We start from the raw sequence: 288,358 nt of genomic DNA on the forward strand, positions 1-288,358 counted from the left end.
AGTCCATATCTCTTGTGGAGTATTATCCTCCAACGCTGATGAAGGTGATCTATTGACCAGGTAACATGCTGTCTCCACTGCCTCGACCCAGAATTCCTGTCCTAACCCGACACCACTGAGCATGCTTCTTGCCCTTTCCATCAACGTCTTGTTCATTCTTTCTACAACTCCATTTTGCTGAGGTGTATATGGAGTAGTATTCTGCTGTGCTATACCACACTTCTTACATAATTCCTCAAATTCCTTACTGCAAAAATCTCCACCGTTATCTGTCCTCAGCACCTTTATCTTCTTCTCTGTCTGGTTTTCCACCAGAGCCTTCAATTCTTTAAACCTATCAAAGACTTCAAATTTCTTCTTAAGGAAATATATCCATGTATTCCTTGAGAAGTCATTTATAAATGATACATAGTACACAGACTTACCCAGTGATGGAACCTTCACAGGTCCAAACACATCACTATGCACAAGCTCTAATATATTTTTTGCCCTCTTACCACCATAGGGGAAACTCACCCGATTATGTTCCCCATATACACAATTTTCACAGAAATCAAAATCTAGAGAGCTATTACTCATACCTTCTACCATACCTTTACCATGAAGTATTCGAAGGCCCTTCTCTCCAATATGTCCAAGCCTTTGATGCCACAACATGGTCTTCTCTATAGAGACCACTAGATTTTCTGCTCCACTTTCAGGAACCACAGAACTGTTGCACCCATCAACAACCATGCTACCTTGCAGCTTGTACAGAGTTCCAATCCAAACTCCTCGCATCAATACCAATGCTCCCCGAACCATCTTGCAAGTATCCTTCTCGAACACTGTTTTTACACCTGCATCATCCAACTTGCTTATAGAAATAAGATTTCTGGCCAATGCAAGGATATGTAGAACACCCGGAAGTGTTCTAACCCTTCCACCTTGCAACTTCAACTTTACTTTTCTGTGACCAAGAATTCTAGCCTTCCTATCATCCCCTAAGAAGACATCACCACCATTGTATTTCTCATACTCACAGAACCACTCTCTATGGGGAGTGAAGTGAAAGGATGCACCTGGGTCAATCAACCATGCCTCATGATCTACATGTGTACTTGAAGAAGCCAAGTACACATCCCCACCTTCATCTAGGGTGGTTTTCGCCTCTGCAGAAGGAGCATCATCAGATCCCTTTCCTTTATCAGGAGCTTTAGATTTACAGTCCCTTTTGTAGTGCCCTTCCTTTCTGCATTTCCAACACACCTCCTTTATAGGTTTTCCTGGAGATTTAGATCTCCCTCTAGATTGAGATCTCCCACTTGATGACTTATTTTTGTTTCTGTTATGGGACTGCCCTCGTACAGACAAGGCATCACCATTCTGGCTCTCCATATTTTTCCGTCTCATCTCCTCTGTTAGCAAGGATGAGACTATTTCATCAAATTGCAAGGCAGTTGCATTGCTAGCTATTGCAATAACCAGACTATCCCATGAATCTGGTAGAGAACACAACAAACTGATGCACTTATCTTCATCTGAAATTTTAATATCAAAAGATGCTAACTGACTTACCATAGTATTAAATGTGTTTAGATGCTCTGTCACCTAGTCTCCATCTTTCATCCTTAGGTTATACAACTTTTTCCATAGGAACAGTTTATTCACCAGAGACTTAGATTGGTACAAAGTCCCTAATTTGTCCCACAAAGCTTTCGTTGTAGCTTCCCTTGATACATTTAGCAATATTGAATTTGAGACACACAATCATATTGTGCTCTTTGTCTTCTTTCATTCTTCATCGGACACTCCCGTTGGTTTAGTACTCGGATCTACTGCGATCCACTGATCTTTATCCACCAATAGATCCTCCATCTTGAGTTTCCACAACTTAAAACTCTAACCATTAAATTTATTGATCTCTATCTTTCCACTGCTCGCCATCTTCTTTCACCACCAGAATCGATCTCACAGATCTCCCACTGAACAGGGTCTACCACAGGCCCGAGCGAAACCCCTCAGCAACAAAGGCGTCCCCTTGAAGCCAAAACAACTCTGATACCAAATGTAGGTTTTAACCCCGTACAGAAATTACCTGCATACGAATTCTAAAACATAGAAAATAAACAATGTGAGAGCATAACACATAAGACACATATACACAAATATTTTCCCCTGGATCCCAAAACCGGGACTACTAGCTTGATTTTTCATTATGTTCCTTTCAATGTTATAATATATATTTATACATGCTGAAGCATCCAATTCCATGGACCGAAAACCATCGCATCCAAAACCATGGACCAAAAATCATCGCATCCAAAAAACATGTGCAAAAATCACGCAGAAAACCATAAGTGGGTCCGCCCAACCTAACATAGGTTCCAAAACCAAACTTTTCCGAGGCGCTGCCCCAAACCGCATAGAGTGGGGTTACTTGCACCCTTCAAAACCCCTTTGACTCCCCTCGCTATGCAATCGGTACAATGAAGGGGGGGCTCTGCCCCCCTTCTAACCCCCCAGTTAACTACATGGGCTAGTCGTTGAAAGAATATAACACAACCCAACAGGAACAACCCAGAAATGGGTTGTACCTAAAAAAATACTATGCTTAGGTTATCTTTGCATAGTCATTATGTACATAATTTATAGGTGTGTTTCCTTCAGAGTTTCCTACCATCTTTGTTAATCTTGAATTACATTTGATTTGCAGATGTCAGCATTCCCTTAGCCATATGTTGGTTATGCTGATGACGCTAGTCGTAGCACTCAGAACCTTTCCTCTGTAGTATGGGCTATTTATGCTCTCAGTGTCGAGTCATTGAGTTTAAAAGGAATTTGTATCAGTCACTCAAATAATAATATCTCTGAGTATAGTGTAGTGATAGAACTATTGTATGATGCTATTTCTCATGGCATTCACCATTTAGTGGTCAGAATTGGTTCACAACTCGTAGTACTATATCTAAACAATGTTTATTTAGTATGAAGTCCAACTATGCTATGGATGCTTTTAAGGGTTCGCCTTCTAGAATGAAATTTTGATTACATTCAATATCAACATATTCCTATAAGTATAAATATATTAACTAATGCATTATTTAATAATGTTTTAGACAAACATTTGCAACACATGTAAATAATTCAATCAACATCACACATTGAAAAAAATAATGGAGCAAATAGGAAACATCGATAGATAACTATATATAGAGTTTGGTTTTACAAAAACTGTGTCCAAGGCACATATGGCCACATGACCTATACTATCAAAATGCATGTAAAAAAAATATGTCTCAAAGGTCTCCTAGTCGACTAATCCTGATGATGATTGCAATAACAAACAACTGCGTGGGCAACTTTGCACAACAACTGACTGATGCGCTCTGACACTCCAATATTGTATCACCACAGTCGTATAGGAATATCATTGATCCTAGTCTCCAGCACACTATGGGTCAAACCCTCAACGTGATGCTCAAAATTAGTAAGAGTATCAATGATGTTGGGATCATCCATCTCCTCCTCTGCGCCTACAACAACTCTAATCTATGCAAGTTGTGGTTGTCCCTGTCGTTGAAGATACGATGAGCCTATTGGTCGTACAGGTCCAATATTTTCTTGTGGAACCAATAGTTAGTCTCTAATACATTAAAAACATAAAAAATGGTTAAATGGTAAAATACAAAAAATATTCAAAATAACATTGTCTTACCTATATCATCCCATTGCTCACCTTCAGGTAAAATGAGCTCTAGGTCTCCTGAGAAATCAAATTTGGCATATGGATTATCCTCGATCATGATAAGATGTATCGATAACCATTGAAAGAAAGTAGGGGTAAAACTCATCATAGGTGCATCCCCATGATGAGACATGAGATCTACCCATTACCTCATCTATGGAACCCTAGGTCCCAGAAGCTCGCAAATATTTGTTGAGGACGAAGTAATGGTATCCTCTCCAGAGCAAAAGAATTCAGAATAAAACCATACCCAAAGTTCTTTAAGCATACATAATTTTCTCTATTGATTTTTTCCTTCAGGTTATCCAATACCCCTTCATTCTAGTTAAAGACAATAGGTTCTATGCACTCCAATGAAAATTGCATTTGGGATTTGGTAGCCAAATGCAAAGCGACACTGCAAGCCAACAGAGTGATAGTGAAAAGGATCATCCTAAGAGGAAGTTGAATGAAATATTTAATTTCTATATTCCAATCCTTTGTTACTTGAGAACGAGGCCTACAATGGGTGGCTATGTAGTCCTTCATAGTTTCACCACCTCTTCTCATGGTAGATAGTGAGATAGAAGCTCCTCTCCGAGATAACCCTATCATGAAATAGAAGCTCCTCTTTGAGATAACCGTGTAAATCAAACTGGGCTCTCATGCATGGAATCACTAAGAACTTAAGGATCCCATAGTTCCTTAGAGCCCCTATTGTTGCTAGGTAATTTGCAACATCCAAATATTGAGATTCATGTTCTCTTTCTCTGCAGCTTAAAACCATTTTTTGCTTCGGTGAATCACTGCAAAATCACAAGAAAAACACTTAGAATTGACCTTGTGTAAAATATTGAGAGAAATCTAACTCAAAAACATAAAATTTTTCCTAGACTACGCCCATCGCAACTGCCTTTTAATAGATAGAGCAACCCAATACACATTGCCTTCCTAGCAGGTGTGCTGGTCTTCTCTTCATAGTGTACATTAGGTAGACCCAATGCACATTTCAATATAAAGAAGAAGCGATGGGCCTAGGGGGAAATTTTAGACCCTAAGTCACTAAGAACTCTAAAAAATTTGCACCAAATGAAAAATAAAAACTGTACACAAGGAAAGAAAGGATAGATCTTGTACATGGAATTGATGACACTGGAAATGGTCAATCAGATTAGATACAATCACTTGCTAAAGTTTGAGGGTAAAATGCACTCAGAGCTCACTCACAAGAGGTAAAAATGAAAATGGTAAAGAAATGTTTTTACTTTTCACTATTTATGGTCAATTAGTCATTATTTTAATATATTTTTAATATTTTGACCTAATTTTTACCATATGACATATATTTTTAATCCTTTTGTGGTGTTCTGAGCAGGTTAAAAGATAATTGAAGGATCTAATGCATATTTTAAGTTGAATACAAGATATTTCAATGAAAGAGTATACTTTTATCACTTCTTTGGGCTATGTAAACTTATGAAAAAGGAACCCCCTAGAGTCCTCTTTCAACTCTTTTCATACTCCCAAACACATGAAAACTGTTAATTTGGAAGCTTAGTGACAAATTCCAACCATGGGATGAGATTCCTCTTTTTGAGATGACTAATTTTGACTATTGAAGTGCTCAATTACAAGGGAAAGTGTATTTTTAAATTAAAGCCCACATGCACATATTTGATCAAGTTAGCCCTAAAGAAAATTGGACACCCTTGGAAGGCTATAAGTACAAGTGACCTCAACTTCATTTTGGCATCATAATTATGATCATTCTTCTTATTTCTTTGGTTTGAATCACGTATTTTTGAGATAGTTCATGGATAGTTCACTTTCACAAGTACGAGATTGTGAGGTCTGAAGCTCGCACATGTCTAGGATTTTGGTTTCCGACCACGAGTGTGACATATTTGGATTTTGGTCGTAACCATAGGTTAGTAGGTACATGCATGCAGTTGGAGGATTTCAGTCACACACATGTCACTCTATGGCTGTGGTTGGGAGCTAGGGTTTGGGTTTTCAGTTGACCACAAATTTCAGTCATTGATCGCAAGGTCCGACAATTGACCGCAAACAGTGACAGTGGATCACAGGCTTCCAAATTATGGTTTTGATTATTGGTATTGTTGGGTTCATCTCATTATATTTTTTTGTTGATTTTTGTGTTGATGAAGATATGTATCATTGTAATCTCTTTCACCAAATCATTCAATGACAATCTAATAAGAAGAATAATTTGAAAGGGTTTTCCCCATAGTGGGTTTTCCCTTGGTCTCTAACCAATCTTGGTGTATTTATGTGTGAATGCTTTTCTTCTATTATTCCTTTATGTTCCACTGCATTTATGATGATATTATTCATTCTACATAGTTTCATATGTTTTTGAATAATGATGTAAATCAGAATAATGTTATGGGGTGAATTCAATGTGTAAATGAAGAAATACAATTATCAAAGAAATGAACAATGTAGCCCTAAGAAAAATTAACATGGTATCAGAGTTGGGCTAAAGAAAAGTCATTGAATATCACCTCTATGAAGACACCTTTAATGGAAGCATGAGAAGATGGAGGATGCCTAAAAGAGTTCTAAGGTTTTAAGGAAACTCTAGGAAATTTGGTTATTAGGTTTTGAAGGATATTAAGAGGTTAGGGTTTGAAAGAAACTCTGGATTATGACAAATATTTGAGATATGCAATTGTTGATGGTATTAGAAATCTGTCAACCAAGGGGGTCTCCCTGATGTGAAGTCCCAATAAGTCCTCACACCATTTGGTGTAGGAGCCCGATTCGGAATATTGACCTGGTTTCCATATATCTCAAAGATATGTTGTGGCTCTAACTGTTAGTGCAGGAGAGGGATAGAATGGTGTCTTCAAAAAGCAAGGGAGGTGTGCATTGTGAGTGTGCAGTTGCGACTGTGTCAAGGTTATTCTACTGCAAAGGGGGATAAAAGTGAGCCTCTAAGTGAGAGGTAATAGTACCACGTAGGAAGAGACACACATGAACCAAAAGGATCTGTCTAACATCTAGCGAAATAGTCCGCAACAGGTGCGACGATCGTTAAAACCAAAAAACAAGGAAATATATGTCTAGTATCCCGTGGAATAGTCCACAAGGATGGGACATCAATAACAACAATTACATCACATTCTCAATAAGATAAGCACTAAAATAACCAAAATAGTTCAACTATCTTAGTACTTATGAAAGCAAACATGAAATAAAAATGTCCACAAAATAGTCTTACAAAAATTCATAGTCCATGCATGAAGAACATGCTGGCCTTAAAAGGATTCTATTATTAAGGAAAATTTCCAAGACACATGTTTACAATGTACATCACTAGCCCCAATAGTGGGACAATGGAGCCACTCCTTGCTCCTCAAAGAACTGGTTGATCTCTCTAATGCCCTGCGGGAGGAGCCAAGGTGAAAAAGTGCTCTACTCATACAATGAGGGAGTATATATAACCAAGGGGTGATGCTTCCCATCCTTGTGACTCTTTGACTACCCTATTTATGAATTTTCAAATTACACAATTCTCCATATTACACGTGTCCTTTGGACTTCTAGTTTAAAATGAATACAATATACATGGTCTACAATGATGATGTGGCATATGAAAACTCATGACAAGACATGATATGACACTGCTGATATGAATTTATTGAGTGATATGGAAATTTCAAACAACTGCTACTGTTGTGAATGATGTCTACTTGAGAATACTCTTGTCTTCCACCTCCTCATGGCTTTGTGACAAGAATCTTTAATGATCTCAAGTCTTGGGTTGTGGTCATGAGTTGGTGTACCTTTTCTTGTCCTTGATAGATAATATTGCATTCTTAGCTACAAGAATGATCTTTTCATGTCTTCCTCCTTCATATAATTCTTCATCATCCTGCTAGGTTCCTGTATCTACAATTCACTCACGATGAGACGACATAAACCCGGAAACCTCCTAGCCTAAGATGGGGCATTCTGGTCTGGGGACTGAGATGGAACTGAGTTACAAGTTGGGAAGGGAGGATCAGTGACTATGCATTACACAGTCCCAATAGCTAGGGCTAAGGCTTGAGGCCTTGAATTGTGTAATGCGCAGTTTAGGCTGGGCTAAGTGACATTCTCTACACAGTTTTGAGAGAAGTGGGTCAGGCTGAGGGGAATGATCCTTGGGAGAAGATTTTGCATATTTATGAAGGTGAAGGGAGGATATTCTTATACGATATTGCATAGTTTAGGAGTAAAGGAAGGAATATTGATGCTTGTTCTTTCATAATGCGTAGTTTAGTCTAGTTTGTCTGAGAAGATTGCGCAGTTTTGGAGATGAAGGCTGGGTCTTGGGCTTAGGAATTGCATAATGCAACAACCTTGGGAGGTAGGAACTATGCACTACATAAATTCAAGGGCCAAGGTCACTGCTATAGGATGGGGATTGCACAATGCACAATCCAAACAAGCTGGGTGAAGTCAAGTTGAAGGGTCGGGAAGCATCTTCAGAAATGACTAAATGTTTGAAAAGAGGGAATGATGTGTGAAGTGATGAGGCTTCAAAAATGATCTAACACTTAGAATAATTGATGACTCAATAACATAGATTACTCATGAAACATAAAAAATACAACTGCCTGTGTGTGACCGCTCCATGACTAGTTACGACAAGTGTGACATCTAAGATATGCTTCACGACGACCGTGATGACACTTGTGCGACAATGCTAAAAAATTTGTGAATGAGTATGACATGTGTTTATATGGTTAGGAAAAATTATAAACACAAATATGGGCCCTTGAAACCACTAGAATGAGCTTATGCATAAAGTGTGATAACTAGCATGTGAAAATACAACATCTTGCCTATCTTGCGAAAGGGAGAAAAACACTTAGAGAAAACACATGGAATGACTTTCAGTGTTTGTGACCATACATGTCATTGAAGACATAATAATATGATAGTGATAAGATGTCCTTCATACTACACTAAGAGGTGCATTTCAACTTCATGAACGATGTGGTTTGTTCTTCGTACCTACCCTCTAAAGGGTTGTGAATCAGACAGAGTCTTCATGCAATATCGATCTCTGATCTTCTATCACACCCTAGGGTTCCTTTGTATTCTTATATGATGATTATCATTTCTCCTCAACTCCTTAAGTGTCATATAGCACGTCCTCCTTCTTCATCATCTTTCCATAGCATGGTAGAATTCCTGTATCTACAATCCACTCAAGACAAGACGACATCGGTATGATAAAACCCTAGTCTAAGATGCTGCATGATAATCGATTGATTGGGCCGGAACCGGTAGTAGGTAAAAGGGGAAGGCTTAGTGATTGGGATGGATTGAGGGAAAATATTGCATAGTTTTGGGGATGAGTGACCCGAGCTAAGAGATTAGGCACTGGTTCAACCAACTGAGCAGTTTTAGAGGATAGATGAAGCTGAGTGATTATGTAACTGCGTAGTTCTGTCTGGGCTGGGACAAGGATTGCACAATTCTGGCAGTTAGGGCTTGGGCTTGAGCACTGAGGTTGTGAAATGTGCAGTTTTAGGAGGCAGAGACTGAGAATTGCAAACTACTAAGTAAAAATATAGCTTCTTGAGGGTTGAGACCATAGAGAGTGCAATTTAGGAACGCTGGATGAGGCTAGGTTGCTAGGAATCCTCCAAAATTTGGCTAAGTATGGGATCAGTGGAACTGATGTGAACAATGATAGAAATTCACTGTGACCACACACTTGGAAACTTGGTAACACAACATAGACCATCCAGAACATATGAAAATATACTTCCCTTAGTGCAACAACCTTTATGGAAACTTTCGACAAGTGCGACATCGAAGATAGACTTTGTGATGATAATGATGACACTTGTGTAATATTGCATGAAATTTTAAAAATGAGTGCGAAACATGTCTATATGATGAGGAAAATCATTTTCACAAATATTTCCCCTTCAAGCAAACCAAAATCCCCTTTGCATGATAAGCGATAATCCCCATGCCCAAAGACGACAATTTCTATATAAAGATAAAAGTGTGAATGCCACTAGAGATTCAAGAAGGGAGCTTGAAATCATCAGCTAACCAATAAGTGACTAAGGAACAACTGATCATAGGATCTACAGTAGGCTCCAAAATTTGAGTGTAGGCCAAAAATTTTGGAGGGTGTTGCAACTGCTACAACAACAATCAAGAAACCTTAGCATGATTAGAGTGAAGATGTTATAGCACTTGTAACAGGTTTAATGTAGCTCTAGATGAGATAGTATCAATTCGACCTTGGTTAATGATGAATTTGGTTGAAATATTGAAGGCAACAATGTTATATGGTCAATGGATCGTCATGAATCTTGAAGGCTGGTTCAAGAGGGAGATGATCACCTCTAATTGAAGATAAGTACATTTTAGATTTATGTTACCTCCTTGTGATCATATTCCTATTTGAGTTTGTTGTTTTGATTATTACTTATACTTCTAGCATGTATATGTGAGTATTTTGACACTTCTAACCTCTTGATGAGATTTGATAAGTGGATTCTTCTTGAGGATCATATGAGATGTAGGAAAATATGGCTAGTGTAGGAAGAGAAGATATATAGTTTCCCATGATAAGGAATTTGACAAAGTTCTCCTGCTGTCAATGTCAAATAAGAAGATACATAGGTGTCTGAATACTACAAGGTATGTATGATGTTATTTAAATGTTATGTTTCAGTTGTAATATTGATGGCAAGGTAAGCCCTAAGGTATGATGAGAATATCACCTTCACAAATTAATCATGCATGCATATGAAAGTAAGTTTGATTCATGATACTTATGAGGAGATGGTGCAATTGGCCTTGAACAAGTATCTTACTTTTTAGACATAATGAATTTCTTGATTTTATGAAGCTACTTAGAAACATTGATTTTTGATATATTGGCATACTTGATAATTGGCAAAGCATCTCACATCTTAGACATGATGGATTTCATAAGAAGGCTAGGTCATTATTTTTGACATATGGTAGCTTGATTTAATTATTAATGATTGTGATAAGAATAATAACCATGATGAAAAAAGTGTAACAATAAGAGTGATATTCAAGATCTTATTATTTACCTTGGTTATCTTAATAATTATGTCATATGGAAAAATTGGATGCCCTGACTTGACGGTTAATGATAAAGAAGTTATGTAGTGACTATAATATTTGAAGTGCAATCACACACCTATCAGCTTCCCTAATAATATGAATCTAACCCTTTATGGAAATTTGATTTCATGTGATGATGAAGTAGCTGATGCAAACATGTTATGACCATGATGAATATAGGCTAGAACTTGATATAGTTTGATTTTATGATCTAACAGTTTTTCTAATGCATGATAGTATTATAGAGAGGTTGATGAATTGAATAATGATGATTGAATTAGCTTCCCATTCAGAGGGAGAATATCTCCAAAAGATATCTACACTTATATTCATTTACATTAAATGTGAAGAAGATTATTTATTATTGATTTTTTTGACAAAAATAGACAAATATCTGATGTTGTTGGTTTGCAACTAGTTCGAGTATGAGAAGAGAGGTTTTCCCTTACTCTAAGCCCCAACCACACGGAAGCAAGCTTAAGAGTGCGACTATAGGCCTCCAACAACATGGAATAAATCTTGTGGGCATGATTATTGTTGTAGGTCACAAACTGAAGCTTTATGCATAAAATTAGGAACGCACCAGCAATATGACAATCCTATAGATATGGAGCAAACATCAAAAAGTTCTATGATCAATGAAGTTTGAATATGACTTACTAGAGAGAATGCAAATGTGTTGGGTAAACTTGTGTTTGCAAATGACCGAAATATGCATATCAATATTTCGTTATGATTCATCCATTGAAGCTAGCGTATGCCAATATTTGATAATAGTTGCAAGGGTTTAACAAGATTTGGCTGATAGATATAGATGCACAATGTTTGGAGTTTTGACATGATGCTTCATATGTTTTTGGATTATGGATTGATTGAATTTATAAAGATGAAAAATTAGAGTTTTTACTTGATGACTAATGATTTGACTTGATATCTGATGATTTTCCTTGATGGCAGTGCTATGTGAGCATAGTAAAATTCAGTGACTAATACTGAATATTATGTATTGGCATCATTGGATTTGGCACATCGGTTGAAGTATAACTAGTTGTGATTTAGTATGCAGTGATCTCATAATGAATGGATGGAACTTATATGACTTCTCCTTGATGTATGCATTCAAATTTAGTGACAAAAATGATTCATGCTATGAACATAAGGATGAATTGATAAAGTTAGATTGGATAATGTTGGGTAAACAAAAGGTTGTTGAAACTTGGTATTTGAATGTGGGATCCACCTAGAATTTGGTCTGAAAATTTTGTCATAGGGATATTGACAATTTTTTTTATGATTTTGATATTAGTTTTGATATGACATCTAAGGCTTGATAAGTTGACTTAGTTAATTTGATTGCACAATATTGATTTATGTAAGGCTAAGCATATTGGTTTGGTCAAGTGTTATGTTTACATAAAGCATTATATGAAGCAAGCTCCTTGAGCTTGTTATATCTGCATTGGAAATTATTTGGTGAAGCTAGGAAGATGTGCCAATCCAAGCCTATACTTTAAAAGTGGTCCAAGGTATGACTTTGATTTTGGTTTTATATGTTGATGGTATATTCTTGACAGGTAATGAGCCTTTGATGATAAAAGTAATAGGGAGTTGTCCTATGAAGTTTGAAATGAAGAATCACGACATGATGAATTACTTTCTGAAGCTTGGAAAAGAAAATATATATCATGAAGCTATTGAAGAATTTTTGGAAAGTGGAAATGAAAATCCTTGGACACTTTGATTGAATTTCAAGAAGTTATGAAGAGATATTATTGAACCTAACTTGGAAATTGATTGTTGATTGAGGCATTGATGTTTTTTGTGAACACTCGTCCGTATATATATATATATATATCTATATATATATATATATATATATATATATATATATATATATATATATATATATGTATATATATGTATATATATGTATATATATGTATATATATGTATATATATGTATATATATATATATATATATATCTATATATATCTATATCTATATATATATATATATAGATATATATATAGCATAAAAACCGATTGAGCCGCTTCATACACGTTGAGTTTCCGCCAAGTACCCTTCAAAATATTTGCATGGGATGATTAATTTTTGGTCTGAGATATTCTTCTTATGATATGTTACTGCATGGATGTATTGATGCTGATTGGGATCATTATTGATGATATAAGCACATCTAGGTGTTTCCTTAGTATGAGATATGCCATGATATTCTTGGATGAAAAGTTCGTAGCTTTAAGCACAACCAAGGTTGAGTACAATGTTGCTGGCATGACTAGTTGTGAGGTAGGTTGAAGAAGCTCTTTGGAGAGCTGTTTGAGCATGTTCCAGATATGACAAGGATACATTGCGATAATAATGAGTGGGATTCGATTGGAAGAGAATCCCCTATATAGATGGGATTGAGATATCATGCTACTATACGAGACAAGCTTAGGCTTGTGGTTGCTGCCTCCATGAGAGGGAGGTTGAACAAGATATTCTTTTTGTGATATATATTTATGTTCTAACATAATATTTGGTTTGATGTCCTGCATAAACAAGAGACTACTTCTATTGCAACATGACGATTAAGATGATACTAGATATGAGCACGATGATATGTTTCTAATCTATGGAGAGAATAACTGGCCGAGAACACTGAGCCAACTCTTGCCCCCCATCTGAGCTCCTAGGGTGAGGAATTGAGATGGAGGGCTCCTGGGTTTGAGGAATATTTCGAAAATAGGTTTGTAGATGTTGCTCCCCTATCTGTTACCCATAGGGTTGGATATGTTTCTCCCCAATCTTGGTGTTTGTAGAATATACCCCTGTTGGCATCATACCCACAAGTTGGGCTTATTGGGGTTGTCCCTCCTCATTTGGCCAATGGGTTGACGAGGCTTAGGGGTGTGTGATACTTACCTTTGGTAAGTTAGATATCTCACCCAAGCTCAGATTATGATGCAGGTGTTCTACCACATGACTATGGAGAGTAATTGTTGGGAACATCAGTGGGCAATATGATGGGCTGAGATGTGCTCCCCTATATCACCTACTGCTCGATATGGGGTTGAATATGTTTTTCTACCCCATGAGATTTTAGGTTGAGATGTGCTCCCTGATGTGATTCAGGTTGAGATGTGCTCTCCGACGTGATAGAGGGTGGTAGCTTAGGCTCCCCTCTGATGTCAAATTCTTCTTCTTCTAGATTCTAGAATGTTCAACATATGAGAAGTGACAGTAATGAGATAAGCATAGATGAGAAAAAATGTATAGTGATGACACTTGATAATGAGATACTTGAAACATGATATAATTTGATGACAGGATACTTGTGATGATTACATGATGTAGTTGGAATTTCTTCCAAGCTAAGAGGGAGTGTTAATTTTTTAGCTTAGTGATAAATTCAAACCATGGGATGAGATTCCTATTTTCAAGAGGACCAATTTTGATTATTGAAGTGATCAATTTGGACAAGGGAAAATGTATTTTTAAATTAAATCCCACATGTGCATATTTGGTCAGGTTGACCTTAAAGAAAATTGGACACCCTTGGAAGGATATAAATACAAGTGCCCTCAACCTCATTTGGACATCATCATCATGATCATTCTTCTTCTTTCTTTGGTTTGGCTTGAACATGTCTGAGATAATTCATGGATAGTTTGCTTGCAAAAGTCCGAGATTGTAGGGTCCGAAGATCACATGTGTCTAGGGTTTTTGGTTTTTGACCGTAGGCATGATAGAGGAAGATTTTGGTCATAATCGCAGGCTACCAGGCTCATGCATGTGGTTGGAGGGCTTCAACTGCATACACATCGCACTCTAGGTGTGGTTGGGACCTAGGGTTTGGTTTTTCAATTGACCGCAGGTTTTGCTCGTTGATCGTAAAGTTCGACAATTGACTACAGATAGTGACAGTTGATCACAAGCCTCTAAATTAGGGTTTTGATTATTGGCATTGTTGGGTTCATCTCATTTTATTTTTTAGTTTACGTTTGTATGGATGAAGATATGGATCATTGTACTCTTTTTTACTGAATTATTCAATGACAATCTAATAAGAAGATGAATATGAAAGGGTTTTCCCTATAGTGGGTTTTACCTTGGTTTCGTCCAATCCTAGTGTCTCTATGTGTGAATGCTTTTCTTCTATTGTTCCTTTATGTTTCACGGCATTGATGATGATATTGTTCTTTCTACATAGTTACATATATTGTTGAATAATAATGTAAATCAGAATAATGTTTGGGGTGAATTTAATGTCTAAATGAAGAAATGAAATTATCAAATCAAAGAACAATATATCCCTAAGAGAAATTAACAAAAATATTTCCAAGCACTTGTCTTTTCAAACTCATTAAATGAAATGAAAATAAGTCTACCCAATATAAGTTTAATCCTTTTCCGAACTTGGATGGACTATTTACGAAAAAGGAATACTTTAGTTGAACATGGCTAAAAGGTTCTTGTGAGTATCATTTTCCACCTTGTCAGACTCAAGAGACTAAATTTACGAAAAGGAACCTGTGGATTTTTATTTTTTGTCTCTTTTTCAAACTCTCTAAACATGAAAAATAAATTGAGTTACACCTTCGCTGAACTTGTAAAATCATCAAACAACATTGGACTTGTCAAACATGATGAGACCGAACCACTCCTTCTTAGGGTTTGTTAAAAATACTCAAAAGGATTCATCCGAAGGATGAAATTATAGATCAATCATATGTTATCCTCCTCAAGCATGTAAAAAAAAGAGGTACTGGCCATAAACGATTGTGAAATTTGGAAAATAGGGTATTTTACCTATTAATGGAAGTGAGTCTCTCTTGAACATGACACTCTTTCACTTCATCTCCATTACTATTGGGTTGGGAAGTCTGCATGCCTTTTTGGTTAATCACACCATATCAAAAGCCTTCGTAATTGATTTTGGGTCAATGCTGCCAAGTCCGTAAAGTGTCGCCCATATGTTCAAGAGAAGTCCTTCAGTTGAAATCTACTACAATACTCTTAAGCCTTGTTTCATGTCTGTTGTTCTTGAACCAATTCTGCATCAACATCACACTGTCTCAAATCTTGATACCCATTTTGAGTCACTGATGGGGGATACATCAAGGCCTTCCTGCAATGGGTCACTTCTTGTTGACATAAACTCATTTTCCAGGAAGTTGACTTAGAAACTATTTCTAGTACCTTGGAGCTTGCAGACCTCAATCGAAAGTTTCCTCGCTTTTGGCAACAGGTTATCACCATTTTCCTTTGATCGAAAGATTTTATGTGGTGTTCGATTTTAGCTCATTCATTCACACCACATAGATTGTACTATAGTACCTCGAGAGCCATTATCATTATCGATGGTTTCTTTCGCATCAATTAACAACTTACATCATTGGCTGGTAATCAAATGGTGTCTACCATGTTCAACTTCAAATGATTTATTCACATGGTTAAATTCGTACTATCAAGTGATGAGGTAGAAGACGCCAGATCTAGTTTCATCCATCAGGGATGCGTTTTTAGGATTCATACCAGATCACAAAGTATGATAATTATGATCGTTCAGAAAGTCATCTAAGCATGGGTACACCATCTGTCATTGGTGGATGATACTTCTGATCATTGTACATGTAATATTGTCCTATATACTGAGTATGGGTATGCCTCCCTCAACATAATACCATGATGATAATATGTATTGTAACTAATGATGATGTCAACCAATCTATTCTTGATCCGATTATTACAAGGTAAAGAACTTCATTTCTTAGCCACAGTTTTTGACTTTGTACTTTAGGGGGAAATCTATTACAGGTCATTTTGTCACATTCACTCAAAAGGCCTGAAAACCCAGATCAATCAACATCCTTAACACCTTGTCATTATCCCTTTGCAAAGCCCTAAGCATTATTTCTCCAAAAATTCTGAGTTTATGGGTCAGCCAAAAAACCATGTTTTTGGCCCCAACACACCCTGCACTTTAGTCCACCTGCAATGGCTACAAGTTGCATAACTGAGCACCTGCATCGATGAGCACATGTTTCTCTCCTTTGTAGGTGTGATGGTTCTAGAATTTCAAGAAAAATAAAAATATTTACGAAACTTCTTCTTCCAGAAGCTTCTAAGGTGGTTTTAACCATTTACCATTGATAGAGATCTCAAATTCCTACTCTAGAGGTCTTATCTCTTATCCTTAGAGCTTATCATCCTTCATATGTGGATCTTAAGCCTAGATTGGTAAATCCTAAACTACCACTTTTACCCTATAAATTCACTGCCTCCTGTTATCACCTCAAGAAACTCTCCTAGGTTGTATACTAGAGACGCTGGGGAACATTACAAACTCAACAAAATGTTGGATAAATGAAAGAAATGCCGCATATTCAAGCCAGATAACCACTTCTACTGCGCTTTGCCCCAGACATGGGTGAACACCCCTAGACTACAAGGCTTTTAACCACCAATTACTCACAGTTTTAAAGAAAATGTGATGATGGAGAACACTGATCACACCAACAGATGCACAGGACCCTGTGATGGCTAGCTGCAACTAGTTTAAAAGGTCTGTTAATCTATTTCTTAATGCACAGACAGGATGACATCTCTCTGGCATTAAAATAACAGAAACCTGCATACAAATACAATGATACAGCTAAATTCTAACACAGAGGTGGGATGACAGCCCCTCTAATGCTAAACATCTACAGCACATGAACAAATGTATAATAGGCACAGCCTGGAACAAAGAAGAAGAAATGGACAGTGAGAAATTAACAGCAAAAGAAGCTTGTATTTGCTGAAAATGAAGACCAGACGCTGCAGGTATCACAGTAGTTACAGTCTCCAGAAGTTGAAGCTTACAACAAAATAACACTCATCAACCCCATTACATTTTTCTTTTTGGTATATATAGAATTTGTTTACAAAAACACTCTGCTGAGTTCCACGAGGAGGGGTCATAATGGACCACCCACTCATATTAACTCTTCTGATAATTTGTCTGCTACAATCTGATGGTCTTAATGAATAAATCGACCTTTTTGCTGCTCTGCTGTCCTTTTCTGAGCATATGGAATGTAATGTGTACAAGGCTCCATGACTGATTAATACCTTGATTTGCTCGAAGCCGTCCTTCTTGTCCTTCAGAGGTACACTGTCTCTTGAATGCAGTGGTTGCAGATTGAATGCGCTGAGTATTGAACGATGAGATCCTTTTATTCGGGTGCATGGGATTGCCATAAACACGAAAATTACATAGGAAATTGGCAGGAGGTAATGGAAGACATAGAGGCAGATTAAACAACGGAACGAATCCTAGCCGTTGGATCATAAAAATCAACAGCGGAGATTGCGCGGGAGGAGCTATTGGGAGGTGACAAAGAAGATGCAATGAGGGCCGTTGGATCACCGTCGGGCAGATCCGATGGTGATCGGGGGCAGAAGATGTACGGTTATTAACGAGCGGGGGTTCGGCGGTATAGCGAGCGGGCGGTTTCCCCGCACCGCTTATCGGGTGCAGTGATATTCGTACAAGGTGGGTGTGATCCAACAGTTTTGCGACGTGTGGCTAGCGGGAAACCACTTCCCCGTAGGCTATCGGTCGATCGGTTTATGGGAGCGGGGGCCACGCACATCGTTGGATCATGGCAATGGTAATCAGATGGCCCAGATTTAATACACATGTATGTTGGATGATGTGACAGGTGAGAGCGGGCCCGGGCTTTATTAAAGCTTAGGGTTATGATTTTTTATTATATGCGCGGTTATAAAGGGTTATGACTATAGCGTCGGGGTAAAATGAAAATAGGCTAATATGGGGTTAATAAAGTCATCGGGGTTTATAAAGTTTAAACAAAGAACGCGCGGGGATGGGGAAAAAGGGTTTAAAGGGGTCTAATAGAATTATAACACAAAAAGTGCCCAAAAGCCATTTCAAAGGTTTATGCGGGGTTATGGGAAGAAAACAAGGACAAAGGGGTTTAAAGGGGAATGAGGAGAATTTAAGGGGAAGGAGGAAACAGAGGTGTGGGAGTTATAAGGAGAAAAAGGGAAAATGAAGGAGAAAACATGAAAAACTGCTGCCAGCCTTGCACAACCAAACTAGCACTGCTCAACACCTATTTTGATCCATCAAGTATCAAAGAACATAGCAGAGCTAACACTGGCTCCTTTTGGGGATGAGACCCTCCCTGTGAGGTCTCAAGAACCTGTAGACCATTACCTTTCTAGCTGAAAGAAAACTAATCAAAATTCCTAGTGTTCCATTGGGCATGGAGTCTACTTTGCCTACACAAAATTGATAAAAACACAATATTTACAGCCTTTAAGGCCAAAAGACCTTAAACAACATAATCTTTCAAAAACCGCCCATTAACCGGGCCATCAAAAACTTCTTCTCCTCCCATACTTTTCAGTATGAAGGTGTTGTTCCCTTGAACCTGTGAAATGATGAAAGGCCCTATCCAGAAAGCATCAAACTTCCCATGATTACCTTTCTTCTCCTTCAATGCATCCCACTTCAAAACCAAGTCACCAATCTGAAAATTATTTGTTTTTGCCTTTTTGTCAAAGGCTTCCTTAACCTTTCTCTAATGTGTTGTAGCCTTTTCAACCAGCTGTTCTCTAATCTGATGTATTTCTGCTAAATCAGTGATCCTTTTTGCCATTTCTTCTTCCTCATCTTGCTCTTCTTGAAGGACTTTTGCCATAGGGAGAGTTAGTTGAATTGGGAATATAGCTTCAGTGCCATATACTAGCTTGAAAGGAGAATTGCCTTTGGATTTCTTAATGGTCACTCTGTCAGCCCACAGTGCATACTTGAGCTTTGAATCCCAATTCTTTTTATTGTCCTCTAACAGCTTCTTAATTATCCTTATCAGGCTTTTATTAGAGGATTCTGCTAGACCATTTCCTTGAGGATAATATGAGGTGGAATGAACAAGTTTGATACCCATTGAATCACACATTTCCACCAGTTCTTTTGCCCTGAAAGCTGCTGCATTATCTGTGATTAGTTTATGTGGACAACCAAATCTGCTGAAGATATTTTCAATTAAAAACTTCATGACCACATTATGATCAGCCTTCCTGGTAGGGACTGCTTCAATCCACTTGGTAAAATAATCAGTGGCTACTAATATCCATCTATGCTGGCCACTGGAATGTGGATTGATTTCTCCAATGAAATCCAAACCCCACTGCTGAAAAGGTCCTTTTGCAATTATTGGTTTTAAGGGCAGGGACTTCAACTGCTGTTTTCCCTCAAATCTTTGGCACCTGTCACAAGATTTAACAAAAGAAAATACATCAGAAAATAAAGTGGGCCAATAGTACCCAGCTCTGAGAATTTTATGGGCTGTAGTCTTCCAATAATGGTGCCCTCCACACATGCTGTTATGAAACTGCTGCATAACTTCTTTTGATTGTTCTTTGTCCAGACACCTTAAAAATATTCCAGATGGATCCCTCCAGTAGAGCAGATTTTCCATAATGCAATACTTTGCTGCTCTAAGTTTTAAAGTTCTGGCCTGACTTTGAGTAAATCCTGAAGGGATTTCTAGCTTCAGCAAGAAATTAATTATTTCAGCATACCAGCTACATGAAGCTAGATTCTCGGCCACTAACTGCTTCCTTTGTGGTTCAGCTGTTTCTTCCTTTTTTGCCTGACTATTTTCTGCAATTGTGCATAGGAAATCAATATCTAAAGACCTGCAATTTTCTTCAGCTAATAATTTGGCAAGACCCTGACCTTTAACCAGCTTGGTGGGCTTCAGCTCTATATTAAACTCTATCATTTTTGCAATCCATTTTTCCCTTCTTCCATCAACATCAGGTTGTGTCAAAACATCTTTTATTGCAGCAGAAGGCACATATGCAATTATCTTTGAATGCAAGATATAAACTCTAAAAGCTTTTAAGGATTTGATAAGAGCATATGCATGTTTTTCTATAATATCATACCTTAGTTCAGCATCCCTCAAGTTCTTGCTGAAAAATGCTACTGGATGTTCTGAACCTTCCTCGTCTGCCTGCAATAAAACTGCTGCAATAGTATCTTCAGAGGCAAATGAAAATATATGAAACTCCTTGTTGTAGTCTGGACTTATTAAAGTGGGAGCCTCCATAATAGATTTTTTGATGGAATCAAATGATTTTCTTGCTGCATCAGTCCATCTTACCTCTGACCCTTTCTTCAACATGGAGGTTACGTGCTTAACCAATTCTGCAAAATTTGGAATAAACCTCCTGACAAAATTAATTTTGCCGAGAAAGGATTGGATATCCTTCTTTGATCTAGGGACAGATAAATTCTATATTTCTTTGACTCTTTCTGGATCAATATGAACACCTGCAGTAGACATAATATGTCTTAACAGCTTGCCTTCATGTAAAGCAAATTGTGATTTTTTGGGATTGACTGAGATTCCAAACCTTCTGCACTTTAGAAACACTTTTTTCAAATGCTGTAAATGATTTTGATGGCTGCTGGAGTAAACTGTTATATCATCAAGGTAGATAAGCACAAATTTATCCTTTTCTCCCACAAATGCTATATCCATAGCTCGCTGAAAGGTGGCTCCAGCATTCATCAATCCAAATGGAATTTTTTCATACATAAAAGTGCCCCAAGGAGTGGTAAATGCAGTATTTTCTTGATCATCTGGGTGCACAGCAATCTGATTAAAGCCTGAAAATCCATCCAAAAATGACATCACTTTAGCTCCTGAGACTTTTTGCAGCAAATTCTCCATTTTTGGCAGAGGATAGTTGTCTTTCTTTGAGCATTTGTTCAAATTTCTGAAATCAACGCACAGTCTGATTTCACCACTTTTCTTCCTCACCACTACTAGATTGGCTACCCATTTTGAATATCTGAGAGGTACTATGATCTTGGCAGCCAACAACTTTTTAATTTCTTTTTCAATTAGAGGAAGAAGCATCGGATTTATTGGTCTCAGCTTTTGTTTGAAAGGAATAGTGTATTTCTCGAGAGGGATTTTATGCTGAATTATATTCTTATCATAAGTTTTTAGGTCACTATACTCCCAGGCAAACACATCAGCAAATTGCCTCATTAAATTGCAGTATTCAGCACTTTGACCAGCAGACAAATGAGTGGACAAATTTACATATTTACGCTGACCTGGACTTCCTATATCATGCTTATAGACTGCAGATTGGTCTTCTTTTTGGGCAGCTTTGTAAGGCACATCATTTTGATCAAACAATCTTTCAAGAGGAATCAGACCTTTAGGAATGTGGTTACTGGGAAGCTGGACAATGCTGTCTTTACTAATTTTATTTCTAAGCTGGGACTGGGGGTTTTCTAACGAGACATCATTTTCTTGGTCAATTTGAATCTCAGAAAACTCATCAATGACCTGAAGGAACCTATTCAATTCATCATCATCTTCAAAAACTTTCCAATGGTGGACATTATCGGGCAAGGATGGCCTATACTTCATTTGGACTTCATAAACTAGTTTGGGAGGCATGGGAGGTATAAATAGACTGGCAGAAACAGCAAGGGAATCAGCAAGCTGATTTTGACCTCTAGGAATATATGAAATACAGAAATAATCAAAAGAATCCCTAATTCTCCATACCTCATCTCTGTATGCTTTCAACCTTGGGTGCCTTGTTTGAAATGTTTTATTCACTTGCTGTATAATTAAATCAGCATCTCCAAACAACTTCAGATTCTTGATTCCTTTGTCTTTAGCTGCATTAAGGCCCAACAACAGAGCTTCATATTCTGCTATGTTGTTTGTGACTTGGAAAACCAGCTTAAAAGATAGTTGAATGCTTTCTTTCTTTGGAGATACTAGCACCACCCCTGCTCCTGTAGTCTCCCTAGAACATGCTCCATCAAAGAACATCTCCCAAACCTGACTTCCCTGCTCTTCTTTGGCCTGAATTGTTGGTTTCCTGAGCTACATTGAGGCCTTCTGAGACTCTTCTATTTGGAGAATACATGCTCCAAAATCAGTGTCCACTGCATATATGGGATGATTGGTAGGATTCTTCTCATCACTGATAATGTATGCCAATTGTTCTTCTTTGTACAATCTCCTGCTTTCTCCTCTAAAAACTGGAACAATGGCATATGATAGATCATTCTGCAATGTCCCACCTAGTCTCTTTATCCACCCTCTGGACAGCAGCATGCCAAACATAGGAGGGACATCTGCTACCACAATATCCATCATCATACTCTTCATGGGCAGCTGAGTTAAGGTAATGGATAGATCTTTAATCAATCCAAGACATTTCACCTTCCTTGAATCAAAAGAAAATAAATCATGATAGGGTCTAGTGATATCGAGGCCTAACTCTTCCATGACAGCTTTAGGCATCAAATTGTGGCTGGCCCCTGTGTCTAGCAGGCAATTGTGGAGGATTTTGTCATGAATGGTCAATGAGACATAAAAATATGGAGAATTATTATCAACAGGTTCAATCATAGGACTGAGCACAATGGCAAGCTTGTCATCTTGCAAATTAACAGAGTCAGTGGAGGTTTGTTTGGTTTCTAGCTCAAGGGCTTCAAGGATAGGCTTCCTAAATACTTCGCTCTTCACCAACTCAACCAGAGGCACAGAGATTTTCAATTTCTGAACTTCTGACTCAAAGCTGAAAGAAGATGAAAACTTATCAGAACCTTTTACCTCTTGAACTGGGGCTTTGAGGATGACTGGATCAGCTACTGGTCTTCTTTGTTAGACATTCCGTGATTCTGTTTGGACAACAGCTCTTTGGGTAGGATTCTCCTTGGCATTTTTTGCATTCGACCTCAGGTTATATCTCTACTACTGTTCACCAGTTTGTAGAATAGCTCCTCTATCCCATTCTTGATTGTCTTGTTCCTGCAGCAATGATTGTTCATACTTAGCCAATGTCAAAAATGCAGCACTGCCTTTATCTTCCATGTAGTGAATTTCATCCTCATCTTCTTCAACTTGTTCCTCCTCCATGACTACATTTTGGAAAGGAGCTTTAACTTTCTGATCTTCTTTTCAATCTTCACCCCTCTGCATTATTTTTAACTGCTCATTTGCTCTTCTGAAAGGATTTTGATTTCTTGGAGCAAATGTGTTATGCTACCTTGTTTTCCCTGAATTCTGTTCAACCTTCAGCTTAGAAATTTCAGCAGCCAATGACTCTATCATCTTAGTCATTTTGTCTAATTTAGGCTCTGAAGAAGAAGTAGAAGAAGTAGATGCCTGATTTCTCTGTCTTCTCCTATCAGCTTGGCTTTTGAGCTTTTCTGCTACTGTTACACTAAAAAATGTCACCATGACTATTTGCAGTTAGTATGGCTCCATCAACTATCATACTATCCTCCTTGGCAAGTCTCATGCCTCTGCTTTTCATGTCAAACTCCAAGAAAGAGAGAAAAGTCATTTAAAGTCAATTATCTCTGGGTACGCAGTTTCTCTCAGCCTTACCTGCGTGTACGCAACCCAAGTTCACAATACCTGCGTACTTGTACGCTCTGTCTGTAAAGCAATGGGTGCGTACTCTTGTAAAGGTCAAAAGGCGCAAGTTTCACTCCAAAAAAGTTACTTGTGGTCATTTCTAGAGCATTCTAGAAGCTTGTTTGACGTGTATTGAGCGCCTCCAGATGGTTCATGTATCCCTATGAAAGAGGAACTTATCCCATCAAGAGGGGAGCTAACCCATCCAAAGAGGGGCTTATCCCATTGATGGTGGACCTGATTAACTTCCTCTAGAGCACTATAAATGCAGGCATTGGGCCAGAGGGAGGGGGGGTTGAAAGCTGAACATTCCTAAGGGTAGATGCTGCTGGAATTAGGACTTCCTTGTAGAAGCTTGTGAGGAGAGATTCCCATCCTTTCTTGTTTCATTTGGAAGTGGGTGAGCTGATCAAAGTAAAGGAGAACTCTTGTTGGACCTTGGGAGGGACCTGCACAACACCAAGGCTCAGGTTGTAATGGTTTCTTTTGTTTCCTATTAATACAAATAAGTCCATTCTTCTCAACAATTTGTTATTTATGAGTTGTTTCATATACTCCTTGGTCTGTATGTTAAATATGTTTTATTTTATGAGATATTCAGGTGCTATTTAATCGTTTGATTGTTAGTGAATGCAGGTTTCGAAGAGAAGGAGGAGCTCATCCGGATCGACGAGACTAGACTACTACAACAGTGTTGGACTACAGGTAGGATCTAAACACTTGATTTCTTATATGGTAAATGCATATTTAGAGAAGGATTGTTCTTAATTGTCTTGTTTGTCACTAGAAAGCCTTAAGCTTCTAGGGAGGTTGGTTTTGTCCGCAAAATCGACTCTTTCTGCATGATAAAATGGCGACTCTGCTGGGGAACTCCATTGATGTGAATGATTTTTCCTTTGTGTGAAACTTTGGTCTGAGAAAAGTCGTTTGTTTTCTGGTTTTTGGTTGTTTGACTGTGTATTTGGGTGGCTTAGCTTAGGGTTAAATTAGATTTTACTTTTTCTTAGTTTTGCTAGAAGTACGCAGCCTCTGAGTTGAGCACAGTGCGTACCTGTACGCACTGTAGCTTTGTGCACAGAGCGTACACGCACCTGTGCAAATAGGTTGCCTGCGTACCCTGTCAAAATTGAGAAAATTTCAATTTTCTCCTTTTCTGCCTCTTAGATTTTGCTTTTAATTTGTTTTTTCTGCCCAGATCCACTGGTTTTCTGCCATAAATCTTCACCTAGGCTTGTTTCGTCAGTGTCAAGAGTTTTAGTGAAATTCATAGAGATTTTGCCCTAGGGTTTGATTTTTGCACTGGTCCTGTAGTGACTTTAGCTTTAGAAGTTGAAAAACCTTGGATCTCCCTGGTTTTGTTCAGTCTTCTTAGGAGTCGGGCCTTTCATAGAATCCACCCTTGTGAGAAACCTACCTTTGTGTCTTCTCTTTGCCGAATCTCGAAAAAGTTTGTTGATTGAACTTTGAATTTTATTCTTGAGAAAAAGAACAAAACATTTTGATTTTTGTTTTTGACTGGTTTTTGATTCTGCATTAACTAGTCCTTAGTTAAATTTTGACTGAGTAAAACATCCAGGAATCATACTTGATAGGCTTTTGCCTCATTAGATTTATTTTTTAGATGCATTTCTCTTAGATTTACTTTTGAGTGAAGTAGCTTTGATTTGATTGTCATAGATTTGTAAAGGTTTGCTTTTTGATTTTTAAATGCTTTGTTAAGTAGGAAAAAATCCAAAAATCTCTTTTGAAGGAAAAGTTTGCTTAGTGGCATTTGAGTTTTTGAAAGGAAAAGGAATTTTCGCAAAATAATTAGTGGTCATGTGTTGTATGCTTTGGAAAAGATAAAGAGATTGTTTCTTTGATTTTCATTGCCAAGAAAGTTGTCTTTATATCAATTTTGCATTCTCCAACTCTCTTAGCTAGGGAATTCATTGAAAAAGGAAAATTAGTATAAATCATCCTAAGTGCATCTTTTTAGTGGATTTGAGTCGAGTCTACACACCATTAGTTTCATCTCCGCTACCTTTTGTCTTAAAGAAACGCCATAAAAAATTAACGCTTAAAGTAAAATCAACTTAGTAACTTTTTATTTACTAGGGCTCTGAAACACCAATATAGATCAGGCTAGTGTCTTGGAGTAGGAGAGTAATTAACTCTCCAAGACAGCAAAACCAAACAAGTAGCTTATCTTGTGGTAGGATAAATCCAACTGTTTTATTTGTACTTTGGGAAAGCTCCTCTTAAAGGAGAAGCACGAGACCGTGTCCGAACCAGTGAGGGGATCAATCCTCCTTCATTGGGAAAGACGCCAGATACGCACGTATTACAAATGGTAAACCTCAGATTATTGTCGAGGAACCTGGGGTCACTTGTCGGTAAACCTTGGATTATTGTCAAGGAGCCGGCAAGGGGATTGAGCTTGTTACTCTGCCCTTGCGTGCTATCGGGTCGTAGACTGTTCCCCTAGGTATATTTGTTGCTGTTGGTAACCTTAGTGACCATTATCTTTAGGATTCTACCCGAGGTGACGGTGGAGGGAAGATCCCACTATACCTGGAGCAGACGTCGGCTAGACTCACTTGGATTTTCCGGGGGGTTCACTTCACTCGAGACGGTTAAAGTGGAGGAACTTGTGCCGGTCTATTCATTAAGCAGGTTGCCGGGGTAACTGTTCCACCCACCACTTCTGTACTGAATTCGACGATGTTGGGCTTCATCACCAACTAGTGTTTTCGGTCCGGAAGGCTACTATTTGTGTATGGTTTGACGCCCTAGATTCTTTAGGCGTGTGATTCAAATTTGTTTGGTTCTTTAGAGACTTTAGGTGGTTTGCTTTGAGATTTTACTTTGTTTGCGTGTGCAGTAGTTAAAAGTTTTTAACTGTGGTGGAATTACCGAGACAGTCCCGTAGACTTTGGGGCCAGTCTCCTGAGATTATTACCATGGCCGATTTGTTGAGGAAGTCCCGTAGACTTCGGGGTGAACCTCCTGAAGACGTCCCGGGTCATTACGAAGGTTTGAAAGTCCTTGTAACTCCTCCTAGTGGCAGTAAAGTAGGTTCACCTGAAGAAGGAGAATCTTCGTTGGTAGTCCATCCAGATTACCAAAGTCTAGAAACAGGTTATAATCCTGAAGTTGTTGCAGTTTCCGAGCTTGCTGGTAGTTTCTCATCTACTAGTGATATAGGCGAAGAACCTGAAATATCTGAACCTGTTACTCCAACTTCTAGTGTTCCTGATTCACCTAGGGTAGAAAGAGTCATCACCGAAAATCTTCCTTCTGGTTTGATAGCTATTGAAGAACTTGCTCCAGAAGAAGAAGTAGGCGTCCCTATTCCTGAAGATCAACCTACCATTGATCTAAGGGAGCGTGAATCCATTTTTTACAGTCCACCTAGAAGTACTACTTGGTATCTTTCGTTAACTAATTACTTAGACAACTCAGGGATAAGTTTTTCTCCACCTCGTACTCCTTATCCACCCGGAGGTATTTATACTCCTGTAAATATGTCTAGTCAGTCATCCATGTTTACTCAACCTCCTGAATCTTTCTTGTATGGTGGTCCTTTTGTTCCTGATGGGTATCAGTCACTTTCTGGTGCTTTTGCAGGAGCATCTCCTCAACCCATTGGACATGGGTCATTAGCTGGAAACAATGGTAATAAACCATTGGGCGTAGGAGACATTTATATGATGTCAGGTTCAATTCCCGGTTCTCAACCTCAAGGTGGTCAGTTACCACCTGGGGGGAAACCTCAATTAACGCCTGGGGGGCAACCTCAAGGTACACAACTTGCATCTGGGGGGCAACCTCAAGGACAGTATGTACCCATGGTACAGTACGTTCCTCAAGGTCAACCCCAGCCTCAATATGTACCCCAGGGTCAACCTCAGTATCAATATATGCCTCAAGGTCAACCCCAGTATCAGTACTTACCTCAAGGGTATCTACCCCAAGGTCAGTACTCGAGTCAAGGTTATCAACCACCTCAAGGTCAATCTTATGTTCAAGGTATGGGAAATGTACCTCTCAATTATCAATCCTATCCTCAATTTGGTTATGGATCTCAATATCCTCAACCTGTCATGGGTCAATACCCCGGAATGAACATAGTGTGGGATCCATCGCAAGTTCAACAAGTGTTGCAGCCAAGCGTACAGTTGTCATCTCAAACTAGAAAACCTGTGGTTTCTGGTCCACCCCAGCAACCAGTCCAGTCTAATGTTCAAACTTCTGTACCTTCGGTAGTTACTCAGTCGCCAATTGCACCTAGTACTCCATCTCAAACGACTGCTGCAACTACCGCAACATCTGTTTCTTCCACCACACTTACTTCTGGCGTATCGACAGCTCCGGTTTCTACTGTCTCTGCCACTACTCCGCAGACATCTTTACCCTTGTCTGGATCTACGATTCAAACTACGGTTCAGATGCCTGTGGGGCAGCCAGGTTTAAGTACGATTGTCACTACTCAACCACAATTTGTTTACCAACCGTACCAGGGACAGTACCAATACGGGCCTGCTGTCCAACAACCAGTTTACCAGTATCAACCGTATCCTGGGTACACTTATCAACAACCACAGCAACCCCAGTACGGTCCGGTTAATCCTGGTTTTCCAGGAGGATACAATATCCCGAATGCGATTCCTGTTCCAAGTTATCCTGGATATCCTCCTCCTGGGACTAGTCTTGTGACTCAGAGTTTTAGGGATCCTAATCGGCAATTGCCGTTTATCGCAACTTTGGATTTACCAGACTTGACGCGCTTAACGAACGATCCAATAAATTACCTTCCGTTCTGGCCGCCAATGCCAAATAAGTTGCCCAGTGACATACCCAAGTTCGAAGGTAAGTCTGGAGAGGATCCATCAAATCACGTGATGACTTACCACCTCTGGTGTGCTTCAAATTCCATCTCAGATGATTCGATCCGTTTACATCTTTTTCAGCGTACGCTCATTGGTCTCGCAGCCAAGTGGTACATTGAGTTACCACGGGCCTCTTTTTATAATTTTAGTTAGTTAGCTACCTCGTTCCTAACTCATTTTCAGTTGCCGGTCAGATATGATAATGGCACCGAGTTATTAACTTCATTAAAACAGTCGACGTCCACTTATATTTCCGATAATATTCATGAATGGAGACGTCGAAGGCGATTAGTGAAAGTTTTTATCCCAGACCAAATCTTAGCTGAATGGTTTGTTAAATCATTATTACCGAAGATTACTGAAGACGTGGCTAAGGCCGGAGTAGTTACTGAAGAGCAAGTGATTTCTCAAGTGCAGTACCTTGACTTAGTTTATACTCAGTCGGGTACGTTACACGAAAAGATCCCAGATCTTCCAAAGTCGAATCAAATCGCTGCTGCTCCTTCGGGATCTCATGCTGCTGATGGCATGATTGGTATGGTAAATACTAAAAGCAAGAAGAAGTCTTCAAAGAATTCTTCGCCCATTATTACCTTACCAGACTCCCCGACAAGAGAATCTTCTGCTGAAGTCTCCGCTGATATTCACGCTGTAGAGTCATCTACGGCTAAATCAAAAAACGGTGGGAAGAAGAAAGGCAAGAAGAAGAATAAAGCAGACAAAGCTCCAAAGGAGAAAACAGAAAAGTCGGAAACCAATGACGAAAAGCGCAAGCCCCGTTATCCTTGTCTTATTTGTGAAGAAGATCATTTTACAAGAGATTGCCCTCATCGGGCCGAGGTTGCGAAACTCGTCAAAGGTTCCCAAATTCCTGCTGTCTTGAAGGATCCATTTCCGAAAGATAGCAAAATGATAGGTTCTTCCTCGAGTACCGTTGAAGAACCCATATTGATGATGTCTCATGTAAGGATTGTGACTCGGTCACACGATTATGGTAGTAAAAGTCCTGTTGATGGATCGAAAGAAGCAGAATCTTCTCAATCAAATCCATCAACTTCAGCTCCCGGTTCCGATCCACTACAGATCGAGAAACCTAACCCTGACTTAGTAATTAAACCGCCCGCCAAGGGTGTACTTCGAAGGTCTGCTTTCAATCCACATGCGAGAGCGGCCCAGAATTACAACATTGTTGAGGATTTAGCTGTTTCACCCTCAGCAATGTCAACTCTAGAAGTGCTGCAATCATGCCCAGCACAGCGAAAATTACTTTTGTCGGCTATAGGAGCTGTTGATGTTCAGGACCCGAACCTAATAATCTTTGATCTAGAAAATAGTACACCGCGTTTACCTCATCAGATGGCTTTCCAGATTCCAGTGATAGTCAAAAACAGGCCTATTCATCGGACTGTAATTGATGAGGGAGCTTCCACGTGTATTATGTCGATACAATGCTGGAGATCGCTTGGTTCTCCTTCACTAAATCAATCCCCGACAATTCTTAAGGCCTTTGATGGCCGTGGGTTCCATCCGTTTGGCATTCTATAGGATTTGCCTATAGGGGTTGAAGGAAAAACTGTTAGTCTGGATGTGGAGGTGGTTGATGCTCCTCTAGACTACAACCTTCTCTTGGGTCGAAGTTGGTCTTACGCTATGACAGCGGTCGTCTCATCGGTCTTCAGAGTAATAAAATTTCCACATAATGGCAAGATCGTGACCATAGACCAGCTGGCTTACTTTTCATCCGACCCAACCTCTTCAGAGAGTATCCAGCATGTCGGTAAAACGACTATCCCTTATAAGGATGTTGGTGTAGGATTAGTTAAAGATGCCGGTTTACTGGGAACTTTTCCTTTTCCGCCAATCAACACCGTGTCTTCGTTCACATCCATTCATATGATTACATCAGATACCATTGTTTACGATGATCCTTGGATCGTTCCTTTCGAATCTGAACTAGACTCATTTGGTGATGCTATGCCTTTGAGTCCATATGAAATTGCTTATGAAGCCGTGCAGTCTTTTACCGACCTGCGTTCAACCAAAATCGACCAAATGAATGTGGTCCGTGAGGAGTCACTTTTCACTTCAACCTCGGAGTTAATAGAATTTCCCGAAGTTGTGTCATCTGACGAACAACTTTGTGAAGTCCTGTGTATAGACGATTTACCATGGGAAGATCTCCATCATAGATCTTCGTTTTTGCCCGAGGATGATCGTTTTGAAAACGATTTCTCATCAGTTTTTACAACTGAATATGTCAAGGAAGCTCAGAGTCCAATGAAACATCCTGATTCAGAGCTGAATTTGGGAAACATCTCTCGCACTGTTCCCGTCGACATTTCAGTCAAGTCCGGAATCATTGAAAACATTCATATAGGTGCCTCGTGTTCAGATGATGAGATTCAGACATACAAGGCCCTATTTCAAGAATTCTGTGATGTGTTTGCCTGGTCCTATGAGGAAATGCCAGGAATTGATCCCGCAATTGTTGTCCATGAGATTAAGACTTACCCGGACGCTAAACCCGTTCGGCAACGTTTGCGTCAGATTCACCCTCGAAAAGCGGCTGCAATTAAAGCAGAAGTCGAGAAGCTGTTGAAAGCAGGTTTCATTTATCCGATCCCCTTAACGGATTGGGTATTGAATATTGTTCCCGTTAACAAAAAACAAGGAACAATAAGAATATGTATCGACTATAGGGATATCAATCGTGCTTGTCCCAAGGACAACTATCCAACACCCTATATCGATCAAATAATTGATGATTGTGCTGGCAGTGAAATATTTTCCTTTATGGACGGTTTTTCCGGTTACAATCAAATCAATATTCTACCTGCTGATCAACCAAAAACGGCTTTCATTTGTCCATGGGGGACATTTGCTTATTGCAAACTACCTTTTGGGCTTAAGAATGCCGGAGCCACTTTTCAAAGGGCGATGTCTTATGCGTTTCATGACATCAAACACGTGCAACCGTACCTCGATGATTTGCCTGCTCATTCATTACATCGAGCTGATCACCTCGTCCATTTACGAGCAATTTTCATGAGGTGTAGGCATTATCGTATGCGTTTGAACCCACACAAATGTGTCTTCTATATAGAAGTGGGACGATTGCTGGGGTTTGTAGTTTCAAAATCCGGCATTCGCGTCGATCCCTCGAAGGTAGAAGCTATCATCAAGTTGCCTCCTCCTTCGAGTCTTCACCAACTCCAAAGTTTGCAGGGGAAAGCAAACTTTTTACGCCGATTCATTCCTAACTACGCCGAGGTTACAAAAGGTTTTACACGGTTGTTGAAACAGAACGATCAATTCTCTTGGGATGAGATAGCTTAGCAATCTTTTGATGCACTTAAACACGCGTTGACCCATGCACCGTTGTTGCATCCTCCCAACTACAACCAAGACTACTTTTTGTACCTCGCCACCTCTCATTCCACTATTGGAATGGTGTTAGTTCAGGAAGACGAATTCGCAATGGAACCTAAGTTACCAGAAAACGGATACGGGAACGGATACGGGTACGGGGTTTGAAACGGATACGGCAAATTTTCAAAAAATCTGGATACGATACGGCAGGAAACGGCACATAATAAATATATAAAAATTTAAAAAATATATATATATATATATTAAAAATAAAAAATTCATATTACCATTCATATTTCAGAATCTAAATTTAAATTATCTATGATCTATCATGATTGATGATTGATGATTCATCATCATCAATTCAATTTTCAACTTTCAACTTTCAACTTTCAACATATGCCATATGGCATAAACATTCAACATTGCCATCATCATTAACGATTATTCTAACATTCATGATTCAAGTTTCAAGTTTCAACATATCATCAGACATCAAGTTTTTGTTTCAAATTTCAAACAATGTTTATCAACATGACAAACATCAAGTTATCAACATGACAAGTTACAAATTACAATTTACAAACTTACACAAACACCATCATTACCAAAATTAATAATGCATACTAATTACTACATACTATGATAATGAAAGTACAAATTTCAAAATGAACTATGACTGGCAGTCGTACTATCATAATATCATTACTCATAAAGTCATAATTCATATGGTTGTTCAAAACTTAAAAGTTTAAAAGTTAAAAGTTAAAAGTTAAAACACCATCATAAATTACAAATTTACATATCATCAAATATGTCTTCATTCATGCCACTATAATGTTCCACTTCCACATCCTCTCTAGAAGTGGCACTGGGAGTGGGAACATTGCTTCCATGTCCACTTGAAGATGCACCTATTCCCAATGATGGCTCCGAATCAAACAAACTCATGTGAGACATGGCATTCAATGTCATATCCAAGTCAGGCAACTCTGGTTCCACGTCCCATAATTTGGTGGGCCCAAATTTGTATTCATCTCTCTTGTGTGACAGAAGGCGAAGGTTTGAATGAATATACACTAGTTCCTCAGCCTTCTTAGAGCCCAATCTATTTCGCTTCACTGAATGGATGAAGCCGTATGTACTCCAGTTCCTTTCTGCTGAAGAAGAACTAGCAACCTGTGACAAGACCTTGATGGCCAATTTTTGGATATGTGGAAGTGCCCCACCATAGAAGTTCCACCACTCAATTGGACTTAATCTGCTCTTGTCCCGCATACACTCAATATCACAACCCCAACCCTCCGATCCCACAAAATGAGAAAACTGTGCACGAATCCGAAGCCCAATTTCAGGATCTACAAAAAGCTTTCTAAAAGCATTTTTAAATCCTTCTGCGACTTCTGGGTCTTTGTTTGGTGCGCTTCTTTCTGGATCACGTAGCAACTCTGCAGCATAATATTTTGGATTCAGTGCATAGGCTAAAAGGTGCAATGGAGTGGTCATCTTGTTCCACCTTTTGGTCAATATATCTTTTACTTCTCTGTAAAAGATTTCATCTGGGTCATTCTCCTTGGCATTTATAACCAACCTTATCTTCTCTATCATGGAATCAATGCCCTCATACACCTCTCCCAGATTAGGCATATCTGTGTCAAACATACGGAGCAAATCCACAATTGGCTTAGTAAATGCCAAGAGGTACTCCACCTTATCCCACCATTCGTCATCAACAACCAACCGTTTCATTGCTTGTGCTCTATCAGATTGGGATTGCCTCCATTGATTCCAAAGAGAACTGCATACCATTGATTGTAATGCATCTTTCACCTGCATGAGCCTTGTTAAGACTATGATGTGAGAAGCAAATCGAGTCTCAGCAACCTGTAGGTGTCAAATTGCCAATGTTTCAAATTTCAATCAATTTGAAAATCAAAAATCATAATTTGAATCAAATTTGAAATTATTTGATTGAATAACCTATTATGATTCATCAATTTAGATATTTGAATTTAGAGTCAAATATTTAATAAACTTTAAACTTTAAAGTTTAAGTATATGTACCTTAAGCAGCTCCAACTTAGCAAATTCCCTGTAGATGCCTTGGGACATGTGGTGGTTTGTGATAAAGGCTTGAATTTCTTTTGCCTCTTCAAATATTTTTCGAATCCACTCAATTTGCTTCCCCAACTTGCTCAACATGAGGTTCAATGAATGCACAGCACAAGGGGTCCAAAAAATGTGTTGATATTTGCCTTCAACAATTAGGCCTGCTGCTCTACACACCGTTGCATTGTCAGTTATTACCTGGACAACATTTTCAGGCCCCACCAATTCAATTGCTTCAATCAAGATGTTAGCAATGAATTGAGAATCTTTCACCTGCCCCTCACAATCCACTGCCTTCAAAAACATTGCCCCATGTGGGCTCTGAGCAATCACATTGATCAAAGGCCTATTTCTTTGATCTTTCCATCCATCAGAAATGATGGACACCCCTGAAATGAGCCATGAATCACGAATGGGGGCTAATTTAGCCTCCAAATCTAACTTTTGAGCACTCAACAATGTGGTGCGTATCTTCTCATACCCAGGGCTCTTGTACCCTCTTGGGGCTTCATTCAAACATTTTACCATCTTTGCCCAGTAAGGAGATCGCACAAGGTTAAAGGGAAGGCCATTTGCATAAATGCATTGGGCTACAGCTGCATCTGCTATCTCTCGAGCATCATTATTAAAACTCTTCTCAAGCGGTCCCAAATTTGACCGCTTTGACCCAACATTTCCATGAGAATAAAGTGGAGGCTTTGAGACTGAGTGTTTTAAATAGGAGGCAGGATTTGCTTCATTTGCTTTAGCATCTGCCTCTTCTTGTTCTCTCTGATATTTTGCAATTTTTACCTTGCTTAAACCATTTCCATCTTTCCCATTCTCTTTAGGTGGGCCACTACATATTCGAACCCCATTGTTTTTTAACCCAAGCAAATGTGCTTTAACCCGTGTGTATGACCCCTTAAACTCCTTTTTACACTCACTGCAAACCCATGCCAATGATCCACCTCCTTGGATCTTCCCAACAGTAGTGACATATTTCCAAAGTGGTGACTTTGGATCAAATTTCTGGGTTGTTTCAGTGTCCTGTGCCACTTCCTCTGCCTCATGAATGGCTGAACTTGAAGTTGCCATGAATGATGATGACATTCACTGAAGTCTGAAACTGAAAAAAGAAAATTGACAAATATATTATATCAGTCTGGAATCTGGATGCTAATAAAATTATGTCATCATTTATTTATAAAATTATACGCCTTTCTCTTTACTCTGTTTCATAATGACAGCGAACATTGAACTTTGAAGCAAGAAGTTAGAAGTTAGAACACTGTTCTTAGAACAACAGCCACTGTTGGGGAAACACTGGGTGTTCTGTTTACAGTTACACTGTGTAATTGAAGGTGGCTTCCTACACTGTACAGCCAGCTCCATGGCCTATTGGAGTCTGGACATTGCTGGTAAATTCCAATTTTAATTTTAGACATTGCTGGTAAGTGGTAAGAGTACCTATAACTGAACCTTGTTAAAATTTTCAACTTTTCAGTGTTCACTGTTCACCAGATGGCAAAAGTACAAATGATACATAAATGATAAAATAAACATTTATACCATGAACCATCATATTTATTATTTATACAGAATATTAGGTTCAGAACAATCATTAGAAGACTGTAAACATGCTCTAAACTGCACATTATTAGTAGAATAATCACAGGGATATTCTCTGCATAATTTTCTGAGATAGAAAGCGGATTACACTGTTACAGTGAAGATCAAGAAGGCAGAACTTCGGTGATATATCACAGTAAATGTTTCAGACTTCAGTGCTATATCTCGGTGCCTCCACAACAAATAAGTTTGGTGCTATCACAGTGATAAGGGTTCAGAGTCCAGACTCGATTGATCTCTAATATGTTGTTTACCAAATTTAGTCCCACAAATCCTTCACAATTAAGTTATTAACTCATGCATCAAAAACGTAACTTCCAGCCTTAAATTTAAATAAAAATTCTACTACGCTAGTTGCCTATTTACTCTAAATTTCGATCACAAGCTTTTCAAATTGAAATTTGAATCATGTTTATACCAGCAACTATATTAGTATATAAATGGTTTCTCACTGGACCTCTTGTAAATTGTAATTTTGTAAAAGTCTTAACAGTGAACACCTGTTTCGGCTATAGGTCTGCTTATTAAGTTATTTGTTGAGCAGCTCTGTGAAAAAATTAACCTCCATACTTATAAGTTATTAATGATAGCTGGGAAATCTATAATATATATAGTATATCCATTCTGGAATCTGATATAATGATGACTCACAGAGTCACAAATTTAAAATTTTAAACCAGTAGAGTAAATGGCTTTTCAAGTTTTCTCCAGAGTCCATAATGAAACTAAAGGGAAGTAGAAAGGATGGCAAGTGAAACTATAACCGTAACGCTGCTCTAAACTTTGGGTTGATTTTAGGGATTTTTTCAATTCCATACAGAACAGCCATAGTTATGCCCATACTGCAGTATATGAATTTTGAAATTGAATACAGATATAGTATCACCAACAATACGTTGATTTAACCATACCATATAGTATGGAAGGATATGGCAGTATCTATATTTCTCCCATATTTCTATATGCTAAGGGCTTGTACGGTAGATGGATTTGCTTTGTCTGCTTGCGGTGGGCTCACCATCCTAAGCTGGAGTCTCGTGGATACAACTTATTAAAGTTTTAAACCATACGACAACTTAAAAGTTAAAAGTCTTTTTAACTTCTTGTTTGCAGAATATAGAATAACGGTATAACCCCGTCATCTGTATTGACAGTCTCTAAATTGTCCGATATCTGCTCTGAAGCAAAGTATAAAGAAATATAGATACGATCTTTCATATAAACTATAGTGATTTCAGTTTATCAAACCAGGTGATAAAAATATCAATAAATAACAAATGCAAAATAAAATACACAACCACCAGTGTATGCGAGTGTGTGTAGCGTATTTAGCCCAGTTGGAAAGGAAACTATAACCGTAACCGTAACGCTGCCATTTTAGAATCGATAGTATAAGCTATTAAAATTTAAAAGTTACGTGCGTCGTGTACCTTGAGGGCCGAGGCTTGTTCGATGCCGGCAGGAACCAGTCACTCCAGAAAACTCTCAACTCTCACTGCTCAGCGGCCGCACTCACTCAGGAATCAGAACTCGTCGTTTAGGGATTAGGTATAATAAGGTTAGGTAAGATAGTTATTAATAGGGAATAGAACGAATTTGGAACGCCCGCCAAGTGAATTTAGACCGTCGGCCAAGTGAATTAAATCAGTTCCCGGCGGCCACGAAAATCAGTTCAAAACGTATTGAATTTTCCCAAATACGCATTCGATTTTTCACATACGTATTGAAATTTCTCTGATACGAATTCGATTTTTTCAGATGCGTATTAGAAAATTTGAAATACGTTTTCAGTTTCTCTGAAACGTATCAGGTTTTTTTAAACGGGACGTGTTCTCCTTCAAAACGCCTGAAAAACGGCAAATTTTTTTTTGATACGTTTCCAAACCTGAAAAAACGTTTTTCGGCCGTTTTTCCGGCGTTTCTGGGCGAAATACGTTTCTGATACGGGAAACGGTGTTTTTGCCTGCCAAGGAGCCATTTCCGGTATCTTAGAATGGAACATGTGATATATTATCTTAGTAGGACGTTAAATCCCACTGAGCTAAAATATTCGCATGTGGAGAAATTGGCCCTGGCAGCCGTTCCGGCTGTCCAACGTTTTCGTCATTACATTCTTCTCCGTAAAACTACAGTCATTTCAGATTGCAACCCTATGATCTACATTTTGACTAAACAATTGCTAGGGGGCAAGTACTCTAAATGGATCGTTATCCTACAAGAGTTCGACTTAGAGTTTGAAAAATCTAAGTCTAAGAAATCTTAAGTCTTTGCAGAGTTGATGTGTGACTTCCCGCGTGCTGACACGGAAACTGTGGCAGAGGAACCCATTGTGGACGAATCTTTGTTTCTCATCAGCACTTTAGATCCGTGGTATGGGGATATAATTGTCTATCTCCAAACCCAATCCTTTCGGCCCGAAGCTTCAAAGTTGGAACGTCGGAAAATTCGATTCCAGTCCCAACAGTACAAAATTATTGGAGATACTCTTTATCGCCGTGGGGCAGACTTGGTTTTCCGACGTTGCTTAACTCACGAAGAGGTAGAAAGGGTTTTGAATGACTGTCACTCTGGGGCGTGTGGCGGTCATATGTCTGGGTATGCCACAGCTCAGAAGGTGTTGCATGCTGGCTACTTCTAGCCGTCCATGTTTAAAGATTGTATCATTGCGGTCTGAAAATGCCACAACTGTCAAGTGTTTGATCGCAAGATGCGCGCACCACCAGCTCCTCTCCACCCTATAATTTCCGTTGGTCCTTTTGCGAAATGGGGTATCGACTTTATTACATGTAACCCTCACTCGGCCGGGGGGCATGCGTATATCATCCTTGCGATTGATTATTTTACTAAGTGGGTCGAGGCGATGCCTACATTCGAGGCAGACGGCAAGACAGCTGCAATTTTCGTATTCAATCACATTATTGCTAGGTTTGGTGTCCCACAAGCGATAATCACTGACCATGGGCGCCATTTTTGAAACATTATGATGACAGAACTGACAGGACAGCTTGGTTTGCGTCACGATAGCTCAACTCCTTATTATCCACAAGCCAACAGTCTGGTTGAGTCCATCAACAAAGTTTTGGTTATCATGATCCGACGAATCATTGGGATTCATCGATCGAATTGGCACAACATGTTATTTTCCGCGCTTTGGGCATACTGAACTTCAGTGAAAACATCAACAGGGTTCACTCCTTTCCAACTAGTTTATGGTTTGGAAGCTGTGCTGCCCATTGAATGTGAAATCCCGTCACTTCAAATGGCTGTCGAATTACTTCCAGCTACTTCCGAAGAGGAGAAGCGTTTATTATACTTAGCTCAATTAGATGAGACTCGACGTGACGCTGCATTGGCAATCGAGACTCACGCAAAACGGATGAAATCTCAGTATGATTGAAATGTGACCCCTCGAATTTTTTCGGAAGGAGACCTAGTGCTATTGTATGATCAAGCTAACGATAAATTAGGTGCTGGAAAATTCGTTCCTATGTGGCATGGGCCCTACATTGTTAAGCGAAAGCTAGCAAAAGGGGCCTATGAGCTGGTAGATTTTGACGGGAACTCTTTGGGTAAACCCAGAAATGGACTTTACCTAAAGAGGTATTATGCTTAAATGATGGGTATGGAGATTTAGTTAGGTTAGATTTTTCTTTCTAGCTGGTGTGTTTGTTAGTATAGACAGTGTGCTTAGCTTAGAGAGTGTGTTTTTTTGTCGTTATTCTGGCTTATCTTGGTTTTACTCTTGATATTGCAGATGTCGACGCCTCTCCAAACATACATTGGATTCGCTGATGGTGCTTGTCGTAGTACACGGAATATCTCTTCCGCAGCTTGGGTTATCTATTCGCCCTCTGACGAATTAGTTTCTATGCATGGGGTGAGCCTCGGTCAAACAACAAACAACATTGCAGAATACAGTGCAGTGATTGAATTATTGTCTGAATCTATTTCGTTTGGGATTCGGAGTTTGACAGTGAGGTTAGATTCTGAACTCGTTGTATTACAGCTTAATAGAGTTTATGCCATTAGAAATCCAGTGTTATTAAGGTTATTTTTGAGAGTGCGTCTCTTGGAACGTGAATTTGATTACATTGAATATCAGCATATTCCAAGGTCTTTAAATACATTAGCAGATGCAATTTCTTCTCGAATGTTAGACAGACATTTGCAATAATCATACATGTAAATTTAAAAACATTAACATTTAATCACACATGTTTAACAAGATAAGCCGGTAATAATGATATATATAGATAGGAGTGTGTCAAAAATACATCGTCTTCGATCATAGGTTGCAAAACACCTTATGATCGGCAAAAATGATAAGTACAAAAAACCAAAATGTCACATGTGTCTACAAAAACGATCAACCAATCACTGGTGATGATCTCTATACGACACCACTGCACGGGCTACCCTACACAAGAACCTCCTAAAAGGTCCTGGGACTGCGACTACATAGCGCTGAAGCCTGATAGGAATATCATCTATGGTAGTCTCTGGTATGTCTGCCGTAAGACGCTCTAGGTCTTGTTCCAACTCAGCTAAGGTCTCTGCAGCCGCGTCCTGTGGGACCGGTGCCGGTGCAACTGGTTGTCTCCTCTCGAAAGGCCGGAGATTGGCTGGACGCCGTGGACCTACATCTGCATTTTGAAAATTTTTACTGTCAGTTTTGAGACGATATATAAAAACTAAAAAATATAGATAATTTAAAAACTTGTGAAAAATGAAGTACCTCTGTCGTCCCATTGTTCTCCCTGTGGAAGAACCATGTCCGGATCACCGCAAAAATCCACTCCGGCATAAGGAAAATCCTGGATCACAAAGACCTGGTCCTCCAACCAGTGAAAGTAACCCGCAGGAAATCGGACAACTCCCGCTCCCTCATCAGGATGCCGGGCCATCACCGCAACCCATCGCATCAACTTTGGCTCCCGAGGAGGCCCAACCTCAACAGTGAGATGCTGCGGGATCAGCATCGGAACTCTCTCTAGGGCAAAGCTCACAACTAAAGGCCCATACCCAAAGGTCTTTAATTTCCCGTTCTTTTCCCTAGTCAGTTGGCCCTTCATATTGGCCAACACAGCGTCGCACCAGTTGAAAATGGTGCCTTGGAAGCAATCAATAGCCATCCGCATCTGGGATCCAGTGGCAATGTGCAAAGCGGCAGCCCCGCAAAGTCTGGTAACTGTAAAGGCAATTACCATAAGTTCAGGTCGGGATATGTATTTGATTTCTATCCCCTTCTCCTGGTTCTGATTATTGCACCACTCTAGCCGGAGACTAGCAAGGGATTGGCCACCCGGCCTAGTCCCGAACAGAGACAGTTGCTCGCCCCTATTAGGCAAACCAGTGAGAAAATATATGTCTGAGGGCTCTATCTCGAGCTGGTGCCCTCCGATGTAAAAACATTGATCCTGAATGTTCCACCTTTCAACCAGCCACTCTAAGAATCGCACCTGGGCCCTCATGCCAGGTATGGCCCAGTATTTGTAGAGACCGCATGCCTTCAAAGCATCAATGGAAGGTTGATGATCTATTGCGGCCAAATCGACATCTTCGTGTTCTCTTTCGTGCCAATCAAGCATGGTGGGCAATCTACACACCAGAAAACATCCATTAGAATTCACTAAATAAAAAATTAATGGTTCAAATTTGAGATTTGGGGGTTTAAAAATGCTTTGCGCGGAGTACGCACCCCACGTTCAGAAACAGAGCGTGGGTACGCAACTGCTCTGAAGGTAGGTTGCGTACACCTGCCATTTTCCCAATGGAGAAAATGTCGGGGTACGCAGGTCACCCATGGGGCACCTGCGTACCCCGAAAAGCGGATCTTGAAATGCCAAAGCCCCCAAAAAATCAAACTAAGGCCTAAAATGAAATTCTAAATGGATGAAAACAAAGAGGAGGATGTTGTGAAATACCTGAAAGAGACGGCGCTCGATTCCGACGGTCGAATTCTCCGCAAAGTCCACGGGAAGTTTCTTGCCAAAAGCCCTTTTCTCTCCCTCAACAGTAAAATGGTAAAAATGACATGGTAAAAGGTCTTTTTATAGGTTTTTTGGATAAATGAATGCTAAGTTTGTTTATTTTTCACCATGGAAGGATATTTTTCAATGTATTTTTGCCTATCTTAAACAGGTATGAGTAATGTGTTGTTTTTGTGCAAGACAAAAGGACTTTCAGGGAAAATTATCATTTTTCACGAACCAAAACATCAGAGTCATCTTTTAAGCCCTTTTCTGACTCCTAAAATATGAAAAGATTGCCGAGCGTTTCTTTTACACTCGTTAAAACAGAATTAAGAGACGGTCCCCTTATAGCCCTTTTCTGACCGTAAAAACAGGAAAAGATTGCCAGATTTTTGTCGTTTCAAATTCGATACTGGAAATAAAACGACGTGTCCTTGATCGCTTTTTACTTTTCAGGTCAAAGACACTAATCATGAAAGTACTCCTTGGTCGTAAGATCAAGCGGTTCTCTCAAGTATTATTTTATACTTTTTCGGGCTTGGGAGACACAAATTTACGAAAAATTTCAACCCTGGAGTCTTCTTTAGTTTTTTCAGACTCTCTAAAATTGAAAAACGCCGAGTTTCTCCTATACTGGACTCGTTAAAATTTCACAGTAAAGGACCTGTTCGATTACAAACAGGAACGGACCACTCCTTCTTAGGGTTCGAATCTAAACTAAGTTGGACTCATCCGAAGGATGAGCTTATAATCAAGCATATGTTATCCTCCTCAAGCTTGTAAAAAATAAAGAGGTACTTGCCAGAAATGGTGGGGGAAAAGAGAGAAAAATGAGCCTATTTGTTATCCTTTGTCACAGAAAAAACCTTATTACCACTCTTGAACACGACACTTTTCATTCACCTGGGTTGGGAAATCCTTTGTCTTAAAGTTGATTAAATCACTTTGAAAGTCTTCAACTGTTTTTGGGTATTAACTTTGGGTCAATCGTCGCCAAGCCATCTGTCGTGTCGTTATGTGTTCAAGAGGTCTCTGCAAATAAACCATTCATATGCAAAATACTTGTCATCCATTTTGACCATCCCTGAGTCAGTCCTTACAGCAACATTTCTTCAACTTGAACTATGATTTCGTGTTGTGGGCTTGCCTGCAACAGGTCGCTTTCTATCGACATCAGCACATTATCTAGAAAGATGATCTAGGAATCGTCAGTACCTTGAGATCCGCATGCATCAATGGCAGATTTCTCGCCTTTGACGACAGTTTACATCATTGACTTTCGATCGAAGGATTCCGTGACATGTTCGACATCAACCCATTCATTCGCATCTCATGGATTGTACTGGGTACTTTGAGAACCATTGACATCATTGGTGGTCTCTCACACTTGTTAACAGTTTACATCATTGACTGGTAATCAAGTGGTTTCTACCATGTTCAACATCAACTCATTTATTTGCATGGATAGAATCGTACCAACTCGGGAAGTAAAAATGAAGACCCTGGATCTAGTTTCCACCATCCAGGCTGCGAGGAGTTTTGTATTCATTGTATAAGTAGACTAACTATAAACAGATGGATGCGTCCATACTGTGTCTACATGAGTCTATGATTATGATGTACTGCGAAATCATTCCTGTATCAGAGCAGTAGTTAGATTGTTAGTTAAAGTTTTGATCTGAGTATGGGAATGCCTACCTCAGCGATAATATGATCTCATACATGTATTTTGTGTTGAATACTTGCAGGTTCCAACCGGGCTCTCCACAAGATAATCCTTGAAATGATAAAGTACTTCACCCTTCCTAGATGATATAAAACCCTAATCTACTACAGGCTTCGCACTTTAGGGGGCAATCTGTTACACTAAAAAATGTCACCATGACTATTTGCAGTTAGTATGGCTCCATCAACTGTCATACTATCCTCCTTGGCAAGTCTCATGCCTCTGCTTTTCATGTCAAACTCCAAGAAAGAGAGAAAAGTCATTTAAAGTCAATTATCTCTGGGTACGCAGTTTCTCTCAACCTTACCTGCGTGTACGCAACCCAAGTTCACAATACCTGCGTACTTGTACGCTCTGTCTGTAAAGCAATGGGTGCGTACTCCTGTAAAGGTCAAAAGGCGCAAGTTTCACTCCAAAAAAGTTACTTGTGGTCATTTCTAGAGCATTCTAGAAGCTTGTTTGATGTGTATTGAGCGCCTCCAGATGGTTCATGTATCCCTATGAAAGAGGAACTTATCCCATCAAGAGGGGAGCTAACCCATCCAAAGAGGGGCTTATCCCATTGATGGTGGACCTGATTAACTTCCTCTAGAGCACTATAAATACAGGCATTGGGCCAGAGGGAGGGGAGGTTGAAAGCTGAACATTCCTAAGGGTAGATGCTGCTGGAATTAGGACTTCCTTGTAGAAGCTTGTGAGGAGAGATTCCCATCCTTTCTTGTTTCATTTGGAAGTGGGTGAGCTGATCAAAGTAAAGGAGAACTCTTGTTGGACCCTGGGAGGGACCTGCACAACACCAAGGCTCAGGTTGTAATGGTTTCTTTTGTTTCCTATTAATACAAATAAGTCCATTCTTCTCAACAATTTGTTATTTATGAGTTGTTTCATATACTCCTTGGTCTGTATGTTAAATATGTTTTATTTTATGAGATATTCAGGTGCTATTTAATCGTTTGATTGTTAGTGAATGCAGGTTTCGAAGAGAAGGAGGAGCTCATCCGGATCGACGAGGCTGGACTACTACAACAGCGTTGGACTACAGGTAGGATCTAAACACTTGATTTCTTATATGGTAAATGCATATTTAGAGAAGGATTGTTCTTAATTGTCTTGTTTGTCACTAGAAAACCTTAAGCTTCTAGGGAGGTTGGTTTTTTCCGCAAAATCGACTCTTTCCGCATGACAGCTACCATAATATTGGACTCTACTTCTAGTGCTGCATCCTGTATGTCTGCTAGAGTAGCACACCTCCTTTCTCTCAATAACAAGCAGAAATCAGAGTCAAAATCATTAGCATAAGTGAGTTTGGCAGATGTAGGAGTAGGCTTGACCTCAACTGGTATCTTACTGTACATACGATTGAATCTTTTATTAAAATCAGGTATTGATTCCCCATTTTCCCTCTTCAGATTACCAAACTTAGTATGGTAATACAGCAAGTCCTTTTTATCTCCCCATTGCTTCAAAAATGCATTATCTAATGCTTCAATATCTATTATTGATCTCTGGGGTAATTCTCTAAACCACTTCCTAGCCTCTCCATCAAGGCTCTGGACAAAAACTCTCATCCACACATCATTTTCACTTATATCTAAATTATCAACATAACTGTAAAAAGCTTCAAGGTGTTCTTCTGCTATTACTCCCTTTGTTCCAATGAACTTAGGCATATATTTTTGATATTCTCCCACAGGCATAGGATTTAAAGGCATAGGCAATACCAATGGTCCATATCTGGCAGCTACAATTCTTTCTATCCTCGTAGGTGCTTGTTGTCCTACCATGATTGGAATATTTGGAAGAATACTAGCAGATTGAATGGTAGGGAGTAATGTGATGGATGGTAGAGATAAAGGAATGTTTTGGACTAAATGTAATGCTTTCTTTGGACTGAGATTCAAAGGGGAACTAACTGCATAAGGGGATGAACTAATCTCTGAAGGTTTTTCCTTATTATTAGTGCTGTGCTCTAAATCTTCAAACTGTAAATCTTCAGCAATAACTTTATCTTTCAGAGATGAATGAGATTTGTTAGGCTTACCTGATCCTGATGCCCCTTTCTGTGAGGATTTTTTCGATTTGACAGTCCTCTCAAGGTCAGGCACTGGTTCAGCTGGTAATTTCTGAGGATTTCTTCGAGTGTGTCTCACAAACTGAGCCAGAACTTCAATGTGGAGTCACCAACTGATGGTCTTCCTCCAATGGAGTCGCCAGATAGATGATTACAACCAAAAATGTGTCCAAACCTTGTTTATCATCAAAGCTTGGAACTGTGTCATTCTCCCAGGGAAGCTGAGCTTCAATTCTCCTCTCCCCGAAAACGGTGCCAATTAATGTTATCACCCCAAGAAACTCTCCTAGGTTGTATATCAGAGATGCTCGGGAACATTACAAACTCAACAAAATGTTGGATAAATGGTGGATAAATGAAAGAAATGCTGCATATTCAAGCCAGATAACCACTTCTACTATGCTTGGCCCCAGACATGGGTGAACACCCCCATACTACAAGGCTTTTAACCACCAATTACTCACTGTTTTAAAGAAAATGTGATGATGGAGAACACTGATCACACCAGCAGATGCACAAGACCCTGTGATGGCCAGCTGCAACCAGTTTAAAAGGTCTGTCAATCTATTTCTTAATGCACAGACATGATGACAACTCTCTGGCATTAAAATAACAGAAACCTGCATACAAATTCAATGATACAGCTAAATTCTAACACAGAGATGGGATGACAACCCCTCTAATGCTAAACATCTACAACGCATGAACAAATGTATAACAGGCACAACCTGGAACAAAGAAGAAGAAGTGGACAGTGAGCAATTAACAACAAAAGAAGCTTGTATTAGCTAAAAATGCAGACCAGACGCTGCAGGTATCACAGTAGTTACAGTCTCCAGAAGTTGAAGCTTACAACAAAATAACACTCATTAACCCCATTACATTTTTCTTTTTGGTATATATAGAATTTTTTTACAAAAGCACTCTACTGAGTTCCACGAGGAGGGGTCATAATGGACCACCCACTCATATTAACTCTTCTGATAATTTGTCTGCTACAATCTGATGGTCTTAATGAATAAATCGACCTTTTTGCTGCTCTGTGTCCTTTTCTAAGCATATGGAATGTAATGTGTACAAGGATCCGTGACTGATTAATACCTTGATCTGCTTGAAGCCGTCCTTCTTGTCCTTTGGAGGTACACTGTCTCTTGAATGCAGTGGTTGCAGATTGAATGCGCTGAGTATTGAACCATGAGCTCCTTTTATTTGGGTGCACGGGACTGCCATAAACACGAAAATTAGATAGGAAAATGGCGGGAGGCAATGGAAGACATAGAGGCAGATTAAATAGCAGAACGAATCCTAGCCGTTCGATCATAAAAATCAACAACGGAGATTGCGCAGGAGGAGCTATCGGGAGGTGACAAAGAAGATGTAATGAGGGCCGTTGGATCACCATCGGGCAGGTCTGATGGTGATTGGGGGTGGAAGATGCACGGTTATTAACGAGCGGGGGTTCGGTGGTATAGTGGGTGGGCGGTTTCCCTGCACTGCTTAACGGGTGCAGTGGTATTCATACAAGGTGGGTGCGATCCAACAGTTTTGCGACGCGTGGCTAGCGGGAAACCACTTCCCCGCAGGCTATCGGTTGATCGGTTTATGGGAGTGGGGGCCACGCACATCGTTGGATCATGGCGATGGTAATCGGATGGCCCAAATTTAATACACATGTATGTTGGATGATGTGACAGGTGAGAGCAGGCTCGGGCTTTATTAAAGCTTAGGGTTATGATTTTTTATTATATGCGCGGTTATAAAGGGTTATGACTATAGTGCCGGGGTAAAACGAAAATAGGCTAATATGGGGTTAATAAAGTCATCGGGGTTTATAAAGTTTAAACAAAGAACGCGCGGGGATGGGGAAAAAGGGTTTAAAGGGGTCTAATAGAATTATAACACAAAAAGCGCCCAAAAGCCGTTTCAAAGGTTTATGCGGGGTTATGGGAAGAAAACAAGGACAAAGGGGTTTAAAGGGGAATGAGGAGAATTTAAGGGGAAGGAGGAAACGAAGGTGTGGGAGTTATAACGAGAAAAAGCGAAAATGAAGGAGAAAACATGAAAAACTGCTGCCAACCTTGCACAACCAAACCAACACTGCTCAACACCTATTTTGATCCATCAAGTATCAAAGACCATAGCAGAGCTAACACCTCCCATAGAGTTTGGGATGGATTTTGGAGATTACTAGTACCCTCACACTGCTACTTTGAGCTTAAGGAATCATCATCCATTGATGCATTAGGGTTGAAGTTAAAGGTTTTATTTGTGGCAAGGAAGGACAAGACAATTGGGGAGACATATACAAAGTTAAGCATATATAAAGGGTTGTAAATCTCTCTTTCATTTATTAATGCAAAAAACACTCTATTTTCCTATACTTGTGTCGTGTTGATGCTTATGTATTTCAATGCCTTTTGACTTATTGATTAGAGACATTAGTTTATGCTATGTGGATATTGTAGTTATGTTTCTTGTTTTAGTCATTTTGCAGGTTTCATTTATATCACTTGGAGCTAGAGTTGGAGATTACAAGTAAGGAGAAGACAAGGGCTTACTATATATTCCAGGTAGGTCTTTCTTTCGTATTTTGATTTCTCTAAGGAAAACATATATATATTTTCCCCTATTGTTTCTAGATCATGCCACTATATCTAGGGAGTTCCTTGTTTGCAAAAGAGACTATCCCACATAACATGCATTGCCCCTAAACCCCCATGCAGAGGGGCTTCTACCCCTTACAAACTATGCTAGCATGGGATCTTCTCTTGTCCTGTAATCCTCGATGTAACCAGTGCAACATACAATACGTAGGTAGTCATACAAAAAATATAACACATACTCAATAGAAAATAAAACAAAATTAATATTACCTTTTATTTAATAATTTGTAAAAATTACTATTATCCATATTTATACTTGTACTTATAAGGTTGTTAAAATTACATTAAAAAAATAAATTGTATTTTATTTTTTCAATTTGAAGAAATAAGGGAAAAAGGGTTAGATTATAGAAAAAAATTACGAGAATTCTCTTATCATGCTCATATAATATATAACTAATAAATAGAGACAATGGAAACATAACATTTTATTGCGTGTCAAAGAAGACATGGAATGCTTTTTAGATTAAGGTGCTTTTACATAACCAAGGATTTTATATAATAAATAAAATAGCTATGGGATTCTCAACATTTAAAAAGTGAAATATGGAAATAAATAATTAATTTGCATCATTAAAATATAAAATGCGATGACCATATTAGATAATCAAGTAAATAGAGATTGGGGAGTTATATTTTAAATGTATTTTCAACATTAATTGAATTCATTGTATTCCATGCCAAATTTTTTTGAAGTTTGAATATTATAATGGGAAACATGTTTTTTTTTTTCTAAGCAACATTACCTACTTTGTATTAATATTTACAGCGGAAAATTACATATGATATGTCTTGCTGCTCATGTGGCTCCATGGCAGCTGTAGCATAGTCCCCCAACCCATTACATTTCTGAGAATCCCACCTGAAGGTACCTAGATAGCTCCCTAAAACCACCAACAAAAAGACAAAAGGCATCTCTGAAAAGCCCACGCAGGGGCAGAGCTTGTCACATAGAACCAGGGCTTGTGGAGGTAGCCCAAGCCAAACAAAACTCCATTCCGTTACGGAAGAGTAACCAAGAAACAGCAGAAGATACATATGACCGAGAACCAACATTTAACAGAAAGAAACAAACTAGAACAACTAAAGACAGCAGGAGAGAGAACCGACCACGATCCCACACGCGTCCAGACTTCATGCATGAGAGCCACCTAGGCTTAGTCCTCCTTCTCGTCATCCCCTGGCTCGTCCTCTGGCTTAGCTTCCCGAATCCAAGCCCAACCATGTCCTTCTGGTAGGCCGTCCATGAAAGCCGGTAGTGCAGGTTCGCTCTCCCGCAATTCCGCCTCCCTTGAGCTTGAGGCTTCCCCCAAAGGCCTTTTACCTTTGTCCACGAGCCTACATTCTTCCTCCATAGCCTGAGGCAGATTTCCCTCTCGCACCGGGTGAATTCTCTCTTCATTGTTCGAGGGATGCTCCATTGCAGGTGGCCGAGGCAGGCCGTCTTCATTTTCGTCCGGTATTCTGGTAAACAACACAGAAATATGAGCATTGATGCCCAAATTTTCCCTGGGATTGCGCAGTGAGAAGATGACAGAGCCGAATGCAGGTAGAGTTTGCTCGCCATTGCTGGACCCTCCAGCTTCCACAAATTGACTCGCCTGCACCTGAGGTGCTCCTCCTCGTCGGTAACAGTAAACACAGCAGCAATGGTGGTGTAGGTCAGCTGCAGGCCCGCGAGCGGATCTGGCTCTCCCTGAGCCTCGACCCCGACGGCATGGCATTCGTTCATGCACCATTCTTCCAAATTCCGCTTCCTCAGACGAAGCTTCCTCCCAATTCGGCTTACTATGACAGACAAATGGCTGTAGGCATGAACCAGGGAGGACCAGCAGTCGACCAGCCTCCCCCAATTCCACAATGACTCCAGAAATCTCAGGACGCAGAGCAAGAACACCATCGCTGTGGGCTTCATCTGCTTCCGAATCGACATACTTAACAACCCCTTCATTCCTTCGGAATGTCCCCGCATTGAATGCGGCCATCCTCCTCCGCTGTGGTTCCTGCGCCTTCATTAAGGCTCGAGTGCTGCATTGCTGGTCGATGGGAGGTGGCGGCGAGGAGCCTTAATGCCCTCCGTCCGTCGCGTGTCCTGTCGACCGTGGCAAGTGGCCTTACCAGGTCATGCGAGGTGGCACCCGCATCCGGGAATAATGGGAAACATGTTATAATAAATATAGTAATCATTTAAAAATTATTTTTTGTTGGTAGTAATTTTGTTTTGGGTTATGTAAATTTGACATATTCACGAAGGCAAATAAGTTTAAAGTGAATTCCAATGGTTATGGGAAGTCCACAAGACTTTTTGGTCGATGAAAACCAAGTGTTATTAAGAATCATGTTTATGTGTATCATATGTTTAGTTGAAAGCCTCAAACAGATTTTCTTGTTACGTTTTTGTGTGTTTACATGGTATCAAAGCAAGTATATTCTTATCTTGCTTAAGTTTGAGTCATGGTTTTGTGGCTTTCTTAAAGCGTTGTATTGTGAGAAAGCCATAGGTTTGTGGTCTTTTGATTTTTGAGCCATGGTTTGGATGAATTTATATCTTGACGGGCCAATTCCTCTGCCTAAACACAACAAGAAGTTGAATTTCTTTTTATTTGCCTCAACTTTGTGCTCACATTTAAAAGGACAAGCCTTGTATACCCTTCCTTGGATACATTTGTACTTTTTTACAACTAATTGTGTACTCCTTCCACTGTGCTTTTCATTTTGCATGCCCATTCTCTTAGTGCTCAAGCCGACCTAAATCATATATGCACACACATTTCTCTGCCATTTCTCTGCACTTGTTAGAATATCTCCTCACACCATTTAAACCTTAGAAACTCTCACACCCTTGTAGGTAACCCAAAACCAGTTTGTTAAAGAGACTCGAGTTTGTGGAGAAGGGAATCTCATTGGGTAAGATTCACTTATCAAGTACCTACTTTGAGTTTACAATGAGACATCCAAAATGCATTACCCCATATAGTCCTCATCTTGGGCATACTCCCTCTATGTGTATTGGTGATTGTTGTATTGAAACAACATCCTAATATTATTAGTCTTATGACAAATCTATTGTTGGGGATTTTTCAATTCAAATATCTAAGTAGCTTGGTGAGCTCTTTGAGATGATGGAAAATTCTTGGATATCGATATCATTATGGGTAATGAAGCTAGAAAGTGACATGGATTTAGTTTTGTGACCATTTGTTGGGTATGTGTTATATTCTTTCCACGACTGGATATATATGTTATATTTTTTTAGTAGACCCAATAGTGGTTGGGCAGACCCAAGGATGGTGGGCAAACTGAGGGATGGTGGGCAGAACTACCTTTGGTTTTGCACATAGTTTTTGTACATGGTTTTGTGCATGATAGTTTTTCTCGTGGTATTTTATAGATCCAGTCAAGGGAACTATGATTATGTTCTAATCCAGGGTTAATGGATTGGGGTTTATGAATGCTTCAACATGTATATAATGTATTGTAATATTGAAAAGAATATAATGAAAAATCAAACTGGTTTTCCTGATTTTGGGTTCCAGGAGAAAATCTTTTTTTATATTTTTTTTATTTTTATTTTTATTTTTTATGTTTTTTACATTGTATATTTTCTTTGTTTTTGAGAAATCGTTTATAGGTAATTTCTTTACATGGTTAAAATCTACATTTGGTATCAAAGATGTTTCAATTTCAAGGGAACGCCTTTGGGGCTGAGGGGTTTGTTGATCAGGCTTGTGGTAGAGATTGTTACAATGGGAGATCTATAGGATCGATTCTTGTGGTGAAAAGAGATGGCGAATAGTGGAAAGATAGAGATTGGGAACTTCAATGGAAAACAATTTGTGTTGTGGAAGCTCAAGATGGAGGATGTGCTGGTGGAAATAGATTAGTGGATTGTTGCAGATCCAAGTACGACACCAACATGAATGTTGAAAAAAGCCTGGGTGAAGTATATCAGAAGGAAAAGAGCACAATATGATTGTGTCTTTCAGATTTAGTATTGTTGAATGTATTAGGGGAAGCTACGACAAATAATTTGTGGGACAAGTTAGGGACTTTGTATCAATCTAAGTCCCTAGTGAAAAAATTGTTCCTACGGAATAAATAAATAAATAAATAAATAAATAAATAAATAAATAAATAAATAAATAAATATATATATATATATATATATATATATATATATATATATATATATATATATATATATATATATATATATATATATATAGATATATATATATAACCCAAGGATGAAGGATGGAGACTCGGTGATAGAGCATATGGATTCCTTCAATACTATGGTAATTCAATTGTTATCTGTTGATATTAAAATTTTAGTTGAAGATAAGTGCATTAGTTTGGCGTGTTCTCTACTAGACTTATGTGATAGTCTAGTTGTTTCCATAGGTATTAATAATATCATCCTTATTGTTGAAGGAGATGAGACGGAAAAATATGGAGAGATAGAATGGATATTCCTTGTCTATAAAAGGATGGTCCCATAATAGAAACATAAATAAGTCCTCAAGTGGGAGATCTAAATCTAGATGGAGATCTAAATATCTAAGAAAATTTGTAAAGGTGTGTTGGAAATGCAGAAAATAAGGGCACTAAAAAAAGGATTGTAGATATAAAACTCTCAAGAAAGGAAATGGATCTGACGATGATCCTTCTGCAGAGGCGAAAACCACCAAATATGAAGGTGGGGATGTGTACTTGGATTCTTCTAGCACACATGTATATCATGAGGTATGGTTGATTAACTCAGGCGCGTATTTTAATATGACTCCCCATAGAGAGTGGTTCCATGAGTACGAGAAATATGATGGTGGTGATGTCTTCCTAGGTGATAACAAGAAGACCAAAATCATAGGACGTGGAAAAGTCAAGCTAAAGTTGCAAGGTGGAAGGATTATAAAACTTCCTAGTGTTTTGCACAATGCACATTCCTGGATTGGCTAGAAATCTATTTTTTGTAAGAAAGATGGATGATGCATATGTAAAAATAATGTTTGATATATATACCTCTAAGATGGTTTGGGGAGGAATGGTGTTGATGAGGGGATCTCAGATTAGAACTTTGAATAAGATTCTGAGTCACACTGTTATTGATGGGTGTAATAGTTCTATGGTTTCTAAAAGTGGAGTAGAAAATTTAGTAGTCTTTGGAGAAAAGAATATATTGTTGCATCAAATACTTGGACATATTGGAGATAAGAGTCTTCGAATAATGCATGGTAATGGCATGTATAAGATATGTCTAATTTCTCTCTGGATTTTTATTTCTATGAATATGGTTTATATGGGAAGTAAAATCATGTGAGTTTTCCTTTTGGTGCTAAGACAAAAAAAAAGAATATTAGAGATCGTGCACAATGATGTGTTTGGACATATGTCAGTTATATCACTGGGTAAATATGTGTACTATGTCTCATTTATAGATGACTTCTCAAGGAATACATGGAAATATTTCCTCAAGAAATAATTTAAATTCTTTGATAGGTTTAAAGAATTTAAGGCTTTGGTGGAAAATCATACATAGAAGAAGATCAAGGTGGTTATTAGGATAGATAATGATGGATATTTTTACAAGAAGGAATTTGAAGAGTTCTGTAAGAAGTGTGGTATAACACACCAAACGAATACCCCTTACATGCCTCAATAGAATGGAGTTGAAAAAAGAATGAATAAGAAGTTGATGGAAAAGGCAAGGTGCATGCTCAATCGTGTCAGGTTAGGATAGGAATTATGCACAGAGGCAATGTATACTACATGTTACCTGTTTAACTGATCATATTCATCAATGTTGGAGAATAAGACTCCACATGGGGTATGGACTACTAAGAAACCCTCTCTCTCACATCTTAGGGTATTTGGCGGTGATGCATATGTACATGTTCCAAAGGAGAAAAGAACCAAGCTGGATATTAAATTTGAAAGGTGCATTTTTATCAAGTATAAAGATGGTTTAAAAGGTTACAAGCTTTGGAACCCATAAAAAAAGAAGGTTGTGTAGAGTAGAGATGTGCTATTTAGAGAACTGAAGGATGTTGTAAAAGAGAACTCCTAACAAAGGAAAATGAACCAAAGAAGATAGAGTTTGAACTGAAGGAGGAAGAATCAGACTCCACGGGAGAATAAGAACCAGAAGAAAAAGAACCACACACTCTAGTTTTGAGGAGATCAACTCAGGAAATAAGGAATCTGGAGAGGTATACCCCAACTTATTTCCTTTCATATTTTGATTTATATATTACTGATGGTGATCCTAAAAGTATCATGGAGGAAGTGGATCCATAGGATGGAAAACTTTGCAAAAAGTCCATGGTTGAAAAAATGACATCCTTGGACAAAAATGAGGCTTGGGATCTAGTGGAGTTGTCGGCTGGAAGGAAACCCATTGGCAACGAATGGGTGTTTAAGAAGAAGGTGAATGAAAAATGCAAGGTGGAGAAATAAAAATCTCAATTGGTAGAAAAAGGTTATTCCTAGGTGTCACGAATTGTAGAAATAAATTGAAATTTTCTGCTTCTAATGAATTCAAACTAAAAAAAAATAGATACAAATTTCTTCTACTTAATCTGCAGAAGGGAAAACATGCAATAGAAACACATGCAATCATTCAATCAAAATGAACTCAATATTTTTACTGGGGAACCCAAGTGGGAAAAACCCCTCCTTTATTTTGTATTATATCATATGAGACAATGATCAATTACAATGACAACTTCAATCCTTGAAGCTCAACTTGCACTGCAATATTTATCTCCTCCTATTGAGTCTTCTCTTCCCAATACTTAGCCAAAATAAGCCTCCTACTTCCTCCTATTTCCTTGCACAATTCCTGCTCCTAAAGAATAGGAAGATATCCTATTTCCTTGTGAAAATCCCAAGAGAATGAGCTCACTTGCTACATGAAAACTCTTTACACACACCAATATACAATAATAAATACAATTATGCCTTTTCCCTCCACTCAACTAGGCAATTCAAATTTCATGCATGACTAGGGCTATTTTTAGTAAATTGACTAGTTAACTAAGAGATCAGTGAGTTAACAATAGTTACAACTACTCAACTGAACTCATACTGACTCTATTCATGACTAGAGCTCAAATAACTATGTTTCACTAACTATAAATCCACTAGATTGCTAGATCTTAACAATTAACTCATGCACAACTCTACTTCTTTCCCACAAACTCGAATTGACTGACTTAACTAAGTGACTTGGACATATCACTCCTGCTAACTGCAAATCAAGTCATCATTCTAATGTGGAAATTCAAATTTCTCCATTTGACCAAGGCACAAGTCAAATGAAGCCTTTTATTGCTACAATTTGACACTCCCTCTTAGCAAGAAAAGGGTTTTGCGCAACCCCAATCCTACTCTCGTGGAACTCAAACTTGCCTCTTGATAAAGCCTTTGTCAAGATGTGTGCATCTTGCTCCTCTGTGGGAATGTGTTGTAACACAACTAACAATCCCTCTCACTATTGTTGTTTCTACTGGAACAACTATAACTAAGAAGCATCCAAAATACTGAATCAACTATGCCCCTATGCTGCATGTGTCTCTCAAGATCTGACTGCATCATTTGATACTGATCCTTCTACTACTGAATATTGTGGGCCCTTGTAGCAAGGGTAATTATCCACGAGAAGAGTATACAACAACTGTCGCTGCTCTCCTATGGACTCTGCCCAAATATTTTAAAATCTAGGACTAAAACTCTACATCGCCCCACCTCTTTCCTGGAGGTATAGCTGCATACATGGAGAAATCTACCTTTAGCTTTTAGAGATTTTTAACTTGAACACCAATTTGTTTTACTTGTCCATTTGCAACATGCTTCAGATAAGCCTTCCCTCCATTGAACACCACATCATGTCCTCTATCCTCAAGTACAACTACAAAAAGTAGACAGGCACATACATCACATCCTTTAGGTGAATATTGGATTGTGATGCCCTCTTAAAGGTGACAGTCCCAATCCATTTTTTACTATACCATACATAATCTACAAGCTCTATGTGTAATTGTAGGTCCTTCTCCTCTAAGTTGTTGAAGAACTCCTTATTTCCTGTCATATGATATGGAGCACTAGAGTCTAGGTACCACACATTCCCTCTTACTTTTCTTGCCATGTAAGCAATGCGGGTGAAATCCAAATCAAATTTTGATGTGAGAGCATATCCTCCTCCTGCAGCTGTAGGTTCCTTATTGATTTCTTATTTGGAAACTTGGTTGCGTAGTGTCCACACTCGTGGAAGTGAAAGAATTTAATTTTATTGAGGTTTTTCTTCTTTCCATGGTTATGGATCGATTCTACCTCACCTTGGCCCTTCTTTCTTTGGCATTCTTTCCTTTTACAAACAGAGCAAAGTCTTCTTCCTCATAAATTTTGGATGAGACTCCATCTCTAGTGTTTCTTCTAATCTCCTCCCATATCAAGTCAGACCAAAGTCTCTTCCATTAACTGAATCCTGATAGCTGTACCAAGAATTTGGAATACTAATGAGTGCTAATCTCACAAGTTCAGATGATGGCACATTTTCTCTAACTTCTCCAATCTCATCTATGACCTGAGTGAATCTGGATAGGTTTTGAACACCAATTTCATTTTTTTCCCATTCGAATGTTCCCGAGCTTATCCCCGAATGCCAATTTCCTGGTATCATTGCTGCTTTGGAATAGAGTTGTGAGAGTTTTCCACATTGCAAAAGGAGTCTCTTTTCCATGAAAATTTGAAACTACACGATCTATTATTCCCTACAGAATAATCCTCCTAGCTTTTGCCGTGTTTTTTTTCGACTGAGTTGATTGTTGTGCATCTGATGTTGCTAGTTTTGGAATATCATTTTGTGCATACTCCAATACTCCATTGTCATCCAACACAAATTCCATCCTATATTTCCATGAACAAAATTTCTAGGTGCCCTCCAATGCATACTCAAGCCCAATCCATTGAAAGACATTGTTCCTACACTGAAGAAAATTTGCACCACAAAACTCTGCTATTCAAAATTTCTTGAGAGATTGATTAAGAAACTAGTTTCTATGTACTTTTCAATAACTCTGATACCATGTAGAAATAACTCAAATTTTGCAACTGCTAATGAATTCAAACTGAAAAAAATAGACACAAATTTCTTTTACTCAATATATGGAAGGGAAAACATACAATAGAAACAAATGCAATCATTCATTCACAATGAACACAATATTTTTACTGGGGAACCCAACTGGGAAAAACCCCTCCTCTATTTTGCATTATATCACATGAGACAATGATCAATTACAATAAAAACTTCAATCCTTGAAGCTCAACTTGCACAACAATACTGATCTCCTCCTCTTGAGTCTGATATGCCCAATATAACCAATATAGGTCCCCTGCTTCCTCCTAGTTCCTTGTGTAATCCCTGATCCTAATGAATGGGAATAGCTCATATTTCTTTGTGCAAATCCCAAGGTAATGAGCTCAACTGCTACATGCAAAATCTACACACTCACTAGTATACAATAATAGATATAATTATTCATTTTCCCTCCACTCAACTAGGCAATTCAAATTTCATGCATGATTGAAGTTATTTTTAATAAATTGACTAGTTAACTAAGAGATCAGTGAGTTAACAATAGTTACAACTACTCAACTGAACTCATACTGATTCTATTCATGACTAGAGCTCATATAACTGAGTTTCACTAACTATAACTCCACTATATTTCTAGATCTTAAAAATCAAGTCATGTGCAACTCTACTTCTTGGCTGCAAACTCGAATTGACTGACTTACCTAAGTGACTTTGCCATGTCATTCTTTCTATATGAAACTCAAGTCATCCTGTTGATGTGGAAATTCAAATTTCTCCATTTGACTATGGCACAAGTCAAATGAAGCATTTTCTTGCTAAAATTTAACATGAATTGAATTTGGTGATATGTTTTCTCCTGTTGCCAAGTTAGCTTCTATTAGATTACTTTTATCTATTATTGTTTCTTTTTATTTTTAGGTAGAACAAATTGATGTGAAGACAACATTTATTCACAGGGATATGGAAGAAGAGATCTACATGAAGCAACCAGAAGGATTTGTAGTGAAGGGTAAGAAAGAACTGCTACAGAGGTTAAAAAGTCTCTATATGGGTTAAAACAGTCACTAAGGACGTGGTATAAAAATTTTGATATGTATATGCAGGGACTTGGATTCACAAGGAGAAAAGTGAATCATTATGTGTATTTTAAATTAATGGGTGATTGTGTTATTTATTTTGTCTTGTATGTGGATGATATGTTGTTAATTGGAAATGATAGAGAAATTATCCTTGATGTGAAGACCCAATTGTCCTCTAAATTCGGCATGAAGGATCTTGCTGCTGTAAACTATATTTCGGGCATGGAAATTAAATGAGATCAGGTAAAGAGGAAGCTCTGGTTAAACCATGGGAAGTATGTTGAGACAATATTGCATAGGTTTAATATGAAGGATAGTAAACTATTGAAGGTTCCTATTCTTGTAGGTGCAAAGTTATTTGTTTAACAATGTACCAAGACATAGGAAGAGGAAGAGGACATGTCCCGTGTTCCATATGCGAATGTAGTTGGTAGCTTGATGTATGAAATGGTCTATACCAGACTAGACATTGCAAATGTATTGGGAGTATTGAGCAGGTTTATGTCAAAAATAGGGAAGGAGAATTGGACAAGAGTGATGCAGGTCTTTAGGTATCTATGTGGCACTAGTGATTGTGGTTTATGCTACCAAGGAAGACTAGAATTGGATACAGTGTTGGACATATGTGGCTTTATTGATGTAGACTGGGTTGGAGATCTGGATCAAAGAATATCTACAAGTGGGTATGTGTCTAACATATTTGGAGGAGAAGTTAGTTGGATGATCAAGAGATAGTCTGCAGTGACACTTTTAACTATAGAGGTTGAATACATGGAAGCCACTCATGCAAGCAAGGTAGTAGTTTGGTTACATAGATTGTGTTCAGGTATGGGGTTGGTACAACAAGCTATAAGGATAGACTGTGATAGCCAAAGTGAAATTTTCTTGGAAAATAACCTTGCTTATCATGTGAAGACAAAGCATACTGATGTTCAATATCACTTTGTGAGGGATATGGTTGAAGAGAAAAAGGTGTTGTTGGTAAACGTGGACACTTTGAAGAATTTTTCAGATGCAACATTGAGAATTTTTCTTGGTGTAGAGAAAGAATGGGTGTTGCAGCCATAGACCAAGACTATGCACTCTTGTGGTCCCCTGTGTGGAAAGAAAACACCGAGTGCGAGAATGTTGGGTATATTTTAGATTATTTCCATGACTAGCTATATGTGTTATATTTTTTTGGCGGATCCAATAATAGTTGGGCAGACCCAAGGATGGGGGGAAGATCCAAGGATGGGGTGGACTTACCCATGGTTTTGTGCATGATGGTTTTTCCCATGATATTTTGTAGATCCAGTCAAGGGAACTACAATTGTAATCCAGGTTAATGGATTGAGGTTTATAAATGCTTCAACATGTATAAAATGTATTGTAACATTGAAAGGATATAATGAAAAATAAATTTGGTTTTTCTAGTTTTGGGTTCCATGAGAAAATCTCTGTAAATAATTTTTATTTTCTCACCATTGTATATTTTTTCTGTTTTTAAGAATTCTTTTGCAGATAATTTTTGTATAGGGTTAATGCCTACAACATCAGTATTCCTGAAGAGGTAGTTGAAGGTGTTTGCTGAACTCATCTAGTCCGTGTAGGGTCTTTTCCTGTTGTTTATGCCCATCAAGTTTTTTTCTTTGCCATGCCTAATCTATCTTGAGCCTTTCATTCATCTTTCTTATTGGAATGGTATCTGTGGTCTACCATTCCTCTATCGTAAGTAGACTTAGACCTTGTGTTTTAGGCTTGTGACCTACCTTTGTTTAATGCTTGATTGTTCTTAGGTCTGTGACCCTAATGCTCCACATAGGCCTGTGAGTTATGATTTTCTCTTGCATGGCATCTCATGACCCATTATTTATTAGATACATGTCAGATTTGTCCCATAATATCTAAGCATTACTTTTCCCTTTCCATGCTTGTTTTCTTGTCTATGGCTTGCATTCCTTGTTAGCCGCTATTATGACACATGCATAATCTTGAAGATTTTCGTTCTCCATGTAGACTAACGTTTCTGAGCCTAGACACCAAACACCTCCTCATTCACTCGTACTCCATTTCTACGATGCTTAAAACCTCTTGTCTATTCACACTTGCAACTTTCCATTGAAACCAATTGACCATCTTTCTTACGGTATTTATTTCTCTCGCCTATGATTCCTCTCTCAATTGGCATTATTCTCATTTGAATATGCTATTGAAACAATTCTATCTAGTTCTATTTTGAATTCACCTTCAATTTGGATTTTTTCTTCTTGGTGTATACCCTAAAAAACATTCGAATGTCCTACGTGTGATCTATGATTTTCTTGCTGACTTTACATAATCATAAAGTGATTCCATGATGGGAGTTTCTAGGCCTATGGATTATTTATTTTAATACTTTCTATGCCAAATTATAAATTGATATATGAAAGTTACCTCTAGGAGATATAAAGGAAATATCTGTAAAAGTATTTATTGGGATTTTGAGAGGTGCCATGGGGAAAGAGATATCATAGACCTCCATTATCATGGGTTTTATGAGGCATTAGTTCAATCATCCCCTTATCCTATTTGAATATTGTCTACAATGCTATAACTTGAGCCTTCACATTCTAGGAAGTACAAAGATTATGGAAGAAAATAATCTATAGGAATGTTGCCTTTGTATTCACATTGTTGTAAAAATATGATATTTTTGGCATTGAATTGAGAAGAAGTCACTGATGTCCTTTTGAATTTTTTCAAAAGAAATAAGTTTTATTTGAAGAGAGCCACCACTCAGAGAAGGAGAAATATATATTGTTGGGATTGGTAAAAATGTGAGGTATCAAGCTTAAATCTTGGAGAAGGAGCCATATGTCAAGGTGCCACATGAATATTTTCAAATTTAATATGTCAGGTCTTTAGCTACTCTTAATTTGGTCTCCATCTTGTTGGTCCCATGAGGCATTTGATGTTCTTCATAAATATCTATGTAACTAATGGCATGTGACAAAGGTGAAATGGAGCACTCACTCAATTCTCATAATTAGCTAAATATAAGAATAAAGTTGTGAAACTTGTAGCCTCTTTATTCGACATCCAATTATTCATTAATGTCTTCCCTGTTTTCTACTTAATCTCATTTGATATCAGTCAATTGCAACACTCCAAGGGTTTCAAGTTTATTATTTTATCAATTGTTGGTGTTGAACATCACCTTGTCAATAAGGTCTTATGTGTAAATCCAATGAATTAATTATAAGCCCTGGTTGCATTTGAAGGATTTCAATGGATTTTTATGTGGTTGATATGCATCTAGATTCAAGAAGTACCGTCAATTAGTTATACTATTTGTATTTGGACACTTGATAATTGAATTGGAGTAATATGGAACTTGGTCATTAAAATTTCAAGCTCTCCATGTAAAAAATCTTCTCTTCTTCTCAATGTGTTGAAAGTGCGATTGGGTATATTTTCCTTATTATTTTACCATTTGCCAATATTGAGAAAATGGTTCGAATTGATGAGTTATTAGAGTTACTAAACATTCTATTAGGCTCTACTATTCATGGTATGGTAAAAATTAAAAAATCCATCCTCATTGATGTTCAAACCTATTTACAAGATGCACATGAGAAGATTGAGTTTCTTGAGCTTGAATCCTAGATCTATCAAGATGAAATACATCATAGTAATCAACATTTTGGGCTGGTGCATGTTTAAAATAAATCCCTTTTTATTTTGAGGTTGATTCTCATCAATGCCCAAACCTTGATAAGATCAGTGAGGTCACTTTAGGAGCATATTTTCATGCAGATGCCAAGGTTCAATTTGCACTTTCCAATCCCATCATCAGACCTTGGGAATAACTAATCAACAAAATAAACATAAGCAGTCTTAGATATGAAAATGATGTGAATTTTCAAATTCCAGGCTACTCTAAACCAATATAGTTTTAGAGTGTTGAGTTCCTTCAAGGAATTTTATCTTCACCTGCTCCAAATATTTCTTCTCTTCCACAACCACTTTAGATTGTCAAATTCCAACATTATGATCGAGTTGGCCAAATCAAAGATTAATGTTTTGATATTCACCCTTGTGAAAATTGTGAGAAACATACTCATCATTCAAAGAGATGTTCTAGATACAAGACCCTTGCAAAAACAAAGATTCGCCTTAGGTGGATCACTTATTGACAATGGTATTCAACAACCAGGAAGATATATCATTCATACCACAGAGTTTTTTCTCGAGTATTAACACACCTTGAAATGGGGATATCCTGATATTATCACCTTGTATCTAACATGGGGGGATTGATGGTAAAATACTAGCTTTAAATATATGTCAAGTGATCCTGAGCCACAACTTGAACCTGAGCCAACTGCCAAAGCCTGTATCTTGAGTTAGGAAGTGCCAAATTCATAGCTATGGCTAAATATAGATTCATGAGCATGATTTGTTTGGTGGGATATGTTAAACCGCCACCTGTAGAAAACTTTGGCTTCTGCTACCCATCTCATCATTTTGTGGTCATCTTCAAACCATCATTACGGTGCACTTCCACTTTGTAGAATACTTCAACTTTTATCCAAGTTTGGAGTTGCTCTAGAAATTCTTCGAGCCAAGTTATATAGTTGGTGGTCAACCTTAAACCACCACTAGTAGAAACTTTGGGTTTTTCTACCTCATTTGGTTTGTGGTCGTCCTTAAACCACCATTTCAAAGAACACATCTAGCCATTGGTTTCCATACACTTTTGTATTTTATCTCTCTTCTTGGACTCATTTACTCCCCTTCAAATTAAGTGGGGGAATGTTGGAAGGATAATCCTCTTCGTTTATGCAAACTTAGCTTATTCACTTGAGAGGAAGGCGAAAAGCCTTAAATGAATGCCGGAAATTATGGGAAGTCCAAGAGACCTGTTGGTTGATGAAAACCAAGGTTCATTAAGAATTGTATTTATGTGTACCATATGTTTAATTGAAAGCATCACATGAGTTATCTAAATCCTTCCTATTAATTTTGTGTGAGTTTACATTTTTTATTAATAAAGTATAGTTGAGAATCATTTTCTTATGTAGAAAAAAATATTTGCATGTTTTTTAAACAATAAATGGTAGATATATGAGCAAAAAGAGACTATGTTTTCCCACATCAAGCTGACAAAGTAGATATTGTAGAGACATAATTTTATAAACCCTCCTATCAATGGATTGATTATACATTGGAAATTTACCCATGTCAAAAAACCAAAATTGCATGGAGGTTTAAATGTAAATTTTTTGAAGAAAATCTCTTCAATCTTAAAACAATTTTTTTTTTATAAAATTTTACTAATCTAGCTTTCTACTAGAGGATGCTTCTTATTCATCTAGTATTTCTTGCAAAGATGTAACATTTAGATCAAATCAAGCAAAGGGGGGGGAGCAAACCCAATTTGCTGATGACTCTCAACTTGTTGTTGAGATGGAAGGACACTTATTTTTCTCACAACGTTGTTGATTATCTTCAAATCTTGTCAATATTATCTTCTTGCCTTTGTATCATGGTTTTTTTCTTTATCATGATCTCTGTTGTGGTCATTAATTCTGGTATAAAATATTTAATACATACATAGAGGGCTATGAATTGTGGTTGCAACACCAACATGTCCTCTTCAATTATTGCCACCAAATTTGTCTGCTTCTTTTCCTAAGATTCCATTTTAAATAGTTCTTATAACACATGAGCCTGAAATCAACATGCCATTACCACCTTCAACTACAAATGTTGATTGGGGGATTGCTTTTCCTACCATGGAGTTTTTTTTTTTTTTTCCTATTGACTTAAAAACCAACCCCACTGAGATGAAACCAAGGAAGGAAAATAGGATGGAAGCCAATTTCCAAAACCATAATAACACCTTTACCACCTTCTACCTATCATAATGAAATGACAACCTATATACATGAGTGCACCAAAAAATCCTAACAATCTCCATGAATGAGAGATGATGTATCCCGTATACAACAAAATTAGAGTTGTAAATCTACAATTCCCGAGAGGACATATTTCTTGTGCCAACATTTCAATAGGGCTTCTCAATACACTTCGCACTAGTGACAAAGGGTGGTGTATCATCCAACTTAACCTTATTTAAATGATATAGGGTCAATCCACTACCATCATTAAATGTTGTGTAATCATTTCACATGTTGGAAATATGCTTCTCCTCTTCTTTGGATTCCACACATTTCATATAAACTTAAAAACACATGCATCCATTTTATACATTATGGGATTAGGCATGGATGTGTGGTTCCTCCAATACTAAAGGTTACAAGGTGTCCTTTGTGGTTTGATTTGCTAAAGAATTCAATTCTAAGTTTAGTTCATGCAGGATACGGATTTCCATATATTATAGGATTGAGCTAAGTATTGACTTTCAATTGTATATTAGTTTTGGATTCACATCTCAGGGTTTTGTGTTGATATTTAAATGATGAATTGTATTTTTTGAATCCAAAATTATATTTAGCCTATGCATTGAGAGATTTTTGAATATTTTGGAACATGACATATCATTTAGTTTGGTTGTTTGATGCTATACCTAAACTCTATGCGAGTAAGTTGTTTCCACCTTTTGCTCCATGTGGATATTAGTGGCTTGCCACCTATTCCACTAGCTCACAACACAATTTTCCTATTTTGTTTGTTTTCTATTTTTGGCAATTTTAGGTCCTAAACTTTTGGAGCTGTTTTGAGGCCCTAAACGACATTTTTTAGGGAAATGGGTCAATGAAATTTATGGATTTTTGTTTATAGTAGAAAATTGTACTCCCCTAATAGACCTTTCCAATGGGATATCATGTATGCAAACAAAGATTATATACCAAAGTTATGACCCTAGGAATTTGATGTTCCAACTTACCCCATCAAGGCCCATAAGCCTTTGTCCTTTCATATCCTAGGGTTACTTTTTTGGATGTTTAGGTTTTTTCATTGATTCTTGATAATAGAAAGGCTTATGAGCCTCATTGTAACATAGTTCAGGAAGGTGTGTAGTTGTCACATATTTTCTCAAAGATAAGCTACCACTGTTTGAGCTAATTTGTTTTCATTCTATGTGTATAGTTTCAACATTTTCCATTTATTAATTGAAGTTCATTTTCACTGTCTCTTTTTTTTTTGGTTTTAAATTTGTATTTAATTTTGTTTCCTTTATAAATTCGGATAAGTGATATTAAAGTGATATGTTATTTCTCAGTTTTTCTGTGCATATCCCCAATGAGGTTGAGGTATAAGGAGTTGGGACTTGAACTGCTTGAGCCTTTGCGAGACCATCCTTGCTAGCCCTGATGAACTCCCATGGTGGAAGAAAAGAAAGATAAGGTAGCAAGAGATCCTACCAAATCATTGCTTTAAGAATTCCTTGAGTGATAAAGAAATGAGATGATGGATAATTTTTCCAACATCATTCAATAGATACCAATATGCGATGCATATTCATCTAGTGGCTACTTCAGAGGGGACACCCCATTTATGGTACACGTTAATTTTGTTATTCCTATGTTTGAAGGCCAGATAGATGGATATGCTTTAGACAAATGGTTAAATATTCTAAAAGGATTTTTTTTGGTCCATAGTTTTTCCAATAGAGTAAATATTACCTTTGCACTCCTTAAGGCCACTCTCTATGTGAAGGACTGGTGGGAAACTTACTGTGAGAAAAGAGCCATGGATAAATCCATATTATTTTAGTCACGCCCACTTATAAATCTTTTAGGAATGTTGTTAACGAACAATATTACCACGTTGGAAGCTATGAAGACCGATACAGGAGATGGACCACACTGCAATAGGAAAGGGACTCAGCAGTACTAGAGTTCACATATATCTTTCATACCTTGTATTAAGGACTCTGAGCGACATCTAGTGCTCAATTACCATGTCTATTTGCACAAATACATCCAGATAGAAACATAGTTCCTAAACATATCCTCACTTGGCATAAGATACTGATATGTTGTCAAAATTGAGCAAAAATTTAGACAAAATAGGCAATACTTTGGATCTGTGAATCCTTCACAATAGAATAAGGGCAAGAGTATCCCAAAAATGTAGAACAAAGGATAGAGTTAGGATGGACTACCCTAGGACAACCCATTGAAGCTAAAAATGAAGAATGGTAATGTGAAGATGAGGAAATACACATGAAAGTGGCGTGAATTCCTCAAGAGCCCCATTCATAACATAAATGAATGTCACACAAAGCAGTCACTGGTGGCCAAACTAAAAGCTTCAAGGTGAGATGCAGGTTTCGAATCTGAACAAAACCTAGACAAGGGGACATAGATCGTTGACGTGGAACCCAATGCCACCATCGCTACCACCAAGTTTTCCACTATGTTTCATTTTAAATAATGGGAGTCAAAATAACCTCATCTTAGCAGAGGTCATTAAGTGGTTAGACCTGTTGACAACACCACACCCACAACCACACACCATCGGGTGGATCCACTAAGGGTGAGATCTCCACATCAGCCAACAGTGCCACCTACCCTACAACATCAAGCCTTTCACAAATGAGGTATTATGTGATGTTCCTCCCCTTGAAGTTTGTGATGTTCTCCTAGGGGAACCATACTTGTGGAAGTGTCATTTTTTGTATGAGTCTAGACCTCATAGTGTTATTATTGCTTTGGGTAGACAACTATACATGATACCATAGGTAGTCTCACATACTACCATTTCTTTGATCTTTGCTAAGAAATGCAATAAGATCATCTCCTAGACTGGGAAATTTGTTTGTCTTCTCTCCCCCTTTGACATCAATGAAAAAGGGCTACAAGCTGATTCTTCTTCACCTTTCAATCAATGACTGAGGGTCAAGCTAAAGTGCATTATGCTTCTATAGAATTCTCTTCAAGGGCTAATATCTTCTTGATGGGGCATTAGAAGTTTGTCATCCATGCTCAACTACAAGCATCATAAACAAACACATCTCTATGTAAATACCAACCATTAAATGATGAATTCAAGTTTTCTCTTTACTTCTACTTCTGCTATAGAGACTGTACTCACTTCTCTTGAGCATCTTAATAGCCAACACTTCTCCCCCTAAGATCATACTCCTAAAAATAGGGACTATTTATTAAATAATACCAATTGAACCAAGAAGTTGATACAAACTAGATAATGTACCAGGAAAACACTTATGACTCCAACCAAAAAAGAAATGTCCATTTGCACATAAATGCTACTCCATATGAACCTAGATCACCAATTGACATAATGATACTAATTGAAAGCTTGGGGACATTAATATATTTTACCAATTATGTTTCGTGAACATAAGATTGCTAGGCATAGTCAAATTCACCACTTAAAATGAAATAAGGGTATTTCACCCAAGATGCAAAACTTTCATTTCTTGATCAATATTTCTTCTTTAGGCTAGAAAGTGTTGCTTGCTACTGCTACCAAAGCAGCTCCCCCTAATCCAGTACTCTATGATCTCCTGCATCTGCTTCCTTGCTTCTATGTGGGGGCTGATCTTGTGGACCTGACTTAACTGTGGGCCTCTTCATTCCCCACTTTCTGTTGTAGGCAATTTTCTTCTCACAACATAAAATGTTGTTGCATACTCCCCTTGAAACCGTGATGGTTGTGTTCTCCTCTTTCTTACAATGCTAATACATTTTAAATAAATCAATTTATTATTGTTATCAGTAAGGGGACTTAACCATACCTCCAATGTTTATATGCATCTCTATGATTACCTTTCCTGGCTACTTGCATCTGAATTATTCGACCTCTCTTATGCCCACTCTCTTATTTTAGTGAATATAAAGATAATATCTACTCCTCATGAGTAGTATTTCCTCATTCTTCATCCATACATTCAATGGTCAAGTCCTAGTAGAAGCATTTCCTTCCAGCTTCTCCTCTTCCCTTGTTTGGACATTTTATTGGTTGTGCATGGCTTGAGGGAACTCTTTCTTTTGTTCCTCTTTCTTCACCCAAATATTCTTCTCATTGCCTCTCTTCTTTGTCTCCAAGGAAAAATTGATTGAGCTGATGCTCCTATTCTTCACTTGAGGCTAACACTAATTGCAACTGGAAATTCCAAAGGGCTTTCTTCCTCCTTTATTCAATAATTCCTTTTGATACAAGGAAATGAAAAAAAACTCAACTTCCTTTTCTCTTCTATCTCTTCTCATCCTTAGTGAATGGATTTTTTTATTTTGTTGCCTCATTTGAGAAGTGGGCTCTATTCTATTATATTTGAAGCTCACTTCCTTGTGCCCAAAATTCCCACAATTGTAGCATTCAATATGGCTTAAGAATGGGGCAAAGGAATTTCCATATCTTCCAACATTCTTGTCAAGGCCTCTATTGCTGCCAACATATCTTTTCCTGGGAACTTTGTGCATTCTTGGATTGCTGCTACCCTACACATCTTGTTTTCTTGCATCCCATTTACATTCCAAGACTTTATGTCTGAAATCATTACAAGAAAAACAATAGCCATAAAGGGGCTTTTTAGGTTTGAAGATACCCTTTCTCTGAAGACCTCGTCCTTGAGTTGGAGAGGACCTCTATTGGTTATTCTTATGATTTTCATGGATGTTAGAATTGTTGTCTTTCATTCTTCCTTACTGCTGCTTGGCTCTCTTTTGCTAATCTCCTTGTTGTTTTTGTCTTTTCTTCTCTTGTTGCAGCTGCTATCCAATAACTTCTTTTCCCTTGTTGTTGTTGGAATCCTTAACTACCTTCTCAGACATTGAATCTTCTTTGAGACCCAAATCAACCTTGATGAGAGGGTATCTCTTCTTAGCAAACATCTCATCCAAGGCCTTCCTTCTCTCCTCATGCTTCTGATATTGAGACAACTCTTTATTTTTCCTTTCTAGTTCATGTCTCAATGAGACTAATTCATCTTGTAGTCTCTCACAATAATATTCTCCTTTATTTAGCTGGATGGTTAACATCTCATTCACTCTTCTAGCCTTTTCTTGTTGAGAATTTAAGTCTACCATTGTTTTGATCAACTTCTCATTCTAAAGTTCAAATTTTGTGCAACTACTCCTTTTGTTTGAGATTTGTTTTTGATAGCTCCTTCATATCTTTTAGAGTTGAGACCAACTTATTTCTAAAATAAATCCTTTCATCTAGATCCTTTTCTTCGCCATCGGAAGTGTTAGTTGAACTGCCATAAAGATCTATATTTCTCTTTGTGTATATGGAATATTCCACGGGTCTTAGGAGTATTCCATCTTCATCACTAGAGCTGTTTTCTCTTCTTCTCTTGTTGCATCTATTGTCCAATAACTTCTTTTCCCTTGTTGTTGTTAGAATCCTTAATTTCCTTCTCAGAGCTTAAATATTCTTTGAGACCCAAACCAACCTTGATGAGAGGGGATATCTTCCTAGCAAGCATCTCGTTCAATGCCTTCCTTCTTTCCTCACACTTCTGATGTTGAGATAACTATGTATTTTTCCTTTCTGGTTCATGTATGAATGAGACTACTTGAGCTTGTAGACTCTCATAGTAAGCTTCTCTTTCATTTAGCTGAATTGTTAACATCTCATTCACTCTCCTAGCCTTTTCTTGTTGAGCATTTAAGTCAACAATTGTTTTGCTCAACTTCTCATTCTCAAGTTAATATTCGTGCAACTACTCCTTTTGCTTGAGATTTGTTTTTGATAGCTCCTTTATATCTTTTAGATTTGAGATCAACTTCTTTCTGAAATAGATCCTTTCATCTAGATCCTTTTCTTTTCTATAATAAGTGCTTGCTAAACTACCACAAATATCTAAGTTTCTCTTTATGTTCATGGAATCTTCCATAGGTTTGAGGAGTATTCCATCTTCATGATTGCCAGAGGTACTCCTATTCTCTTCATGGGATATATTATCTTCATCTTCAGAAGGTCCCTCATTTTCCATTGCTACTAATGTAGGTTTGTCTACATCACTACTAGATGCACTTATATCTCTCCCTTCAGAAACTTCACATGAACATCTATAGGATAAATGACCTATCTTTTTACCTTTATTACAGAGAAATGACATATCTTTTGAACAGTATGACCTCTCTTATGTGTCTCCATCATCCTCTCAAGAGTGATAAGAAACAACTTTATCACTGGAAGAAGGATCTTCAATCCTTTGAGCATTTATCCTCTGTGATGCCTTCACAAATTTAGGTTCATTTCTTGAGTGACAAGGTTCTTTGACCTCCTCTTGAATTGTGTCACTTTATTCTACATGTAGACATTTCAATCTATCCAAAATTTCCTTTCATGTCTCATAATGCCTTATTTTGCTAGCATCTAACTTAGACAATCCTTTCATGATGTTTTCCTTGGATTCTTCATTTTTCTTACTCTTTTCTCCATCCAACAAGGACCACCATACATCAACATCCAAAGCCGTTAAATGGTATTCCATTCTAACCTTATAGAGTACATACTCTAATCCATTTAAAAATGAACCTCGTGCTGATGTAAGCCAAGTTTGATTAGCTATTGTTTCCTTTTGATCTAACTTCAAGCAGATAAGGTGTTCCTAAAGGAACCCAAATTTGATACCAATTGTTCGAAACAATGTTAACACTAAGTGGGGGGGGGGGGGGGTTGAATCAATATTAAGGCTAATTTAAACTTTTTATGCCAATTTATATTTTCTTGTTCAAGCATAAAAATCAATGTGTGTGAAACCATTAAAAAATCATACTAGTAGCCATATGAATCAACACAAGCATACACATATGTTATAGGTCTATTTGGGCACATCACTCCTGATGATCAGATCAGTGTAAATAGGGTCTATCAAACCCTAATTCAATCGCTACATACCACCTCATTGAGTGATTTCATCAATGAGAGTTTCCTGACTTCAAACCCTGTTGAAGTGCTTCCTTGGGTCACCAGCACACCCCTGGTCAAGGGTAAGTGCTCTGTAGAGCAAGTAGCCTCATTCAAGGCTACGTTGTAGAGCACCTAAGCCCACTCAATCCTGCGCTGGGCGAGAATCATCGAAATGTTCATTAGATCCTGAGTATATTCCTCCTTTCTATAGCCTTCTAGAAGGAACCCAGCTCCTATCCTATCAAGATGAGCTTGACTTAGGATAGACTTGGATCATCTAATCCTCTATCCTCTCATCCCTTTGAACATGGAAACTAATCATCCAATTATGGAAAACCATTTAATGCCATATTAATGACAAAACCACTTGCATTCATCTATAAATTAGCCTCCCATCATAGAGCCAAGGAGCTTGGATATTATAGATAAATATTTATGGTTTAGAGACTTGAAATAATTGTCAAAGTAATGTTATGCTACCGGATTGATGTTGCTATTGGTGTGATTAGGGCTTGGACTAAGCTGGATGAGTGACACGAGATCAAGCCACATTGTGTGTAACTTCTCCTTCTATTAATCAATAAAGTTGTTTGTTCCTTTCCAATACTTTTGTCTATAACTATGATGAATGTATGTTCAAATGTTGTCGATTCCATTTGTTTACAATAAATAGATCATATGCTTTGATTGTTGTCATCTTTTGTTTATGTTGGTAGGTACCAATTGAGAGAATTCAGTTTGAGCAGGAGCGACAGGAGCAACTCAAACGAGATCAAAGGAAGTGAAGGATCATAAGTAGGTTCTTTTATCTTATCTATTTATTGTAGGAAAAGGTTAAACATATTTACTTCAGTTGTTCTAAGTGTAACTACGCACTTAGGGAAGATATACTTATTCGTAGGTATAAATTCTGTGTAACAAATTGATGACCATATTGGGGAACGACCATCATTCCTAGTAGTTATCCCTTGTCTTAGCAACACCAATAGACTTTGCTTGAGTTCATTCACCTATATTAAGTGATTTTGAAGCTTTTTGGGCCAAAATGTGTGCTTATTTGTGTGCTAATAGTCCTCTCTGGAATCAACACACTGTTGTTCTTGACACAGTGCACTCCAGAGTAGCCTTAGCCTAGAGACAGTGCTCTGCAATGCAAGGTCTCCCACTTAGGGTTGCGCTGGTCCCTGTCAAGACAAAAACCCATATTTTTGCTTGATTTTTTCCAAACTGTTTCACATCTTGTTTGCTGAATGGTCAATGTTTCTCTGTCCCTGAAGTCCAAATTAGCATTTCTTTTCCATGCCCACTTTGGCTTTATTTGTTCAATGTTTCTTTATGTTTTCTTTATCATTGTCGAATCAATCCCAAAGTTAGCTTACATTGATTAGTCTTTACTTTTCTGAAAAAGAAATAATCGTAAAGTCTTCATTTCTTATGAAAAGCATTGATTGATCGTTTGTGCATTTAGTTTCTTTATGTTCATTTAAACGTTAAAGGAATGAAAATAAAAACATGCATAATGCATTTATAAGTTTGTGTGTGCTTGTAGGAATGGTATAGGGAAAGTTGCATTAGATGTGTTCTATGCTCTTTGTTTAAAGATTCTGATTGCTCTATCCCTTTTAGTTATGGTTTTCATTGTTTAAATCAAATGAAAAGAATGTTTCCCATCTTAGTTTCATTCTAGGAGTTTCAGAAACATCATGCAGTGAACCTGAAAGGAAAATTTTTAAACAAGATCAACTAAAATTTATCTCAATTAACCTAATGGAGCAGTGTAACTTAACACATAACATTTAGAGGTCTAGGCTAGAGACGTGTTCCAGCGTCATTAAACATAGCATCTATTGCTAACGGTCTACGATACATTCTGAGTGTGATACCTCATTCCACATACATAAGTGTATCGTAGCTCATCCATGTACTTTCAGGTATATCAGGTGGTGTTATAGTACGAAAAGTATAAGGGAATGCTCTCACTGTGTGGTTTTGCATTAGACAACACTAACATGGATTGGGCCTCAACATACTTTTGGGTATATTTTGGAGGACTACATTAGGTTTCTATCCATCCATAGGTAACCGAGTCAGCCACCTTGTATATTGTGATACACCAAAAACAACATTTAGGGAGATTACCTACATGTATGTTAAGTCCTTGGCTCCTTCGAGGCAGTATATTGTAGTTCACAGTTACTTGGTAATTATTTTGCCTAGATTACCCTCTTTTTGTTTATTTCTTTTTATAATAAAATTAATTAGCAATCGTGGAAGAAAATCAACTTTTACCCCATCGTTCATGTAGGATAGTGAGTAAAACGCCTTTACTGCATGAAGCTACACCTAGTCAGTGAAAGTGGTCTCGTTTAACTGAGTCCAGTACATCACAAACTTCTGGTTCTTCATCTGATTTACCAGAGTCACCTATACTGATACGTACTGCAATTCCAGTTACTCCTAGTATCACTGGTTTATCTACTACTAAAGTGGAACCTTTACAATTACCTGAGAACATTGAAAGTGAACTTAGTGAAACGGTAACTGAATTTGTCCAACAAGAAGTTGATCCTCAACCCAAAGTTGTTCAACAAGAAATTACTTATGAAGTTGAGTTTGTTCAACCAGAAGTTGATCCTGAATCTATCATAGCTCAACAAGAAATTACTTCTGAACTTGAATTTGTTCAACCGGAAGTTGATCTCGAACCTATCATAGTTCAACAAGAAGTTACTTCTGAACCAGAAGTTGTTCAAGAAATTCATTCTGAACCCATTGTTCTTTTACTAGAACACTTGGATCCCGAAGTTGAACAACCAGAAGTTGTTCCCGTATCGGAAGACGATCGATCGGTTTATTCTCAGACATCTATAATAGATGAGACTTCTCCTTTACCATAGAGTCAAACACTGGAAATTTATTACGGACCTGACGGTGAAATCCTTCCACCTGGTTTGATTTCTATTGAAGAGGAATTTGAAGAAGAAACTTCACCTAGAACTCCAACTCGTTTTGGACCAGGGCTTTATCTTTATCCTTCTTTTCCTCAGTTAACTTATACTGCTCCTCTTGATCCTGTTTACTTTCAAACTCCCGTAGATTCATTAGGACATTTATTGGGTCATTTGACTATGGCTGAAACAACATCCCAGACTGTATCATCTATTACAGTTGCAACAACATCTACTGTCGCTACTTCTTCAATCTTTACCACAACACCTAAATCACATTTATATGGTGGTCTGTCCATCCCATTGGGTTACCAATCATTATCTGGAACTCACTCTGGTGTTTCTTTTAGTCCATGGTCTTCACCCATGTCGTCCACATGAATTTTACCTGGTTCTTCACTTACGGATACTGAACAGTTTGATCCATCAAGTCAATATCAAGTTGGTCCATCTAGTTACCGTCCAATGTATCCACTTAACACTGGATTACCTCCATATGGAGAACAATATGCCCAATCTTCTTATTCTCCATACTCTGGGGGCCACCATATGGCAGTATATCATCATCTTTAGGTCCAACTTATTCTGGAATGATTGTTTGTCAATGGCAGCCTACAATGCCTATTCAACCAAGGCTTGTGTATTCATCACAACCAATACAACCTGTTTCATCCATACCTACTACACCTGTCATTACAACTTTACCACAGTCACAAGCTCAGTTGATTGTATCTCAACCTTTGCAAGTTGGTCCTTCAACCTCTTACCCTCAAGTTTCAGGTCTACAGACTCAGTCTTCTCAGGCCATTTTACAACAACCATTTGTTTTTGGAATCCAACAACCTCAGGCTAGTTTACCATTAACTAGGATGACTTAGACTTATACTAGTCCAATTTATCCACAACCTGGTCAAACTTATACTGGTGGGAAAAAACCATTGTATCAACAACCGTGGTAGCCACAATACCAACAACAACAATTCCAATAGTACCAAACTTATCCTGGACTTGGTCAACAAGCCTATGTTGGGTTTGGTCAATAGCAAGCTTACCCAGGTTCTAGTCAACAAACCTATGATGGTTTTGGTCAACAACAAATTTATCCTGGTTCCCAACAACAACCTTATACTGGATATGCTCAACAAACCTACCCCTATCAAGGTTACCAACAACAGATTCCTTATGCTGGTATGCAAAGGCCTATTGCCCAGGCAATTCCATCTTACCCTGGTTACGCTCAACCCGACCTAAACCGACAGTTGCCTTTTGTCGCAACACTTGAATTACCAGATTTAAATCGACTTACCAATGATCCCATTCTTTATTCAACTTGGTGGCCGGTGATTCCACACAAATTGCCTTATGATATTCCTAAGTTCAATGGAAACCATGGAGAAGATCCATCCAATCACATTATGACTTTTCATTTATGGTGTTCATCCAACTCCCTAAATGATGATTCAGTAAGACTACATCTTTTCCAGCGAACGCTCATTGGTCTAGCTGCAAAGTGGTATATTGAATTACCACGAGCTTCATTTGACAACTTCACAGCCTTAGCCACTACATTTTTAACCCATTTCCAGTTACCCATCAGATATGAAACTAGAATGGAACTGTTGACCAACTTTAAACAGACCATTGCTACTCACATTTCTGATCATATTCATGAGTGGCATCGTCATTGTCGAATGGTCAAAACTTTTGTTCCTGATCAACTTTTAGCTGAGTGGTTTATTAAATCCTTGTTGTCATCTATCATCGAGGATGTGGCTAAAGGAGGAGTTGTTATTGAAGAGCAAGTAATTGCTCGTGCCCAATACTTAGACTTGATTTACACCCAGTCTGGCATGCTCTATGATAAGATTCCAAATGCACCTAGACCAACTTTTACTATTCCACCACCTCCATCCAGTAAGGACTCTCATGCCAGTGACAATGTGATAGGTTCTTCAAGCACTCAAACAACAAGTCAACCAGCTATTCAAACACTTGATATTTCAAATCAAACCTCTAATACACCTAATAATACACTTGCTTCTGAAATAAACATCATGTTATATGACAAAGGTAAAAATGAAAAGCAACCCGGAAGCAAGAAAAAAGGGAAAACCAAAAGGAAACAAAATTCTCCCCCTCAAGAGAAATCATCTGATTCCTCTTCTATGGCTAGGAAACCTCATTACCCATGTTTAATTTGTAATTAGGAGCACTTTACGTGAGACTGTCCTCACCACTTTGAAGCCTCAAAACTTCTTAAGACTTCTAGTACATCCACTGTGTTGACATACCCTTTTCCAAACCCAAAGACTCATTTGGTTGCTATAGATCATGATTCAACTTCACAAGTACTTATGTTATCCGCCACTAAGCCTAAGACTGATGTTTTGGTGACTACATGAAGTAAGGATTACAATAATCCATCGTCGTCGTCGAATAATTAGGCTATAGATCAACCCAATACTTCGACTTCAACTTCATCTAACTCCATTCCACCACCCATTGCACTAGAGTTAACAATAAAACCACCTAAGGGAGTTTTTCATAAATCTACATTCAACCCTCAATCTCGAGCAACGCAAAATTATAACATAGTAGAAGATTTGGCTCAGTCACCTTCTGCTATGTCAACGCTTGAGGTGCTTCAAAATTTTCCCTCCCAAAAGCATGCTTTATTGTCAACAATTGGTGGAATTGATCCAACAGATTCCAATATCGTAGTTTTTAACCATGCGGGTTATATGCCACAATTACCAACACAGTTAGCATTCTTGATCCAAGTAAATGCTTTGAATCACCTCATTCACCGAATCATTATTAACGAAGGTGCATATACTTGTATCATGTCAATGAATTGCTGGAAAACACTTGGCTCATAGTCTTTGTCACGATCACCTACAACGTTAAAAGATTTTGACGGTCACACTTATACACCTTGTGGAATTTTAAGTAACCTGCAGATAGAACTAGGGGGAAAAATGTAATTGTTGAAGTTGAGGTCATTGACAGACCCCTTGACTACAATATTTTACTAGGAAGACCATGGGTTTACACTATGGCTGCTGTGGTTTCGACATACTTGCGTATGATCACTTTCCCTCATAAAGGCGTAATCACTGTAATTGATCAACTCGCCTTCTTCGCCTCTAGTTCATAGGCAACTAGAAGTGTTCCATTAGTTCACGGACCTCTGCTATCTCTTCAGAACATTGGAGTAGGTCTCTTCAAAGATTCTTCCCTAATGGGCACCTTTTCACTACCGTCACCATCACAAATGGCGGAAGTTGCAAAAGTTGAGACCTGTAACATGATATCTTCCACTTCATCTGACTCATGGAAGATTTCCAATAATTCTGAAGTTGATATGCATAATGAAACCATGCCGCTAAGCCCAATTGAGCTTGCATAGCAATCAATATTTTTGGCTTGCATAGCAAATCCAAATCCATCATCACCAATTGTATGGGTTGATCGTTCGTTAGAATATGGTACTTCCTCTGATCCTTTTTCACGTACATTTTTTATTGATGAAGGAATCATCCAATAAATGACAACAAAAGAAGAACCATGGGAAGATTATCATCATCGATCCCATCTTCCAGATCACATAGAAGATGTTCCAAAAGAACTAAAGCACCCTTCAATTGTTGATTTCCTTTCAAATTATGTATTTACAGACACAGTCGATTCCGAACGAAACTTATTGAATATCGAAGAAACCATTTCTATCGATATTTCAACCAAACCTGGAATTGCAAAAAACATCCATGTTGGAAAATATTGTTCTCCATCAGAACTTGAAACTTACCGTGCTATTTTTCATGAATTCCACGATATATTTGTTTGGTCATATGAGGAAATTCCAGGTATTGATTCTATTATAGTTGAACATGAGATTAAAATGTATCCTGATGTCAAGCCAGTACGAAAGTGCCTCCATCTTGTTCATCCAAAGAAGGTTGCTGCCATAAAAGTAGAAGTTGAAAATCTTTTGCATGCTGGTTTCATATACCCCGTTCCTCTTACCGATTGGGTTTCCAATATTGTTCCTGTCATGAAGAAACAAGGAACAATATGAGTGTGTGTTTATTATAGGGATGTTAATCATGCTTGTCCAAAAGACAACTATCCCACTCCCTTTATAGACCAGATAATTGATGAATGTTCCAGATGTGAAATATTTTCATTTATGGATGGCTTTTTCAGTTATAATCAGATCAATATCCGCCCAGAAGACCAATCTATAACTGCCTTTATTTGTCCCGAGGGCACATTCACATATAGGAAACTCCCTTTTGGTTTGAAGAACGCTAGGGCAACTTTTCAGAGGGAAATGAATTATGCCTTCCACGACATCAAACACATCGTTAAACCCTATCTAGATGACTTACCTGCTCATTCACAGAAATAGGTTGATCACCCGCAACATTTGAGAGCCATCTTTTTACGGTGCCGACACTGCAAAATTCGACTCAATCCACATAAATGTGTGTTTTTTGCTGGTTCTGGTCATTTTCTTGGTTTCGTAGTGTCCAAAGAAGGAATTTGAGTCAACCCCTTGAAGGTTAAGGCAGTTCTTGATCTGCCTCCACCTTCCAATTTACTCCAGTTATAGAGACTCAAAGGGAAGGATAACTTTCTAAGGAGATTCATTCCCAACTATGCTAAAATGGCTAAAGGATTCACTCGCCTTTTGAAAAAGGGAATTCCCTTCCATTGGGACCAGGTTGTGCAAGCTTCCTTTGATGCTCTCAAAGATGCCCTGATCCGAGCGTCATTAATGTATTCCCCTAATTATTAGAACGACTATTTCTTGTATCTCGCCATTGTAGGTACAACCATTGCTATGGTTTTAGTCCAAGAAGAAGATGGGATTGAACATCTGATCTATTATTTGAGTCGTAATCTCAATGATATGGAAGTTAAATATTCTTACATTGAGAAGCTAGCTTTGTCTTTTGTTCAAGCTGTATAGAGAGTTCATCATTATATCCTGCTCCGAAAGACCACTATCATTTTGGATTGCAACCCTATGACATACATCTTGTCACGTCAATTGCTGTGGGGAAAATATTCAAAATGGATTGTTAGTTTGCAGGAATTTGATTTAGAATTCATCAAATCCAAGTCAAATAAATGTCTAGTTTTTTCTGACCTTCTTTGCGACCTTCCCTCTACCGCCATTGACTCAACAACGGAACCGTCAATTCTGGAAAAGTCTCTGTTTTTGATCTCGTCATCTGACCCTTGGTATGGAGATATAATGATCTATCTCCAAACCCAAACTTTCTAGTCTGATACCTCTCGCTTGCAACAATGACGTATTCTATATCAAGCCAAAGATTATCTGTTCATTGGCAATACCCTTTACTGTCGCAATATCAATACGATTTTTCAGAGGTGCCTCACACATGAGGAAGCTGAGAAAGTTCTAAATGATTTCCATTCTAGTGCTTGTGGTGGTCATTTATCTGGTTATGCTATCGTACAAAAAATTCTCCTTGCTGGTTACTTTTGGCCTACCATATTTAACGATTGCATTACTGCTATTAGAAGTTGTGATGCATGCCAGATTTTTGCTCGTAAAACTCGATTACCACCTGCACCATGGCATCTTGGCAAAATGGGGCATTGATTTCATGACATGTAACCCTCACTTGGCCAGGGGGCATGGGTAATTATTGTCGTCATTGACTAGTTTACGAAATGGGCCAAGGCGATGCCTACATTAAACAAAAATGGTGAGACAACTGCACTTTTTTCTTCAACCATGTGATTGCAAGGTTTGGTGTACCACAAGGCGTAGTTACAGATCATGGTTCACATTTTCACAATCACATGATGACTGAATTAACTGCCAAGTTAGGACTCTCACATGATAATTCTACTCATTATCCATAGGCTAATGGACAAGTTGAAGCCATCAACAAGGTCCTTAAGTGAATGCTTCAACGAATGATGGGAGTTCACAAACGAAACTGGCATTTGATCCTGTATTTAGCTTTGTGGGCTTACTGAACCTTGGTAAGAAACGCAAATGGATTCACACCTTTCCAATTGGTGTATAGTATTGAGGCAATCTTGCCAATAAAATGTGAGATTTCATCACTAAAACTCACAATTGACTTGTTACCTAACACTTCTGATGAGGAAGCACATTTCTTAGAACTCATCCATCTAGATGAAACACGTCGTGAAGCTGCATTGACCAACGAAGCACATAAGAAACGGATTAAGGTGAAATATGATTGCAATGTCAAGCCTCACATATTATCAGAAGGAGACTTGGTCTTGCTTTATGATCAGGAAGCCGATAAATTAAGAACAAGAAAATTTGAACCACTATGGATGGGCCCCTACATTGTCAAGCATTTTTTGGCAAAAGGTGCTTACGAGTTGGTTGATTATGATGGAATTACATTGTTGCAGCCCCAAAACGGGTTCTATCTTAAAGGTTACTATGCTTGATTGTCCATAGTAAAAACACTGTATATATGCTTTGATTGTGTGTGTGTGTCACAATGTGACTTTTAGAGTTTTTATGTGGTTAGTAATCCACTTTGCATTTGTTGCAGATGTTAGAATCTTTGGAACCATTTGTTGGTTATGCCGATGGTGCTAAACATAGTACGCAGAACCTATCCTCTGCAGCATGGGTCATATTCACTCCATGTGGCGAGTTAGTGAGTTTTCAAGGGATTTGTATCGGTCATTCTACGAACAATATCATTGAGTATAGCACATTGATCGAACTCCTCTCTAATGCCATGTCACTTGGCATTCGCCAAATCATCATTAGGCTAGATTGACAACTTGTCGTACTATAACTTATGAATGTTTATACCATCCAAAATCCAACTATTCATCGTATATTCCTTAGAGTTCATCTCTTGGAAATACATTTTGATTACATTCAATATCAACACATTTCCAGAAACTATAACACATTGATTGCTTCTTTAGCGAAATACGTGTTAAACAAACACTTACGACATATGTAAAGAGTAAATTTTCAATTCACATCAATAGTTGAATAGGATTACACATAACCATACAAAAACACTGAAAGTAAAATAGATAGATGTTAAAAGTTTTTACAAAAAATTGTGTCCAAGACATGTTGGTCATCTGACCTAAAAACCTCAAAATGCATATAGTAAATCATCCTAAGTAGATCTAATGATGCTCATGTTGCACAAAATATTGTCACCATGACATTCTGCAATCATTGTGAGTCTATCACCACTCATACTTTCCTCCTTTGCAAGTCTTAAACCTCAACTCTTCATGTCAAGCCTTGAAAAATAAGAGAAAGCCCACAAAAATCTCTAAAACTTTGGTTGCGCACTTTCTCTTAGCATTACCTGTCCCGCACCCCATGGTCATGTCCCCTGCGTACCTGACCGCTCTGTTTCTGTGTAAAGGGTGCGGACCCCTGTAAAAGTCAAAAAGGCGCAAGTACATTCTTAAAAACTCACTTTGGGTTATTTCTAGAAGCTTCTAGAGGGAATCTTGAGGTGGCAAGTTCGCTCCTTGGTGGTTCATGCATCCCATAACTAAAGGAGCTAACCCCTTGATGTGAGGAGCTTATCCCTTTGAAGGAGGACTCTATCCCTTCATAGGTGGAGCTGTAACTTCCTTCCTCTGCACTATAAAATGAGGCATTGGGCTGGTTACTAAAGAGGTTGAAAGCTGAATATTTTTGAGGGTAAATGCTGTTGGAATTTAGACTTCCTAATTGAGCTTGAGAGGAGAGATTACATACCTTTTGATCTTATTGGGAAGAGTGTGAGGCTTTTCAAAGTAGAGGAGATTCTTGCTTGGACCCTGGGAGGAGCTTGTACAACATCAAGGCACCAAAGGTTGTAAATTTCTTCTTATTTTCAAAGTTAATACAATCAAGTTTATTTTTCTCAATAAGCTGTCTTTTATGGTTTATTTCATGGATTCCTTGATCACCATGATGAATATGATTTATTATATTAGCTATGCAGGTGTTATTTGATGTGTGCTTGTTTGTGTTTGCAGGTTCTTAAAAGGAAACTTGTTCGGATGGTCGAAGCGTGGCTACCACAAACTAGCGTTGGACTTAAGGTAGGGTCTAAAACACCTCTTGGTTTTTATTTATAAATCGCAATATTTAGAGAAAGGTAGATTTGCTTGTTCTGCTTATCGCTAGATATCTATAGATACTAGGGAGATTGGCCTTGTCTGCAAGAATGATTTATCCGACCGACAAATTGGCGACTCCACTGGGGACTTGAATTTGGTTTTTTGCCTTTCCTTTTTCTTTGACTTGAGAAACTTTTTCTTGTTTCTGGTTTTTTCTTGATGCATGTGGGATTGGGTAGTTTTTAGGATCTGGAGTATATTTATTTATTTTATTATTATTATTATTATTATTTATTTATTATTTATTATTTATTATTTTATTTATTTATTTATTTAATTATTTTTATTTTTATTTTTATTTTATTTTATTTTATTATTTTTATTTTATTTTTTTATTTTTTTTTCTGAAATTTTGAAGAGGACCACATTTTCTTTTACAAGACAGTGCGGACATCCCCGCACTGTTCCTTTAGTGCACAGAGCGGTACCGCATCTGGTTCTACTGGAAGCCTGTGGATCCTGTTAAAATTTTTGAAAAACCTAAATTGTTTTTGTCCAGTTAAGTTTAGTTTTTATTTTCATCTTTTAGTGTCTACCCAGATCTGCATGTGTTCTGTCAAAAAGCCTTGTTTATGAGTTTCTTTCAGTGAATTCTTCATCTCATCAATCTCCATTAAGTTAATTGGGTGTTTTGAGTCTCTTTTTGAGAAATTCCTAATTTGATTTCCTTTGGTCATTACTTGGAGGTTTGTCTCAGTCTTTTCACAATTTTGCATCTTTTTGCTTTTGTTTTTGCAAAAAAATCCCCCCTCATTCACCGGGGGGGGGGGGGGGGGGGCTAAATTGTGTATGAGCGTTAATCACCTTTGAGTGTTTTTATTTTTTGATCTTTGGAACTCTCACCCAATTTTCTTGACTTGCATCTGATTGGTTCTTAGATTACATTAGAATCATCTTGTGTTTGAGAATTCTCTTGCATAGATCACATTTGCATAATTAAAATTCTCATTTTCAGAATATGAATGAAAAAGTGCATAGATTACATTTGCATACTTTTCATGTGAATTGTGCATAGATTACAATTGCATAGTTTACATTCTGAAAAATCAATCATAGATTTAGATCAGTTTTCTTTGATTTGAATTTACATATTTTTATGCTTGTTTTTAACACACAAAAATAAAAATAAAAAAATTGTTTTGGAATTGATTTGCATTAATTTTTCTTGATGAAATTAGTGCATTAGAGAATTTGTTATATTTTCTCTTAGTGATCAATTTTTTGCATTGTTGGAAGTGAATGGAAACTCTCTCCTTACTTTAGTTAGAATTCATCGAATTGAAAAGATTACATTATCATATTCGATTGCATTCAGTTTTGGGTTGGGTCATAACACCATTGGTTTCATATCCATTTACCCTTTTGAGTAATAACAACCTAAATAACACAACGCTTAATTAAAATTCATCTCGTAATTTTTACATTTTTAGGGCTCTTTCCACCAATCTAGCTTAGGCTAGTGTCTTGGAATAGGTTTTAGTTAACTCTCCAAGATAGTAAAACAAACAAGCAGCTATATCTTGCGGTAGGAAATAAATTCCAATTGTTACATCTATGCTCTGGGAAGCTCCTCTTAAAGGAGTCAAGCACGAGATCATATCCGAACCAGTGAGGTAATCAATCCTTCCTCATTGGGAACGATAGCAGATATACATGTATTAAAAATGGTAAACCTCAAATTGACCATTGTCGAGGAGCCTGGGGTCACTTGTTGGTAAACCTTGGATTATGTCAGGGAGCCTTCAAGGGGATTGAGCTTTGTTACTCTGCCCTTGCGTGTGTATCGGATCGTAGATTGTTCCCCCAGGTATATTTGTTTTTGTTGGTAACCTTAGTGGCCATAATCTATAGGATTCTTTCCTAAGGTGACGGTGGAGGGAAGATCCCATTGTACCTGGAGCAGACGTCGACTAGACTCACTTGGACTCTCTGGGGGGTTCTCTTCACTCGAGATGGTTTTGTGAAGAAACTTGTGCCAGTCTGTTTCATTAAGAAGGTTGTCAGGGTAACTGTTCCAATTTCCCTTTCTGTATTGAATTCTGCGACATTGGATTTCATCACCAACTAGTGTTTTTAGTACGGAAAGTTACTGTTTGTGTGCAGTTTGACTCCTAGATTTGATAGCATGTGTTAATTTGTTTGTTTTTACTTTTAGCGACCATAGGTGAGAATTGTGAATTTTAATTGTTAGGTGTGAATTGTGAATTGTTAATTTTAGTTTTAAATTGTTAATAAAATTCACTGAAGTTGAATATAATGGCAACTATTCCGAAATTTACCAACCAAGGAACCCCTCTTAACGAGAATCCTAGTACTTTTCCTTACTTTGGAAATGTTGGTCCTCCTTATATGGCTACTTTGTCATTACCTGGATTTACAATAGGTTTACCGATATGGTTATTTTCAACTTCGTTGGCCCCAAATACTCCAATTTTTCCACCTCAACTGAATGCTTCACCTCAACAGAGTTCACCATCTCAACATCACCAACCTTCTGTTGACCCTTTATCTTCTTCGCCTAATATTTATTCCTCCATTTCTTCCTCTTCGCTTGGTAAAAGCCTTGATGCTAGTAACCAGGTGACTAAGAAGAAGAAGAAGAAGAAGAAGAAGAAGAAGAAGCAAGATAAGAAAGAAGTCAACCAACCAACCATGGCTGTAAGTGTTAGTTGTGTTGAGGAAACCTCCAACATGCATCGTAAACCCAAATACCCTTGTAGGCTTTGTAAGGGTGACCACTTCCTTATCAATTGTCCTGGTATTCCAAAGGTGTTGGAAGTTTGGTCAGAAAAATCTCATCAACTTTCCATTGATCCATCAACCAGTGATAGTAAGGTTCCTGGGAAAAAGGGTAAAGTTAGGTTTCCTTGTAAGTTATGCAAAGGGAGTCATCAAACTCACATTTTCCCTCACATGGATGAAGCCTCAAAATTGTTGGAAAACCTTACTATTCCACAGCAAGAATTTCCAACTGGTTACCATAAACTTTCTCCCAACCTACCGTCTACTGACGGAGTGATTGATCTAATTTCAAGTACAGTTGATCCCACTCTTCCATTGGAGAGTGAAATGCATATCACTTAGGTTGATGATCCATTAGTTGATCAAGTGGTCAATTCAATTTCACATTCGGTCGATCCCACTCTCCCTTTAGAGAGTGAACTTCATACCGCTCAGGTTCTTCTTGTTACATCAGATTCTTCTACGCCAGGGGGCATTTCACCTGTTTCTACAGAACCCCCTCCAAGTACTGAGGTCTTTTCCTTTGATTGGAATATAATGACAGAACCTCATCTTCCTTCCTCCATCCCTTTCCAAATCATTGTCAAGGCTGGTGGTAGGGACATAAACTGCACACAGGTAGATGAAGGTGCTTCTATTAGTATTTTATCCTCAACTGCTTGGAAAGCTTTGGGTTCCCCTCAGCTTGCGCCTATTACGCAGAATCTGAAAGCTTTTAACAAAACCATTAGTGAACCTTTAGGGATCCTTCCTAAGTTTTCTATTACCTTGGAAGGTAAAACTGTCTGTATTGATCTTATGGTAGTTCAAGGTCCCTTGGATTTCAATTTACTCCTTGGGCGAGACTATGTTTATGCAATGAAAGCTTTCGTATCGACACTCTTTCGCGTGATGTCTTTCCCTCACAATGGAAATATTGTGATTGTAGACTAGCTTTCGTTCCCTAGTCTTGTTTCAACTACCAATAATATGACACCCCTAAATGTTCCTGATTCTAAAGTGGTATCTACCCCGCCACGGGTTAATTATGTGGCAACTGGTCCCATGTTTTCAGTTACCGATGTACGTAAGCCTCTCACTGTTTGCTCATCTTCCTTTGATTTAGATCCAGTAATTGACATGAAAAACTCTATGGGATTACTTGAATGTGATGTTCTTATCCCCTTTGAGTCCCTTGACATGTGTTCCTTCCAGAGAACTATTCTTCCTTCTGATGAAGATCTCTTGGAAGCCATGATCAAGGTGTGTCCATTGACATGACTTTATTCCAGTTGGAAGCCATAATCAGTTCGCGGGGATAGTTTTTTCCTGTCTCAACCTCGTTAAAAAATGAAACTGGACGTCGCGAGGATAGTTTCTTCCTATATCAACCTCATTAAAAAATGAAACTAGAAGTGTCGAGCATAGTTCCTTGTCATGTGTCGAGCTCATTAAAAAATGAAACAAGGAGTCTTGAGCATAGTTCCTTGTCTTGTGACAAGCTCGTTAAAAAATGAATCAAGGATATTAGAGCATAGTTCCTTGTTAGGTAGATTGTAGAGAGTAGACTTGAGCATAGTTCCTTGTCTTGTGTCAAGCTCATTAAAAAAATGAATCAAGGATTTTATGAGGACAGTTCTTTTCCTGTGTCAACCTCATTAAAAAATGAATCAGTTGGTCGAGGAAAGTTCCTTTTACTGTGTTGACCTCATTAAAAGATGAATCAGTGAGTATGAGGACAGTTCTTTTCCTGTGTCAACCTCATTAAAAAATGAATCAGTTGGTCAGAGGATAGTTCTTGTTACTGAGTCAACCTCGTTAAAAAATGAATCAGGTATGAGGACATTCCTTTTCCTGTGTCAACTTCATTAAAAAAAAAATGAATCAGTAGGTTATATAGGTAGATTGTAGAGAGTAGACGCGAGGATAGTTTTGTTCCTATGTCAACCTCGTTAAAAAATGAAACAGGGTGTTTCGAGCATAGTTCCTTGTCTTGTGTCAAGCTCGTTAAAAAATGAAACAAGGAGTCATGAGCATAGTTCCTTGTCTTATGTCAAGCTCGTTTAAAAATGAAACAAGGGTTTTTGAGGATAGTTCTTTTCCTGTGTCAACCTCATTAAAAAATGAAACAACTCCCTCAAGTCTTTCCAAGATCTAGAAAGTAAACCTTCATTCCATCCACCTGGTTGAATGCAATGAAGCTTGGGGGGCATGTACCTCGATTTGCGTCATTATGCTGGGGGCATGCGAACTTAAAACAAGCATAGTTTTTCGTTTCAAGCTTGTTAAAACATGAAACCGAATCCAAGCAGAGTTCTCTATGGTTCAAGCTTGTGTAAAAATGAACCTATACCTGATTTACATCTCGTGATTGCTGTTTTTATCCGCTAAATTCTGCTAGATGAGCCTTGGTTTTTTTCATTCCATTGCCACCATCTCTTTCGCTGATCATATGCTTTCACTTGGTTGTTTACCGTTCCTGAGGGACCACATCTATGAGTGGTTTTATTAGCCAGCCTCTTAACCATTACATGTTTTGAGCAGTTCCTCCATTGCCGGAACCAGTTGCTACCCTTTATACCACTCGTTCCTCTAGGTAGAGTCCTCTTTAAGCTCTTTTTGACTCATAAAATATGAAAAGATTGCCAAGTTTTTATTTTTAAACTCGTTAAAACAGAATTAAAAGGATGGTCCACTTACAGCTCTTTTCTGACTGCATAAACATGAAAAGATTGCCAGACTTTTATCGTTTCAAGTTCGATATTGGTTATAAAACGACGTGTCTTTGATCGCTTTTTTACTTTTTTGGATCAGGGACACTAATTATGAAAAGTACTCCTTGATCGTAATGGTCAAGCGGTTCTCTCAGGTATTATTTTATACTTTTTCGGGCTTGGGAGACACAAATTTACGAAAAAGGACAACCATGGAGTTTTCTTAAGTTTTTCTTCTGACTCCCTAAAATTGGAAAACACTGAGTTTCTCTTATACTGGACTCATTAAAATTTAACAGTAAAGGACCTATTCAATTACAAACAGGAACAGACCACTCCTTCTTAGGGTTTGAACTTTAAACTAAGTTGGACTCATCCGAAGGATGAGCTTATAATCAAGCAAATGTTATCCTCCTCAAGCTTGTCAAAAATAAAGAGGTACTTGCCAGAAATGGTGGGGGAAAAGAGAGAAAAATGAACCTGTTTGTTATACTTTGTGTCTTAGAAAAACATTCAACCACTCTTGAACATGACACTTTTTGTTCACCTGGGTTGGGAAATCCTTTGCCTAACAGTTAATCAAACCATATTGAAAGTCTTCAGCCAGTTTCTGGGTATTAGCTTTGGGTCAATTGTCACCAAACCATCTGCAGTGTCGTTATGTGTTCAAGAGGTCAGTTCAAATAAACCATTCATCTGCAAAATATCTGTCATCCATCTTGACCATCCCTGAGTTAGTCCTTGCAAATATATTTCTTCAAACTTGATCTATGATTTTGTGTTGTGGGCTTGCCTATGACGGATCACTTTCTATCGACTTTAGCTCATTATCTAGAAAGGTGATTTAGAAATCGTCAGTACCTTGGAATCTGCATGCCTCAATGGCAGGTTTCTCTCCTTCGACGACAGGTTGCATCATTGACCTTCGATCAAAGGATTCCGTGACATGTTCGACATCAACTCATCTATTCACATTTCATGGATTGTACTGAGTACTTTGAGAGCCATTGACATTACTGGTGGTTTCTCTCACACTTGTTAACAGTTTACATCATTGACTAGTAATCAAGTGGTTTCTACCATGTTCGACTTTGACACATTCATTCACATGGATAGAATCGTACTATTTTGGGAAGTAGAAATCAAGACCCTGGATCTAGTTTCCACCATCTAGGCTGTGAGGAATTTTGTTATTCATTATACAATGGACTATTCATAAACAGATGGTTGCACCCATACTGTGTCTACATATGTCTATACTTGTGATGTATTACAAGATCATTCCTATATTAGAGCAGTTTAGTTAGTTTTCTAGTCAGTTTTGATCTGAGTATGGGAATGCCTACCTCAACGATGATATGATCACATATATATATTTTGTATTGAATGTTTTTACAGGTTCCAACCAGGCTCTCCACAGGATGATCCTCGAAATGATAAAGTACTTCACTCTTCTTAGATGACAAATACTATCCTCATCTATTACAGACTTCGCACTTTAGGGGGCAATCTGTTGCACAAAATATTGTCACCATGACATTCTGCAATCAGTGTGAGTCTATCACCACTCATACTTTCCTCCTTTGCAAGTCTTAAACCTTAGATCTTCATGTCAAGCCTTGAAAAATAAGAGAAAGCCCTTAAAAATCTCTAAAACTCTGGTTCCACACTTTCTCTTAGCATTACCTGTGGTCCCGCACCCCATGGTCATGTCCCCTGCGTACCTGACTGCTCTGTTTCTGTGTAAAGGGTGTGGACCCCTGTAAAAGTCAAAAAGGCGCAAGTACATTCTTAAAAACTCACTTTGGGTTATTTCTAGAAGCTTCTAGAGGGAATCTTGAGGTGGCAAGTTCGCTCCTTGGTGGTTCATGCATCCCATAACTAAAGGAGCTAACCCCTTGATGTGAGGAGCTTATCCCTTTGAAGGAGGAATCTATCCCTTCATAGGTGGACCTGTAACTTCCTTCCTCTGCACTATAAAATGAGGCACTGGGCTGGTTACTAAAGAGGTTGAAAGCTTAATATTTTTGAGGGTAAATGTTGTTGGAATTTAGACTTCCTAATTGAGCTTGAGAGGAGAGATTACATACCTTTTGATCTTATTGGGAAGAGTGTGAGGCTTGTCAAAGTAGAGGAGATTCTTTCTTGGACCCTGGGAGGAGCTTGTACAACATCAAGGCACCAAAGGTTGTAAAGTTATTCTTATTTTCAAAGTTAATACAATCAAGTTTATTTTTCTCAATAAGCTATCTTTTATGGTTTATTTCTTGGATTCTTTGATCACCATGATAAATATGATTTATTATATTAGCTATGCAGGTGTTATTTGATGTGTGCTTGTTTGTGTTTGCAGGTTCTTAAAAGGAAACTTGTTCGGACGGTCGAAGCATGGCTGCCACAAACTAGCGTTGGACTTAAGGTAGGGTCTAAAACACCTCTTGGTTTTTATTTAAAAATCGCAATATTTATAGAAAGGTAGATTTGCTTGTTCTGCTTGTCGCTAGATATCTATAGATACTAGGGAGATCGGTCTTGTCCGCAAGAACGATTTATCCGGCGGACAGCTCATGATAATAGGTCACTGCTTTAGCTATCATGTGCAATAGCCTCATCGAACGGCTAGGTACACCAATAGTATGGCACTGTAGTCTCATCGGTAACTCCTCGATCCGAACATCCGGTATATCGAGGGTTAACCCCTCTATATGATGTTGCAACTCCACCAATGTCTCGATTAGATCTAAATCCTGGAGAACTGCTCTTCTAACATTTCTCCCCACTGGTTCACCCGCCTCTTGTTGATGACCCATTGGTCAAACAGTGCCAACATCTGTATACATGAGAACATTTTTAGTTTAGTCTTGGAAACATCAAAAAACACAAAAACATGTAAAAACTCAAAAAATAAAAAATACATGGTCAAAAAAATTTACCTATAGCACCCCATTGAGCACCCACTGGTAATCTCAAATTTGGATCTCTATGGAAATCCATCCCTGCATATGGATGCTCCTCTATGACAATATGTTGTCGATGGAGCCAACTGAAGAATGCGGTAGAAAATGAGATTGATGACTAACCAGCATGTCTAGCCATCAACTCTACCCATCTCTGCATCTGTGGATCTCTAGGACCAACTAAACTCAGTGTCACATACTGAGGTTGCATCAATGGAATTCTCTCCAAAGTAAAAGTGATTAAGATCGATCCATAGCTGAAATTTTTCGTCTTACTGCTTTTTACTTTAGTTAGCTGCTCTTTCATCAAAGAGAGTACTGCCTCACACCAGTTGAACATAGTTGGCTTGAGACACTCGAGTGCATACTGCATGTATGATCTATTCGTGACATGAAGTGTCACGCTACCCGCCAACTTTTCGATAGTAAAGAGGATTGTTCGCAAGGGCATATCATGAACATCCCTGATGTTTATCTTTCCATATTTGCTAGGCTGTGTACCTGGCTAGTAGAATTTTCGAATGTAGTCCCTCACTAATTCACCCCCACGGGCAGAACTTGAAAGAGAAATGGGGGCACCACGTCTCGAAAATCCTGTGAGAAAGTAAATATCATCAATCAATATAGGGAGCACTTTGTCCCCTATGTGAAAAACATGTTCTACTGGATCCCATGAATGAACCAAGAACTGCAATAGTTCTAACTATTTCCTCATCCTGGATAACCTGAAATATTTGAGTAACCCACAATCTCTGAGGGCCTCAATAGTACTAGGATCATTTAGGGCAACCATATCCTGTTCTTCATGTTCTCTTTCACGCCATGTGATAGCCATTCTGATCCGATCAAAGTTTGAAATCACACCATAGGCTTAGTTAGGATCCATTTCATGCAAAAAACTGAAGAGATTTTGGGTAGAAATGATGAATAAAATTTCTAAATTGTGCCCAACGCACCCCTGATCTTTAGACAGTGCGATGTAGAGCAGTTTCCCTTTTGTTTGACTACTTTGCAGCACAATTTTCGATGCATAAGGGTGCATTGATCCTAGGGTGTGATATATTTACCCTAGGGACCAAAAAACCCTAATTTTTTTTCTTGAAATTAAAAAATAATGACCTTAAATGAAAGAGAAGAGGTAGATCTCCTACCTGGTCTTGACAGCATGAAGAATGATCCACAGAATCTCCCGTAATCAGCTACTAAAGTTTGAGGTAAAAAACTGGTTGAGAGCACAAAACTGAATGGTAAATGTCAAATGGTAAAATGACTTGGTAAATTCTTGTTTTATGGTTATTTCATTTTCATTAAATGAATAAAGTATAGTTTTTACCTATTTTTACCAATGAAACAGGTATGTTTAATCCATTTGGTGGTTCTTTGAGCAGGTTTTATAGTTGACATAGTGAATTTGACGTGCGTGATCGTAAAATGTACTTTTGACCACAGAGCATACTTTTATCTCTTTTTCAAGCTCTGTTAAACATCAAAAAAGGAACCCCCCTAGAGTCATATCTATGGTCTATCACACCATCCATCACTTTGGTTTTGGGTCAATGTTTCCAATTCATTTAGTGTCACTGACATGTTCAAGAGAAGTCACTTAGTAAACTCCATCCTTTGCAATACTCATAAACCTTCATTTTCATGACTTCTATTCCTGAACATTGTGTCATTAGTCACATTCTATCTTCAAAATCATTACACTCGTTTTGTGTTGTTGATGGGGGATACATCAAGGCCCTCTTGCGACGAGTCACTTCTTGTCAACATCATCACATTATCTAGGAAGTTGACTTAGAAACACCCTTTCAGTATCTTGAGGCTTGCATACATCCATGGAAATTTTCTCGCTTCCGATGATAGGTTGACATCATAGGCCTTTGACCGAAAGACTTTGTATGGTGTTTGACATCAAAACATCTATTCACACCATGCAGAATGTATTGTAGTACCTTGAGAATCATTATCATTATTGGTGATTTCTGTCGTGTCTGTTAATAGCTTACATCACTGGCTGGTAATCAGACGGTATATTCCCATGTTCGACTTCAGATCACATTTTCACATGGTTAGACTCGTACTTGAGCAAAAGATTGGATGAGATAGAGGACCCTAGATCTAGTTTCATCCATCTGGGCTAAGATTTCAGGAGAGTACTAGATCATCTGTATGATGGATTTACATAGATGGTCATCTTATCATGGGTCTATATTTGTAGATGACTATCTTATTTATGTACATGTAACGAAAAGTTTATATGTTGATCATGGCTATGCATTCCCTCAGCAATTCATGAAAAATTCAAAGATATCATGATATTATGTATTGTAATTGATGCAGGCCACTGTCTGCTTCAGATCCTCCTCATCACATCATAAAGCATATCACTCAACATTATCATTTTTGACTTCATGCTTTAGGGGGTAGCTGTTACAGGTGTATTTCAGCACATCACTCCCGATGATCAGATCAGTGTAAACAAGGTCTATCAAACACTAATTCAATTGCTACATGCCTTAGACATGCCACCTCATTGAGTTCTTTCATCCATGAGAGTTTCCTGACTTCAAACCCTATTGAAGTGCTTCCTTGGGTCACCAGCACACCCCTGGTCAAGGGTAAGTGCTCTGCAGAGCAGGTAGCCCCATTCAAGGCTGCGTTGCAGAGCACCTAAGCCCACTCAAGCCTGCGCTGGGTGAGAATCCTCGAAATGTTCATTGGATCCTGAGTATATTCCTCCTTTATAGAGCCTTCTAGAAGGAACCCAACTCCTATCCTATTAATATGAGCTCAACTTAGGATAGCCTTGGATCATCTAATCCTCTATCCTCTCATCCCTTTGAACATGGAAACTAATCATCCAATTATGGAAAACCATTCAATTCCATATTAATGACAAGACCACTTGCATTCATCTATAAATTGGATTCCCGTCATAGAGCTAAGGAGCTTGGATATTATAGAGAAATACTGTTGGTTTAGAGACTTGAAATCATTGTCAAAGTACTGTTATACTGCTGGATTGATGTTTCTATTGGTGTGATGAGGGCTTGGACTAAGTTGGATGAGTGACACAAGATTGAACCACATTGGTTGTAGCTTCTCCTTCTATCAATCAATAAAGTTGTTTGCTCCTTTTCCAATACTTTTATCTATATCTATGATGAATGTATGTTCAAATGTTGTCGATTCCATTTGTTTAAAATAAATAAATCATATGCTTTGATTGTTGTCGTCTTCTATTTGTGTTGGCAGGTACCAATTGAGCGAATTCAGTTTGAGCGGGAGCGACGGGAGCAACTCAAAGGAGATCAAAGGAAGCGAAGGATCACAAGTAGGTTCTTTTATCTTATCTTTTTATTGTAGGAAAAGGTTAAACATATTTACTTCAGTTTTTCTAAGTGTAACTACCCACTTAGGGAAGATATACTTATTCGTAGATATAAATTCCATGTAACAACATCACGAGAAACAATCACATGAGACACATAGGTTTAACGTGGAAACCCTTTTGGGAGAAAAAACACCAAAGCTTGTTTGTTATTTGAGGTAAAAATGAGCTCCTACTAGATTACATCAAATTGTTTGTCAGCCATCACTCATAGGAAGCACCAAATCCCTTTGATTGTTTGCTAGCACCCACTAGCAGGAAGCACCAACCCCCTTATTTTGTAGACACCTGGCCAACTTACCAGAAGCACCAACCAAAGCATCGAAATCATGGATTTATTGCAAGAACCAACTTGCAGGAGGCACCAACCCAAATATTTACTCAAACACCCACTCATATGGAAGCACCAACTCCCTGTATGTGGGCTCCAACCCACACTAAAAAAGGAAATCACTTCTCGCTATAATTGGCAACCCCTCTGCCTCATTTTAGCTCAGTTCTCCTCTGTAGCTTTCTCTTCATTCATCCCATGCAACACCCTATTCACTCTACAACAAAATACTTTCTCATACAAAACTCTCTTCTCTCGACCCTCTTATTCTGCATAGACACGCTCAACCTTTGTCTACGGCCTGGACACACTTGGCCTCTTCTCAGTAGCGCTCACACACCAAGCTCTCTACACAGCTCACACAACAATGTTACTTCCCCCCAATTTCTCAACTGCAATCCTGGGTTTTGTTTCACTGAAACACAATGGTCAATGTTGTCTTTGTTAGCCATCACTCTTCCATTAACATTGCCTAAGTGTACTCTAACTCATGTTTGTCCATGTTGTCAATTGCGTCAAGTTGTTTTAACATTGTTGTTGTATTAAACATGAGGATGATCACTCAAGTGTTTCTCATATTGAGAATTAATTCTTAGTCAAATTGTGACCTCAAAAGAGCTCCTCCATTTAGTTTAAATTGACTAGGCAATATGGATTTTTAACATTAAGGCCAATCCCTCCATTCATTTTTTCATCTTACTCTCCTTGTAATATCCCTCCCCTTAATAATAAATAATAAAAATAATAAATAATACAAAAATAATAATTAATAATATAAAGAATAAATAATAATAAATAAATCACTTAATAATAAATAATAAAAATAATAAATCATAAATGTTAAATAATAAATGATATTAAAAATAAAAATAGTAATAACTATACTAAAGCTCTAAATAAGAATAAATAGAAATAAAACAAGAAAACTATCAAAAAGAAGAAAATAAAACAAGAAAGCTAAAAATCAAAAGAAAAGTAAAGAAATAAAACAAGAAAGCTAAAAATCAAAATAAAGTTGCATGTAGACACATGGAGTGTGTGCATGTGGTTCCCCTTCCAATGTTTGTTCTATTTAATAGATGGTGAGGAAGATGAGAGGCATTCCTGCATTCCATCTTTCCGAGATTCTGTCTTCCATTCTCTTGGGAGAATGGTGTTCTAAGACATAGGAGTCACTGGCAGTAGTACGTTGATTGAGGGCTCGGGGGTGGCCAGTTGTAGCAAATCTTTGCACAATTGAGCCTACGGTTGGGTGGAGAGTCGTCCCCAAAACCTTGTTGCGGTAAGCCTACTTCTACCACAGGTAAGCACTATTCATAGTTGAATTTAGTTTATTAATTACATGTTTATTAGGCTAGGTAAGTGCCACTCTCATTTAAATTTAATGTTAAATTAGATATTTATTTTTGGACTGTTACATAAATCACTTAATAATAAATAATAAAAATAATAAATCATAAATGTTAAATAATAAATGATATTAAAAATAAAAATAGTAATAACTATACTAAAGCTCTAAATAATAATAAATAGAAATAAAACAAGAAAACTATCAAAAAGAAGAAAATAAAACAAAAAAGCTAAAAATCAAAAGAAAGTTGCATGTAGACACATGGAGTGTGTGCATGTGGTTCCCCTTCCAATGTTTGTTCTATTTAATAGATGGTGAGGAAGATGAGAGGCATTCCTGCATTCCATCTTTCCGAGATTCTGTCTTCCATTCTCTTGGGAGAATGGTGTTCTAAGACATAGGAGTCACTGGCAGTAGTACGTTGATTGAGGGCTCGGGGGTGGCCAGTTGTAGCAAATCTTTGCACAATTGAGCCTACGGTTGGGTGGAGAGTCGTCCCCAAAACCTTGTTGCGGTAAGCCTACTTCTACCACAGGTAAGCACTATTCATAGTTGAATTTAGTTTATTAATTACATGTTTATTGGGCTAGGTAAGTGCCACTCTCATTTAAATTTAATGTTAAATTAGATATTTATTTTTGGACTGTTACATAAATCACTTAATAATAAATAATAAAAATAATAAATCATAAATGTTAAATAATAAATGATATTAAAAATAAAAATAGTAATAACTATACTAAAGCTCTAAATAAGAATAAATAGAAATAAAACAAGAAAACTATCAAAAAGAAGAAAATAAAACAAGAAAGCTAAAAATCAAAAGAAAGTTGCATGTAGACACATGGAGTGTGTGCATGTGGTTCCCCTTCCAATGTTTGTTCTATTTAATAGATGGTGAGGAAGATGAGAGGCATTCCTGCATTCCATCTTTCCGAGATTCTGTCTTCCATTCTCTTGGGAGAATGGTGTTCTAAGACATAGGAGTCACTGGCAGTAATACGTTGATTGAGGGCTCGGGGGTGGCCAGTTGTAGCAAATCTTTGCACAATTGAGCCTACGATTGGGTGGAGAGTCGTCCCAAAAACCTTGTTGCGGTAAGCCTACTTCTACCACAGGTAAGCACTATTCATAGTTGAATTTAGTTTATTAATTACATGTTTATTGGGCTAGGTAAGTGCCACTCTCATTTAAATTTAATGTTAAATTAGATATTTATTTTTGGACTGTTACATATGGTATCAGAGCTTTGGCTCAACCCTTAGGGCCTATGGGCATCTTAGAAAAAATTTATTTGTTGGGATTTTTAACTTGACTTGTTGTTGAAAGTTACAGGATGCTTACTTTCCTACGAGTAATTTCCACGGCAACTGAACTTTGGAATCAGGGTTTCTAGATTTCCGCATTTTGATTTGTTTTCATTAATTTATTAGCCATTTTTTACAATTGTTTGCGGGTTCTACAACAACATAAACCGAGTGGTGTGTGTTTTATGATAGGCATCAGATAAAACTCGTTTATCATAAATTTATTTATATTGTGGTTCTGAAAGATAATTTGTTTCTGCAATCATTTTTGTCCGAATTTTTTTTTAGTTTGGTTATTTAATTTTGGTAATCGACATGCACTTCCCACATCTGTAAACTCCATTATTGACATTCGGATATATAATATCATTCCACCTGTGTATTTGGTCTCTCTAAAAAAAAAAGGGGGGCGAGAGATCCAATTGGGGATATTTGGCGACTTGATTGAAATCGGAATTCAATATATCGATAATATCGGCGCTTTCGTTATTAACAACATCATTTCTCAACTTATCCCACAGCATGGGAACCGTGGCCCGGCCATCGTAGCCAATCCCTCCTTTTTCTGCGAGCGTAGACCTCCTTCAGAGTTTTGCATCCATTTGCATTATCCACCGATAAGCGCAGGTATCCGGCAGTAGAGGAATTGGAGCGGGAATTCGAATTTCATTCTGGTTATTATTGTTATGCTTTCTGATGAAGCTGGTACTCCAATTTTTCTTCTGGTTATGATTGAGAATGACGAACGTTGGCATTGGCAATGGGAATAGAAGTGAAGGAGGAGCCATTCAAATCCAGATGAAAATAGGAATTGGAATGAAGATTTGTCATTGCTTTTTCTTCAGCGTCCACTTACAATACAACCAAACCAAGAAACCAAAGACTTATTCAGTATAACTGAGAAAAAAAAAATTTCTGTATGCAGTAGGAGTGGCACTGTTCAGATTTCTGTACCGGGATTCCAGGTGAGTTACGCTGAATTTACTTTTTCACTTTGCGTGGGCTTTTTGTCATTTTATTTCCTTTTTTATGCTATTCTTCTGTGTCTGTAAAGATGGCGTCAGTATATGTCCCGTGAGGCAGTGGCCTCAAGCTTCGTGAAATAATCAGATCGGTATCCATGGTTAATGATCAGGAATATGCACAATTTAATCAAGTTTATCCTGTTGAATAAGAAGCTTAATGGTGTGCAAAGCTAGAGAAATCACTAATTTTAATTAAACTGTCTGCCTGTATGGGGATAACCAGAGTAAGGCTGTGGTGTTGGAGTTTGCATAATTGAAGGTTGCAGGTTGTTTAAGGGTTTGATTGTGAGTGGTTTGTAGGGTTACAGCTATGGTGTTTAGTGATTAGAAACCAGGAAAACCATATATTTGATATATTTGTTGCAAGTAGAGATATCTAGGCAAATCCTTTTGTTCCTCGTATTGTTAATTATGAAGATTTCGTTAAAATTTTGTAAAACTTTTCGACTGTTAAGGATCATATTTTGAAACCGCATATATCACCAAAAGTTTGTCTTGTTAGAAAATTCCATGGATCATCATTGAAATTGTTCAAAGGATGTAAACTTCTTCTTATTATTGTGCATGATAAGTAAAAACTGGTTTGGTGTTTGAAGGAGGATAAGCCTTGCACAACCGGATATTGTGCAAGCAGGAAGGTAATTCTATTTTGAAGCTGCGGAAAAATGAGAAGGGTACTTTTAGTAAATGGTCTAGAGAACTGTTTGATTTAAGTATGTCTATAAAACGGAATTAGAATCTCTAGTCTCCGCTTTAAAAAAATAAAAATAAAAAAAATTACAAGGTTCATGGTTTCTGTGCCCTTGTTTTAATTTGTAGTTGAAGAGTGGACAGATCCGCAATCGAGTTTCTTTCCCACTTAAAACTTGTATGAATCAAATAGTTGTGCTTGGAATCGTGTTTATCTTACTGGGAAATCCTGTTACTTGAAATTGGATTGAAGAAATCCATTGTCTATGAGATGATTTCATGTGCATTGAAGAAGAGAAATTGATTGCCTGTAGAGAGAGTTTTAGATTGTGAGTTTGAAGTACGATTTGCTCCATACAATTGTCAGGCCAATAAACTCTCTGTTGACTTTTGAATTCATGAATCTCTTTACCCAATAAATGATCATCTCTTCCTTTTATCGTTGAAATAGACTCTACGCCATTCAAATCTCATTTCAGGTATGGGTAATACTTTCTCTCTATCTTTTGAATAAATTATTATTTCTTTCCAAATTCTGTGCCCTGATTCCTGAAAAGTAGAATATCATTGCACTAACACAGCAGATTGAAAGAAAATTTTTTGAAGGAATTACTCCGAATTTATGTTACTTTATTAATTCCTACATTGTCTTTGCAGTGTTGTAGCAATCTGTTCATCCTGCATACTGATTTTTAACTAAGTTGTTCTGATTTTCTTGATTTAATTGATTTAGCCATTTTATAGTGGGATTTCAATGAGATTCTTTGTTTTTTTTTTTCCTGTTTGCTTTGGCTCATGATGAGTAGGATTTTGCCCTGGAGAAAGTATATAGGAAAACTTGGTGTTTTCAATTATAGGAAATTATCCAAACTCTTAAATTTTAACCGGTTGGAATTTGCAAACTCAAATTCTGCCTGAGCGAGATTACATTTTTATTCCTTCAAATTTGATTTATTAATTTTTTTAAACCAACCAATAATGTCAAATCTGCAATTTGTGCACACTGTTCATATTCCAAATTAGGTGTTTAAAATGACGCTAATGAATTAGAATGTATAAAAATAGGAGTATGAGTATGAAGGTATTCCTTAAACTATACAACGACCATACGCTTGTTAGCGGCAACAATGAAAGGATGAGTATCATCATAAAATTATATTAGGATTGACTGTAGCATCAATGTTAGACATAGAACTTATGTAAATTTGATACAACTTAAAATCAATTCCAATATAACTGGGAGAAGTGGCATATAAATACTTACATTTCATCCCACTATAAATTTGAATTCTTTTCCATTAACAAACTTGCACAATAAATAAATAAAATCTTCTTTAAGAAATGACAACAACAATGAGTTATTGACGGCTCTTATTATTTTGATTCTCCTTTGAGAATGCTGATTTATTCAATATATAACTTTATATATATATATATGGTGAACTTGAATTATAAGTTAATAAGAAATTATAATATTTTAATTATGGTTTATATTGTATATATATATATTTAATGTTAGGGAATTTAATAGTAGCCATATTTTCTAAACTAAGTGATTTCTTGAATGATCTGTTTTAAAATCCAATCATGCATTTTGTTATTAATCATAATATTTTGTCAAATTCCATAATGTATTATATATTTTAGTAGTGAAATTACGATATTCAATATGGTTACAAATAAGTATTATTTCAGAATTTGAATACACTTTATATGGATATGGTAAAAACAAAAAAGAAAAAAGATCAAGTTATACATAAATCTCATAAGAATCATTAATAATGAAATTGGTGAAATGTGGTTTAAGTTTGTAGTTGATGCAAGTTCTTGACTTGGTGAAGATTATTTTCTTGTCCAATTTGTGTATAATGATAGTTATGGTTGCGTCTATTTTTTTGTATTGGTCAAAAGTTGTAAACAATTCTTTCAATATCTTTTGTTAGAGTTTGTAGGCATCCTAGTGGTTAGATCAAAAAGTTATAATAAGCAATTCATGTCATTAAGAAATTCCATATGTTAAGAAGAAGCCAAGGAATGATGACATTTTTTTATGCTCCCTATAGCATGCACAAAAAAAAATTTAATAAAGGCGATAATGAAATTATGGTAACATTGGGTTATAGAAGTAATAACTGCATGAATATTTGTATGATGGGAATTGGATAACTTTGCAAGTAGATGCAAAATTGGAAGATTTAAAAGTGTCTAAATTGGAAGTTGAGAATACTTGTAATTGATGAGAATGTCAAGTGATAAACTAGGACGAAAATGATGATTAATTGTTGGAAAATGATATAGACTATGTAGACTAATATTAAACACCAAACATGAAGCCTAGGAAAAAGAATTATATAATGAAACCTTGAGAGGGACTACACATAAATTGATAAGAGAAGAGAAAATCAATTAATAGAGGATGTACTGGATTCATGATACTGAGGCTTTTGCAAAAGAATTTATCAAGTTTTTACCATGGGAAATGGAAGGAGTTACCAAGCACACCAAGCATATGAAACCTTTTTGTGGATGATAGTGGCTTTGGGCTTCAAATGATTAACTAAGGATGAATATAATGAGACAGTAAGGCAAAGGTATAAATTGATGTAAAATCCAATATTAATAATTTAAGGAATGTTGTAAGGCTAGTAATATATTGAGGAAGGAAGAAAATATGACGAGAGATTAAATTTCAAAGCTGATGAGGCTCATGATGTACTTAATGAATTGTCAACTTCCTAGTTGAAAGAAGTGAAAATGAATATTGGAAAGCAATTGGTATCTTGATGAAAACATGACAATAATAGTATTCATGAGATAACATAGATCTTAGAGGGATGTTGAATAATCTTAATTCATAGTTAGTATTCATTGTTTATATAATTAAATGAAATCAGTTCATGATAATAATGCTTAAAGTGCATTATATTTGATAAGTATTGAGATGGTTATCATATTAATGATGTTTCATGATGTGATGGTATGAGGGTATATGTGATGCTTCTTTATTTATCTGTTATTATAACGATGTTGAATGCTCATAATGGGTATGATATTCATAGAGATCATGATGTTATGATAAGATGTATATTGACATGTGTTTCATTTATTACGTGAAGTCATGATATATCTTTGATGAAAATATGTTGATGTTATAACTTATGATGGTATTTCATGAGGTGAAGCATGTGATAGTTGCATACAAATTTATGACATGCATGAGCATGCAGTTCGTTATTTTTTTGCGATTAACAATGATGAATGTTCTCATGATGACATGCAAGACTTGGCATGTGGATTATTTTCTATGATACTATGATGGTATAGCTAATGCATTGGTTGCATGTTGAGGTGTGATGATTCACAGGACTCCACAAATGGGCTGAAAGGGCCGGTTTATTCGATGATCTCGTGTGAGCCCATACGCATGAGAGAGAATAAGTAACACCATATGGGCTGGGGACAAACTCAATCAACACTACATATGCCAGTGGTTCCTTTGTCTTGTGTATAGCTCTTGATGGATAGCTCTAGAAGAACTATGAGACCATCTTGAGGAGGCCACGTGCCTGATGTTCTAGGCTAGGTGCCTAGTATTGGATTGGGATGCCGAAGTCTGGAAGGGATGTAAAGGACTTCGATGCCTTGGGCTGTGCACCTTAGTAGTTGTGGAGGGAGTGGGCTAGCCTTGCGAGATGCCCGGAGTCATTGAGTACTGGACCGGATGCCTGCCTTGGGGCAGATGAGGTCTGAGTCAGGCGCGAGCCTTGGGGCCAGCCTTGGACTAGGATACAGACTGGGTCAGGCTTATGCCTGGTGCCGAAAGTGGGAAAAAGGACAGAGATTCCTTGAGATTTCCCGGGGTGTTGGGGACTTTCGATGCCTGCTGGTTATACTAGTTCAGTAGAGGGTGTTGGCAACATGAAGTAAATAAAATAATAAATAATAAAAATAATAAATAATAAATAATTCAACTTAACTTCGGGACGAAGTTCCTTAAAGTGGGAGAGTATGTAATATCCCTCCCCTTAATAATAAATAATAAAAATAATAAATAATACAAAAATAATAATTAATAATATAAAGAATAAATAATAATAAATAAATCACTTAATAATAAATAATAAAAATAATAAATCATAAATGTTAAATAATAAATGATATTAAAAATAAAAATAGTAATAACTATACTAAAGCTCTAAATAAGAATAAATAGAAATAAAACAAGAAAACTATCAAAAAGAAGAAAATAAAACAAGAAAGCTAAAAATCAAAAGAAAGTTGCATGTAGACACATGGAGTGTGTGCATGTGGTTCCCCTTCCAATGTTTGTTCTATTTAATAGATGGTGAGGAAGATGAGAGGCATTCCTGCATTCCATCTTTCCGAGATTCTGTCTTCCATTCTCTTGGGAGAATGGTGTTCTAAGACATAGGAGTCACTGGCAGTAGTACGTTGATTGAGGGATCAGGGGTGGCCAGTTGTAGCAAATCTTTGCACAATTGAGCCTACGGTTGGGTGGAGAGTCGTCCCCAAAACCTTGTTGCGGTAAGCCTACTTCTACCACAGGTAAGCACTATTCATAGTTGAATTTAGTTTATTAATTACATGTTTATTGGGCTAGGTAAGTGCCACTCTCATTTAAATTTAATGTTAAATTAGATATTTATTTTTGGACTGTTACACTCCTACTTGATGTAGTGTTTGTTATATTGAAATCTCATCTGTAGCATGCCACCAGAATCCCTAGAGTTCATATTGTACATTCAAGCATGGATCTCCTAGACTGTGATCAAAGCTCCTGCACTTAGCCATATTTTCCATTTAATTCTTCATTAGATATAATAAATCTAAAGGATGGCTAACTCTATTTCACAATAGGTTCCACTGATTTACTCCTGCGTGTCATGGTCCTTGCTGCGTTGACTCAACATTTCTTTACAGTTTCCAATGCCACTAGTTTGCAGATCTAGTTGTTGACCCACACGTCCTTTGAATGCTTTGTTCGATCCAAATGTGGTGAATAACAAATTTGGTGTAACAACCAAATATGGAGGAATCCTACCATAGAGTTGTTGGCTCATCACACCATTAAATGCCCCCAATGCACTTTACTATAGGCCCAAAATTATTTTAACAAAAATTGCTGCTAGACCTATCGAAGTTCCTTTAGGTCTTTCTTTGTTGGCCCTAACCTAGGTTTTCACCATAAAGAAAAGGTGTTGTGACCTCAAGCTAGACCACTAGGTGCCAAGATTCTTTGCTGGCTTGAGGGGACTTATTTCCCTTTATAACTTCTCTATGTCCTTGGTCACTAATACATGTGAAAAATAATTGTAGAATGTTGGCTTGAAGGGGGCCTGACCTAGGTTTAGAGTTAATTAGCCAAACAAATCCTTGTACTACTAGCCCTTTCAGCAATAGCCCACGGAGCGTGGACTGAGGTCTCACCCGAAGCAGTATGGGGGGATGCTGGAACCAAGTTTCCACACCCTTGAGATGTCTGAGGGGTCGGTTTAGTCCAACTATGAATATCTTCACTCAGGTTACTTCGCGCACCGCCCTTACCTGTGAGGTCTTCGCAATTTGTTATAATTGCCTTCGCGCAGCCCTAACCAGGGGCCGGGATGCTTTCACATTGCTAAGGCAGCAATCTGCGCTAATTTCCCAAGTTACACCACAGATCTTACTTATCTTCTTATACTGTTAGTTAACTTTGCATAAACAAATACTCTGTCTTATATTCTCTTAGTCAACATAATCATATAAGTTCATGCATAAAAACAGTAAAATTGCAATTCATACCCAATATACTCAATGCATAAAATAGGAAAAGATACACAGAAAAGATATGAAACTTCTTTTTATTACTTCTCCAAAGGTTACAGACTCGACTTACCCTATGCACTCAGCTGCAGGGGTCCGCGTACTCAGCTATAGACTACTAGGCCTTTGCGTACTCATCTGCAGAGCCTTCTCCCACTCTATGACCCAAGACTTGGCTCTACACTTTGATAAGACTTAATTCTTCATCTATATTGCTTCCACTTCTCTTCCTTCATGATTTAAAACTTAGAGCCTCGCTTTGTTTATACAATCCCATGGTCTGCGAACCATGGGTGGATCTCTAAAGCCAACATTACATTTACAAAATGAGGGTGGATAACCCTATGACTCATTTACAATTTCACACTCTGCGCCCACAAAACGCGGAGTCTTTACATTGGATTTGTTCAAAATCTGGGTTTTAAGCCCCAAAACTTGTCTTGGGGGATCCCACACACAACAGGCCCCCAACACAAACATCATGACTCGCCCTCGAGTCACTTTTTCGGTGTGGAGATCTTTGTGTGGAGATCTCCCAACTTTGCTTGGACCACTACAAGGTCGATAGCGCACTGAGCAGCTACCTATTGTACCTCCTGCATGCATTGTTCAGAGACCGTGGTATCTGAACTACTTCCTTGCATTTGCTCCTGTGTTCCCTGCATCTGCGTGAGCTTGGCTTCGATCGAGGCTGTAATGACGAATGACTTATCGATCCAAGGTTGGATGTGCGCCTTCAAAACTGCTTCTTTGTGTCGTGTCGGGTCTACCTTCTCCTTAAGCGCTTTTGCCTGTTGGATCTGCACGAGCCTCTGTGTAAGGGCTACCATCTACGCAGTCCCTTTTATATCATCATACTGTTGTTGCAACTCACGCTCCTCTGTTTCTAAGCGCTGTATGTTCAGGTCCTCCTGCAAAGTGGTGAGGACCTTGAATGACTCTTCCAACATTTTGGTGCAGTCCTGTACTACACTGCTGATCTCCTCCATCCCCGATGTAATGGTGCTGGGGCACTGTTACCTCACCTCTGGAGGTGTTGAAGGCTACACCTTCAACCGCAGTTCTGCTATCTGAAGGTTCAGCTCTAGTTGAACCTTAGCCATCTCTTCTCGTGCTTCGCACACCCTTGTTGCTAACCTTTGGATGCGCATCTCTGCTAGTGCCTCTGCTGGGATGGCCTACTCAGGGACCATCTGGTAGGCCTCCTCAATCACTTGCACCATTTGCCAGTTATGTGCCACTACCTCGTCGTGCTACAAGCTCAGTTGTTCCATATTAATTTTCTGCTCGCTCAACACCTGCAGTGCACAACCATCCCTAGCCCGCAGTTCTGCAGTCACTCCGTCCTGTAGGACATAGAGTGTCTCCCAAGGGAGCGCAGCCATGTTGATCCCTACTCCCTAACTAGTGCCCCCTCTGGCAGCGCTATGGTGTTGGTCATGTGAGCGTGCAACATTTCCTTAGCCGCAGCTGTTCCTACTGCAAGGCTGGTCGAGAGAGTATCAGCCTGAGGAGTGTGCACCTGCAACTCCTATATCTATGCCCGAAGGGCTCCCAACACAATCTGATTCTCCTTCGCAAACTGCTGGAGGGCCTCCATGGTGATGTCACGCACCGTCTCTGCTATATCATGGAGATCTCCTTCTGTGAGGGTGATCGGGTTGAAAGAAGTCTTAGAAGCTTTCGACTTCTTTCGTGGCCCCACCTGCTTTCTCGAGTGCTGGTGCTTCAACTGTGTAGATGCTATTTCTAGGTCTGCACCACCTTCCTCTATCTCGATCTCTTCCTCAGGCGAGGACCACTTATCGCCTTCGCACTCCTTCTCTGCTTCCTATTGTTGCTCAGCTGCTGCTTTCCGTTGTTTTGTTGCTGCCTTAGCAGCGTCCGGCACCTCCTGTGCCTTTGCTGCTGCTGCCTATTTTCTTCTTTTCTCTGCCAACTGTGCCATCTGCGATTTTGCCTCCTCCTTCTTCCATTGTGCAGCAGACTTTTCCATTTCCAATGCGGAGATGGCTGGAGCATGCCACTCCGGTGGCCACGACTCAAGTATGGCAAATTTGACATCATCCGTGGCCAGGTACGGGAGTTCATTCCACTTCTTGATGGGGTCCTTACGTGCCCTGACATACACATGGTGGAAGTACACCTTGAACTCCACGAAGCTTTGTAGGCTATTGTAGATAGTGGGCGATAACCATGGCTTACGGTTAATCCCCATTCTGATGTTCATCTCCATGAACACCCAAAATATCTTACTGTCTCGAATCCTCTGTGCATTTTGGGTGGTCCATAGCGAAGCATACTTCGATGCCTCTGGAAGATCGCGCACAATTGTGGGGAATTTGCTGTCCTTAGGATCTTCCAGAGGCACCTCATCCGCGTGGCACTTCCGCATGACCTTGCCAACTAGTATTTGGGTGGCAACCCTGACTGCCTTGTTATTGATACTGGAGATCGCGTACCCTCTCTTATTTTTCTCCAGCTTGAATTTTGCCTTCATGGCCTCTGCGATGGTCAAGTCATTTCTCTTACCCTCCGAAATATCTGTGGGGTCCTCCCCCTTACAAGGGAGTTGGGTAATTCTATGAATCAGGGGGTCCGTGATGGGGATGGGCTCCTTCAGCCAAAAACACCCATCATGCACCAGGAAAAGCAACTGCTTGATGAAAAATATAGTTACTGGGGTGCGATGGTAATGTGACACCCAGAGCAGGTTTAACAACCCTGCTTTCTCTACTCCGCACAACCACTTGTGCGGCTCCAACTCTATGACTCCCATCGCAGTGTTTTTCTTTGGCCTCATGAGTTGTGAGGTTGCCAAGTGTGGGAACTTCTCGTGGTCTGTGAGATCCCAGTCTTCAAAATTTAGACTCGGCACCTGTCCAAGTGCACTCCTTCAAAAATGATATCATCAGGTAGCAACAAAGTTTGTAGAGAGATCTTGCTCTCATCTAGGTCCTTGGGCACTCTTGCCTTTCCCTTCCGTAGAGGAACATACACGGGTAGCCTGGTTAGAGGGTCCGCACCCTCAGTTTCCACCTCCATGTCTTTGTCCTCCTCCTCTTCAACAAGGATTTCCTCAAGGTATTACTCCTCCTCATCGATTTCCACATTAACCACTTTCCCCTTTTCTTCCATGGTCAGTTTAGTTCATAGTGGGTTTCTAGGGGACACGCGCATTGGAACCATGGGCTACTTATCTTTCTTGGGCCTCGGTGTGCACCTTGATTTAGGGATTTTCGCAACTATCTCGGTGCTCTCAGGGGCATCTCTTATTTTCATGGCCTGCATGGCCTCTTTAGTGGTCATTTTGTCTATCCATGGCTTCCTCTGGTGTGGTCATACTCTTGTTCCACAAATCTCTCAACGGCTCAGGTAAGTGCTCAAACAATGCCTTCGACTTCAAAAAATCAAACAGATCTGGGTTCATAGATCTCTGGGTGCGCAATAGCTCAATTCTCAAATGGCCAAGTGTTGTTTGCTGGGTAGCCCTTTGTAATTTATAGTGCCTTTTGAATTCGAATTCGAATGTTCCCCCCAAATCTGGTTCATTAATGCTCCCTTGGCGGCAGATTTTCCCAAATCTATCCCATAAATCCCGCCTTAAATGCCTGCCGGCCGCTCCATTTGATCTCAAACCAAGCATCACATTGTGAGTAGTGACTATAAAAGTCACTTTCTAGCCAACTCATGGGGTAGTGCAGCTACCCTGGCGCTGGCGCGGACCCTATGACACTTTGCTCCTGTGCACAACCCTGATATCGTGCAGTTCCTGGACATAGTAGTTTATAGTCCCACGCCTCCTTTCAACTGCCTGGGGGTGCTAAGATTGTGCTTCCTACGACTAGTCAGGTGGTCAGGCCACTATATATGGCTTCAACCGACCCTCACTCACTTTTCCTGGGAAAAGTCTGCCTTTTAACTTTACTATCTGTATCATGCACTTTATCATCTGCATCATGCCACCATCTGTGAATCCCTTAGTAATATATGGTCCAATCCAAGGCATTAAACTGATCAACTCTCAGCGGTAGTCCCAAAATTTTTCATCGTAATCATGCGCATCCTGTTTTATCACTACGATTTTCTTATAAAGAAAGTCCTTCTATATTCCTTCCTCAAGCTTCTTGACTTCTTCTTCCATAATGGCACTTTTCTCCCTTAACTGAACTCTTTCATTCATGAGTTCTTAGAGCCTAAGATTACCCTACTGGATCTCTTCATCAGGTCCCAAGCATTCTTCTTCAAGCTCTTCCAACTGTGTGATCCCTTCTTCCAAGGCTCCGTGAATTGTCATATCCAAGGGCGCTACTATGCACGGACTAGGCATGATATACGCCATTGGCATTACAGTGTTCACTCCATAGGTCAGCCTAGAAGGCGTCTGTTCCGTCAGTTTCTTGCACAATGTCCTATAAGCCCATAAGAATGCTGGTACACGCAGGTCCCAATCACTTCGCTGCACATTACATACCTTGTTCAGTGCTTCACATACTTCGTTAAATGCTTCCGCATGGATAATCTTCTACATGCTCGTTATCTCCACAGTCTGTCATTCCAACTTGAGGAACCGTTTGCACATTTGCCCCCCCAACACATGCTTATTGACCATATTTCCCAATGTGTAGTTCATGTGTATCCGTGCAGGTTTTTTACCATATGCCTGTACCCACCTGGATAGATGTGTGCGTGGACCATCCTGTCCATTGTATTTATCCGCCAATCGCACTATAGGTTTCCCAAACTGTGAGCACAACATTTTTCTACATGCACGCCAGTCTTCAAAGCTTCCTCTGTGCGTACCCCACCACCTTGCAGGTGTAGTGCGCAGTACCCAATTCAAGGCCTGGAAACGTTTCTTTTCTGGCACCTCCCTTTCGAATCTATCCAAGAAAGCATCTACCTCACCTAATCCATCATAAGTAGGGAGATCTCTCACTTCTGTTGATACGCAACGTAGTGACCTTGTCATCATGTTACAATTAAGCATGGTTACCTCGTGTAACCGGTTCTGCCATCGTTCTATCTCCTCATACGAATCTGAAGTGCAGGATATTTCGCTCTCCCATGATATTTGTCCATCCGCAGTGGGATTTACCTAGTCTTACTCTCACACGGTTATCTTGTAGATGCAATCCAAATTGTCATTGCTTTCATAGTCGCGCACTGGCTCGGTGTAGCACGATCCCTCAGCAAGGTCCAAGGGTATAACTACATGCAGAGACTTCTTCTCAAAAATCATCTTACGCTTCTTCAGATTAATCACCACGTTCATGTGAGTGGTCCAATCAATTCCTAAGAGCGTGGGGTAGGGATTGCTGTCATCAACAATCTCTATCACCTCAAAGTTTTCTAGTGCACTCACTCCCTCAATATCCATGGTGATTCCCTGTAGTCGCCCTAAGGGTATTATCTTCTGGTTGTTCGCCATTCATAGTTTAATAGGAGACCACTGCAGCATAGGCCTCCCCATGCGCTCCCATGTCTGCTTCGGCAGAATGTTCACGTCCAATCCTAAGTCCAAAATTACTTGGTCCATCTCATATTCTCCAATCTGTGCGGTTAGCCTCATTTCTCTCCCCATCCTTATCTTATGCTTTCCAATCTTCCAGACTACGCGTGGTTCTCCTGGCACGATCCCAGTGCATCTGTTAATGAGTTCCTGCAATCCTTTTACAGCCTTACTGTCACGTAGTAGCTTCATGCATGTTTCCAGGAACACTGTAAGCATAGATGGGTCCATTTCTGACTCTGGTCTATATTTTCTTTCTGAAGTGGAGGCATCAGTGAAGCTCTTCTTAGCTTTCATGAAGGTTTCCTTAGCAAGCTCCAAATCAAACTCTTCTTCTTTTGCCGAAGCTTTGCGAACCCAAGTGCTATCTTTGGGTTGTTTGCCTTTATCATCTCCCGTCGTAATTCCACTTCAACACAATGTTCACATTTGGATCTTCCTCGAGTGGATCAGACCTCATCATCTGTAGGTTCTAAGTTGGGGGAGGTGGTAGCGCTCCCTTGTTGCATATCCTAGCTATCAGCATAGGACAATCCTCTATCTCATGATCAAACAAGGTACAATACAGAAATGATGGATGCATCGGATTCGTACAATCACGGGCATAATGTCTTGGTCCTCTGCAATTGTAGCATATCAGCTATCTGTGACCTCTTCCAGGTCCTCATCCGCACCATCCCTGCACTCGGGTCTAGGGGCTGTGATTCAGCCTGAACTTTGTAGGTGGTAGTTCTATCCATCATCAGCTCATAGCTTCTACAAGTGTGCTCATCGTGTCCAACCGATCTACAAACATTACAGAACAATTGTTGCGAATTTTGCATGTACTTCTGTAACAAATGGCAGTTGTCTGTAGCATGCTTTCCACCTATTTGACAAATCGTGCACCACAAAGTAGGTGCCGCGCTTGGTCCTGCTTGTGCTTCCGGCCTTAATGACATCGGTCGTCCTCCCGCGAGGTAATTTGCAAACACCGGGAAGTGGTATTTGTCATGACCTTGACCCTTACATTAACGCACCATACCTCTTCGCGCACTTCTGGTCGAGCTGTCTTGTCCTGTTTCAGACTCTGCATTTCAAGGCATAAGTTTTTCAATTGCGTGTGGATCTTCTGAAATCCCAAGTTAGGATCCTGTATTTGGGTCTCATGCAATCTCATCGCGATCTCCAAGGCTTCTGCCTGAGTCGTTAACCTCTATTGTGACAACGCATTCCTCAAATGCCACGTTAGCGATGCTACAAACCATTCGTGGTGTTGTCCATTTCATCAAAGTCATATTAGCTTCGTGAATTGTGCACTTCAGCCTCTGATCCAACTCCCAAGGAGTCTCACCTGGTAGCATTGTGATCTCTTTGAACCCAATGATCAACTGTGCTTCTAACTTCAGCCTACTAAATTCCTTATTCAGTGCAGTTTGGATATATGTGATCCTCGCATTCAAATTGTCATTAGAATGCTTAATATACCAGGTCAGCGCGTGGTCCTGCAAGGCTCTAACCAACGTTTCTTTCTTTATATTATTATCTGTAACTCCTTGAGCTTCCCATACAGCCCTTATCACGAACCAAAACTAGTTCGGATCTTTATTTCCTACTCCCTTGAACACAGACAACTTTATCGCGCTTGCCATGTTGACTCGCGGGGGTGGCAGAGGTGCTACAGGTGAAGGCGGTGAAGCTGGTGGCAGTGTGGGTGGGGGTGGTATGCGCAAAATCCTTTGCCTTATTAAATGGATTGCACTTCACGAAGAGACCTTCGCGAGCTCTTCCTCGCCCCCTCATAGAGGTGAAATCAAAGGGCTATTCTCTGGTCCCTTACTTCCTTCGTTTTTGTAGGTTTTTCTGCTTTGCGTGGCTCCGGACATTAAGGTAATTGCATAACCCTCTTTTCACACAATAGAATTTTAATCCAAGTATTCAGAAACTTTACGTACTTACCTCACGGTCCTTTGAGAAAGCGTCGCTCTGCTTCGCTATAGCTGGCTGAAGTATCTACTACGAACTCAGTAATGAATCCTCCTATAATCCAATCATGCCAGTGATCAACAGTACGTGCGATCTTATCTTTCGATGCTTCCAATCTGTGCACCAACTCTGGGGTCCACACAATAGGACCGTCAAGCTTCCACCTTCCTTGGCTATCTTCTAGCTTCGTGATTCACTCGTACAACTCAGTAGGGAAATATACAAAGAAGGTTTCATGGATCTCTATGTACAGGTAGCAGTCTAACCACTCTTCCTTTGATAGTCACAGATTCCTATTCTCCTGCACCGCGAACTCATGAATTCTCCTATCCAACCAACCTTCAATTTCCTTCTTAGTTGGATTCGAATGATATGACATCAAACATCTCTATGCAGATTCTGGTCCCGACAACAGAACCATTTGTTGGCTTGAAGGGGGCCTAACCCAGGTTCGGAGTTAATTATCCAAACAAATCCCTGTACTACTGGCCCTTTCAGCAACAACCTGTGGAGCGTGGATTGAGGTCTCACTTGAAGCAATATGGGGGGATGCTGGAACCAAGTTTCCACACCCTTGAGATGTCTGAGGGGTCGGTTTAGTCCAACTGTGAAAATCTTCATGCAAGTTACTTCGCGCATCGCCCTTACCTATGAGGCCTTCGTGATCTGTTATAATCGCCTTCGTGCAGCCCTAACCTGGGGTTGGGATGCTTTCGTGCTGCTAAGGCAACAATCTGTGCTAATTCCCCAAGTTACACCGTGGATCTTACTTATCTTCTTATATTTTTAGTTAACTTCACGTACATAGATACTTTGTCTTATAATCTCTTAGTCAACATAATGATATAAGTTCACGCATAAAAACAATAAAATTGCAATTCATACCCAATATACTCAATGCATAAAATAGGAAAAGATACACAAAAAAGATATGAAACTTCTCTTTATTACTTCTCCAAAGGTTACAAACTCAACTCGGCATGCGCACTCAGCTGCAAGGGTCCACGCACTCAGCTGTAGAGCCTTCTCCCACTCTATGACCCAAGACTCAACTCTACACTTCGATAAGACTTAATTCTTCATCTATATTGCTTCCACTTCTCTTCCTTTGTGATTTAAAACTTAGAGCCTCGCTCTATTTATACAATCCCATGGTCCACGAACCATGGGTGGATCTCTAAAGCCGACATTACATTTACAAAATGAGGGCGGACAACCCTATGAATCATTTACAAGTTTGCGCTTTGCGCCCACAAAATGCGGAGTTTTTACATCAGATGTGGTCAAAATCTGGGCTTTAATCCCCAAAACTTGCTTTGGGGGATCCCGTGCCCAATATAGAACAACCATTTGGCACCTCTTCCTTATTATATTCACGAGGGATTATTTATCACCATTCAACCTATATTGTCCATGGTCTTCCGCTGCATGAGTCCTTCTACTGTCGCTTAACCTGTAGCTGGGCTCCACTCAAATATATATATATATATATATATATATATATATATATATATATATATATATATATATATATATATATATATATATATCTATGTATGTATGTATGTATGTATGTATGTATCACTACTGAGTTGGAGCTCAATGCCCTAGTGCCTGTAACTTTTCAAATAACATTACATAAGTATTACGGGCTTGCAGGATTTCAGGCACTGGCCCATTGGTCTGAACTATTGACAATGCCCTATATTATTCCTTTGTGTGCTTGTTATGGAGGTTCTGGGCTTGGCCCACACTAAACACATCACTTTGAAATGAGCCCATCTGTCATCATTTTAGAGTTAGAACCTCCGACCTATCAGCCCCACTCATGCCTGACTCTCAACTGAAATTTCTTTCAGGCTTCCACCTTCCGGGTGTTTTGGGGTTTCGACCTTCCGGGTGTTTTGGGGTTTCGACCTTTCGGGCCTTCTGGATTCCGAGAACTGTCCCTATAGTCTCGACTTACTATCATCCCATAAATTTTTAAAATAAACCTCTGGGATTCTATCTTCCGAGCCTTCTATGGTTCTAGCCTTCCAAGATTCCAAGCGTCATCCCCACAACCCCGTCTTACTATCATCTCAGATCTATTTTAAATAAATTTACGGGCTTTTGGGCCTTTCGAGCTTATGGGCATTGTTCCCTCTACCTTGGATCAATGATATCCCTGATCTATTTTAAATAAAGATACAAGATTCAAAATTCAAGCTTCTGCGATTCATAATGAGAATTATAACTCTTCTAGATTAATCACATCATTGTTTTAGGGGTCAATGTTTCGAACCCTCAACTGTGGTTCAACATCAGGATGATGAACCATAGTTGAGGGTTTAAAATGTTGACCCCTAAAACAATGATGTGATTAATTTGGAAGAGTTATCATTCATCAAAGATATAGGCTTCTGAACCTTCTGAGGTTTAGGGCTTCTGGGCTGCCCGAAAATATAACTCTAACTTTGGGGGATCATGACTTTGACTGTCAATAACTTTTGATCCAAGAGGCCATTTCTGGACTTCAACATACCGTTGGAAATATATTTCCAAGAAATATCTAGACATTCCATTTCTAAGAGTATTTGAGAAAACATATTGATGCAAAAATGCCTCCAAAGCCTAGGTCTCTTAACTATCATAGTCATCATATTATGGATTTTCTAATAAGCATGCTACTATGATGATTTTGTACAAGATACTTCTGCAACCATGTGACTCCCCCTTAGCTTGACACTTAGAGCATATCAATGCTATTATGGTTGACATCAATGGCAACACACTTGCTACCACTAGCCGCAATGCTCATTTGGTTGACATCAATACCAAAACACTTGTTTCTACTAGCCATCCAAACAATGCCAACTGTCCAAGAATGTCATCATATTGGAGGAAAATCATAAGCATTGAACTAGAGGATGAATCTACTAGATAGTAGTTGTTTCTTGAAACAAGTATCGTAGAAAACCTTTAGAAACAATTTTGAAAATAGATTCTTGGATAGATGGGAAAAATATAGAAATTAGGTAACATGGTGTGTAAAGATCTTTTCATGGAATAAAAATATAATTGAATTGCATGAAGAAAATTGAGGAGGAAAATGCTAACGTATCCATATTTTATAAAGACACAATATTCAAAGAACATCTTACAAAAATAGATTTCTAGTTTTCCAAGTTGAAAGTCTTTAATCAAGTGATTATTAAGGAGGTTAAGAACTTAAGAGAGGGAAACACTAGTATATTAAAGAAGGACATGACTGATTGAAATGAAGAATTGAAAATTAAAGACAACGAAATAAAATTGGTGTGTAAAATTAATAAAGGTCTTAGTGATGGTTATAGTGAAAAAATATGTATCTAAAATAAAATGTCATAGATGAAGAGATAACCTAATGAGTTGAAGTGGAAATTTTTATTAAGGTTGAAGAAGCCCGTTGTTGGCGCTTGGAATTTCACCTCAGGCTGAAAAAGGTAAACTCCAAGGCAACATCAAACCACTTAGCCTCGTAGCTAGCCCTACGGGGCAGGAGAGGGCTCTCTCCGATCTATCTCAGCAAAGATCTTCAATGGGCGAGATGACCAATAGGGAAACACTAATTTTAGGCTAGTAAACTGATCAAGAGGTTTAAATTTGAGATTTTTAAAGTTTTGGTGGAAAATTGGGAATGGCAATTTCGGCTGCGGGGATTGGACACAGTTTTCGCAGGGGGTTCTTTGGGGCGAGGTAGGAAACAGTATCGATGCCTTTGATAGGGATGGATGGATGAGAATGACCGGTGAGGAGTTAAAGGGAGCAAGAAATAACCTTGAATTCCCTTTAAACAGTTGAAAACATTGATATTAAGCAAACTTAAAAGCAGAGCATGACAGTCATGAATTCTACTTTAACACTTCATTTGCCTAATTTGAAGAAGGAAAAGTAAGGAAATGATTCACATAACACACTTACAAGTACAAAGAGAAACATACCATCAATACATGTTACCACAAGAATCCCAAAAAGGACTGCAAAACCCTGGTCTTCCTTTGCCAAAAATTGCAGAGATACAGTGAGTAATACAATAAGAGCTTCTCCCTCAAGAGTCCAACCATGAAAATGAGCAAGAGAGTACATAATATAGATCATCTAACATCTTTCCCTGCCTCTAGGGGTCGAGCTCACTATCCTAGGAGCTGTTTCAACCAATTCTAAACTAAGCACTGAAAACTAGGCAGTCAAAACAACTTGCCTCTATAAACTAGGAAACCAATTCATTCATTTAATTTTCACCTATCTCATGAATGAATCTTCCAGAAGAGATACATAAGTGTAAAAGTGTCATAAATTTACATCATTTACAACAAGAAGGATAAAAATCAACTCCAAAAAGTCAAACACAGTCAAAACTGCGTTTTGCTGAGCTGTAGGCTGAAATCCTGAGCAATTTGCCTGACGGGTCGCGTGCCAAATCCTGACGGGTCGCGCGCCTTTGAGAGCACTTTTGGGGCACTTTCAGGTGTCCAAATGGGGCAAGAGTAGGCTTGTTGGAAAGGTCTGGATGTCTACTTTCCAACCCAAGTGGGATTTATGAATTTGGTGGTCATTTGCCCTGCCAAAATTGCAATCTCCCAAGACTGCTTCCTGTGTGTCAAAAATGTGGCAGAAAGTCATTTTTTGCTTGTTTTTTGACTTTCTGGAGGCCCAAAACTTGGTGAAATTTCTTGGTAATGGCTGAGCAAGTGTAACTTTTCATGAAAAATCCAGAAATGCTGAGTTTTTTGAAAATAGAGTTGCCAAGCGAAAGGGTCGCGTGGGGGGTGAGACCCGTCAAGCGAAAAAACCTGTTTTTTGCCTTAAAAACCAAAAATCACCCAAAATGCTCAAAATTTCTTGGAATTTGTGCTGGGGCTGAGCTATTTAGTGCCATGCTCCTTCAAGGAAGCCTCGGCCAAGATGTGGAGGGGGTCGGACCTTTTTCTTCGTTTTTGTGCTTTGGCCAACCGCCTTTGGAGCACCTTCATTTTTGCCTTGCATACGTGCATTCGGGCCCAATAGTGGTTTTTCATGTTCCAGAGCAGGCTCAACTTCTGGTGTTGACTCACGATCATCACTTTGCTCATAGTCGGTTTCGGTTTCTGACATGGTTTCAGGGGCAAAGTGACTGAAATGTACTGCTGCTTCTGCTTTGAAATCTGTTGTTTTAACTGTTTTGAAATGCTGTTTCAAGGGGACAAGTAGCACAAGGGAAATGTTAGGGAAGGGAGACTTGGAAGGGAAATTGGGAAAAATATATGAAACAGGGGTTAAAGAGAGGAATCATGACATCAACATCATCATACAATTTCATTTGCAAGGATGTTATGGAAGGTAGGGTTTAGGGTTTGATTTTTGATTTCTTAATATTTTTGGTAGGGAAATTAAATAACAGTGATAAGGGAGTAAGAAATGGGAGGTGGGAAAATGTAGGAACAATAGGAATGAAAAGGAATACCTTAAAACAGCAAAACAAACCCTAGCAACTTTGATATTTTCAAGCAAAAGCACATGGAGTCTTTACTTGCAAATGAAGGCTCTTAAAATATTATCATGATCTTCTCAAGCTTTAGCAAACCATAATTTATATGATTGAAGGCCTACCGGACAAGCTTGAACAATTTGTGGTCGCTTGGCAGCTTGCTGGTAATTTTCTGTGGAGGAAACCCTGATGGGTCGCGCGCACTGCCCAACGGGTCGCGCGCCCTCAACGGGTTGCGCCTGTGTAATTTTTACACTGCTGGAGGTGCCCTGACGGGTCGCGCGCCTTCAACGGGTCGCGCGCCTCCCAAACTCACCGAATTCACTCAAACGCTCTTGCAACTGATTTCTCTATCACTTAGATGCACAATGGAGCTTGATGGAGGGAAATAGAGCCTTTATAGCCTTGCTTTGAATAAATTTCATGTCACAACCCACTTTCTAATGTTTTTCCATGACACTTTTTAAACTTTGAATGATGTTGTCTTTTTGGTTTCCTTTTGTCCTGAAATTGATTGATTTGATGTTTTCCTTGATAATTTTTGCAGGGATAGCATCTGAGGGATCTTGACAAGGGAGCCAGGGTTACATGCTGTCCTTTGAATCATTTTGAATTTTTACAATTTTTACAAAATTTTGAGAAATGACCTTGGCTTTAAAAAACAGGGTTTTTAAATCCAAGGTAAAAATTAACTGTACAAGATGAAATTTTTCGAAGAAACACTTTGAAAATCATCCCTCTGGCTTGCTGGGCACTTATTGACCTTCAGAGACATGACCTTGAAGACAAATTTGACCTCAACCCTAGACCTAAAAATTTTGACCTAAAGACAAAGACAAGTAACCTTGAACAGTTTAATGACTAAAACAACCTGATCCAGCAGTGCCAAGAGGGGAATAAAATACCAGCTCCTCCATCAGGGTTATGGCATGCCTAATGGAATGCAAGACACTGATGAGACACCTACTTATGCAAATGCAAAGAGCTTTGATCGCTGATGGAGGGCTATTAGACCGACTCTAACATTGGCTCCAATGGGGATGGTAGCTCCTTGGAGGTGCCAAGAACCTTAGACCTCTGGGAGAGCAGACCAGTGCTTTATCCATTGGGCAATGGAGTCATTAACTCAAACTAAAATGCATGACTGAAAACTGATGACTCGACAACATAAATTGACTCTCATTCAACTAAAAACTGACTCGATACTTAAACACAACCGACAAAATGAAAATGATGCTCAAAGGGGAGCTTATTCATCAAAACCTACTCTAACACTTTCATTCATCACCTGATCAAGTGAAATGAAACAACCAATGCAACCAAGTAAGTATTCCATCTGCTGTTCGAATTTTTCGCAAGTGCTCACTTATGAACAACAAAAGAGAACTACTGAAAGGCAACTCCCATGACAACTTGGAAACAGATCCGTTGAATGATATGAATTCTCTATCCGCCTCCAAAAACACTGCATAAGGATCTTGAAATTCAAGCACACTGGAACTTAGCTCATCCAATGGATTACTTCTCTTTTCCTCATACCATGAATGCAAACTTTGATCTGAGCCTTGTGACGAGACCTCTGCTGAAAATGACAAAGAAATCGGCTGCCGGATCAAATTCATATCAGCACATGTTTCGAGCTCACATGTAGTCAATGGAGAAAGACTTTCACTGCAAACCTCATCCAAAACATCAGCTATTGGATCATGAAAAAATTGAAAAGACTGCCGCAATGTATCCATTGAAAATGTATGACATCCTTCTAGCTGTTCATCTTTTTCTTGAGAGATTTTACGAAGATTCTGCCTTATAAACTGAAATTCTTCGAAACAAAAGGGTATAGAATCTTCCTGCATCATGAAATCATGTATTTCATCTTCCACAACTTCATCTGTAATCTTTCCTTCAATTTCATTTGGTGGCTGTAAATCTGATGCTACAGGCTGCTCAAGAATTTTGTTATCTGTCTCATCCTCAACATTAACACTGAGAGATTGCTGATTTGTTATAGGCTGTTCATTTGAAGATTTACTATGCAATCTACCCTTCAAAAACTGAAATGATTCAAAACAGAATGGTACGGAGTCACCTTGAATCATTAAATCATGTGTGTCCACTTCCAAGTCTTCAGCTGCAACTTGACAATCAATGGCTTCCGGGGATTGCAAATCTAAATATGTAAAGTCTTGAACAAAATTTTCATTGCTCTCAAGATGATTCAAATCAAGACTTGTTGACATTTGATTTCTGATTGCATGGCAGTTATCTCTGATGAACTGAAACGAATCAAAACAAAAAGGCAAAGATCCTTCACTTACTTCAAACTTTGCTGCACTTTCCTCGTCAATGTCATAGCTGATATGTGATGGCTGAACATTGTATTCAAGCTGCTGAAAATGAACTTTTTCCTCCCACAAGCTAGCTACTTGTTTGATTGCAAGATTAGCTTCTGTTTGGAGAATATAATCATCATCATACTGGTGGGACCCAGTATTGTAGCAATAATGCTACAACTCCTGGAACTCCCTTCTTTAATTTTATCAACCCGGTAGTTCGTAACAAACTTGGAAGCGATGGTGCTGTATGCACAAGTACTAGCTCTTGCCGCAGCTGTCACTTGGTCAGCTGGCACAAGTCCGCTAGGGGCTCAAGCCAACTTCTATGAGCTCTTAGAAGAAGCTTTTTAACTGATGGACGAGAGCTAACTCAAAGGAAGCTAATCTACTTGCGGAAAGAAACTGAAAGCCAAAAAGAAACGCAAACCCTAGAAAACCCTAATTCTACCAACTAGTCCTACTGATGCAAAGGAAAGAATGCAAACTACGAAATGAGATGCCATTACTTCTAGGAAGGTAAAATGCATGTGTCTAAGTTATCACTATCTAAAGAAAACATCTTTTTGTATTTTTTCTTAAGTTGTTGAAATTATCATGCATGTGCTTCTAACTAGTTTTCCACTGTGCAGGGATGGATCAAGGGATGAAATGCTTTGGGAAAGGTTGGGATGGTACAGAGAGGGTCTAAGGGATCCCTAACATTCTTTCTGAGAGTTTCACAAAGTCTGGATGCCATGCAACCGTGTTTATGAACTTCTACAGGAAGTCTGCAGGGGTTTCTACAGGAAGTTCTGAAGTTCTTCTACAGGATGTTTCGAAATGGGATTTTTGAGGATGGGTGATTGATGGAAGATGCATGGATGGTTATGGAGGTAGGATGGGGGTCTGAAGTGACCCAGGAACTGATGGATGGAGTGGTGAGATGATATGTGGAAGGCTGATTTGGCTTTAAGGTAGTTGAGACAACAATGGAGAAGAAGGTAGGGTTACGTGGGCAAGAGGATGGGTGTGAAGCGAGAAGCCTAGATATGGGATGAATCAGATGGCTCTAATGAAGCTTGACCATGTGAGTGAGTGATAGAGATGCCCTGCACAATGCACATTCAACCGAATCAATGAATTCTTGCAAACAAACTAAGTCCTAGCTAACTTAATCTAACTGTCAATGAAATGAATAAACAATAGCCTCGTTTGGAAAGAGAACCATGTACATCACGTGAGCAAGAACATTCCGAAAGATCTAAATGCATGAAAAAATCCTACCAATCGATTCCCAAACATAAAAAGCTACTTTAACCAACAAAAACAACCAAAATAACAAAGCAAGATCTAAAGAGCAGATTTTATTTTAAGAACGCAGCAAACACACATAAAGATAAACAGGGGAGGTACTGGGCGCTTGAGATTGGCCCAACCCCAAGAGCTACAGCCTCCCAAGAGAGATTTAGAGCTGGTGCAAAGCTGAATTCATCTTTATTAATCAAGAATGAAGAGTTACATCAAAACTGTCCACAAGGAGAGCTTGAGAATGAGCTGAAAGCAAAGCTAATCTATTGCATACAAATCGAATTACAAAATGACTACAAGAAGGCTATGAAATGACTAACTACTAGCTACTATCTACTGGCTAACTAGCTAACATGCACTGGCTACACTGGCTACACTGGATAACCAAAATGAGGCCCTAAGCCTTCTTATTTATACAATTTGAGGACCCAACAGTCCTCCTAAAATTTAGGGACTCGGCTGCCCAAGACTTGGAGTTAACAGCAGTCCTACTTGACTTGCTTGGCTGCCCTTGTGCTGATTGATTCGGTGGCCCTTGAACTCTGAGCTGATGGTGGAGAATTCGAGGTAAGGGCCCATAAATGAAGGGGACACCTTCCTACAAATCCTCTAGCTTGTTCTCCCACGAATTTGGATGCCAAGTGCTCATTAAGACCTTCAATTTTGTCTCCAAATTGACCAAAAAGGCTACAAAAAGCACCCATTAGACTTGTTGGCATAATGACTAACCAAATTCACTCTATTAACATAAATATAATAAAAAACATGCAATAAACTAATGAGAATGGTGGATTAAGTCAAATTAGGAGGTTGAATGAGCCCAAATAATTGTACATTTTTGGGGCTCATCATCACCCCCCTACTGAAAGTGTTGCTCATCCTCTGAGCAACCAATCTCTCTCCTCATCTTTGATGGCCCTGGTGGCCTCCTTAGCTAAAATCTCGGCCGATTTCTCCTTTTGGTGCCCTTTTTCCAAACTTCCTGTAGAAAGTCCTGTAGCTGAGTTCTGGCTTCCTGTAGAAACAGACAGCACCACTGTATCCTGCTTGGCTGTGGGTGATTTTCCTTTTAGCTTGGCTGTGGCTATCCTAGACTCAAGCCTATAATATCCCATCCCGGGGTAAAGCACAAACCATTTCGGGATAGAGCTCATAGACACGATCAAAACTACTCAAGAATCTGTTAAGCGGGGAACGATAAAACCTCATCTGCTGCAATTTCAGACCATCAACAACCCATACTGTAACTCCTCGGCCCTATTTGCAAGACTGTCAGCTTCAGTGTTTTCTTCTCTGTAGATATGTGAGGAACTGCTGTCATTAGCCATCCTTATTGCATCCGGAAGCAGTAGGTTCTGATTATTGTATATCCTCCCCTCATCCATTCCATCAACGGCTTTGAGTCCTCAAAGAATCGCATATCGTCCACCTGCCTCTCCTTTGCGACTGCCAAAAGAACAAAGACGGCCCTAACCTCTTTCCAGTTATTCGTGTCAATTAGATGATGAACAAAGTTCAAATCCTTGCTTAAAACTTGAGCAATGGCAACAGTCCCTATTGTTGCTTCCACCTCAGAAATGACTCTCCACCAATTTTCGAGCCAACCCTTATAAGCATTCTCATTGTAGCTCCTATTTTCCTTTACCCTGGCACCAAAACTTGATGCTTGGGGCTGAATAGCATGACCACAGACAACCGTATTAACTCTCAATCAGTAAGGCAGCTCTTTGATAATGTCCCCTTAGAATATGATAGACCAAGCCATCTGCCACCAAAGACAGGTACCAATCTTCATAACTTCTCGACTGACAGCTACATCTTGTTTGAGTCCATCTGTTCATTTTTCACTGCAGCGCATAGGACCTTGCAAACATTTTCAACTGAGAAAAGATCTTACATGCTCAGATAAAAAAGTGAAAAATGACTCCTCCATACTTCACCTTGCAATCTTGAACATTTCCTAATGCCAATCACAACACATGCCAACGATAGGTACCAACATTGCAAGTTTGGACTGAAGTCTACAACTTACTTTAGTCCATCTGTAATTTTCAGGCACCACTGATCTCAAATTTTGCAAATGACCTTGATACCTTGCAGCAAGCTTTAAAATGCCATCACTTAAAGGATGTCCCATGAGTACTTGTTCATTTTTCCCTTTGTTGCACAGGTACTTGTAAAAAATTTCAAAGCACACAGAGAATGCAGCATGCACGGATTGAAGCAGTTGAGAATTGGTGGTCTTTTTGGGATAACAAGAGACACCTTTAGAAGCTGAATTACCTTTTAGATGGTGGTTTACAGTGGAAGAGATTGTTACTAAAACCAATTCTTATCCTAAAGATTGCAAATATTCAGTTTCATATGATGATGACAGTAGACTGGATGATGGAAGGCTTGTTTATGACTGCACCACGGAAAGTAGCCAAAACAAAAAGATCAGATTTGCAGAGTCTCAGGGTTGTATGTTTTGCATTGGTTGTTGTCAAGAACGTGGAAAAATTAATCAGCGGATGGTGAGAGTCAGCCGAGCATTTTTAATTGAGGCGTGATTTGTGGCGAGGTGGTAGAGACGTGTGCTGGCCCATGCAAACTGTTGGTCCTCTGCAGTGCTTAACTGTTTGTTCTCTGCCTGTAATCTCATCCATCAATCACGCTGAAGTTTAACTGTCCATCACTACCTGTTTTCCAATATTCTTCCTGAGATGGCTGAGCACACGTGTTGATTGCACCCACCGAGCGCTGTTTGACTGGACGAGGGTGGCCAGTTAGCTGGCCACCGATTTTTTTAATCCCAACCATCTCATTCGTTCATGCAATGCTTAGATTAGATTCATGCAAACAGAGGAACAAGTTTAGTCACGTACCTGCAAGTCGTGCGTGGTTGCTTTGCTGCATGCATGTGTTGATCTTCATTTGCTGCATGCATGTGTTGATGTAGTTGCATGGTGGCTTGATTGATGATTCATGGTTGTTTTTTCTTGTGCAGGTGTCCTCTGGATAGATCCAAGCTGCAGGAGTTCATTTCCACGTTCAGACCTCCACCTTCAAGCTGCTGCTGCTGCATTTTCACCAGACCAGAACTTATTTTCGCCATTGCTCCCAAACGATAGATTGGATCGATATGAAACTTGCTGAGCATGTTCCTATCATCATTATGCACCTCCCATAGCAAAATCGTGATCAATGGATGCACGAATTTTGAGAAAAATGGAAAATGGCTGAAGATTTCAGAGATCGATTTCTCGGAAACCGTACATCGGAATCGGTTGAAACTGCTTGGGTAGGTTACCATCACTCATATGCATATCCCCATGAAACAGGTTTTGAAACGGATGCACGGATATGGAGAAAATGCAAAAATGGTTTATGGTGATGAAGGCTGATTTCTTGGAAACCGTGCACCGGAATTGGCTGAAACTGCTCAGGCATGTTGCCATCACCCTTGTACAATTCCCCATAAAACGGTTTTTCAAATGGATGCATGGTTTTCAAGTTAGGGCGAAAACAAATTTTGTTCTAGGTATTTTTGCTTCAAGGCATTTTGCATTTTTGTTGCATGGTATGAAAAATGAATTTGGGCTGTGATGCAGGTATGGAGATGATGGAGGAGGAGTTGGAAGATTGCATGAGGACTTCTGAACCCTTGAGGAAGCTACCATGTTCGCCAAACCACTTTTTGAAATCCATGTCTAGTTTCCCACAATTTCTACAGGAAGTTCCTGTAGGAGCACAATGAGAAGCACAATGAGGTGGAAAAAATGATGGAGAAAGGCAAGGGATGGACACACAAGTGCTTGTAGGCCTAATCAACAGATTCCCACCATCAGATTCCATTTTAAACTTGAATTTGGTTCGTCCAAAGGTTCTACAGGATGTTTCCTGTAGAAATACAGAGCTTCCTGTAGAAGGCACAAGAAAAATTCCTTTAACCTTGATTTGAGTGCTCCTCCTGTCATGAAACGTCCTTCTTGCAACCTGCAATTAGCCAATGGAAATTAGTTTTATTTTTCTTTTTCTTTTTCTCTTTTTTTTTTGAAAAACAACTAGGGCGCCTCATGGAGGTTTTCACCCTAATTGCCTACCCTAGGCGCCTCCAAGGAAGGTTTTCACCCAGGGATCTTATTCCTTTTTATTTTCTCTTCTTTCCAACCCATTGACCGCCTCATGGAGGTTTTCAATCAATGAGCCAATCTAAGGCGCCTCCGAGGAGGTTTTCACCTTAGATTTTTCCTCTTATTTCCATTTTTTTCATTTCTTTACTTTTTTCCTTTTTTTTTTTTTTTTCTACCCTACCCTACTTGAAAAACAAAATCATTTTCAAGTATAAGAATACTTCCAATGGAGCCATGTGCACATCGAGATTAGAGAAAAAATGATGTGAAGGCTTGAAATGCATGCTTGGACAACTATCCGGACTTTAGAGACCAAATGATCTGACTTTGAAGGGATCAAACATAGCTGAGGAAGATAGTACCACTGCAACTTAGTGACCATCTGAAACCATATCTCAATATAGCTCTGATATCCTTGGTCCTTTTGCTGATTTGGATCATTCTTCATGTCACCTTCTATCATGACCTTCTCATCTTCCTTTTTTTGCTGATCTTTCTCTTGAGTACATGGAGGATTTGATGGTAACCATGAGGGAACTCTCTTGATCTCTGATTCTGATCTCTTCTCTTCATCAAGTGCAATCAATGGTTCTTTTATCTCCTCTCTTGAATCTTCTTTTGCTGAATGTGATCCTTCAATGCTTTCAAGATGATCTCTTTTTTGCAATGCTTTTCCTGAGCTATTGAGCTCAAGAGGAGTCATTTGCACATGTTGTGCCTCAGCTTTGCAATTGGGTTGAGCTACTCCATTGTATGGCTTTGGAAATGGTACGGGTAGTTGAGTGGAGGTGTGAAATTGAGATGGAGATGGATGGCATTGTGGTTGGGTAGGCATTTGGGGTTGCCTTGGTGGAGGAGGAGGCGATGGTTGTGGATGAGTAGGTGGTGGAGGAAAATGAGCGGGATGAGAGTTGTACTGGGGCCTCCACTCCTAATGAGGTGCATTCCACTGAGGCTGTGGCTGAGCATAAGAGTGAAATGAATGAGCAACTGGTTGGGCATAATATGGATCTGTGAAGGAACAAGGAGGAGGTGTGAACCAGGAAGGATGAGCAGGGGGACCCCAAGAAGGCATGAAAGTGGCTTGATAAGGGTCATAATAGGTCTCGGATATCCCTTGCAGTTCCTGCTGGTAAGATCTAGGTCCATGTGGCCTCCTTTGGTTCATATAATAGAGTGATTCAGTGGCTCCTTTGGCTCTCTGATATGCATCTTTGATTCTGGGTAAGGAAGGGCACTGATCTATAGGATGGTATTCTTCACAGATGAAACACACTTCTAGGGAGTGCATTGGACATTCATTCCTAGGATGCTTTCTAGTGCACCTGGGACAAAAGATGACCAAAGCCCTCTTGGCTTCCTCTTGCTTCTCTTGGATCCACAGGGTATCCAATTGCATGGCAAGAAACTGCCTCATATCACTCTTGAAATCTTCTATCTGATCTTCAAATTCATCTTTGGACAAGGGACTGCTCCCAACATTTTTGCTTGTAGCCATTTTCTCCAAAGGAATGGTTTCTTCTTCTTCTCCCCTTGAGGTTCTTCAAATATGTCTTGCTGTCCACCTAAGGGTTCTTTAATCACAGCCATTGAAGAAGAGAGAGAAGGTTGGCTGTGTGAAGCAGTGGGGGTGTTGTGCAATCATTTTTCTAACTTATCTCTACTCCTACAAGGCATGAAATGGAAAGACTTTTGATTGCTTTTGTTTTTTTTTTTTCTCTGGTACCTGCAAAACTAAAATAGATTGAACTACAACTAACTATCTTGCTGAAATGAAAATGCGGAATTGAAATGAAAGCAGGAGGGGACTAATCTATTTTGCTCAAATGAAATTGCAGGAATGGAAATGCTAGTCTACGCTTGCAGAATTGAAATGCTAATCTACGCTTGCAAAATTGAAATTGCGGAATTGAAATGCTATTCTATGAAAGCAGGAAATGTCTATGCTACTTTTGCAGAATGGAAATGAAATAAACTACTTGGCAGAAGGCGAGAGTAGGAAAATAGAAGAAAAGCAACAATTACTAATACTCTGACGCTTCCCCGGCAACGGCGCCAAAAAGATGGTGGGCCCCAGTATTGTAGCAATAATGCTACAACTCCTGGAACTCCCTTATTTAATTTTATCAACCCGGTAGTTCGTAACAAACTTGGAAGCGACGGTGCTGTATGCACAAGTACTAGCTCTTGCCGCAGCTGTCACTTGGTTAGCTGGCACAAGTCTGCTAGGGGCTCAAGCCAACTTCTATGAGCTCTTAGAAGAAGCTTTTTAACTGATGGACGAGAGCTAACTCAAAGGAAGCTAATCTACTTGCGGAAAGAAACTGAAAGCCAAAAAGAAACGCAAACCCTAGAAAACCCTAATTCTACCAACTAGTCCTACTGATGCAAAGGAAAGAATGCAAACTACGAAACGAGATGCCATTACTTCTAGGAAGGTAAAATGCATGTGTCTAAGTTATCACTATCTGAAGAAAACATCTTTTTGTATTTTTGCTTAAGTTGTTGAAATTATCATGCATGTGCTTCTAGCTAGTTTTCCACTGTGCAGGGATGGATCAAGGGATGAAATGCTTTGGGAAAGGTTGGGATGGTACAGAGAGGGTCTAAGGGATCCCTAACATTCTTTTTGAGAGTTTCACAAAGTCTGGATGCCATGCAACCGTGTTTATGAACTTCTACAGGAAGTCTGCAGGGGTTTCTACAGGAAGTTCTGAAGTTCTTCTACAGGATGTTTCGAAATGGGATTTTTGAGGATGGGTGATTGATGGAAGATGCATGGATGGTTATGGAGGTAGGATGGGGGTCTGAAGTGACCCAGGAATTGATGGATGGAGTGGTGAGATGATATGTGGAAGGCTAATTTGGCTTTAAGGTAGTTGAGACAACAATGGAGAAGAAGGTAGGGTTATGTGGGCAAGAGGATGGGTGTGAAGCGAGAAGCCTAGATATGGGATGAATCAGATGGCTCTGATGAAGCTTGACCATGTGAGTGAGTGATAGAGATGCCCTGCACAATGCACATTCAACCGAATCAATGAATTCTTGCAAACAAACTAAGTCCTAGCTAACTTAATCTAACTGTCAATGAAATGAATAAACAGCAGCCTCGTTTGGAAAGAGAACCATGTACATCACGTGAGCAAGAACATTCCGAAAGATCTAAATGCATGACAAACTCCTACCAATCGATTCCCAAACATAAAAAGCTACTTTAACCAACAAAAACAACCAAAATAGCAAAGCAAGATCTAAAGAGCAGATTTTATTTTAAGAACGCAGCAAACACACATAAAGATAAACAGGGGAGGTACTGGGCGCTTGAGATGGGCCCAACCCCAAGAGCTGCAGCCTCCCAAGAGAGATTTAGAGCTGGTGCAAAGCTGAATTCATCTTTATTAATCAAGAATGAAGAGTTACATCAAAACTGTCCACAAGGAGAGCTTGAGAATGAGCTGAAAGCAAAGCTAATCTATTGCATACAAATCGAATTACAAAATGACTACAACAAGGCTATGAAATGACTAACTACTAGCTACTATCTACTGGCTAACTAGCTAACATCCACTGGCTACACTGGCTACACTGGCTAACCAAAATGAGGCCCTAAGCCTTCTTATTTATACAATTTGAGGACCCAACAGTCCTCCTAAAATTTAGGGACTCGGCTGCCCAAGACTTGGAGTTAACAGCAGTCCTACTTGACTTGCTTGGCTGCCCTTGTGCTGATTGATTCGGTGGCCCTTGAACTCTGAGCTGATGGTGGAGAATTCGAGGTAAGGGCCCATAAATGAAGGGGACACCTTCCTACAAATCCTCTAGCTTGTTCTCCCACGAATTTGGCTGCCAAGTGCTCATTAAGACCTTCAATTTTGTCTCCAAATTGACCAAAAAGGCTACAAAAAGCACCCATTAGACTTGTTGGCATAATGACTAACCAAATTCACTCTATTAACATAAATATAATAAAAAACATGCAATAAAATAATGAGAATGGTGGATTAAGTCAAATTAGGAGGTTGAATGAGCCCAAATAATTGTACATTTTTGGGGCTCATCACATACTGATCAAACCGAGGCAAATCATCGGTATAAAACATATAATCAAGCATACATGTCATATCAACAGTTCTTTCTTCGCCAAGGTGATCTACAAAACAATCATTATCAGATCTATGACAACTAGGATAAGAAACAAAATGTTTTGGATCAGCAACTTGTTCTTCTTCAATCAGCGAGCCTTGAACATCATAATCATTCCTTGTGTTGATCTTGTCCATCATCTTTTCCACTGCACTTACCAAAATGTCAAGTTTTACCTCTAGAGATGTTGATTCGGCCGGATCTATGTTTTTCATCTCTTCTTCTTTCAACCTTGCCCGTCGGATCAGCAGATGTGCCTCTACATTTACTGCATTGTTTTGCATCTCGTGAAGTGTTGCAATATCCCTTTCTCTCAGCTGAAACTCCATCTCCGGATCAAAGGCACCCGGATAGTGCAAGAGAGCCGATCTAGGAGGAGGCCTTATATCAACTAGCATCGAATAATAAACTTGGTTAAATCTGGCTGAAAACTGTTGTACTGTCTCCCCTGGTAGTCTTTTCAGCTGGTTATACTCTTCTATAATCAAGAAAAGGTTCTGCCCGATCATCCACCTGTTGAGAAAAACTTTGACAAACTGCTGGAAATCTGAAATGCTTGCATCAGGCAGGGCTTTGAACCAACTCTTCACTTTAGCTTGCAAAGAAAGAGCAAAAAGCCTTATACTAACATCTTCTTCATCAACTTCAAAAAGATCTAGAAAATTCTCAAAATTCTGCACATGTTGCTCAGCGTTGACATTCTTACTTTCACCATCGAACCTCGGCAAGTATAGATCATAGTTTTTGGGGAAAGCATGGAGAACAGAAGGTAAAACAAGAGGTTTATATCGATCTGGAATTTTACAAGGTATAGGGGTATGTACAGAAGGTATGGAATCAATCTTGGTCTCTTGAGATTCATCAATTTGAAGATGGTCATCACAAAATTCAGAAAAAGGATCATGATCAAGCTCAAAGGCATGCAAATCTTTGGTATTCACAATCTTCAAAGGGAAAGAATCAACTGCGGGTCGAGGATCTCTTCTCAAATACAATATACTTTGTAAAGCCTTCTTGACATTCTTGGGAAAAGAGAAGAAATAATTTATGACAAAGAACAAAATGTCTTGGATGAAATTCCAACTTGAATACCTGGTTTATCCATGTTGTCCTTTCATGTTTTTGCTGGTCGGGATCATCCTCCAGTGGAGTCTTTGGATCTGATCTTGAAAATGATTTAGAGTCGCCAAGTGAATGATTTCAGCCTTTCAAGTGTCTGATCATTGTCCACTATCAACAATCAGATCTGACCTTGATACATGTACTGGGGTAAAATGCAAATGAGGTGGTGTATTCACAAGCTCACGGAGATTGACTGAAGCAGCGTTTATCTACTTCCGCTTATGCAAAGCAAAAGTGTTTCGAAGGCTACCTGGCATAACTTCAGGCTCCGTCTAAGACTTAGAAAACAAACACATCAACCCACAAACAAGTTTGTTCTCCCCAGTATAGTCGCCAATATGTTAGCGCTTGGAATTTCACCTCAGGCTGAAAAAGGTAAACTCCAAGGCAACATCAAACCACTTAGCCTCGTAGCTAGCCCTACGGGGCAGGAGAGGGCTCTCTCCGATCTATCTCAGTAAAGATCTTCAATGGGCGAGATGACCAATAGGGAAACACTGATTTTAGGCTAGTAAACTGATCAAGAGGTTTAAATTTGAGATTTTTAAAGTTTTGGTGGAAAATTGGGGAATGGCAATTTCGGCTGCGGGGATTGGACACAGTTTTCGCAGGGGGTTCTTTGGGGTGAGGTAGGAAATAGTATCGATGCCTTTGATAGGGATGGATGGATGAGAATGACCGGTGAGGAGTTAAAGGGAGCAAGCAATAACCTTGAATTCCCTTTAAACAGTTGAAAACATTGATATTAAGCAAACTTAAAAGCAGAGCATGACAGTCATGAATTCTACTTTAACACTTCATTTGCCTAATTTGAAGAAGGAAAAGTAAGGAAATGATTCACATAACACACTTACAAGTACAAACAGAAACACACCATCAATACATGTGACCACAAGAATCCCAAAAAGGACTGCAAAACCCTGGTCTTCCTTTGCCAAAAATTGCAGAGATACAGTGAGTAATACAATAAGAGCTTCTCCCTCAAGAGACCAACCATGAAAATGAGCAAGAGAGTACATAATATAGATCATCTAACATCTTTCCCTGCCTCTAGGGGTCGAGCTCACTATCCTAGGAGCTGTTTCAACCAATTCTAAACTAAGCACTGAAAACTAGGCAGTCAAAACAACTTGCCTCTATAAACTAGGAAACCAATTCATTCATTTAATTTTCACCTATCTCATGAATGAATCTTCCAGAAGAGATACATAAGTGTAAAAGTGTCATAAATTTACATCATTTACAACAAGAAGGATAAAAATCAACTCCAAAAAGTCAAACACAGTCAAAACTGCGTTTTGCTGAGCTGTAGGCTGAAATCTTGAGCAATTTGCCTGACGGGTCGCGCGCCAAATCCTGACGGGTCACGTGCCTTTGAGAGCACTTTTGGGGCACTTTAAGGTGTCCAAATGGGGCAAGAGTAGGCTTGTTGGAAAGGTCTAGATGTCTACTTTCCAACCCAAGTGGAATTTCTGAATTTGGTGGTCATTTGCCCCTCCAAAATTGCAATCTCCCAAGACTGCTTCCTGTGTGTCAAAAATGTGGCAGAAAGTCATTTTTTGCTTGTTTTTTGACTTTCTGGAGGCCCAAAACTTGGTGAAATTTCTTGGTAATGGCTGAGCAAGTGTAACTTTTCATGAAAAATCCATAAATTCTGAGTTTTTTGAAAATAGAGTTGCCAAGCGAAAGGGTCGCGCGGGGGGTGAGACCCGTCAAGCGGAAAAACCTGTTTTTTGCCTTAAAAACCAAAAATCACCCAAAATGCTCAAAATTTCTTGGAATTTGTGCTGGGGCTGAGCTATTTAGTGCCATGCTCCTTCAAGGAAGCCTCGGCCAAGATGTGGAGGGGGTCGGACCTTTTTCTTCGTTTTTGTGCTTTGGCCAACCGCCTTTGGAGCACCTTCACTTTTTCCTTGCATACGTGCATTCGGGCCCAATAGTGGTTTTTCATGTTCTGGAGCAGGCTCAACTTCTGGCGTTGACTCACGATCATCACTTTGCTCATAGTCGGTTTCGGTTTCTAACATGGTTTCAGGGGCAAAGTGACTGAAATGTACTGCTGCTTCTGCTTTGAAATCTGATGTTTTAACTGTTTTGAAATGCTATTTCAAGGGGACAAGTAGCACAAGGGAAATGTTAGGGAAGGGAGACTTGGAAGGGAAATTGGGAAAAATATATGAAATAGGGGTTAAAGAGAGGAATCATGACATCAACATCATCATACAATTTCATTTGCAAGGATGTTATGGAAGGTAGGGTTTAGGGTTTGATTTTTGATTTCTTAATATTTTTGGTAGGGAAATTAAATAACAGTGATAAGGGAGTAAGAAATGGGAGGTGGGAAAATGTAGGAACAATAGGAATGAAAAGGAATACCTTAAAACATCAAAACAAACCCTAGCAACTTTGATATTTTCAAGCAAAAGCACATGGAGTCTTTACTTGCAAATGAAGGCTCTTAAAATATTATCATGATCTTCTCAAGCTTTAGCAAACCATAATTTATATGATTGAAGGCCTACCGGACAAGCTTGAACAATTTGTGGTCGCTTGGCAGCTTGCTGGTAATTTTCTGTGGAGGAAACCCTGATGGGTCGCGCCCACTGCCCAACGGGTCGCGCGCCCTCAACGGGTTGCGCCTGTGTAATTTTTACACTGCTGGAGGTGCCCTGACGGGTCGTGCACCTTCAACGGGTCGCGCGCCTCCCAAACTCACCGAATTCACTCAAACACTCTTGCAACTGATTTCTCTATCACTTAGATGCACAATGGAGCTTGATGGAGGGAAATAGAGCCTTTATAGCCTTGCTTTGAATAAATTTCATGTCACAACCCACTTTCTAATGTTTTTCCATGACACTTTTTAAACTTTGAATGATGTTGTCTTTTTGGTTTCCTTTTGTCCTGAAATTGATTGATTTGATGTTTTCCTTGATAATTTTGTAGGGATAGCATCTGAGGGATCTTGACAAGGGAGCCAGGGTTACATGCTGTCCTTTGAATCATTTTGAATTTTTACAATTTTTACAAAATTTTGAGAAATGACCTTGGCTTTAAAAAACAGGGTTTTTAAATCCAAGGTAAAAATTAACTGTACAAGATGAAATTTTTCGAAGAAACACTTTGAAAATCATCCCTTTGGCTTGCTGGGCACTTATTGACCTTCAGAGACATGACCTTGAAGACAAATTTGACCTCAACCCTAGACCTAAAAATTTTGACCTAAAGACAAAGACAAGTAACCTTGAACAGTTTAATGACTAAAACAACCTGATCCAGCAGTGCCAAGAGGGGAATAAAATACCAGCTCCTCCATCAGGGTTATGGCATGCCTAATGGAATGCAAGACACTGATGAGACACCTACTTATGCAAATGCAAAGAGCTTTGATCGCTGATGGAGGGCTAGTAGACCGACTCTAACACCCGTAACACTAATGAAGTCAATTAAAAAATGAAACAAAGAATTAAAGATGGATAAAATAATTTGATATAGAAAATCACAATGTAGATTTAAAGAGATGGAAGAGAAGATACAAGGTCTATATAATACTCGAAAGAAGATATGTTCTGTCTTGAGGTGGTACATACCAAATTTGAAATTATTCTAAAAAACAAGTAGAACTAAAGATCAAGCCCAAAGTACATAACCTATTACTTTACTAGAAAGGAAGCTCAATGGTAGGTTTAGTATAATAAAGGAAAAAATTCAAAAATTCAAAAAAAATTTAGAATGATATCCTCACTACCAAAGTAGGTGGAAAAGTCAACAACATTCATGGAATAGGAGGTTAAGCATCAATTATATGATGGGATGTTATCAAGGTCAACAACTACAACAACTTTGGTTAAAAAACAATGGCATCAAGTTGGAAAAAAATAAAAGGAAATTCTATTATTTGGTTTCAACTTAAGTAAAACTTTCCACTCCGAAACTAATTCATGAGGATCCAAGATGGCCTAAAGTTAAAAGTCCCCAAATTTTGATAAAAATAGCACAAAGCTAAAGAGGTTGATGAGACAATTCAAATGAAACTTGAATCGTGTCGAAGAGAGTATGTGTAAGAAAGTTATCACATTTTGAATTTTTGCAACAACAGGAAAAAAATGACATAGTGACACATGGAAGCCTCTCAGGGTGACATGTGGTAGGTTGTACATATGAAACTTGGAAAATGGAGTTGGTTTGGGAGTGTTTGAAGTGCAACATTTGGCAGTATCTGGTCTTGATATGTGGCATTGCGTGGTTGGATGACTAGGCACGTATGTGGCAGATAGGTGGACCAATTTGATCATGACACATGGCCCGGTTAGAGGGCGCCATGTGGCATCCCCGAACACCAAAATTTGGGTTAGTTCGATAAAACAAGACCAACGAAATTTGAACCCATAACCACTAATGCACTAGCCAAACCCTCTTCCAATAGGCCACACACATTTGTTGGAATAGAAGGCGAGACATACCCTATTTAACATTTCGTTATCACTAGATTCAGAAAAGGGGACAAGGAGGTTGTGGGTTTGACCCCACAACCTCCCCATAATGATAAACGTGAAGGATTAATATGGAAAATTGTTATACGCCCAAGTTGGAAAAAAAATGATACCATTGGACCGACATTTCTATACACCTTTAGAATATTATATTTGGTTTTGTTGATTATATATGGTTATAACATGCATGTGGTGGAAGTTTGACATGGAATATAGTATGGTTGGTGGATATCTTAAAGTGTTGAGTTATAATTTGGAATAATATACCATAAATATAATATATGGTTCTAACAATGAGCCATATATAACATATGGCTATAACCATTACATTAATGCACCTTATTTTTATATATGCCAACGAATAGGGACAAAAACTTCACAACCTTGACCTTGGCGCTGTGACCCTCAAGTCTATATATTCAAAATGATTTTCTACTGTGCCACAAAGATGTGGTTGTGTTATTTTGGGCTAGCGTCTGTGTGTTGAGGCCTAGTTTTATACTGTGAATTATGTGTAGAACAAAATTTTTGCCCTTTTGAAGTGTAGAAAAAGGAGAGATAGGTTTTCAAGTGTTATGGTGTTATTTTTTCTGAGCTCCTTTGATCTTGTAGCATGATTATCACTGTATTTTGTGATAAATCATAGAGCTTTTTCCCTTTTAGAGAGTTTTGAAAAGAGAGATTTTATGAGGAGTTCTTAGAGGATTTTTGTAAAGATACATAGAAGAGAGCAAGCTTTAGAGATTGGGGAGTTGATGTAATTGGATTTATTTTCATCATAATTGTAGGGGCCTTTCCATTGGAAGCAAACCTAGAGACATAACCCACACTAGGTGAACTCCGTTATCAATCTCATTTCTATTCTTTTATTTTATTTGTAGTTGTTTATTTCTACTATTGTATTTTTAATAAGATTTTTATCAATCTTGGTATTTTTTCATTCTATTTAAGCTTGATAAATCATAGGCTCATGAGAAAAAATCGTAATCAAGTATGGTATCATAACATGTTCAGCTATTTTGGTTTTGGTTTTTGAGTGTGAATGATTACCAAGTCTAAGCTTAAGAAGGGAGAAGGTGAACTTGAAGATTATAATCCTAAAGCTGTTTCAAGGAGCTTTAATCAAAGAGGAGATATGGCTTCACCTAGGCAAGAGAATCCTTTTAAATTTAACTCGGTTTTTCTTAAGGAATTCGCTACATTTCATTCAAAGGTGGAAAATCTCTATAAAGAAAGATGAATTTAGAAAGGGGAAGGCACTAGTCAAGTAAAGAACAAGGGTGATTAGACCCCTCTTCCTTTGTTTTCTCCTCCTCCTTTAAGACCTTTGTTTCCTCCTCATTATTTGTCTCCTTCTTCTTCATCTAATTCACCATTGCCATCTCCTCATAAGAAGATTGCTTTGAAGAAGCCAATGTTGAATTTGGATGTTAAGTTCAACTTACCACTATATAATGGTTAAATTAATACAAAACGATTGGATAATTAGATTCAAAAGATAGAAGTTTATTGTCGTATCTAGCAGATTGATGAAGACAAGGTAAAGATTCAGTTGGCCTGTCTTTGTCTTGAAGGTACAATGCTAGTTTTGTGGGAAAGTAAACTTCGATAAGGCAACAAAAAGAATCGTAAGCTCCTTTCTTCATGGTCGAAATTCACTGATGCATTAAAGAAGCAGTTTTATCCATTAGCTTATACTCAGAAAGAAATTATGGAATGGAAAATTTTGAGATAAGGAAAAGGAAAAAGTGTGCAAAGTTTTATTGAAGAATTTAGGAAGAAAGCATTAGCTTTGAATATTCCATTAGATTCTCTAGAGATAGTTTTGAAATATGTTGGTGCATTGCATAGTTTTGTTTTTAAGTTTGGCATTGGTGAGACTACATCATGGTTATGTCCAAACATGACACTCTAATAGGGTGGGGAATTGAACCATTTATTTAATATCTAGGAATACCTTAACAACACACCTGATCATCATATATCCAAGATCTCAGATAGTGCATTGCATATTTATCTTCTCCATACTCTTCTTTTGTTTAATCCCACTAATTTGGATGAATTATGTGTCCAAGCTACTCATCTTGAGTTGAGGGGAAAGAACGTGCATAATGATTTCGCGAAGAAGTAACCATCCAAGTTCACTGAAGAAAAATCTAAAGGAAAGAGGAAAAGAAAGAAGGTTGTGAAAGTGAAGAAATAAAAAATAAAAGATGACATGCTCTCATTGTAAGAAGGAAGGGCATGAAGATGCTTATTGTTGTAATTTTCATCATGAATAAATTCCTAAGATGTGTACAAAGAAAAGAAAGTAAAAGACTATTGCGACAACACAACAAGATTTGGGATCTAATTCATGGGATGAAAATCAGGTCACAACTGTTGGAGCACAAGGGAAAGGGCCTTCTCATACTAGTTCTAGTTCTTCTATTTTGTCTCCTATTGTTGAAAGAAGAATATGTGAGATTTTTCATGTAAGAGTGATTATTAAGCATACAAAAGTAGATACTCTTTTTGATACTGGTTCCCAAGTAAATTTAATATTTGAGGCAATTGTCAAGAAGTTGGGATTAGAAATGAAACCTCACAAGAAACCTTATCCTCTTGGTTGGTTTTGTAATAATACTAAGTGGCAAGTGACGAAGCAATGTAAACTTAGATTTGCTATCACTTTGAAATTTATTGAATGGGTTGAGTTAGATGTGGTTCCTCTTGATATTTGCAATTTTTTTTTGAAGCCCTTATTTATATAATAGGAAAGCCATATTCTTCAGACAAGAGAACAAATATCACCTCACCAAATATGGGGTTGAGTATATTGTAAGAGTGCACAACATGAAGACTAATTTATCACTTGTTAGTGCAAGGCAAATGAAGAGGATCATAAATGCTAGCAAGAATTTTGTACTTCTGGTTGTGAAAGAAAAGGATATCAAACAATCTAATGCTTTTAAGGGTTGTGATCCATCTCATAAGAATGAATTAGTTAAACTCATTTCTAACTATGATGAGATTTTTTAGAAGCCTAAAGTATTACCTCCTAAGAGGGAGATTCAACATGGGATTCAATTGCAAGAAGGTGCCCCTCTTCCTAATATTTGCATGTACATGATGTTCATGATTAAGAATGCATAGATTAAGAAGCAAGTTCATGAGTTACTTAAGAAGGGAGTCATCGTGCCTAGTTTCTCTCCATGTGGATCACTTATTATGATGGTACCAAAGAAGGATGGGGAATGTGTGTTGAATTTCGTGTGTTAAATAAGATCACGATGAAGAATCAATACCCTATTCCTCATAGTGATGATTTGTTAGATATTGAAAGATCCAATATACTTTACTTAGATCGACTTGATGGAAACTTGACTAAATTGAAAAGGGGGGGCAAGGGGGGGGGTGTGCATCAATTTAGTACATTCATGGACATTTAAATTATTCTATTTAAACTTATTAACTGAACTTTTAGATGAGAATATTAACACATAATGACTAGTAGATTTAATATGCGAACAACAAGTAATAAATAAATCAGGACATCACATCAGCACATAATAACAACACATATGGACACCAGATATAAGTGGAAACCCATAAAGGGAGAAAACCATGACTTTTTTATTATTGTGATGCAAAGGCAAGCTCCTACTCCCTTATTACATCCAATTTTATGTAGGCTCCAACCTACAGGAGGCTACTACCTCAATTTTTCTACAAGCTATAACATGCAAGGAAGCTTCGACTCCCATAAGTTTTCAGCAGGCTACAACCCATGGGAGGATTCTACCTCAATAGGCTACAACCTGTTCTTTATCAAGCTACAAATTGAAAGGAGACTACAATCTCCTAATACAAACAAGAAACAACAATGTGTTAGTTACTTTGTCTATAAATATGCATACCTCCATCTTTGTTCTGGCTTCTTCTTCTCCTAAAATATGCTTCACATCAACCTTATATATGTGTCAAGTAATTAATGAAGAATACCTTAATAAAATCTCATATTCTTTAACACTCTAACCACATTTTCCTTCCAAAATCACATCTTTTAAAAATATATTTTATTGGTTGTTTGTATTCCACATAAGAGTATGAAGTGAACAAGCTTGACTCTTTGCCTTCCACTCATTTGTCTCCAAGCTCTTCATATTTTAATATTAGAACACAAATAAGTGCTCCACCAAATTTTATTTTCATCCTCCTATAATGATTAAATACAACATAAAAAATCCAACATATGCAAGCAAGTAATACATTATAACATCATAACACATGTAAAACATTCACTTTCCAATGCACACAATATGCATGCAACATATGAAAACAATGCATCACTCTCCAAAGTCATATATCTGTTCTGCAACATCTTGTATCACTACTTATTCATTCCGTTGCCTCAGTAGTCTTGAGTCTTGTCTCATTTTTCATTGAGTCTTGCCTTTGTTGTCATAGAGTTTTTCCTTTGCTGTCATGGAGTCTTACCTTTACCTTGAATCACAACAATTCATCTCAACGATTATATGCATATTGAAACTTAAACATGGTGACCACATTGCTTGCTACTCCTTTTCTCCTTTGCCAGTAGCCTCTGCAACATTCTGTCATCAATTCAATAACATACTCAACTGACTAGCAACAACATCATAACTACCATATTAATCATAATAGTTCAACATATGCATAAGGAAGTAGTCTCATCTTCTCTACAATCTTAGTAATCTTTGTTAACAACTCTTCGACAAGCAACATTGCAACATAACAACCATAACAACAAGCAAGCATAATACCTCAAGATCACAAGCTCAATCATATCATGACAAGCATCACACTGCAAGGAAAAGACCCTGCAGTGGAGGTTTTTGTGGAAGCTCCTATACAAATAGCCCAAAAATCTGTTTGTAGTGGAGGTCACTAGTGAAGGTGGGCACACAAATGTTTTAGTGAATGTTTTTTTAATGGTGCATCTAAAATATACAAATACACCTATGCTTTACTATCCATACAAGCATTGGTGCTACAAATAACATGGTGCACCATCGATAATTTATTTTTTATAAAATAAAAAAACATTTTGCACTACATAAAAACAGACACCAATGCTTGAATAGTCGATAGCACCGGTTCCCTTCACATAGTAAACCGTCCTGGTGCATACTAGTAAGGAGCATTGGTATGGTTTTAAATTTCAGAGAAATTCAGTGCTTTTTCCAACGAAGCCCCAGTGTGGTACGATTAACAAAATGCCCTGGGGCATCTTCTAAAGAGAACTACTAGGCGGTTTTTAAATTTTAAAAAAATAGCGGTGCTATATTAAAAACACAACACCAATGCCCTGGTGCATCTCAAGAAGAGCACTGTTATATTTTTTAATTATAAAAATGTGGTTCTTTTTTAATATATCCTCCACTTGTGCGTTTGGAGAAATGCACCAGAGGAGGGTTAAAAAAAAAAAAAAAACCCTCTTGGCTGTAATTTTCATTTTTACAATCTATAGTGTGGGAGAGCTCTGAAGAACCAATGCCACTCTTTGCACATACAAGCACCCTGACATAGATGCTTCTCTTGCTCACCATCCTTCCGTACCGTGCTCATTGTTTGAGTTTTCAATTTTTTCAAACTATTCTAAAATTTGTTTTTCTCCATTACGTGTCCACAACACCTCCCTGATGACAAAATTTCCATGTAATGTTTATTTTTCTTTGTAATTTAATTTTTTTAGTGGATTAGAATTGTAAATTAGGCTAAATTTACCATTGTTTTTCAATTTTTTTCTCACCGCGTGGTGCCTTCGATACGTTCGGCTCACACTGATAGCGGTGCACCTTGTAAATTTATAGGGTGCACCACAAGTCAGTGCGTGAACATAACACACCGTCATTTTTGTGGTGCATTTTGTAAACTAAAACACACATAGATTGATGTCACATATTATATGTCGATGTGTCACAGCCAGTGCATTTATATTTACCAAACGCACCACAAATTTAATATTTAAAAATATAGCCATAGCTCGGTGCATTCGATAACTTGAATGTTCCGTACTAGTGCAAAAGTGTTATCTGTGCACACCGGTGCACAAGTTTTCCACACCACTATCAAAAGTTAAAATTTTGAACCAACAATGGTGCATTATGCTTATATGCGCACCAGTAGTGGTGCAGTTATAGTTGAAACCACACCAACACCGATGCATGACTCTATTTTGAGTGCACTAGTGTTTTTTTTAATTAAAAGTTATGTTTCCATGTTTATAAAAACATGTTTCATTTAATTAAGAAAATGTATTTTATGTATGAGCTGATGTATTTTATATGTCAATCATGTAGTAGAGACGTCAGTAGAGGGAGCACCAACAGGAGCAGTAGGAGCATGGCATGCTAGAGAGAGGGAGAGGGATTTATATCCTCGCTCTATTACTATAGCGACCTAAGCACTCTTGAGGAATGTAGGCCTCCTCAAGTGCTATGAGGAGGCTACATCCTTGAAGGTGCACTCTGTATTTGTTGTGCATCTGATTTGCTGATGGAATGTCCAGCAGCAAGATTTCCGTTTCGGTCCTACGATGTGGTATAGGCCCACTAAGGAGGACTTATAATTTATCATTGGCTTATCTAGGAGAGGGGAGAAGTTTCCCTAGTTCCCTAATGTCCCCCATCGGGTTGCAGCTAGGAGTTATCTTGCGTACACTCAGAGATATGTAAGGCCTCATGTGTTCTGTCCATTAGATTTTTAGGTCTGTGGTGGACAGTTAAAGATTTATTCTTTTGTTGCAGAGGAGGTTAGGTCCCTCTCATTATTAGTCACCACAATTACACACTCTAGTAGTGATGGGAAGCACACTAGTTTCCCTCTTTTATGTTATTTTGATTCTTTGATTCAGGTGTCATGTTTCATCAGACGGTCTGCCATTTTTCTGAGGCAATTTTTCATGGATTTAGATATATATCATGCATTAAGACATGGGAGGGAGACCTTCCCTTTCAATTACAAGATTTTTTGTTTATTTTTTGAGAGGTTTCCAAAGACGAGGCCTACCTTTGACCGTTTCCCTCCTAGGTTGATCACTGAGGTCCAAATGTGCATGTGGGGGCAGATAGTGCCCAAGAGGGGCATGTCGGAGTATCTAGCCAGGATTTATACCAATGCACTGGCACTACGGTCTAGCGATGATGACCATGCATTTCTCATGTTGGCATTTCTGTATGAGGGGATTTACTGGAGAGGGTGTCCCAACATCTTCTTCACAACGACTATGCTTCCAGATGATAGAGGTAATATTAGTGTTTTCTTTAAATTAATTAGCTAATTTCATTTTCTTGTTTTAATGAATTAGAATAAGATTTATTCTAGCATGATATTTAACTTATTTTATTAAATTATTTAATGAAATTGTCTAATTATTTATCTTTACTATATATTTTGTAGATATCGACACATTTGATGGGGACATGCCTCCTCCCCCACTAAATGTCAGAGGATATGAAGAGATGGGTGAGGTCCAAGAGGGTGAGGCTCATCTTGAAGGGGGCATGGGCATCTGGGGCCGTAGGCCTGGTTTGCGAGTTCATATGGACTACTGTGATAGATTGTCTAGAGTTTTGATTGATGCAGGAGTCCATACTGCAAGGCCTCATGAATCATTGTGGACCCTAGTTTCATGGGTATGTATATTGACTATCCATGAGAGATGATGTCTCTTATGTGACATATCATCAGAGCTAGTAGGGCACTGACAATGGTGAGGGATGCATGTCAACATCATGAAACTATAGATACATCAGATGAGGGAGGTGATGATGATGATCAGGGTGATGACCATGATCATGATGATGAGGGTGGTGATCATGATGCTTCAAGTAGTACCACCCCATCGGATCATGGCCGTCAGTGTGTTGATGATATTTCTAGTAGTACACCTCCTCATCAGTCGCCTGATGATGAGATTCTAGAGCTAGAGGACGTGCCTCATGTTTCTCCTGATAGAGCAGGCCAACCACCTCCTCCTCCACCTCATAGTTCACCAAACTGCATTTAGGGCACAAACGTAGTTGACCATCCATCGTCTTCTACTATAGACAACTCTGGCACTATGTCTATTTTATCAGATTTTTTTATTACACTTATTTGACTTGTTTGTATATATCTATATATATATAGTTTTTTTTTTTTTCATGTTTATGTACTTAATTTATATGTTGGTGTTGATGTGTATATTGTTAGGTCATGTTAGATATGTTCATTTAATATTCTTGCAAAGAGATGTGTATATGATAGCAGTTATTTGACATGAGATTTATATTAATTTGAGGATGTGTGTGACGATGATGTTAGATTAGGATGTTTATGTTTTGTTAGATGTGATCACGATGATGATGCCCTGTTAGATTGTTAGATTTGTGTGCTAGTTAATGACATTGATATATGCTAGAGGTGTATATAATTAGATGATGGTAGTGAATTTGAATGTGTATCTTAGATGATGTTTATGATTGTTAGATGGTTATCATCACGATGTTTAATTTTATGAAAAAATATATATTATAGATTATGTATTGGTGAACTTATATCAATATTTTCTATATGAAATTACATGCAAAATGACTTACTATTAATTTAGATTTTTTTTTTTTGCTAAAGCAAGAGTCGTACCTTCCTTATCATTAGATTGGAAAATAAATTACATAAAATACAATAGTCCACGTGGAACTGTGGACCAAGGAAAAACTAATCTCTAAAAACCAAGCGCATTAAGTTAAGGGAAAAAATCCCGAACCCTACCAACAAAACCGCAAGACCCTCAAAAGACAGATAGTGCCGAGGCCATACGGTCAACCCACAGAAATCTGAAAAAGGGACCAAATTTAAAGGAAATCGGGTTCGAATGGGGGAATAACCCTTGAACATATGGAATACTAAAAAATCATCAAATCCCACCAAGAAACAGAAAATAATCCTCGTTCAGACTTCCATCCTTAATCTCAACCGTCAAAACTCCTCACCCGATCCAATGACTGAGGAAAACATCGCAGTACCTAGAAGCACAACGATTAACCGCTTGGACCCACTTACATGCTCGTTTATTCCTGACCATAGATCTGCCGTGCTTGATCTGATGGCTGAGGATCATATTGCACGGGTCTAAAGCACCGATAGTTAGAGTGCGATGAGGGTGGTATTCATTCCCTCCCCTTAGCCACATGTAGCGTGGTGAGTGGAATCGCTCCCATTTCAGAAAAACTACTTCCATCTTGAAAGGCTTGTGATAAACTGAATACCACCCTGTGAGCGGTATTGTGTCCATATGAAGAAAATCTGGGGTATTTAGGCCGCTGAGAAAGCCCAGATTCTAGCCTCTCGCTCCATCCCCTCTATGCTAGTTCATGAACCCATGTAAAATGAAGCTCCATCCCTCCGGCCAACTACCCGAGAAGTAGAGTCTGCCGAGCAACCCACAAAAGACTAGACTGTGGAAAAAATAGCAAATCATAATGATTCCAAATCATCTAGACCCCGCCTCCAGGGCTCTGTTTCGAAACACCATCATGTCTTCATCCACTTGGTCATGACAATGTGCCTTAAGTCTATTCTGAGGCAACCCTTTCCAACCCATCACGACCCTGTTGATAGTACAATGCACTCCTTGATTGGCCAGAATATCCACCAGTTTGTTGGCCATCCTTCACACATGGTTAAAACTTACTGTGCGAAGGCAAAGGAGGTGGAGCTGGATTCATTGAAAGACATGGATTAGCCTCCAGTGTTTTGAGACCTTCTCCGGCTCCATGCCACAACTAATTCTCTTGATCGAGTTAATGATTAACTCCGAATCAGCTTCGACAATCACATTTTGGCAATTATCCTGCTCCAGGAGTTCTAAACATTGCTCCAGATCCATTAATTTCACTATACTGTTAGTGGCTCTTCCTAAATGGCAATGGAAGATGAAAAGGATATTTCCTTTTTCATCCCTTAACACCCCTCCAAAGCCAACAGTGCCTAGGTTGCCTTTTGAAGCCCCATCAATGTTATATTTCAAAAAACCCTGAGGGGGAGGATACCAGTAATCCTGCTCAGTATCCATTTTCCTTACCTTCCTGTCCAGGCCCTGAGGAATAAGCCCCTGCATACCCAACTGTCGGAGTATCCTCATTTTAGCATCTGAAGGTGGATTCTTAGGGGGATTTCGCACTAAAGTGCCAACCGTCTCCTTAAGCTATTTTAAGATCTACTCAAAAAGACATTGGGAGGGTCTCTTTTCATTTTTGAAGATTCTGTTGTTCCTTTCTTTCCAGACATTCCATATAATGAAGCTTGGCGTAAGAGCCCAAGCTGAGCCAAGAAATTCATTATCAGAAAAGTTTCACCTCCAGTTGTTTAGGGTATTGATAATACTCCCTCTGTCCTTGTCGGTCTGTTGGAAAATGGTGGCAAAATAATCCCACAACCTGGAGGTGAAGATGCAATTATTGAGAAGGTGCTCCATAGTTTCCTCTTGGGCCTCATAGAGCTAGCATCTGGAAGGCCCCAGAACACCCCTCTTTCGAATGTTATCCCAAGTCAGAATTTTCTTATGTTGAACCAGCCACATGAAGAGTTTAATCTTCATCCAACCTTGATGCCTCCATAGGTTCTGCCAAATCCTATCTGGAACATGAGAATCCAGCTCAAGGAGTATGCATTTTGCCTCCTTAAGATTAAAGGTACCCTCATTATTGTTGCCCCATCTAAGTTGGTCATGCCCCCCTATTACTAGAATCTTCCTTTGTTCCAACATTTTCATAAGAGCCTCTGCTTTTGCTTTCAAGGGGTTGTCATCCCTGTAATCAATGTTCCTCCAGGTTCTCCATTTTCCTGCACTATTGGTTTGATCCCAAAAATCTTTTACCTTAGATAACCCTATGGTGTCTGTCTCTTTCTTGAGGTCCAAAAAATCCTCTTTTAACAGTATAGGTTCTTGTTGCCATTTATCCTCCCAAAATAAAGCAAGATCTCCCTCTCTGATTTCCCAGAAGCTGTTCTTTTGTACTAAGCCTCTGTTCTCCCAGGCCTTATTCTAGATGTGTGAGCCCTTTATACTTCTAGACATCCTTATGTGATCATTAATTTGCCAAGTGCTGGCATAATTTTCTTTCCAGATGCTAGCCCACTGAGCCTTTGGGTCTTTTACCCAACGCCACCATAATTTTGCCCCTAAAGCCCTGCTTAGAACCTCTGGATCATCTAATCCAAGACCCCCATGATTTTTAGGTTTGAAAATTTTTTCCCAGGCTACCAAGGCCCATTTCTTTCTTTCCTCCCCCTTACCCCAAAGAAAGTCTCTTTGAATGGTTCTGAATTGTTGTAAGACTCCTTTTGGTGTTGGGAGTGCTGATAGCATGAAAATTGGGATTGATTGAAGAACAGCCTTTGTAAGCACTAACCTACCAGCCAAGTTTAAAGATCTAATAGTCTAGTTCCTGATTTTATCCTGCATCTTATTAATCACCATCTCCCAAATGCTCTTGTGCAAAGGTTTAGTAGTTAGAGGAACTCCCAAATATTTTGAAGGGAGGACATCCCTTTGAAAGCCCAGAATTCTGGAGATATTCCTTTGAATAGCAATATTGGTATTAAAGAAAAAAATCTTAGATTTGGAAAGATTAACCTCCATACCTATAGCCATGGTAAAGTAACTGAGGATTTGTTTGTATGCAAGAGCTTCTTTGACTGTGGGGATTCCTTGCAGCATGGTATCATCAACAAATTGTTGATGAGTCAAGGCCTGTCCATTCTCAGAAAGTTGGAGACCCTTGATTTTGCCAACTTCTTTTGCATGCTTGATAGACTGACCAAGTCCTTCCATCATGAGGATGAAGAGAAAGGGAGAGAGCGGATCTCCCTGCCTGAGGCCTCTTGAAGGAATAAAAGTCTCGGAGGGAGAACTGTTAACCAATATTGAAAAGCTGGAAGAAGTTACCAGGGCCATGACCCATCTAACCCAGTTATGATCAAACCCAAAAGCAATAAGAACCCTCCTGATATAGGTCCAATTCAACTTATCATAAGCTTTGGCTAGGTCCAGTTGCATGATCATTCCAACCTTCCTATTGCTAGTTAGTGAGTGCACCAACTCATGCGCTTGAATGATATTATTGAGAATTTTCCCGCCTTCCACATAACTAGATTGTTCCCAGAAACTAGAGTAGGAAGAAGAGGTTTGAGTCTATTGGCAACAACCTTGGATATTATCTTGTAAACCACATTGCACAAAGCTATGGGTCTAAACCTATCTGGAGTTTGAGCAATGTCCTGTTTAGGGATCAGGGAGATGAAGGAGGTGTTGAGCACCTTCAAAATAGTTCTATTCATCCTGGAATATTCTACTACATTTAGAATATCATGTTTAACAATATTCCAACAAGCTTTGAAGAAATCCACATTGAAACCATCAGGGCCTAGCGCTTTACCATTTTGCATTTCCTTGAGGACTTCACTAACCTCCTCTTCAGTCACTGGCCTATTGAGGTTGAAATTATCCTCTCTAGACACCATCCTAGGTATATGTCTTGTTAAGTCCTTAATGAAATTCTCTCTATCTGAAATGGTTTCCTTTGCTATACCACAGAAGTGTTGAACTAACACAACTTCTATGTCTTCGTGGGAATTAAGAAGTTGCCCTCCCTCGTCCTTGATCGAAGAGATTCTATTATGAGCTTTGTTTGCCATGGTGGATCTATGGAAAAATATAGTGTTTCACTCTCCTTCTTTTAGCCATTGAACTCTAGATTTTTGTCTCCAAAATATTTCCTCTTGTTTACATAAAATCTCCCAGTCTTGCTAACAGGGAAAATTTTAAGAACCCCCCCAAATTTACATGTATAATAAATGGGTGAATATCTATGGTATATAGGAAAAATGGAAGGCAATTTTATCAATAATATGATATGTATATATAATATTTTGGCGAATCTCTCACTAGGCATGGCGAATATTTTACTCAATTATAAAATCTTGTGTTTATTGAATACACAAATGAAATCATTGCATTTCTTTAAAATATCTTTTGAAATCAAAATTACCGAAATTACATATCGATAACCTAGTGGGTGTAGGATAAAATTCACTCATGCCATTCACATAAATACTATATATAAAACCAAGAAAAATTCAAATTCATCACTTCTAGGGACCTCGTAACCACCCTGCCAATACACAAGTATGTTCCTATTTGCAATTAGAAAAATTACACAAATTACAATCTGTTTACTCCAGCATATGTTGGAAAGTTATAGAAGGATGACTAGTGCAATCAATCCATTCCTTTTAGCCCTGGATTTGTTTCAGTTTAAAACAGAAGTATACAAATATACTTGTCCAATGTCTATGCTTTAACCATTCACCTTAAGATGTTTTTACAATATAATTTCCTAAGTCTATTTAATATCTTCATTATCATAAAAACCAACCTATATCCATCTTAACTCCACATCTACCACTCTTAGGGGGATGAAATCTATTTATCCCTCTGAGCACTTGGTAGACCCAGAATTAAGATGGATCTAAGATGATAGAATTTCCCCTTTAAATAGTCTATGCTCACATGAATACCATGGTATTACCATGGGTTATCATAAACCTGGAGCTTAAAATTACTATTAGTAATTTATAAAAATTAATAAAATTAATAGTTGATTTTTATTTTATTTTTTATTTTAACCAAGCTAAAATGTTTAACATACATTAAATTACAACATCCATTTTTACTCTTGATCGGATCAAATATTTTTTCACTCTATGCTAGTTTGCATATCAGGATATTTGATACCTCTTGGGGGTTAGTAGATCTAGAGTAAAGATGGATCTATGCTGGTTTAATTCCCCCATTTAAATAGGCTACATTCCAGGTGAATAACATGGGTCAATACCATGTGCCATTTTGGTGAATACCATGGGTCAATACCATGTGCCATTTTTATTTTTATTAATACTAATATTAGGGTTAATAATGTTTTTTTGCATGGTATTAATAACAATCTAGTCCATGGTATTTGTCCCATAGTATTTTTCCCATAAGTTTCACCTAAATATAACGCATTTTTTGAGTGTTCATAAATATAAGGTGACTTATGGAGTAAATATAAAAAAATGTTTTATTTGTTTACCATACCTCTTGTTTATTTATATTTTTATTAATTTACCATACCTCTTTTACAAATATGGTATTTGGCCCATAGGATTCACTTAAATAAAACCTCTTTCTCGAGCCTTCATAAATAGAACGAGGGTTATGGACTAAATATAAAAAGAGGTTTTATTTATTTACCATGCGTCTAGTTTATTTATATTTTTATTTATTTACCATACCTTTTGAGTAAGTATAAAAAGAGGTTTTATTTATTTACCATACCTCCACTTTACTTATATTTTTATTTGTTTACACCCTTGCATGTATATAAGGTGACTTATGGAGTAAATATAAAAAATGTTTTATTTATTTACCATACATCTCATTTATTTATATTTTTATTAATTTACCATACCTCTTTTATAAATATGGTATTTGGGCCTTTGGCCCATAGGATTCACTTAAATAAAACCTATTCTTGAAAATGGGCGAATGGATTCACTTAAATAGAACCTATTCTTGAAAATGGGCGAATGGAAGGTTGTAACTCCTAATTTCAAGGGCTAAATTTACCTTTTTTACCCTCTCCCTTAAAATAAGGTGGGCTATTTGAGGTGATTTGTAAAAATGTACTATGATACAAAATATTCGCCCACTAAAAATTTAAAACCCCTTAATTTTGCCAAATAGCGAACATTCGCCCCTAAAATTTTCTATGCTTGCTAATATTTGGTGGCTTGATCATTTTTTACTTTATCAAAGCCAACCGCGATAAGGGCTTGGTTGAGTTCCTGTAATTTATCTTCAACAGATTTTTTTCCTTCAATAATATTGCCAAATTCATTCTTGTTCCAATCTTTAAGCCTGAACTTGATGTGCTTTAGTCTTTTGTGTAAAAGGAACATTCTTGTACCCTGAATATGCAAATCTTAAGACCACCAATTTGCAATGTTGCTAATGAAATCTGAATGGGTGAGCCAGATATTCTCAAATATAAAAGGTCTATTCCTGGGGGTACCAATGCCCTAAACCTCCAGTTGAACCGGCCAGTGATCTGAGCCTCCAAAGAGGAGGATTCTCACTTCCATTTCCTTATCGATGAGCATAAGGTCCTCTGAGATGATGAATCTGTCTAACTTTGAGGCTACTTGAGACTCTCCTTCTCTTTTATTATTCCAAGTAAATATACCTTTACTCGTATCAATGTCAACTAGCTTCATATTATCCATAAAAGTTGAAATGCTAAAGAGTCTTTGTTTAGAGTTCTCGTTCCCCCTTTTTTCTCCGAAAGTGATTTGATCATGTTGAAGTCCCCACCCATGATCCATGGTATTCCTACATGTCTGTCTCTGAGATCCATAAGAGAATCTAGAAACCTGAGTTTATCATCCATTCTATGAGGGCCATAAACATTCATGACCAGATAGGTCTCCCTATCCCCCACAGGTTGAATAACCACTGATAAATAATTCCTAGAAGCCTCAGCATCTATTATGCCAATCTTTTGGGGGTTCCAAAGAGTTAGTATGCCTCCTACTGTATTCTCTGCTTTGACTTCTAGAAACTCAAATCGATTGAGCCATTTGCTATATATTTCTTTTATTTTTTGAATGGAACATTTAGTTTCCTGGATGAAGATCATATCCGAAGCTTCTTGTTTCATTCTATTACTAAGTAATCTTTGTTTTCTTTTACTACCTAGACCCTTGATATTCCAAGAAGTGAACTTCATCATTAAATATTTGTAAAGGAGTAGCTGGTTAGGTCTTTCATCTTACATGAATCTATCATTATCTTTCCACATTCCATCAATAGCTCATTTTGATTTTTCCTGCCTCTTTTCTTTCCTGGGTTTCTAGGTGCTAATCCTAGTGTGTTTTTCATAGTTTTCACACCTTCGTTGCCCTGTCTTTCAGTGATTCTTTTCCTATCCAGCCCTTTAGCCTGAGTTTTCCATATGTATAGCTGTTGTACTCTAGTGAACTCTTCTTGAGGTAACGAGTCTACCCCTCCCATGGTTCCCTGTTTCAAGAACCCTTCCAGATCTAGGTGTTCTCTATCAAGAATCTCTTGTAGTTCATGGTCCTCCATTTCCATCTCACTTTGGGTCATTTCCTAGTCCATCTCTAGTTCTTCATTGCTCATCATAGTCTCTTTTTGTTTATTAATATATTTTGTTTGATCATTGTCTTCTTCTTTCTCCTTCTCCACTGGACTTCCCTCCATTCCCTGATCTACTTTTGTTATCTCTTCTTCTTCTTCGAGTACTTGGTACTTGTTCAGACTGGCCTGTAGCCCTTCTGTTTGATGTTGCTTTAGTCCCCTTTCCCCCCTTTTCGTTTATGACTCACTTTGTGAAAGCTTTTAGTATCTTTCATTGTGGTAGCTTTACTCTTGTTCTCTATTTTACTGAGAGGGCAGTCCCTGAATAGGTGCCCATGCTCATGGCATCTGCGACATCTGAATGGAATATGTTCATAATCTACTGTTTTCACCCATTCTTCATCAAAAACTTCCAAGATAACCTCATCCAGTAGAGCTCTAGAGAGATCCATCTCCACACAAATTCGTGCAAAGGAAGTATATTTTCCCCTTTTGGTGACCTCAGAAGCTTTGACAAAATGGCCTAATTTATTTCCTATGGCAGTTAACGATTCCGTTTGCCAGTAATCAAGAGGGAGGGAGTAGAGTCTTACCCAGACTGGGACTGAAGTGAAGGTCTCACGCTCTAGGACAAAGTTCATCATCCATGGCCGCATGTAGAGGTCTGTTGCTGTGTAGAAGTAGGGCCCTCCTTCAAACACCATGTCTTTATCCTCAATATTTTTGAAGACCACAGTAAAGAATCCCTTTGACCCAAGATGTAGGTCAATGCTTCCTTTTGGTTTCCAATGGTATTTAATCCATGTCTGTAATGCCTTTTCAGTGGGCCATAATCCCATGAATTTACAAATGATAGCATATGTCCTCATGTGGTCCCTGTGTGCCTGCAGAGCAAGATCATTCAGAACTACTCTGGGTGTGACCTCAGCTTTGGGTTTACATGGTCCCTTTTGTGCTTTGTTTTTTGCTCCCTGTTCCTTGTCTTCTTCCTCCTTTTCTTTTGTGCTATTATTCTCCCTTGATTTGTTTCCCTCTTGCTCCTCTTCCATGCTCCTTTTCCCTTCTTCTGCAGGACCTCTGACATTTTCTATTGGTTTCTTACCTCGGCTGGCCACGACCTGCTTGTAGGAGGGAGTGGAGCTCCCTCCTTTGCACCCTTCCATGGAGTTCAACACCTGCTAAAGCCTATAAACCCTAGCTGTTCATCCCGCAAAGCGAAAAAACCCCCTCATTGTCATGAATGATGTGATCCCTGTTAATTTAGATTTAATATAACATAAAAAAAATCTATTTTTATAAAATTTAATTTATTGCTAAATTTATGAGATTTTCAAGCAATTTAAATTTAATATTTATTGCAACTCTTACCAATTTAAATTAGAAATTTCTCTCTAAATATGAGGATAAAGAAATGCAACATGATAAGGCTTAATGTGAAGTTACCTGTAGTTGGAGATTTTTCCTATTGGAAGTTCTCCCTTAACGAGGCAAGTGAATTTTTTTCTAGTAATAAAGATATAACAGTTTGATGTTATTTTGGTTTTTTATTTTCTACTGTACTACTGGTTTAAATTTAACTCTTTTTAATAATAAATATGAGTTAAATAATACAAAAATAATAATAAATTAGATTTAAACATTTGAAAAATAATATATTTGATTATTTCTTAATGAACAACTCAAAAATTTTATTTTTTCCACACACTTATCATGAGATAGTGACTAAAATTCATGTTTTTCACATTTCTCCTAGCTAATATTACATCATGTTCACAATGATAAAGACATGTCTACTTTAAATAATCTAGTTAAAATACATAAAAAGATAGATATTTATTTCACATAATCCAAATAGGAGACAAAAATGCATCACCAAGTCTATTTGAAAGTCAAATAACTGCCTCTTAATCACCATCACAAATTCAGTGTGCTTGATATGTTCCTAGTTGAGAAGGGTTGTGACCTTCAATCCTTATTATCATAGATAATGTACACAACTCGAAATACTTAGTTTTAAGTACTGTAAAAATGTTTCCACTGCCAAAAAACGTGTAAAAACATTTGTGAATCTTACCTATTATATTATAAAATGTCAACATGACAAATAAAAAATTATATAATTAGTGAAATAATGACAACAAAAGAATACAACAATAGCATAAACGATGAAATAACAAGTACATGCCACTCCCCATTGTCATCACCCTGATTATCTTCCTCGATTGGGATGATAATACTGTTGTTCTCAAAAATATGTTTTGATCTACAGTTGTGTCTTAATACGAACCACCAATCCCTATCCAACACATCTCAGTAAAAAACACCTGGTTGCAGTGTTTTGGGAAAACATAAGGCTCCCTAGCTTCATGCCACATATTTCTAGAGTTGATAGATATTAGCCCACTATCGTGATCTTCCTTTACATTATTCCGATCAAAGGTGTACCACCACTTGCACCTAAAAATAACACATTGGAATGAAGAGAAGTCCACTTGAATGATCTCTTGTATCTTTCCAATGTAACCTAATGTGCCCTGCGTTACATTTTTATAGCAGTGGCTAGCACGATTATACTAGTTGAACTCAACTTCCACTCCAAGGTCTTGTGTCATGCATCCATCATTGGCATCCTCCATTCAAAAATGATGTCCATATGTCCACATAGATGGGAACAAATGCACCTATAAAAAATTAAAAAAGTCACAGTGTCATGTATCACATAATTAAAAATAATATATATATATATATATATATATATATATATATATATATATATATATATATATATATATATATATATATATATATATATATATATATTGTATGAAGAGAAGAGGAGGAAATGGGATAGTGACAGGAAATAATTCAAATGGTTGAATGGTAAAATATTGCCTTATTATGATCATTTAAAAGAAAATATGCCAATGACATGCCCTAATAGTTGGGTTGTTGATCAAGTCAGAGAGAAATACAGTGCATCTGGTCATTACCCACATGTTGAAGAGGATGCGCTAAACATAGGGATTGGGTGCAAAAAATCACTAAGTATATTATCTTTCGATACAATTTAAACTTCATATTGCACCTTTGAATTGTAACATATATATCTATCTATATGTTACAATTCAAAGGTGCAATATGAAGTTTAAATTGTATCGAAAGATAATATACTTAGTGATTTTTTTCACCCAATCCCTATGTTTAGCGCATCCTCTTCAACATGTTGGTAATGACCAGATGCACTGTATTTGTCTCTGACTTGATCAATAACCCAACTATTAGGGTGTGTCATTGGCATATTTTCTCTTAAATGATCATAATAAGGCAATATTTTACCATTCAACCATTTGAATTATTTCCTGTCACTATCCCATTTCCTCCTCTTCTCTTCGTACAATGTGACCTATGGTTGTGTTGTTGCGATATTGTAAAGAATGAATTTGTTGATGGTTTCAATTTCTGAATTCACTGATGATCAAATCAAACCAACTTTAGTATGTATGAGATCAAAATATGCACTAATATGAAGTTTAGTGTGCATAGTTATTGTGTAGTAATTTGACAAATGTTAAGCATGCACTTACTCTTTATCATGCGCCTTTTTCCATTTGTTTCAAGAAGCTCCCCTTCTTTCTTTCTTCATCCCTTTCGTTGTCCCAAATCACTGCACCTGGTGTGTTTTCGATCTGCTTGATTTACTCACTGGCATAATAGAAAGATTGATATGATATATACCCCTCTGCCATAGACCCCTCAAGTTTTTCCCTTTTTCGAACAAAAAAATTTAATTTCTTCATGTACTTCTCTAAGAAGAACATCCAATGAAAAGAAAAGATCCCAACTAATTCAACCTCATCTATTAGGTGAATTAGAAGATGAACCTGAAAGTCCATGAAACTCTTCGACAACTCCTTCTCAAACATACAAAAAATCTCAGCTATCTCTTGACGCCACCATGGAATGCTAGCCATATGAATCTCCTTTGATGTGATCCAACATACAAATGCAAATAATTTAGATATGGCATGTTGTAGGTCTTGGGGGAATTCATGGTTCACACACCCACACATGAGCAAAGGATGATGACATTGCACAATATATAATACATTATACAAAAATTAATTATAAAATATCCCATTACATAAATTAATAAAAATATAATAAAATCATTTTTTTGACATATGTACTCTTAGAAGGTTCAAATGGTCATGTTCTTTCAACCCATTCAAACAATCTTCCACAGTGAGGCAGTGTCGTAATGAAGACCCATATAAAGAAGGAACCCTCACACTCATTATAACTTCCTTGTCCAAATAAATATCATCTTTCTTTAGAATCCATGGGACATCACCTTCTCTGAAAGACCAAGAGGGACCAGCCTCTCCTCTAGTTTCTTGTCTTGGCCAATGTTTCTTTTTAGTCTTTCAATAAATAAGATCTCTCCTAACAACCAATGTGTTGCTTTCTTTCAATGATATGTGCCTCCATAAATAAGATGAAACATTTTTAAATATATGCATGGGATCTAATAAGTGGGAAATCTTAAGATGCTTCCAATATGAGAGCTCATAAAAGACATATTTCCTTTTCATCCCAATGAGAAATTTCTCAACATAGGTGTTGAAGAATTCTTGATCATCGAACATAGGATCCCTATTTGAATCGAACATTTAAGAAAACTCCTTCTCCTTCTCTCTCTCATATGCTTTAAGCCATTCAGCCAGTGTCATTATTGCAGGCCTTTAGGTTCTCTCTTGTTTACCATTGAAAGTGGATGTTGCTCTTCTGTAAGGGTTTTCTTTTGGGAGGAATACACTAGAGTATTCATACTTTGGATTTCCTAGGTGGTTAGACCACCTAGCCTTCAAAGAAGGTCCACAAAATTTACATACATGACACCCTTTTGTTACAAGACCAATGAGATTATTGTATACAGGCCAACACATTAGCGACCATGAAGATCTAAACAATTGCATCAAATTAAATTAATATGTGAAACAATATTGTTACTAAAAAAATCAATAAGAATGTAATTTACTAGGGCAAAATCCTAAGATTGGATAATCATGTATGGTGTAAGCACATATGCCATACAACATAAAAATCCTCTATGTTGCGACGGGTCTTGATACATCATACACATGTATCCCTTCCCATAATTCCTTCAATTCATCTACCAATGGTTGTAATTTGTATAATATACAACAACCATCCTTGAATGCATTAAAATAGGTACTAACATACAAAGAAGAACCACTAGAAGAATTTACTGACATTGGGTTAAATAAGGTTTGTGTATATGTTGACATATTAAAAATTAATTGTGGAATTTGTAAGTATCTATGTTGGTTTACTTCTTTGAGTTTATAATTAATAAAACAAAAAAATCCTTTATATTAAATCTATGATTTATAATGGGGTTTAAAACATGTAGGAAACAAAGTATGGAACTATGCTAGAAGAATACTTATTGAAAGAAGGCATGAGACTTGGTTTTGAAACCATGTGCACAATTTATGAGTCACTTCTTGCTCTGGTACATTTCTATTAGATTTACATTGATGTATATTATTTATTTCAATTTTCATTATTCTCACCAAAATAGATATAGTCATTACACTTTATTTTTATGTTTGCAAATGGAACAAGATCAAGAAGATGAAAGAAATCGATGAAATCAACAAAAAATTCCTCCAAATAACCCAAGTCATGGAAGTAGGTCGAGCAGTGATAACAGTTCTAGCAAAGAATGATGATTGATTTGGATATCGATGCAACATGTTGTATTTGTTGAAATAAGTGTTTGTGAAAATCAGAGATTTTGTTTAATGTAATGGACATAGTGTCCCAATTAAAAGAAAAGGGGTTACCAATAACAATCCCATTTTATATGATAAAGAGCCTCTTATTGATATGTAATAAAATACATTTTAATTTATTCTATTTTTTTATCCAATGACACTGTGAAATGTTACACCAATGATTAAATATATGGATGATTAAATATTATAATGAAGAGATGCGAAATATGATAATATGACAAATTATTCCAAAAATCATATACAAATGCACTAATCAAATTTTAATTTATATGAATACTAATATAAGATATATGTTGATTTTTCAATGAATAACAGTTTTAAAAAATTACCATAATTTCACTGTCACAGGTTGATCTTACCAAAATTGAGAAAATATCATTCAAAAAACTAGTGTGTCTATAACATAAAAGAGAACCAATGCATTTTGTTATATCAAAAGCACCATGATGACATATTTTTGCATGCTTGGTGCCTTTTAAAAAAATGAGAGCACCAATGTGTTTATCACTCAAAGCACTGGTTCTGTTTGAGATTAACACCCCAATGCATTGTAATTCTTAACGCACTAGTGCTTTCATATAACTAACTCCCCAGTTCTACAAAATATTATTTCCAGCTTGGTGCTTTATGAAAACTAACAACACCAATCCTTTTGTATAACTAATGCACTGAGGCCTTTATACTAACAATACGTATTTACACTGCAAGTTTAAAAAAATCATCAACACAAAAATTATTTTTTGCATGTCTCAGTGTCATTCCTTAGAAGAATGCACATGGGCCTTTTTATCTCTTAGCACCGGTGCAATATATATTACGCACTGGTATTCTTTTCATTAAACACATTAGTGATTTTATTTATGTATGTCTCTCGATGCTTTTATGTATATAACGCACCGGTGCGACTTGTTCCATTAAGCACACATAAAAAAACAAACAAACAAACAAACAAACAAACAAACATCCGCTAGAACCTCCAACCGCTCAGATTTTTTTAGTTGTAATGAATTTCCATTAAAACCACCGCTATCACAAACAAATGTTTTAGCATATGTTTTTTGACATTTTTTTTTCCAATTTTATCACACTAAAAACCTTCGTTATAACCTCTGCTAGAAGGTATTTTCCTTTTAGTGTCAACATATGCAACATAACATAAGAATAATAACCGTAACAATCATAGATTCGAGTATGCCTCTCATTTCACCTTCTCACATATTGTGACCACACTTCTTGTTGCTCCTTTTCCATCAAGCATATACCTTACATACCTTCTCAATTGCATCCCTCTTGCTACTCTTTTTCCTTTGTTTTTCCTCTTCCCAAGTTGGTCTTGTAGTTACTTTGCCATTAATAACAACAATTCCAATAAGACTCATGAAGTGGTTATCATTAGATTTTGATTGTAGAAGGTGATGTTCAGAAACCACTTTAAAAATAAAGCAGGGTTTTCTTGAATGGTTAGTGATTCCTTTTGGACTTTGCAACATCCCAACAACTTTTATCGATTTGATGAATTTCATTTTTTGACCATTTGTTGATGACTTTATGATTGTATACTTAGATGATATTATAGTATTTAGCAGAACTTGGGTGAGCATGTCAAGTGTGTTAGGCAAGTATTTGATACTTTGAAAAAGAGGAAGTTATATGTGAAATTGTCGAAGTGTGATTTTGGAAAGACATCACTAGTATACTTGGGTTATATTGTAGGGAGTGGTGAATTGAAAATAGATCCCTGTAAGGTTGAAGTGATTGGAAATTGGACCAAGCCTACAACAATGAAAAAAGTTAGAAGTTTGAAATTCCTAGGATTAGTACAGTATTGGAGGAAATGTATTGCTAACTTTTTGTTTATTGCATCTCCTTTACATGTGTTGACTAGTGTGAAATAGGTCTTTCAGTGGGGCAAAAAAATCCTTTTATACATTAAAAGAAAATATCAGTAAAAAACCTATGTTAGTGTTGTCATATTTGCAACAATCATTTGTGATAGAGATCGATGTAACTGGATATTCCATGGGAGTAGTTTAATAAAACAACATAAGCCAATCTGTTATCATTCTAAGACCTTTTCTAAAGTTGTTGTTAATTATCCTACATATGATAAAGAGTTTTATGCTTTAGTACAAAGTGTTAATAAATGGAAGCATTATGTAATGAGAAAAGAAATGATAATACATAGATATCATCAACCATTACAATATTTGCAGTCACAAATGAAGTTACAACAATCAAGACATTTCAAATGGATTAGATTTCTACAATAGTTTCATCTGGTCATCAAGTATAATAAGGGCGTAAGTAACAAGGTGGTTGATATGCTATCTAAACCTCCAATGAATGCATCTGTTGTAATGTATAATGATTCTTTAGCTCTTGATAGTTATGTTGAGTAGTATTTTAGGGATGCAAACTTCAAGGATGGTAAGAGATGTTAAGTCATGGTTCACAAGAAGACAATTACCATTTGCAAGGAAAAATACTCTATCATGTTAATAAATTATGTATTCTGGAAGACAAATTAATGCATGTGGTTAGAGAAGCTCATACTTCTTGTATTTTAGGGCATGTTGGTGTAGGAAAGGTTGTAGCTCATTTGCAAAGATTTTTTATTTTCCTTGAATGAGAGAAACAACATCCAAATATGTGAAAGAATGTATATTATGTGCCACTAGTAAACCCACTAACAGGAAATTATGTTTGTATACACCTCTTCCAGTTCCTTCTTATCCATGGGAAAGTATCTCTATGGATTTTGTAGGAGGTTTGCCTATGCTCAAAAGATGTCATGATTACCTAGTTGTAGTTGTGGATAGGTTCAACAAGATGTGCATTTTGATTCCTTGTAAGAAGCGGGTGATAATTGAACAAACTTCACAACTATTTTTTAGCATGTTTGGGTTCAATTTGGTTTTCCACTTCTATTATATCATATTAGGATTATTTCTTTCTAGGAGAATTTTGGCCAAGCCTGTGGAGAATGATGGGACACCAAGCTAAAGAGAAGTACTATTTTTCATCCATAAACCAATAGACAGACAAAGGTGGTCAACAAGACCATGGTATATTTACTTTGAGGATACTACAAAAGCATTCTAAGTTATGGGATGAACAACTACATTATGTAAAACATGCCTACAACTGAGCATTGCATTCATCTGCACAAAGATCTCCATTTGAAGTTTGTTTTGGGCACCTATCGAAGTCTCCATTGGATTTGGTTTTTGGGAAATATGTTGATTATGATGAATAGAGAGATGAAGATAAGGACCCAAAATTCATTTAGAAGATATATATAGTACATCAAGCAGTGCAGTAACAATTGGAGAAAATGCAAGTCCAATATAATATGAGGCATGATAAACACGGGATGGATCATCATTTCCAAGTTGGTGATCAAGTTCGGTTACATATCAACAAATATGGGTTAACATGGGAAGGTAAGAAGATCAATACAATATGGTTTGGCCCATTTACTATTTTGGAGAAGATTGGCACTAATGCTTGCTGGTTAGATCTAATGACATACAGGAATACTTATTCAGTTGTAAATGTGGATAATTTGAAGTTGTATGAGTCATCGATGATCGTATATCAGGATGAGAGTATTCAAGTTCCTTCCATTGATTGTTTTTCTCCTAAATATCTGGATAACTTGTAAGAAGATGTTATTCTATATAGGAAGACAAGGACTTCACATTGAGGAAATGTGGAATATATTTGAGTGGGTCTTACCGGAATGAATCCAAGCAAGGAACGATGGATTGAGATAGGGAAAGTGAGGGAGAAATACCCTCACCTATTTTTTGAGTAATTTACATTTTGGTGGTCCAAAATATTCCTAGTGGGGAGGATTGATCGAGGAGGGTCCATGATGGACTAAAATTCAAAGTCCTTAAAGTTTGATGGAAATAGTGCCAAGTAGAAGATCTCGATGAGACAATTCCAATACAACTTGAATCACATTGAAATTAAGTACATATGAGAAATTTATCGCATTTTGAATTTTTTCATTAATAGGAAAAAAGAAGGATAGAGTGATACATGGAAACCTCTCAGGGTGATATGTGGCAGGCTATATGGATGACACTTGGTAAATGAAGGTGATGTGGCAGTGTTTGAAGTGTGAAATATGGAAATATCTGGTCTTGAAATGTGGCATTACATGGCTAGATGACTAGTAACATATGTGGTAAATAGGTGGCCGAATCAAAGGGTGCCACATGGCACCCCCAAACACCAAAATTTGGGTTAGTTGGAGAAAATGACACTAGCGGGGTTTGAACCTGTAACGACTGGCGCACTAACCAAACCCTCCACTAATAAGGCACACACATACATTGGAATAGAAGGCGAGACATAATATATTTAACATTTTTTTATCACTAGATTAAAAAACTAGGGGAGGAGGCCATGAGTCTAACTCCATGATCTCCCCATAAATGGTAAATGTGATAGTTTAATATGGCAAACAATTATACGCGTAATTTGGACAAATAATGATGCCATTGGATTGGCATTGATATATGCCCTCAAAATATTATATTGAGATTTGTTGATTGGATATGGATATAACATGCATGTGGTTGAAGTTTGCGACGAAATATAGTATAGTTGGTGGATATGTTAATGCGCTTAGTTATAAGTTGGAAGAATAGACCATAAATACAATATATGGTTATATCAATGAACTACATATAACATATGGTTTTAACCATTACATTAATGTGCCCTATTTTTATATTATGCCAACGAACAAGGTCACAACCTCCATGGACTCAACCCTAGGGTTGTGGACTGTCAAGTATATATATTCAAAAGGTTTTGCCATTGTGCCACAAAAACATGGTTGTGTTATTTTTTCTTAACACTTATGTTTTGAGGCTTAGTTTTATACTGTGTATTATGTGTAGAGTATATTTTTGGCCCTTTTGAAGTGTAGGAAAAGGAGATATAGGTATGTCAGTGTGATGCAGGGCTAGCCTGCAAGCCCCAGAATCTTCAAACATTTTCTGCGCATATACAAATGCTTTGCAATCACTGCCCAATTAACATTCCTAGACAGGGCAATTTCATATATTTCCCATAAACAATCCCAAATGATTCACATTCATTATGGCCGGATTCAATTAAAGAGTGCGCCCTTACCCAATGCTTAATTCTCATATGTTTGCCCACTAATCTCAAACAACAAACTGTTCGAAGTTTTCAAATCAGCCAACCTGCATATATGGTTTTTCAATACGGATTTTCATACAATCTCCATAAACAAATGCACCCATTTGTAAAGACTGAGTCTGGCAATTTAATATGACCATATATCATCTTTATGCAAACACCAACATATCTTACCCGTTCACGTTTCGGCAATATATCAACCTTTGGACCGCCTTCAACTTCTGGATAGCGCTTTCTTGGAATCGACCTTTTGAATTACGCATGTTCAAGTCTAGCTAATGCTCTCATTCGATCTTACTCTGTTCAACCCCTACAATATATCATCATATATACATGTGATTCCACATTACATCATTTATACATGTGATTGCGGATCTGAATTCCATCGATAGAGAAACAACCCTTTATTGCAATTACAATCAATTAACACACAGAGTTTAGTTCTGCGCTTCATAAGCTCTGCGTTTTAGACTACTCCTCAGTCGGCTTTGTGCAATATATATATATAACTCTGCGTTGGATTTAAACAATTTCATCCAACCGCTTTTCATCAATCAGGATTTGAACAAACTTTTCTTCTTGGCCAAATATTCAACATTCACGGCCCTTACAATTTGCCAGAGGCTTACAGCCTTGGCTGTTCAAGCCTGTTCTCAATCACTCTCACTCTCCAACTATTCAAGTCTACCTACCTCATTTTCCTTTGAGGCTCATAAATTTATACAATTTGAATTGAACCAATTCTGGTTCATATCCCTCTAATCACTCAAATAAAAGCTGTAAAGCTCTACATGCAATGCATACATGGCAAAAGCTTCTTGAGGCTTTATTCCATCTTTTTTCTTGTTTTAAAACAAAAAGCCTCCTTATCCCTTAATGGCCCACATTCATTGCTTTTATGCCTAAAAGCTCTCCCTAGTTTCTATGTTCTCATTTATTTATTTTTTTGAGAACATCTAATTAATCACACTTAAATATTACTTTGACTTGGAACTTAGGAAACTAATTCCTAAAATGCATGACCCCCTATGTCTACTATTTACAATGATTTCCCTTGGGCTGAATGCTCCTGCATCACAGTGTTATGGTGTTATTTGGATGTGTTCCTTTGATTTTGTAGCATGATTATCACTGTATTTTGTGATAAATCATATGGGTTTTTCCCTTTTGGAGAGTTTTGAAAGGAGAGTTTTTGTGAGGAGTTTTTAGAGATTTTTTGTAAATACACAGAGAGAAAAAAACTTTAGATATTGGGGAATTGATGTAATTGGAGTTATTGGCATCATAATTGAAGAGGCCACTCCATTGGAGGAAGACTAGGAGATGTAGCCCACATTGGGTGAACTTTGTTATCAATATCATTTGTGTTATGTTATTTTATCTGTAGTTGTTTATTTATATTATTGTATTTTTATTAAGATTTTTGTCAAGATTGGTATTTTCACATTCTATTTAAGCCTGATAAATCATAGGCTCGTGATAAAAGATCATGATCAAAAAATTTGAGGGTAAAGCCTTTCAAAGGGATTACTATGTAAGATACTTAATAAACAAAAAAAATAGAACTTGAACAATTCAAAGAAGTAAAATGTGGAAATATAATACAAGAGAAATTAAGATTAAACACACATAATATATCCCCTGTATGAAAGATCTATAGAAGAGTGAAACATGTTCATAAACCTCTTCGAGGGGCCAACATCCTATGAGCAATGCTCCAATTACAATAAAAACACTTTAAAAAATATACCAAAAAATTAAGCTCTATAAATAACTTCTTCAAACTAAGAACCTTGACTGCTTGTGGTCACATCATTAATGGGTACCAACTACCTAGTTAACCTTATTTAATCAGGAAGACCCATTTTACATTAAGTGACTACCCATTAACTATTTAATGGGCCTCATTCAAATAATATGGGCTCAGACATTGATTGAGAAACTACTAGTTCCCAAGGTAGGGAGGTTGGGGGAGTACCATAGCATTCCATCCCCCACAGAGTACCATAGCTTTCCTCCTAGCGAGAGGCCTAGAAATTACTATAAAATCCATGTTGATTCCCAAATGGAATATTTAGGCTACATATTTACACTAAATCAAAACTTCTCGGGTGGTACACCCGTGTGGTTCATGTTATTAGGTGGCCAATACATCTTTTGGCTAGTCAAATAGACTCTTATTCAAGTTTTGGAAGGATAAATTAAACACATTATTTACTCTCCACTACCTTACTCAAACAATAAACATGAACGAATAAATGGATGTAAGGGTGGGCTAGGTGAGATGACCTATATGAAACTCATTCAAGGTTTTGGAGGTTTTGATATGGTTCATAGAATTTTAACATTAGTTTTTGGTGGAATTTGTCTTTGAGAGAGGTTTACTTATAATGTTAAAAGTGAAGAAGAAAATGATCTCCTTCTATAAAAACATGATTGACTTGATGCACATTAGCCTATTGATTCATGCATTTTTAAGCCACACTATATTGTCATTGATTTTGTGGAGAATGTCTTCTTTGTCATGAAGCATGTGATCTACTACTTTAACCTTGATGTTTTTGGAAATATGAATTCACTTAAGAGGTATTTTTGACATAAAGAGCTTCATATGGTGTCATTTTTTTAGTGTTGTGAAAAGTGGTATTGTGCCACCATTTTTCAAGGTGTGGCCATTTTTCCCGTTGGTGTTTCCCTTCTAAAGAAAAACATCTCAAATAGACTCCTAAGCATTTGTTGAATACTTATGAGTCATCTTCATGTTCAACTGAGTGCCCTTGAGTTTAAATAACTCCTGCCAACATTTGTTCATGAATGTGGGGTCATGGTTAATTGCAATAGAAGTGAGCATAACACTTAACTTAAAAATATGATCGATGAAAACTTGAGAAATTATATATGGTGTAAATGGATGTGTTAGGGCACACAAGTGAACATATTTGGAAATCTAGACAAATACCACCATGATGTCTAATTCATTGTCATTTGTTGGAAGGATTACTATAAAATCCATAGAAATGTTAAATATAGTGGTTCATATTAGTGACGACCACAATTCCTCAAGAGTCTTTACTACCTTCCTCTTATTCCTTGAATATGAATCACAATGCTACAAAAGTTTGGATGTTTTTTTCACCTCCCAAAAGAAAGAGAACTTGATGCGTGCATAGGTTTTTTGAAAGATAGAATGACCCATGGTCAATGATGAATGAAACACCTCTAACATCATTTGTTTTAAATAAGAAATTTTCACTAGAAAGATGTGTTATTTATTTTGAAAAACATCTTGCTACTAAGTATATCCTTTAGGGGGATTGGATTCCACCTAAATCTTATTGATAGTTGAATATTCATGTCATTTGTGAGCCTTTATTAACAACATTGATAGCCAATTAAGCACAAATGAGGATAAAGCAAAGAGATATTATTCATCCTCATATAAATGATCTCATAATCATACGCAAATATCTTAGTCATTTTCTTGTGTTGTTTAGGTGATGATAACCTTTGTTCGAAAAAATGATTCAAATTATGATGATTTTGTCTTGATTTGTAAGTACCTCCCAATCAGGTTTGGGGTTCTAAGTATAAAAGATATGAAGGATAGCCACCATCTCTTTCTCATAGGTGGACTTGCACAAAATTTTTCCACACAACTGTGTATTGGTGAATGCCAAGGAATACCCTTCTTGTATCAAAATGGCTCCAACGTGAAACTTAAAGCATCACATTCCCAAGAAAATATATTACTAAAATTTAAGACAACTATGAATAGGGTAGTACACATGGTTTCCTTTAAGGTGGAAAAGGCCTACTTGATTGTCTCATTCCATATAAAGGAATTCTTCTTTCATAGGTTTGTTAAGGGAGCTACAATTCTTCCATAGTTTTTTACAATATTTCTTTTAGTAACTTGTGAGACATATGAAACCTCATAATATTTTCAAAGTCTTGAGGTGTGGCCAATCTAAATATCCTCAATTCTCTAGGTATTCACTCACACCCATCTTGACTAACAATTTGGCACAATTTTTCTACCTTTGAATTATCAAAAGCACATTTGGAATGTTTGGGGAATAAATGGTTGTACCGAAGGAGTTGCAAAGCTCTATTGACAAACTCTACATGTGTTACCCATGTTTTGCTATAGATCAAGATATCATAAAAGAACACTAGCATTCAATTCCATAAGGTTTCTAATACCTCATTCATGAGACTTCAAATATTGGATTGACCATTGCAAAGACCGAAGAGAATCACTAAAAACTCATAACAACCTTCACGAGTATAGAAGGTTGTCCTTGGAATATCCACCTCCTTCATTCTTATTTGGTGGTATCTTGAGCCAAGTTCTAGTTTAGTGAAAAACTTGGAATTGTGAATCTCATCCAAGAGATCCTTAATAACTATGATGAGAAACACATTTTTGATGGTTAGCTTATTAAGAGCATAGAAATCTAAAACATGCACCAATTTCTTTCTTTATTCAAAAAAATGACCAATTTTAGATAATAGGAAGTAGTGTTGGGACAACTAAATCTTGTTTCTATCAGTTCCTAGATAATCTTTTCAATTTCATTCTTTTGTTCAAAATGTTTAATTATGATGCACAATGAGTGGTTAACTACCTAGAATCAATGAAATACCATGATCATGATCATCTCATCAAGGGGCAAGCCATGGGGTGCATAAAAGTTCTATCAATTCCTATTCAATAAAAAATATAAATCATGGTGTATCTCTTATTATGTATTTACTTAACTTGAATGGTATAGGATTGGGAAATAATGCTAGAGTTGTGTTTATTTAATAACATTTCCATATAATAAGATTTCCTAATTTCCCAAGAGCTAGATTTGAGCCACTTTAGTATGTGTTGTTGGTCATATTTAGTAAATCTCAAGTATAATTCTTAGAATTCCATGGAAACTAGGTCCAAAGTTTATAACCATTATGCTCCAAGTGCCACATCACATCCACCCATTTCAATAGAAAACATGTTGGATTTTCATTAATTTTCTCATACTTAAAGTCTCACTTTCTCACACTCACCACCACATTTCATAATGCTACAATTGGCCAATATAATTTGAAAATAATGCACACATGGACATAAAAATGGGTGTGATTTTCCACTCACTTATGAATAAAATTTTGGGTATTGTTATTTTCAATTAAAGCCATCATCTTTGTATCCTTGATGTAGCCAATCAACTTCAAGGTTTGAAGAATGGATGGAAATCGTGGGTTCCTCTTGAGGTGGCTTTGAAATAGGGCCATTTGTAGGTGATGTTGGTGTGTCCTCTATTTTCATGTCACAGTATTCTTCCTTAAAAATTTCCTCAAGGTGTTCAGGTCGAGAAAAATCCATTTGAAATAGTTTTTGTTCTTTGCATTTATGCCCCTTGAAAAACTTATCACAAATATAAATAAAATTGGAGGTAAATTTTTGTTGGCTATGTCTTATATTCTTTGTATGACTACCTATATGCATTTTACATTGCATTGGGTGCAAGGCCCCCAAATTTTTTTATACTAGTTTTCGCCACACATTTTATTTTTAGCAATTTTGTGGCACGTGATGGTTTAGCCCATTGTTTCATAAATCCAACTAAGGAAATACAACTATATTCTAATCCAAGGTAACTTTTTTGGTTGTTTGTGGATTCCATGAGATATAAATTATATTGTAATACTATAAAGGTGAATATACTTTTTTTTTGTTAATGTGTGAGTGTATATTGTTGAATATTTTTTGTTTTACTAATAATATGTTTGCAACAATTAACTTATATGGTTAAAACCTACTGTTTTCACTGCTACAACACCCTCCAAATTTTTGTCTACATTAAAATATTGGATCCTCCCTTTGATCATGCGAACTATCGTTTCTAGTTGTTAGAGTGATTCTCCACTTGTTTTCTAAGTTTTCAAGTCCCTTTCTAAAGGTATCCCAAGTGTCGTCTTTTGTAAGGGAATTGTCATTCTTTGTGAAAGGAATATTTGTTACACTTTTAAGAGGTAGATCTTGCACATTCTCTTGCATTAATGGATCCTATCTATCATGGGGAGAATCATTGGACTCATTCATAAGGTATAGCACACTTTCTCTTTGCAGTCGACATTTGTGTTGAAAGGTATATCTTAAGTGTCACACTTGGAGGTAAGTGTCGTCTTGTTGTCATTTCAATTAATTCTTGTTGATTTTGGGCACTGAGTATCTTATTTTCATGTGGTTAATAATTTATGAGTGTGTGACCATGTTTAAGCATTGTTATGCTATTATAATTACCTTCTTTCCGCATTGAACCCACAATTAGTCATTTTCAGAGTTCTGATTATCCTCACAACTTGGTTGATCATGGACCAACCTTTCTACCTCCTAGAACTGTGCACTGTGTAGTCCTAATCCATAGTGAAGAAGCCTCTGCCTCTTATAACTATGCACTGTGTATTCCTAGAGGACAATCTCTCTCAACTGTGCACTCTACAATCCTAGTGATTAGTAACTCAAATCTTCTAGTTGCACTTGCACAATGTGCAGTCTTGATCAACCCTGTCTTTCCCTACACAATACACAATCACAATGGATAGTGGAGTCTTTCTTAGACCCTTTTAATGCTCAAATGCATAGTCTCTAGAGCCTCTCTCTCAGCCACTGCGCACTGTGTAGTCACAATGCCCAGTCATGCCTCCTTGTCTCTTGAACTTGCCCACTGAGTAGTACCTAGGTTGCATCTCCATCAGATAATGTGCACTATGAAGTCTCAATGCCTATTCCCTCATTATCTGCCACCTATGCCTCTGCACTATGCTCAAGAAGGCCTCTCTCCTCAATCTTGCACACTGTCCCATCATAGTCAACATGTTGCATGAGAAAAAATGTAGACTATGTGATTTCAAGATTGATATTGTCTTGTATTGAGCAAACTTCACTTGTAGGTGTTATGATCTTAACATGGAAGGATGATGCTCAAGGAGGATAATAAGGAGATAGTATACACTTGTAGAGGTGAGACACAAAGAGAACAAAGGGACACTGAACTATGAAAAATGGATGAAGACCAAGAAGATATGGAAGACTCTATATCATTACCAACCATTTGGAGGATGAAGATGAAGTATAAGTAGATATATCATGAATATGTGAAGGAAAAAACAAATAGAAGATATTTGAATTGATGCCTTACAATGAAGTCTTATGTCATTGTTTCCAAGTCATGGATTCTCAAAGTGTCATCACTAAAATATGTTGTCAATGTATTTTTCCACAAATTGTGGAATGTAATATTATATTTTCAAAATAAAATGTAAAATGTGTGGAAGCCCAAGCTTCCCACATGGAATGTGAAAATTCACTAGAAATTTATAAAGTAATGTAGAATCTCAAAGGTCACATAGGAATTCTAAGAGTCACATGGGAGATCAAGAGTCACGAGGGAAGGTTAAGAATCGCAAGGGAGGTGGAGAGTCACCTTATGACTGTAAGAGTATTATTTCATTGTTTGTGGCATATGTTTATGTTTCTATGTACTAATGAAAATGAACTATTTCATTGGCCTTGGTGTGCATCTTTGAATTGTGTGTATCTTGCTTTCATGATCATCATTTCTTTGTGAAGTATTTATAAAGATAACTAATGATTCTTTTACATATGTGCATGTGCCTTTATTAGGATAGTACTATTACTTTTCTCTTAAGGACTCACTTTTTCTTCCCTTATGTGAAAGAACCTTTATATAGTTTGCAATTGAATATAACACAAGGATAGCTTACTTGTTCATATTGAAAGCATATGATTTTTCTCATGTAATTTATTGCAGCTAAGGCAAACCATTAAGAATATGGCATTTAGGCATATTTCCTAGATGAGTCTCCTACTCCAAATGATGTGAGGTATAATTGGTGCTTAATATCGGGGAGACCCCATATATGTTGGAAGTTTCCAACACAATAAAAATTCTAGCACTAGAAGGAGGGTAGCCTTTTATGGCTGATAATTCACCACATTCACATAAAGAACCTTCAGTTCAGGGTAAAAATTGTCTGAGCCCAACTCCAACTCATATATATGAGAAGAAGCATTAATCTAACCAAGGTCTAGACCGTGCTTGCAAAGTCAATTATGAGAAATTCCAGACAATTCGACATATTACTCATTATTTTTCTAGAGCTCTTAGATTACTACCTGTAACATCTGTTCTTCCTCATAAGAAATCAAGAAAATAGACAACCCATAGTGGTGTGTTAGCTTCTTTAGTGGAAGAATTGGTGATGGAAACCCTTGATGATTTAGCTATCTCATTTGAATAATATCCTTATCAAGGGGATCTTCCATCAACTATTGGGGAAAATATGGAGCAAGATGAGGAGGATTTTCACTTTTTCATATGAAGAACAACTAAGAGATAGTGAACAACCAAATAATGAAGAAAATATGAATGGTGAAGGAGAAAAATATTTAGAATCAAATAGTGAAGAGTAGGAGGAGAATGAATACATGGTTGATGTCAAATTGGATTGGATGGCCCAAGGGCATCTTTCTCTTCCAGGAAACCTTCATCGCTTACCAAAGCACCTAGAAAATATGCTCAAAAAGTATGATCCAGACAAGAAAGCAAAGGCCGAAGATCACATTAATGACTTCTACTTGCGTCTAAGAATGTTAGAGGTATGTTTTGATGATGTTTCTTGTATATTATTTTCATATACTATTGAAGGTAGAGCATTAATTTGGTATCATAGCCTTCCACCAAATTCAATCCATAATTGGAGGGAGTTTAAACAATTATTATTAGAAAAAATTGATGATGATAAAACTCTTGCCATGTTACTTAAAGAACTCGGGAACATTAAGATGGGGGATAAAGAAAAATCTAAGTATTTTAATTAGATATTTACATATATTTTTAATAATTTCCCCACTCATGTGCGACCTCATGATTTAGTCACTAAGGATTATTATATGCTGCCTTACCCACTAAAATTTCCATCTTTGTTATACGAGTTGCGAAGGAAACTTTAGATCTTAATTTTACAAAAATAATAGTTGTTGAAAAGGACTTAAGGTATTTGGGGTCATTGTTTATCAAGAAGATTCTAAAGACTCTAAAGGAACTGGTAAAAAGTACCAAGACTCTTCCGTTAAAACTGAAGAGAAAGATCCTTTTGATATGGAAAGCTTGACTAAGTCCTTGAAGTTGTTAACCAATGAAGTATCTAAACTCAAAAGGAAGTCAAGTAAGGATTATAATAATAATAAGTCTTTTAAATTGTTTCTTAAGAAGAGCATCAATCAAATGACCAACTCTACAAAAAGCTCTAGTGTTGTATTTAACATTGAGAAATTGGGCATGGATAACTATTGTACCTTTCATCAAGAAAAAAATTAAGAGGAAACATGCCCACAATGGAAACACAACATGAATGTTGTGGTTTCCAATATCATAAATTTTTTGTCAATAGAAGATCATTTAGAGAAGATTAAAGAGACTGATGGACCAACCTCAATAGAAGAAAACACAAGTGCTGGTGATTTAATTTTCACTTTTGATCTTATTTTGAACAATGATCAACAAGGTGCTAGTGAGACCATAGTGAGTGAAGCTCCTCCTTAGAAACCTACTAAGAAATATAATTTGAGGAGTAAAGGACTAGTGCCTGAGCAAGATGTAAGGAAGAAATTGTTGAGAAAAATATTACCTCCTAGTAATCCTGCTCAAAGCACTCAGAATAAATCCGGAAATTCTCAGCCTCAAAAGAACACTTTCAGAAATAATAAGAACAAGTTTGTCACTCTTGAGGTATTGAAAAAGGTTTCAGCACCTACCACTTCAACACACCCTTCCTGAGATGAAGATATTAATCATAACGTTCTTGACGACATGAAGAAATCTTGTGCAAATATTTCAATCTATGAGCTAGAAAAGTTGGCATGCCAACGCGAGTTGATCATCCAAGCATTTGCATCTTAGTGTCCGTCAAGTAACACAATTTTTTCTTCCCATCTCCCACCATTCTCGAATCAATAGTTAATGTAACTAATGTAAATTCTAGGTCTACTTACCCCACTTTTGTTTTAAATTTTTATATTTTCAATTATAATGTCCATAATTTCCTTGTTGATTATGGGGAATCTGCAAATATCACACTTTATTTGTTACAAAGAAAATCAATTTGAAATGGGAAAATATTGATGCCAGACTCATACAATTAGATAGATCCCTAGTGCAGGCCAGTGGTGAATTAAACGATGTTATAATTCGTTTATCTCCTGATCATAGAGTTCACCAATGTATTGATATTTTCATTTGGACATTTCAAAAGCTTATGGATTGCTTTTAAGTAGAGAGTTTTCTAGCAAATTGCAAGGATACTTTGCTACTAACTAGTCTCATTTGTGGCTTCCTTATAAGGGAAAGAATAATCATATTCGAGTTGAGTGTGAACCTTTTATGAAGCACACCATCTCAACACTTGAAGCTCATAATGAGCCCATTAGCTTTGAGCAAGTAATTTTTAGAAATTGTTTCTTAGAAGTTGATCATGGATGTTATCTTGAGTAGTCATCCCTTGTACCACTAGATACACAGTTGGAGCCCCTTCCTTGCAATCCAACTGATGAAAATGACTTTTCTAGTATAGACCTAAATAGTACTAGCATAGAGACTAACCCTATTGTTGCTAATATTTGGACTTTGTATTTTGATGGTTCAAAAACATAAGAGGGTTCTGGAGCTAGTTGCATTCTAATTAACCCTCAAAATAACAAGCATTTGATTCCATTCTGATTGGAGTTCGAGTACACAAATAACATTGCAGAATATGAAGAACTTATATTGGGAATAAAGAAAGCCATAGACCTCAAAGTGGAAGTGCTAAAGGTAACATGTGACTAAGATATTGTTGCATGTCAGGTACATAATACTATTAATTATGTTTCACCTATTCTTAAAAAGTACCAGCAATAGGTATGGAATCCTTTTTTTTTGAAGTGTTTAAAATTAATTATGTTCTTATGATTCACAATCCAATTGCCAACACAATAGATAATGTCGCTGCTAGGTTATTACCACTTAGAGATGGTTTTTTATTGAGATTATTTATAATCCATCCATACCTAACAATGTCACTAATTTACATGTATTTAATGATGACTAGTAGATAACTGATTTCATGGCTAATGCAGACATGTTTAAAGATGTGACATTTGACAAACATGAGCAATAAAGGGCTTTCCAGGAATCAACTCAAGAACATAAAGGCAATCTCATGCTTAAGGGTGTGGTATCTTTAGAGAAGCTCTATGACTTTCATAACTACTTTAAGGGACCAATCAATGCAAAGACCCACAATTCTACATTTCTACACGAACAAGTTAACTTGGGTACCAAGAAAGATCTAAAATATGTGAAACTCAGTACTTGTTTTTCTCCCAAAGAACAACAAGCCTTCGTTCATCTTTTCAAGTAGTACTGAGATGTGTTCACATGGACATATGATGATTTGAAAACCTATGATACACGAATTATCCAACATGTAATACCTATTAAGGAGGGGGTAAATCCATTTTAACAAAAGTTAAGAAAAGTTCATCCTCTGCTTGAACCCTTGATTAAGAAAGAACTAAGGAAACTTTTGGATGCTCGAACCATCTTTAAAGTTCCTCATTCTACCTGGGTTTCTAATTTGGTTCATGTTAGAAAGAAGTATGGAGAAATACACTTATGTGTTGATTTTTGCAACTTGAACTAAGCTCCAGATAAATATAATTATCTTGTGCCATCTATGGAGAAGATACCCCAAATTAAAACATGCATTAATTCTATCAATTTATATGATTAATAATCAACGCCCAATTATTCAACTATTTAACATAGAATTTTGAGAAATATGAGCAAAGAGATGACTTACATGTATCAACGATATTCCTTGTGCTTTTGGAGTTGAATGCTCTTTGAATTCTTCTAACAACAACAAAATTTTGGGGACAATTTTCCACCCAATGTTTCCACAACTGGCCACCCCTGAGCCCTCAATGAACATACTATTGCTAGTGAATACTTTATCTCATAACACTTTTCTCCCAAGAGAGTGGATGAAAGAATGATGAATCTCATCTTCCTCGTCATCTATTAAATAGACCAAACCATGGAAATGGGTCTACATGCACACATTCCATGTGTCACTATGCAACTTTTATTTTTTTATTTTAAATTTTACTTAATTTAATATTTTACTTAATTTAATTCTTTTTTATTTAACTCTTTTTACTTTTTGATCACTTTACTTATTTTTACTATTTTTATAGTTTACTTATATATATATATATATAACCCCAATATTATTATTTACTATTTTATTTATTTATTATTATATTCTTTTCATTATTTATTTACCATTATTTTTATTATTATCAAGAGACATTACATACTCCCCCTCTTTAAGAAACTTTGTCCTGAAGTTAAGTTGAATCATTTAACATTTTATTTATACAGTTATTTATTACTTCATGTTTTCCCTACACCCTCTGCTACACTAGTGTAACCAACCGACATCGAAAGTATCCACAACACCTGAGAAATCATAAGGAATGTTTGTCCCTTTTCCCACTTTCGGAACCAGACATAAGCCTCATCGTTCTGTATCATAGCCCAAGTCTGGCCCCAAGGCTACCCCCGACTCAGACCTCATCTGCCCCAAGTCAGGCACCTGGCTCAGTACTCCATGCAGTAGTACTCAAGGCATCTCGAAAGGATGACCCACTCCCAAATTCAAGTAAAGACCATGGTATTCTAATGGAATATTAGAAATAACACTTAACCTTGAATTATTTCCACTTATGTCGTTATTCAGATTTGTAACATAAATTTCGCATATATCTAATGAAAATTAAATCAGGATAAAAAATTAAATTGTGTTAAAGGTGGCTCTGTTAGATCAATGATGACTCTAGAAACAAGCTCTGATACCATATGTAACAACCTTGATTTAAAATATACATTAATTCTATCAATTCATATGATTAATAATCAACACCCAATTATTCAACTATTGATCATAGAATTTTGATAAATATGAGCAAGAGACTACTTACTTGTATCGACGATATTCCTTACTCGTGCTTCTGGAGTTTAATGTTCTTTGCATTCCGTTAACCGCAACAAAGTTTTGGGAACGACTCTCCACCCAATCGTAGGCTCAACTGCATGTAATATTTCTATAGCTAGCCACCCCTGAGCTCTCAATCAACGTACCACTGCCAGGGAATCCTTTGTCTCACAATACTTTTCTCCCAAGATAATGGATGAAGGAATGATAAATATCATCTTCCTCATCATCCATTAAATAGACCAAACAAGGGAAAGGGGTCCGCATGCACACATTCAATGTATCAACATGCAATTTTTATTTCCTTATTTTAAGTTTTACTTAATTTAATATTTATCTTAATTTAATTCTTTCTTATTTTATTCTTTTTCACTTATTGTTAACTTTACTTATTTTTACTATTTTTATAGTTCTTTTAATTTAACTTTTTCTTATTTTATTTTGTTTTTTGTTAAATTTACTTATTTTTACTATACATATATATAATTCTAGTATTGTTATTTACTATTTTATTGATTTATTATTATTATATTCTCTTCATTACTTATTATTTATTTACTATTATTATCTTCTCTCTTTTTTTACCATTATTATCTTTTCTTTATTTCTTATATTTATTTGATTATATTTTAATATTATATTATTTTATTTATTATTACTAGGGAACATGAGTTGACGTATAGATGCTACAGGAAAAAAAAAGTATACTTTAAATTTAGTGGTTTGCCAATGGGAGCAGATTTATATAGGCTTAACAAAATAAGGGAAATTTTTCTAAGGTGTAAGCGCAAGGTCTATGCTATTTAAGTTATGTTAAATTGATCGATTTTGATTCTCATAAATAGGAAGAAATATATAAAATAATTTTCCATTTTTATTTTGTATTAAATATGTGAAAATCATTTTTACTATTTTTATAGTTCTTTTAGTTTAACTTTCTTATTTTTACTATCTATATATATATATATATATATATATATATATATATATATATATCTATATATATATATATATATATATATATATATATATATAAAACTCCAGTATTGTTGTTCAAGTTATCTTTAGTGTGACTTTTTGGAAACTTTTATGGTGGATTTTTCCACTCTAATTTTTCTAAAATCTAGTAGGAATTCATAGAAATCACAAGTTTGATGGGTAACCTCTGCACAATAGAAGTTCCCCAGGTGTATTTCAGGGTGTTGAATCCATATATACAGTAAAAAATCTAGTTTAAACAACACAAATCAAGATTTCACCTCAATTTTTTCACTAGATTCCGGCACTGGAAACTCCAAAAAGTCACACTAAAGACAACTCCATTGTTATTTACTATTTTATTTATTTATTATTATTATATTCTCTTCATTATTTATTATTTATTTAGTATTATTATTATTTATTATTTATTGAACTTTATTATCTTTTCTTTATTGTTTATCATTTATTTGCTTATATTTTAATATTATATTATATTATTTATTATTTATTATTTTTATTATTATTAGGGAATATCACATACTCACCTTCTTTAAGGAACTTCGTCCTGAAGTTAAGTTGAATCATTTAACATTTTATTTATTTCTTATTATTATATTCTCTTCATTATTTATTATTTATTTTCTATCACTATCTTTTATTTAATTTTTTATTATTTATTTACTATTATTATCTTTTCTTTATTGTTTATCATTTATTTGCTTATATTTTAATACTATATTATATTATTTATTATTTATTACTTTTATTATTATTAGGGGACATTACATACTCACCCGATACCATATGAAATGAAATGAAATGATATTTTAAGGTCCACGAGACTAAAAATAGTCTATGAGACCATTAGTTCCCTGTTTTTCTCTTTTTGCAATTCAATCATTGTCCGATTCAAATTGAGGATGAGATGGGCCAACCTTCCAACAATCCCCTTGCTAAAAAGACAATGCCAAGAAACTCATGCTAACATGTTCTCATAACTTTCTTTGATGTATTTGAATGCATCACATTACAAAATGAAATGTTTTTCCAATTCCACAACCCCAAAAGTGCAAAATGTACACACCCATTCTTCGCAAGCTTCTTTAGGCCTTTTCCAATGTCCTGTTTCACACTAAAGTTGATGCGAGTTGGTTCTTAATTGAGAAATAATAGCCTTTACCATCCACAAAATGTTAGCTCCAATGAACTCTTTTTGTTGTAGATCACACACAGGGTTGAATTCCTCAATGTAATATTTCTTCTTTCTACCTAACTCCTTTCCCCATACCTTTTTACGAAACTTATCCATAACAAAATCCTTTAGCTCCTTGCTATTTGTGGGACAGACATTGAGGTAGATATTCCATTTTTCCATCCATGTGTAGTTTCATTTCATCCATGTTTTCTTTCTTTCACTCACGTCTTTATTGAAGATAACATTAGGCCATATACCTACTCTCATTTGCTAAATTCTTTTTAGATATCTTATGAGCCGCACCATAGCAGTTGCTTCTATGGGATTTTCTCCCGTTCCACTCAACATTATCTCATAAGGTACTAAATTTTTTATTTTGAATTTGCTCATGATCAAACGTTTTTGTATTTTCTCAATTTATTTCCATTTTGAGATGGGGGTGCTGCTAGCCCAAAATTCACACCCATATAGCATCACTGGACAAACTAGGAGTCCAAAAAGCACTTTAATCATTTTCCAATCCCATAACTCTGTCTCTCTACATATATTTTGAAGAGCATATAATGCTTTCCACCCTCCTAAAATTCTCTTCTTTTTGTAGTCCTCCCAATTGAGTTTGTTGTTGAAATCAAACCCAAGGTACTTGTACTCATTTACTTCTTCAAGAATGTTGTCTTCAAATAAGAAAATATGCTAACTCTACTTCCTTTAATTAGCGAAAATCATTATTTTGGTCTTACTAGTATTGACTTGCATCCCCACTGCTCTACAAAAATGCTCAAGGGCATATAAATGCATTTGCAATCCATGGGTTGATTTAGAAATCAATACAATATCATCAACATATAAAAGAAGCTTTATCACAAACTCCCCCAATCGAACACCACCTCCACCTTGCAAATTTAGCCACTCTTCCAATTTATCAATATATAAACCAAAAAGAGTAGGGGATAGAGGGAAACCTTGCTCGACTCCAATGTCACTTCTAAAGCTTTCTAAAATACCTATTGAGGCTCTAATTTTGACTTCCACTTCTTCATAAAGTCTATGGACAATGACTCTATAATGGACAGGAATTTCAAGTTCTTCCATTCTACACCACAACTTATCCCTAGGGACTGTGTCAAATTCTTTTTTGAAGTCAACAAAGCAACAAAATACTTCTTCTTTGTCCTCCCAAACCTTTTCAACAATGTGTCTCAACGTGATACTCTGATCCACTGTAAAATGCTTCAGCCTCAAACCCGCTTGTCCTCTTGCCCTCTTTTCTTTTACTTCTTCCCACTTACTAATTCTATTTTCTACCATGCTGTCAAAAATATTTGCAAACAAAAGATTGATCATAATTGTTATATAGTTGGATGGATTATTAGTGTATCCACTTTTAAAAAGGGGTATTGCTAGGCTAGTTGTCCAGTCTCTTGGGAATCCTTGAATGATGTTGTTGAATATTTCCATGATGTACAGTGCAAGATCGTTCATTCCATATTTTAGATACTCTTCTTGAAGTTCAACCAAGTCTTTTGCCTTTCCTGTTTTCAGCTTCTTAATCGCATTCTCCACCTCCTGTAATGTGAAGAGCTTTGAAGTTGTGTTGATCCTGGGGGGGGCTCTGCCTCAGATTCTTCCTCATAGCGTTTCTTTGCATATTCAAACCATTGATTGGTTGTAACAACCCAAAATTAAAACATGCATTAATTCTATCAATTTATATGATTAATAATCAACACCCATTTATTCAACTATTTAACAAAGAATTTTGAAAAATATGAGCAAAGAAACGACTTACATGTATCAATGATATTACTTACTTGTGCTTTTGGAATTGAATGCTCTTTGAATTTTTCTAACCACAACAAATTTTTGGGGAAGACTCTCCACCCAACCGTAGGCTCAGTTGCACATAATTTTTCTACAACTAGCCACCCTTGAGCCCTCAATCAACAAACTACTGTCAGAAAATCTTTTGTCTCACAACACGTTTCTCCCAAGAGAATGAATGAAGGAATGATGAATGACATCTTCCTCGTCGTCTATTAAATAGACCAAACAATGGAAAGGGATTTGCATCTACACATTCCATGTGTCACCATGCAAATTTTATTTTTTTATTTTAAGTTTTACTTAATTTAATATTTCTCTTAATTTATTTATTTCTTATTTTATTCTTTTTTACTTTTCGATAACTTTACTTATTTTTACTACTTTTATAATTCTCTTAGTTTAACTCTTTCTTATTTTATTTTACTTTTTGTTAACTTTACTTATTTTTACTATATCTATATATATATATATATATATATATATATATATATATATATATATATATATAACACCGATATTGTTCTTTACTATTTTATTTATTTATTATTATTATATTCTCTTCATTATTTATTTACTATTATTATATTTTCTTTATTGTTTATCATTTATTTGTGTATATTTTAATATCATATTATATTATTTATTATTTATTATTTTATTATTATTAAGGGACATTACATACCCCCCTATTTAAGGAACTTCGTCTCGAAGTTAAGTTGAATCATTTAACATTTTATATATTTAGTTATTTATTACTTCATGTTTGCCCTACACCCTCTGTTGAACTAGTATAACTAGTAGGCATCGAAAGTATCCACAACAACTGGGAAATCTCAAGGAATCTTTATCCTTTTTTCCAGTTTCAGAACTAAGCATAAGCCTCATCAATTTGTACCATAGCCCAAGGCTGGCCCCAAGGCTCATGCCCGTCTCAGACATCATCTGCCCCAAGGAAGGCACCTGTTTCTATACTCCATGTAGTAGTACTTCAGGCATCTTGAAAGGCTGGCCCACTTTCAGTTCGTTGATACAGATAAGTCGTCTCTATACTCATATTTCTCAAAATTCAATGTTAAATAGTTGAATAATTGGGTGTTGATTATTAATCATATAAATTGATAGAATTAATGCATGTTTTAATTTGGGGTTGTTACATATGGTATCAGAGCCCATTTGCAACTCTAATACCTATAAATCATGACATATCGTTTTAATTAAGATTTATATACAAAGTGGATTATTAATCTTGTTAAAGTTTTCTATAATTTTTATTTGATTGATTATATATATTTATAACAGACTTATTTTTTTTTATTAAATTGAAAAAAAAAATATTTTATAAAATAATACAATAAATTATTTTCTTATTAAATTGGAAAAAATATATATATATTATTTTGAAATATATTCTTATTTTATAAAATAATACAAGTTGTTTGATTTAATTAGAAGTTAATTAATTACAATTCAAGATTTTATTTTACTCTATTTCACATCAATATTATAAATTTAATATTCTTGAATTTTCTCATCAATTTAATATTCTTGAATTTTCTCATCAATTTAATATTAAAAATTAAAATATATATAATATTAAAAGTCTTCCCAAGATTGATTTTATTGTAATACCCCATATCATAAGAAAGTCTTTTAATTGATCAAGCACACTTAAAAAAAAAAAACAACGACAAATTCTAGTTCGTTATTAATTAGATAATGAGAAAAGAATGGGAAATAACACTTAACCTTGAGTTCTTTCCACTTATGTCGTTACTCAGATTTGTAACATAAATTTTGCATGTATCTGATGAAAATTAAATTAGGATAAAAAATTAAATCATGTTAAAGGTGACTTTGTTAGATCAATGATGACTCTAGGAACAAACTTTGATACTATATGTAACAACTCCGATTTAAAATATACATCAATTTTACCAATTCATATGATTAATAATCAACATCCAATTATTTAACTATTGAACATAGAATTTTGATAAATATGAGCAAGAGATGGCTCACCTGTATCGACGATATTTCTTATTTGTGCTTCTGGAGTTGAATGCTCTTTGAATTCTGCTAATCGCAACAAATTTTTGGGGACGACTCTCCACCCAACCGTAGGCTCAATTGCACGCAATCTTTCTACAGCTGGTCACCCCTGAGCACCTTAATCAACGTACTATTTCCAGGGAATTCTTTGTCTCACAATACTTTTCTCCCAAGAGAATGGATGAAGGAATGATAAATCTCATCTTCCTCATCGTCCAGTAAATAGACCAAACAATGGAAAGGGATTCACATGCACACATTCCATGTGTCAACATGCAACTTTTACTTCTTTATTTTAAGTTTTACTTAATTTCATATTTATCTTAATTTAATTTTTTCTTATTTTATTCTTTTTTACTTTTTTTAACTTTACTTATTTTTATTATTTTTATAGTTTAATTTTATATATATTTATTTAGAACTACAATATTATTATTTACTATTTTATTTATTTATTTATTATTATATTTTCTTCATTATTTATTATTTATTTACTATTATTACATTTTCTTTAATTTTTTATTATTTATTTACCATTATTATCTTTTCTTTATTGTGTAGGAATTTACAAGGTAAGTTCCTCAAATAGAACACCAAAGGACACCGCTCACAAACATATCATAGATCAATACACTAGTGTTCTTGACGTGGTTAAAACCCTCAAAGAGGGAAACAGTCCACGACCTGAGCCAACGCGGCCACTTCAGACAATTTATTAATAAAAGAAAGAAAATTTACATAAGCTTCTCTCATGAATGGTCACCTTACAAATGACCCTCCATGCTCTTTAAATAGAGATCATGGACCAATCAGGTGTTAAGCCACGAATCAAGTGTCGGTAATACCGAGAAGAGAATGAACCGTCAGATCACTTCATGTCTAGAGCATATCGTGACCGTTGGATTATAAGTTACAAAAATACATAGTAAAGAAACACACTTTACCTAACTCTACACTAGACCAAGTTATACTTAACTATTTCCTATGTGTCGAAATATCCTAACATTCCCCCTTGAGAACAACTTGGGATAGGATTGAAGGATGTAGAAATATGATACAATAGGAGAAGGAAGGAGGTATTAGAGTCTATTCCCCCTTAGTGACAACTTCCTGAACTCCAACCATAAATCAAAGTTTAGTAAACTTCACCTCTATGAGAACCTTTGTAAAGATGTCTGCAACTTGATCATCGGTTGAATAATATTTCATTTCAAGAACATGGTCATGAATGAGCTTTCTAATGAAGTGCATGTGTAGTTCAATGTGCTTGTTGCATTGATATAGGACTGGATTTTTGCATAGTTGAAAGACACTTTGATTATCACACCAAAGTGTAGTCGGATGTTGTTGTTGAAAGCCAAACTTTGACAGGATCTAACCAAGCCACACAACTTCCTTATTAGCTTCTATGGTGCCACGATACTCTGCTTCTGCTGAAGAAAAAGAAATGGCACTTTATTTCTTGCAATCCCATGTAATAGGTCCAGAACCAAGAGTGAAGACATAACCTGCAGTAGACTTCTGATCATCAAAGTCACCAGCCCAATCAGAATCAGTAGACATACCATGTAGGAATTTACAGGGTAAGTTCCTACCTAACTCTACATTAGACCAAGTTATACTTAACTATTTCCTATATGTCGGGATATCATAACTTATTGTTTATCATTTATTTGATTATATTTTAATATTATATTATATTATTATTAGGGGACGTGAGCTGACGAGTAGATGCTACAAGAGAAAAAAAATATACTTTAAATTTAGTGATTTGCCAATGGGAGTGGATTTAGATAGGCTTAACAAAATAAGAGAACTTTTTCTAAGTGTAAGCGCAAGGTTTGACCTCAAATCTATTGCGCCTAATGGTTTAATAAAACCACCTTTTGGCATTACACCATGGGGAGAACAGTGGATATACAATTTCCATGTGAATATTTGTTCCATGTGATCTAGATCAATTTAAACTTTGATATGAAACAAGGTAAACATCAACACCGTGAGTAAAATGATGACAACTATGGGATTTAAGTTATGGTAAATTGATCATTTTTTATTCTCAAAATAGGAAGAAATATATAAAATAAATTTGCATTTTTATTTTGTATTAAATATATGAAAATAATTTTTACTATTTTTATAGTTCTCCTAGTTTAACTCTTTCTTATTTTATTTTCTTTTTTGTTAACTTTATTTATTTTTATAGTTTAGTTATATATATATATATATATATATATATATATATATATATATATATATATATATAATTGTTATTTACTATTTTATTTATTTATTATTATTATATTATCTTCATTATTTATTATTTATTTACTATTATTAAATTTTCTTTAATTTTTTATTATTTATTTACCATTATTTTTTTTTCTTTATTGTTTATCATTTATTTGCTTATATTTTAATATTATATTATATTATTTATTATTTTTCATTATTATTAGAGGACATTACATACTTCCCTGATACCATATGTAACAACCCCAAATTAAAACATGCATTAATTCTATCAATTTATATGATTAATAATCAACACCCAATTATTCAACTATTTAACATAGAATTTTGAGAAATATCAGCAAAGAGACAACTTACCTGTATCAACGATATTCTTTACTTATGCTTTTGGAGATGAATGCTCTTTGAATTCTACTAACCACAACAAAGTTTTGGGGATGACTCTCCACCCAACCGTAGGCTCAGTTCCACATAATCTTTCTACATCTGGCCATCCCCGAGCTCTCAATCAACGTACTACTACCAGGAAATCCTGTGTCTCACAACACTTTTCTCCCAAGAGAATAGATAAAGGAATGATGAATCTCATCTTCCTCATCATCTATTAAATATACCAAATAATGGAAAATGGTCTTCATGCACACATTCCATGTGTCACCATGCAACTTTTGTTTTTTATTTTAAGTTTTACTTAATTTAATTTTCTCTTAATTTAATTCTTTCTTATTCTATTCATTTTTACTTTTTGATATCTTTACTTATTTTTACTATTTTTATAGTTCTCTTAATTTAAATTTCTTAATTTATTTTACTTTTTGCTAACTTTACTTATATATATATATATATATATATATTATAGTTATTTACTATTTTATTTATTTATTATTATTATATTCTCTTCATTATTTATTATTTGTTTACTACTATTATATTTTCTTTAATTTTTTATTATTTATTTACCATTATTATCTTTTCTTTATTATTTATCATTTATTTACTTATATTTTAATATTATATTATAGTATTGATTATTTATTATTTTTATTATTATTAGGGGACATTACATACTCCCCCTCTTTAAGGCACTTCAAGATGAAGTTAAGTTGAATCATTTAACATTTTATTTATTTAGTTATTTATTACTTCACATTTGCCTTACACCCTCTGCTGAACTAGTATAACCAACATGCATCGAAATTATCCACAACACTTGGGAAATCTCAAGGAATCTGTCTTTTCTCCCACTTTCAGAACTAGGCATAAGCCTCATCGGTCTGTACCATAGCCCAAGGCTAGCCCCAAGGCTTGTGTCAGGCTCAGACCTCATCTACCACAAGGCAGACACTCAACTCAGTACTCCAGGCATCTCAAAAGGCTAGCCCACTCCCTCCACACTCACTAAGGTGCATAACGCCAAGCATCGAAGCCCTTACACCCCCTCCAGACTTCGGCATCCCAATTCAATATCAGGCACTTGGCCTCCTCAAGATGGTCCCACAATCCCTCAAAAGCTATACAAGACAAAGGAACCACTGGCATATGTAGTGTTGATTGAGTTTGTCCCCAACGAATATAGTGTTACATATTCTCCCTTGCAAGTATGATCTCCCACGAGATCATCAAATAACCTAGCCCTCTTGGCCCATTTGTGGAGTTCCTGTCAGTCACCACATCTCAGCATGCAACCAATGCATTATTTATAATCATAGTATCATAGAAAATAATCCACACACCAATTCTTGCATGTCATCACAACAACAGAACATCATTGTTAATCACAACATTCCAAATAATAAAGAATTGCATGCTCATGCATGTCATAAAATTTGCATGCAATTACCACAAGCTTCACATCATAATATCCTCATAAGTTATAACATCAACATATCAACATCAAAGACATATCATCACATAATAAATTAACCCCATGGCAATATACCTCATATCATAAACATCATAATCCCTATGCATATCATATTCATCATGAGCATACAACATCATTATCATAAAAATAAATAAGAACCACATGTGCATCATTATCCTCATACCATCACATCATGAAACATTTTCAATATGAGAATCATCTCAATGCTTATCACATCTGGAACAAGAATACATTATAAACATTCTTATTGTGATTCATCAAAAAAATCAAATTCATTTGCTTATTTAAACAATAACTACCACTACAAAATAAGATTATTGAACATCCCTCTAGGATCTAGGCTATCTTACCGATATCATTAGTACCGTGTTTTCATCAAGATACCAATTACTTATCAATAATCATTCTCCCTTCCTTTAACTAAGAAGTTGACAATTTACATAGTAGGTATAGTCATTTAAGTACATTGTTGAATCATTTTGAGCCTTAACTTCTAGCCATGTAGTATTCTTTCCCAATGAAATTTAGTGAAATTCATCATCAAGATATTATTGGTTATACAATTATTCTTAAATCATTAACATCAAAATTAAAATTCCATCATCATTATTCATATTTTTCTTATTCATTTTATTATCATTCTACTCAATGTCACACAAACATTAGGCCATCATTGATTAAGTTTTTTTTCATAATTAATCTCTAGTGGTTTATCCATCACCTAGTACTCATCATTGTTCACCTTCAGAAAGATTGGCTTATCTCATTATGTTTTTGTCTCGATAATACTTGATCTATTTTATTATAGGTGCACCATTCCTAAGGATTCTTTCCCTTCAACTTTGGTTTGTCAAACACTATCTTTGGTTTAAATTTGAATCACGAAACTACTACTACCATTATCATCCACCAAAATGTTTTATATGCTTGGTGTGCTTGAAAATAACTTCTTAATGGCACAACTCAATAAGTTGTTTTATGTGAAGTATCACTAGGTCATCAATCCACACGTGAAATAATGAGTATAGTTTAGTTGAATTCATGTCAGGTTCACCATTTATTAGCTAATATGTTAATTTATGCATAATTCTTCTCAAAATCTTGTTATAAAATTTCCATCAATCTTCCTTCTTACACTTCATGCTAGGAATTTTCTCGTTATTTTGCATAGTCAATATCTTTTATCAAATGTAGACAATTGTTACCCCTGGCCATCTAAATCTTTAAACACTTTCCTAGTCTATCACCTCCCATTCCTCACCAATTACAAGTTTTCACAACTTTCTACCTAGACCCTTTAAATTATATCAGTCATCATTATGACCCTTACCAATAATGTTGCTCGATCTGCTCATCAATATCCTTAACAAAACTTTCTTCTTGATAGAAACATCCTTTCACTTCCTCCTACCAGATATTCATAGATATATTTTTATTTTTATTTTTCCCTAGTTCCAATTTCCTAATATTCCATGTTTACTACTTCACTTCATTCAATTTCAAATGCATATTACCAAATTGGAATTAATTTATCACCTTCGGCCATTGTGGTTTCTTTTCATCCTCTCTTAAATTCATAAAATTGATACACTTTTGATATGTTCTTACTATTCCTTAACTTGGATAATACATACATCTTGAAATCCATAATTCATGCATATAGTTAGTCACATATGGAAAACCTTATAGTTTGGTTCTCCCATTAGAAGGAAAAACTATTATAGATGTTGTCATGCACACAACTTATGTTGGGTCCCTATAATACTAGTGATTACCCCATTAGTATTGTAGTTGTACCCCTTATTAATATTATTGTGCCCCTATTGTCCCCATATTGTTATTACTGTGCCCCATAGAATCCCTCTATTGTTATTTTTGTGGCTTTATATTATTATTGTTAGGTTGGCTGGGTTATATTGTGACTCCTTAGACTCCTATATATAGAAAGGAGGTTTTGTCATTTGAATCATCCAAGAATTGTTCATTTATGTAATGTAAAGGAGGTTTCCCCCTTGAAGAGGCTGAATTTTAGGGCGTTGATCTATCTTTTCTATCTTTTTCTTGAGCTGGTTTCATAACATTTGGTATCAGAGCTTTGGATTCTAGGGTTTCGCTGCTCCAAACAGGTCATCGTGGAATTTTCACTATAATTTTTTTTTCTGCGACGTTTCAGAAGCTAAAAAAAAACCCATTTGAGAAGACATCGCGCTGAAGCTTGGGTCCAAATTTCAGATTTTTTCACGCTATATTTGCGGAGATATGATCTGAGGAAGTTGGTCTTTTTGCAGACTCCTGAATTACATTCCAAACAGGTGACCTGGGAAAAATCATCATAACTTTCTCTCTAAGCATCAGATTGAAATTTTGTAAGAAGGTACAAAAAGAGGACGGACTGTAGTTTCTTGTATATATTTTTCAAAACCAAAGGTCAAAACAGGGACACGTGGCATGTCGTACAAGTTCGCTCTACTGAATTAGTCTATAATCAGGTCACTGTGGGAGATTTGGCATAACTCTTCATTGGAGAATCCAATTGGGGTCAGATTGGTGGCATTGGAAAGAGGACATAGAGGGCTACCACAGGTCGCAACTTAGAATTGGATGATCCGAAATTACAGAGATACATCAGAGGCAATATCGAGCTCCTACAAAGTGAAAAAAGTGTGTAGATTTTTTAAATTTTTGCTTAAGCTTGGTTTGAAAAATTATTTTGAAGGAATTCAAAGGGCATAGTAGAGCATTAGTATCGGTAACTGATGCCCGAGGAAAGAAAATGCAAACACCTAGTAAGCAATCTGAAAGCTCTAGCATGACTCATGAAGAAGAGGAAGAAATGCTACATGATATATCAAAATTACAAGACCAAGTGCAACAAATTTCACTCTCACAAAAGCTAACAGAAGCTAAGATAAATGGAGTGGAATCTAATTTAAAGGGCGTGGAAGCCAAGATTGACGATTTGAAGATAGATTTGAAGGCAGATTTGACAAATTTTCTACAAGAAATACTTACTAATGGTGAAAGGGGAGTAAAGGAAACTCATGATGCAAACAAAAGAAATGTTAATCATGATTTCATAGACTCTAATGTTGGATCAAAGACGCACCATATTCCAAAAATCGATATGAGGAAGTTTGATGGCAAGGATCCCGCAACATGGATATTACAGATGGAGCAATTTTTCGATCTCAATAATGTGCAAAACACACAAAAGGTACGTATTGCAACTTTATATTTGGAACCAAATCAGTTTGTATGGTATCAATGGCTTTGCTCTCGTAAACAATTTATCACTTGGGCAATTTTTACGGAAGAATTGATAGCACATTATGAGGATACAAAAAGCAACACTTTTTTTAGCCAATTGATAAGTCTCAAACAAAAGGGTTCAATAATGGAGCACATTGAGGAGTTCCAAAAATTGAACATAAGGGTAAAAAATATTCCAGAGGAGCATAGGATTGATGTGTTCATAGGGTCTTTAAAGGATAATATCCAACATGATGTTCGCCTTTGGGAACCTGATTCATTAGAGAAGGCATTCAGGTTAGCAAGAAAAATGGAAAGCAAAATTATGGCAACCAGGAAGCATACCACTCACAACTATAAAGACGGAAGTGTTGTTGCCCCTAGTCTTCCACAACCTATAAGGTTGACACCACAACAATTGGAAGAAAAAAGAGCAAAAGGGCTTTGTTACAATTGTGATAGCAAATACACTAAAGGTCATAAGTGTGCTGAGAAGAAATTATTCTACATAGATTGTGAAGAGGAAGAAGAAAAGGAGCAAGAAAGGTCAAAAGAAGAGGATATACTCCAGGAACAAAGCCTAGATAAAGAACAAATGAATCCGACCATATCTTGTAATGCATTGGCGGGAATTACCACTCCTCAAACCATCAAGATAGAAGGACAAATCAAGAAGAAAAAGGTAATAGTGTTGATTGATTCAGGAAGTACCCACAATTTTATTCATTGTAAGGTAGCAAAAGAATTGAATTGCTTCTTATATCCAGCACCAGAGTGTCAAGTGATGATTGCAAATGGAGGAACAATAAATTGCTCTGGAAAGTGCCATAATATCAAGCTATCCATGGGAGAATATGTATTGACTAGCCCAATGCTTTCCATTCCAATGGGAGGTGCTGATGTTGTACTAGGAGTCCAATGGCTACAATCCTTGGGTACAATAGCTTTTAATTTTCAAGAACTTTTCATGAAATTTTCTGTGGAAGGAAAGGAAGTTGAATTAAGGGGTATTGCAGGGAAACCAGGAAAGATAATCAGCTCTAATGGTATGACAAAGCTTCTAAAAAAGGAACAAAAGGTGTAATTGCACAATTATGTTCGCTAGATGTTTCCACATTGGAATCATCTATTTCTCCAGATCTCCAAAAAGTCTTGGACAATCATTCCAAGGTATTTGAGACTCCCAAAGGTCTCCCACCTATGCGTGATCATGATCATGCTATTCATCTGATTCCAGGAAGTGTTCCTCCAAACATCAGGCCGTACAGATATCCCTATGCCCAAAAGAGTGAAATTGAACGTATGGTTGCAGAAATGCTAGAGGCTGGTATAATTCAACCGAGTCAAAGTTCTTTCTCTGCTCCAGTAGTATTGGTGCACAAGAAGGATGGATCATGGCGCATGTGTCCGGATTATAGGGAGCTCAACAAGCTCACTATTAAAGATAAGTTCCCATTCCTGTCATTGATGAATTACTGGATGAATTGCATGGATCAATTTACTTCACCAAGTTGGATCTTCGTTCAGGATATCATCAAATCAGAATGAAGACTGAAGACATTCTGAAAACAGCATTTAGAACTCATGAGGGTCATTATGAATTTTTGGTCATGCCTTTTGGCCTTACCAATGCACCTTCAACATTTCAAGGTTTGATGAATTCAATTTTCAAACCATTCCTTAGAAAATTTGTGTTAGTATTTTTTGATGATATACTAATCTACAGCAAGTCTTGGAAGGATCATGTTGAACATGTTGACAGGGTGCTACAACTATTGGAGGAGAAACAATTATATGCAAAAAGATCCAAATGTTTCTTTGGAGTACAAGAGGTGGAATATTTGGGTCATATTGTATCTCATGAAGGAGTTAAGGTAGACCCTAGCAAAATTAAAGCCATTAAGGAATGGAAAATCCCCACATCCATAAAGCATCTGCGAGGATTTCTTGGGTTGACAGGGTATTATCGCAAGTTTGTTAAGAATTATGGGAGAATAGCAGCACCTCTAACAACATTATTGAAGAAAGATGCATTTTCATGGACTCCAAAAGCAACAAAGGCCTTCGAACATCTTAAAGAGGCAATGTGCCAAGCACCTGTCTTAGCTACACCGGACTTCACAAAAACCTTTATTGTGGAATGTGATGCTTCAGGAAATGGAATTGGTGCTGTTTTAATGCAAGATGAAAGACCCATTGCTTTTGAAAGTCGTCCAATCAAGGGAAAGTTTTTACACAAAGCTATTTATGAGAAGGAAATGTTGGCAATACTCCATGCACTTAAGAAATGGCGACCCTACCTAATGGGAAGACACTTCAAGGTAAAAACGGATCATGATAGCCTTAAATACTTTTTAGAACAAAGATTATCCTCTGAAGAGCAACAAAAGTGGGTCACAAAGATGTTGGGTTATGACTTTGAAATCATCTACAAAAAAGGGAAGCAAAATGTGGTGGCAGATGCACTCTCAAGAAAGGATGAGGATGTGGAAGCATTGTTGTGCGCCATTTCTATTATCCAACCAGATTGGATAAACGAAGCAAGGGAGGAATGGAAGAATGACGAAGAAGTGTGGGCACTTATTCGAAAGTTACAACAAGATTCCAGTACGTCTGATACATTTAGCTGGAAAAATGATTCGTTATGGTACAAAGATCGCTTATACCTCTGTAAGAATTCCCAGCTAAAACAAAAGATTCTTATGGAATTGCACACTTCTCCCTTAGGAGGGCACTCGGGATTTTTAAAAACTTACCACAGGGTTAAGAAGGAATTTTTTTGGGATGGCCTTAAATCAGATATTCAAAAGTTTGTGGCGGAATGTTTGGTTTGCCAACAAAATAAAGTTGAAACAATTAAGACACTAGGTCTATTACAACCTTTATCCATTCCAAGCCAACGTTGGGAGGAGGTTTCAATGGATTTTATCACAGGTTTACCCAAGTCTGAGGGAAAGAGTGTCATCATGGTGGTAGTTGACAGACTTACCAAGTATGCACACTTTTGTGCATTATCACATCCATTTAAAGCCAGTACAGTTTCTACTGCATTTATGGAAACAATTCAAAAGCTACATGGAAACCCAAAGATTATTGTAAGTGACAGAGATCCCATTTTCACTGGAAATTTTTGGACAGAATTATTTTCTTGTCTTGGTACTCAGTTAGCTCATAGCTCATCTTATCATCCTCAATCTGATGGGCAAACTGAGATAGTAAACAAATGTTTGGAAGGATATCTTCGTTGCTTTGTATCTGATAAACAGACACAATGGGTCAAATGGTTGCCTCTGGCTGAATGGTGGTATAACACTTCCTTCCATACAGCAACAAAAATGACCCCATTTATGGCACTTTATGGGTATCAACCACCATCCATCACATCATATTTAAGAGAAAATTCTAAGGTTCAAGCAGTGGAACATCACATCGAACATCAACAACAAGTCCTCCAACTCTTAAAGGATAACCTCGTGTTGGCACAGAATAGAATGAAACAACAGGCAGATCAACATCGCAGCGAAAGAAGTTTTGATGTAGGTGATTGGGTATTCCTATGGCTACAACCATATAAGCAAATGTCCCTCAAGCAAGCTAAGAAGGATAATAAATTATCACCAAAGTATTATGGTCCGTACAAGGTGTTGCAAAAGATTGGTACTATGGCATACAAATTGGAGCTTCCTGCAGCTTCTCGATTGCACCCAGTTTTCCATGTTTCATGTTTAAAGAAGGTTATAGGCGACAAGCTCCCAGTTCAAACAGTATTGCCAGAACTTGACGAGGAAGGAAAAATTATATTGGAACCAGAAGCAGTCACAGAAACAAGAACTCGACAGCTGCGAAATCGATCAATTTCAGAGTATCTTATCAAGTGGAAGAACTTATTTGCTGAAGATTCCACATGGGAGGATGAGAATTTTATACAGAAGCATCCAGAACTACTCAAGCGTTGAGGACAACACTTTTTTGAAGGAGAGGGGCATGTTGGGTCCCTATAATACTAGTGATTACCCCATTAGTATTGTAGTTGTACCCCTTATTAATATTGTTGTGCCCCTATTGTCCCCATATTGTTATTATTGTGCCCCATAGAATCCCTCTATTGTTATTTTTGTGGCTTTATATTATTATTGTTAGGTCGGCTGGGTTATATTGTGACTCCTTAGACTCCTATATATAGAAAGGAGGTTTTGTCATTTGAATCATCCAAGAATTGTTCATTTATGTAATGTAAAGGAGGTTGCCCCCTCGAAGAGGCTGAATTTTAAGGCGTTGATCTATCTTTTCTATCTTTTTCTTGAGCTGGTTTCATAACAACTTATCTCCTTAAATTGATCAAATTTATTATGGATTTATTCATTTAATCTATGTCATGGTACTTTCCAAGTTCCTTCAAATTGACTCTCATTATTACCATAATTATTCAAATTCATTAGTTGATTCCCAATATTTTCTTCCTGACATGCATCATCCTTAAATAGACCTTATAGTGATTCTCATCACATCCTTGTATGGAGATAATTCTATGATTCCACTACCATTTTCCACTGAGTTGTTTATTCAAGGGATACCTTTAGACAGGGAAAATTTTAAGAACCCCCCCTAAATTTACATGTATAATAAATGGGCGAATCTCCATGGTATATAGGAAAAATGGAAGGCGATTTTATCAATAGTATGATATGTATATATAATTTTTTGGCGAATCTCTCACCAAGCCTTGCGAATATTTTACTCAATTATAAAATCTTGTGTTTATTGAATACGCAAATGAAATCATTGCATTTCTTTAAAATATCTTTTGAAATCAAAATTACCGAAATTACATATCGATAACCTAGTGGGTGTAGGATAAAATTCACCCGTGCCATTCACAGAAAGCATGAGAGAAAACCTAATACTATATATAAAACCAAGAAAAATTCAAATTCATCACTTGTAGGGACCTCGTAACCACCCTGCCAATACATAAGTATGTTCCTGTTTTCAATTAGAAAAATTACCCAAATTACAATCTGTTTACTCCATCATAAGTTGGAAAGTTATAGAAGGATGACTAGTGTGATCAATCCATTCCTTTTAGCCCTGGATTTGTTTCAGTTTAAAACAGAAGTATACAAATATACTTGTCCAATGTCTATGCTTTAACCATTCACCTTAAGATGTTTTTACAATATAATTTCCTAAGTCTATTTAATATCTTCATTATCATAAAAACCAACCTATATCCATCTTAACTCCACATCTACCACTCTTAGGGGGATGAAATCTATTTATCCCTCTGAGCACTTGGTAGACCCAGAATTAAGATGGATCTAAGATGATAGAATTTCCCCTTTAAATAGTCTATGCCCACATGAATACCATGGTATTACCATGAGTCAATACCATGGGTTATCATAAACCTAGAGCTTAAAAATTACTATTAGTAATTTAAAAAAATTAATAAAATTAATAGTTGATTTTTATTTTAACCAAGCTAAAATGTTTAACATACATTAAATTACAACATCCATTTTTACTCTTGATCGTTTTCATATCACGATATTTGATACCTCTCGGGGGTTAGTAGATCCAGAGTAAAGATGGATCTATGTTGGTTTAATTCCCCCATTTAAATAGGCTACATTCGAGGTGAATACCATGGGTCAATACCATGTGCCATTTTTATTTTTATTAATACTAATATTAGGGTTAATAATGTTTTTTTGCATGGTATTAATAACAATCTAGTCCATGGTATTTGTCCCATAGTATTTTGCCCATAGGTTTCACCTAAATATAACGCATTTTTTGACTGTTCGTAAATATAAGGTGATTTATGGAGTAAATATAAAAAAATGTTTTATTTGTTTACCATACCTCTAGTTTATTTATATTTTTATTAATTTACCATACCTCTTTTACAAATATGGTATTTGGCCCATAGGATTCACTTAAATAAAACCTCTTTCTTGAGCCTTCATAAATAGAACGAGGGTTATGCACTAAATATAAAAAGAGGTTTTATTTATTTACCATGCATCTAGTTTATTTATATTTTTATTTATTTACCATACATTTTGAGTAAGTATAAAAAGACATTTTATTTATTTACCATACCTCCACTTTACTTATATTTTTATTTGTTTACACCCTTGCATGTATATAAGGTGACTTATGGAGTAAATATAAAAAATGTTTTATTTATTTACCATACCTCTCATTTATTTATATTTTTATTAATTTACCATACCTCTTTTATAAATATGGTATTTGGGCCTTTGGCCCATATGATTCACTTAAATAAAACCTATTCTTGAAAATGGGCTAATGGAAGGTTGTAACTCCTAATTTCAAGTGCTAAATTTACCTTTTTTACCCTCTCTCTTAAAATAAGGTGGGCTATTTGAGGTGATTTGTAAAAATGTACTATGATACAAAATATTCGCCCACTAAAAATTTAAAACCCCTTAATTTCCCCAAAGGGCAAACATTCGCCCCTAAAATTTTCTATGCCTTTAGAGTACCAAGTTATGATTATTCCAAAATCTTCCCCAAAATTATGGTTGTTATTTCTCCCAATGAGATACCAAGGATATCTCCTTTCATATAGAATGGAAAGATCATAGACATATTTGAATTCTTCAATACCACTATGCATGACACCATGGTTTATCTATTTATCCAAATTTTGATCCATTCTCATTTTTTTCTTTTTCTTTTTTTTAAATATTCTAAATCTCTTTACTTAAAATATAATTTATACCTCAAAATGTAAAAATTTCAATAAAATAATCATATATAATTAACTGTACAATAATAGAAAATAAAATCATATTGTACTTATATTTTTACCAACCACTTAAATTATACTTAAATAATAAATTAAAACTAAATTAAAATAATAAAATAACTTTATTCATTAAACCATGTAACTAATTTTAACTAATTATTATATATATTTTAAAATCAACATAAATAAAAATATTTATTATCTAAACTCAATTCACATTCACCATATATATTTTAAAATCAACATAAATAAAAATATTTATTATGTAAACTCAATTGACATTCACTATTATAGAACAATCCCAATTTAACCCTTTATTTATTTAGTGTAAAGCAAGTTAATAATATAATGGTCGTCATACTCCTCTTCCTAACCTTATGTTTAACTAGGAAATCAAGTGTGCTCCTTACTAATTATTTAGTAATATAATGATTAAGTAGTTAAAATGATTTTATATATTTAATATAAAATAAAAATGGAAATTTATTTTATACATTTCTTCCTATTTATGAGAATCAAAATGATCAATTTACCATAACGTAAATCCTATATCTGTCATCATTTTACTCGCGGTGAAGTTTACCTTCTTTCAGATCAAGGTTTAAATTGACCTAGATCACATAGAACAAATATTCACATGGAAATTGTATCACTATTCACATAGCTGCAATGCCAAAAGGTGGTTTTATTAAACCTTTAGATGCAATAGATTGAAGGTCAAAACTTGAGCTTACACGTTATCTAAATCTACTCCCATTGGCAGACCACTAAATTTAAAGTATACTTTTATTCTTATCGATTAAAAGACTTTCTTATGATCTAGGACACTGTAATTAAATCAATCTTAAAGATTTTTAATATTATGTATATTTTAATTTTTAATATTAAATTGATGAGAAAATTCAAGAATCTTGAATTTATACTATTGAGATGTAAAATAAAGTAAAATAAAAACTTGAATGGTATTTAATTAAATAAAATAGTTTTTATTATTTTATAAAATAAAAATATATTTCAAAATAAAACATATATATATATATATATTTTCCAATTTAATAAGAAAATAATTTATTGTATTATTTTATAAAATAAAAATATATTTCAATTTAATAAAAACTATAAGTTTGTTATAAATATATCTAATCAATTAAATAAAAATTATAGAGAACTTTAACAAGATTAATAATCCACTTTGTATATAAACCTTAAAACAATATGTCACAATTTATAGGCCTCAGAGTTGTAACTGGGCTCTGATATCAGATGTAACAACCCCAAATTAAAACATGTATTAATTCTAGATTAATAATCAACATTCAATTGTTCAACTATTTAACATAGAATTTTGAGAAATATGAGCAAAGAGACGATTTACTTGTATTAATGATATTTCTTAGTTGTGCTTTTGGAGATGAATGCTCTTTGAATTTTGCTAACTGCAACAAAGTTTTGGGGACAATTCTTCACCCAACCGTAGGCTCGGTTGCACATATTCTTTCTACAATTGGCCACCCCTGAGCCCTCAATCAATGTACTACTGCCAGAGAATCTTTTGTCTAGCAACACTTTTCTCCCAAGAGAATGGATGAAGGAATGATGAATCTCATCTTCCTCATCGTTTATTAAATAGACCAAACAATAGAAAGGAGTCTACATGCACATATGCCATGTGTCACCATGCAACTTTATTTTTTTATTTTAAGTTTTATTTAATTTAATATTTCTCTTAATTTATTTCTTTCTTATTTTATTCCTTTTTACTTTTTGTTAGCTTTACTTATTTTTACTATTTTTATAGTGTATATATATATATATATATATAACTCTAGTACTGTTATTTAGTATTTTATTTATTTATTATTATTATATTCTCTTCATTATTTATTTACTATTATTATCTTTTCTTAATTTTATTATTTATTTACCATTAATATCTTTTCTTTATTGTTTATCATTTATTTGCTTATATTTTAATATTATATTATATTATTTATTATTTTTATTATTATTAGGAGACATTACAATATTTGGGTAAGAGATGTTCTTACTATTAGACGAATTTTATGGATACAACTAAGTTCTAGTAGTAGAATCTGACATATTAAGAATTACATTAAGGACTAAATGGGGTATATTCGTTTCTTGATGGATGTCATCTGGGCTCATAAACACTAGTGCTATCTTTCAGTAGGTTATGGATATTGCATTCCATGGACTGATCGGACAAAGTGTGGTCATATACTTAGATGATGTTACAGTGTTTTTAGAGAAAATATCTCACCATTTGCATCATCTAAGGCAAATCTTTGAGCGGTGTAAAAAATATGGTATTACCTTAAATCCAAAGAAGAGAATCTTTGGAGTGTCTGAGGGGAACCTCTTGGGACAAATTATAGGTAAGAGCTGAATTAAAGTGGCCTCATAACAGGTCAAGACTATCACCTAGATTCCCTTTTCCATGAATAAGAAATCCATGCAGTCATTCTTGGGGAAAATTAATTTTATCTGGAAGTTTATCCCAGATTATGCACAAATTGTTAAACCATTTCAAGAGATGATCAAGAAGGATGTGATTTACAAATGGGAACATAGGGAGAAATATGTATTTTCCAAGATTAAGCAGATGATTACCGATGCCCAAACATTATACAATCCAGTTTTTAATAAAGATTTCTTGTTCTATACTTTCACTTTTGATACGTCTCTTGCAACTGTTAGTGTGAATTGTTTCTGTGGGTGAGAAAAAATCATTTCACTTAACTTATAGGTGACTTATAACCCTAACAACAAAATATGGATGCTTCTATGCTTCATATTTGCAACAAAAACATGAGGAAAACCCTGCAACACAATAGATCTTGCAAACATAAACATATAGCAACATAAAATAAAAGTGCAATAACCCAATGGAGGACTTGAATAATAAATTTATTAATGAATACACCTAGTGAGGAGAAATTACAGCATGGGTATGTAGTTCCCCCTTCGTGGGATGGGTTCTTCTCTTGTCCTTGTGTTTCAACAATGTTCTTCTTTCTCTCAATTTGCAATCGACAGAAAACAAAAATGGTGTTTGAACTCAAATGGGAGCTCAAATGTTATGAGATGATAAAATTGACAATGAAAATGGTCTTTATGAATTTTATCACTCAAAAAGTTTCTCTAGGAAATACAAAAAAGTCTCTAAGGTAACATTTACAAATAAAACTTGTAGATTGAAGGCTAGTCCCTTCAATCCAGAGAGGGCTCTCTCTGACAACCTAATTATTAAATTTATAAATTGAGTTTACATTCACATAGTGTCTAGATCTTACGTTGAGTTGTGTTGAGGTAGGGTTTGGTTGGGCACGAGGAGATAGTCCATTGGGAAATTGAGTTAACAAGCAAGGGTTTATGGAAACTTACCAAGATGTTGGTTGTCTGATCAAGATTTATAAAGGTAAGGTAGATGACACATCCTAGACATTTCAGATCATCGTTGTAGCTAGAAGAGGAAAACATAAAAAACAATCCACTACAATAGGGCATATGAAATGAATCCTAAAGTAGATTTAGAAGATAGGAGTGCAAATATTTGAATCTATGAGGCAGAGCATAAAAAACAAGGATGAATTCTATAACATTTATTCTCATTCAAATATCAAAAGATATTACATTCAAATGATATTACAAAGAGGGAAACACTGAAACATGTATAAATTATAGACTAAGAGATACCATCACAAGAATCTTTGTGTCATTGATCAAAATCTACTGATCTTGGCAAACTATAGATTAATAAAGCCTTCAACACACAGACAATAACTATATTTTCATAAAAAACCAACCTTTTTTCCTCATTTCTCATGTAATATATAAGAAATATACAATAAAGATAAGATCCACAAAGTCTGGTAGTCATAACTACATAATATTTACAATATATGTGTTGGAAGCAGGATCCCCCAAGGACAGTTTTGGGGCTAAAAGCCCATGTTTTGGTCAAATTTTGTAATGAACTTGTAAATACTCCACATTTTGTGTCGCGAAGCGTGAAGGTGTCATGAGTCATAAAGGGTTGTCCACCCTTAGTTTTGTAAAGTAAAGTTGGTTGTAAAAGATCTACCCACGGTCTGCGGACCATGGGATTGTATAAAAAGAGCTAAGCTCTAAGTAGTTAGAGTCATCAATATCATGTAAGAGAGTCATAGCTCTGAAGTAATAAGTCTAAGTTTCAGGTTGTACCGTAGGTAGAGGCCCTGCAGCTGAGTGCACAGAGGCCTAGGGTGGAAGTCCGCAGCTGAGTGCGTAGACCCTTGCAACTGTGTGCACAACATGGATAGAGTTTGTAATCGCTTGAAAATATCAATAAGGAGAAGTATTTTGCAATTTTTGAGTCTTTGTTTTGATTAATTCATCTTGTCATTTTATGTATGAATCTCCTTTTTAATGCTTATATGATGCGCGAATGAACGCAATTACATTGGATAACTGAGCGCAATTAAGGATCTCTGTTTACGCGGCACTAACTATGATTATCTAATAAGATAAGTAAGATACTTATACTAGTTTGGGAATCTTCCGGTATGCTACCATAGCAGCGTGAAAGTACCTAAGCCATAGGTTAGGGCTGCACGAAGGTCAATCATACCTTTTCGCGGAGGTATTGAAGGGCGGAATAGAGGGCTCATTTGGCAAGCCCTAGAGCGAAGCGACCTGTGCAAAGGTAGGAATAGGAGGACTAAACCGACATCACAACCATCTCAGGGTGAGGAAACTTGGTTCCAACATCCCCCCATATTGCTTCGGGTGAGACTTCGGTCTGCACTTCATAGGTTGATGCCGAAAGGGCCAGTAGTGTAGGGATTTGTTTGGTTAATTAACGTTGAACTTGGGTCAGGCTCCAACAAGCCAACAAATGGTTCCATTGCCAGGACCAGAATCTGAATAAGAGATGTGTGATGTCATATCATTGGAATCCAACTAAGAAAGTGATCAGAGACTGGTTGGATAGGAAGATCCACGAATTCGTGGCGCAGGAGAGCAGAAACCCACGACTGACAAAGGAATAGTGGTTGGACAGATACCTATATACAGAGATCCACGAAATCTTTTTCTGCTCCTTTCCGGTTGAGCTATATGGGTGGATCACAAAGCTAGCAGATAGCCAAGGAAGGTGAAAACTTTATGGTCCTATTGTGTGGACCCTGGAGCTAGTACAAAAATTGGAAGGACAAGATCGCCTGCGTGGTTAATCATTGGCTTGATCATGTCATAGGAGGATTTGTGACTGAATTCACGATCGACACCTCAGTCAGCTACAACGAGGTGGAGTGACACTTTTTCAAAGGACCACGAGGTAAGTACGTGAAATCTTTGAATACCTGGATTAAAATTTTATTGTGCGAAAAACAGGTTATGCAGCTACCTTGATGTTCAGAACTATGCAAAGCGGAAAGACTTAGAGGAACGAAGGGAAAAAAGGGTTTTGAATATAGTCCATTGATTTCACCTTTGTGAGGTGACGAAGAAAGGATAGTGTAGGTTTCTTTGCGAATTTCTATTTAGTTAATAAGACAAGGATTCCCGCAAATACCACCTCCAAATTCACCACCATCACCTGCAACTTTACTCATACCACCTCCACCTCCACTGCAGTTCAGTATGGAAAATTCAGTGAAGCTGCCTTTGTTCAAAGGCTAGGGAAATGAGGACCCAGACCAGTTCTGGTTTGTCGTGAAAGCCGCGTGGGAAGCTCAAGGCATTACAAATGATCACATAAAGAAGGCGACATTGGTTAGTGCTCTACAAGATCGCATGCTAACCTGGTATATCAAGTACTCTAATGTAGGTTAGTAGGGCATGATGAGTGTAATTGCAGGAGTTATGAATTGATGATGGATAGAACTCCCGCCTATAGGGTTCAGGATAAAACGCGATCCCCTGACCAGAGCACAGGGATGGCGTGGACAAGATTTCAGGGGCACAGATGAGGCCAAGGCAGAGGAGGACCTGGCAGAGGTTGGGGACAGTTGATCTGCTACAATTGCGGAGGACCAGGACACTATGTCCGTGATTGCACTAACCCAACACATCCGTCATGCAAGTACTACACTTTATTTAATCGTGAAATGGAAGACTGCCCTACGCTGATAGCAAGGATATGTGACAAAGGGGCACTACCACCATTGCTGACTCAAAACCTGCGGATGATGAGATCTGAGCCGTGCGAAGAGGATCCAAACGTGAATATAATGCTTCGAAGTGGAACCGCAATAGGAGATGAAAAGGGAAAATAGCTCGAAGACAATACACGGGTTCGCAAAGCTCCAATGAAGGAGGCTGAGTTCGATTTGGAGCACGCACATGAAACCTTCATGGAAGCGAAGAAGAGCTTCACTGAGGCCTCCACCTCAGGGAGCAAGGACAAGCCTGATCAAGAGATGGACCCTTCTATGCTCACAACCTTCTTAGAGACCTGTATGAAGTTACTGCGTGATAGTAAGGCTGTAAAGAGGTTATAAGAGCTCATAAATAGATGTGTCGGAAACACTCCGGGTGAGCAGCGCGTAGTATGAAAGATTGGCAAGCATAAAACAAGAATGGGATGGGAGATGAGACTGACCACGTAGATAGTAGAGTATGAAATGGATTAGGTTATTTTTGACCTGGGGTCAGATGTGAACGTCCTACCAAAGCAGACATGGGAACGGATGGGGAGACCCACGCTATAATGGTCTTTGATTCAGCTAAGAATGGTGAATCAGCAGAAGATCATCCCCATGGGGTGGCTGCAGGGGGTTATTGTGGATATTGAAGTTGCGAGTGCACTGGATGACTTTGAAGTAATAGAAATTGTGGATGACAGCAACCCTTATCATGTGCTCCTGGGAATTGATTAGGCTACTGATATGAACAGGGTAATCAATCTAAAGAAGTGAAAGATGATATTTGGGAAGAAATCACTATGCGTGATAGTACCCCTAGATCCTACTGAAGGATCGCGCTATATTGAACCAGTTCGTGATTATGAGAGTGATGATGATCTGGACTATATTTATAAGATAAGAGCGCGAGACCAAGATTGGGTGAATCCCATAGTGAATGGATGAATTACATGGGATCGTGAGAGTTCCTGCACCTCGGACTCTGATGAAGAGTTAGAGCGCTGGTAGAATCGGTTACATGAAGTGACTACGTTGAATTGCATCATGATGACCTGGTCATTGCACTCTGTGTCGTCAGAGGTAAGAAATATGCCTACTTATGATGGCCTAAATGATGTATATGTCTTTTTGGATGCATTTGAGAGGGAGGTACCAGAAAATCAACGCTTCCAAGTGTTGGATTGGGCATTGCGTGCTACGCCTGCAAGATGGTGGGGTACACATAAGGAAAGATTTGATGATTGGCATGAATGTAGGAGAATGATGAGAACACGCTTTGGGAAGTTGAAGATGCAAATGACAGACAAGTATGATGGGCAGGATGATCTGTGTGTGCATCTGGCCAAATGGGCCTAGGCTTATGGAGAGAAGCCCCAACCTGAATGGGTGCACTTGTTCTGTCACACTGTGGACGTCATCCCAATGAACTGGTATGTAGAAACAGAGCTTCGCCATGGTACAGGTGAATGGGATATTTTGTGCGAGGGATTCATGCCATTTGGATTGAAGAATATGCTTGTGATCTTCTCGCGCACAGTTATTGTTGCGTTCAAGGAATTTATTCATAAGTTCCTGGAGGTAGACTTTGATGATTGTACTGTGTTTAGGCTGGTAAAATGCCATGTAGCAAGCCTACGCCTAATGCTGGATACCTGTCGAAGATACCAGATTGCGCTCAATCTAAATAAGTGTCTATTTTGTGTTCCTTTTGGGGCCCTGTTGGGTCATGTGGTTTGCAGATAGGGACTGATGGTAGATCCCATGAAGATAGCAGTGATACTGAACTTGGAAGTGCCAAGGAGCATGAAACAGTTGCACGCTACCTTAGGACATACGGGATATTACAGAAAGTTTATCAAAGGCTGTGCCCAAATCACTAGGCCTATGGAGAAATTTTTGAAAAAGGATGCCACATTATGCTGGAATGAGGACAGTAAGAAGAGCTTGGATATATTGAAAGAAAAGATGGTCACCACATCGATTCTAGTCTTCTCGGATTGGAATAAGGAGTTTCATGTACATGCCAACGCGTCATGTATAGCGCTAGGAGCAATACTGACACAGGCTGGCGGAGGAGACTTGGACCATCCTGTCGCGTTTGCAAGCCGAAGACTATCCAAAGCAGAGAAGAACTATTCCACCACCGAGCGCGAAGGGTTAGCCATGGTGTATGCACTCCAGAATTTTAGGCACTACTTGTTGGGTGGCAGATGTATACAGATCACTCCGCACTAAAGTACCTGGTCAATAAGCTTGTGTCGGGGGAAAGAATCTACAGGTGGCTCTTATTGGTCCAGGAGTATGATTTTGAAGTTATTGTGAAGCCTAGACGACTGAACGCGGGACCAGACCATTTGTCACACATTGAAACAGGGGAAGAGGCCACTAATTTGGAGGAATGATTGCCTGACGCATAACTATTTGCAGTGCGCATCGCGGATGGTCATTTTGAGGATATAATACACTTCCTAACAATAGGAATTGCGTCAGAACGATACATTGTCTAGCAGAAGAAGGAATTAGTGGTGGGCATGACAGATTTCTCTGTCATTGCTAGGCATCTGTACAAAATGGGGTCTGATGAGATATTGCGATGATATGTACTCGAGTTTGAAAGAAGAAACATCCTCATGGATGATCATGGGGGCACCGCAGGAGGACATTACGCAGGAAGAGCGACCGTGCAGAAGATTCTACGCACAGGGTTGTGGTGGCCAACCCTCCATCAGGACTCAAAAGCGTATTGCAAGGCGTGTGATGTGTGTCAAAGGACTAGCAGGCCATCATGGAGGGATGAGATGCCTTTGAATCCACAGATGACATTGCAACCCTTTGAGAAATGGGCGATAGATTTTGTGGGACCCATTCAGCCCCAAGGAAAGATGGGAGCAAGGTACATTATCACCGCAATGGAGTATTTGACTCATTGGGAGGAGGCATAGCATATGAAGGATTGCACAGGCATGATTGCTACCAAGTTCCTCTTTGAGTATGCACTGACACAATTTGGGTGTCCAAAGATCTTGACAAGTGATCATGGTACGCACTTTCTGAATGAGACAATCAATGCGCTAACGGAGGAATTTCAAGTATATCACTAGAATGACATGCCTTATCACCCGCAAGCTAACGGGATGATGGAAGTGTTCAATAAAGTGCTCAAAAATGCACTGACCAAGGTTTGCAATATTCAACGAAGTGATTGGGAGCTATGCATACCTAGAGTACTATGGGCTTATTAAATGACATGCAATAAGTTGACTGGACAAACCCCCTTTAGGCTTGTCTATTGGGTTGAAGTGGTAATGCCTATGGAATATATTGTGCCTAGTCAGCGCTAGCGGTGCTCATAGGTATGATGGATCACGGAGCCCTAGATGAAAGGCTCGCACAACTGGATGAGCTTGAGGAAGAAATTTTTTTAGCTAGATTTCACCAACAGGTCCAAAAGTAGTGTGAAAAAGCCTGGCATGATCGACACATTAATTTGTGCACCTTTAAGGTAAATGACCTAGTTTTGTTATATGATAGTAAGTTTGATAAATTTCCAGGAAAATTTAGAATGCATTGGTTAGGGCCCTATGTCATTAAGGAAATTATCGATGGAGGAGTGATACAACTGCTCAAATTGAATGGAGAGCCCTTCCCAGGAAAGGTGAATGGCAGTCACTTGAAGCCATACAATGGTGGTCTAGCCATGTGACTAGATGAAGGTAGCACGGTCTTAGCACTCCAGACAGTTGAAAGGAGGTGCGGGACTATAAACTACACTGCCCGGGTTGGGGCGCTGTGCGATTTGAGGTTTGTGTGAAGCAAGGAAGTGTCACAGGGTCTGCGACAGTGCAGAGGGAGTTGCGCTACCCAGGGAAAGATCATGCAGGTCGGCCAGAAAGTGACCTTTAAAGTCACTGTTCATGATTTGACGGTGGATGTGAAGCCAAATGGAGTAGGCGGCTGGCATTTAAGATGAAATTTATGGCTTAGATCCTGGAAAATTTGCCGCCAATCCGTCATTAATGAACCGAATTTGGGGGGAATGGTTGGATTTGAATTCAAAATGCCTTATAAATTACAAGTGGTTGTCCAATGAAAAACGCTTGGAATTTTGAGAATTGAGTTGTTGAGCTCTCAGGCGCACATGAATCGTGAGCACTATGAACTTCTGATAGCTACTAAAGTATTTGAGATATTGCCGAAGGAAACACAAGAGTTCTTGCATAAAATCATGTCGGCACCCACAGAAGTTAGAGATACCGAAGAATTAGTGCCGAAAGTTGAGATGGAGGCAGAAGTGGTTGCTCCAAAGGTCGCCGAGGTGCTCGCTGAAGTCCCTAGATCACCAAGAATGCCAAGACTGAAGCCAACCCCAACCAAAGAGACCGTGAAGGATAAGAAGGGCAAGAAACCTGCCACAACGATGCGCGCATTGCCAAGGATAAACCCACCAAAACCCACCACACAGGAGAAAGACAAGGCCATAAATTTGGAGCTAGAGGAGGAAAACATTGAAGACATCCCAATGGACAATGAGGATGTGGAAGTTAAAGTGGAGGATGTTGAAGCCTAGGATGCAGACCCTATTACTTGGTTGCTAGTGTATGTCCCTCCGTGCAAGCCCAAGACCAAGGTGCTGAAGGACATCGATGAGAGTAAGACTCCCCTGCAAACCCCTCTGCTGCTAGATGAAATTATTTTCGACGGACCACACTTGGCACGAGTGCCACTGCTGAAACTTGAAGACTGGGACTTGGCTGACCACAAGAAGTTCCCACACCTGGAAACCGAGCAGCTGATGCACCGCATCATTGATACAAGTACTGGAATGATCACATTAGAGCCATGGAGGTGGCTGAAGGGAGTAGAAAAGGTAGGGTTGTTCAACCTGCTTTGGGTGCTGCACTATAATCACACCCCGGTGACAGTTTTGGTCATCAAGCAACTATTGTGCTTGGTGCATGATGGGTGTCTGTGGCTAGAGGAGCCGATGCCCATCATGGATAGGTTGATTCACTGGATAATGCGATTTCCATATATAGGAGAGAATCTGGCCATGATATTTGGCGGAAAAGGTGGCGAGTAGGATTTCGCAAAATCCATGAAAGAAAAATTTAAACTAGTGAAGAAGTCACGTGGATATGCTATATCTAGCTTCTGCGACCCTGCTGTGAAGGTAGCCACGCAGATCCTCACAGGGAAAGTGATGAGGAAGTGTCACGCCGATGAGGTGCCGACACCTGTCGTTGCACTCACAGCACAGTGTGCTAAAGGAGTCTAGTTCAACTGGTTGGACTACCTTCTCAGAGAGCTCCTAGCGAACTGCCACGAAGCGGAGGAGCTCAGCAAGACGTTCCACTATGCATGGCTCTTACTGTCAATTGTGCTGGTAGCATGGGAGCTGCCAGAGGACAGCCAGTTCCCTTCAGTCACGCGAGACCTCCCTGAAGCAGCGAAGTACACTTCGCCGTGGGCGACCAAGGACACGCAGCGAGTCAGGGGAAATAAGATATTTTGGATCTTGATGGAGATGAACATCTAGATGGCCATCAATCGCAAACCACGATTGTTGTTTACGGTGTACACCAACCTGTAGGGCTACACCAAATTCAAAGTTGACTTCCATCAAGTATCCATTAGGGCGTGGAAGGACGCTGCGCAGAAATGGTATGACTTTCCTTATCTGGCGACAGATGACGCCATTGATGCGGTGCTTGATCAATGGCTAGCAGAGTGGTGCACTACCACAAACTTGGTAGTGGACGGGAGCAAGTTTGCTGCGCAGAAGAAGAAGGAGGAGGCCAAGCTTAAGATGGCACATCTAGCCGAAAAGAGGAAAAAGGAGGCTACTGATAAGGCCCAGGTGGAGCGCAAGGCCACGCAGTAGACAGGGAAGCAGACAGGTGGGACAAAGTGGGGCTCTGACAAAGATGAAAGGTCGCCTTCACCTGAGATAGAGGAGGAGACAAAACAGCATGGCACAGACCCTCAGGAGAAGTTCGCCCGCATCAAGCGCCCAAGGGAGGTGGAGAAGGGAGGGCCCAAGAAGAAGTCAAAGGCGACGAAGACCTCACTAGATTCTATCACATTAACAGAGGGCTACTTGCATGATATCAGTGACATAGTGAGGGATATCATCGCGGAGGCCCTGCAACAATTTGAGAAGCAACAACATATCATCCTGGGGGCTATCTAGACATGGTTGCAGGAGTTGCAGACTTGTGCATTGCAGGCTAGAACGGTATCTACCAGCCTGGCTATCGGCACTTCAGAGGCTACCGATATGCTGTGCGCAAAGGCCTTTATTACAATAGTGCTTCTTGATGGAGCACTGACCACAGAGAATGAGGCTGATAGTCCCATTGTTAGTGCCCTAAAGGGAGTAGGGTTGAACTTGGTAGAACTCCCGCATGAAGTGCTCCACCTCTTGCAGGATGGAGTGATTGCAGAGTTGAGGGCCCATGAGCACTAAGCCCTCTAGGTGATCAGTGAATAGTAGATCAACAACGAGAAGATGGCCCTACAGAGAAATGTTGCCATCACCGTTGAGACCGAGGTGACCAATAAGAGCAAGTGGATTATGCAGGTCATTGAGGAGGCATGCCGAATGGTCCCAGAGTTGACCATTCCGAAGGAGGAGCCAGTCAAGGTACGCATCCCCAAGCTAGCTACAAGGGTGTTCGACACTCGGACTGAGATGGCGCGGGTTCATTTAGAGTTGAACCTACAAATTATAGAGTTACAGTTGAGGGCCTAGCCTTCAACTCCACTATAAGTGAAGGAACAATGGGCAATCACTGTCAAAGAAGTAGTAGCTGCGGTGGATAGTGCAGTAGCAGATTGCATGCAATTGTTTGAACAATCGTTTAAGGTCCTGACCAGCTTGTAGGAGGACCCCAATGTACAACAGTTAGAGACAGAAGCATGCGAGCTACAACAACACTACGATGAGGTTAACGACACATTGCGAACCGCCGTGTTGACACAAAGACTAGCCAAGTTGCAGGAGGCCAAGCAACTGAAAGAACAAGTGGATTTAGCGCTGCACAAGGAAGCAGTGCTGAAGGCAAGACTAAAGCCCTGGCTGGATGAGGCTTACACAATGACATGATCTATTGAAGGCAAGCTTGCGACTCTGCAAGTGATGCAACAAATGATTTAGGTCGACAGCACAGGAGCAGTGACCGAACAGACAATGGAAGATGTAAAGCAAGCAGCCACACAGCACACAACTGAGGTTGTGGTCATATGAGTCGAGCTGGAAGGGCTTCACGCAAAGATCTCCGCACCTACTGAGTGACTCGAGGGTGAGTCACGATGTTTGTGCTGGGGGCCTGTTGGGAGCGGGATCCCCCAATGACAGTTTTGGGGCTAAAAGCCCATGTTTTGGTCAAATTTTGTAATAAACTTGTAAAGACTCCGCATTTTATGGTCACAGAGCACGGAGGTGTCATGAGTCATAAACGGTTGTCTACCCTTAGTTTTGTAAAGTAAAGTCAGTTGTAAAATATCTACCCATGGTCCACGGACCATGTGATTGTATAAAAAGAGCTAAGCTCTAAGTAGTTAGAGTCATCAATATCATGTAAGAGAGTCATAGCTCTAAAGTAAGAAGTCTAAGTTTCAGGTCATAGCGTAGGTAGAGGCTCTACAGCTGAGTGCATAGAGGCCTAGGGTGGAATTCCACAGCTGAGTGCGCAAACCCCTGCAACTGTGTGCACAGGGTGGATAGAGTCTATAATTGCTTGAATATATCAATAAAGAGAAGTATTCTGCAATTTCTAAGTCTTTGTTTCGATTAATGCATCTTATCATTTTATGTATGAATTTCTTTTTTAATGCTTATATGATGTGCGAATGAATGCAATTACATTGGATAACTAAACGCAATTAAGGATATCTATTTACACGGTACTAATCATGATTATCTAATAAGATAAGTAAGACACTTAGACTAGTTTGGGAATCTGCACGGTACGCTGCCATAGCAGTGCGAAAGTACCTAAGCTGTAGGTTAGGGCTACGCGAAGGTCAATCATACCTTTTCACGGAGGTATTGAAGGGCAGAATAGAGGGCTCATCTGGCAAGCCCTAGAGCGAAGTGACCTGCGTGAAGGTAGGATTAGGAGGAATAAACCAACATCACAACCATCTCAGGGTGTGGAAACTTGGTTCCAACATCCCCCCATACTTCTTCGGGTGAGACTTCAGTCTGCGCTTCGTGGGCTGATGCCGAAAGGGCCATTAGTGTAGGGATTTCTTTGGATAATTAACGTTGAACCTAGGTTAGGCCCCAACAAGCCAACAATATGAAAGTTTAATTAACAAAAAATAATCATAATCCTATCATTTTAGCTATTCAGATCTCTATCTGGCACATAACATTGGTCAAATTATATTTTGGAATTGTTGTGCATATCTCCTACTATTATTCTGGAACTAGGATGAGTCATAGTTGCATTGTAGGATCTGGAACTATTCACCCCTTTGCAAGCTTGATATATGGAACCGCAACTCATCTTCCCTCTTGGTAGCAAAACAGGTGCATGAAACTGTAAATTATGATGAAAATATGCAACTGCCTGCTCCTTTTAAGACTTGTTTTCCTTATGTTGACTCATATTGTCTACACTTCCTCAGCCACAAAAAGCCATTTCACATATTACCATAACATATCGAAAATAACTTGTTGTCAAAATGTTGAGGTATAATTAGGGTTTGTTCAACAAAACTAGGGTTTTTTATATTTCTTTGCCCCATGAAATAAACTGATCATTTCTCCATAGCTTCTGCAGCCTAAGTAAGGAGGCCTAACTTATCCTGGCTTCTTGTCATACTTCTGGTATCTTTCTATATTATTTTTCCAGCCTTTAGGGTTTCTTTCCCTTTTCTGTCAGCATGCTCTATTTTCCTCTGTTTGGTGGCCTTCTTTTTGCTCTTTGAAACTTGCACATTCTCTTCATCTTCATCGTTAATCATTGTCTCCTTTAGCTTAGGGTTTATTTTTTCCTTAAAAATCAACCTTATTTTTTTTGTAGGGTGAGTATGAGGTTTTCTATAGTAAACCCTAGGCTCTGTTTCAAACTTCTTCATCCTCAATTTCCATTTTCTATTTTCCTTTTTTACTTTGTGTTGTTTTCTATTTTCCCTCTTCTTCTAACACTAGTTTATGTTGTATTATTGTTCTCCTCTCATAAACCCTAACCTTCGGTTATTTTACAGGGTTTTCAACATGTTCATCAACAGGGATATGGCTAGATTCTCCCTTTGTTACCTGATCTAGGGTTTGAACAAAAACTTTAGTTTAGCCTCTCCTTGGTCTTCTAGGTGCAAGTTTTCTTATGTTTCTCTGTCTCAATTGCTCCACCTGCTTGTTTAACTCATGAATATACAATATTTTTATTAGGTTGGGATGAAAAATGTCACGAGGTTGCAACTTAGGTCTAGTTCCTGCTTTGGTGGACATCTTTAGAAAACTTTGGTGAAGAAAATAGGGCAAATTCATCTTACTAAAACTTGCTAAATGACATAAAAACCTCATGTGATACAAATAGGCTTTAGAATACCTGCCTTCACAGGTGAAGAAAATATGCATAGTCCTGAGGGTGTTAGACCATTTAGACTTCAACATATTTTGGAGGACTCCTACATTCTATTCTTGGTTCTGACATTCCTCCTTTAAGAAAAAATTCAAGTCCACATTATGCAATATTTGTTTCTTAAACCATCTCTCACCCTCAGCTGGAAAACCTGTGGCCTCTGTAATGGATTCCTTAGTGACTGGAAAATGTCGGGTTCTAATTTTGAGTTTAAAATTCCTTCTTGGGATTTACAATGTAGCTAGTTGTAAAATCATGGATGAAAATGGATATGGCTTCAAGAAAAAATGCTTAGGCACTTGAAATGATTGGGTTGGAAGCTCAAACACCTAACTTTTAATTTTTAAACTACGAAAAACTTAGGATAAGATTAAGGTTAGGTGAAAATACATGATTAGACATGTTCCTAGGCATATATAACAATTTACACAATTTTTTTTATAGTCCCTTTACATAACCATAACTTTACATAATGAACTGATAAATATAGTCTTTGTACCTTTAGGGAAAGGTGAAAACCTGGTGATAACAACTAGCTCCAATGGAGATATTGTCTCCCTAGGAGGCAACAAATAACACATTAACCTTGTTCATGATCCATTGGGATAAAAAACTCTGAAAATCTCCTATGAAGAAGCTTGAAAATTTCAATCTACTTTATTTTGAAAAATGAACATTTTAAAACTGTTTAACTGAAAAAAATGAAACTGAAATTTCTTTAAAGTGTGACAACCACTCATCAGAATCTTATGGCCTTCACCTCAGACTTCAAATCCTTCAAATTCATTGTACAATCCTTCAAACTGCTCTGAACATGGATATGTACAATGAAATGTTAAGACAAATGTCTCTCAAAACAAGAATTTTTTTAGGAAGCATCCATTTACTCAATCTCCACTAAAAAACACTCCATTTATATCTTCAAAAATGAAATAATTATTACCTCTGAAAGTAGCCATCCTGTAAGGCCCCTTCCATAAATGAAAAAACTTTCCATGTTTCCCCTTTTCCTCAAATCTAACATCCCACTTCAGGAGTAAATCCTAAATCTTAAAATAATCCTCCTTTACCTACTTATCATGGATTTGTTTGATTTTATCTTGGAACAACTGACACTATTGATATACCTTCTCTCTTATCTCCTACACTTCAATAAGCTGATTAGTCCTTCTTTGAAAATCACCAGGCCCTGCCTCATGTTCCTGCAATAATATCATCATGGGTAAACTCAAGGAAACTAGAAAAATACTTCTATGCCATAGACTAAGTGGAATGGTGATGTAGCAATGGAATTTTTGATGTTGATCCTATCTTCCCACAATGCCAAGTTTAAATTGGTATGCCAAGACTTTGTGTTCTCTTCTAAAATTTTCTTAATGATTTCGACTAAAATTTTGTTAGATAATTCAACCGATCCATTACCCTGGGGGTAATAAGCTACTGAATAACCTAAGGTAACATGATAATTCTCACAGGATTTGACCATTTTTTGGGATTTAAAAGGTTTAGCATTATCTGTTATGATTTTTCTAAGGAAACCAAATCTTGGAAAGATACTTTCTAAAAAATGGATTAACACACTATCGGTATCCTATCTTGTAGGTATAGCTTCAAACCATTTGGTAAAGTAGTCCGTGGTAGTTAATATCCATTTATGCTATCCTAAAAAGTGTGGATGGATTTCTCCAATAAAGTCCAACCCCCATTGCTGAAATGGAGTTTCAACTGAGATTCGTTTCATAGGGAATGACAACAGATTTATTTTTCCTTCAAAAATTTGGCACTTAAAACAGGTTGCTACTTCTCTATCTACATCTGCAAAAAGAGATGGCCAATAGTAGCCTTCCCTAAGGATTTTGTTAGTTGTGGCTTTCCAATAGTGATTCCCTCCACACACTCCTTGATGACATTCTTCTACCACCTTTTTTGCTTCAGCTTCAATGAGACAATTCAAAAGGATCCCTGCTGGATCTTTCCAAAACAAGTAACCATCAATACAACAGAACTTGGCACTTTTCAGCTTCAAATACTGTGCTCTGGTTTTATACATCTTTGATGGGGCTTAAATTTTTTTCAAAACATATATTATGTCACTATACCAGGGGGGTTTTCTAAACTCATCAGATACTTTAAGAACCAACCCTTCTTCTAAATCATTGGAAAAAATTGGGAAAAAAATTATGCCCAAAGTTTCACAATTGGTTTCAATCATCAGTTTTTCCAGACATTTACCTTTGATTAATTTTGTTGATTTTGATATTTAGATCATACTCCAATAATCTTGCAATCCACTTGCTTCTTCAACCATTGTTGTCAGGTTGACTCAGGATTTATTTTACAACATGGGGAACAAACATTGTTATATGAGAGTGAAGAACATAAACCCTGAAATATTTGAGTGCTTTCACCAATGTAAAGGCATGTTTTTCCATAATGTTGTATTTTTTCTCTGTGTCTCTCAAAGTCCTGCTAAAAAATGAATGGGTTGCTCTTGATTTTCCTTATTTTTCCGCAATAAGACCCCTAAAATAGTATGTTCTGAAGCAAATGAAAAGACTAGGAAATATTTTGAGAAGTATGGGATGATAAGAACATGGGCTTTAGTGATGGTTGTTTTTATTTATTCAAAATATTGTTTGGATATAAGTGTCTAGTTGACTTCATTGTTCTTCTCCAACATGCTGTTAATTACCCTTAAAATTTCAACAAAGTTTGAATGAATCTTCGCAGAAAAATTACTCTTCCCATGAATTACTAGACCTCATTTTTACTTCTACATAACTCAAGCTTTTGTATTACTTCAACTCTCTCTGGATCAATCTGGATGTCATCCGTAGATACGATATGACCCAAAATATTACCCTCTTTCATAGAAAAATGTGATTTTTTGGCGTTTAGTGTAATACAAAAATTTATGCATTTCAAAAATACTTGCCTGAGATGTTTTAAGTTCTGTAAATCAAATACTGAATATACTGTGATATCATAAAAATAGAATACCAAAAATTTGTTCCTCTCCCCTACAAAGGCTATATCCACTTCCCTATGAAATGTATCTCTTGTGTTCATTAATCCAAAAGGAATTTTGGAGTACATGAACATTCCCCATGGTGTAGTGAAGGTTGTATTTTCTTGGTCTTCAGGATGCACCAATATTTGATTGTACCCTGAGAAACCATCTAGTATTGAAATCCTCTCTGATCCAACAACACTTTGCAAAATGTGCTCCATCTTAGGCAATGGGTAATTATCCTTTAATGACACTTTGTTTATATTTCTGAAATCCACACATAGTTGAATCTCCTCATTCCTTTTCCTTACTGGTACAAGATTAGCAACCCATTTTGAAAATCTCAAGGAAATTATAATTTTAGCATCCAATAAATTTTTCACCTCTTTCTCTATCAATGGCAACAATTTAGGATTTATTCTCCTCAGTTTCTTCTTGAAAGGCTTTTCATTTTCTTTTAAGGGTATAGTGTGTTGAATTATACTTCTATCATAGACCCTTAAATCTTCATATTTCCATGCAAAGACATCAGAAAATTCTTTCAATAAAGCAACATATTTCTCCCTCTACTCCTCATTTAAAGAATTTGAAAATTTGACAACTTTTGGCTCTTTTTCGTGCCTAAATTGCAATCCTGTAATTCATTACTGTCAGGCTTCATTTTTGGTTTAACAGTCACAACATTGTTGTAAAATAACTTCTCGAGAGGCACTAACCCACTAGGAAAAGTTATTACTAAGATGGATTATTTTCTAATCTCCTATAAAATTTACAAAGTCATATGTATCAGCCTGATTATCTGAATCTCTGTCAACATCAAAAGGATTGTTGGCAAACTCACTAGTCATTTCCAAAAAAAAAAAAATTGTTGATCATCTTCAAAGACTTGTCAGTGCTTTATGTTGTTTGGAATGGAAGGTTTGTATATGATCTCTATTTGATATTTCTTCTTTGGGTAAATATGAATTTTGAACATACTTGTTGTACTAACTAGTGAATTGGAAATGCAATTTTCTTATATAGAAACTACCAAAATTTTGGACTCAACAAAGAAATTGGCAAATAAATCCCAAACCTCATTTCTATAAGCTCTCATCCTTGGGTGATTTTTTTGATATAACCCTTTAACCTGATTTATAATTAGTTCTCAGTCCCCAAAAATACAAATCCTTTTAGCTCTTTTCTTCTTGAGTATGTTCAAACCAATTACTAAAGCCTCATATTAAACTACATTATTAGAACATTCAAAATATAGCTTGAAAGAATACACTTGGATACCTCCATCTGGTGAAATGATCCATATACCTACTCCTAATCCCTTTTTGCAAACATATCCATCAAGACACATGCTCCATGTCTCATCTATGTCAGCCACTTTCTCATTTTCTGTCTGAATTTTCTCTTCCACTTGCTTCTGATTTTCTTCCTCCAAATTCAAATCATTATATAAAATTTCTAACCCTAAATCAATCTCTACAACATAAATAAGATGATTTTTTAGTTTTTCTTTACTACTTACGACATATTTCATTTGAAATTCCCAGTAGAGTCTCCTTGTTTCTCCAAAAACATGGATGAAGGCATAGGACATGTCCATCTGCAAAGTACCACCCGCTTTAGCTTCCCAAGAGTGAGAAAGTAGAATTCCAAACCTCGGTGGTATATTATTTACCACAACATCCATCACAATACTCTTTGTTGGAATTTGAGTAAAGTTCACAACGAGGTCTTTAATCAGCCCCATACATAGTAATTTTCTAGAATCAAATGAAAATAGATCGTTATAGGGTCTGGTGTTATCCAACCCTAAATTATCCATATCAATATCAGGCATCAAATTTTTTGAATCCCCTGAGTCAAGCATTGTATTATGTAAAACCATATCATGGATATTAAAGATGACATAAAAGGGAGGCACATCTTCATTTATCTCAGTAGCATGCAGACCAAATAAGAAAGTAGGTGAATTATCTTGGAAATTCAAAGAATATTGATTATTGATATACAATGTTTAATCAGCTGGAGAGCCCTTTATCATCTTTATAATCTATTCTTTGTACTTCATATTCTTTAATAATTCAACAATAGGAATACATATCTTCACCCTTCTTATCTCATTCTCCAAACTGAAGCATACTGTTTTTTTTCCAAATCCTTGACATTTCCTTCTTTTCTACTTTCATCACCCTTCTTAGATGTATTTCTTTAATTCCACTATATTCTTAGGTTCCTTTGCTTTCTTGGGCTCAGTCTGTTTCTGCTCAATTGCAACTTTCCCTGAAGGAGATTTAGCAACAACTATATTTCTGCCTTGGAGGTTATACTATCTCTAGAAATTAACAACAACATTATTATAAATCCATATAGGTGAGGATAGTTTTTTAATAGAGGAGGAATGACCTGTTATAGAGTTTTGTGAACCCAACATTTTGGACTACCAAGTGAGTCCATCATCAGGGGATGCGTCAATAGATATTCTTCAGAATGATGTATCCAAGAGCTATATATATATATATATATATATATATATATAAAATTAAGAAAAGGTATAAGAAAATAGGTCGGCCATTATTTTACTAGTTTTTCATTTATTTAATTAATTAATTTTTTTTTAATAAATTAGCTAATTAATAGGTTTAGAGGATAAATTAATTCATTAATTTATTAATAAGTTAACAAGATAACTTAATTAATTAATTATATTATTTATAGAATTACTTATTATGTTTATTAATTTTATTTAAAATTAATTATTTTAATTAGTTGGTTTAATTGATATATTGATTTAATTAATTAATTAATTAATCAATTAAAAGAATTGATTAATTAATTAAGTTTATTATTTATTATTTATTAATATGTTTATTAATTTATTATATTGTTAATTTTATTAATTAAATTAATTAATTAATAAGAGGAAGGGATAAATTAATTAATAAGATAAAGGGATAAATTAATTAATTAATTATCTAATTTGTTTGATTAATTAAAAGAATAGATTAATTTATTAATTTTATTATTTGTTAATGTGTCTATTAATTTAATTATATGTATTTATTTCATGTTTAATTATTTATTTATTTTTATTTGATTAATTTTTTTAATTTTTTTTTCATTAATTAATCCTTATAGATTTGGTGAGTTATTGCTATAATATTATTTATCATTCCTAGAGTTAATTGTAACTGTTTAGATTTTTTATTAGTTATACTTAAATGTTATCAAATGATTATGTGTGAAGTAATCAATTACTAATTTATGATTATTTTGTTGATTATTTTATTGTTTAAGGAGGATGTTATATGATTGATGTTTTTGTTAATTATTCTATTGATTTTTTTTAATTTTTTTTAAGAAAGGAAGGAATAGGTTAATTTAAGGGATAAGGGCTAATTATTGGTTTTTAAGATTTCAAGTAAATGTTTCCAGGCATTGCTTAGTTTTAATCCATCGTCCTGGTTCAAGTTGTTCTTCCTTTTTTCTATTTCAATGGCTTCTTTGATTTTCCTTTTAAAATAGTGGTCCTCTTTTCTAACCAGTTTGACTTCTTCCATGTAGATGTAATGAGAGGAAGAGTGAACATGTTCTGCTAAGGCCGATTTAGAGGTCCTATCTCTTCTTAAGTCAGCAATGTGTTCTTTAATTCTAATATTAAGAGACCTACCTGTTTCACCTATATATTCCTTACCGCATGAGCAAGGAATCACATAAACACCTTTTTGAAGTTTAGGGTTTATGGGATCCTTGACTAAGTTGAATAATTGTCTAATGGTGTTAGCTGGAGATACCATTAAGAAAGCCATGCACCTATCCCTAAACAAGAATAACAAGGACATTAAAATTCAAAATTTATCAACTTCTAAGGTCTCCCTTCCATACATAAAAGGCACCACTGATAAAATTACTAAAATTCTTAATAAACATAACATTAATGTAGCATTCACCCCAGCGAACACCATCGGACAATTATTCAACTCAGTCAAGGATCCCACAAACCCTAAACTTCAAAGAGGTGTTTATGTGATTCCTTGCTCATGTGGTAAGGAATATATAGGTGAAACAGGTAGGTCTCTTAATATTAGAATTAAAGAACACACTGCTGACTTAAGAAGAGATAGGACCTCTAAATCAGCCTTAGTAGAACATGTTCACTCTTCCTCTCATTACATCTGCATGGAAGAAGTCAAACTGGTTAGAAAAGAGGACCACTATCTTAAAAGGAAATCAAAGAAGCCATTGAAATAGAAAAAAGGAAGAACAACTTGAACTGGGATGATGGATTAAAACTAAGCAACGCCTAGAACCTTTACTTGAAATCTTAAAAACCAATAATTAACCCTTGTCCCTTAAATTAACCTATTCCCTCCTTTCTTAAAAAAAATAAAAAAATAAAAAAAAATCAATAGAATAATTAACAAAAACATCAATCATATAACATCCTCCTTAAACAATAAAACAATCAACAACATAATCATAAATTAGTAATTGATTACTTCACACATAATCATTTGATAACATTTAAGTATAACTAATAAAAAATCTAAATAGTTAAAAATTAACTCTAGGAATAATAAATTATATTATAGCAATAACTCACCAAATCTATGAAGATTGATTAATGAAAAAAAAAATTTAAATAAATTAATCAAATAAAAATAAATAAATAATTAAACATGAAATAAATACATAAAATTAAATTAATAGACACATTAACAAATAATAAAATTAATAAATTAATCTATTCTTTTAATTAATCAAACAAATTAGATAACTAATTAATTAATCAAATTATTAAAACAATTAATTTTACATAAAAGAAATAAACATAACAATTAAATCAACAAACAATAAAATTAATTAATTAATTTATCCCTTTATCTTATTAATTAATTTATCCCTTCATCTTATTAATTAATTAATTTAATTAATCAAATTTACAATATAATAAATTAATGAACATATTAATAAATAATAAAATTAATTAATTAATCAATTCTTTTAATTGATTAATTAATTAATTGAATAAATCAATATATCAATTAAACCAACTAATTAAAATTAATAAACATAATAAGTAATTATATAAGTAATAAAATTAATTAATTAAGTTTTCCCGTTAACTTATTAATAAATGAATGAATTAATTTATCCTCTAAACCTATTAATTAGCTAATTTATTAAAAAAAAATTAATTAAATAAATGAAAAACTAGTAAAATAATGGCCGACCTATTTTCTTATATCTTTTCTTTAATAACCTATATATACATAACCTAAATTTAGCTCTTGGATACATCATTCTGAAGAATATCTATTGACGCATCCCCTGATGATGGACTCACTTGGTAGTCCAAAACGTTGGGTTCACAAAACTCTATAACAGGTCATTCCTCCTCTATTAAAAAACATTATTATACCCCTACTGATATATTTCTAAGTCAAACATTAGTTGATTGCTATCCCTTTCTCCTAAACATTCAACAAACCTATCATGCTCTTCTTTTGTTAAAAATACTTGTGTTTCTTCATCATAATTTTTTTTTTTTAATTTGTTGTTGTTTAATCTCTTCATTATCTTCCTCATCAACAAAGTTTTTAGGAAATGGAGGTATGGCTATTTTTTGTTCTTCTAACGAGCTTGAGGTCCAGGTGGCCTTCTAAAATTGGGATTTCTCACTTGAGGTTGAGGCTCACCTCTGGGAGGGGTCAACTTGTCAACCAATTTCTCCATGGTATTTAACAAAAGATCAAATTTGGTGTTTGATGAAGAATATGGTTCTTCCTTAAATACAAGTCTTCTCCCAGTCTTCATATTTTCCTTTTTAGCCAACAAATTTTCTTCCACTCCTATAGCATTGTTTTGCATATCTTCCAATGTAGCAGGATTTCTTTCTCTGAGTTGATAAGCTAGCTCAACATCAAAACCATCAGGATAGTGAAGCAGGGATAAACCAGGGTGGGCTTCATATTAGTAGGGATTGAATTAGAAACCCTATTGAACCTAGCTGAAAACTCTCAAACGGTTTCCCCTGGGTTGCTCTTTAGATTCTCATATTCAACCAATATTCACAAATGGTTTTTCTTCACCTCCCATTTAGCAAGGAAGATTTGTTCAAACTCTTGAAAAATGGAAATGCTTGCTATTGGAAATTCTCTAAGTCAATTCTTAACCTCCCTTGAGATACTTTGTGAAAAATTTATTAGTTTAACATCTTCGTGATCTACCTCCTCCAGATCAATGAAATCATTCAGTTTGTCCACATGTTTTTGATCTTTAAGGGGTAACGTACCATCAAATTGAAGTAAACATTGACCATAATTCAAAGGAAGATCATGTAGTGGAGTTGGGAGATTGAGAGGGGCATATCTAGCAGCCATGGTTGTGTGAGGTGAGGTTGAACCAATAATAGGAATTTAGAATGCAGATGATAGAGGAAGTAAAACTGTTATAATAATTGATGAAATGGGTATATTAGATCTAACAAGAATAATTTATACGTAATTGTGTGGGATGAAGAATGGAAATGAAATTGTTGGAGTAGAAAATGGTGGGACATGATACTAAGATGTGGGATATTTAGAAACAATTGTTTTAAGTTGATGAACCATATGTTCTAATTTATAAAACTATAACCAAATATATTTATCCTCTTTTGAAACATTAGTACTAGGAATATAAGGTTTAAGCTTTGTTTCATCAAGAACTGTGTCTGAAAAACTAGACTCTAATTTTGACCTGAATAGACTATGCTCAAATTTTAGATCAAATTGAATGTCTTCAACATATTTTATCTCTTTAGGTAGAGACAAAGACTTTTCTAAAAGAATGGTACCTGTTTCTTTTGTAGACTTCCTTTTCCTGAAGAGTTTTTCTGGGTTTGTCAGGATCTTTGGTGGATTAGGATTTGGATTTCTCCTTGTGTGAATCCTTCTATACGCCAAAATTTCCAATGAAATCACCTCAAACTTTGTATTATGGAGTCGCCAGAGAAAATAGAGCAGCTAATGTTGTTATCTAACCTTTTATTTTCTCTTAGTAGATTTGATCTTTAAAGAAGATCTAGGGAAGATATAATTTCGTATCCCCAGTATGGTCACCAAGATCTTATGACTCAAAATTTTTTTAGTGGCTTAACAAAAAACTCTCTAAGGTTACCTTTACAAACCAAACTTGTAGATTGAAGGCTAGCCCCTTCAATCCATAGAGGGATCTATCTAATAGCGTAATCACTAAATTTAGCAATTGACTATACATTCACACAATGGCTAGATCTTCAGTTGAGTTGGGTTGAGGTACGGTTTGGTTGGGCATGAAGGAGATAGTCCATTTGGAAATGGAGTTAACAAGCTAGGGTTTATGGAAACTTACCAAGATACTAGCTATCTGATCAGGATTGAAAAAGTCAAGGTAGATGGAACATCCTAGACATTTCAAATCATTGTTGTAGTTGAAAGAGGGAAATAGAAAAAAAATACATTACAGTAGGGCATATGAAATGAATCCTAAAGTATATTTAGAAGATAGGAATGCAAATATTTGAATCTATGAGACAGATCATCAAAAACAAGGATGGATTCTGTAACATTTATTCTCATTCAAATATCATAAGAAATTACATTCAAATTATATTAGAAAGAGGGAAACACTGAAACATGTAGAAATTATAGACTAAGAGATACCATCACATGAATATTTGTGTCACTGATCAAAATCTACTGATCTTGGAAAACTATAGATTAATAAAGTCTTTAACACATAGACAATAGTTATCGTTTCATCAACAACCAATCTTTTTTCCTCATTTCTCATGTAATATATAGGAAAAATACAATAAAGATAAGATCCACAAAGTCTAGTAGTAATAATTGAATAATATTTATAATATCTAAAAGTTTAATTAAAAAATAATAATAAGAATCCTATCATTTTAGCTATTTGGATCTCTATTTGGCACAAACATTGGTCAAAGTATATTGTGGAACTGTTGTTCGTATCTCCTGTTATTCTTCTGGAACAAGGATGAGTCATAGTTGCATTGTAGGATCTGGAACTGTCCACTCCTTTGCAGGCTTGATATCTAGAACTACAAATCATCTTCCCTCTTGGTAGCTAAACTGGTGTATGAACCTGTAAACTATGCTAAAACTATGCAACTTCCCTTGTAACTGCTTGCTCCTTTTAAGGCTCTATTGTAGCGGCTACAACCACCCTCCAAAATTTTTCCTTAGCTTCGTTTTGGAGCCTCCCTACCAACCATCCTTAGCAGCATGTCTTGCACTGTCAAGTAGATGAGTTTAATTGGTTTTCTAGCATCTTGCCAACCTGTGCATGATAGCTTGCTTCACTCCCTTCACAGGCTACTTCCCTGGACTTGGTCTAGTTGCTAGCTAAGAAGATCCTGTGGGAAATTGCACAATTATGGGGGGAACTAGTCTTCCCTCCAGAAATTGCACAAATCTGACTGGAAGGTTGCTGGGCTCAGAAACTGCGCAATCCTGTTAGACAACTTTCCTAGAGAAAACTACACAATTTGGCACAGCAGGATAGCTAAACCTAGAAATTGCGCAATTCTGGACAGCAGTTAGTTGCTCCCATAAATTGCACAATCCCTCTGGACAGCCAGCCTAGCTTCCTCCCAGAAATTGCGCAAAAATCTCCCTCATTCAAGCAGGAAGTTGCATGTGCCTTCAGGTTGACTAGTTCCACTTGGGACCGAGAAAACTTGACTTGCATGCATGGGTTGTTTTTTCCCGAAATGGAAAAAGGCAACATGAAAAAATCATCACTAGATTTTAGGGAGCTATTTTTAGCTTTTTCCTAGATTTATGGCATGCACGTCATGAGCCTAAAACTTATTTATTTGATGCTTCAGAGCTCATTCTTCACATCGATCTTGGAGCTCTGACATCCCACAACACATCCAGGAGTCTTTGACACATCCAGCTCATCTATTTCTGGGTAAGTCCGCTTTACTTGTCTTTTCCAACATTTCTGTTGCTTTTTGTGTTTTGGCTTGTGTGAGTGTTGTCTTCTTGATTTCTGTGAATTCTTTCTATTGCTTTCAAGCATGTTAGCTTGTACAAGCAACATTTCATTTTTCATTAGCATCTCACTGTTGTCGCATGCATGGCACTGTTTTGCAAGAACGGTTGTTGATTTGGCGACTCGTTTCACACACATGCATGTTGTTCCGTTTTCTGAATCTTGCATTCACTATTTGCATGCATGATCATTCACTCATGCTTACACTTAGTATCGCCATGCATTCACATCTTCATTTGCTTTCAGTTTCCCTTCGGCGGGTCTAGGAAACCTTGGCCTAGACTTTGGATCACCAAGACAACATTGCGCAATTCTGAGAGGGAAGGCTCTACCTTCCTCCCAAAAAATGTGCAATTCTAGCCAATGACTACCCTCCAACATTTCCTTACATAATTCTTAGAGGAAGTGACTGTTGGCCCAAAAAAGTGTGCAATGCAGTCCTTGCGCCTGCATCACTTGCCAACTGAAATTGCGCATTACTCAATCCCAACACCCAGCAGGTCAGTCTGGATTGCGCATTACACAATTCTAGTAGTCAACCACCCTCCCAATAGTCTAGACTTCCTTTTACACAGTTCTGACAGTCAGTCTCCCGGCCTCCTAGTGAAAATTATGCAATCCTTTCTAGTCAATCCCCAAGTATGTTGCATGTCATCCCTCAAGTTTTCTTTGGTTTTAACTAATAAATTTCTTGCCATGCATGTCACTATGTCTCTAGATATAGTAGGTGTTCGTCTGTCTCTCAACAGTTCAGGATCAATGGCCTCCAAGAGAGCAGGATCAAAGGACACTAACGGAAGTGCAACTGGAGCAGCAATTGAGCAAGTGTCTACGAGTTTGCCGATCTATGAAGACACCAAGCTGATCGTAGACAAAGACATCAAGATGAAATGGCAAGAGGTCAATGATGCATTCTCAAGCACATTTGGGGAAGATCTCGAAGACTGCCAAGTCTATGTGAACATTCACAAGTTCGGCTTGTACTAGATTACATGTAGGTATCCTGCATTCCCATATGCGGACATGATACATTGGATTGTCTCGCACAGTGATCCCGAGACGATGAAATTGAGCAGTGTTAGCTGGAAGAAGATTGCTACCTTCAGGGCATGGAATTATCAACAGATGTACCATTTCTTGAAGCTAGTGATCACCATGGAGACACCCTTCAGCAAACCCAGCAACAATGCCAACTCCAGGGATATCTTTAAGAACTGGCTAAAGGAGCCAACCAAATTTAGGATGACACCCAACCAGATTTATAAGACAAAGATACTGTGGAAGGTGTATCAATTCTTGGTCATCTTCGCATGTCTCTTGTATGTCCAAGAGAGCACGAAGACCTTCCCGTAGAGTTGGGTGATCACGTTGGACCAACTGGCCAGTGAAGGCAAAGCATGAAACTGGTCCGACATGTTGTCTCACAGGCTGAAGGAATAGGTCACAGGAGCTCGGTAGCTGCCCAAAGGTCAACGAGTAGAAATATACATGTCCACTTACATATTGGATGCAATCTATTCCCGTCATTAGTTCCCAGACTTGAAGTGGGCATGGACATCCGCGGAAACCTCTACCAACACTTATTGTAAATTGTTTTCCGAATGCAGCTTTAGAGGAGTCATCACACAGTTGTCAAATAATTTCATCACGCGAGTGTACAAGATGATATTTGAGCAGGATCCACCTTGCACGTCGAAGGAAGCAATGGAGGCATTGATCGACATAAAGGATTGGTATGCCTCACCGTCTAGCACCTTCATACTAATGTACAGTGTGGAGAATCCTTCGCATATTTTGCCGAAGTTTTCCAAGGACAAGCTTATCATGAAAGAAGTATCATACCACATCTCAGTAGGACTGATAGCTAGGCTACACCAGAAGAAGAAGGAACCTTGGCCCACTCTTCTGTTATGGATCGTTTTGTACGAGATACAGAACCTCAAGCATGCGGATGTCGAAACTGAGGAGATCAAGAAATATCCTTTCGACGTCTTAAGCTTCAATCCTTATGACCCGCATTGTATTATGAAAGATCACTACGTGAGAGTACAATTTATGAGGATCCACGGGGCATGTCATTGGGTGGAGGAAGACCCATGGAGATATTTTTATAGCTTCTCCAGGCCCAATGAACTAGTCAGCATCATTTTGGAATGGTTAGCGAAGTAGCATCTAGGAGAGCACCAGTAGTAGTAGCAACAAAGGTAAACATACCTGTGTACGACAAAGGCAAGATGAAGATTGTCGACAGTGCAGAGGTAGAACAAAGCTGCAAGCTTAGAGCAGATCCACTTGTGCAAAAAAGAAAATTTGAAAATAGAGGCGAAGAGGAAGCAACGTGACAGGAGGACCGCACAAAGGCAGAGAGAAAAATAGAGGATGGAGGAAACAGTGAAGGAGTTGCATGAGTTGAAGGAGAAAATCCAAAAGGAACAGGAGTTGCACAGACAGGAGAAGTAAGTGCAGTAAGAACATGTACAATAGGGGGCACAACATGTATAGACAGATGAAATTGTGCCCATATAGGTAGTAGAATCATCCAAATAGTTGGCACCAAGCAGACAAGCTGAGTAATCACAGGAGCAGGACTTCACTCAAGAGATTGAACAAGCACTTGAGCAGATGGATATGGATATGGAGTAGCAAGAGTTAGAGCAAGACATCGACCTCATGCCTTACCACCAAGAGGTCAACCCACCACCTTCACCAGATCCGAAAGTAGAGCAAGTCCCAAGCGACCAAGGAGATACTTAGATCCTTGGAGACAATCCCGAAGGAGAGATGCACAACAAATAATTTGACGAGTCATAGCATAGAGTTGTGCAATCACACAGAGTGTCTAAACTGGATGACAACACATATCCTGCACATTTTGAAGAATGAGTGATTGTGTGTGATGTGTGCAAGCATCCAACAACATTGACCGATGCTACCAGAGCATATGCCAAAGCCACTAGCTCGAGTGTTCGCTTCTTGATAACAGAGAATGAGCAAATGACTAAGGAGTTAAAGATGACCAAGTAGGGAGGAGAATTGGTTACAGTATCCGCCCAAGTAGATTTGAAGAAGGTAATACTAGATGAAGTATCGTCCCTTGAGATAGTTATGCGAGCGTTGTATTTCAAGTTTGGTACCGTGAATAAGGCAGCTGTCCATCTCAATGGTTGGCAGCAACGATGTGCTAGGAGAGCACATATCTTGTCAAATGTGAATACTACTATTGACTACATGAAAACATGGAAAATGAGATACAAGGGAGCCCTGTTACACTTTCCAAATATGATGAAGCCGAGAGTGGTCGAGCTGAAGGCATGCATCCGAAGTCAGATCCGAAACTGTGAAGATTTCCTGCAGCTCATCACTAGTTTGTAGGCTTCCCATGCATGGGTATGTAGGAGTATGGATGTTGTTGTGCACACACATGCAATCCCATATATTGGGACACTCACCGAGGCAAAGACGAAGGCACAAGTCCGACTAGATCTTGACTTGTACTTTGACAAGTTGATGTGCATAGCCACCAATGCAGACTTGGTGATCAATGTAGACACCATGCATCAGTATGTCGCTGGTTTGGTTGCACTCAAGACAATGATGCGCATGTTATTAAACGAGTTGGAGAGAGGAGATAGAGCAGTGTACCCAGATGCAGCGGAGGAAAGAGTTTGTTTCCAAAAAGATATCACCACAGAGTACACAGATACCATTGTGGACTACCAAGCTTGGCATCGGTTCGCCATCGTCGACCATCATGAGGATGTCGAAGAGATGGTCTTCCCACAATTTTTCGAATAATAGTGATGTCTTGAATGGATTTCTCAAGCCTATTTTGTCAAGTGGAAGTTCAAGTGTCGATAGTTGGATGTAATAGTCATAGAGTAGATGAAAATTCATGAGGATAGATGAACAATAACAAAGGGGAATGTCAAGGGCCATCCCTGATTTGAAATGGGGCACTAAAGGCTGCTTTTCATGCTTACAAGAAACTCTCCCACTCCAAAGCTTATATATATTCCCCAGATCTATGCTTATGATTGATAATTTGCGGAATTAAGTACTTGAAATAGGTGTATGTTTGTGTTTATTTTTAAAATGTTCAAGTGCTAATGTATATTTTCTTATGCTGATTTTTAAACACACATAACAGTAAATAAAGCAGCGAATCAACAAACACATAAGACAACAATATAATTAGGAGTTCACCCAAACCTCTTGGGCTACATCTCCATGAGCTCTAGCCAACTCAACTAGGCTCTTTGGGATTATGGTAATCTTTCTTTTACAAGTTCCACACTCAACTCCATTGGTTTACAATTGAGCCTATGGGTTTAGAATACCATCTTATCCCTGGCCATTTGGCTCTCTGGCTCTAGCTCTGGCTCTGGCTCTCGACTCTAGCTCTGGCTCTGGCTTTGGCTCTCAGCTTTGGCTCTAGCTCTTGGCTCTAGCTCTGGCTCTGGCTCTAGCTCTGGCTCTTGCTCTGGCTCTGGCTCTCAACTTTGGCTCTAGCTCTTGACTCTGGCTCTGGCTCTTGGCTCTTGCTCTAGCTCTGGCTCTTGGCTCTTGGTCTGGCTCTATCTCTCAGCTTTGGCTTTGGCTCTCTGCTCTTAGCTCTCACAGCTATTGACCATTTGGGTTTGCGCAACTATCTTGCTCTCTGGCTTTGCGCAGCTATCTTAAGCTCTAGCTTTTTGGCTCTGCCTCCAACCTCTGGTGGCTCTGCCTCTGCTCGGTCCTCTGGCTCTGAAGCTCTTAGGATTTCTAGTGCTCGACTCTTTGGCTCAATTCACAGGCTCTCTGTCCCTTCCTCATCCTGAGGACACATCCTTAGCAATCGCCCCAACCTCTGGTGGCTTCTTTCCAAACTGGTTTCACTCGACCTCTAAGTGACCTTCTGTCAATTGTGCTCTCTGTGTATTTGTGAGGCATCCCTTAGGCTCTGCGGCTTCCTGTCCATTTCTCTATGTGTAATCATCCCTCTGTCTCTTTGATTGGCCCTCTAGCTCTGTGGCTCTATGGCTCTGTGACTGGCCATCTGGCTCTGTGGCTCTGTGGCTCTCTGCGTATAATGCATTCCTGTTACAATGCATCATTGTTACAAAATGCCCGCTTACAGCATGACACAATGATTTCAGAATGGGGACAGTTACAAAGGAATCGGCGGGCACGGGCAACCCAGTCGTTTGGCCTTCCTATGCAAAAATCCCGAAAATTGCCAATAACGGAATACACAGGAAAATGCATCATGAGCCATTTAACCAAACTTCAAAATGCATTCAATCGCATTGATAAACCTATCGGGTCCGTCCTGTCATCGCAAATCACAATTGCACAAGCGGAATGCTTAAAACCCAAGAAATGGCCAAAAACATCAATACACGGGAATACACTGAAAATCCGAAAATCCAGACTTCAAATAATATGCAATCGCATTCATAATCCCATCGGGTCCGTGCCTTTGATTGCATATCACAATCACATGTTGCGTATGTCAACGACCCTTTGTATTGTGCGATCCGATCACCGATCGCCAATTTCTGATCACATCAGCGTATCGCTATCGCTTTATCAGCATATCGCAATCGTTGTGTTCATCGCACGCTGTCACTTGACACCTCTGATTGCGATTAGCGATTAATTCCCGACCGTTGATCTGCTCCTAGATCTGATGGTCGATATGCCATCGCAATTGCTTTATCGGCCTGATCGCAATCGTAAGTCGCAACGGCCTGAGGTCTGTGCGATGTCTGCTATATGGTTCCGCTGTGATATATATATATATATATATATATATATATATATATATATATATATATATATATATATATATATATATATATATATATATATATATATATATATATATATATATATATATATCTATATATATATATATAGATCGTCGATGCTGATCGCCAACCCCGCTTGATCGCTATCGCGAGTCGCTCTGCCCGGGTTCCGATATCGCATGCAGGCCTTCCTTAGATGCGATATATTGGAGATCGCTAATCGGGGGTCCTTAAGGCCTTTGGTCTAAGTCCTCCCTTGGAACCTTTTCGATGCAAAATTTCCTTAAGGAATGCATATTCTCCATTAAGTCCCATTTATAAGAAATTGCCTCCTTTTCAAAGGACAATGGGCAAATTTCTTTTTACAATAACTTCTTCATCCGAAGTCCGTTTTCGCCCATTCAAATTGTGTTAGATTCAGAATGAAGAGATCTATGCAATGAGACTATTTCTAGGAGCATCCTTCGACTTTAATTTTTCCTCTGTGAGGAGAATTCATAGATTTAGAAGTCTATGTTAGATCCATTTTGGGTCATGCCTTCCCACTAAAATGATTTTGGACTCCAAAAGACTGATCTACTGATCTGAATAGTAAATGAGAGTACCTCACCCTCTTCTTTCAGCCTCCATACACTTTCCTTGCATAGTGCCTCTGAACCAAAGCCTTTAAACACTTTCCTTCCTAGATGTGCTTGTCCTCCTAGGAAGAACTGTTTTCCTCCTTGAATTCCTACAAAACTCCCGCTGAGAAGGTCACAGAAGGTAGTTTGAACTTCTATACCTTGATCATTGATCCAAGGTGGCTCAAACCAATGTGAAGTTACATATGCTTCACAAAATTTTCATTTGTACCTATTTGACATACTGTCAACAACAACTGTTAACAACAACGGGATTACAGACAACAAATGGATGGCCTAAACTCCTGCTTCAACAAAAGAAACAGATTTCACATCTTGTGAACACCACCATGTCTTTACATCTGCATACAAATGACTGACTAGATAAAAAGCCAACAAAACATGCCTTTAAAACAATTGACCCTTCAAGTCAAGCATGTAGAAAAATAATTCTATGGTTCTTTTTCAAAGATGAAACACTTCATCAACATCTCCATCTTGGAGACCAAATCAACTTTTCTAAGGTCAATATTGTATTACATGCATGTTTACAACAAAGTAATCAACCCTTCAAGTTAATCACACATACATGTTCAAATATAAGGAAATCATCAGCATCCCTGTGTTCATGCACATCATGCTTATGCATGCATTTCACCTTTCAACTTTCGCTTAAGCACACTGTAATTTCGAAGCTAAAATGAATATAATTGCAACAATAAAGTGAGTCTCCTACTCAACTTTTCCATTCACCTTCTTGGTAAAAACCTGCAACTTGCATCTCATTAACAAAGAAATGCATTCTATTGATTTGATGCATTTTCAAAAGACATGCAACCTTAATTGGATAAGAACTCTAACCATTTCTTACCAATCCATTTCAAAGGTGTTACCTTTGTCTGCACATCAACATCAACATGTGAATCATCTTGAAACACATCAATCATGGAATCTTTCTTTCCATTCCTGCCATTCTCTCTTTCCACCTTCTTCAAGTTTCGTGGAAGCATTGTTGGATTCAGAGTCCAACATTTTGCAGCAATATGTCCTTGCTTATGGCAGTAAGTGCAACACATGTGCATCCTCTTGACAACATGATTTGCCTTGTCCAGTGGACCTTTGGATTTTTGCTTCCTTTCCTTCAAAAGTTTCCTGTATGCGGCCATTCTCTTCCAACATCTAGAAACACTATGGTTATCCAAACCACAAAAGGAACATGCAATTCTTTTCCCACACTTATATGTAAATTTATCATGATGAACATAATCAAAAGGAATATGATTAGAACCATATTTATACCTTTCTCTTTCACCTTTATTGCCTTCATGAGGAGGTGAATTGAATGAAGAAGTAGTTCCCTTTGGAACACCATCAATCTCTTCATTGGTTTTAGAGTTTCTACAACTCTCTGGTTCAAGTGTATGCTTATGAACACCTTCTTCCAGAAAATGATGTTTCAAGCTATTACATTCTCCAAGAATACAATCTTTACACTTTTGAGGTAGAAGACCTGAAATGAAACTTCTTCTTGGAACTGTTTCAATTATCTTCATGGCAGCTTTAGAACTTTCTCCATAAGATTTTCCATAGCCAAGACCCAAATACTTAGGCCTTTCCTCAAACATTATTAGCTCAACAATACCTTGTGCATGCTTTCCCAAGCCTTTTCCTTCATAGCCCATCTTGGACATTAACTTGTAACCTGTGCCTCTGGTATGTTTTTCGAAAGAACCAACACAAACATTCTTAGAAGAATTTGAAGGCAAATAGGAATTGTTTACCTCTTCTTCAAGCTGATACTTGACCAAGGCTTCTTTGGCAACAAGGAGCTATGTCTCCAACTTCTGCATCATTTTCAGGTTCATATTTGCAATATGAAGTTGCCTCTCCATTTCCTACAATTTGTCAGAAAGCAACTGCTTCTCTTCCTTCATGGAATTCAACTGTTCTCTAAGTATGATGCTCTTCCTTCCATCCTCATACATTTCTCTCACCATATCCATCATGGTGAACAAGTCTTACTTCTTGTCTTCATCAAAGACTCTTGTGAAGAAAGAAGAATTTGACGACTCACTTGTTGAAGTTGTCATTATGAAAATGAACAAAAGATCTTCAAACAAATTTAACAAAGAGCTTATTCAAGCAACCTTTTGCAACAAACCACTTATGATGAGAAGAATGTCTTCAGCCTTTCTTCCTTCTTTTCCTCTCTTGGACTTAGCTAATAGCAGCTTTCCCTTCACCTCTGCCAACTCAAACAGCAGTCAGCTTACAAACAATCAAACAGCAGAATCCTTGCTATTGTTTGAACACCTTTCAGGTCAAACAAGCATATGGATTTCTCTGTAAATGAAGCATTCTGATCTGATACCACTTGCATCATGATACCATCTACTCTGGTATAACCTACTCTGATATAACCAACTCTGATATAACCTTCTTTGAAGGTGGGGTTAATCAACCTGATTCTCTAATATAACCAGCTCTGATACCACCTGATCTAAAATGTGGCTCTAGAGGCTTCTTGTCGTGCTTACAAGAACCTCTCCCACTCCAAAGCTTATATATATTCCCTATATCTATGCTTATGATTGATAATTTTTGGAATTAAGTACTTGAAATAGGTGTATGCGTGTGTTTGTTTTTTAACTATTCAAGTGCTTATGTATATATGCTTATGCTGATTTTTAAACACACATAACAATAAATAAAGCAGCAAATCAGTAAACACATAAGACAACAATATAATTAGGAGTTCACCTAAACCTCTTGGGCTATGTCTCCATGAGCTCTAGTCAACTCAGCTAGGCTCTCTGGGATTATTGTAATCTTTCTTTTACGAGTTACATACTCAACTTCATTGATTTGGAATTGAACCTATGGGTTTAGAATACCATCTTATCCCTGGCCGTTTGGCTCTCTTGCTCTGGCTCTCGGCTTTGGATCTGGCTCTTGGTTCTGGCTCTGGCTCTGGCTCTGGCTCTGGCTCTGGCTCTGGCTCTTGGCTCTGGCTCTGGCTCTTGTCTCTTGCTCTGGCTCTAGCTCTTGGCTCTTACTCTGACTCTAGCTCTTAGCTCTGGCTCTTGGCTCTTTCTCTAGCTCTGGCTCTTGGCTCTTAGTTCTCGCAGCTATCGACCTTCTAGTTCTGCGCAACTATCTTGCTCTCTGGCTTTGTGCAACTATCTTGAGCTCTAGCTTTCTGGCTCTACCTCCCACCTCTGGTGGCTCTGCCTCTGCTCGATCCTTTGGCTTTGAAGCTCTCAGGATTTTTGGCTCTTGAATCTCTGGCTCAATTCATGGGCTCTCTGTCCCTTCCTCATCCTAAGGACACATCCTTTGCAATCGTCCCAACCTCTAGTGGCTTCTCTGCACACTGGTTTCGCTCAACCTCCAAGTGACCTTCTGTCAATTGTGTTGTCTGTGTATTTTTGAGGCATCCCTTCAGCTCTGTGGCTTCCTATCCATTTCTCTGTGTGTAATCATCCCTTTGTCTCTTCGACTGGCCCTCTGGCTCTGTGGCTACCTACGTATAACACATTCCTGTTACAACGCATCATTGTTACAAAGTGTCCGCTTACAGCGTGGCACAATGATTTTAGAATGGGGACAGTTACAAAGGAATTAGCGGGCATGGGCAACTCAGTCATTTGGCCTTCCTGTACAGAAATCCAAAAAATCGCCAAATAACGGAATACACAGGTAAACGAATCATGAGTTGTTTAACCGGACTTCAAAATACATTCAATTGCATTGATAAACCTACCGGGTCTGTCCTGTCATCGCAAACCACAATCACACAGGCGGAATGTTTAAAACCCAAGAAATGGAAAAAAACATCAATACACGGGAATACACTGAAAATCTGAAAATCCAGACTTCAAATAATATGTAATCGTATTCATAATCCCATCGGATCTATGCCTCTAATTGCATATTGCAATCGCATGTCGCATATGTTAATGGCCCTTTGTCTTGTGTGATCCGATTGCCAATCACCGATCACCGATCACATCGGCGTATCACTATCGCTTTATCGGCATATCGCAATCACTGTGTTTATCGCACGTCGTCACTTGACACTTCCAATTGCGATTAGTGATTAATTCCTGACCGTTGATCTACTCCTAGGGCTGACAGTCGATATGCCATTGCAATCGCTTTATCAGCCTGATCGCAATCGCAAGTCCCAACGGCCCGAGGTCTATACGATGTCTGCTATATGGTTCTGATGCGATATATATATATATATATATATATATATATATATATCGCCAATGTTGATCGCTGATCCTGCTTTATCGCTATCGCGAGTTACTCTTCTCAGGTTCTGATATCGCATGCAAGCCTTCCTCCGATGCGATATATCGGAGATCACTAATCGGGGGTCCTTAAGGCCTTTGGTCTAAGTCCTCCCTTGGAACCTTTCTGATGCGGCATTTCCTTAAGGAACGCATATTCTCCATTAAGTCCCATTTATAAGTTGCCTCCCTTTCAAAGGAAAATGGGCAAATTTCTTTTTATAATAACTTCTTTCCGAAGTCCATTTTTGACCATTCAAATTGCGTTAGATTCAAAATGAAGAGATCTATGCAATGAGACTATTTCCATGAGCATCCTTTGACTTTTATTTTTCTTCTATGAGGAGAATTCATAGACTTAGAAGTCTATGTTAGATCCATTTTGGATCATGCCTTCCCACTAAAAATATTTTGGACTCCAAAATACTGATCTACTGATTTGAACAGTAAATTAGAGTACCTCACCCTCTTCTTTCAGCCTCCATACACTTGCCTTGCATAGTGCCTCTGAACCAAAGCCTTTAAACACTTTCCTTCCTAGATGTGCCTGTCCTCCTCGGAAGAACTGTTTTCCTCCTTGACTTCCTGCAGAACTCCCGCTGAGAAGGTCACAGAAGGTAGTTTGAACTTCTCTACCTTGATCATTGATCCAAGGTGGCTCAAACCAACGTGAAGTTACATTTGATTCACAAAATTTTCATTTGTACATGTTTGACATACTGTCAACAACAACTGTTAACAACAACGGGATTACAGACAACAAATGGATGGCCTAAACTCTTGCTTCAACAAAAGAAACAGATTTCACATCTTGTGAACACCTCCATGTCTTTACATATGCATACAAATGATTGACTAGATAACAAGCCAACAAAACATGCCTTTAAAACAATTGACCTTTCAATTCAAGCATGTAGAAAAAGAATTCTACAGTTCTTTTTCAAAGATGAAACACTTCATTAACATCTCCATCTTGGAGACCAAATCAACTTTTCTCAGGTCAATATTGCATTACATGCATGTTTACAACAAAGTAATCAACCCTTCAAGTTAATCACACATACATGTTCAAATACAAGGAAATCATCAGCATCCCTGTGTTCATGCACATCATGCTTATGCATGCATTTCACCTTTCAACTTTCGCTTAAGCACACTGTACTTTCGAAGCTGAAATGAATATAATGTTGCAGCAATAAAGTGAGTCTCCTACTCAACTTTTCCATTCACCTTCTTGGTAAAAACCTGCAACTTGCATCTCATTAACAAAGAAATGCATTCTATTGATTTGATGCATTTTCAAAATACATGCAACCTTAATTGGATAAGAACTCTAACCATTTCTTACCAATCCATTTCAAAGGTGTTACCTTTGTCTGCACATCAGCATCAACATGTGAATCATCCTAAAACACATCAATCATGGAATCTTTCTTTCCATTCCTGTCATTCTCTCTTTCCACCTTCTTCAAGTTTCGTGGAAGCATTGTTGGATTCAGAGTCCAACATTTTGCAGCAATATGTCCTTGCTTATGGCAGTAAGTGCAACACATGTGCATCCTCTTGATAGCATGATTTTCCTTGTCCAGTGGACCTTTGGCTTTTTGCTTCCTTTCCTTCAAAAGTTTCCTGTATGCGGCCATTCTCTTCCAACATCTAGAAACACTATGGTTATCCAAACCACAAAAGGAACATGCAATTCTTTTCCCATACTTATATGGAAATTTATCATGCTGAACATAATCAAAAGGAATATGATTAGAACCAAATTTATACCTTTCTCTTTCACCTTTATTGCCTTCATGAGGAGGTGAATTGAATGAAGAAGTAGCTCCCTTTGGAACACCATCAATTTCTTCATTGGTTTCAGAGTTTCCACAACTCTCTGGTTCAAGTGTATGCTTATGAACACCTTCCTCTTGAAAATGACGTTTCAAGCTATTGCATTCTCCAAGAATACAATCTTTACACTTTTGAGGTAGAAGACCTGAAATGAAACTCCTTCTTGGAACTGTTTCAATTGTCTTCATGGCAGCTTTGGAACTTTCTCCATAAGACTGTCCATAGCCAAGACCCAAATACTTAGGCCTTTCCTCAACCATTATTGGCTCAAAAATACCTTGTGCATGTTTGCCCAAGCCTTTTACTTCATAGCCCATCTTGGATATTAACTTGGAACCTATGCCTCTGGTATGTTTTTCGAAAGAACCAACATAAACATTCTTAGAAGAATTTGAAGACAAACAGGAATAATTTACCTTTTCTTCAAGCTGATACTTGACCAAGGCTTCTTTGGAAACAAGGAGCTATGTCTCCAACTCATGCATCCTTTTTAGGTTCATATTTGCAATATGAAGTTGCCTCTCCATTTCCTGCAATTTGTCAGAAACCAACTGTTTCTCTTCCTTCATGGAATTCAACTGTTCTCTAAGTATGATTCTCTTCCTTCCATCCTCATACATTTCTCTCACCATATCCATCATGGTGAACAAGTCTTGATTCTTGTCTTCATCAAAGACTCTTGTGAAGAAAGAAGAATTTGAGGACTCACTTGTAGAAGTTGTCATTATGAAAATGAACAAAAGAACTTCAAACAAGATTAACAAAGAGCTTATTCAAGCAACCTTTTGCAACAAGCCTCTTGAAGGAGTGCTTTGAGATCCTTTGGGATGAAAAGAATGCCTTCAGCCCTTCTTCCTTCTTGTCCTCTCCTGGACTTAGCTAACAACAACATTCCCTTCACCTCTGCAAACTCAAACAACAGTCAGCTTACAAACAATCAAACAACAAAATCCTTGCTACTGTTTGAACACCTTTCAAGTCAAAGAAGCATATAGATTGCTCTGTCAATCAAGCATTCTGATCTGATACCACTTGCATCATGATACCATTTTCTCTGGTATAACCTACTCTGATATAACCAACTCTGATATAACCTTCTTTGAAGGTGGGGTTAATCAACTTGATGCTTTGATATAACCAACTCTGATACCACCTGATCTAAAATGGGGTGCTAAAAGCTTCTTGTCATGCTTACAAGAACCTCTCCCACTCCAAAGCTTATATATATTCCCTAGATCTATGCTTATGATTGATACTTTGTGGAATTAAGTACTTGAAATAGGTGTTTTCTTGTGTTTGTTTTTAAACTGTTCAAATGCTTATGTATATTATCTTATGCTGATTTTTAAACACACATAATAGTAAATAAAGCAGCAAATCAGCAAGCACATAAGACAACGATATAATTAGGAGTTCACCCAAACCTCTTGGGCTACGTCTCCATGAGCTCTAGTCAACTCAACTAGGCTCTCTGGGATTATGGTAATCTTTCTTTTACAAGTTCCACACTCAACTCCATTGGTTTACAACTAAACCTATGGGTTTAGAATACCATCTTATCCCTAGCCATTTGGCTCTCTGGCTCTGGCTTCGGCTCTGGGTCTCGGCTCTGGCTCTGGCTCTGGCTCTGGCTCTTAGCTCTAGCTCTGGCTCTTGGCTCTTGCTCTGGCTCTGGCTTTGGCTCTAGCTCTTGCTCTGGCTCTGGCTCTCGGCTTTGGCTCTTGGCTCTTGCTCTTGCTCTAGCTCTTGGCTCTTGCTCTTGCTTTGGCTCTCGGCTCTTGGCTCTCATAGCTATCGACCCTCTGATTCTGTGCAACTATCTCGCTCTCTGGCTCTGCGCAGCTATCTTGAGCTCTAGCTTTCTGGCACTGCCTCCAACCTCTGGTGGCTCTACCTCTACTCAGTCCTCTAGCTATGAAGCTCTTAGGCTTTCTGGCGCTTGACTCTCTAGCTCAATTCATGGGCTCTCTGTCCCTTCCTCATCCTGAGGACACATCCTTTGTAATCGCCCCAACCTCTGGTGGCTTCTTTTCGAACTGGTTTCTCTCAACCTCCAAGCGACCTTCTGTCAATTGTGCTCTCTGTGTATTTGTGAGGAATCCCTCTGGCTCTGCAGCTTCTTTTCCATTTCTCTGTGTGTAATCATCCCTCTATCTCTTCGACTGGCCCTCTGGCTCTCTGGCTCTATGGCTCTGCGACTGGCCATATGGCTCTATGGCTTTGTGGTTCTCTACGTATAATGCATTCTTATTACAACACATCATTGTTACAAAATTCCCACTTACAGCATGGCACAATGATTTTAGAATGGGGACAGTTACAAAGGAATTGGCAGGCACAGTGTTATCAGGAAAACTAGTGTCTATACAGAGCTGCTAGTCCCACTAAGGCTGGTAGCTACCTTAGAAACAAACACACTAAAGACTACTTTCGTTTTCCTTTATGAGAAATAGATAAGAGAAGAATAAGGAGACCAACCTCTGTCTTGCGCTTGGTTCCTTGCTCGATTCCTCCCTCTTCTGGTAGGTCTTTGCCACTCACTTCCTTGTCTACCCAGCTTCAAAGAGTATCTGTAGAATCAAAGCAGCATAACACTATCCAAGAACATAGATCTATTATCATAAAAAATATAGGATCAGATGTACATTGACCACACAAATGCATAAATCATCAATCATACAAGAATGTGGAGGAAAACTTGAATAGCTTTATTGATAATCAAGAAAGAGCAAAGAGGATTACAACCAATTGCTCTGACCCAGCATCATCCTCTCAGCAAGAAAGCCCTTCTTCACCTCATGAAAAGCTTAGATCATCCAACACTATGATATTGCACCAAGAAACCAACAACACTTCCTTACAAGATACAAAATCCAGCCTCCTGATCTCTGGGATGAGGGATCCATATATAGATGTCTGCAAGGGAGGTGAGTTGGCTTTTGAGATTTGATTAGTGTCTTCTCTTTGATAGTTCTTGATTCCACTTGGAGATTGATGATCACTTACTCATCCCTGGTCGAATTCAGAGAGGCAAGTGTCACAGGAGAGGTTTTTGGAAGATTCCATGCTCCTCCACCTTGGGGATTGACCCTGCCATTTGTCCTTTCTCGCCCATCACACCCCATAGAAGGGTTTTTTGACATGCATCACACCTACTCAGTGTATTCAAGTGGGATGCAACGCACTTTGCCTATGGAGCAGGTGAAATGGTCCAGTTTTGACCAGTTCTGGGTAGTTTTTCATGGAGAACTTCTGGGAGATGCTGTAATCAGTTGACCTTGTTCTTTTAGGAGTTGGAACAACACCTTTAGGGACTTAGGAGCCCTTGGTTTATGGACATTTATGCTTGGGGTTGCAGTGCCCAAAAATGTTTATAACAGTTGCCCCCTAAAGCATGAGGTCGTTAATCTTTTGATGTCGGGTGAAATGCTTTATCATGAGGATCCGAAGTTTTTTCGAGCTGGAAGGCGACCTGTAATAAGATACAATACAATACATTATCTTCATATTGTTTTCATGATCTAGCTGAGGCGGGCATTCCCATGCTCAGCTTTATAAATTCATTTTCATGTACATAGGACAGACAATCGTCTGAGTGTAAATTGATGATTCTGGTAGAGCCATCATCCCTTAGATTGGATGATTATCTGTGCAGCAATGATGTACATTTGATGTCTTTATTTTCTGGAATATATATCGCAGCCCGAATGGATGAAACTAGATCCGGGGTCTTCAATCTCGTTCGATCTTCACTCAAAGTACAAGTCGATCCATGTGAGAGATGTTCTGGAGTCGAACATGGAAAGACATCGCCTGATTACCAACCAATGATGTAAGTTGTTAACAGGCGCGAGAGGAATCACCGATAATGATAATGACCCTCAAGGTACTGCAGCACAATTCACGTGGACTTGGCGTTGAACACCACGCAAAATCTTTCGGTCAAAGGCCATTGATGTAAACCTATCGCCAGAAGTGAGAAACTTGCCATTGAGGCATGCAAGCTTCAAAGTACTGAAAGGGTTGTTCCTAGATCGACTTCTTGGATAATGAGCTGATGTCGACAAGAAGCGATCTGTCATAGGAGGGCCTTAGTGAATCCCACATCAATGACACGGAATGGAGCAAATGATTTTAATGGAGGTGAAAACGATCTGGTGATATACGGTTCAGGGTGGCGGTCATGAAAGAATGGAGCGAAAATGTATTATAGTGGGTGAGACACAGGTGAATTCTCTGAGCGACTTCTCTTGAACATATCGGCAACACTGACATGATGGATTGGTAGCATTAACCCCAAATGTGGATGGTGTGATGGAACCATGGTGATGTGACCAGTGAATGGAACAACCCAACCCGACTCGGATGCGGAGTGAAAGTGTCATGTTCAAGAGCGACTTGCTAGCAACAAAGTTTCTTCAAGTTTTCTTCCCAATTTTTCCCCAGTCATTGCTGACCAGTACCTCTTTATTTTTGTCAAGCTTGAGGAGGATAACATATTCTTGTTCTATAATTTTCCCTTCGGGAAAACCCATCGCTATGTTTTAACGAGCCTAGCAATAGTGAAACTCGTTCTTGTTTGTTATGGACAAGTTTGTCGCTATTAGGTTTTAATGAGTTTAACGACAAAGATAACTCTGTCCTTTTCAATTTTAGAGAGTCCGAAAAGGGACGTAAAGGAAACTCCAAAAATCCTTTTTCGTCATCTAATCCCTTAAGTCTGAAAAAGTATAAAATACTACAAAAGGGATGAATTTTCGGTAATTTTAACGAGCCGAACAAAACAAGAGCTCGATCTTTTTGTGTAATATTCCCTCAGATCCAAAAAGATTAAAATCTAAAGGAGGGATAGCACTTCTGGTCACTTTAACGAGCTGGAGAGGCCAATGGCTCGGCAATCTTTTCATATTTTACAAGTCAGTTGAAAAGAGCTTAAAGGAGACTCGTTTTTTGAGGAACGAGTGATAGATTCGGGTAGCAGCTGATTCCAGGTAAGGTTTGGAATTTTCCAATCACGGCAGTGTCACAAGGATGGCTAACAAGATCACTCTTTGCAGCTGTTCCTCAAAAAGGGGTAAACAATCAAGCGGAGGTGAATGATCGGCCAATACAGAGTGGAGGTGATGATGAGAACACGACCAAGGCTTCAAAGGCTGAAGTAATACATTCACGATGGTTATTTACCGGAAATTGGTTCATTTTTTAATGAGCTTAAATGTTGGGGGAAACACTTGCTCATTACTTATGTTTATTTTTTAACGAGCTTGAATTCCGCGTTAAAACTGCTCAATTAATCCAGTCGCATAATAAGGATGTCTCATATATAAAAACGACATTATTTAAAAGCTTTGCCCCGCATCCTTTCTTTATGCAAGTTAGGAAATGACCAATCCTACGAGTTTAAAGGGTTAGAGGACCTATAAATTTAAAAAAATAAATGGTCACTCTTTGCTTGCACGCCAAAAGTTTTGCATGCCCCCAGGTATAGCGAAGTAGAGTTTCCAGGTTACCCCTCAATTTGAAGACAAAACATTTGTTTTATCAGAAAAGGCCTACCTTTTCAGGTTACCCCTCAATTTGCAGACAAAACATTTGTTTTATTGGGAAAGTCCTACCTCAATAGAGGTATCTTATTCCGGTCTAATCCCATTTTCCAAAATGGACGGGTGTGTCAGGCCAGTCATATACTCTCCACGGAAACCCACCCTATACCCAAGGTTTTCCTGTCGAAACAGGCCAGGGTGCATGCCCCTTGGGTTTCAGTCATGCCCTCCGAATCACTCGTGCTCATCAAGAGGACGGACTGGTGATTGATGAGACATTCCTTGCGTGAAAAGACCATTCAGGGTTGGTATATGACTATTTTCTATGTGTGAACCGGGGAATGAAAGCTGGTCTACGAGCTTGACCACTCTTCCTTCGTGCGGAAAACATATTACTCTAAAGAGCGAGGAGACAATGGCTCCCATGCAATAAATATAGTCTCGTCCAAGGAGTAGATTATAATCCAGGGGTCCTTGGACTACCATTACGTTCATGTGAACAGTTTTCCTTCTCAATGTTATCGGCACATCGGGAAGTATCCCTAATGGTCGACTATTTCCTTTGTCAAAGCCTATTAGATTTCTCATCTCAGGCAAAAGCGATGGCGAACCAAGCGCTTTCCAAGCAGTTGAGGAAAGGATACTCACAGAAGCCCCTTCATCTATGATGGTATCGGCCATGACCATTATATATATTTGACCAAAGATTCAGAACGATACACTGGCCGGTAAACGGGGTCTGCCTAGGAGATTCAAGTCAAAGGAAAAAACCAGGTTGCTTGGAGATGGGACCGAATAGACGGCTGGATATGACTCTGACGAACTTCCTTCCTGCGGTAAAGGAACGGGTAGACTGCCCCCATGTTCATCGGAGTCTGTGCTTACGAATAGAATTTGAACGGTGTCGTTCTTGTTCTCTTTGATGACTGTATCATCTGAAGATGGACCTTCTAAAGGCAAGACCGGGTCAACCACTGCCTCAACCTTTTGACTTTTGTCTGCTATGGATTCAGATGGTTTATCTTCAATGATAGATGCTTCGGCCGACCACAAGGGCGTGTCAGCCGGATTTTCAACTAGTGACGGACTCGGCAAGAGTTTCTTGTATCCAGGAGGAAGCCGTAACGGTGAAACCGGACAGTCGTCCAAAACTCTTTTAGCTTCGTCTAAGAAGGGACAACGGTGGACAACGTGATCGCCTTCACACAATTTACAAGGAAATTTATATTTTCCTTTTTGTCCAGGGGCTTCACTTTCACTAGTTGATGGTGTATGCTCAACATGATCGTCAGAGGTTGATGACATCGGATTGTGCAAACGAGGAGACCAGTCCCTTAAGATCCGAGGGATGTAAGGACAATCTCGATGATAGTGGTCTCCTTTGCAAATGACACATGGTGATTTAGGCCTGGTCGGTGCAGTGTGTGGATTTTCGCTAGACGATGCTTGGTTGCCGCTTTTTGCCTTTGGCTCCTTCTTCTTCTTCTATTTCTTCTTCTTCTCCTTCTTCTTCTTAGTTACTTGATTTTGGGCTTTACCAGCTTCATCAAGCGAAGAGGAAGGAGGAGAGGAAGAATTGGACGAAGTAGAGGGTTGGGGGGTAACTCTAATATCGCTTAGTTGTTGACTTGATTGTTCAGGAATCACGGTGTTCTGAATGACAGAAGTTGAGAAGAGCCATATAGGCAAGTTGATTGTCAATCCTGGAAGAGACAATGTGGCCATATGGGGTGCACCAACATCTCCCCAAGAGGAGAAGGGACTAGGATTTCCTCCAAGGGGAACTCCTTGGTTGGTGGACTCCATTTTTCTCAACTTAAGATCAACGGAGGAAAGGTGATGATTATTCCGTTTAAAATAAATTTTAGACGCTTTGACACAACTTGTTTTTTCAATTTTTAAGAGTCGAGAAAAAACAAAAGATGACTCTAGTCGCCTTCGATTTTTAATGAGCCTGAAGTGACAAGTGCTCAGATGGACCTTTTCCATTAAGGAGTCTAAAAAGGAACGGAAGGGACTGCTCTAGAAATCTAGACAGAGGGATTACCAAACCAATCACAAAACTGCAGAATACTTTTTACGGTATGGCAGTCAATCTTCCCGAATGCTGTGTTCAGTGCATTGCGATCGATAGGGCGGCAGACATGGTTTCCTATGGATAAAGGATAAAGCCTATTGTGGTCTCCCAAAATATACTCGACAGTACGTGGGAGCACAAGTCTGTACTGGCACTTATCATCTCAAAGTGGAGGAATCACCCAACCAATAGTGAAAACAACAGTTACCAGGCTTTACAACGCCGGAATACGTCTCTAGCCTAGACTTCTAGATGTTGTGCGTTAGGTTCCAAAGCGTTTTTAGATTCATTAAATTTATTTTATGGTTGATCTTGCTTAAGAAATTTTCCTTTCAGGTTCACCGCGTGATGTAGATGTACAATTCCTAAAATGCAATCTAAGATGATAAACAGTCATTTAATCTTCTTTTTGCAATGAAAATCCTAGCTACTAAGGAAAGAGAGATGGCGTTCTTTCAATAAAGAGCAGAGAGCACACACTATATGCACTGTCCTAAATCAAGCCAACAAACAGTCTAAATGCAAATGCACATGCATGTATTTGTTTTCAGCCTTCTTAATGTGTGAATGATAAAAAGAAAGCTAAGCGCAAATCTGAATTATTTTCCAAAGCGACAATTACTAACAAGTTTCTTTTCAAAACAAAATGAGGACAATGACGACACTTTGTTATTTGGAATTGAAAACTTGCTTTCGACACTTGAAAAACTACTAACTCAAATCAATTACAAGAGTAATAGTGTAATCGACTATCAAGAACAATCAGATTCTCTTCTATGACTGAAAACGACACTTGTGACACTTTCAAATCAAGAAACGACAGTACAATTACGCTACTTCCTTGTAAAGGAGAACTGAAAATGACTCAAAAATACATAAAAACATTTATAGTTCTTTGCACAATGGAGGCGGAATAACAGCAAGGAAAGGGGTTTCAATAGAGGTGTACTGACTACAGGCAACAAAACTCAACAATGTAAACTTTGAAACGGGAACTATAAACTCAAAACGGGAACTCTGGCCCAAAAACCCCAAAAAAACCTCAAAAACAGTGCTAAAAATGAAAAGTGTGTATACTGGAACGATGTTTTTTTTTTAGGTGTCAATTTTGAACGTGTTTTAAAAATGGCAGTGACTACGAAATTTTTTACGAAATTTTCCTGCAAAATATAGCTTCAAAACGAAAGTGTGTATACTGGAACGATGTTTTTTTTTTTTAGGTGTCAATTTTGAACGTGTTTTAAAAATGGCAGTGACTACGAAATTTACTACGAAATTTTCGTGCAAAATATAGCTTCAAAACGAAAGTGTTGATACTGGAATAATGATTTTTTTTTTTTAGGGTCAATTTTCAAACTTTTTAAAAAATGCTAATAAAACCAATTTTTTATGTCTCAAACAAAGTTAAATTTTAAGGAAAAAACACATTAATGTTTCTGGTAGAATATCATTTTTCTTTCCTAAGTATAAATTTAACATGTTTTCAACCACAACATGCTAGATACAAAAGAAATTGAAATTTTTTCAACTATAAAACTAAAAAAACATGACCACTACATGTACACTATGGACATTTACTGGCATTTCAAACTTCTTCTTGGCAAGGCACTCATGGACCACAATGCTACCAAAGATGACATGTTATTCTCCTTAGACTGCAAGCAATAACAACTGGCTTCTACAGATAGAAGGTTGGCTTAAATTGAAATGCAATTGGGTATTCCTCCATACCCAAGCTACTCTCTTGACAGTAGCAAATAACCTATCCAAGTAGAAGCCATTTGATTATGATCCCACCTCTTGAAGATTTTCTATTAAATTCTCTTTAGTTTTATGTCTTATTTTTGCATGCCATTATTTTCTAAAGACCCAAGAGGTCAAGATATTGTTTTTACGATATTGTTTTTACTTTCCTAGATTTAGCTAACAAGGTTAGATTCAATTCTGGAAAGTTTATATTTTTGCATTTGGTCGAATTTGTCTAATGGAAAATTGCTTTGATTCTCCTTATTTGGAAAGAATACAAAATTTAACTTTACAAAGAAAACACATAAATTAAAATAATGAATTATGTTTGTAATCATTATATTTCAAAACTTGATATTTAAATTGAATTGATAAACTTACAAAAACTTAATACTTACAATTATTTCTTTAGCTTTCTCTTTATATATAATAAAGCTATGCATATCACATTAAAAAGGGCAACACAGGATTTATAGAATGTTATAAGTCTCCGCCAAATTCCCGCAATCTCACATTTGAAACCTGTGCTGCCCTCCATTTTATGATCTCAATTCAACTCGAGTCTTTCCTGAGCCAAACTCGATCTCTGCGCATAAAAAACTAGATTCTCCGAGTTCCATTACCCTTTCCTCGGGCATAAATTCATTTGGGTATTTGAATATTCGCCTAGGTATTCAATATTTCTATTGGGTAGTAAAATGATTATGGATGAGAACGAGTTCTGTGATATTTTCTCCCTGAGAAAAAGGCTATGCCTGCTGTCTTCCTAGGAGGGGGAGGAAGAAGAAGAATTAGAGGCAATGTCAGAGCTCGATGCCGGAGAATTCACCGTGACAGGAAATGAAGAGGTAGTTGCCATTGCCGAAGATGATGTAAACACTGGAATCCTCAGTCAGGATCTTTTCAGTTCACAAGACTATTGTACACCACCCCAACCACAGGATTCAACCGATTTGGATAGCAAGGATAAGGCTCCATGCCCACAATCTCCTGTGAAAAGCACGATTCAGAGAAAGAGGTGTAGACCAGAGCTCCTATGTAATCCACCTGATAGCATCCAGTTCTCCTTTCAACGATTGGAAAGAGTTAGAAGTGAAGAATCTATCCAGTCCTCCTCTCAACAATTGGCAAGAGTTAGAAGTGAAGTATCTAGTTCAGATGATTTCAAAACTCCAAAAATAACTGCATCTGGTCAAAAGAATTATGTCTCACAGTCGGCATTGGCTCTACGGGCTCGTGTCATGTCACCACCTTGCATTAAGAATCCATATTTAGATGAAAATGAAGAGTTAAATGAAAAGATTCAAAGAAGCACTCGTCGATCTCCCGTTTGTGTAACTCCTATCCAAAGTGGAACCTGTTTGTCCCGGTATCGTGCAGATTTTCATGAGCTAGAGGAAATTGGTCGTGGAAATTTCAGTCGTGTTTACAAAGCTCTGAATAGACTTGATGGCTGCTGTTATGCAGTGAAGTGTTCACAAAGTGAGTTACGACTTGACACTGAAAGAAAGGTGGCATTGATGGAAGTTCAATCGCTGTCCGCCCTAGGCCCGCACAAAAATATTGTGGGATATCACACTGCCTGGTTTGAGAATGATCATTTGTACATTCAAATGGAGCTTTGTGACCATAATCTGGCAACTGCAAATGACAGAGGAATTCTAAGAACAGACACGGACTTTCTTGAAGCAATGTATCAAATTTCTCAGGCATTGGAGTTTATCCACGGGCGTTGACAGTCTTGTTACTGCGCACAGCGCCACCCCCGGGCCGCCCCGCCCCGCCCGACCGGCGGGGCAGCCTGGGGGTGGCGCTGCGCGCGGCAGCGCCACCCTCGGGCCGCCCCGCCCCGCCTGACCGGCGGCGGGTCGATTCCCGGAATCGAACCGCCGCCGGTCGGGCGGGGCGGGGCGGCCCGGGGGTGGCGCTGCGCCCTCTTATTTGGGAGCACCTAAGTATTCAATCTAGCAAGGTTCATTCTAAACCCCAGTGAGCAAATACCAAAAGAGATAGCCAACGATATTGCTTTTTAATTCCCCCAATATTTGTTGCTTTGTTGTTAGAGCAGATATGGCACCGTGAAATGAATGTATTTTCTGAAGAGGGTATTTATGACAAGAAATATCAGGGAGGGTGTTTATGAGAAGAAATATCAGGAAAATTGTATGTGGCTTGTCATTTTATTTCACTTGAACTTCATGAATAAATAGGAGAAAATTAAATATTTGAAGATACATTGCATGTTGTGAGGATTAAGATACATTGAATGCTGTGAGAATTCACTGAATTTGATTAATGAGGATTGAACCTCGAACGCCCTAGTTTACAAAGCTTCTTTGTTTGCCTGCATTAAAAGTTAGTTTCAACAGCAAAGTAAGTAGATTGTAAAAAGATAAACACCGTTCCGTTTAACGGGGAAGTAAAGAGACGCTGATAGATCCATGAGATGTCGGAGTTGGAGCAGCAGCTTGGGTCGCAGATTCTCGTATGGAAGTGAAATTCGCAGGACTGTCTGTCGCAGCATCTATGAAGCTGGTCGTGTGGGCTGGACAGTTCTCTCTGAATCGTCGGTTAACATTGATACAACCTTTGACATTGCCGGACGCTGCATCCATGAGCCCTGAGTGCATAGAAGTGCGATAGTGATCACTCTTAGCGCCTGCTCTCTTGGGTACTGCCCCTCTAACAATGGATCCACAATATCCAAAACTTGATTCTGCTCAAACTGATTCCACGCCTGCATTATCATCAAAATAATCAGCACAGTTTTTACCGCCACAGTTACAAATGTGTTTGATATACCATACATTGGATAGCTCTATATTAGTCATTTTTTTTAAAGTAAATTTACAACTGTGCTAAATATAGGTAAGTCTATATGAGACTTTTCTGCATGCAGCATTTAGAACGTCGCGGTTCATAAAGAAAGGTAAGGGATAAGTGCATACGTACACTATATATATACATAGGGATAAATGCAGTTTTAGACTCTTACTAAACATGTTACAAGTCATTTGAGAGGAAAATTAAATTTTTTAAATTTTATCATCACCGCTCTTTGCTGTTAGAAAGATGAGACAGAAATGTTTTATTTTAATTTTTTTCCATTGTAAAGCGTTTGGGTTTAAAGGCATATTTTCTAATCAAATTCATTTAAAATTTTATACGCTTTAAAATCACAAATTTGAGTTTTAAACTCAAATTCAAATTTTAAAATTTATTTTTCCAAGATACTAAATTTATCTATACATTAACAATGTACTTTAGATAAAAAAATAAAAAAAAAAAACTATCTAACTGAAAACTCTAGAGTACACAATAGTTGAACAACCCTGAAAAACGATGATACTAGCACCAACCGTTTAATTCTTTAATGCACATGTAAACTATATATTACAAATCAAATTACATTGAAATCTTCCAGCGTTTATAGAATTCCATACATGATTCGTCCTGATCCTCCACTTCTTCGATCCTGCATTCCCAGTCGCACTCACAGTCACTACTTGATTCAGAGAAACTGCGTTCAGAATAATACGAATCCAGCTCCATATCACTTAAATCCAAGCAGCTTCCAGCAGTTTCGTTCCCCTCCGGAATAACATCCAAAGTGCCATGGCAGATACGTTTCCTTCTGGGAATAAGTTGCAGAGTCTGAGTCCGCAACGCCACCCCCGGGCCGCCCCGCCCCGCCCGACCGGCGGCGGGTCGATTCCGGGAATCGACCCGCCGCCGGTCGGGTGGGGCGGGGCGGCCCGGGGGTGGTGCTGCGCCCTCTTATTTGGGAGCACCTAAGTATTCAATCTAGCAAGGTTCATTCTAAACCCAAAGCTTAACCTTGATATCACTATGTATGATAATTAATGTAGGAGCCACATTGAACACATATCAAAATGAGCATTATTGTGCACATGCATGAGGATGATGACACACTTACTAAACAATATTAAACAATATTTTACATGTTTTTATTTAATGTGCTCTTATCATAGTCAATTTCCTAAGATATTCTTGTCTTCATTATGATATAATATTTTCTTTGCTAGTATCCAATGAGATTATAGGAAATTTTCAATTTTAGATCCTTAGCCTGATGTTGATTCTATAAGTTTGATTTTTTCTTAGCACCATTGGTGTAATCAATAATTCATTTATGTCACCTTTAATTGACGCATGTTATTCACACCTACGAATCTATTCAATTTAAATTTCAATATTATACCATACTGAAAGGGTCTATTGGTTTAGGTTGAAATAGTTAGAGTATCATGATATTGTGGGTATGTGAATGTAAGAAAATTAAGTTTCTTTGGTGAGTGACAACCATATTCTCATTCCTAGAAATGACCTTAAGCTTGCTACTAGAACATATACCTATACTATTGATTGTGTCATTTTATGCAATTGCTTAGGGTGTCCAAAGCATTCGATGGCATAATTATGCACCCCTCATCCTCACCAATTCATGAATCTCACCAAGAGATTTGTGAGTCATATTTGGGGAGAAAGGTGGATGAGAGGGAGAGGTTGGGGAGAGAGGTGGATGAGAGGGAGAGGGAGAGGGAGAGGGAGGTGGGGTAGGGTGAGAGGGAGAGAGGGAATGGTTGAGGGGGATGGGGAGGTGTGGAGGTGGGGTGAGATGGAAGAGGGAGGGGGAGGTGGGCGCAGAGGGAGAAGGAGGGGGGAGGTGGATGGTAAATGGGGTGAGAGGGAGGGGAGGCAAGGTGGGAGGGAGATGGAGAGGCAAGGGGGGAGGGCAGGAGGGGTTGGAGGGAGAGGAAGGGAGGAGCATAGGGGAGGAGGGGGATGAGAGGGAGAGGGAGGAGCAGGGAGAGGGGGTGGCCCAGTACTAAAATAGCTGGCAGTTCTGATGTCATGCCTTGTGGGCTCTCCTTGTGAAACAGCCAATCATGTTCAGTAAATTAAAGCATTTGCTTGCCGCTTTAAATTGATTGCTGGATACCGAAGTATAGTTTGTAGTTCATTCAATCATTTGATATATGTCGTTGAATATATCGCGCAGCGCCACCCCCGGGCCGCCCCGCCCCGCCCGACCGGCGGCGGGTCGATTCGCATTGATTTTTAAGTTAATTATTATTTTTTGAAAAAAAAAGTTGTTATTATTATTTTTTTGACATGAAATTCATAAAAAAAACTATTATTTGACCATTTTTAGTTAATATTTTTGTATAAAAATTGTGATTTTGACATGTTAATTCTAGCAAAAAATTATCAAAACGTTTAGTTTTTTTGTTATATTTATGTTAAAAATGGTTATTTTTTATGTCCATTGTTAAAAAATGTTGTTTTTTAGAAACAATTATTTCATGTGGATTGAAAAATTAATTAAGGATGTCTAAATATGTAGATTATCTAAAATTCAAACTATCGACTTTCTAATTTAAAAACGCAAAACAATAAAAACCCCACTAAAAAAAAAAAAAAAAAATTAAGATAGAGAACAAGAAATTATGAATAAAATGACAACTTCAAAAACTATCAAATTTAGAAAATAATTTTTTACATTTCACACACTAGAAAATTTAAAGTCAAAAAATAGGTCTTTTAAAAAAAGGGTGTGATGCAGAATACTCACTTTTTAAAATCAGGATGAAAATCACTACCATTCACTACCATTCTAAAACTTAATGCACATGAAAAAAATTAAAGTTCCAAAAACCATGTTCTAAAAAAAACATGTGTATTCTGCATCACCACTTTTGAAAATCGGGTCATTTTTTTGCCACCTCTACAAAACGGGTAACAGTATCAGTTCCCGTTTCAAAGTTTACATTGTTACTCCTAAATAGAGCTGAAAAGAGTGAACACAAAAAACCAAAATTTAGGAACAAGGCCTTGTCTGATCAGCGCACCTGTAACACAGTGAAACTGAAATGCAACACACCTACTACACTCGGGAAGTGTGATGCATTTGAAGTTCACAGAACAGACAGTGCGCTGGACCAGGCACGAGACTTTGATTGGATTCTGGGTCACAGTTTGTAGTTCAGTTCAGGTATTTAGGCCGAGCAAGTGGTAATCAGTAAATCAATCACAGGGGTAGATCTAAGGAGGTTACTAGAGCCACCACGAGGGAAATTAGAGAGCTTGTAAATCAATTTTTTAATTCATAAACAAAACCTAGAGATAAACTGAAGTAGCGTTGATCTACTTTGCACTTGCATAGAAAATGCAGTTCGAAGGTTAGCTGGCTTGACTTCAGGCTCCGTCTGTAAGTTTATAAAGTAAAAAAATGTAGATGAATGAACAATCTACTCGCTCCCTAGCGGACTCGCCGTTTTGTTATCAGGAAAACTAGTGTCTATACAGAGCTACTAGTCCCACTAAGGCTGGTAGATACCTTAGAAACAAACACACTAAAAACTACTTTCGTTTTCCTTTATGAGAAATAGATAGGAGAAGAATAAAGAGACCAACCTCTGTCTTGTGCTTGGTTCCTTGCTCGATTACTCCCTCTTCTGGTAGGTCTTTGCCACTTGCTTCCTTGTCTACCCAGCTTCAAAGAGTACCTGTAGAATCAAAGCAGCATAAAACTATCCAAGAACATAGATCTATTATCATAAACAATATAGGATCAGATGTATATTGACCACACAAATGCATAAATCATCAATCATACAAGAATGTGGAGGAAAACTTGAATAACTTTGTTGATAATCAAGAAAGAGAAAAGAGGATTACAACCAATTGTTCTGACCCAGCATCATCCTCTCAGCAAGAAATCCCTTCTTCACCTCATGAAAATCTTAGATCACCCAACACTATGATATTGCACCAAGAAACCAATAGCACTTCCTTACAAGATACAAAATTCCAGCCTCCTGATCTCTGGGATGAGGGATCCATATATAGATGTCTGCAAGGGAGGTGAGTTGGCTTTTGAGATTTGATTAGTGTCTTCTCTCTGATAGTTCTTGATTCCACTTGGATATTGATGATCTCTTACTCATCCCTGGTCGAATTCAGAGAGGCAAGTGTCACAGGAGAGGTTTCTGGAAGATTCCATGCTCCTCCACCTTGCGGATTGACCCTGCCATTTGTCCCTTCTCACCCATCGCACCCCATAGAAGGGTTTTTTGACATGCATCGCACCTACTGTGTGTATTCAGGTGGGATTCAATGCACTTTGCCTATGGAGCAGGTGAAATGGTCCAGTTTTGACCAGTTCTGGGTAGTTTTTCATGGAGAACTTCTAGGAGATGTTGTAATTAGTTGACCTTCTTCTTTTAGGGGTTGGAACAACACCTTTAGGGACTTAGGAGCCCTTTGTTTATGGACATCTATGCTTGGGGTTTCAGTGCCCAAAAATGTCTATAACACACAGCAACTCATTCGTTTAGCCTTCCTGTGCAGAAATCCCGAAAATCGCCAAATAATGAAATACACAGGCAAATGCATCATGAGTCGTTTAACCAGACTTCAAAATGCATTCAATCTCATTGATAAACCTATTGGGTCTGTCCTGTCATCACAAATCACAATCGCACAGGCGAAATGCTTAAAACCCAAGAAATGGCCAAAAACATCAATACATGGGAATACACTAAAAATCCAAAAATCTAGACTTCAAATAATATGCAATCGCATTCATAATCCCATCGGGTCTGTGCCTCTGGCTAAAGGAGCCAACCAAATTCAGGATGACACCCAACCAGATTTACAAGACGAAGATACTGCGGAAGGTGTATCAATACTTGGTCATCTTTGCATGTCTCTTGTATGTCCAAGAGAGCATGGAGACCTTCCCACAGAGTTCGGTGATCACGTTGGACCAACTGGCCATTGAAGGCAAAGCATGAAACTAGTCCGACATGTTGTCTTATAGGCTGAAGGAATAGGTCACAGGAGCTCGGTAGTCGCCTAAAGGTCAACAAGAAGAAATCTACATGTCCACTTACATATTGGATTCAATCTGTTCCCATCAGCAGTTCCCAGACTTGAAGTGGGCATGGACATTAGTGGAAACCTCTGCCAACACTTATTGTAAACTGTTTTCCGAATGCAACTTTAGAGGAGTCATCACACAGTTGTCAAATCATTTTGTCACTCCAGTGAACAAGATGATATTTGAGCAGGATCCACCTTGCATGTTGAAGGAAGCAATGGAGGCACTGATTGACATAAAGGATTGGTATGCCTTACTGTCCAACACCTTCATACTAATGTACAGTGTGGAGAATCCTCCACATGTTTTGCCGAAGTTTTCCATGGACAAGCTTATCATGCAAGAAGTATCATACCACATCTCGGAAGGACTGACAGCTAGGTTGCACCAGAAGAAGAATGCACCTTGGTCCACTCTTCCATTATGGATCACATTGTACGAGATACAGAACCTCAAGCATGTGGATGTCGAAACCGAGGAGATCAAGAAATATCCTTTCGACGTCTGAAGCTTCAATCCTTATGACCCACATTGTATTGTGAAAGATCACTGCATGAGAGTAAAATTTATGAGGATCCACGAGGCATGTCTTTTGGTGGAGGAAGACCCATGGAGATATTTTTACAGCTTCTCCAGGCCCAATGAACTGGTCGGCATCGTTTTGGAATGGTTAGTGAAGCAGCATCTAGTAGAGCACCAGTAGCAGTAGCAGTAGAGGTAAACATACCTGCATGCGACAAAGGCAAGAGGAATATTGTCGACAGTGCAGAGGTAGAACAAAGTTGCAAGCTTAGAGCAGATCCACTTGTGTAGAAAGAAACTTTGAAAATAGAGGCGAAGAGGAAACAATGCGACTTGAGGACTACGTAAAGGCAGAGAGAAAAATAGAGGATGGAGGAAACAGTGAAGGAGTTGCATGAGTTGAAGGAGAAAATTTGAAAGGAACAGGAGTTGCGTAGATAGGAGAAGTAAGCACAGTAAGAACATGTATAATAGGGGGTGCAACATGTATAGACAGATAAAACTGTGCCCTTATAGGTAGCAGAATCATCCGAATAGCTGGCACCAAGCAGATAGGCTAAGCAGTCACAGGAGCAGGACTTCGCTCAAGAGATTGAACAAGCACTTGAGCAGATGGATATGGATATGGAGTATCAAGAGTTAGAGCAAGACATTGACCTCATGCCTTACCACCAAGAGGTTGACCCACCACCTTCACCGGATCCGAAAGCAGAGCAAGTCCCAAGCAACCAAGGAGATACTGAGATCCTTGGAGACAATCCCAAAGGAGAGATGCACAACATATCATTCGACAAGTCGTAGCATAGAGTTGTGCAATCACGCAGAGTGTCTACTCTAGATGACAACACATATCCTGTGCAGTTTGAAGAATGAGTGATCGTGTGTGATGTGTGCAAGCATCCAACAACATTGACCGATGCTACCAGAGCATATGCCGAAGCCATTAGCTCGAGTGTTCACTTCTTGATAGCAGAGAACGAGCGAATGACTAAGGAGTTAAAGATGACCAAGCAGGGAGGAGAACTAGTTACAGCATCTGCCCAAGCAGAGTTGAAGAAGGTAATACAAGATGAAGTATCGTCCCTTGAGACAGTTATGCGGGTGTTGTATTCCAAGTTTGGTACTGTGCATAAGGCAGTTGTCCATCTCAATGGTTGGTAGCAGCAATGTGCTAGGAGGGCACATATCTTGTCAAACGTGCATACTGCTATTGACTACATGAAAACATGGAAAATGAGATACAAGGGTATTTAGGAGTATGGATGTTGTTGTGCACACACATGTGATCCCATCTATTGGGACACTCACCAAGGCAAAGACAAAGGCACAAGTCTGATTGGATCTTGACTCATACTTTGACAAGTTGATGTGTATAGCAACTAGTGTAGACTTAGTGATCAATGTAGACACCATGCATCAGTATGTCGCTGGTCCAGCTGCACTCAAGAGAATGATGTGCATGTTATTAAACAAGTTGGAGAGAGGAGATAGAGAAATGTACTCAGATGCAGCGGAGGAAAGAGTTTGTTTCCAGAAAGATGCCACCACAGAGTACATGGACACCATCATGGACTACCAAGCTTGGCATCAGTTTGCCACCATCGACCATCGTGAGGATGTTGAAGAGATGGTCTTCCCACAATTGTCCTAATCATAGAGATGTCTTGCATGGCTTTCTCAAGCCTATTTTGTCTAGTGGAAGTTCAAGTGTTGATAGTTGGATGTAACAGTCATAGAGTAGATGAAGAGTCATGAGGATGGATGAACAATAACAAATGGGAATGTCAAGGGCCATCCCTGATTTGAAATGGGGCACTAAAGGGTTCTTGTCATGCTTACAAGAACCTCTCCCACTCCAAAGCTTATATATATTCCCCAAATATATGCTTATGATTGATAATTTGCGAAATTAAGTACTTGAAATAGGTGTATGCTTGTGTTTGTTTTTAAATTGTTCAAGTGCTTATGTATATTTTCTTATGCTAATTTTTAAACACACATAACAGTAAATAAAGCAGCAAATTAGCAAACACATAAGACAACAATATAATTAGGAGTTCACCCAAACCTCTTGGGCTACGTCTCCATGAGCTCTAGTCAACTCAACTAGGCTCTCTAGGATTATGGTAATCTTTCTTTTACAAGTTCCACACTCAACTCCATTGGTTTACAATTGAACCTATGGGTTTAGAATACCATCTTATCCCTGGCCGTTTGGCTCTCTGGCTCTCGCTTTGGCTCTGGTTCTCGGCTCTAGCTCTGGCTCTGGCTCTGGATCTCGGCTCTAGCTCTGGCACTGGCTCTCAGCTCTAGATTTGGCTCTTGGCTTTGGCTCTAGCTCTAGCTCTGGCTCTGGCTCTTGCTCTGGCTCTGGCTCTCGGTTCTAGCTTTGGCTCTTGGCTCTTGCTCTGGCTTTGGCTCTTGGATCTTGCTCTATCTCTAGCTCTCGGCTTTGGCTCTGGCTCTGTCTCTTGGCTCTTGCTTTGGCTCTGGCTCTTGGCTCTTGTTTCTCATAGCTATCAACCCTCTGGTTCTGTGCAACTATCTTGCTCTCTGGCTCTGTGCAACTATCTTGAGCTCTTCCTTTCTGGCTGTGCCTCCAACCTCTGTGGCTCTGCCTCTGCTCGGTTCTCTAGCTCTGAAGCTCTTAGGCTTTCTGGTGCTCAACTTTTTGGCTCAATTCACGAGCTCTCTGTCCCTTCCTCATCCTGAGGACACATCCTTTGTAATCGCCCCAACCTTTGGTGGCTTCTCTGCGAACTAGTTTTGCTCGACCTCTAAGCGACTTTTTGTCAATTGTGCTCTCTACATATTTGTGAGGCATCCCTCCGGCTCTACAACTTCTTGTCTGTTTCTCTGTGTGTAATCATGCCTCTATCTCTTCAACTGGGCCTTTGGCTCTCTGGCTCTGTGGCTTTACGACTGGCCATCTGGCTCTGTCGCTCTATGGCTCTCTGTGTATAACGCATTCCTGTTACAATGCATCATTGTTACAAAATGCCCGCTTACAGTGTGGCACAATGATTTTAGAACGGGGACAGTTACAAAGGAATCAGCGGGCACGAGCAACCCGGTCATTTGGCCTTCCTGTGCAGAAATCTTGAAAATTGCCAAATAACAGAATACACAGGAAAATGCATCATGAACCATTTAACCAGACTTCAAAATGCATTCAATCGCATTGATAAACCTATCAGGTCCATCTTGTCATTCCAAATCGCAATCGCATAGGTGAAATTCTTAAAACCTAAGAAATGGCCAAAAACATCAATACATTGGAATACACTGAAAATCCAAAAATCCGGACTTCAAATAATATGCAATCACATTCATAATCCCATTGGGTCTGTGCCTTTGATTCAATATCACAATCGCATGTCGTGTATGTCAACGACCCTTTGTATTGTGCGATTTGATCACCGATCATTGATCGCATCAACGTATCGCTATCGCTTTATCGGCATATCGCAATCGTTGTGTTCATCGCACGCCATCACTTGACACCTCGAATTGCGATTAGTGATTAATTCCTGATCATTGATCTACTCCTAGATCCAACAGTCGATATTCCATCACAATCGCTTTATCGGCCTAATCGCAATCGCAAGTTGCAATAGCCCAAGGTCTGTGTGACATCCACTGTATGGTTCCGATGCGATATATATATATATCTATATCTATATATATATATATATATATATATAGATATATATATATATATATATATATATATATATATATATATATATATATATATATATATATATATATATATATATATATATATATCGCCTGTGTCGATCGCCGATCCCGCTTTATCGCTATGATGGGTCCTTAAGGCCTTTGGTCTAAGTCCTCCCTTGGAACCTTTCCGATGTGACATTTCCTTAAGGAACACATATTCTCCATTAAGTCCCATTTATAAGAAATTGCCTCCTTTTCAAAGGACAATGGGAAAATTTCTTTTTACAATAACTTATTCATTTGAAGTCCATTTTCGCCCGTTCAAATTGCGTTTGATTTAGAATGAAGAGATCTATGCAATGAGACTATTTCTACGAGAATCCTTTGACTTTTATTTTTCCTTTGTGAGGAGAATTCATAGACTTAGAAGTCTATGTTAGATCCATTTTGTATCATTCCCACCCTTTACTATATATAGTCCCTCATAATCCATTGTAAAGGCTTTTGGTCAACCAAACTTCTGATAGGAGTATCTTAGAGAAATATTGGAGAATATTGTAATGAGCCTTGGCTTCTCCACTATGCAGAGCTAGTATATCTCTTTGGAGGAGCAGGCGGAAGTGACTGTAACATTCCACTGTCAGAACTAGTGGTTGGTCATGGTTGTATTGTATGACTAGAACTTTCACTTCTTAATATAATAGAGGCAACACATTTCATGCATATGTCGTATTGTATTTCAGCTATCTTGTTTACTCTAAATGATATATGTATCTGTTTTCTTACGCATGTGTGTATAGACTCTTTCTGTATATGTATGTATGAATCTTACTTAAATTTGTTGTTGGTTTAACCATCACTTTGGATTTATAGCTTACTTGCCTTCCAGTTTGTGATGCATCTTTCTCCTGTGTTCCCTTCTTAATTCTGTGCTTTCACAGGTTTCCAAGGGGCACACTCACCTCACCCTCCGTGTGTTAAAACTGTTCATGCACCTTCCTTGACTTGTTGCATATGTCACACCCTTGCTACCAACAGTGACATCTTACTTTCCTCTGCGTGCAATTGCGGTCAAGGTGATACCATACGACCCACTGTTGGGACTCCTACACCAAATAGTCTAAGGTATAATTGGGACTTCTTACCGGGGAGATCCCCTGACATGTTGGTAGGTCCAACACCATCAACATTTCTAGCACTAGAAGGAGGGCTAGATGACAAGCTGTGTCCTCTCATCCTGTTGTGAACCTTTGCACATCTAACATTGATTCTATTACACTCATCCCTCTGCGATGTCTTTCGCATGACAAACCTCTCAACATCACAAGGGAGTTTTTTGATCTCTTGTCTGAATTCACATATGATGGTGAAGGCGAAGTAGCCTGGCCTGAGTACTTAGAAGACCTATGCATGCCTTGATAATGTAGATGAGTTCTATGCAGAAGATGTTAGTCTGCTTCTATCATACACACTTGGTGAATCCCCAAAACAGTGGTGCTGCAGTCTGCCTTCTGGCAATGTGCACACACTTGACCAGTTTTGTGATCTCATTGAATCTACTTTCCATAATTTTGATCCATAACCTCTTGACCAAAAACTGTTACAACAACTGAAGGCCCCGCATGAATCGCTTATGGAATTTTGGGAACGCTTCCATGTGTTGCAGTTTCAAGCTCCGAAAAGTTAGATGAAATTTCCATATCTTTGGGATAGATTCGAATATTGTCTTAACAAATTAGTCCATCCCAAGAAGAAGTTCAAGCCCAAGCCCCACTCAGGATACTTCGGTGATGGAGCTACACAATCACAGACAGACATGGTCGCTTTCACAAGTGATTGTCCTCTGTCCCCTCATCAAACAGCTCCACCACTACAGAGTGATGTGGGAGAATAGGCACACACATTCATTCAACTATCACATCCTCCCAACATCACTTCTCTCAATTTTCATGCAGATTTGGTTGCGAAGCCCATGGGTTGTCACATGACTGTTTTACCTCAACCTCTATCTTCGTGTTCTGTTGATCCTCCGGATTGCACTATCTTGTGTTCTTCCGTTCCAGACTCTACACTTGTTGTGAACAAGGATCAAGATATTGATGAAGTTAGTGTTGCACAACCAACCTGTGCTGTCATTCATGAAGAGTATCACTGGGAGCTTGAGCATCAATCCTCGGTGAAGGATGACTCCCATATGTCTGAGCCTCCTCCATTTTTTCCTGACATCTTTGATGATTTTGCCATCCATGATTTCACATGTGTATCTCCATCTACGAATGCACCCATTGTTGATTATTTACAGAACACACCGGATGTTAGTCCATCATCCGACAACAAAGAGGATAAATTATTCACTGAAAATCCACTTGATTTTTCATCTACCTTTTCTGGAAACGTAGAGGGTGTATTTTTTCACTTCTCATCTACCCCTCTATTTGATTCATCAGATCATGAGGATGCTGATGAAATCATTGATTTTACTGATAGTAGCTATCGTGATATATTTACTCCCATATTCAATCACGATAATGATTCTATCGCAGTTGATTTTTCGAAGCCACCTGTTTATGACGATCTATCTGTCGACGAAGTTGAAACCCCATAGACTGTCGAGGTAGTTTAGCTCTAGTTGATGTTTATGTCATGCCCTTGCTATCCTAAGGTTGGTTTCACTTCCAATCAGGAAATTCTTGAAATGCCCAAGGCCCCTCATCACTCATCTGTATGCATTGAAGATTAATCTCACACAAATTATGCTTCCTCCACTCGAACTACACGATCCCATTGCTCATGCATTGGAGGAATCCTACATAGCAAGCATGCGTGCACAAAAAAAGTTGTATTTGTTTCTTTTGTTTTCTTGCATGTCACAGTCAAGAGTATGCGTATGCTTAACATTTTCACGTAGTGTCGCACAACATCGTGATAAGTCCATGGACTGCATCTCATGTAATTGCACTCACTTATGTTCTGTGGACACATTTAAACTTGGAGTATGTTTGTCTTCATTTTTATATCTTTCATGTTTTCTGGTTTGCATAGATGTGTTTTTTGGGAACCATGCCTTCACCAACATGGGTTGACAAATGCGCTGGTGGCTGCATTGGAAGTATCACTTCATGTGATCAGGCCCATGCACCGTTAGCTTAGGAGTAGGAGTAGTGTTTTCTTTTGGTTTGTTTGCTTGCATGTATGTTTTCTTCTTACCTTGCATGTATGTTTTATTGCATGCTTGTTTGATTACTTGCTTTTCTTATGCATTTACTCCTACTTTCCCTTCATTTTGTGTTTTTTTTCTTGTTTACATTCGTAGGTTATTTTCGGATGAAACTATGTGTGATTCTTGAAACAAGGTGGGTAAAGTAAAAGAGGACTTGTGCAGTTATCAATACCTGGTTATCTGTCATCCTAACTCTGTATTAAGAACTTGATATCTTTAGTCCTTGATACGTCAATGTAAAATATGTAATGTTCAAAGTGAACCATGGTGAAAACATAATGCTTTCGTGCTAACTAGTGTCACCTACTCTAGTCGGTTGTTTTTGGGTTAATCCTTGTTAGCTTAGTCAAGTAGAGTAAGGTGAGGAGGAAAACCTTAACAAGCATGTCAAAGGTATATATAAAATACTTCTCTAAAGGAACAACAACTTATGCTCTCAATAAGTCAAGATCCCTCTTCCACCTCTAAAATGAATAAGTGCTATGCATAGTTATGAAAATGAAAAAAAAGATGAAAAGTGAAAATTTTCAAAAAAATGAAAAATCAATAAGGCGAAAGAAGAGAAAGGCTTCATTCACAGAGAGGTGATGAAAGTAACTCTGCCGGGGTACTGACTAGGCTCACTGGAAGTGGAGTGATGCTTGTGTTCCTGCGTGACTCTATCGGGGTACTGTCCAGGCCTGCTGGCAGTGGAGCAACACCAGAGATGAAACTAAAACTCTGATGACTATGCTACTAGTGCAAAAATATACCCCTCATCCCCAATTGAAACAAATGTTTTAGCTTGGCTTGGAATGTGTGTTGACTGACTAAGAGCTTGGCAGATGCTACATCGTACAATCAAGCAAGTGTGGAAACCAAGATGAATAGAGAACTGAAAAATACTTCTGGAGGTGTTAGACTTGCTTTTCACGAACAAGGTCCATTCAAAGAGCTAGAGTTCTACCAGTGTGTCACCAAGTGTTGTAGTGGCTACAACCACCCTCCAAAATTTTCCCTTAGCTTCGTTTTGGAGCCTCCCTACCAACCATCCTCAGTAGCATGTCTTTCACTTTCAAGTACATGAGCTTCATTGGTTTTCTAGTAGCTTTCCAACCTGTGCATGATACCTTGCTTCACTCCCCTCACAGGTTGCTTCCTTGGACTTGGTCCAGCTACTGGCTGAGTAGCTTCCTCAGGAAATTATGCAATTCTGGAGGGGAACTAGTCTTCCCTCCAGAAATTGCAGAAATATGATAGGCAGCCTACTGGGCTAAGAAATTGCGCAATCCTATCAGACAGCCTTCCTAGAGAAAACTACGCAATCTGGCCTAGCAGGGCAGCTCAACCCTGAAATTGTGTAATTTTGGGCAGCAGTTAGCTGCTCCTCCCAGAAACTGTGCAATCCCTATGGACAACTAGCCCAGCTTCCTCCCTAAAATTGCGCAAAAATCTTCCTTAGTCAAGTAAGCTATTGCATGTGCCTTCAGGTTCATCGGTTCCATTCCGGACCGAGAAAACTTGACTTGCATGCATGGGTTTCTTTTTCCCGAAATGGCCAAAAGAAACATGCAAAAAGAATCCCTAGATTTTAGGGAGCTATTTTTAGCAGCTAGAGGTTACATGCAAAGATCTTTTTAGAAACTTTCCTCCAAGTGTCGCTTTTCCTAGATTTGTGGCATGCGCATCATGGGCCTCAAACTTATTATTTGACACTTTAGAGCTCATTCTTTACATTGATCTTGGAGCTCTGACATCCCGCAACACATCCAGGAGTCTTCGACACATCCAACTCACCTATTTCTGGGTAAGTCTTCTTTACTAGTCGTTTGCAGCATTTCTGTCACTCTTTGTGTTTTGGCTTGTGTGAGTGATGTCTGCTTGATTTCTGTGAATGCTTGCTATTGTTTGCATGCACATTAGCTTGTACAAGAACCATTTCAGTTTTCATTAACATCTCACTGCTATCACATGCATGACAGTATTTTGCATGAATGGTCGCTGATTCAACGACTCATTTCAAACACATGCATGTTTTTCCATTTTCTGAATCTTGCATTCATTGTTTGCATGCATGATCATTCACTCTTGCTGACACTTAGTATTTCCATGCATTCACATCTTCATTTTCTTTTAGTTTCCCATTGGTGGGTCAGGGAAACCTTGGCCTGGACTCTGCCTCACCAAGATGGCATTGCGTAATTCTGAGAGGGAAGGCTCTGCCTTCCTCCTAGAAAATGTACAATTCTGGCCAGTGATTGCCCTCCAGTCTTGTCTTGCAAAATTATGAGAGGCAGTGACTGCTGGCCCAAAAAATTGCGTAATGCAGTCCCTGGGCTTGCATCACTTGCAAGATAAAATTGTGCATTGCACAATCCCAACACCCAGCAGGTTAGTCTAGATTACACATTGTGCAATTTCAATAGTCAACCAAGCTCCTGACAGTCCAGATTGCCTTTTGCGCATTTTCGGTAGTCAGTCTTCCGACCTACCAGCGAAAATTGCACAATCCTTGCCAGTTAGTCCCAAGGTATGTTGCATGACATCCCTCAAGTTTTCTTTGGTTTTAACTGACATATTTCTTGCCATGCATGTCGCCATGTCTCTAGTTATAGTAGGTTTTAGTCTGTCTCTCAAAAGTTTAGGATCAATGGCCTCCAAGAGAGTAGGACCAAAGGACATCGACAGAAGTGCAACTGGAGCAGCAGTTGAGTGAGTGTCTACGAGTTTGCCGATCTATGAAGACACTAAGCTGATTGTAGATAGAGACATCAAGCTAAAATGGAAAGAGATCAATGATGCATCCTTAGACACATTTGGGGAATATCTCGAAGACCGCCAAGTCTATGTGAACATTCAGAAGTCCAGCTTGTACCGAATTGCATGCAGGTATCTCGCATTCCCATGCATGGACATGATACATTGGATCATCTTGCACTCTGATCCCGAGACGATGACATTGAGTAGTGTCAGTGGGGCGGAGATTACTACCTTCAGGGCACAGGATTATCAGTAGATGTACCATTTTTGAAGTCAGTGATCACCATGGAGACACCCTTCAGCAGACCCAGCAGTAATTCCAACTCCACGGATATCTTGAAGAACTAGGTAAAGGATCTAGCCAAATTGAGGATGACACCCAACTAGATTTACAACACAAGGATATCGTGGAAGGCGTATCAATACTTGGTCATCTTTTCATGTCACTTGTCTGGCCAAGAGAGCATGAAGACCTTCCCGCAGAGTTGGGTGATCACATTGGACCAACTGGACAGTGAAGGAAAATCATGTAACTAGTCCGATATGTTGGCTCACAGGCTGAAGGAACAAGTCACAAGAGCTCGGCAGCTGCCCAAAGCTCAACAAGAAGAAATCTACATGTCCGCTTACATCTTGGATGTAATCTGTGGCTGTCAGTAGTTCTTGGGCTTGAAGTGAGCATGGACATCAGTGGAAACCTCTGTCAACACTTATTGTAAACTATTTTCTGAATGAAGCTTCAGAGGAGTCATCACATAATTGTCAAATCATTTCATCACCCCGATGTACAAGATGATATTTCAGGAAGATCCACCTTGCATGTCGAAGGCAGCAATGGAGGCACTGATTGACACAGCACGTTGGTATGCCTCACCATCTAGCACCTTAATATAGATGTATAGCGCGAAGAATCCTCCACATGTTTTTCCAAATTTTTCCATGGACAAGCTCGTCATGCACGAAGTATCATACCACATCTAGGTAGGACTGTCAGCTAGGCTGCATGGAAGAAGAAGGCACCTTGACCTACTCTTCCATTATGGATCAAGTTGTACGAGATACAGAACCTCAAGCATGCGATGTCGAAACAAAGGAGATCGATAAACATCCTTTCGATGTCTGAAGCTTCAATCTGTAAGACCCACATTGTATTGTGAAAGATCACTATGAGAGAGTACCATTTCTATGGATCCACAGGGCATGTCATTGGGTGAGATATTGTTATAGCTTCTCTAGGCCCAATGAACTGGTCGGCATTGTTGTGGAATGGTTAACGAAGCAGCATCCAAGAGAGCACTAATAGGAGAGGTAAACATACCAGCATGCGACAAAGGCAAGAGGAATATTGTTGACAAAGTGGAGGAAGAAAAAAGCTCCAAGTTTAGAGAAGACCCACTTGTGCAGAAAGCAGCTTTGGTAATAGAGGTGAAGAGGCAACAACACGACAGGAGGACCATGCAAAGGCAGAAAGAAAAACATAGGATGGAGGAAATAGTGAAGGAGTTTCATGAGTTGAAGGAGCAACTTCGGAAGGAAGAGGAACCACGCAGACAGGAGAAGGAAGTGCAACAAGAACAGGTACAATAGGGGGCACAACATGTACATACAGATGAAACTATGCCCGTATAGGTAGTAGACTCATCCGAATAGCTAACACCAAGTAGACAGGGAATATGTCATAGGAGCAGGACTTCGCTCAAGAGATTGAACAAGAACTTGAGCATATGGATATGGATATGGAGCAGCAAGAGTTAGAGCAAGACATCAACCTCATGCCTTACCAACAAGAGGTCGACCCACCACCTTCACCAGATCTAGAAGAAGAGTAGGTCCCAAGTGACCAAGGAGATATTGAGATCCTTGGAGACAATCGGAAGGAGAGATGCACAACATATCATTCGACGAGTCGTAACATAGAGTTTTGCAATCACGCAGAGTGTCTACTCCAGATGACAAAAAATATCCTGTGTAGTTTGAAGAACAAGTGATTGTGTCTAATGTACGCAATAATCCATCAACATTGGTTGATGCTACCAGAGCATATGTCGAAGCCACTAGCTCAAGAGTTTGCTTCTTGATAGCAGAGAATGAGAGAATTGCTAAGGAGTTACATACAACCAAGCAGGGAGGAGAACCGGTTACAGCATCCTCCCGAGCAAAGTTTAAGAAGGCGATATTGGATGAAGTATTGTCCCTTGAGACAGTCATGTAGGTGTTGTATTCCAAGTTTGGTACTGTACATAAGGTAGTTGTCCATCTCAACAGTTGGTAGCAACGATGTGCTAGGAGAGAACGTATCTTGTCAAATGTGCATACTGTTGTTGACTACATGAAAACACATACAATGAGATACAAGGGAGCCCCATTACACTTGCCCAAGATGATGAAGCTCAGAGTGGTCAAGCTAAAGGCACGCATCCAGAGTCAGATCCAGAACTATGAATATCTCCCACAGCTCATCACTAGTTTGCATGCTTCCCATGCGAGAGTATTTAGGAGTATGGATGTGGTTGTGCGTGCACATGCGATCCTATCTATTGGGACACTCACCGAGGCAATGCCAAAGGCACAAGTATGACTGGAGCTTGACTCGTACTTTAATGAGTTGATGCGCATAGCCACCAATGCAGACTTGGTGATCAGTGTAGACACCATGCATCAATATGTCATTGGTATAGTTGCACTCAAGACAATGATGTGCATGTTATTAAACAAGTTGGAGAGAGGAGCTAGAGCAATGTACCCAGATGCAACAGAGGCAAGAGTTCGTTTCCAAAAAGATGTCACCACAGAGTACACCGACACCATCATGGACTACCAAGCTTGGAATTGGTTCACCACTGTCGACCATTGTGAGGATGTTGAAGAGATGGTCTTCCCATAGTTGTCTAAATCATAAGGATGTCTTGCGTGGCTTGGTCAAGCCTATTTTGTCTCACATGGGTACATGTGCAGATTATATGTAACGCCTTGTCAAGTGGAAGTTCAAGTGTCGATAGTTGGATGTAATAGTCATAGAGTAGATGAAGTTTCATGAGGATAGATGAACAGTCACAAAGGGGAATGTCAAGGGCCACCCCACCCTTTGCTATATGTAGTCCCTCATAACTCATTGTAAAGGCTTTTGGTTAGCCAAACTTCAAATAGGAGTATCTTAGAGAAAGATTAGAGAGTATTGTAATGAGACTTGTCTTCTCCACTATGCAAAGCTAGTATATCTCTTTGGAGGAGCAAGTGGTAGTTACTGTAATGTCCCGCTGTCAGAACTAGTGGTTGGCCATGGTTGTATTGTATGACTGGAAATTTCACTTCTTAATATAACAGATCTAGCACATTTCATGCATATGTCGTATTGTATTTCAGCTATCTTGTTTACTATAAATGATATATGTATTTGTTTGCTTACGCATGTGTATAGAGACTCTTTTTGTATATGTATGTATGAATCTTATTGAAATTTGTTGTTGGTTTAACCATCACTTTGGGTTGCTAGCTTACTTTCCTTCTATTTTTTGATGCATATTTTCTCGTGAAGTTCATTGAAGGGAAAAGATTGGTTAATCATCTTAAGTGCATTTTTTAGTGATTTTGGGTCGAGTCTTCATACCACAAGTTTCATCTCCACACCTCTTGACTTAAACAAAAACCAATAAAAATAATGCTTAAAGTAAAATTCATCTAGTAATATTTTTATTTCTAGGGCTCTGATACACCAACATAGCTTAGGCTAGTGTCTTGGAGTAGCAGAGTAATTAACTCTCCAAGGTAGTAAAACAAACAAGTAGCTGTATCTTGTGGTAGGGAAGAAATCCAAGTGTTGCATTTATGCTCTGAGAAAGCTCCTCTTAAAGGAGAAGCACGAGATCATGTCTGAACCAGTGTGGGAATCAATCCTTCCTCATTGGGAACGACGCCAGATATTCACGTATTAAAAACGGTAAACCTCGGATTAACCATTGTCGAGGAGCCTAGGGTCACTTGTTGGTAAACCTTGGATTATGTCAAGGAGCCTTCAAGGGGATTGAGCTTGCTACTCTGTCCTTGCGTGCGTATCGGATCGTAGACTGTTCCCCCAGGTATATTTGTTTCAGTTGGTAACCTTAGTGACCATATTCTTTAGGATTCTTCCTAAGGTGATAGTGGTGGGAAGATCCCACTGTACCTGGAGCAGACGTCAGCTAGACTCACTTGGATTTTCTGGGGGGTTCTCTTCACTCGAGACGGTTAAGTGGAGGAACTTGTGCCAGTCTATTCATTAAGTAGGTTGCTGGGGTAACTGTTCCAACCACCATTTCTGTATTGAACTCTGCGATGTTGGGCTTCATCACCAACTAGTGTTTTCAGTACGGAAAGTTACTGTTTGTGTGTGTTTGATCTCCTAGATTCTTTAGGCATGTGATTCAAATTTGTTTGGTTCTTTAGAGGCTTTAGGTGGTTTTCATTGAGATTTTACTTTGTTTGTGTGTGAAGTAGTTAAAATTTTTTAATCGTGGCTAAATTACCGAGGAATTCCTGTAGACTTCAGGGCCAACCTCCTAAGTTTTCACCGAGCCAGCCTGAAGTGTTAAGAGCCCTCGTAACTCCTAGAGACAGTAGAGTTGGGTCACTTGAAGAAGGAGAGTCTTCTTTGGTGGTACATCCTGATTTTCAAGCTTTAGTAGCAGATTATAATCCACAATCAGTGTCTGTTTTCGAAGTTACTGGTAGCTTTTCGTCTATTAGTGATATAGGTGAGGAACCTGAAATATCCGAACCTGAAAGTGAATTTGCTGCTACTCCAACATCTAGGTTTGCTTCTCCAGCTTCTAGTGGTCCTGGTTCACCTAGGGTAGAAAGAATAATTACCTGAAATCTTCCTTCTGGACTAATAGCTATCGAAGAAATTGCTACTCCGGAAGAAGAAGTAGGCATCCCTATCCCTGAAAATCAACCTGCTATTGAACTAAGGGAGCGTGAATCAATTTTTTAAAGTCCACCTAGGAGCAGTGCTTGGTATCTTTCTTTGACTAATTTCTTAGAAAACCCAGGGTTAAGTTTTTCACCACCTCATGTTCCTTATCACCCAACACCTAGAGGTTACTATCCTCCGTTAAATATGTCAAGACAGTCGTCCATGTTTACTCAATCGCCAAAATCCTTTTTGTATAGTGGTCCTTCTGTTCCCTTTGGGTATCAGTCACTTTCTGGTACCTTTTCGGGAGCATCTCCTCAACCCATTGAACAAGGGTTATTAACTGGAAGCAATGGTACTAAGCTGTTGAGCATAGAAGATATTCTCATGATGTCAGGTACTATTCTTAATCTTCAACCTCAAGGTGGCCAGTTATTGCCTGGGGGGCAGCCTCAAAATCCTCAATTATCACCTGGGGGGCAACCTCAAGGTACCCAATTTGCACCTGGGGGGCAACCTCAAGGACAGTACATACCCACGGGACAGTACTTTCCTCAAGGTCAACCCCAGACCCAATATGTACCCCAAGGTCAACCCCAGTATCAGTACGTGCCTCAAGGGTATCAACCCCAAGGTCAGTACTCAAACCAAGGTTTCCAACCACCCTCCGGTCAATCATATGTTCAAGGAACGGGAAATGTACCTTTGAATTATCAATCCTATCCTCAACCCGGTTATGGTCCTCAATATTCTCAACCTGTTATCGGTCCATACCCCGGAATGAATTTAGTGTGGGATCCATCACAAACTCAACAGGTCTTGCAACCGAATGTACAGTTGTCATCTCAAACTGGACAACCCTTAGTTTCTGGTACACCCCAGAAACCTGTCCAGTCTATTATTCAAACTTCTATACCTTCGGTAGTTTCTCAGCCTGGGCCTAGTACGCCTCGTACTCCGCCTCAAACGACTGCTGCAACTGCCGCAACATCTGTTCAATCTACCCCACCTACTTCTGGAGTATCGACAGCTCCAGTTTCTACTATTCTTGTATCTACTCCTCAGACATCTTTACCTCCGTCTGGATCCACGATTCAAACTTCGGTTCAGATGCCTATAGGACAACCTGGCTCAAGTATGGTTGTCACAAGTCAACCAAAATTTACTTATCAACTGTACCAGGGACAGTACCAATTCGGTCCTATTGTGCAACAACCAGTCTATCAGTATCAACCATACCCTGGGTACACATATCAACAACCTCAACAACCCCAGTACAGTCCGGTTAATCCTGGTTTTCTGGGAGGATACAATATCCCAAATGCAATTCCTATTCCTAGTTATCTTGGATATCCTCCTCCCAGGGCTGGTCTCATGACCTAGAGTTTTAGGGACCCTAATCGTCAGTTACCATTTATCACAACTTTGGACTTGCTTGACTTGTCGCGCCTAATGAATGATCCCATTAATTATCTTCCGTTTTGGCCGCCAATGCCGAATAAGTTGCCTAGTGATATTCCTAAGTTTGAAGGCAAATCAGGAGAGGACCCGTCGAACCATGTGATGACTTATCACCTCTGGTGTGCCTCTAACTCCATTTAAGATGATTCAATCCATCTAAGGATTTTCCAGCGCACTCTAATTGGTCTCGCGGCCAAGTGGTACATTGAGTTACCGCGAGGCACTTTTTATAATTTTAGTCAGTTAGCTACCTTGTTTTTAACTCATTTTCAGTTGCCAGTCAGATATGACAATGGCACGGAATTACTAACTTCATTAAAGCAGTCGACGTCCACTTACATTTCAGATCACATTCATGAATGGAGACGTCGACGGCGTTTAGTGAAGGTTTTTATTCTGGATCAGATCTTGGCTGAATGGTTTGTAAAATCTTTGTTGCCAAAGATCACCGAAGATGTAGCTAAGGCCGGAGTCGTTACTGAGGAACAAGTAATTGCTCAAGCACAGTACCTTGACTTGGTCTATACTCAGTCAGGTACGTTACATGAGAAAATCCCCGATCTTTCCAAGCAAAATCCAATCGTTGCAGCTCCTTCAGGGTCTCATGCCGCTGATGGTATGATTGGTACGGTTAACACTAAAAGTAAGAAGAAGTCTTCCAAGAATTCTTCTCCTATCATAACCTTGCTTGATTCCCTGATAGGAGATTCTTCCGTGGAGATTTCCGCCGATATTCACGTTGTAGAGTCATCTACAGCCAAATCAAAATCCGGTGGCAAGAAGAAAGGGAAGAAGAAGAATAAAACAAACAAAAATTCAAAAGAGAAACCTGAAAAATCGGAATCCAATGATGAAAAACGCAAACCTCATTATCCTTGTCTCATTTGTGATGAAGAACATTTTACAAGAGACTGCCCTCATCGTGTAGAGGTTGCGAAGATTGTCAAAGGTTCCCAAACGCCTGCTGTTTTAAAGGATCCTTTTCCAAGTCAAGACAGTAAGATGATAGGTTCTTCCTCGAGTGCCAATGAAGAACCCATACTGATGATGTCCCATGTTAGGATTGCGACTTGATCACATGATTATGGTAGTAAAAGTCCTGTTGATGGTAAAGAAGCAGAATCTTCTCATCCTAACCCATCAACCTCAGCTCCCAGTTCCGATCCACTACAGATCGAGAAACCTAATCCAAACTTGGTAATCAAACCGCCCGCCAAGGGTATACTTCGAAAGTCAGCTTTCAATCCACATGCGAGAGTGGCTCAGAACTATAACATTGTTGAGGATTTAGCTGTTTCACCCTTAGCAATGTCAGCTTTGGAAGTGCTGCAATCATGTCCAACACAGCGTAAATTACTTTTGTCGGCTATAGGAGCTGTTGACGTTCAGGACTCGAACCTAATAATTTTCGATCTAGAAAATAGTACACCACGCTTACCTCATCAAATGGCTTTCCAGATTCCGGTGATAGTAAAAAACAAGCCTATTCATAAGACTGTGATTGATGAGGGAGCCTCAACGTGTATTATGTCGATACAGTGTTGGAGATCGCTTGGTTCTCCTTCACTAAATCAATCCCCGATGATTCTAAAGGCCTTTGATGGCCATGGGTTTCATCCTTTTGGCATTCTACAGGATTTACCTATAGGGGTTGAAGGAAAAACCGTTAATCTAGATGTGGAGGTGGTTGATGCCCCTCTAGATTACAACCTTCTCTTAGGTCGTAGTTGGTCTTACGCTATGACAACTGTCATTTCTTCGGTCTTTCGGGTTATAAAGTTTCCTCATAATGGAAAGATCGTAACAATAGACCAGCTAACTTACTTTTCATCTGACCCAGCCTCTTCTGAAAGTATTCAGCATGTTGGTAAAACGACTATCCCGTATAAGGATGTTGGAGTAGGACTAGTTAAAGATGCCGGTTTACTGGGAACTTTTCCTTTTCCTCCGATCAATGCATCGTCTTCATTTGCAACCATTCATATGATTTCGTCAGACACCATTGTTTATGATGATCCTTGGATCGTTCCTTCTGAATCTGAGATAGACTCATTTGGTGATGTTATGCCTTTGAGTCCATTTGAAATTGCATATGAGGCCGTGCAATCATTTACCAACCCATCTTCAACCAAAATTGACTTAATGAATGTGGTCCGTGAGGAATCACTTTTCACATCAAGCTCGGATTCAATCACGTTTTCTGAACTTGTTCACTCTGATGAGAAAATTCGTGAAATCCTATGTGTAGATGATTTACCATGGGAAGATCTCCATCACAGATCTTTGTTCTTACCCGAGAATGATCGTTTTGAAAATGATTTTTCATCAATTTTTACGACTGAATATGTCAAGGAACCTCAGAATCCAATAAAAAATCCTGATTCAGAGTTAAATTTTGGAAACATCTCTCTAACTATTCCTATTGACATTTCGGTTAAGCCTAGAATTGTTGAGAACATTCATATAGGTGCCTCGTGTACAGATGACGAAATTCAAATATATAAGGCCCTATTTCAAGAATTCCGCGACGTGTTTGCCTAGTCCTATGAGGAAATGCCAGGAATTGAGCCCACGATTGTTGTTCATGAAATCAAGACTTACCCGGACGCTAAACCCGTCCGGTAACGTTTGCGTCAGATTCACCCAAGAAAAGCTGCTGCTATTAAAGCAGAAGTTGAAAAATTACTCAAAGCAGGTTTCATTTATCCGATCCCGTTAACGGATTGGGTATCGAATATTGTTCCGGTTAACAAAAAGAAAGGGACAATAAGAATATGTATCGATTATAGGGACATTAATCGAGCCTGTCCAAAGGACAATTACCCAACTCCCTATATCAATCAAATCATTGACGATTGTGCCGGCAACGAAATATTCTCCTTCATGGATGGTTTTTCTGGATACAATCAAATCAATATTCTACCTGCCGATCAACCAAAAACGGCTTTCATTTGTCCATGGGGGACATTTGCTTATTGCAAATTACCTTTTGGGCTCAAGAATGCCAGAGCAACTTTTCAAAGGGCCATGTCTTATGCATTTCATGACATCAAGCACATTGTGCAACCCTATCTCGATGATTTGCCTGCTCATTCATTACATCGAGCTGATCATCTCATCCATTTACGAGTAATCTTTATGAGGTGTAGGAATTATCGGATTCGGTTGAATCCACACAAATGTGTTTTCTGTATAGAAACGGGTTGATTACTAGGGTTTGTTGTTTCGAAAGCCGGCATTCGCATCGATCCCTCGAAGGTCGAAGCTATTGTCAAATTGCCTCCTCCTTCGAGTCTTCGCCAACTCCAAAGTTTGCAAGGGAAAGCAAACTTTTTGCGACGATTCATTCCTAACTACGCCGAGGTTACAAAGGGTTTTACCCAGTTGTTGAAACAAAATACTCCATTCTATTGGGATGAGATAGCTCAAAAATCTTTTGATGCACTAAAACAAGCATTGACCCATGCACCATTATTGCATCCTCCCAACTACAACCAGGACTACTTCTTGTATCTCGCCGCCTCTCATTCCACCATTGGAATGGTCTTAGTTCAGGAAGATGAATTCGGTACTGAACATGTGATATATTACCTTAGTCGAACTTTAAATCCAACTGAGCTAAAATACTCACATGTGGAGAAATTGGCATTGGTAGCTGTTCAAGCTATCCAACGTTTTCGTCACTAAATTTTACTACGTAAAACTACAGTGATTTCTGATTGCAACCCTATGATCTACATTTTGACCAAGCAATTTCTAGGGGGCAAGTACTCTAAATGGATTGTTATCCTGCAGGAGTTCGACTTGGAATTTGAAAAATCTAAGTCTAAGAAATCTTTAGTTTTTGCGGAGTTAATGTGTGACTTCCCGCGTGCTAACACAGAAACTGTGGCGAAAGAGCCCATTGCGGAGGAATCCTTGTTTCTAATCAGCACTTTAGATCCATGGTATGGGGATATCATCATTTATCTCTAGACCCAATCCTTTCGGCCGAAAATTTCAAGGTCAGAATGTCGGAAAATATAATTCCAGTCCCAACAATTTAGGATTATTAGAGATACTCTTTATCGCCGTGGGGCGGACTCTGTTTTTCGACGTTGTTTAACTCACGAGGAAGCTGAAAGGGTTCTAAATGACTGTCACTATGGAGCATGTGGCGGTCATATGTTTGGGTATGCCACATCCCAAAAGATATTGCGTGCTGGCTACTTCTAGCCGTATTTGTTTAAAGATTGTATTAACGCGGTCTGAAAATGCCACAACTGCCAAATCTTTGATCGAAATATGTACGCTCCACCTGCTCCTCTCCACCCTATAATTGTCGTTGGTCCTTTTGCCAAATGGGGTATCGATTTTATTACATGTAACCCTCACTCGGCCGGGGGGCATGCGTATATCATCCTTGCGGTAGATTATTTTACCAAGTGGGCCGAGGCGATGCCTACATTTGAGGCAGACGGCAAGACAGCTGCAATTTTCATGTTCAATCATATAATTGCTAGGTTTGGTGTCCCACAAGTGATTATCACTGATCATGGGCATCATTTTCGAAACTTTATGATGACCAAACTTACAGGCCAGCTTGGTTTGCATCACGATAGTTCAACTCCTTATTATCCACAAGCTAATGGTCTGGTTGAATCCATCAACAAAGTTTTAGTCATCATGATTCGATGAATCATTGGGATTCATCGGTCGAATTGGCATAACATGTTATTTTCAGCGCTTTGGGCGTATCGAACCTCAGTAAAAACATCAATAGGGTTCACTCCTTTCCAACTAGTTTATGGTCTGGAAGCTGTGTTACCCATTGAATGCGAAATCCCATCATTGCAAATGGCCATCGAGTTACTTCCAGCTACTTCCGAAGAGGAAAAACGTTTGTTATACTTGGCTCAATTAGATGAGAATCGACGTGATGATGCATTGGCGATTGAAACTCACGCAAAACATATGAAAGCTCAGTATGATCGAAATGTGACCCCTCGAAATTTTTCAGAAGGAGATCTAGTCTTAGTGTACGATCAAGCTAATGATAAATTAGGTGCTGGAAAATTCATTCCTATGTGGCATGGTCCTATGTTGTCAAACGAAAGCTAGCAAAAGGGGCCTGTGAATTGGTATACTTTGATGGGGACTCTTTAGGTAAACCCAGAAATGGTCTTTACCTGAAGAGGTATTATGCTTAAAAGAATGGGTATGGAGATTTTTAGTTAGGATAGTTTTTCTTTCTAGCTGGTGTGTTTTAGTTTAAAAAGTGTGCTTAGCTTAGAGAGTGTTTTTCATCATCATTCCTGCTTATCTTGGTTTTACTCTTGGTATTGCAGATGTTGATGCCTCTCCAAACATACATTGGTTTCGCTGATGGTGCTTGTCGTAATACACGGAACATTTCTTCCACAGCTTGGGTTATCTATTCACCCTCTGATGAGTTGGTATCTATGCATGGGGTAAGCCTTGGTCAAACAACAAACAACATCACCGAGTATAGTGCAGTGATTGAGTTATTATCTGAATCTATTTCATTTGGGATTCAGAGTTTGATAGTGAGGTTAGATTCTGAACTCGTTGTATTACAGCTTAATAGAGTGTATGCCATTAGAAATCCAGTGTTATTGAGATTATTTTTGAGAGTGCGTCTCTTTGAACTTGAATTTGATTATATTGAATATCAGCATATTCCAAGATCTTTAAATACATTAGTAGATGCAATTGCTTCTCGAATGTTAAGTAGACATTTGCAATAATCATACATGTAAATTTAAAACCATTCCATAACATGATTTACAAGATAAGCCGGTAATAGTGATATATATATAGGAGTGTGTCAAAAAATACATCGTCCTCGATCATAGGTTGAAAAACACCTTATGATCGGCAAAAATGATAAGTACAAAAAGCAAAAATGTCATATGTGCCTACAATAGGCGATCATCCTATCACTGGTGATGATCTCGATAAGAAACCACTGCACGGGCCACCTTGCAAAGGAACCTCCTAAAAGGTCCTGGGACCCCAATCACATAGCACTGAAGTCGACAAGGAATGTCATCTATGCTAGTCTCTGGAATATCTCCTGTCAAGCGCTCTAGATGACTCTCCAACTCAGCCAAAGTCTCTGCTGATTCGTCCTGTGGGGCTGGCGCGGCTGCAACTGGTTGTTTCCTCTCGTAAGGCCGGAGAGTGGCTGGTCGCTGTGGACCCACATCTGCATTTGAAACTTTTACTATCAGTTTTGGGACGATAGAAAAATAAAAAAAATTAAAATAGGAAAATGTTGAAAATGATTTTACCTGAGTCATCCCATTGCTCTCCTGGTGGAAGAGCCATGTCTGGGTCACCACGAAAATCTACCCCAGCATAAGGGAAGTCCTGAATAGAAAAAACCTGGTTTTCCAACCATTGGAAATACTCAGGTTTGAATCGAACAACCTCTGTCCCCTCGTCCAGATGACGGGCCATAACTGCAACCCATCGCATCAGTTTGGGCTCTCGAGGAAGCCCAGCTCCAACAGTAAGGTGTTGCGGGATCAACATTGGAACCCTCTCCAGACCAAAGCTCACAACCAAAGCCCCATAACCAAAGGCCTTCAGTTGTCCGTTCTTGGCTCTCGTCAGTTGGCCTTTTACATTGGCCAACACAGCATCGCACCAGTTGAAGATGGTGCCTCGAAAGCAGTCAACTGCCATCCGCATCTAGGATCCGGTGGCAATATGTAATGCGGCACTCCCGCAAAGTTTGGTGACAGTAAACGCGATCACCATGAGTTCAGGACGGGATATGGTTTTAATGTCTATCCCTTTGTCTCTAGCCTGGCTGTTGTAGAACTCTAGTCAAAGGCTATCGACAGACTGGCCACCTGGCCTAGTCCCGAATAGAGTCAAGTCTTCACTTCTCTTAGGCAAACCGGTCAAGAAGTATATGTCTGCCTACTCGATTTCAAGTTGGTGGCCACCAATAAAGAAGCACTGGTCCTGTATGCTCCATCTGTCAACCAACCACTGTAAGAAATCCACCTGGGCCCTCATGCCAGGTATGGCCCAGAATTTGTACAAGCCGCATGCCTTCAATGCATCAATTGAAGGTTGGTGATTCAACGCGGCAAGATCCACATCCTCATGCTCTCATTCACGCCAATCTAGCATGATGTACCCTCTACATCCAATAAAAAGACAAATTAGAATGCTAGAAATTAAATTGTTTGGGTCAAATCTGAGAATTTTTGGGTTAAAAACCCTTGCTGCGGGGACTGCACCCTCTGTGTTAGAGACAGTGCTTGGGTCCGCACTTTGCCTACATGGAAGGTGTGGACCCCTGACTTTTTCCCCATTGAGAAAAAGTCGGGGTCCGCGGGCTGCCAGTGTTACACCTGCTGGCCCCCGCGCGCGAGTTTTTAGCCTAAAAACCCTCCAAAAAATGAAATAAAAGCCTAAAAAAAAAAATGAAATGGTTAAAAATGAAGAGTAGGATGATGTGGATTACCTGGAGAAGACGGCATTCGATTCCGACGGTTGGATTTTCCGCAATCTTCACGGGAAGTTTCTGAACAAAAGCACTATTTTCTCACCCAAATCTCAAACGGTAAAAATGAATTGACGAAATCCCTTTTTATAAGTTTTTTGAGTAAATAAATTACAAATTTGTTTATGTTTCACTTTGGAAAGGTAATTTTTGCAGCATTTTTATCCATTTCAAACAAGTATGAGTAATGTTTGCATTTTTGTTCAGGATAATGGATTATTCAGGCGAAATCTATCATTTTCGACGAAAAAACATTTAGAATCACCTTTAAGCTCTTTTATGACTCCTAAAACATGAAAAGATCGCCGAGTTTTTCTTTTTAAACTCGTTAAAACGGAACTAAAAAGATGGTCCACTTACAACTCTTGTCTGACCGTAAAAACATGAAAAGATTGCCGGATTTTTGTCGTTTCAAATTCGATATTGGTTATAAAATGACGAGTCGCTTTTTTACTTTTTTGGATCAGGGGCACTAATTACGAAAAGTACTCCTTGGTCGTAAAGATCAAGCGGTTCTCTCAAGTATTATTTTATACTTTTTCGGGCTTGGGAGACACAAATTTACGGAAAAGGTCAACCCTGGAGTCTTCTTAAGTTTTTTCAGACTCTCTAAAATTGAAAAACGTTGAGTTTCTCCTATACTAGACTCGTTAAAATTTTACAGTAAAGGACCTGTTCACTTACAAACAGGAACGAACCACTCCTTCTTAGAGTTCGAATTTAAACTAAGTTGGACTCATCCGAAGGATGAGCTTATAATCAAGCAAATGTTATCCTCCTCAAGCTTGTCAAAGATAAAGAGGTACTTGCCAGAAATGGTGGGGGAAAAGGGAGAAAAATGAGCCTGTTTGTCGTACTTTGTAAACACTCTTGAACACAACACTTTTATTCACCTGGGTTGGGAAATCCGTTGCCTAACAGTTGATCAAACCACATTGAAAGTCTTCAGCCGGTTTCTAGGTATTAACTTTGGGTCAATTGTCACCAAACCATCTATTGTGTCGTTATGTGTTCAAGAGGTCACTGCCAATAAGCCATTCATCTGCAAAATATCTATCATCCATCTTGACCATCCCTGAGTCAGTCCTTGCAACTAAAATTCTTCAACTTGATCTATGATTTCGTGTTGTAGGCTTGCCTGCGACGGATCGCTTTCTATCGACTTCAGCTCATTATCTAGAAAGATGATCTAGAAATCGTCAGTACCTTGGGATCTGCATGCCTCAATGGCAGGTTTCTCGCCTTTGATGACAGGTTGCATCATTGACCTTCGATCAAAGGATTCCATGACATGTTCGACATCAACACATTTATTCACATCTCATGGATTGTACTCGGTGCTTTGAGAGCCATTGACATCACTGGTGGTTTCTCTCACACTTGTTAACAGTTTACATCATTGACTGGTAATCAAGTGGTTTCTACCATGTTCGACATCAACACGTTCATTCGCATGAATAGAATCGTACTGTTTCGAGAAGTAGAAATGAAGACCCTGGATCTAGTTTCTGCAATCCAGGCTGCGAGGAATTTTGTATTCATTATATGATGGACTATTCATAAATAGATGGTTGCGTCCATACTTTGTCCACATGAGTCTATCCGTGTGATGTATTACAATATCACTCCTGTATCAGGGCAGTAGTTAGTTTTCTAAGTCAGTTTTGATCTGAGTATGGGAATGCATACCTCACTGATGATATGATCTCATATATATATCTTGCATTGAATGTTTTTACACGTTCCGACCGGGCTCTCCACAAGATGATCCTCGAAATGATAAAGTACTTCACTCTTCCTAAATGATAAATGAAATCCTCCTCTACTATAGACTTTGCACTTTAGGGGGCAATCTGTTACACAAAAATATCGTCACCATGATTATTTGCAGTCAGTATGGGTCTATCATCACTTATACTATCCTCCTAAGCAAGTCTCGGACCTCTTCAAGTCAAGCTTTGAAAATGAGAGAAAGACATTGAAAATCAACAAAGCTTTGGTTCCGCACTTTCTCTCATTGTTGCCTGCGGTCCCGCACCTCTTGTTTACAAAAACTGCAGACCTGCCCGCTCTGTCCCTAAAGGAGTGGGTGCGGACCCCTGTGAAAGTCAAAAAGGCGCAAGTTTATTCTGAAAAACTCACTTTGGGTTAATTCTAGATGATTCTAGAAGGAATTTTGACGTGGATTGGTTGCTCTTAGGTGGTTCATGCATCCCAAAAGAGAAGGAGCTAATCCCTTGATGAGAGGAGCTATCCCTTTGAAGGAGGACCTAGTAACTTCCCTCCATTGCACTATAAATTAAGACATTGGGCTGGTTGCTAGGGAGGTTAGAAGCTGAACATTTTTAAGGGTAAATGTTGGTGGAATTGAGACTTCCTAGTTAAGATTGAGAGGAGAGATCACATACCTTTTTGGCTTCATTGGGAAGAGAGTGAAACTTGTCAAAGTAGAGGAGACTTCTTGTTGGACCCTGGGAGGAGCTTGTACGATGTCAAGGCATAGGTTGTAAAGTTCTTCTTTGATTTGAATTAATACAATCAGATTCATTTTTCTCAACAAATTGTCTTATGTCATTTGTTTAATGAATTCCTTGATCTTCATGTTAAATATGTTTTATGATATTGGCTTTTCAGGTGCTATTTAATTTGTTTGCTTGTTTGTATTTGCAGATTCGCAACAAGGGAGCTCACTTGGATCAAAGGAGCGAGGCTTCCACAAACTTGCATTGGACCCAAGGTAGGCCTAAAACACTTGTTTGTCTTTGTTTATAAATGCATATTTAGAGAAAGATAGTTTTTGATTGGCTTGCTTGTCACTAGGTCTCTTTAGATTCTAGGAAGGTCTATCTTGTCCACAAGATCGACTCATTCCGTGTGACACTTCCTTCTTGGGATTTACAATGCAGCTAGCTATCAAATCATTGATGAAAAGGGATAGGGCTTTGTGAAAAATTCTTAGGCACTTGAAATGATGGGGTTGCTAGCTTGAAAACCTAACTTTTAAACTTGTGAGCACTACAAAAATATTTAATAGCGCCGACTGTAGGCTTGTGATTGGCTAATTGCGTTGTGAAAAAACTTAGGATAAGCTTATGGTTAGGTGAAAAGACTTGATTAGACATGTTCCTAGACTTATATAGAAATTTATACAATTTTTTTTATAGGCCCTTTACATAACCATGACTTTACATAATGAGCTAATAAATATAGGCTTTGGACCTCTAGGGAAAGGTGAAAACTTGAAGCTAACAGTGAAAACTGAATAAAAAACCCTCTGTTTATAATAAAGTATTGAGCCAAATTAGGAATTAGAAAATGATAAAATATTATTGACTAACTCAAAAACTAATCATTTAGGATACTCTATTATATTTTTTGAGCGGGACAATATATTCAAAGTGGTCAAATATCTTTATTTAGGAAGCGGTTGAAGTAATTAACAAATAAAAATTATTTATTAATAACTTTATGAGAATTAAGGAAAATATGAATTTGGAATAATTATCAAATAATGGTTTAACAATTATCTCAAAAGGAAAATATGGAATAAATAAGGAATAATAAATAAATAATGATTTATTTAATTATTCCAACGTGATTAAGTCAAAATTTATAATAAATATTTATGAAATAATGATTTAATAATTATTTCTAGATAACATTAAATAAATAATGATTTATTTAATCATTCTCATGGGGTTTTTAAATTTTGATGAGAAATAATTTAGAAAAATGGTTTGCTAAATTATTTCCTATGGTGAAAGTGGCTTTTTTCCATGGTAAAATTAATCCTACATGGTGTATTTTGATCAACCTGGTAAGAAATGGCTAGGTGATCATTTTTTGGGTGATAATAGATTTCGCCCCAACGTAAGAGTGTTAGGAGAAAATCGTATGACCAAATTACATTGTAGGTTTCACTTTCACAAGACACCAAAGAGGAGTCATAGAGAGAGAGAGAGAGAGAGATAGAGAGAGAGAGAGTTGAAGCAAAGCAAGGAAGGAATGATAATGGGGGGGAGAGACCTACTTAGTTGATAGAAGTCTCGTTTTACTAGTAAGTACATAATTTTAAATGAGGCGGGGGAGGTATACCCATACCCGATGATAAAACTGAGTAAAAATAATAATGATGTGCCCAACAATGTGGGTTTGGGCAAAAACGTACACAGTACATGATATGCTAGCATCAATGGGCCAAAAATGATACAATGATACAATGAGTCCCATCTACATAATGTTCCTGGAAAACAGAGGCTGGGACTTAATACAATAACATATGTTGATCTGAGTACATGAGAAATAATTCCCCTCAAGCTAACATGGCGAGGGGAGGTCACAACCAAAGAAGCCCCATTGAACAAGAAAGGACTCTGAAGATCTGAATGGATCATCTGAAGGAGACATGCATGCTATGGGCACTACAAGTGGCTAAAACCAAGTTAGTGAAATCTACAGAACTGCAACTGAGGTTGGATCATGATCTTTTGACATTCAGGCATGTGGGGGTCTACTTGAAGGGCCATCCCCTTATGAGATCTGGAACACTTCTCACACACCTGAGAAATTTTGGTACAAACTATTGGATCACTGGACCATCAAGTGTATAATTCTAAACCATGTAATAATGACCTGGATTCAATCACGTGAGAGATAACCAAGTCAAAGGGAAACAATGATTCCATTTTCTTTTTCTGAGGCAACAAACAATGATGAAGGTTGGAACCAAGGCACACTGCCCTCTAGACCTCTCAACTAGAATAGTGCTAAAATTGGAAACTGGTGACAAATGTTTCTTTGGATAGCTCATTTGATGGATATGATGATTGCATTTTATTCCTCTTTTCGAGAGGACTACAATCAACCTAAATATCATCAAATTTTGACAAGGGAAAGTGTAATATTGAATTATAAGCCCACATGTGCATATTTGATCAGCGTGGCCCTACAGCAAATTGGACACCCTTGGAAGGCTATAAATACAAGTGACCTCAACCTCATTTGGACATCATCATGATACATTATTATATTCTCTTTCTTGGTTTTGGCTCGTGCATGTTTGAGGCACGTCCCCGAAAAATTGATTCGCACAAAGAAGAAATTACAGGGTCTAAAGCTCACATTTCTGTTTTAGGGTTTTGGGCCTCAGTCACAAGCATGACACAAAAATATCTTGACTGCAGTGGCTCACTAGCTAGATCATCCATGCGATTGAATCTTTTTAGTCACACACACAACACGTCCTCCATGCAACCGGAATCTAAGGCTTCTAAGTCACAGTCGCAGGATTTCCAAAGGTTGATTTTGATTACAGTCACTGGCTTATAGGCTCAAGGGAGCAACTAGATCCTCTTAGTCACTCACGTACCTCCTCCTCCATGCGACTGGGACCTAAATGTGGAAATTTTGTTTTTCCAAAGTTTCTCTCGTTGACCGCAGTGTTTGACAGTTGACCATAGATAATGACAATTTATTACATGCTTATGAATCAGGGTTTTGAGTATGAGCATTGTTGGGTTCATTTCATGGATGTTTTTTAGTTGATTTTGATGGATATTTGTATGGATGAAGATATGGATCATTGTATTCTCTTTTACTGAATCATTCAATGATAATATAATAAGAAGAAGATTTTGAAAGGGTTTTCCCCATAGTGGGTTTTTTCCTGGTCTCCGACCAATCCTGGTGTCTCTATGTGTGAATGCTTTTCTTCTATTGTTCCTTTATGGTCCACTACATTGATTATGATATTGTCGTTTATTGACAGTTGCATATGTTGCTGGATAATGATGTAAATCTGAAAAATGCTATGATGTCATGTGGTGAAAATAATATGGAAATGATAAAATGCAATTATCAAAGAAAAGAACAATATATCCCTATGAAAATTAACGTGGTATCAGAGCTGGGTTGAAGAAAAGTCATGGAGATCACCCCTATAATGGCACCATTGATGGAAGAAATAGAGGATGGAGGAGACCTAAAATAATTCTATGGTTCTATGGAAACACTAGGAAATTTATGTATTAGGGTTTGATGGATATTATGAGGTTAGGGTTTGAGAGAAACCCTAGTTTATGGAAAATATTTGAGAAATGAAATCTATAAACCCTAGCATGATTGATGGGAAAATGTTCAAGAACTTGTGTTAGATTTGATAAAACCCTAGATGGGATAGTTTCTATTAGGCCTTGTTCTTGATGAAGTTGATGAATATATATTGAAGGAAACAAGTGGACAAGGGACAGTGATGGCTCTTGAAGTCTAGTTCAAGAGGGAGATGATCACCTCTCATTGAAGATAAGTATTTATCAATTTATGATGCTTCTTTATGTCTTTACTTTGGTTTAGAATTATAGATCTTATTATTGTTTTGATTATTACTTATACTTCTTGCATGTATATTTGAGTATTTGGATGCTTCTAACCTCCTGATGAGTTGTGATAATTGGATCCTTCTTGAGGATCATGGCTAATGGAGGAAGAGAGGAGCTAGTAAATTTGACAAAATTCTACAGCTACCTATGTCAAATAGGAAGGTTCATAGGTATTTGAATACTATAAGGTACATATGGTATATTATTTCAATATTATGTTTCAACCACAATATTGAATGGCAAGGTAAGCCCTAAGGTATGATGATAATGTCTCCTTCACAAATGGCTCATATATGCATATGAAAGGAAGTTTTATTCATGATACCTATGATGAAATGATTCACTTGGTAGTGAACAAGTATCTTATCTTTTAAACATAATGAACTTCTTGATTTTATGACGCTACCTAATATTGATGCCATAAAGAAGGCTAGCACCTTGATTCTAATAGATGGTAACTTGATACTATTGATAATGTTTGTGAAAAGCATGGTATCCATGATGATAGAAGTGTAACAATGAGATTGATATTCAGGATATTTTGTTGATCGTGGTTATGTTTTGATGAGCTTGGTAATTATGACATATGGTAAAATTGAATGCCCTGACTTAATGGATTGAGTTATGTGATAAAGAAGTGATGTTGTGATCATGATTCTTGAAGTATACTCCTATTTACTATTTGAAACTAACCATTGATGAAAATTTAATTTCATGTTCATATATGATGATGAAGTAGTTGATGTTGACATGTTATGACCATAATGGATATATGTTTTAGAACCTGAAGCATGATAATATTATGACAGAGAGATTGATGACTTGAATAATAATGGCTAGAGGGCTTGCTCATTCAGAGGGAGAATCTCTCCATAATATCCCTACACCTATTATCATTTGCATTATATAGAATATTATTTATTGTTGAATTAAGATTTATAGACATGAATAGAAAAATATCTGATATTGTTGGTCTACAACCAAGTTCTGGTCTAAAAAGAAAGAGGTTTCCTTACTCTAAGCCTCAACCGCATGGAATAAAGCCTAAGGGTGCGACTATAGCCCTTCAACCACACGTAGGAAGGCATATGGGTGTGGTTATGCCTATAAGACACAAAAGTGAAGTTTTGTGCATGAAATCAAAAGTTCACTTGAAGGATGAAGCAGATAACAGAAAGTTCTATGAGCAAGAAAGTTTGAATATTTGACTTACTATAGAGAATATGAATGTGTTTACTAAACTTGTGTTTGCAGGGGATTGAAATATGCATGTCAATATGTCACTATGATTTAACCATTTAAGCTTGTGTATGATAATATTTAATAATAGTTGCAAGGGTTTGACTAGATTTGGCTGATTGATATAGATAAGCAGTGTTTGGAGTTTTGATATGATGTTTGATAATGATTTATAACTTTCGCTTGATATTGAGGTATGATTTGAGTTGTTGATCTCATTGTGATAGAAAATTTTGGATTTAAACTGATGACTAATGATTTGATTTGAGGATTGATGCTTTTGCCTTGATAACAATTCTATATGGGCATGGTGAATTTTAGTAACTTATATTGGTGCTCAATAGATATTTTATGTTAACACCATTAGATTTGATAGAGTGGTTGAAGTATAAATAGTTGAAGTAATCTCACAATAAATGGATGGAACTTGCATGACTCATCCTTGGTGTATGCATTTACATCTAGTGTCATAAATGATTTATATTATGATCATAAGGATGACTTGATGAAGTTTGGTTTGATATTGGTAAATGACAACTTGTTGGCATGACTTGATATTTGAATAGGAGCTCTACCTATCACCTGGTCCAAAGAATTTTTTACAATAATATTGTTTATATTAGTTTTGATCTGGAATCTAAACTTTAATAAGTTGACTTAGTTGATTTGATTGCACAATATTAGGCTGAGCATATTGGTTTTGTAAAGTGTTATGTTTACAGAAAGCATTATATGAAGCAAGCTCCCTGAGCTTGATATGTCTGTATTGACAATCATCTGATGAAGCCAAGAAGATATGCCCATCCAAACCTCTACTTCATAAATGGTCCAAGGTATGGCTTTGATTTTGGTTTTATATTCTGAGGGTCTATTCTTGATAGGAAATGAGCCTTTGATGATCAAAATAAGAGGGAGATGGGCTCTGAAGTTTGAAATGAAGAATCTTGGCATCCAGGTACGATAGTTCATTTAATGGTTATTTTTGTCATCTACTAACTATGGAAATATGGATACAGATTGTGAGGTTTTTTGTTTACAATTATCAAAGGCATCCGCAAAGCCAGTTTGTAGGATCACAGGAAATGTTTTACAATGGGCCAATCATTGCATGTTTCAAATGCCATAACTATGGCCATATAGCGTGTGATTCAGATACCATATGTAATCTTCTATGGAAAACATTGAATGTTATAAATGTCATAACTATGGGCACATAGCTCGACACTGCAAGTACAAGAAGGTTTGGAGAAGAAAACATGTACAAGAAGATCAAACATATCAGAAAGTCTCAACAATCATGCTTTCAGGATTCGTAAAGGAAAAAGGTCATGATGAGTCAAAAAATACATCAGACAATGACACAATTCATTATGATCCAACCAAAGAGCTGGGTGATGCATTATTTTGAATACCTCAGCTTATTGACCCCCCAAATTTTGAAGAAGGGGAGTCCATGGAATAGTATGTGGAACATTCTTTAAGATATATCTATTGATAGGTCTACAATTGATAGATATGAAATATTATGGTAAAAATATTAGCTTCAAGTCAGATGTGTTAATTCCATAGCAGTTTCAATACAGTCAATGGAATACAGGTCCACAATGATCGATCATCAACATTGATAGTTGGTCAACAATACAAAATTGTGGAAACTCATGGTAAGTTGATCCATATTCAAAAAATGTAATCCATGGCAGGGGGAGACAGGTCATTGTAGAAGGAATTTCGAAGTAAGTACTTGTAGGAAGATAAAGGAAGGATTTTGATTAGGAGGAGTGCAAATAGGTTACAGGTCCACAGGAAGTAGGCAGACTATCAAGGGAGTCACCATTTTCCATGGATGTCAATGGGGTGGAGAAATCATGAGAAGAAGATTGAAGTCATGAGAAGAAGATGGAAGCATGAAGTCGAGGGGAGTTATACTCATAATAGGAGTATGTATGTTGTCAACAATGACAAAAGGGGATATTGTTGGATGGTGTTGTCATTGATGTCAACCTTGGGGTTTGATTTTGAATAAACATCATTTTTTGATGTCAAACTGTTAATTGAAACTCTTATAATAATATGGATTACATCAAGTTGGAAGCTCCAATATTGGATGGATGAAAACCCTAGTCCTAGAGTTTGGGTTCCCTAAACTAAGGACATACCCGCACTTTGTTGAGGGTTTTTTATGTGGAAAATCATTGAGTTTGGGTTGGATATCCACATCACTGGATTCTCCTTGTTGATATGTTTCCGTGATATATGGTACGCCCTGAGAGGAGACTTGGTTTCATAGGTATTCAAGCTTGAAGTCGATGATCCCTTTTTATGGGATAAAACCCCAAGGGGTGGTGACATGGCATACCTTCATTGGTTATTCATCATAAAACATCTAGCATAAGGGTTACTGAGCATGGTTCATGGAAAAAACACCTTAAGGAAGGGCATCAAACCATTTAACACCCACAAGGCATACCTTATTAATTAAAATATTAAATCCCTCATCTACAAAATGCTAATTCTTAGGTCCTAAGAAATTAGAATTTAAATATTAATTGTTTTGAAATCCTCCTACAAAAAAGGAATTGTAGCACCTTTGGAATCCCTTCATAACATAATATAACACTATAAAAAGTGATCTAATACCTCACCTTATCCTCTTACATTTCAACCATCCGTAACAAATCCTTTGCTCTGAAATTGATTACGGACTTCCTAAGGAAAACAAGTGAATGATATGGATCTTGGGGCATAAGATTTGGAACCAAGAGAGAGAAGAAGAGAAAAATGCACGAGAATATTTCTAAAGAAAACGTGAACTAAATACATCCCAGAAAATGAAGAGAGAGAACAAAATGCACCATAAAACCCCATTTCTTTATTAAGAGAGAAATGTTGTTACAACGACATTATGTGGACGAATCTGTCTAGTTACAAATTGAGGCTCCTTATTTGTAACC

The 288,358-nt window shown here is 37.9% G+C and overlaps 1 protein-coding gene across 1 annotated transcript; it reads right to left on the reverse strand.

The window, feature by feature from the left end:
- Positions 1–33,280: 33,280 nt before the first annotated feature.
- On the reverse strand, positions 33,281–35,770 carry LOC149202152 (uncharacterized). Its single transcript, XM_089399907.1, has 2 exons — positions 34,630–35,770; positions 33,281–34,449 (listed from the first exon to the last, which is right to left on the reverse strand). The coding sequence occupies exons 1-2, from the start codon at positions 35,764–35,766 to the stop codon at positions 33,364–33,366; spliced, it is 2,223 nt and encodes a 740-aa protein (XP_089256033.1). The 5' UTR covers positions 35,767–35,770; the 3' UTR covers positions 33,281–33,363.
- Between the last annotated feature and the right edge of the window lie 252,588 nt (positions 35,771–288,358).

This window comes from Pinus tabuliformis, chromosome 2_1 (assembly GCF_031772625.1).
Source record: "Pinus tabuliformis cultivar Carrire ecotype Pingquan chromosome 2_1, CPIR1, whole genome shotgun sequence".
Lineage (NCBI taxonomy): Eukaryota > Viridiplantae > Streptophyta > Pinopsida > Pinales > Pinaceae > Pinus > Pinus tabuliformis.

Bases quoted from the DNA above. Each gene is read 5' to 3' on its own strand.
- LOC149202152 (XM_089399907.1), bottom strand. From the start codon at position 35,766: ATGTCATCATCATTCATGGCAACTTCAAGTTCAGCCATTCATGAGGCA. The intron at 34,450-34,629 runs GTACATATACTT...TGACACCTACAG, and splicing joins CTAAGTTGGAGCTGCTTAAG to GTTGCTGAGACTCGATTTGC.